The sequence below is a fragment of the Culex pipiens genome, chromosome 2 (genome assembly GCF_016801865.2).
Source record: "Culex pipiens pallens isolate TS chromosome 2, TS_CPP_V2, whole genome shotgun sequence".
Lineage (NCBI taxonomy): Eukaryota > Metazoa > Arthropoda > Insecta > Diptera > Culicidae > Culex > Culex pipiens.
In genome coordinates, this window is record NC_068938.1 from 81,381,333 (window position 1) to 81,641,171 (window position 259,839).

At 36.0% G+C, this 259,839-nt stretch overlaps 6 protein-coding genes and 1 long non-coding RNA gene across 14 annotated transcripts in view; 3 read left to right on the forward strand and 4 right to left on the reverse strand.

Annotated features, from left to right (window-relative positions):
• LOC120423666 (uncharacterized) overlaps positions 1–8,330 on the reverse strand; it is a 33,830-nt gene extending 25,500 nt beyond the window's left edge. Inside the window, exons 1-2 of the mRNA XM_052706926.1 lie at positions 8,098–8,330; positions 4,579–4,847 (exon numbers count right to left, since the gene is read on the reverse strand). Coding sequence (XP_052562886.1) covers positions 4,579–4,744 — 166 coding nt within the window. The 5' untranslated portion in view covers positions 4,745–4,847; positions 8,098–8,330. The remainder of the gene's footprint in view (positions 1–4,578; positions 4,848–8,097) is intronic.
• Positions 8,331–22,029: 13,699 nt separating this feature from the next.
• Positions 22,030–23,920, forward strand: LOC120423670 (male-specific lethal 1 homolog). Its single transcript, XM_039587556.1, has one exon. It carries the CDS (start codon positions 22,198–22,200, stop codon positions 23,728–23,730), a length of 1,533 nt encoding a protein of 510 aa, XP_039443490.1. The 5' UTR covers positions 22,030–22,197; the 3' UTR covers positions 23,731–23,920.
• A 1,265-nt stretch (positions 23,921–25,185) lies between these two features.
• Positions 25,186–34,723, reverse strand: LOC120423661 (voltage-dependent calcium channel subunit alpha-2/delta-3). Of its 2 annotated transcripts, none has more exons than XM_039587544.2 (13): positions 34,355–34,723; positions 32,075–32,156; positions 31,806–32,012; positions 31,212–31,745; positions 30,801–30,926; positions 29,736–30,745; positions 29,535–29,680; positions 28,959–29,461; positions 28,655–28,897; positions 28,475–28,592; positions 28,199–28,418; positions 27,925–28,138; positions 25,186–25,813 (listed from the first exon to the last, which is right to left on the reverse strand). In XM_039587544.2, exons 1-13 carry the CDS (start codon positions 34,471–34,473, stop codon positions 25,694–25,696), a joined length of 3,642 nt encoding a protein of 1,213 aa, XP_039443478.1. In that variant the 5' UTR covers positions 34,474–34,723; the 3' UTR covers positions 25,186–25,693. The 2 variants fall into 2 exon arrangements, with proteins under 2 accessions (XP_039443478.1, XP_039443477.1); XM_039587543.2 differs by having other exon boundaries at positions 29,523–29,680; positions 34,355–34,722.
• Positions 34,724–39,854: 5,131 nt separating this feature from the next.
• LOC120423668 (uncharacterized) lies at positions 39,855–47,330 on the forward strand. The gene is made up of 2 exons (XR_005606269.1): positions 39,855–40,026; positions 46,960–47,330. It is a non-coding gene; the product is annotated as an uncharacterized LOC120423668 (long non-coding RNA).
• A 9,763-nt stretch (positions 47,331–57,093) lies between these two features.
• Positions 57,094–188,133, forward strand: LOC120423664 (protein rolling stone). Of its 7 annotated transcripts, none has more exons than XM_039587550.2 (8): positions 57,094–57,214; positions 96,473–96,795; positions 114,472–114,504; positions 150,779–150,869; positions 161,782–162,025; positions 164,539–164,661; positions 172,149–172,329; positions 186,973–188,133. In XM_039587550.2, the coding sequence occupies exons 4-8, from the start codon at positions 150,783–150,785 to the stop codon at positions 187,298–187,300; spliced, it is 963 nt and encodes a 320-aa protein (XP_039443484.1). In that variant the 5' UTR covers positions 57,094–57,214; positions 96,473–96,795; positions 114,472–114,504; positions 150,779–150,782; the 3' UTR covers positions 187,301–188,133. The 7 variants fall into 7 exon arrangements, with proteins under 7 accessions (XP_039443484.1, XP_052564689.1, XP_039443480.1 ...); XM_052708729.1 differs by having other exon boundaries at positions 57,149–57,609; XM_039587546.2 differs by having other exon boundaries at positions 57,149–57,520.
• LOC120423665 (putative ammonium transporter 3) lies at positions 129,499–146,094 on the reverse strand. The gene is made up of 5 exons (XM_039587552.2): positions 145,501–146,094; positions 135,451–135,846; positions 134,906–135,392; positions 134,681–134,846; positions 129,499–129,722 (listed from the first exon to the last, which is right to left on the reverse strand). Exons 1-5 carry the CDS (start codon positions 145,908–145,910, stop codon positions 129,514–129,516), a joined length of 1,668 nt encoding a protein of 555 aa, XP_039443486.1. The 5' UTR covers positions 145,911–146,094; the 3' UTR covers positions 129,499–129,513.
• Positions 188,134–199,839: 11,706 nt separating the features above from the next.
• LOC120423672 (protein adenylyltransferase Fic) lies at positions 199,840–202,420 on the reverse strand. Its single transcript, XM_039587557.2, has 3 exons — positions 201,354–202,420; positions 200,693–201,298; positions 199,840–200,630 (listed from the first exon to the last, which is right to left on the reverse strand). Coding segments are annotated over exons 1-3 (1,395 nt in total). The 5' UTR covers positions 202,142–202,420; the 3' UTR covers positions 199,840–200,629.
• Between the last annotated feature and the right edge of the window lie 57,419 nt (positions 202,421–259,839).

Here is a 259,839-nt window from a genome sequence, read left to right on the forward strand (position 1 = left end):
AACAAAGTCAGATGGCGTCGCTATTTTTAGACCACGTTTTCCACTTTTTCTCCATCGAAACCGACTACTTTATCGACTTCATTTTGTTGGGCGAGATAGGACGCCGTCTTTTTTTAGACGATGACTCAGCACTTTTCCGCTTTTGCACTTTAAAAAAAAACAGACAACCGCACCGCACCTGTGTGAGTGCGTTGCGCTCTTCCGGTCGTGTGTGAAGGGTTATTCCATTATTTGACTCTCTTTCTTTTTTATTTGAGCTTCTCTCTTGGGTTTACATTGCAAGTGCAATATCTTTTTTCTACCAATCGATGATCTTCATCCTCTCGAATAGAGTTGCCTTGCTGTGGGTTCAGTAACTTTTGCATCAAAATTACTAAGATTCGTTTTCAATAAAGTTGTGTTTTAACTCTTAACTGCTTTTATTTTTAAAAAAATCAGGATCATAGTCCTCTTTGAAAAAGAAAGGTGAACATTTGAAAGGCAAAAAATCATTTCAGAAGAAAATAGAAATAAGGAGAACTAACACTTACACGAAAAAAAATTATCTGTTTTGAAATGTTAAATTTTGTTTTATGGAGGCAAATATGATTGAATAATCATACTTGAGGAAAAAGTATTAAAAAGACTATTACAACAGATAGTTAATCCTACGATCGTCATAAATCTACCCTCTTAGTGAACAGTAACAATGACTGTTAGCTCTTCGACGCCAGTGTGTGTGTGTGCATGTTTGTGCGTGTGCATGTGTCTGTCAGTTTGTCATAACACAAGCACGACAAACGTATGATGCGATGACACCGCCAGAAACAAGCTATCCTTCGAGCAACAACTACAACCCAACACCAGCAGCTTTCGAGTAACACACACACACACCCTTGACAAAGTGAACCTCAAAGCGTTTCGCCCACCCACTCGCTCTCACTTCCAGTAGTGGCAGTGTTTGTCTCTTTCACGCTTGTTCGGATTAGAGAATATATGCCATTCAAATAAATGTTTGAATTTATCACCATGAATGCTTCCAGCAGGAGATACACGAAACGAGCTGCAGTTTCGCATTGCATTTTCCCTGCGCCGAGATGGATGGATGAGAGCTGAGCGGGTGGGGATGTTATCATATTAGGTGTTGTACACCACTATGAATCAAAAGTTGCATCAGGATTTCCATTTCTATTCATAAGCTTTCGTCCTCCATGGTTTTTTTTGTTTTCTGCATGTTTGATGCGTAACGAAAAACTCTCTCGTAGTGTTTGTTTTAGCGTACTAGAATAATTGTGAATTTTGGTTTTTCAAATCTCAAAATGTGGTAAATAAAACCAGAATGCATTTATTTAAGAGGAACAAGCTCTTAAACTGGAAGAAAAAAGGTACGTTGAACGGTCCGAGAAAATAATGACTTGTCTTTAATCAACTTTACTTACGATTGTACGAAAGCAATCAACAAGGTTGTAGGGTATTTTAAACAACAGTGGACACTAGAGTGCCCAGAAAAAATGACCCACTGTTCCACAAGCGGAAAACGTTTTGTTGGGTTATTTTAAGCATCTGTGAAAATTTTGAGCAAAATTGGTTGGAATTAACCCATTGATACCCGAGCCTAAAGTTTTTGAAAATGATTTTCATACAAAAATGACTTTTTTAAATCGCTTATAACTTTTAAGGATCAAGTTCCAATGAGTATCTCACTTTTGGGAATAATTTGATGGAAGTAGCGCAACCTGCAGTCCAAAACGTAAGAAAATTGGGGTTTCATACATTTTTTGATTTTTCCCATAAAAACTTCACTTTTGGGTATGAATGGGTAAATGTTGACCGAGTTTGCTCATGTTTGGCCATGAATCCTAAAATTGCTCAAGGAACAATTTTTGGCTTGTGAAGCGAGGTTTTGAGAAAAGTGTCATATTCTGGGCACCTTAGTGAACACCCCAGTAGAGCCAACGAGCATTTTTCACAAGTTATCACTATTTTAAGCAATATTTCATAACTCATGAAATCTGAAGACTTTTGAACAATTCTGATTTTTTTTTCATCAATTAATTGCTTTTATGCAGAGCAATAGCCATTTGAAAAAAAAAGTTTTTTTACCTGTAATGGACCCCCTTTTCCTATAGTGGACCCGTGTCCATAATCCGATTGTGGACCCGGGTCCACTATAGGAAAATTCTTGTTTTTATATCAAATTTAACCGATATTTGATTTTTTAATGCATGGTTTGGGTCTAATGATAGATAAAATAATATGGCTTAAAACAACATAAAAACCAAACAGCCATTTTTCCAAAAAATATTCAAAGAAAACGGGTCAAAAATCACTTTTAACATACAAATGGATTAAAAAAAAATAATTTTGATGCATTTTTTCCATATCAATTACTTCAATAGTTTACCAAAGCAAATCAAAAGATGTGTTTAAACTTGCTGTTAAATTTCAGAAACTTCGGTACTTTTAACATAAAACAGTCATATTTATATTCATTATTGAAAAAATATGCATTTAAGCTGATTAACACAAGCTTTCACTGTATATTTCAGAAAAGATATTGCTCAAATGCAAAGTTTTCTCAATTTTTGTTCGTTAAATTAACACGGTTTTCTTTTTAGAAAATATAGTTAATTCATTGTCCTATATTGGACCCCCTTAATTTTGCTCGAAATTAAGAAGTTACTGGTTATACTTTGGGGGGTCTCGTGGCGCAAGGGTAGCGGCTTCGGCTGCCAATCCCGATGATGCTATGAGACGCGGGTTCGATTCCCGCCTTATCCACTGAGCTTCTATCGGATGGTAAGTAAAACGTCGGTCCCGGTTTCTCCTGTCTCGTCAGAGGCGCTGGAGCAGAAATCCCACGTTAGAGGAAGGCCATGCCCCGGGGGGCGTAGTGCCAATAGTTTCGTTTCGTTTGGTTATACTTATATAAAGTTCCATAATTGTTTGTGATTTTATTGCGCTGGCGAAAAACCACGATCCATACAAAATAAAAATGAAAAAGTCACGTAGGGAGATTGGGGGTTCGATAACTACAAATTTGAAAGCAAATTTGATTTATGCACGATCCCTTATCCGCTGTCTCTGAGCAATCAAAGGGCTAATCTTCAATGTTTCTTAAAATAAATTTTAGGAAATTTCTGAGCATTCTAGAGACAAAATGGTACTTTGGATTGCAAATTAAATTTAATATAAAAACCGTAGTAAAAATAAAAAGTTGAGTAAGATAATTATTTTTCTAAAAAAACGTTAATTAGCCACCCTAAGGTGGTTGGCGCCTTCCTCACATTTAAAGGGTGCTATCCAAAATGCAAAAAGTGCGTAAATAACACTTAAGTGCTTATAACTTTTGATAGGGTTGTCAGATCTTCAATGTTTTGGACGCATTAGAAAGGTCTTTTGAATACCCATTCTACGATAGGTCGCATGAGAGATCCGGACAACGTTTCCATCAAAATATCTGAGATCCAGCCTACAAAAAGTGCATGAATAACTCTGAAGTGTTTATAACTTTTGATAGGTTTGTCAGATCTTCAATGTCTTGGACGCGTTGGAAAGGTCTTTTAAATACCTTTCTGAAAATGTATACCATGACGGAGTTTCTTGCCTTTTTACAATCTTCCGGACTTTTGCTAAAATTGTTTTTTTTTTGCATAACTTTTGAAGTACTTAACTAAACTGCATAATTTTTAATAGCGACTTATGGGACCCCAAGACGGATCGAATGACGCCAAAACGGACAAAATCGGTTCGGTTGAGATAATCGAGTGACAATTTTTTGATCAATATCCCACTACACACTCAGACATTTGCTCAGAATTTGATTCTGAGTCGATAGGTTTACATGAAGGTGGGTCTAGGACGTCAAATTAAGAAGTTAAATTTCCAAGTGATTTTATAGCCTTTCCTCAGTAAGGTGAGGAAGGCAAAAATCAGCGGCCGTACTTCTCTGTAGCTTAAAAGTGGCAGGATTTCGTCTCTTAAAACATATACAAAATTAAAGCAATTAAAATAATAAGGAATAAATGTTTAAAAAATCGACAAAAAAATCTATTTACCGATTTTTTTCTGAATAGTCATCATCAATACATGCAACTTTGTCGAAGCACCAAATCGATCAGCAAATTCCTTTAATATATACAAATTGTCTGATATTTACCAACCATTTTCGTACAGACAGCTGCCCAAAATTGTATGGTTACTCGAAAAAGAGATAATATTCTACCAACAAACTTTTCAACTTATTGTTATGTGACATATATTCAGAATTTCGTTCCTAGCCGTTAAGAATATGTGAAAGTGAGTTTATTAGTAGGTCGAATTTTTCGAAGTTTCATGTTTAGAGTGATTTTAAATCCTTTACTCAGTAATGTGAGAAATGCAACAAATATTCGATAAAATTAAGTAACAATTAACTTTTACTTGTAAGCGATGCAATAAAAACCACATATTTATGAAAAAAGTGAAAAAAAGGAAAAGGCATCAAATACACCATTTTTGCTGTCAAAGTCATTGACATTTTTCCTTTTTTAAAATGATTTAAATGGTGTTTATACAATGTGATGAGCGACTGGTACAAGTAACAGAATGTTCTCTTACCTCCATACATGACGAACAGCGTAATCTTCAGCATAATCAGGTTCGGGTTGATTCCATGCCGGAGACAAAACTTGCCCCACTTGGTCAGCTCTTCGGTGTCCACCGTGTTAGTTCCCATCTCTTCGGCACTGGCCTTGGCCGTTTTATCACTCCCGTCCACCCCCATAGTGCTCTTCTTATTCACTTGATTTCCACTCACTCTCTCCCTACACCCAGGTTGGCAGGTGATCAATTGAGACGATCCACGTGATGAGCGCTGAAGGGCTGAACTAGAATTACACAAACACACACACTCCACCGAATTAACCTTCACAGCTTCGAACTTGAGCTTCTGGCCGAGCTGGCTGTCATCGCGCGCACAATCCCCTAGCCAAGCTAAACGAACCCCAGCTCCTTGAAGGCGGGGAGGCGGTCTTGGGGCTCAATTTGCAGCATCCGTTATCAACCGCGAGATGCGTTCATAACATTCAACTGGGATGGGGGAATATGAGGTTGGGAGGGGGTCGTATCATATGATGAAGCAATCTTCGTTGAGAATCGAGATGATCATCTCCAGAAATGACTCGAGGAACGTTAACCAGGGATGTCAGAGGCGTAACTAGGGAATTCCATGGCAATATGATCAAAAGTGCAAGCTTGGTTTTGACATGTGGCCATTGACAGCCCTCTCCCTCCCTCCCTTCCATTTTGGACAAAAGTTCGAAAATCGTGGAACTCAGTTTTTTTAAACTTATGATGGTTAAAAGATTTGTTTTTGATGAAATTTACAACCTCTTTTAAACAAACTAAACGTTCAAGTTTAACCCTGCTTACTGCCATTGATAATGCTAGTGAGCCGAGATCCTCTGAGGTATCGTTTACGCGCGGAGTTCAACCGCACTCGCCGAGAATTCCTATCTCGTTCAAACACTAATCCAGCAGCAGCAGCAGTTCTCGAAAACAAGATCCAATTAATCAAGCGACCGTTTGCCTTTCCACGACACTTTGCGCGCGGGAAACTGATTTATGGGCAATTTACTTTTTTTATCTGGATTATCAAGACAATACGCGCGTTTAATTAGAGTTGCTACCAAACACGCGACGATAAGCTGGATGGTAACGGAGATCACTGGCCGGAAGCTAACCATGAACTCGTGCAAACTGCTATCTCCGGATAAGGGAGTTTTGAAAACAATATCACGTGATTTTGGAAATTTTATGAAACTGCAAACATCGTGTTTTGTCTTATCTTGTTGTTCAAAATTTAACCCAGAATGAGCTGCTTAAGCAGCTTATGTAAAGCTTATGAATATGAAATTTTGGTGATTCAGTGAGTTATAAAAGGGTTTGGCTATCTGTGTGTTGATGATCTGTGCTTTCTCACATGGCTCATCTTGAAGATTTTTTTCCGTTTTGTTGCATGGTGTAAATTAATAAAACAATTTCATTCACAAAGTGCAGCAACGCGATATGGGCAATTCTCCATAAAAACGGAAATTGGATTTTATTCATATTTGTTTATTCGGTTCAAACTTTGAAGGGTCCTTTTCTATGGACAAAGATGACATTTTCTGTATTTTTTTTTTCACCCTTTCAAGACTCCATACATTTTAAGCAGCTGTCCATACAAAAATGGTATGTAATTATTCGAAAATCTGTTCTTTTGAAGGAACTTTCCATTTCGTTTCTTCGGCAAAATTGTTGGTATTGGTGAGGACTTTTCAGAAAAAATAGGTACTCAGGAAACTAATTTTGCCAATTTCTAATTAAGTTGTTTTTTCACTACAAAATAATTTGCAAATTTGAAGATTTGAAGATTTGAAGATTTGAAGATTTGAAGATTTGAAGATTTGAAGATTTGAAGATTTGAAGATTTGAAGATTTGAAGATTTGAAGATTTGAAGATTTGAAGATTTGAAGATTTGAAGATTTAAAGATTTGAAGATTTGAAGATTTGAAGATTTGAAGATTTGAAGATTTGAAGATTTGAAGATTTGAAGATTTGAAGATTTGAAAATTTGAAGATTTGAAGATTTGAAGATTTGAAGATTTAAAGATTTAAAGGTTTTGAGATTTAAAGATTTGAAGAATTTTTAACTTTAGATTTAATTTAAAATAAAATTTGCAAACGAAAAGTACTTTACAGATTGCTAAAAAACATCGAATAAAAGAAGAAAAAAAAACAAAAAATAAAACGCAATTTTTTTAAATAGGCGTAGTATTGCATGTATGGCCCTTGATTCCAAAATTTCTAAAATATATTTTTCGAAAAGATCATAACATTTCACAAATGTTTCAATTTAAAACACTGAAAATTGGACCATTAGTTGCTGAGATATTGACATTGAAAAAAGGAAGCTCTAAAAAACTTCATTTTTCGTTAATCTGCTGTATCTCAGCAACCAAAGGTCCAATCTTCAATGTTTCTAAAAAGACTTTTTTTTAATTTTCGAAAAGAAGATTTTAAGGAATTGGTCAAATTTGTTCTATATTACAAACTCCTGTTTAAAAAAATGAGAGTTATGATAAATTTCTAAATTCAAAACATTTTTGTTCAAACTTGGCAACAAAATTTTTTGACCGTTCTTCAATATGGCTCAAAAGTTACGGCTAAAACTAATGAAAAAAAAAACCAAAAAATTCGAAAATACGAATTTTGGATTGAATTTTGTGAAAAACAGTTAACTTTTTCTGAATAGCCCTATCAAGACACCAAATCGATCCTAAAATCCCTTTAAAAGATACAGATTTCGGAAAATTTATGACAATTTTTGTATGGACAAATGCCAAAATTCTATGAAGACTTGTATGGGTGACCCAATGACAAAAATAGCTTTTTTGTCATAGAAAAGGTAGGTACCACAAACCGTGGGGTAAATAATAAAAATACAGAAAATAAAAATGCTCAAAATTTGCTGATTAATGCTAGAAAAATCAAGAATTATTTGTTATTTTCAACAATAATCACAAAACTGTAACTGTAGAAGTGCAAAAACTACAGAAAATATTTCTTATGGGTTTATGATAAAGAACCGAATGCTCAAGCTGTATGATTGATTTTTTTTAGAATAAGAGTTTCGTTTCACATCAAGTTGTTATAAAATTCACAAATTGCACTTAAGAGTGAAAATTTTCTTATCAGAGCCGTTTTGTTGAACTGATTTCGTTAGATTGTGGTTGTTTTTCTGAAAATAGTTATTGGTGCCGAACTTTCAAAAATTGATCGCGGAAAATTCTTCTCCACCACAGTTGTTTGTGTGATCAATGTGATGGATGAATTGGTAGATATTTGACAGTTAGGTGCTAGCGAATTATTTCAAGAAAATCTACCACAATCTATTCTGATGATTGAAATTGCACAGTTCGAATCGTACGGACATCTATACTGTTGACAGAAACTTTTCCTGATTTCAGTTATCTTAATTTTTCGTATCACATGAGCTCAACTAAATAAAATGGCGATCGTGCGGGATGACAGCAGCTGTATAATATCCGTTAGAGGAAATCTTATGCACAAATTCACTATTCTTATCACGCTACCACACAACTATTCCACTCTACCAGCAGCAGCAGCAACAGCACTCAAACTGGGCAACCCGGCCAAATATCCTTGATCCTCGAAGAACGCCAAGATGAAACAAATCCAACAAGAAAGGGGTTCCCGTGCGCAACCGGATCAAGACGGATTACCAAGGGTGGAAAGCGAACCGTCGACTCGACTCAACCGCGGCCACAAAGGAACTGAATTATATGTACGATTCGATTAGCTAAATTGTGCCCCATCTCCGTACTTAAGTGACTCGGTCTTGGTTTTGGTTTGGAAGGGAAGGCATCACAGCCAGATGATAACACAGAAGCTTATTTACTTCTCTGTCACGATAGCACTCCGGGATGGATTTGTGGTTGACGAAACCAGCTTTCGAGGCTAGAATTACCGACCCGGAGCGAGTGATATTTCGCAATAGCTGGGTATGTTTTTCCACTTGTTTTTTGTTTGTTACTGCAAACCATAAATATGCACGTGTTATTTATTATTGAACAAACTTTTTTTTTATTTCTAAAAATAACCATTTTCAAGATAATGTCCTAATTTGTGTTACCATGCTTTAGAGACCATAAAAGTTCCACTTTCAATGCACGTGTGCCTTTATTATCCTGCTAGTTTAATAACCTTGATTTTTTTTTATTTTCACACAATTCTTTTGAATTTCAAGTGAAGATATTTTTTATAATTTGATACAGATAACATTGAAAAAATAGGTGATTTGTTAAAAGTGTGTCTTACATGATTTTTCAACCTGAATCTAGTCTCAGATTCCATAAGTCCTAAAAAAATTACCATTGCCTTTTTTTGATTTTTTTTTATTTTTGATGTTACGAAATGTATGGGAGGCTGCTACTTAATAGCAACTCCGTAGTAACAGTTCAATAGGGCGAATCTGCGTTTGTAAACAAGCAGTCTAGCCCCCTCTTACTTGACGTGAACTGTCACTTGAGTAAAAGGGATAGACTGCTTGTTTACAAACGCAGATTCGCCCTATTGAACTGTTACTACGGAAGAATAACACCCTCAAATCTCACGTGAGCAATTCCAGCTCAAATCAGGAATTTTTCTGGTACTTTTGTACCCGACCCTCTCCGATTTCAATGAAAGTTTTTAGACATGTTATCCTAGGCCTATATAAGCCATTTTTGTGTATATGGAGCCAATAGTACTCGAAAATAACATTTGAGAAGGGCGTAAGGTATTTAAATATTTTTTTGTATTTTGCAATTTAAAAATTACTGTGTCTCGAAGCCATTGCGTCGTATCAAAAAGTGGTCCAAGACAAACTTGTAGGAAATTGGATGGGCTTTCTGAAAAAAATACACTGAAACAAAAATACACGCCACTTCTATGAGATTTTTTGATTTTTAAGTCTAAAACTTAAATTTAAAGGTGTTGTCACGATTTTTTTTCGTTCAAAATTTTTGAGGAAATAGCCTAAGATGTTACCAAAAGACTGACGAAAAATGCAGGATGGTATGTCTCTCCTAAAAAAAATACAAAAATCATTTACTAAAACTGGTTTTTTGAAAAGTGGTCTAAACGTCAAAATTTTAAAAAACCCACAGTGAGAATCGATTCTCCAGACAATTTTACATAAAAGTCTCCATATTGACCATTGTCCTATGTCCAATCCTTGGGAAGATACAGCGGTTTTAAAAATAAAAATGATGAAAAAATGGGTTTTTTGGTGGTTTTTGGCAATTTCTATATGACAGACTTGGTTTTTCAGTCTCGTAAATATTTTTACCGGAAAGCTCGTCCAATTTCCCATAAGTTTGCCTTTGACAGCTTTTTGATTTGACTCGTTTTGATATTTACGTAAGCTAATTTATTATCCAGGTTTCTACCACACTGAAAAAAATATTCTCTTTTCAGTTATTAACAATGTAATTAAGCTTATAACTGTAAGCCCTTACATCCAATTGAAATGCTGTCAAAGGCAAACTTATGGGAAATTGGACGAGCTTTCCGGTAAAAATATTTACGAGACTGAAAAACCAAGTCTGTCATATAGAAATTGCCAAAAACCACCAAAAAACCCATTTTTTCATCATTTTTATTTTTAAAACCGCTGTATCTTCCCAAGGATTGGACATAGGACAATGGTCAATATGGAAATTTTTATGTAAAATTGTCTGGGGAACCGATTCCCACTATGGGTTTTTTTAAAATTTTGACGTTTAGACCACTTTTCAAAAAAACAGTTTTAGTAAATGATTTTTGTATTTTTTTAGGAGAGACATACCATCCTGCATTTTTCGTCAGTCTTTTGGTAACATCTTAGGCTATTTCCTCAAAAATTTTGAACGAAAAAAAATCGTGACAACACCTTTAAATTTAAGTTTTAGACTTAAAAATCAAAAAATCTCATAGAAGTGGCGTGTATTTTTGTTTCAGTGTATTTTTTTCAGAAAGCCCATCCAATTTCCTACAAGTTTGTCTTGGACCACTTTTTGATACGACACAATGGCTTCGAGACACAGTAATTTTTAAATTGCAAAATACAAAAATATTTAAATACCTTACGCCCTTCTCAAATGTTATTTTCGAGTACTATTGGCTCCATATACACAAAAATGGCTTATATAGGCCTAGGATAACATGTCTAAAAACTTTCATTGAAATCGGAGAGGGTCGGGTACAAAAGTACCAGAAAAATTCCTGATTTGAGCTGGAATTGCTCACGTGATACTTTGTCGAAGACGCAGCCCAGTATCGGACAAAAAATCCTATCCACTTCCCCGTGATCTTACCACTGGTCGTGGCCGGCGCTGTGAATGACTAGCATGATAGGGACAGTTGAAAGTTGCGAAGTGGTGATGATCGGTTCCTAATTTTCATCTATGGCCCATTGAGCAATTCTTGAAGGTCCTAGTAAATAACATCAATATTTATTTGTTAGAAGCTTACCCCGACAAACTTCGTTCTGCATTTTTTTTCGTTTGTTGACGTTTTAAGAGCGAGTCCACGAGCAAAGCATGCCCATCTCGCATCGACCACACCAATCTGCCTGAAATTTTCAGGGGTTGTTTGTACATATAAAACTAGCATCTGGCCAAAATATGAGCACTCTAGGTCAACGGGAAGTGGGGCAAATCGGGACACAAAGTTTGAAGGTTCAAAAACGTCAAAACTCGTAAAAAGGCTGTAACTTGGGCAAAATTCAATTTAATTTAAAAATTCAATATGCATCTGAAAGGGCTTAAAAAATGCAACAAAATGCAGGGTAGAGCATCCCAATTGGTTGAATCTAAAGGGAGCTATTGGCATTTTAGTGAAAAAATAGCACAATTTTCAAACTCAAATAAAAAAGTGTTCCATTCAGATATCAACTCGGTTCGACCTGCAGCTTGTAGGGGACATTTGGGACTACCATCTGAGACTGAGAACGCTTTGGGTAAGGCAGTTTAACATATTAAATAGACACTTTTACTTTTAGTGAATTTTTTGGTTGTAAATTTTTGCTCGGGGGACCCCTTAGATCCCATTTTCTGATGATAATTTTATCATAATCGTGTTTCTGAGACAATTTCACAATAGAATGTTTATTTGCATCCATTTTAATCCGAGCAAAAATTTACAACCAAAAAATTCACTAAAAGTAAAAGTGTCTATTTAATATGTTAAACTGCCTTACCCAAAGCGTTCTCAGTCTCAGATGGTAGTCCCAGATGTCCCCTACAAGCTGCAGGTCGAACCGAGTTGATATCTGAATGGAACACTTTTTTATTTGAGTTTGAAAATTGTGCTATTTTTTCACTAAAATGCCAATAGCTCCCTTTAGATTCAACCAATTGGGATGCTCTACCCTGCATTTTGTTGCATTTTTTAAGCCCTTTCAGATGCATATTGAATTTTGAAATTAAATTGAATTTTGCCCAAGTTACAGCCTTTTAACGATTTTTGACGTTTTTGAACCTTCAAACTTTGTGTCCCGATTTGCCCCACTTCCCGTTGACCTAGAGTGCTCATATTTTGGCCAGATGCTAGTTTTATATGTACAAACAACCTCTGAAAATTTCAAGCAGATTGGTGAGGTCCAAACGACGTCCCATACAAAGGGGTATGCCCTGTTCGTGGACTCGCTCTTAAGCTTTTTTACTTATTCAGCCTCCTGTGATCATAATTTGATTTTATGTAACTTTTTCCATACAATCTGCACATTTTCCGGAATCGGTTCCAGAGTGACCAAATTTGTCACTTTTTGGCGTAAAATCTTTCCTTGGTCTTTTACGAACCCAACGCAACAAGAAGCACCCCGATCCGACGCTCCGTATTAAACTGATCAAAGAGACTATTATTTAAATTTGGAATCTGGCGTCAAGCATATTCAAAATTTCGAAAAAAAAACCTATTATTCATTAAAAAAAAACACAGAAATATGGTCAAAAATTGTGCCATTTACCATTACTCAATAGTAGAGGGTGACGACTCTCGAGATTTTCAATTTCCCGGGAATCGAGAGTTGAGTTTTGCCATTACCCGGGAATTCCCGGGACCCGGGATTTTTTTCAACTAGCCAATAGTGTCAATAACTTAAAAAGAAAAGTAAAAAAAACGTTTCTTTTTAATGAATTCAGATACAATTAATTCATACTAATCCAATGAAATGTAAATTTGAGTAACCTCATTGTTTTAAGGAAAATTTTCTTCATTTAAATTTTTTACCTCAATCCACAAATACAAAATCGTTTCTTGAGCCTTTTTGGGACTCGAAATTGCAGTTTAAAATGTTTACGAATCTTCATTCGCACATTCGCTTCATTCGAGTGATTTTTCAAAAGTTGTGGTTGGACTTATTATTAGATTTTATGAAATTAGAAATATAACTAATATATAATTTTCCATTTTTGCAGTATGGCATTTTTCCAATATGATAAATAACGACACAAAGTAAAAACTTTAAGTTGATTTTTTCCTTCTTAAGATCAACTGTAAATGTTCACAATTAGCGGACACTAACTTTACAAATAATGCCTGATTTTTATTCCCAACATAAATATAATTTAATATGCAAAACACAAAATTACTTATTGACATCAAAAAAGGAAATTACCTCGATACAGCGAAATTGGCTTACCAAGAATTAAAAAAACAAGTTTATGAGTTTTTCTATGCTTGATAGAGGATATGGAAATCAAACTTATCTTGAAAAGGTTTTCCTTCTTAAAAATAATAAATATTTCATTCCTGGTGTGTTACTGCTAAGAATGTTTCAAGGTAAATTTTGGGGTCCACATTTTTTGGTTACTCTCAATTATAGTTTTTGGAATTTTTTAAAAGTTTAAATTTACACTTTTAAAATAAGTAAATTAGAGAAGCATTGGTTTATTCAAATTTGAGAATCGAACATTGAACATCCAATATTCTAAACAATTTTGAATTTTTCAAATGTTTTTTCTGATTAAATTTTTAATTTTGGGTCGATATTTGTAAGTAAAAAATTTCCCGGGAGTCTCGACCAAATTTCCCGGGAATCGAGAGGTCCAAAAATGGCCGATTTCCCGGGAAATTTTTCCCGGGAATTCCCGCTCGTCACCCTCTACTCAATAGTGAAAAAAAATTAAACAATTAATTTAAAGGGGAATTTATTGTACTTTTCAAATTTAACAGAACCCAAAAGTTTTCGTTTTATAATTTGTTTTTTTTTTTATGCACCAAAAAACGAAGTTGACTTCAAAGCTGTCGGCCACCATTGCTAGTACCAACCGCTAGTGTCTTCTACAAGAACTTCGCCGCCCTGGGCTCCAAAGTGTTTGAGTACGGCCCGTAGCGACGGCGCCGGATACCCATATTTACACTAAGAATTTTAGAGCGCCCGCCACGGGATTCAAACCAGCAACCTCTGGATTGTGAGTCTAGTGCGCGGTCCGATTGACCCAATTCTAGAATCCAGGAATTGTGTGTGGCCCGGCAAATCGGACGACCTAGAAAAAAATATAGAGGTTTAAAGAAATATTCAAATTAGAAAAACGCAAAATCAATTGTCAAACGGATGAAAGAAGTTCAATCATCAATGTTAGTCGATTTCTTAGCACGTTTTTTGTGCTTTTAACAGCTGTCAGTCGTTCCAATTAGTGAGATCGAATTCACAAATCCGAAATCAGTTCCATTCAACTTAGCCGTTGGGCTCTGTATAAAATTGTGAATTACCATCAAAGTAGTGCTATTCCAATGCGGATTTGCTGGTAGCAAGTCTTTGAGAAATATTTTTGAAAAAAACACCATTTTGAACATTACAAACCAGGATAAATTTGTTTACGTTGAAAATAATTATTAACTACAATTTCATAAAGTTTATAAAGCTAAAAATCTCGTTTGAAATTAAACTTAAAAAAAATTGTAACCGCCTTTTAAATAACATTATAAAAATAAAATCAAAAAGTGAAATAAAGGCGTTTAATGATAGCAAATATCGAGTGTTCATCTAAATTTAAGAAGGTTTGTATTAAATGATCTAAATCCAATGTGTTTTGCACTTTTCGAAGTAACAAAAAAGCAAAAAACTTCAGCCAGGTCCGTTTGCAAGTCAGTACATAACACAATTGAACCTCCGCCGTCCAGTCAATGTGTGTGCAATTTCATGTACGTTTGTTAACTGATCTTGCTTATCTTCTTTCATGTTCTGATCTTGCTCCCTCGCTTAGTATTTGTCGTTGCACTATCAGTGACACACACGCACACACACACCCACCTTCACGCGGGAGAAAGCGCAGAAAATCAACAAGAAGAAGCTTCAGTGTGTGTCCTTTCGTCATTGTCGTTGACGGTAAATGGTGATAAAAATAAATTTTATTAGTTTACCCAACATCAACACTCTTGAACGAACGAATGAAGGCATAAGCACTTCGGGTCGACGCCGCCGCCACCGCCGAGCGGTCGTTTTGCTACCGATCCCAAGCGCCGAGGTACGATTCCAGCTTCCACCATGGTTAATCCCCTCCAGCCAGAGCGTCTTTCGCGTTCTTTTATATTACACACGTGTGGAGCAGTTATAACGGTATGGGTGAGTGTGTGTGTGTGGGTTTTACGCGCGAAGCAAGGTGAATTTCTATGTAACCTATCCCGGCGGAATATTAGGGCCAATTGATTCTAGGAGTACCTTCTATTTCAGCTCATCAAATTTTACGATATGCCACTACTGCTTAAACATGGACTTATATTCTGATTTATTGGAAGTATAATTGGAAAAATTGAGGCGTGTGATATCGTGCAAACGGTATGCAAATGACAAAAAAGTATTTTAGATCACAAACATCATTTTAAAACTTTGTGTTTGTTTGTAGATTTGCAGGAACATGTTGTAAAGTGTAATAAATTATCTTAATGTAATAAACAAAATTTAAAGGTGCTGAATCTGGTTATTTTTTTCCTGTATTCACCTTTGAAACTTAATCAATAAAGTTGCTAATTTCGTTCCAAAGGTCAATGAAAGGTAAAATTTGCTGAACTATCCTAGAAAACAAACTTTCAGAAGTCTCGAAACTTTATCGTAATACTGTAATATATTTCCTTATTCTTAGCTAGGTAACTTTTTGGAAAAACTCGAACTCTAGAGTTTTTTTTCAAAAGGTTTAGCTATTGTATTTCATATGTTTATAGGACCCATTCAAAAAAACCAACCCTCTGGCACAACTGTAATTGGCTAGAACGTTTGACAGTCACCAAAACCTCGAAGAGCCCACGTAGTAGTATTAGTGAAGAGCCCACGTTGTTTATCGTGGGCTCTTCACTAATACTACTGCGTGGGCTCTGTAAGTATAGCAGTATTGGTGTTGTCTGTTTGTTTACACCAAATCTTCAAGAAACATCACTTTTTGTGTGTGCAAATCTGTTACGAAAAATGGTGAGAACTGTTGCTTCCGATTGACCGGGAAGATTTCGTACTTGCCATTTCATTAGGGCACATAACTTTTTTAGGCTAGAGTGTGTCCCTTTCACAACTTATGTAAACTGTCATTTGATTGAAAGGGATACACTATTGTTTACAAAAGTCATGTGCCCTTTTGAAATGTTAGGCTCCATTTGCCGGGTAGTACCGGACCGGGAACTGGCCAAGTCCCGCTGTTGATCCTTCCGAACAATTCGCTGCAATCTCCGGCAGCTAGTAACCGACCAAGTGCAGAAACATCCGTGATTCCGGTGATTGTGGCGGAGCTGGTCTTTCCGAGCATCCTTCGATAACCTTCTCCGAGGACTGGCCCACTCCCGCTGTCGACTCGCACAGTGAATCGAAGGAATCGCGTGCTTGTGTAGAATCCGACCTTTTGTGGACTCACAAGAAGTTCATCGCGAAGTGGTCCGAACAAATCTGAACTTTGAACTTGCAAAACCGTCTTCATCGCCACTTCGCGGGGCATTTATCCATAGTCTCTGGCGGATAGGGTCCTTCGGGAACTTGTGTTTGGAAATCCGTCCCGTTTCGTTATTTTTTCATGGAAATCATTTCAACATTTTGAAATTATGCCTTTTTTACCACGCGGTTTGTTTATTTTCAAATTTTGACAACAAATGCGTTCTTCATCTTCTTTGTTGTCTTCATGTTCGCGTCGAACATTTAGGTTTACATAAACATGGCCGTCGTGACAGAGGGCTGAAAAAAACTCTAGAAATGTACAATAGCTGGCCACAGTAGCCGATAGCTAAGAGGAAGAGATGCCGACTCGCTAACTGTTTTGAAACCAGCTCAGGAACCAGCGAAATTTGACAGATGCTCAGTCGACACCGTAGACAAAAAACTACAACAGGGCATCATCCATCGCGTTTGGCAGTGTTGTCAGAATGGGTAGAATTTTATGTTTCAAATAATTAAATGAAAGTTTTATTTCAAGTAATGTTTTAATTCATGTTTAATCAGTAACAAAAACCGTTTAAAATAAAAAAGTGATAACAACAAAATCAGTCAACTCAAACGAAGATCAAACATACATACTCCTGCTGTCAAACTTCATTTTTCTCGATTTTCGTGGATGATATGTCTTCAATCGTAGGCGGATGAATCTTGTGTGTATGGTTCGATAAATGTCCCCCAGGTTGTGGCCACCATTATCGGAATGGCCATTTTCATGTCCGGTATCGAAAATGATGAATTTGATACCCATATTGCCAAAACCCGTATGGTTCGGCAAATGTCCCCTATGTCCCCCTTTGTCAAAATACTCAGTAATTTTCAGCAGGAAACAGTAATAATTACAAAAAATTACTGTTCCAATTTCACCACTTTCTCTCGCAACCGGGAAACTAGTGTTCCAACGTTCTCATTATTTTCTGCTCCAAGCTCATCCGGAATGGGTCCGGTTGTATCCAGATTTTTAAGCGAAGATGGCGTTTGAATTGTGAACGCCCGAAATGTCAAATTCACACAGTGGTACCAACATTACGAAAAAAGTGTGCCATGGCATGACAGCCACATTTTTTTTCGAATGTTGGTTCTACTGAGCGATTTTGACATTTCGGACGTTCACAATTCGAACGCCATCTTCGCTTAAAAACCTGGATAGTTTTTGGCATTGCCGTCGACAAAATGGATCTGTAAATTGAAGAAAAAAAAATCATTGGAATACTGTTTCTTTTATGTCAACCCCTTGTCTTAATTTTCTTGTTGCGTTAAATTTCTACAAAAAATATATTTCTTCAGAGAAACTTACCTCACAAACGCGGGTACTGCCTTTCACATTGAAGTGAAGTTCTTCATCCGTGCTGTTCACATAAAAGCTGATCCATGCACGTCGGATACACAGATCCTTCGGGAATCGGTGAAAGCTGAGCAAGGGATCAGTCCGCCGTGTCCTCCCACACCCAACAACCATACACTTCATGTCAAAAATACAAAAAAACTGAAAATCAAAACCACCCACTCCAATCAAAACAAACGCGTGCGCTACAAGCAGTAGGATGCAACAGAATGACACTTTCTGGCAACTCGGTATCCCTCTTCGCACTACCCCGTCGAAATGTTTGATAGGGCACAATGTTGTCAAAAAAAGAGGTGGAAAAGAAAAACAAGAAGCTCATTGGCACCTCTTCCTCTTAGGCCGATAGTAATACTCATCTGCACTCAAAAAAAGCCACACGTAGATGCTAGATTTTAAGCCAATAAATTGCCAGATTATTGTTTTAGGGAGCTGTTTTGATGATGTCTGAGATATACACGTGTAAAATTTGTGCAAATTCTTCAATTTAGAACATACCTTTGGAATAAATTTGACTTGTCTTGTGATGTAATTTGGACATACATAAATGGCTACTGTGGTGTAGGGGTAAGCGTGGTTGCCTCTCACCCAGTCGGCTTGGGTTCGATCCCAGATGGTCCCGGTGGCATTTTTCGAGACGAAATTTGTCTGACCACGCCTTCCATCAAATGGGGAAGTCAATGTTGGCCCCGGTCTAACCTAATGTTACGTGAGGAATGAGAATGAGGACAAAACCTTGACATGCATTTCTTTTAGATTGAATTCTAGTTTTGCTCACCTGTCTTTGAATTTGAATGGAGATCAGTTTAGCTAAACATAAATTATTGTTAACATTTGCCTGATCCAGAAATCTCTTTAAAACAGGGGTGCTCAAAGTTTTTAAATTGTGAGCCAAATGTAAAGCTCTCGAGAGCTTGCGGGTCAAACATTAAAAAAATGCTTATTTAAAAAAGTTCAAATTTATAAAAATCAACTAAACCAAAAATTTGAAAGAAAAAATTATTCATAAGTATATTTCATAGCTGGTCAAGGTCAATCGTGATTTCACAATTATAATGGAAATTAAAAAACGATTTATTAGAAGGCACTTGTAACCTCATTAAAAATCAACATATTTCAAAAAAAAAACAACACAAACCTTTTAATTTTTAAATAAAGTGCAACTGTAATGATAAATCAGAGGAGATTTACAACAATCTTTCGTAAAAATAAATATTGATAAAAATCGTTTATAATAATTGAATGCATTTTGGTCTGCCTGAGACAGATGTTTGTCAATTAGATTTATTTTAAATTTGAAAGTTTTATGACTCATTTCCAAAAATGTTAGATAAAAATGTTGACGAAATTACAATAATTCACATTAGAACGTTCAATTCTATAGATTTTCCAACACAATATTTGTGTCAAATAATCGGGATCATAGATTACATTTATAACTTGCGTATTTTAAAGTTATCGCAGTTTTATTGAAAAAAGTCGCTATGTTCCCGTTTTCGTCATTTTCCCATTTTTGCGCGTGGCGCGTCGAAAAATCCAGTTTTTATTTTCAAAAAATCGTATCTCAGAGTATCGATGACATAACTTCACCATTTTTTGAAATGTAATGTGAAATTTTTCGAGGAATCCGATAAAAATATTTTCAGACATAGGCTCTTTGGTCCCGAGAACTTCAAAACAGCATTTTAAGTTTTCATACGACCTTTTCAAATGTTTGCTAGATTTTTGAAATTTCATGCTATTTTTCCCAAATAGCCAAACTAATTACCTTTCTTTTGCGTTTAGGACAGCTGAAATCGGATGAAATGGCGCGGAGATATGATTTTTTGAAAAAAAAAAAAGTGGTTTTTGCGAAAATCGACGAAAATTGCAAGTTTTTGGACCACTCTAACACGGCATAGGTCGCCCTAATGGCCAAACAACGGGTCTAATTATTTCGGCAAGGAACCCCCAGAAAAAATTTGAGCTCGATCGGAGAACTTTTTTTCGAATCATGCTGTTTTCGTGGGGAATTGCTGTATAGTGAAATTGTCTCAGAAAAACGAAAATGACAAAATTATTACCAGAAAAATTAACAACCAAAATATTCAGTAAAAGAAAAAGTACCTTAAAACAGGGTGACTTTGATAGACTTTGATAGGTTTGCGATTTTTCCGCAAAATGAAGAGTACAATTAAAATACGTAAGGAATGGTTCAGAAACTAACCGTGGTAGAGAAGTGTTCAAAGTACCTCATGAAGAACTTTTCATAAATTTTTGAAAAGTTTATAAAGTTAGTAAACTATAGTTAAGAAAATGTGGAAAAGTCATTATTTTAAACTTCTCAAAGTGTCATGATTTTCTCAATGAACATGATTTTTAATCGGAAAACGGAATGCATTTTCGGATTCTTTGGACAATTTTCCACTAGGAGGGGTTAAATAAGTTTGTAAATAATAAATAATATGTGTTTTTGAAACACAATTAAAACAAATCTCCAAATTTATAGGCAAATTCAGTTGAACAAATTTCATGTAAAATGTGAAAACTTGTGATTCGTGCTTCGAATTCAGTTTAAAATGCAATATAAATCTATAATTTTATATACAAAACTATTTTTAACAAATTTTAGGCAAAATTCCGACTTTTTAACAATTTTACCTAAAATTTATATGTATTTTGTTTAAAAAGCTTATAAACTTAGTTAACTTAATATAAACATTGAGTTTTTTCTTACAAACTATATCAGCTACGTTAGTGATGGTACATTTAACGTACAAATAAAGTTTGAACATCTTAAATATGATTTTAACAAGAAAAACTATGACTATCAAAGTCACCCCGGAATTAAAACCAAGAATTTTTAACGTAACTATTTTTCTAAACACTATTGAAAAAACTTTTTTTTCCAAAATAGTGCATGGACTTTGTGTGGCCTACCCCAGTACATGTTTTAAAAATAATAATCTTGAGAAAAACCTTACCTGTTGGAAAATATTCTAAAAACAAATTGAAATCCTATCATAGTCACCCCGGTTTACGGTATCTATTTTTAAGGTTAGACTGCCTAACCCAAAGAGTTATCAGTCTCAGATGGTTGTCCCATTAGGGTGTATTATGGTTGTATGGAAAAAAAATGTATCTGTATCTTCTTTCAGGACCAAGTTAGCACCATACTCTCTTCAGAACCTCAAAAGGAACTGAAAAATGCTGTGCTAGAAAATCGATTTTGTTATTACATCCTATAGTCCCATATGTCCCCTACAAGCTCCAAGTTGAATCGAGTTGATATCTGGATGGAACACTTTTTTATTTGAGTTTGAAAATTGTCCTATTTTTTCACAAAAATGCCAATAACTCGCCTTAGATTTATCCAATTGAGATGCTTCACTCCACATTTTGTTAAATATTTGAAGCCCTTACAGATGCATTTTGAGTTTGTTAATTAATTTGAATTTTGCCTAAACTACCGCTTTTTAAAGATTTTTGACGCTATTGAGTCATAAAACTTTCTGTCCCAATTTACCCCACTTCCCGTTGGCCTTGAGTGCTCATACTTTGGCCTGATGCTAGTTTTATATGTACAAATAACCCCTGAAAATGTCAGGCGGCTTGGTGAGGTTGATGCGAGAAGGGTATGCTTTGCTCGTGGACTCGCTCTTAAGTTTGCAATGTTTGATTCCATTGCAAACTTCGAATATTGATTGATAATTTATCAAAGTCCCAGATGATTATTCTATTGTAAGTTCAGAAGACATTAATTTAAATTTTTATATTTTTTCGCCTCCCCCCCCCTCGACTTTGGTCAGAGCCGAGGGTTAAAACTTCAAAAAATATTTTCAACGGCCTAATCCAGTATAGAGAACCGGTTATTATTCAATCTAAATCAAATATTACACCCAATCCATTGTAGCAATTGGATCTGAAACTATCTTATATTTAATGGCAAATAAGTTTTGAATCCCCGAATAAACTTAAACAAACTAGTTTTTTTGCTTGCACATTAAGCTATATTAAAGGAAAACATTTCAAAACAATCCGTTAGGTACTAAAAACATTCTCAGGTATAAAGTAATTTGTTCAGTTCAGTTTTGAATCGTACTCCCTTTTATAACAAAAAGTTATCGCAGCAGCTATGAATAGGTAAACCTTAAACGAAAAATCTACCCGTGCAACGCAAATGTCAACGAAACATCGCACACAGTACCACAGTTGATTACGGACGCCGCCAGCTGACAGTTTGCCTTCATCTGTCAACGGCTTTCGCAAACTGCGTTGTTTGCGGCTTTCTGGAAAAGTTTTGTTTCGGCGTGCTTGATCTTGATAACATTTTTTTTGCGGCTTGGTGGTTCGAAATTGTGGTGTGAATTACGCGGAACTGGCGATTTGGGACTGCTTGCTGGAAAACCGGACATCACCATGATGATGGAAAACTTGGACCACGTCTACTGCAACACGGCGTCCACCGATGTTGGTGGGAAGGACTCTTCCGACCAGATGAGTTTATTTAAGGAGGTTAAGCAGCTTCAGTCCATTCTGCTGCTGCATTTGGACCTCATCCAGGAGCAGAGCGATCAGATTCTGGCCAAAGACAAGTTGATTATCAAGCTGAAGGATGAGAATGAAATGCTCAAGCATCAGCTGGAACTAGTCAACAAACGGATGCAGCAGATGAAGCAGCAGCAACAGCAACAACAACAACAACAGCAGCAGCAACGAGAAAATAACATTCCAATAAGAAGTGTGGCGGTGGAAAAAGTGTACGAATTTAACAGCCGGCTTATTCCGAGCATCGATCCGGCACCATTGCGTGAAGCTATTCCGGAGGTTACCAGCACCGTGAGGAACATCAAGAAGGAAAACATCTCTAGCGAGTATGACCACTTTGATTCAATTGATTTTGGCGGTGAACTTGAGTCTGAAATCAAAATTGAAAACAATGAAATCGAGGAGGAAATTTTTCTCAACTATTCCAAGTCGGACGACGAATCGGTTCCGTCGAGTGACGTTCCGTTGATGGAGAGCCGGCCGGTCGTGGAATTGCGTCCGTCGAGTGCTAGTACGCCGGTTGATTTTGGAGCCAGCATTTCGCAACCGCTGGAAATCCCGGCAAGCGACTCTGAGTACAACAACAATGTAAACATCCAGTTTGACGCCGTCGACGATCAGCCGGACTTGAAGGATCTAATCAATTTGCATGATGGTGTTTCAAAAGCAAGCAACTACAATCCGATTTGTTCGTCGGGGAACTCTTCCGATGGCAGTTTGATAAAGAAGTCCTGTAAGACACTGTTTATGATCACAAAGAAGCCGTACATAACCTGCAACTGGAAGGACGAAGCCATTACGAACGACATCGAGCGGATATTGGAGAACGAAGCTGCGGAGCTGGAAGTTCCCTGCTGGACTGTGATCGACGACAACAACGACAGTGCTTCCAACTCCAGTGAGTTGCTAACGGAGAACATTAGTGATGAGGTGTACATGAAGCGACACGCAAAATTCGAGCTGGACGAGAGACGACGCAAAAAGTGGGACGTCCAGCGCATTCGTGAGCAGAAAACGATAGAACGCTTGAAGAAGCGTCACCTCAAAACCGACCCCGACAGCGAGCAGAAGAACATCGTTTCGTTCTATCCGCTGGTCGATTCCATCAAGTACGTCCAGGTGACGGACGAAATTCCGGTGCAGGCGTTCGGTGAGCTGATTCCGATCCTGCCGACGAGCAGTTTCAGCCTGCCGTGGATGGCGGCCAGCCTGGACGCCACGGACAACATTCCGCCGACCGAGTTCGGACCAGGGCCACTGTTCAGTGCGGCAACCGGAGTTCCGGCGACGGCAACGACGTCCGCAGCTTCGCAGCCAGTCAAAACTAAATTCCTGCACCGGTTGGCCCCCAATCTGGTCACCCAAAAGCAGCGATTCACCAAGCGCATCAAGAAGGAGACATGAATTCGAAGGGGACGAGTGCGGAGTGCGGTCAAGTGCGTGGGAGGTAAAGTGCTTTAACAAAGATCTACTTGATGGTGATTTTGAATTTGTATGACAAATAAGATTAATCCAGTTGGAAGATATCTTTATCTGATAGATTGAGCATGGATATTTGTAAAAAGTAAGATAAGAAATAAAGTTGTACAATGTGGTTGTTCATTTTCTCTTGCAGAATGAAAGAAAACCTTTAAATCTGAGGTGCCCCTAAGTAATAAAAAGAATATCTCTTCGAAAACATTTGGAACAGAGCAAAAGTTTTACAAATTTTACTTGAGAACCACAGCAAAAACTACTTGCACCCAACTAATTGTTGCACAGAAGTAGAATAATAGGTTGGCTCAAACAATTTATAAAACGAGCGTCAATATTGCACGAATTTAAATCTATTTTTGTGTATCTGAAAAGTTTAGAAGTAGAGTCTTTTAAACCTGCAAAAAATTGCGCCCTTAACTTAATTCAACTCATGGCAAGAGCGACAACATAGCAGGATCACGACTAAATGATAAATGATATTCGTGCACGATACAATGTTAAGTTCTTCAATACGATGCTATTCTTGCATGCAAAGTTGAACCCAACTTTGAGAGATTGCCAAAATGCTGTGATATTCGAACCAATTATAAAAGCGATGTTTGTTTTTATTTGAAATTATCAACAATTTATTGTATCAATATGGGCAACTCGTTATACTTTTGTCCACATCAATATATAATTAACTTATAAATATCTCATGACTGCGTTAACTGATTAAAATTCCATTACAAATGACGGGCACGAGATGGAAACAGATGTGTACGTGGTTAAATTTCCGGCTAGACTTTCCTAGTATATCATCATTTTAATTTAAACACTTTGCTGTCGCAGATATATATACTATATACTAAATATTGCGTTTTGGAGCTCTTCTTCTATCTGGCAGCTCGGTGCACCAATCAAATAGAAAAATATTCACCTGTGTGTAAGTGTCTTTTTTTGTGGTTCAATATTTACAATTGGCTAAACGATTAAATGTTTCACAATTTGGTACTTAAATTTGCTAAATATTGTGGTTCCCAATTGAGTTATTTTTACTTTGTTTTTCATATAAAATTGAACATGAACGTGTAACAAAAAATGCCTTTCCTTAACTAAATTCTTTCTTTTTACATGCATTTTTCACAAAAGTTACCCTCATTTGAGTCGTTTCTATCAACTAGATTGTAAAACAACATAGTACATAATAGAAAGAGCGTGTGAGTGTGTGTGTGTGTGCTTTACACAAATAATCATTGTCGTTACGCGTTAAACAAGTGAGATTGTTTGTTTATTTGAGGTTCTGCTTGTTTGGTTGCTTCATTTTATAGAAAATAAAAACTGCTTCAGAATTGGCTGCAAAAGGCGTGGAGGGCAGCTGGTATTTGTGTGAGTGTGAGTATGTGGTTGGTGTGTGTGGAAGGAATGATTCGTATAAAACACACTTGTGGTTAAACAACGATCAGCGTGTACGAACAAATAACAATTGGTAATATTCTCGATTTATCCTCGTAGTGATTGTGACTAAAAGAGTATTAAATGACAAATGATTGACTTTCGATACAACTGTAAGAAATTGGCTCATCCTGATTGTATAGGTTTCAAGGGTCCTCATCCGAATGTGCGCATTAAAATAACCATTTTAACGCTTTGTTTCCAGTGTTAATATTCTTCGCAAATGAAGGCATCGAAAAATTTCCGTCGATCTTTTACGAAATAAATTCTGTCCTTTCCTTCATTTCCGCAAACTTTCATTCTACAGGTATAAGTTGTCTCGAAAATTTTCTTCTGCTAAACCTACAAACTTACAAAGACTTTGGTTTGACCTAGAGCTTCCATTTTGCTTTCTGTGTGTGTGAGTCTGTTTTTGTTTCAACTACAAATGTTTGGTAATCATTCCGCTTCACTTTACTTAAAATTGGACTAATTTTTGGGCACATCGATATAACAACAGTGACACTAGGGACGTTATCACTACAGTCAGTTGGAGCAGCGGCTTGGAGGTGCCACCGCATTGAGCCACCAGCTCCTCCTGTGGAATACATGGAATAACAATCAATATTGATGCAACTTATAAGTTTTTGAAATTTTATCTAAAGTTTTTTTAATGAACGCTGGCTGCAAAAACTGCTTTTTAAAGTTGAACGTTTTTAAAAACTTAAAGTCTAGTGATTTTATTTTAAAAGAGCTTATCTCTAGAATTTTGCTATTGAAATTTATGTGCTTTTAAAAATGGTATTGAAAAAGGAATGTTGAGCAGATGAACGTTATATATTGTAGTTTAATGTAAATATCAATAAATTAAAAATATTTCAAACAAAGAAAAAATTCTATTCTATAAAGGGGGCGCAAAATTTAAATAAGAAATTGATTTATTTATTTGTTTTAAAACACAGCACGACCAAAATCAATGTGTATTAAATATAAGACCAAATGACAATTGACCATTTTTGTCGTGCTGGTTAACTTGTTCCTGAATATAAAGGAATATTGCAAAAAAAAGGAAAATCTAAAATCATGCATTTAGCTAGAAGGCCTAGTAAACGGAACAGTTTTGCCTTCCATCATCTAATCAAGCTGTTATGTTGTGTTTGGACGGAAAATAGACTTACGAAAGTTTGTTTTTTCCTCTTGGTTTGAAAACAAATCGAATGAAAAAAAAGTTAAACTAAACAACAATTTGGAATGAAAATATCAAAACCAATCATGGTTGGAATGTTTAAAAAAAGTTAAAATGTGTTGTTGTTAAACTTATAAACAATTAAAAAAATAATTGAAAAATCTCAATTTGAAACTCGACTAACCCTGGCTGACCTCTGCCTCTAAGAGAAAAACAGAGGTCCAATATTTAGGCTATTACCTACATTTCAGAAACGTCATCTCACAACGTCACAATGGATCATATTTTTGAAAGATATTTAAATCTTCTCTCTTGCCATTTTTGTCTTTTTTTCTAACATTATTGTTCCATGATTTAGTTGCTTAAATATGATCAGTTAATTAATATAAACTAGTAAAATACGAACATTTCATTTCTTGACTTTAAATGCATTTCAATTGCAGTTTGACGTATTTATCTTGAAAAAAATATTATTATTGACGTGGAATGGCTGTATACTGAATTTTTTTATACATCTGCTAGATTTTAAAAATTTGATATTTTTTTCGAGAGCATCGGAAAATTTCACAATATTTTTGTTTTTTTTTTACATTGAAAATCCAACGAATGCCCTGTGTGCCTACCTACAACAAGTCTGAAATTTTTCAATTACCACATTGTACGGTTTTTTCGCCTAAGTTCATTGCAAATATTTTTCAAAGTTTATGTCTAATATATCGAAACATTTCAAAAATATCAAAATACGGATTTTTGGAAATTGTTTAATTTAGTTATTGAAAAATAAGCATTTTTTCCGTCACGCAGAAAAATGTTTTGTAGAATCAGCCTGTACGAGATTTGAATCAACAAAATTTTTGTTGAATATAATCAACGCCGATTTTGCGTTGAAACAAACCTTGATTTTCTAAATTCAACAAAATTCTTTTGTTGTTTTGAAAAAGCTGCTTTGACGTTTAGCGTTGAGTCAACAAAAATCATAATTTTCGAATCAACAAAAAGTTTTGTTGATTCAAATATGGCTTATTTTTCTGCGTGGTGGCAATACTTCTTTTACCGTGTACCAATTTTGCTTTATATTTCTCATCAATGCCGAAGATACCAAATAGATCAGAAAATTCCTTTAAAAATGTAGATTGTCTCACATACCGTTTTTGTATGAAAAGCTGCCAAATGTTAATATAAAATGTATGGAGACTTGTATGGGTGAACCAATGACACAAAGTGGCTTCAGTGGTCATAGAGAAGGCCCCCACAATGTTTTTGCCAAATAATAAAATACAAATAACATCCGTTTCCAGATTACGGGGAGAACTCTAGAGTGACAAGAAGAAAGAGCGCATAAGCATTTTGACATTTTGCGAAATTTGAACAGGTATCAAAATGCTTATGCGCCCTTTTCAAATTTTGCTCCAGATCTGATCCTTTTTCTTATCGGAGGCATTATATCACAAACCGTAACACATCTGCGTAAAAAGAAGTGCTGCTGTAACAAATAAACTTTACGCTCTACACTCTGTACTCACATCCGGGTGCTCGGTGTAGCACTCCTCCAGCCGGCGGCGGGGCAGGAAGTTGAGGCGCGTCTTCACGCACGGCAGCCCCTCCGACACGTTGTAGTTGATGTCCTGCGGGGCCGCCGACAGCACCACGTGGTCGGACGGGTACTCGTTCTCCACGATGATCATCAGCAGATTCGAGCGCGGAATCCGCTTGGCAAAGTACGGCCGGTGCAGCAGCCTGGAACGAATGTTTTGGTCATTGCGGAGGTCTTTGACGGAGGAAGGATGAAACCCATACTCTGCCGGGTTGGAGGGTAGCGATTCGTAGATGAAACCGTCACCCTTGATGAACTTGTCCTGCTGCATCACGTACAGCTCGGACTTTTTATCACAGGCGTTGTAAACCGTCTCCGTGCGGATCTCCTTCGGGCGGTTGAAGTACTCCTCCTCCTCGTTGACGACGATCTTTTTGGGCTTTTTGGGGCGCGTCAGATCCGAGTAGTCCGACTCGTCGTAATCTGCGGGGGAGGAAGACTCATTTTGAAGGTGCTTGTAAACCACAGTTACAACATACCTTCGGCATCGTAATATTCCGGGCTGGGAATGCCGTGCACCCAGAAGTCGAACTTGGACAGAGTGATGAAGAATTCAGCAATCAACCAGTTGATTCCCAACAGCAAGACTTTCAGTGGCTGAAGTTGAGAGTGAATTACAGTTAGATCTTACAACAAGTACTAGAAGCGGCGTAACTTACGTGCATCAACGAGAACGCATCATTCGGCATGACGCGTTCCTCCAGACAGAGCCCCTGCAGGTCAAACACCGGAATGATGGCGAACAGTTCCTTCTCAACCATCGACTTCAAGATGGCGCCCTCGACCTCGCCGAAGAACCGGCCCGTGTCGTTGGAGCTCTCCGACAGGACCACGTACCCGTTGTTGTCGATCACGTAGCAGTCGCGCGTCTCCGAGTGGCACGTTTCGATGCAGCCGTCACACTGGAAGGAGTGAATTGGATCGATCATGGAAGTGTGGGGCTTGAAGAAGTTATCAACTGACCGTAGTTTTCGATGTGATCTCCATGAAGCGTTGCTGCATGAGTTCGTGCGAAAACTGGAAACCGGTAACGCAACCAGGTGCCTCCAGCCCTCCGTCCCTCGGGAAGATTCCCATGGAAGCGGTCACCTTCAGCTCGACGTCCTCGGGTTCATCCGAAGCGTGCGGCACCGAGTACACGAAGCTTTTCGGATCGACCTTGTGCTGTAGAATGGCGCTTTTGTACCACGTCTCGTCAATCGACATCTTGTGGTAGTCTCCGAACTCGTTGTCTGATTCGACCTCAACTTCGCCAAAGATGAACTGCCACCTCGTCAGACCACTCATCGTGGCTACGAACCGCAGCGTGGCGTTGTACATCTCGATGATCTTACGCTCTCTGTCATTCTGGAACTCCCAGCTTCGGTAGCTGTTGTTGGTCACTTTGGCGTCAAACACCAGCAGCTGCACCAACTCCTTGTTGCAGTAGTACGCGTCATCATCCAGGGTTTTGCGTCCACAATTGGCTGCATGTACAGAAGAGGGAGTAGAGGGGGGTCAGTTTAGGGATATTTCATCACTACTTACGTTCTTCGTCACCATCTCTCTGGATGTCCTCCGGCTCCGGTTCGTACTGCTGGGACCACTTCCAGTTTGGCTCGTACAGCCGAACCAAGAAGTGCTGCAGCTCGTCTTCTGGCGTTTTAAACTCGTGACCCTCCAGATAATGATACTTACAGTACACCCTGAAAGCAACGTTAGTACTCACACATGCTATAAACTATTGTTAGCTCGCCTTACCATTCCGGATGCACCTTCCAGTTCTCTCCTACAAAGAACTCCGAGATGTTCGTGCCCATGTGCTGGTTCCGCTTGATCTCGTCTCCCACCTTGATCCACGTATTTCCGTAATCATGAGGCAGTACCAATCCAAGCGAAAACGGAGTATTTTCCAGTGGAGCGAAGTAGTAATCCTGGTACTCCAGCGAAACTCGCCTCATCTTATCGTAATGGAACCGCACCGGAACCTTCAGCATCTTGCCGACCTTCGAAAACACCAACTGCTCCCGCAAATCCTCCATCACCTTGTTCATCTCACGCCCCGTCAACGAATCGTCCGCGATATCCGCGATATCACTCAGAATCTGCTCGATCTCCGTCAGATCAATACTGTTGTAGTTCTCCTTAAGCCGACCGTGTGAAACAGGCCGTAGATCCGGATGCATCAGCACGTACCCGTTGTTGCTCACGATGAAAGAGTAACCGTTGACCCCTAGCTTATAAGGCAACGTTAGCTCGTCCAAATCCTCCACGGGGATATCCGTGCCGGCCACTCCCAACAACCGCGCCGTCCTCGTTTCATTGTAGTGGTTCGCCTTCCGATCAAAAGCCGGCGCACCAACCGCTATCATCAACCGAGGCGGCTCATCATCATCCGCTTCCGACTCGAGGTTCTCCGCCGTGTCCGTGAAGGCGTGCGTCCACGTGGGCGGATGTTCGACGCCCTGCAGCACCAGTGGCGTCGCTATCACAGTAACGTACTTCAGTACCTCCTCCTGGACCTCGTCCAGCGACTGGATGTGCGAGTAGTGGCCCCTGTTCAGACATGCCATCCACTGGATCTCGCGCACCTTGGTGACCTCGCGACCCAGCAGGTACGTGAACACCCGCACCGGGATCTTGGTGCCGTTTTCGAACCAGTTGTACTGCTCGAACACCTCCGTGATGTTGCTCGGAACGCCGTCCGTGATCAGCATGATGGCCTGGTTGCAGCCGCTGATGGACTCGTTACAACGGCGGATCTCGCGGTACTACGGAAAAGAAAGCGTTACATGCGTTACGCCGGGAATAACTGAGTAAACTTACGTTCTGCAACAGCTCAAACGCCTTGACAAAGGCTTTGCCAACATTGGCGTAACCCTCCGGTTGAAGCTCTTTGACATACTCGTTCAAAAAGCGAATATTTTCGGGAGTTGCTTGCACCAAAATGTCCTACGGTAATGAATAAAATTAGGTACAGAGAAACCTCTTTTTACGAGGTGGCGTTACGCTTTTTATTTCATCGATTTTTCTAAAACCATACATCATTTTTGCAAGCTACAAAACGCGTTTTGTAGATCTGAACAAAACCTACAAATTTCTTTAGAAAGATTCCAAAAATGTTTCGTCGTTCCAGAGCAATCTACAAATTTAAAAAAAACGTAACGCACCGCGTAAAAAGAGGTTTCACTGTATTTGGATTATCATTTGAATGTAACAAAAAGAAGCATAGCTTACAGAAAAGCACGGCACCAGCGGATCCACGTCATTAGAGTACTTGTAGATGTTGATGAAATCGTTATTGGAAAACGTGTCCAACACACTTTTGACCGTCAATTGAGCAATGTAGTTCCGGTACCCGGTCATGGACCCGGAATTATCCAACAGGATCACGATATCCTTCGAGCAGGTCGCCGTTTCAATGTACCACGAGCGCTTCCGACAGTCGAAGGTATCGACCTGTTCCCGGTCCCACTCCAGGGCCGGATAGTGTCGCAGCATGCCCGTGGAAGATCCAAAGTACTGCCACGACAGGGCCGGATCCGAGTTGTAGTTCTGCACGAACACGTCGTCCAGCGCTTCGGACCACTGCAGGGCCTCCAGCACCCACGGGTACCGGTCGTACACGTTCTGCGGCACGTGCACCGAGCTGTACGACGTGTTCACCGAGATGTTGAAAAAGTGCGTGTCCGGATTCAGGGACATATTGCGATACATCCAGATGTTCTCCAGCAGTGTCGACGGAATGTCCGGCTCCGGACGGTTGTCGATCTGTAACGAACCCCATTATTTCTTCCCTTGAACACATATCAACACCCCCTCAAAACTCACATTCGAGTACTTGCTCGAGTAGTATGTAAAGTTGTCCGCAATGGTTTCGTTAAACTCAAACTGCTCGGACAGCTCCTCGGCTAGGCTGATGATGCACTTGATGGCGTCCATCTTTCGGATGAACATCCGGCCCACGTTCTCCACGATCGATGTGATCAAGCTCTCGCCGTCTTTGTGCTCGACGCGAGCGTTGTATGCTTTGTATTTCTGGAAATTTGTTGTGATTTTAATTTAAATTCTGCATGCAATGGAGTTCTAAGGAAACTTACCGCAGTTATCTCACTGGCTTTAGTCATCGTTTGTGCTAAATCCCACAGCTCTTCACCGAAGTTATCACCCCATTTCTCCATGCTGTGAATAGGAGAAAAAAAATTAGCTTAAAAATGAGTAGAGAAATAACAGATTGTAGTAAGACACTTTATAAGTCTGATTTGAGAATAAAAATAAACGAAGTTGCCAGTTCCAATGACTAATGTCTTCCCTTAATATATATTTTACTTAATCTGCTGGTATCCCTTTCAAGGTGGCCACTCAAATTACATTTCAGAATTCCCGACTTTACCTTTCCATGTCCAAATAATAGGCATTTCTTACCAAAAAGATGATTAAAAATCGTAAAAACATGTAAATCTAAAATTGAAAAAGTCCATATTCACTATCAAATACTTTCAAAAATGATCAATCTGTTGGAAAAAGTAAAAAAAAATCTTTATAAATATGTGTTAAAATTCTAGAAAAACATTTCTATTTCATTGCCATGAGAAAACAAAAACAATCACGCTGTAAAATAAAATTATTAAAAAATTACAAAAAATTATTCCAATTATCATTTCAAAAATGTCTATGCATAATGTTTTGTCACTTATTATTGTCTAGAAAAGGAATAGAGGTGCCAAAATTGAAATATGACTCAATTAAAAATCCTATGCATTTTTCTAAGAAGAGTTGAAGTTAATTTTAAAAATCTCGGATTAGTTTTCAAAACGACGTAAGAGCCAATGGTAAACAAAGCCGGTATTCCTACTTACGAAAAACCAATTTCAAAAATACTTAAGATTGTTCATCTACACGTCTTTCAAGTGCCCCAAACTAAAAATAAATGAAATTTTGTTACAATTTGGAGAAAAACGAATATTAGTGTCGGAGGTCACGGTGGCTTTTACGGCTTTTTGAAAACTCACCCGAGAAATTGTCCAAATGTGAATAGACACAAAAAAATAATGTTGCCAAAAATTTAATTTATTAGATAAAATGTGCAAGTCATAATTATACTTTCAACTAATGGCTTTGGAAAATTAATAGGAATTTGTAAACAATATAAACATTTGTCCCCCTAAAAAAAACATTTTAAAATAATAACAACATAAAAACTATTGTTAAACTAAACTTGATATTCTATCAAAAAAAATGTAATACTAGAAGTTTATTTTTTATTGTTATTTTAGATAAACTTTTATCAAAAATAAAATTAATATCTTGAAAATAAGACTTGAAAATTGATAGATTTTGAACTGTATTGCTGCTTAAACAATCATGTTCGAACTTATTCCAATTAAACAAATCTAGAGTTTTTTTTTTGTTTTTTAATAGGTGCTTTAAACAACTAAAAAACTCTAAACAGAAATAACTCACAGCTGAAAGGAACCCCAAAACTCTGTTATGTATGTAAATGAACTAATTGTATCTTGATTATTCATCAATAAAACTTGAATTTAAAATTGAATATTTGTTCAAGTATAGAACAAAAACTTAATCAAAAGAGCTTTAAGTTTTATTATCATACTTTTAGAGACAATCACTACCAACCATATTAAATTAAAATATGTATAATAATAAAATCGCTTATTTTTAAGATAGTTTTAGCTGTATATATATAAAAAAAACATTTTCCTGTATCATAGCTATGTTTTGCATGTTTTGGTTAGGTTTTAAAAAAATTGAATATTAGTTACCACAGCTAATATTGAAAAACACATTTAAAAAAAACAAAAATAATTATTTTTTAACTATAAAAAATACTTGCAGCGATTTAATATAATTATGGTTATGTAAAAAAAATTATTACAAAAAATAATTAAGCTTGTACTTTTCGAAAAATAAAATTTTCAAAAAAAACTATAAGAAAGATTTCCTTCCACAACAAACTTGCTCTGTTTGTAAACACCGTCATCCGGGTGCATGCGCACTCGAAAAAAAAGTCTGTTTACAAACAGAACTCTATCGCGTTTGTTTACCAACAGAGAGAGAGCGTGTGCCGCTCAGCAGAAAGCGCGTTCTCACCGTCTCACGCGCGAGAAGCGCGCAACACGTGTTTTTCGTGAGCAGCAGCAGCGGCGCGCGTGAGAAAAACCCGGTGAGCGAGGAAAATGCTCACGCGTCTGAAAATAGCGCTCGCCTTCGTCAAGTTTGCCTCTTCCTCTTCTTGGTGGCACTTTTTCCCCGCGTGACAGCTGTCAAAGCGATTACGATTTTGGGAGTTTTGGACGGGGAAATCGGCCCAAATCGCGCGTTTCGGCCCATTTCCGGACCGTTTCGGGCCGTGTACTTACATTTCAGTCTGTACCGTTGCGTGCGCACTTTGGTCCGGTAATTTCATCCATAAAAGGAATATGGCGATGCTGAGCAGCAGTCCCCGCTGGGTGCTCATTTTTCCAACCTTTGCAGTCATTTTCACTCGCGATGGAAAATTCTAGCAGCATTCATCTACTATTAACTAACGTGCATGCTTGTCTGCAGTGTGCCCTTCGGAACGCGTGCAGATCCTAGCAGAAATGGTCCACTGGCGTTTCGGACATGGATGACAGATGACGGACCCTCTCCTCCTGCTGCTGGTTGATGGTCGATGGGCGATGATGAAAAACGTGTGACGATTTGTGCGCGTTCCGTCCGCGGCCGTGGTTCGCTCGAGACTGAGCACGGTGAGAAAAGCTATTTCAGGCCCACAGTGGGTGAGAATTTTCCGACGCAACGCCTCGACGGTGGGTTTGTTGTGGTTGAGTTTTCCGACGCGGTGCCGATTGGGGAAGGGATGCGTCCATAGAATCGGGGTCGGATTTGACGAAAGAAAATCACACATTTCTGTTTATAAAATTATATTTGCAATACCTTTAAGCGATTTTTTGGTCCGGTGACACGCAATGTATTTAAGAAAATAGGATTGTATGTTACTGAAATTTAATTTAAAAATATCTGATTGGATTTGACTTGAACACAGTGCAAAGGGCAATAAGTAAAACAAAAAATATTTGAGACGTTCTACAAAACCACCTTATGACAAATGTACTTTTAGATTTGGGTAAAACTTTGTCCATCGATTCTTTATGTCCAAATTATAGTTGGTTTCCCCAAAGAAGTTTCCATACAAAGTTTATAAATTTTATAAAAAAAAATCAATGTAATCAGTTTTGATTCGGACCATTCATAAAAAAAATCCCAAAAACTTTAATTTGTCAAACTTTACCACTTTTGAGTTTTTTCATGTTTTAAAATGATTTATAGAATTAAAAGTTCCCATTTTTCAAAAAAAGTGCTTGATGCATTTCAATTTTGCTTGCTCACTTCCTATTAAGCTATATGTTACTCGATATCTGTTGAAAAAGCTTTTTAGAAGCTGTAACCAAACGCTAAAGTGCTGATATGCCAACATTTAGTGACGATAGAATAACGTGCCGTTCTCTTAAGTGAAATCTGGAAAAATGCACCATTTTCAGTTTTAAATAATTTTCAAGTAATTTTTTTCGAAATATGTCATTATTTCAAATTCAAAACAATAGTATATTTCTGAAAAAAATACAGATGACTGCGAAAATTCTCTACAATTTTCTTTTTTTACAGGCCTTTCAAAAAATGAAAATAGTAATTTATTATTTATTTTAAAATTATTTTTTCTATGTGTTACCAAAACGTCCCTCATTTTCAATTGACAATTGAAAATGGGAAATATTTATCCTATTTGGGTAATTCTCCGCCAACTCACACAGCAGTTGCCCCGCCCTCTTCGATTTGCGTGAAACTTTGTCCTAAAGGGTAACTTTTGTCCTTGATCACGAATCCGAGGTCCGTTTTTTGATATCTCGTGACGGAGGGGCGGTACGACCCCCTTCATTTTTGAACATGCAAAAAAGACGAGTTTTTTTCAAAAATTTGCAGCCTGAAAAGGTGATGAGATGGAAATTTAGTGTCAAAGGGACGTTTATGTAAAATTAGTCGCCCAATTTGATGGCGTACTCAAAATTCAGAAAAAATTGTATTTTTCATCGAAAAAAAAGTATTTTTTTAACTCTGCTATTTTCCGTAACCAAACTTTTAAAAATCTGGAAAATGTCATTTTAAGGGCAATTTCATGTTTTTTTTAAATCTACATTAACCTAGTAGGGTTATCATTTCATTTAGAACATTTTTTTTTTTTCATTAGAAAATTTCGTAATTGTGTCGTACATGTCTATCGCGCACAACTTTTCAGAATCAACTTTTTCAAAACTTTTTTTTCGTAAAATCGCGATACCTAGTGATGGATAAAAGCAAGCCCTTTATGTTTATATATCAACATTTTTGCAATTGTCTGCTCTATAACTTTTTAGAACATAACTACACTCTTAAAAACAACCCTGCAAAGCATGAGCATGAGCATGAGAGATCACCCATGGTTGCCCCTCCGTTGCTGACAGAACCGTAATATCCTTTCAGCACTACTGATTAAAGGCTTTGACGATCTAGTGGTGTATGAATGCGCTGAAAAGATAAAACACCCTCTTAAAAACAACCCTGCAAAGTTAGAAAAACACGCAATTTTTAAATTAATTTTTTTGTTCTTGATGAATTTATGGGTTAATGTAGATTCAAAAAGTACATTCAATTTCCCTAAAAATGACATGTTTTAATTTTTTCCAATATTTTTTTAGTTTTTTTTTTCAGAAAAAAATCATTTTAAATCGTATTTTCAGAATTTTGAAATCATGACTAAAATTATTCAACATATTTAAACAAAAATTAGGGGAACAGCATCTAATTCCAGCTTGCCTCTAATGTTGGCAGGTCAGAACTTTCTCATTCAATTAAAGCTAATTAGAAGCGTTTTCCACTGAAATCGAGTGATAAATAGCTCAATAAGAAGTGATCAAGCAATGTTCTATCAAAAGTTTTGTAAAATTAGTTGTTTAAATAGTGAAAATCAGCAAATTGAATGGAGTTAGGAGCGAGTACTTAACCTGCCAAACATACGAGATAACAAAATGCCATTGTCAAAAAAAATTAAAGATATCAAAGATTTCAAGAATGTTTTTTTATGTCATGTTTGTTTCCAATCAGTGATGCTTAAAATCATTATTTTTTAAGGTTGTGTGCCGATTTGATTTAAAAAAATGCAATAAGGCTGTTACTAATTGTATTTAAAGTTTTTGTCTCTAGTCTCTGGTAAAATAAAAAAAAAACATAAAAAAAATTGGGTAATTCTCTACCAACTCACACGAAATCGGGAAAAGTTGCCCCGACCCCTCTTCGATTTGCGTGAAACTTTGTCCTAAGGGGTAACTTTTGTCCCTGATCACAAATCCGAGGTCCGTTTTTTGATATCTCGTGACGGAGGGGCGATACGATCCCTTCCATTTTTGAACATGCGAAAAAAGAGGTGTTTTTCAATAATTTGCAGCCTGAAACGGTGATGAGATAGAAATTTGGTGTCAAAGGGACTTTTATGTAAAATTAGACGCCCGATTTGATGGCGTACTCAGAATTCCAAAAAAAACGTATTTTTCATCGAAAAAAACACTAAAAAAGTTTAAAAAATTCTCCCATTTTCCGTTACTCGACTGTAAAATTTTTTGGACCATGTCATTTTATGGGAAATTTAATGTTCTTTTCGAATCTAAATTGACCAAGAAGGGTCATTTTTTCATTTAGAACAAAATTTTTCATTTTAAAATTTCGTGTTTTTTCTAACTTTGCAGGGTTATTTTTTAGAGTGTAACAATGTTCTACAAAGTTGTAGAGCAGACAATAACAAAAATTTTGATTTATAGACATAAGGGGTTTGCTTGTAAACATCGCGAGTAATCGCGATTTTACGAAAAAAAAGTTTTGAAAAAGTTACTTTTTGCGTTTCTCTTTGTTTCGTCGTCCGTGTCTGTCGCGGGTGACCATGAATGGCCATGATCAACGACAACCAACTTTTTCATTTTTTTTTTTTGTAAAATCGCGATAACGCGCGATGATTATAAGCAAACCCCTTATGTCTATAAATCAAAATTTTTGTAATTGTCTGCTCTATAACTTTGTAGAACATTGTTTTACTCTCAAAAATAACCCTGCAAAGTTAGAAAAAACACGAAATTTTAAAATGAATTCGGATTCGTGAATCAGGGACAAAAGTTACCCCTTAGGACAAAGTTTCACGCAAATCGAAGAGAGGTCGGGGCAACTGCTGTGTGAGTTGGCGGAGAATTACCCATTTAAAAATTCAAAATTTTAAGGCACAAAGTATCACAAACAAACAAACTATATTACATTTATGCTACTACCAAAAAGTTTTAAAATATCAATGAATTTATGAAAATATTCATTTCCTTATAATTATGTTTTATCCCATGATTCATAAGAAAATTTCTGAAGGGCTCCTCCTTGAGGGGGAAAAAATTTTGAAACAAAATTTGCAAAGACCTAAATAATAATAAAAACAGTGTGAGCCAAAAATAAATAAACCATAAATTTAGGGTGAAACCATCCTGTCTTCTCATATTTTTTCTGGTTATGCAAAGATAGATTTTTCAAACTATGCACAATTTTCAGATCACAATAATGACTGGAAATGAGATTTTCCTAAAAATAGTGCAGTTTTAAACTTTTCTGTTCTCGGGTAAAAATATTTTTTAGATAAACTTGACTTTTTTAAATCAAAAATAACTTTCGAAAGATTGAAATCAGTTTTTAACATATTTATTTTTTTTATTTTTCCTTCTATTAATTTAAAAAAAAATGTATCTTTAAATTCGATGTAACAGAAAATGTCGAAAACTTTTCGGTGTTGCATAAAATTGTGATAATTAAGCTTAAATTTGTGATATTATTGTTCACAACGATAAAGCTTATTTACGACCACACAAATTTTAAAATGTATCCATCGAAAAAATGTTGTCGTGTCAATTATCTTTTTTTTTTTTTGACAGCGAAGTTATTTTTTTTTAATTGATTTAAAATCCATTTTAAATTCTTTGCGATTGTACAAAGGGTCATTGTTCTAAAAAAATAAACTTTATCGTTGTGAACAATAATATCACAAATCTAAGCTTCATTTTAGGACCCAATTTATAGCAAATTATAACATCAATTCGGATTCGATGAAAAAAATCCCTTTTTTATTTTCAAAAAATCTCTGAATGCTGTTCATGAAACACATAAATATATTTTCTAATATGCGCCTTTTGGTCCCGAGTCCTCCAAAACAGTATTATAAGTATTCATACGAAAATAAGCTCAGAATTTTAAAACTTCAAACTATTTTTCCCTAAGAGCCCAACTAATCAACTTTCATTTGCATTCAAGAGATCTTAAACTTCCCTAACACGACTTAGGTCACCCTAATGGCAAAAAAATGGGTTGAATTATTTCGACCGAGCAACACTCAGCCAAATTTTTAGCTCGATCGGACAGTTTCTACCCTAAAAAAAATAAGCATTTTTCATTTTAATAAAAGCAATTCTGGAACTAGAAAACGACGGTTTTGAAAAAAATCTGATTCAGACAAAACATACTTATAACTTGGTTCAAAATTAATCACTGCATCTATATGCGATCAGCTGATCACTGTTCTGCAAGGTCATTTACTTTCAGTTTCAACCTTCAATTTTAAACGTGCATTCTAAACTTATCAGCTGAACCCAAATATAGCTCGGAACTGTTTAACGCTTATTGAGTTCTGTAAGCTGTCTAAGCGCCACAATTTTAGAACATAATTTGCATGAAACCAACCTCATTATATTCAATTTCAAGCCTGGTGGCGAAGCCCCCCTGAAAGCCTTACCGAATCGCTATACTGGGGGCCCTCTTTTTGCGCTGTACCCGTCACTGCCATTAGTGCTGTGACGGCATCGTGTCTGGTGGAGTTTGCAAAAAGACTCCACAAAAAAGTGATCTGCTTAGGCAGTGTGTACGGGATAGTTGGTTGTACCAGCCAGACAACGTTGGTTTGAAAGTATTTGGCGTCACGTGCGACGTCAATGCCGTTACGGTAAATATGATCTGGTTAGGTTGACGACTGACAAATATTTTCACTTTAAATCATGCTAAATTTTGTAAAAAATCTTCAACTCTTTTCAGCAGTCAAATTTTGAATGTTTCCTCCAAATCACCGCAAGAATGCACAGCAAACAAACAACAATCAATTATGGTGATTCCCGGAAGGAGGAAACTCATCCAACCAGGATCGTCATCTCGCGCACACAAAACAACCAACAATAAGTCAATTCGATTTCGAATCAGCTTCCTGAAATCAGCGCCACAGAACTCACCTGGAAGTCCTTTTCCATCATCCTGCAGCGTCGTCGTCGTCCCCTGTCCATCACTTATTCACGTTGCAGTTGCATATCCTGCTACCATCCATCCATCCATCCAAACTCGTTCAGCTCGTCCATTTGTGCCCATTTGGCCGGGCTCCTCTGGCCGTCCTGGGACACAACACACAGCGAGCGGTGAAATGGCCTCACTTTCCAATCCACTGAACCGTGTGTAAATTTGCGAAAGCTGTACCGACAACCCATCCACCGGGGTGCAGAAATAAGAGGAAAAAAGACCCCTCTGCTGGTACTCTTTAGTGGCACATTTCAGGACATCACCGCATGTGCCAATCAAGCTGCTGTCACTTGCCGTGAGGACTCGGACGTTGCTGGACCAAGCCACGTGGCAGACGTTTTTGTTGTAGTTTGTAAAAGTTAAATTCAATTCAACTAGTTTGCATTGGGAAAATGGTTTGACTAGGAGAAATTTGCAGCATTTCTAAAATTAATTCTAATTATTATCACATCTTGAATTGCATTAAAATGGGTATTAAAAATGCAAAGTTTTTCTTCAACAAGAAAGGCAAAAAAACTGTTACTGCGTGGATTGATCCAAGCATTTTCGCACTCGCAAGTCAATTACATTAACTCTCAGCAGAAGGTAGAGTACAAGTTGTTAGTTTTATCTCAAATTGGATTACACAACGTATCACAAAACTGCTGTACAGGTCTGTAGTTTTGCGTGATTAAACAAACATATAGGTATTTCCGATTTAGATTAATTTTATTAAGAATTTTACCAAATTTTGAGTCTTAGCTTCGGTAAAATACATTTCATTTCGTTAGCATTTCTCACTTTGTGAAGTTTGAAAAAAGTCTTACTAATACTAAAGGTTGATTGCTCTAAGATTTTTTTTTAATTTGGGTGGGGTTTTCCATTCTTTTAAAACTTAATTGTTCTTTGAAAAGTTTTATGAGAGAGAGAGAGAGAGAGAGAGTCTGACTTGGAACATCTTATTTTAGTATCTCATATTCATGCGAACAAATATATTCTGTAGCCTTACTCACTGAGGTTAGATAGGAATTTAACAGGTCTTTCCAATGAGTTTAAAACATTGAATATCTGAATATCCTACAGTGTCCACGTCGTTTATGGATGGTCCCTTAGTGTTATTTATGTAATTTTTCAAAGCTGGATCTCAGTAAACTTGATAAAAAAATGATCTCTTCATCGTTGGATAGGTAATTGAAAACACTTTCAAATGAATTCCAAAATTCTTTTGGATTCTCAAATGATTTCTTTAAGTCTGATCCCATTAGAAATGTGATGAAAATAGGGTTCAGATCGACCATGTGACACATAATTGAAAACATTCCAATGCCACCAACTTTCAAACATATCCGCACCAAAGTTTTTGAACAAAATACAAAAATATAAACAAACTTTCAGAAAACTTTTATTTTAAATACTCTTATTTTACAATATTTATATATGTATAATTTTGAAAATTTCCATAGAATTTCGTTTTTTACAGTTCCTAATTTTTTATAAGTTGCAATATGTGTATGAAACGACACGTAACTTTGAATGTGAATCACTAAAGTTTTCACAAAATTTCATATTTTTATAATACTTGAATCAACGTTGCCAGATTATTTTGTGGGAAATCTGTATTTTCTTGAAATAAATCTGTATTTTATCTGTATCTTGTCGAATTCAAAGCCATAGAAGACATTTTAAAAATTTTAACAACAGATTTAAGCTATTTAATCATATTAAAGCATAAATTAATTACTAAATTGTTGAAACTTTCAAATATAGCCAAATAAAAAAAATCTGTTTATACAGATTTTTGGGATTTTTGGGATCGAAAAATCTGTATAATACAGATTTATCTGTATATCTGGCATGGCTGACTTGAATTATTATAATTTGCAATATGGATGTCAAACCTTCTAAATTTTAATAAATTTTGACAGAATTTAAATTTTGAAAATAAATTGCTAAAATTTCCAGTATTTTTTTCGAATGATCATTTTTTTATAATTCGAAATTTCAGTATCAAACGACTTGAAAATTTGTATAGATAACTTTTTTTTAACAGTATTAAACACTCTATCTGTTACAAAATTTTATATTAACTTGTACGAAAATTATAAATATTCTAGTATTTTCGAAAATATACGATATTTTGTAAAAATTTGAAATTTTTTAAAACACTTACGGAATTTTGTAAAAAAAACGTAGTCTACAATTAAAAATAGTTCCATTCAATTATTTTTATTAAAAAATAAAGCAACTTCACACCACATTTAACAAAATCTACACTTTAGATGCTTTAGTTTTAATATCAAAAATTACATAAAATTTAGTGTTTTAAAAAATCCACTTTTAATAAAAAATTGTGTATTTAAATATTTTCGATTTTTTCAAAATAAACTACTAAATTGTTATGGAAATCGAATTCCAATCATATCGAGCATGTTTGTGCGTCAAAAATATCTATATTTTTTTTGAAAAATCGATTTATACTACTACAGAGTTTTTTTTTGTCGATAATTAGATATATTTAAAAAAAAGCAAAACTGAATTCTTGTGTAATGCATTTTAAAACACTTGTTTTATTTAAATGTGGAAAGCATAGTCTGTAATTTCATTTTATACACATTTTTAACCCATTTTCCCTGGAATATACTCGGAGTCGAGGGATATAAACTTCAAGACTTATTTGCAACAGCATATTTAAAAATCTTTACACATTTGCGATAACGATTGATACCCGAAGCGCGAAGCATAGAATTTGTAAAACTACGGTTAAATTTTTCAATAGGTTCAATTTATTTTCCCAAGCAAATTGGAAAGTTCTTTGCGACTGCAAAAGTGGTTTTTGAATTTTTCAAGCGGTTTTTTTTTACAAAAACACCTTTTAAATAAAAAAAAACATAACTACGGAATAAGATTTCACACCATAATGTAATGTTGCCCAAGTGTTTGATTTTTTCGTCGTGAAACACTTAAACAATAAATACATGGCTCGACACGATCGATTTTCCAGAAGATACTGAGTTTTTTAAAGAGGCATTTCAAAATAAGTGCTGAAAATTATATTTCTTGCCAACACTGCCAGTACTACGATAGATATTTCAATAGCCTAATTTTTAAAGTAATAAGGAGGCAACCAAGCAAAATGGTGTCTTAGGAAAAGTTGTTGTATATGAATGTGGCTTTTATTTAAAATTATTGACATGCAGGGTGACACACCTACAGGGTGTCAACCAAAAAATCAGCATTTTTTTTCACTGTTTTTTTTTAACCATGCACAATCGATTCCCTAGGAAATTTTATGTGAAAACTGGCTTTTGACGAATTTTTGTTCAGCTCCTTTTGCGTGGCAGGCCTAATTTGCGATTTATATCCCCTTTCGCCCACTTTACAGTGATTAAAAAGGTATGAAATAGAAGCTAGAGATGGGTTGACACCGTGTAGATGTGCCACCCTGTCTTACAAAAATGTCAAAATTTCTTGAATTAAGTAGCTTAACAACTTTTTCTAAGACACCAACGCTTTAAAAAGTTACCAGTAGAACTTAGGGCTTGGTTGACACCCTTTGGGTGTGTCACCCTGTATGTCAATAATTTTAAATAAAAGCCACATTCATATACAACAACTTTTCCTTAAGACACCATTTTGCAAGGTTGCCTCCTTATTACTTAAAAAATTAGGATTTTGAAATATCTATCGTAGTGCTGGCAGTTTTGGCAGGATATATAATTTTCAGCACTTATTTGAAATGCCTCTATAAAAAAATCTGTATCTTTTTTCAGAAGCAAGATAGGACCATACGGGAAAGTTTTAGAGGACATTCTACGGTGTTAGTTTTTAAATTGAGTGAAAAATGAAAATCAGAAAAATGAAAATGTAAAAGAGAGGGATTTCCCATAAAATGTCTAACAAATTTGAATCGCTTTGCGGAAAGCCGGGTCAAAACCAATCGCTCCCAAATTTTGGGGGGTTGTTTGGGAGCCCAAATGGAACCGGAAATGCCTGTTCTGATTAGAGCGTCCAATTTCCCGGGGTTACAAATTTCCCGGAAAACGGGAAATTTTCAGCCAATTTCCCGGGAAATCCCGGGAATTCCCGGAAAATTTTAAATTTATTGAAAATTGTTATGATCTTGGTTTTAATTAATATTGTGCAACTAAATTGTATAGGACATCAACATTAATGGTTTTAATAAGTGTGTAGATCAATTAACAGCTTGACTGCATGTAAAAAATCATTCAACTACAAGAAAATTTATTTTGGTATTTTTTGATGAGAAATTTTAAACTTGCCTCTGTGTCCACTGGACACAGAGGCAAGTTTAAAATTTCTCATCAAAAAATACCAAAATAAATTTTCTTGTAGTTGAATGATTTTTTACATGCAGTCAAGCTGTTAATTGATCTTCACACTTATTTAAACCATTAATGTTGATGTCCTATACAATTTAGTTGCATAATATTAATTAAAACCAAGATCATAACAATTTTCAATAAATTTAAAATTTCCCTGGAATTCCCGGGATTTCCCGGGAAATTAGCTGAAAATTTCCCGTTTCCCGGGAAATGTGTAACCCCGGGAAATTGGACGCTCTAACTGGGACCTACACTCCTGGAGCATAAAAATACAACTTGGCATAAGGAAATGTGGATGAAAAAAATTCCAGAAATATTTAAACATCAAATATTTTAATTCAAATATTAAATTAATTTAAAAATCTTTCTGGGATGGGACTCTGAGTCAATTCCTGGTCATGTATCTTGACAAAATTTGGCTACAAGATTTGCCGAGAAACATGTCCAGGAAGTGACTCAGAGTCCCATCCCAGGAGGATTTTTAAATTTATTTAATATTTGAATTAAAATAATTGATGTTTAAATATTTCTGGATTTTTTTTTCATCCACATGGCCTTATGCCAAGTTGTATTTTTATGCTCCAGGAATGTAGGGCAACAAGTTTTGCCCAGAATCATGTCCAGGTAATGTTAATTGTTCGTTTTTTAAAGTTTTGAAACCTCCCTTAAAAATTGTTCCTGGGATAACCATGACAAGTTATCCCACATGCCATAAAGATGGCTGCCATAGCGCTATAAATTATTCCTGGGATAACCATCTGTGGGATAACTTTTCCCACCTGAGATTTTAGACGTATTTTTGAGGTTTTAGGTGATATATTAGTTTTTTCAACTTCAAATCGAGATAAAATTAGTTTCCAGTTTATTGAATTGAGAAAAAAAAAATGCAGAAATTATGTTTTTCATGACAAATACTGGTTTCAGCTCTTGAACAAATGGTAAAGCTTTTTAGTGTTGGTTTTACTCCAAACAACCCAATGTTTTCAAATATTTGAAGCATGCTTTGAATATATTTTTGCATTTTTTGAGAACAAACAATAGAAAGTAATTTTTCAATGATTTTTTTTTTGTATTATTATGCAACATGATTTAAATTATACGATAAATTAACATCATTCCACAAAAAGTCTTCTATTTTTTCACATTTAACCCTTTTAACACCTGTAGTTGCACCAGTGCTCCATAATTCTTTTACTTCAAATTCTAATTTCTTAAGTAATAGATATTCAACCAATTAAATTAATTCTTTTTGCGCAAATTCGATTTTCATCTCATTTGATCATGGTAAACAAAAACATAAAAAAATCTCAATTTTAATTTGGAGGTTAGGAGTTAATATTGTTTCGACGAAATAACATCAATCTGTTAAAAGCTTACCTAATTGTAATAATTTAATACTCATTAAGCAAGATCTATTCCCAGTTGCTTCAAAAATTAATATTATCAGGAATAATTCTGATATCATAATTTCTGATAATCTGATTAATTATATATAAGCCAAACAATACATTTAATTGAACAAAATCATGTTGAGTTTGTTCATTTATTATTTTTTCAGAGCATTTTCAAAAAATAGTTCCAAAAATTTAAGAAAATGTATACTTCCGCTTGAATTTCGGGAATTCCCGGGAAATTTACAAATTTCCCGGGAAACGGGAAATATTTTTTTTCGGGAAATCCCGGGAATTCCCGGGAATTTTTTTTCCGGGACGGGAAATTGGACGCTCTAGTTCTGATTGAATTAGTCCATGTTTAAATTTTCCCATAGAACTTCAAGCCACCCTTATACATATATTGGCTAAACCAAGGGGTCTCCAGCATCGTGTTAGACTGGTCACTAATCCGGAATTACTTAGAGTTTGAGCAAGTAATTCTTTGATTCCGGATTAACCCTGTAATTCCGGAGTAATTCTGGTAAATCCATGATTTTTTTTGTGGAAATAAACTAGAGAAAAAGCTTTAATTAATCTATTTCTCTACAGGAATACGTTACAAGGAACGAAGAAATAGATGAACAAAATTTTGTTAAGCAAAAAGACATGAAAAAAAAATGACGGGTTGTCATTCATCTATATTTAAATCACGGCAAAAACTGAAATAAAAATCAGCTAAAAGAAGAAGAAAAATACATCCCAGGTGCATCCACGATCGACCCTCCCGGCCCGGGACCGTACGATATCGATTCCGAACCCCAATTAAACACGCCACCACATCGTATGATCTGCTAATTATGGTCCTTTTTTTCACTTCGTTTGTACTTTCCCCCGCAGTTAAAATGCTTTCCCTCCGTGGTTTCCATGGTTTCGGTGGGTGGTAAACATAGCATGCCGCCAAACACAGCTGGCCTGGCCGGGACTTGCATGGCTGAAGCGGAAACATTGCAAAAATACACCCCGGCATTCATTGCAGTCAGTCTCCCTCACTACTCGCAAAGGGGCAGAACATCAGAGACTCCTTCGATGGATGAACCTCGTGCCACTCCGCTCTACCTCGGGTGTGATGGCAGGCCAACTTTTCTGACGAGCGGAAGAAGCCCAACCATGTGGAACATTTTCTCAGCTGTGTTCTGCGCTAACTGACTGGGTGCGCTGTTGCTACTGATTTGTACCATTGCATTTGCTTGTACTATTACAGTGAGATAGGGTATTTTTAAACAAAGGGTATGCGGTGACAGGATTTGCGAAAATTAAAATATTCATAAGTAGAAATCTATGCAAATTTTTATTAACTTGAAAAAAAATTAACATTTTTATAATATTTGAAGATTGCAACAATTAAATTCTGGAGATTTTTTTTTGCAAAGGTCCAATAAACCGAATTTCCAGTTTTTGCTTTTTGGGTGTTTTTGAAACCGCCTTGAGTCAGGGATTTTAAAAAACACCCAAAATGCAAAAACTGAAAATTTGGTTTATTGGACCTTTTCAAAAAAAAAAACCCCCAAAATTGCTCTCAATTAAAAAAACATCATCTTCGGTGCCACAGTGAACAAAATCATCTTACGGATTTATGATTCTTAAAATCTAGTTTAGAAAAAAAAAATCAAGCAATTATGAATTTTTAAAAGGCTTTTTTCATGAATTCAAGATTAAATCTTTTATGATTTTTCAAAATAAAATATATTTAATTTCTAATCATTTTAAAAGGCTCTTATAAGTTCAAATCTTTAACCTTGTTTTCAAAATTTTAATATTTTTATCAAAAATATCAGAAAATTTACAAAAAAAAATGTCTCCATCTAAATGTTATCAAAAAATCTTCAGCTGAAAAAAATTGCAAAACAAGTAAGCAATTAAATAGTTCATCGCAGAAAATTTCCTTAGTTTTTTTTTTAATTTTTTTTCAGGAATGCTTTTCTTTCATAAAGTTTTAAAAAATTTGAAAAAGATTAAGTATTTCAAAAAAAAATAATGTTTCAATTGACCATAATTTTTAAACAATACGAAAAACAAGCAAACACATTTTGTCGATTTTTTTGCATCTAAATATAAATTTATAAAATATAAAAATTGAAATAACAAACCATTGTTTCAACATTAGAATGAAAAAATAGTTTCAAAATTTAACACTGGTTTAGTTGTCTTGCAATTGTCAGTTTTCAAAAAATGTACGATTTGAGTAAAGCAAAAATTCAAACATACCGAAAATAATTGTGAACGCAGGGGGATTCACTTTAAATTCTCGAGATTTTTTTTTAAAAGGTCCTATAAACAAAATTTTCATTTTTGGTTTTTTGGGTGTTTTTGAATACACTTGACTCAAGGCGGTTCTAAAAACACCCAAAAAGCAAAAATTGAAAATTTTGTTTATAGGACCTTTTAAAAAAAAACTCTAGAATTGATTTCAGAAGATTTCACTTGAGATTCCGTTAAAATTTCATTTTTAATTTCCCCTGATTTTTCAATCAAATTTTGAAGGGTGGTAAAAACATGCAAAGTATTTGCGTCAGCCTAATAAAAAAAAAACTCAATTTGCAAAAATCATAAGAATCAATTTCTTTTAAAAAGTTAGCAAAAATTATTTTTAAGTTATTACAGCTGCAAATTGCTGTAAAAAATATTAATATTGGATTCGTGATTCGGATAACAAAAAAAACTTATTATATAGTTTTTAGAAAAGTGATTGGGAAATCTGTTGTGTGAATTGACAGAGATTGTTGAATATGTTTTGGTATTACAACAACATAAACTATTTCAAGGCTTGAAGATTTAATAGAGATTCAACCTGTTCAAGATGTCAACACTGAAAGAATTATTACATGTTTTTTTTATTTATCAAAACTAAGTCAAAAATCTACACTGGAAAAAAATATGATAATATTCATCAAGGAATGATGACAGAGTTTGGGTCAAAATAAATGTGTAATATTACAACAGTAACTGCTAAATTATAATCAGTTTCTGGTTAAATTTCATCAGGTTCACATTTTAACCATTTTTTTAGGAAAAATTACTCAAAAAAGAAGTAATATTCAACCAACCAAATTTTCAACATTCCAAAATTAATTTTTTTCTGTGTTAAGAACTATTTTCAAAGAATTCCATGTGCTAAGAAAAAAAATATTAAAGATCTAGAAAAAAACACGATAGATTGAATTGAATAAGACTCTAGATCTCTTTCTAACAGACACAATACAGTTCGTAACAATAATGTTATGCTACCCAAATTTACGCTACATTACCTATCATGATAAAAGCAAACATTGACCATCGTTGCAATAAATGGTTCAATGCCGTTTTAAACTCCTACTATTCCTTTTGTTGTTGTGTTAATACTCTCTTTCTCCCTCTCTGTTGTCGTTCCCTCGCCGGCTTGCTCTTGAAAATGTTAATTGGCACAAAAAAGAAAATACCTACTGTCATAGGAAAAAACCAAGAGAGCCAATTCTGCGGAGCTCAATTTGGCCCCCCGAAAACTTCTCTCTCTCTCTCTCTGGTTATTGTTTTTATTGTGCCGATGCTGGTGTTGGTGTCGGCTGGAAAAGAGCCCCACACAAAAAGGTTTCCCACCCTAGAAAACACTCCCAGAATGGAGCTGAATTAGAGAGAGAGAGAGAGTGTTGAATGAGTCTGAGATCGCGAGCATTGAGTGAGTGGAAATTGCGTGGAAATCGGCCAAATTTTCCAAGTAGAGGTGTTTGGAAACTTTATTTCTAATTTTTAGTAATTTTTGCCTTTTTGGCATTTGCAAATCTCGAGTTTTTTTTAAGGTCCTATAAACAAAATTTCATTTTTTTTTTGCTTTTTGGGTGTTTTTGAAACCGCCTTAAGTCAGCGGAATTAAAAAAACCCAAAAAGCAAAAATTGAAAATTATTTTTTATAGAACCTTTTTTAAATAAAAACTCTTGAAATATTTTAAACTTTCTAACTTGATATTTGGAAAAATTCAAGCGGTATGATCTTTTATATGAAAATTAATTAAGGAAGTATTAGACTATAACAAACAAACTCACATTGAAAATGAAAATGAATGCAGGCTAGGCCGTCCCAAAAAAATGAAAAGTTGTCAAATCTTCGGTGCTCACCCCTAGAATGATAGATTAGGATGTCAGGAACAATGTTTTCATACAACAAAAAATTCCCAAAAATGGTTTACAACTCGCGCGCGGAGCTTGAATGAAAAAAGTGCATTTTTTGAGTATTTTTCAGAAATGCGCGTAACAATCATACTAAAGTCATTCAAATTTGGTCGCCTTGGGCTTCAAGTGATAGTTTAATGTCCCCTGAACAAATTCCTGTACAGACATAGTCCATAAAATCTTGTGTTTGGGCATGGCAGGGCGTTTTAGGGAGAAAATTTTGTATTTTTTAGCCAAAAAATTTCCAAAATCACTCCCCAAAACGAGCCAACAAAATTTGCAGCCAAAACTGATGCATTCAGCTTATAGGAAATTTTACGGAGATCATTTTGCTTTTTTTAACATTCAATTTATGTCCGCGCAAAGCCGAGATATTTGCATTTTAGTGAACAAAAAGTGGCGAATTTTCAAAATTCTTGGTATATAAGCGTTTTTAGCATAAAACATTGGCTACTATGATTACAAACGAGAAGGCAAATATTTTGGATATATTTATTTTGTTCGCTCAAAAACAATTTTTGTTAATAAAATTTCATGAAAAAAAACATGAGATTTTCTCATTATGTGACGTAAACGACATATTTATTAGTACTGCTATGTGCTCTTCTCGGTATGAACAAAAAATGCTCTAATGGGTAACTTTTTTTGAAAAATATTTTTTTTATAAATGAATTTGTTTCATTCGAATGTACATACATAAAAAAATCACGTTCACAGCTTGGAGATATGAACTTTAATAAAATTAATTTTGATTTATGATTATTTGTCGTTTACGTCACATTGTGAGAAAATCTCATGTTTTTTCATGAAATTGTATTAACAAAAATCTTTTTTGAGCGAACAAAATAAAAATATCCAAAATATATGCCTTCCCGTTTGTAATCATAGTAGCCAATGTTTTATGCTAAAAACGCTTATATACCAAGAAAATTCGTCTCTTTTTGTTCACTAAAACGCAAATATCTCGGCTTTGCGCGGACATAAATTGAATGTTAAAAAAAGCAAAATGATCTCCGTAAAATTTCCTATAAGCTGAATGCATTAGTTTTGGCTGCAAAATGTTTTGGCTTGTTTTGGGGAGCGATTTTTGAAATTTGAAATGCTCAAACACAAGCTTTTATGGACTATGTCTGTACAGGAATTTGTTCAGGGGACATTAAACTATCACTTGAAGCCCAAGGCGATCAAATTTGAATGACTTTAGTATGATTGTTACGCGCATTTCTGAAAAATACTCGAAAAATGCACTTTTTTCATTCAAGCTCCACGCGCGAGTTGTAAACCATTTTTGGGAATTTTTTGTTGTATGAAAACATTGTTCCTGACATCCTAATCTATCATTCTAGGGGTGAGCACCGAAGATTTGAAAACTTTTAATTTTTTTGGGACTGCCTAATGCAGGCTGATGTTTCTGCAAACAAATGCAGGCATACAAACAATGCAGGCAAAATGTAAAAAAGTCGGAGTTTCTAAGGGAGTTTGTTATAGTCTAATACCTCCTTTAGGTATGCTCTTGAAAAAATATCTCAGCTGTCCTTCTTATGAAAAATCAGTATTCTAAAAAAAAAAGTTGTTATAGTTTTCCAATAGTTTTATTTTTGAATATTTTTAAGAAAATAAACTATATCAAATTATGCAATCCATCCAAATATCAACTCATTGACCATCCCAAATCAAACCAAATCAATGACCAACTCCAATTTCAACATCCGCTCGCAACATTACGCACATCAGAAATTCTCAGCGAGAGAGATGCCCCTCTCTCTCTCGCGGGCACAAACCACATCCAAAACACGAGGTAAGCGAAAAAGCTCTCCTTCGTTCCAGCAAACTCCCCTTGCTCATATGACTAATGCGAATGTCCTCCCCACCCCATCGAGTGCCGCCCTGCCGCATGCCACAATAGCAGAGAAAAATAAAAACCTTTTGACGGTGTTGCCGGCAGCAGAGCGATCGTCATCCAGGTCTCATCAGCTGCTTCTGCTTGGATGGCGGTCTCTGTAAAAGTGCAAAAACTAGATAAAAGAATAATGTATTTTTAGGAATTTCAAATTTCACAATGGTTTGAAATGTAGTCGGACATTTACTAATGCGACAAAGTTTTATATTTAAATCATTTCAAATTAATTATTAATTTACCTCCCCCCACGAATCACAACATTTCGAATACAAAATTGCACAAAAAAGCCCTTTTTAACAAAGTTTGTTTCTTGAAGCTTCAAGTCATTTTTGATAAGCCAAATTAATTACAAGGAAAACCAGGTCAAAAGATTCAAAAATTCGAAAAACCAGTCCCTCGTCGAACTACTTAACTTCGGATTCACTTATCTATCCAACGGAACTCTTCTATATATAAGCAAGGTTACCTTTTATAGGTAATTTTCCTTAGTTGAGAGACATCTTCAACGAATCACTTTTTCAACAAAAAAAAACTTTTTTGTTCTGCTGGCCGAAAACTTCACAAAAACTTGATTACATCTGGGGGTTACCTTGGCAGCAAGTTTCGATCGGGCTGGTATGCGAACATTTTGATGAACAATGAGCGTACTTTCCCATAGCGAAAGCAATAAACCAAGATAATTTTCAATACAAAGCATAAACAAGAGCATGTGTGAGATCCCTGTCAAATGATTGCATGTATGAAATTCACGACAAATATTTTTTTAAACTTCCAAGCTCGTTTTTGCAGAAAATACATATGGGACATTTATGCGAACAGGGGCAACAGTAGGAGTAAGCGAGAAACATTAATTGTTTCAATTTGGCAGATTGATTTGAGCTGATTTTTATGTTGGTAAGATCGAGAAATTTTTAATAAACTGTTTTTGGTTGAAATTCTGTTTCGGAAAGAAATTTTATGATCCATTTTTTCTTCGGCGCAGTTGTAGATAATGATTATACATTTGAAATTTTCAGTTTTATTGTTATTTTTATCACCAGTTTCGTAAATATTAAAAATGCTTTGAGAGACTCGATAAGGCATCTTTTAAGCTAGAATTTGGTACGAAACTGTAACTGGTAATGAAGTTGCGAATTTTGGAAAAAAAATATGATTTTTGTAAGTATTTAACATATGTTTAAACAATATCTCTAATTTAATTTTGTCAGGCAAAATCCAATTTGAAATCAAAAATGTCTTTTAGTTTAAGTTGATTTCTTTATTGAGGCCATTGCGATTAATTTTTAAGTTTCCAATGAACGTGCAATCATCTGAAAACAATTTGAAAAAAAATCCTGCTTTGTTTATCATTTTTTGCATGATAAAAGAGGTTACAGAATTTTTTGATTATTTATGAAATTTTAATAAACAATACGGCAACAAGTTATTTTATCGCAATTTGTTTTCAAGAAAACACAGATTTTGTCAAAGCATTTATTTATAAAACAACTAGTACTAGTGTTTAAAAACCCTTTTTCCATTGAAAATTTTAAACCATGGCCTGTAACATGATTTTTATTTATTTGTTTTTGCCTCCCTCCTCGCTTGACTTTGGCCAAGGGGCAAAAACTTGAAAAAAAAGCATCGGCAAAATTTTAAAAAGAAACAAAAAGAGTGAATTAAGTGACATTTTTGATATTGAAAATCATTCCAATTTATTTTCCGAGATATCGTCGTGAAAATGGGGTGACGCTGAGAAAAACACATTATTCAAAAAATTTAAACAAGACAGTTTCAGCAGTTCCAGCTGTCTAATCGCCAAAGTCTTAAAAGGAAAATTGTAGGACATTTAAGCTGCCCGGACATATTTTTTGTCAAAGTGCTTTCCCATCATGATTTTTTTTAATTGCAAGAACATTTTTGCAAATTTCAACCCTAACTTAGAAGCGGTACACTTTATAAAAATAAATGACATGTAATTTTCGGTTACAAATTCGATTATACTCGATTATTTTCAACAATCACTGATTGAGAATCTGAGGACCAAAGCATGGATGAATTAAAGTGGCACCAACTAACCCATTAAACAACATTTTGCCCAAAATAATATATTTTGTTGTAATTTAACGTCGACAAGCACCAAATTATTTCAAATGAACTAAACTATTACGATGACAATGACGATAAGGCTCTTATTATTTTTCATCGTATTTTTTTCATTTAGGTTTTATTTTTCCGCTTTTCATCAAATTTTGCGGTGAAAGTTATAAAAAATGTTATTTTATATCCTTGAAAGTTAATTCCAGCATCGGGACTGGCAACACCAGCCAACAACAGTCAAGTGTTCGGAGCTCTTCAAACTTTTCGATTTTTTCGCCGTAATTTACCGCGATTACCCGCGAGTTTGCTGCTCACAAGCACCACGACGACAACCACTTCCAACGTTCCCACCAGAAACGAATTCGAGATTCTGAGTGGAGAAGAAAACAAAACCGACAGTGACAGCAGCAGTGCTAGCGACGACGATGACTATGATGAACTTGCGCGCAAGCAAGAAAAGAAGAAAAAATGTAACTCTCCGAAGGAACGACGTCCACCTCCAATTTTTATTTTGGATACGCTAGCAGACGATGTTGACGAGTTGCTGGGCCTCCAATATTGTCAGAAAATAGGTAAAACGTCATCGCAAGTTATTACACATAACAAACTGAATTTCGACATGGTGGTGAAGAAGTTGAAGTTGCGAAACTTCAAGTTTTTTTACATTTGACCCTGTAGAGAAGGTCCCAGTGAAGATCGTCCTTCAGGGATATCCGGACCGCCCGATCTCCGACCTGGAAGAACACCTATCGGGCATCAAGGTTAAGCCTCTAGAGATTAAGGTGCTCTCAAAAACGACAACGGTGACAGGTACGTACACATTGTACCTCCTGTACTTCGATCGTGGGTCCGTCAAAATCCAGGACCTTCGGCGGATCAAAGCACTGGACGGATTCTTTGTGACGTGGCGATTCTACATGAAGAATCCGACCGACGCAGCCCAATGCCACCGCTGTCAAAAGATTGGACACGGTTCAAGAAACTGCAATCTTCCGCCCCGCTGCGTAAAGTGCGGTGAGACCCACTTCACCGAAAGGTGCAATCTTCCGCGGAAAGACCAGCTGGGGGAAAACGCCCAGCAGCACAAAGCGCGCGTCAAGTGCGCGAACTGTGGTGGAAACCACACGGCGAATTTCCGTGGCTGTGCCGCGCGGAAAAAGTACCTCGAGGAGCAGGACAAGAAGAAGAAAGCGCCAGCGTCCCGCCAACTTCCGAAGACTTTGAGCTCGAACGCTGCAGCAGCTGGCGGCGGAGCGGTTCCATCGACCAAACCAGCGTTCCCTCCCGGTAGGGGAGGTTCGTACGCTAGAGTAGCCGCTTCTGGCGTCGGTACTCCCCCGGGACAAGCTGATGTTACCGGTGATGATCTCTTCACGCTTCCTGAGTTTTTCGCCCTTGCTGGAGAGATGCTCACGCGCTTTCGTGCCTGCCGAAACAAGGCAGAACAATTCCAAGCTCTCAGTGAGCTGATGATGAAGTACATCTACAAAGGATAAGCTGTCTTGTGCAGCGAAGTTTTTCGACGTCAACAGACAAAACAAACTGTGATTTAGTTTTAAGCTTTTTCTATTTTCTATCCTTTTCCTTAGCAAATCTCGAAGGTTTTTTTTTTATTTTTCCTTCTCTTGCCAAATCCATTGTTAGAATATCCAATTACATCTAAATGAATTATAGTGTAAACCATAGTTGAAAGGAACTCCAAAACTCTATTAGGTTATAAGAAACACGAAATTGTAAATTGATTATTTACTAATAAACACTAATTGAATTGAATTGAAAGTTAATTCCAATAGAAAATCTGATGTTGCAATATTCCGATTCCGCGTTCGATTTTCTTCAGTAGTCAACTATATTTCTCTAATTGTTTTTGTTTCCAGGATAAAGGGAGTTTTCGGATGAAAATGCCAAACTTTGGGGTGGTTTCATAAAGAAGGGAAGGTCCAATTATGATGAATTTTGGGATTTTTGCATTTCGAGTAGTAGGAAATTAAGTCCCACCAAATTTGTACTTGATAAGAGAACATTGATTTTGAATTTGTAATTTTTTGTGTACATTTATCAATTTGTTACTCGTTTTGAACCTCTAAGATATTTCGTTTAGATAACTCCGGATTAAACAGCTGATTCGGTGTAATTTTTTTCAGCACTTCAATCAGCCATTCCAAGATTGATTTTAATATTTATTTAACGGTGCAAATCAACCAGAACTTTTGCACCAAGATTTTTGCTACAGATATTTTAGTATTTTCGAAACTACGGGAACTATCGATACAAAATTTCATTCATTCCATAAAGTACTGTCTACTAAGCGATTTACAACAAAATTTGCCTATTTTTACAATCAGATTGTTGCAGGATTGGGTCCGTAAGTTTGTCAATTTTGGAATAAAAAGACAACAACTTCCTTGGTTGCTGTGCACCCTTAACAAAACAAAATCGGGTCTTCTAGTGGTGTAGTAATTAGCATTGCTGTCTCTAATTCCAGTTGGTCTGGGTGCAATCAATTCCAGTCAGCCCCGGTGAAATTTTTCGTGACAAGATTTATCTGATCACGCCTTTCGTCGGTTGAGGAATTGATTGTTGGTCCTAACCTTAGACTAAAGTTTGGTTGATAGGTCAGGCCTCGGTAGAGTCACTGGTCGACAGATGTATTCACAAACCAAAGGTAGTTTGTTAAACAAAACTAACTGCTTAACATTTTTACTAGCTTTCGCAGAGAATCGATTGCTCTTTCTGGAAGTTCACCGTTTTCACCCAAAACTCCAAACAGAGCCACTCTCCCTATCTTTCTCTTTCTCTCACTCTCTAGCATGCTCTCCCTCTCTCACTCTCACAGTTCCGCCAGGACATCGCATTATCGTATCAGCAGCAGCTCGCAGCCGTGGTCGTCGTGGTTCCGGTCCGCATTCCCATCGCGAGTGCCGTTGACGTCGGGTTCGAATTCCTCCGGTGGTACTGCGTACGTTGCAGGTCGGTTTTTCTAGTTTGTGGGCTGGATCCTCCCTTCCGCTCTCTCCGTGAGTCGATTCCTCAACCCGTGGATTCCAGGATTGCGGTCGATCCTTTTCGGGAGTGGTGTGTGCGCCCCTGTGAGTGTGTCTGTGTTTGTGATTTGGTGTGGTGACACACCAAAAAAAGTCAATAAGCGTTATATCATCGGGTTTGTGTCAGGGTCCCGAATTCTTTTGGGACGGGGGGGTTTAAGGAGGTTCCCCCTTAAGGATTACCCAGCGGAAGCAGCAGCATCCAGCGTTCAGTTCAGGACAAATCTTCAAGGTGACGAAGGTTTCGGCGAAGAAGTAGAGACCCCAAAGGGGGTTCCAGGAACAAACCTCCCTAAAAAGGTCTCGAAGAGCCACGTGCCGGTAATGATTACGAGTGACTAAGTGCACGTGTGTGTGTGTATCTGTGAGTGTGCGTGTGGGGTTGTGATTTATCTGTACACACCGACCCCACCCCCCTCGGGTTGGTCCGGGGTGTGATTACAGCAGCCAGGCAATCCCAAAACAACCCCACCCAAAAACAGAGCCGCGGATTTGCAGTGCTCGGAAAAAACTCGCCAGACAGAGTGGTGTCGGTGGTGCCCCGAGGCGTTCCGGACGGGAGAAGAATTTTGACAGTGTATGTGTGCGCGCGGTGTGTATGTGACCCACCACCCCATCTCAGACCCTTCGAAAACGCTGGGAGCAGATCAGAAGTGCAAAACATTGATTGATTCGAATGATGCTTTTCCGCAAATCGCAGGAGAAATCAAAGATTTTCAACCAGGATTGTTACTAAGAATTTCCAAACATCAACATTATGGATTTTCCGAGAAGAAGAGATTCAACTCAGGAAGATGTTTCGTCGAAATGGGAACGTTTGCCAAAAAAGTTTCGTGTTGCAAACACTCACGTTGGAGTGCATCTTTCGAAGCACTGCGAAACTATATCGATCTCTCCGAAAACTGCCAAAAAAAGCGTTCACACTTAGCTCTTTTGACCTATTTTGTTCATTATTGCTCAATACTAGGCCGAATACGATTGTTTTCTCTGGTTTAGGAGGTTGAATCAGTTTTATTTCATTTTTTAACGTTTTATTTGGTTTTTTTTTTAATTCTTATTTGTTCATTGTTTAATGTAAATCAGCTTAACAGTATCAAACCAAACATTAAAATTGACATAACATAACACCAATTTATTAAGAAAAACTTAACTCATAATGGAAAAAAACGCGTGTTTATTGAATACCATTTTCGTTCGCTGGCTGTCTTTCATCGGCTTTAACTACAATTTTTATATGCCCAGAAACCCAAGCTGTCTCAGTGTTTCCCTTGCTTTTGAGTACATGGGTAACAATAAGACAATTTGATATTTGTTCATAAAACATAACAAAAACTTAATATGAATTTAATATGATTTCAGGCTCATTTCTGAAGTTTCAACTGAAAATAATAATAGATTATATGATATGTAGTATTGAAGTTGAAATACAAGGTTTCTATAATATTAAATTAACTATTTTTAATGAAAATAATGATACATTGTTTCAAAATGAGTTTGGAGTCAATTTTAATTTAAACATTACAAAAACATGATGATTTGCTGGAATTATATGAATAAGTCTTATTGTTCCTGACAATGTCCAGTCTACAATAAGACAGTGGAATAACTAGGGCTGTATAGGTCGGATCGATCTCATTTTTTGGTAAATATTAAATCACTTAATAAGAAAGTTTATGCAAAAAAAGACGCCGGATGAAAAAAAAAAATGCAAGAATTTGAAAAATTAAAAACTTAAAGTGTCTCATTGATGACTAAACGACCCTTTTGTGTGCGCATCGAGGATTCACTCTATTTACCTGTAACAGTTTTAACAAGTTTTAATTTAAGAGCCAATTATGGTTGGCTTTCATTATGACTTTTGAGAAAAAGTTATTTGTTGCAATAAATGTTTTAATGCATTTTCTGACATTTGCAATTTACTTAAATAAATCAGTATTAACCCAGGCCCCACCCCCAGTGGTCCAGATTGCAATATTAAGCGGAAAATTGGTTTTCCGAAAAATGGTGAAGTTTTGGGGGTTTGGTGTCTTCAGAGGAGTTGTTGTAAATGAAAAGGGGCAACTATTGGTTTGGTTGAAAATAAGTGAGATTTTGAAAATCTAACTTTCAGGAATATTTTTGGGAATTTTGTTGTCTTCTAGAAAGTTGTTAGGCTTGCTAATCCAAGCATTTTTGTCCAAGACACCAACATTATATCTCGTAATCTACACATTCTACAACTAAATTTATAGAAAGCATCTGAGCAAACCTTCAAAAATATAAGCAGAAATCATTGTTTTGGGGTGGCAATTCAGGGTTGAGTTTAAGAAATTGACAGGTCAATTTGGACTTAAGGGTCAAAAGTTACAGCCATTTTAAGGTTAAAAAGATGCAAATTTAAAACTTAAATATTTCGAAAAGGCGCAGGCCAAATTTTAAGCGCTACTTTGCATTTGAAATAGAAGATCCAGCACAACACGGAGAAAAAAGAGTTCCCAAAAACGTGAACAAGCGTTCATGAAAACCGGAACCACGAACAAAGTGTTCAAATTGCATGGTACGTTTTTCAAAATCGTACCATGGGATTTGAACACTTTGTTTGCGGTTCCGATTTTCATGAACGCTTGTTCACGATTTTGGGAACTCTTTTTTCTCCGTGTACAAACGCTGAAAAAATCCCAGGGGTGTTTTCTTTAAACTCGTGATATCTTCATTTGAAAAAGTCTAATTTTCAAGGGAAAACCCATATGGGACTACCCTGACGAAATTCGAAATTTGTCCATATATATGTTTTTCCATGTAATTTTGCCTGCTTAATCCGAATCTGCCCTCAGAATTGAGCCAAAGTGTCAAAAACTCGATTTTTGGTCATATTTTGGGTTTCCATGTAAAATTATTATTTTAATTTTATCGAATCTGTGGATAATTTCAGAAACATTTTTTTTTAATTTGTGGGTATTTTTGTATTCCTTTGCATAAATATTTTACTTATTCTCATAAATAGTCAAAAAAGAGCCTAAATAAATCTGTGCATCTCTGGATTATTCAATTTAAAAATAAAGCATTTATACTAAGGTGGATCAAATTTGATTAATCGCCAAACATTGCAGGGCTGAAATGTATGGATGTACTGGGCCTTAATCTCTAATATGAGCTCGATTTTTCTGCAATTTTAATAAAAACACGGATTTTCAATGAGATTAATAAAAAAATGAAATTGTTGGCTTCAGATGTACAAAAGAATACTTAAATTAAATTTTCAAATGATACATGTGCTTACTTAAAAGTGGTTTTTGAGGGATTATTTTAAGTCATCATAATTTTTAAGTTTTTTCAGAATAGCTGTTTTTTGCCTTTCTTACTAAAGAAAGGTATATGTTTTTCTTTAAGGCTGGACGTCATTTTCATCTTCTTAAATATGTCGATTCAGCATGAATTTTAATCGGAAAAATCGTCAAAAATCACACTGCATCGATTTTCGACGCTCTATCGATTCATCTTGACAGAACTCGTCTATCTCCAACCCTCGAATTTTGAGAAAATAAATTCCGTGGAGTTCGAGTGATGTCCGTGTGTGGTAAAATTTTTGCCAAATTTTGTATCGCGTAGTTCTCGGCTCCCCTATTTTCGATTTTAATTGTTCCAAGTGCATTTGAAAGCTGGTGTGCTGAACAAGGGTCATTTTGAGACCGAATTTCGAAATATCCATCTGTTTTCGGATGCGGTCAGACTTTTCAACAAAATACACAGTTTTCAAATGAAAATATGGTCAAAATTTTCATTTTCATATCTTTTATTTATCTCAAAAATTGCATTTTTCGAGCTCTATAACCTCCCAAATTTTCATCCAGATCCATAATCTGGTTCTGGAGTTAGAGCCGTTTGATTGACCTACCAAAAGAAAAAAAATCCATAAAAAAAGGTATAAGCCCACCTGGTGACCTTTGCCAACACTTTTCATTTCCGTTTTTATCCGAAATTTCTTTCTACATTCATAGTACAGACCATGAGTGAGCATCTGAAACAAATTTGACATCTATCGGCAATCCGGATCAATTTTTAGAGCGATTTACTTTTTGCCTTTCGTACTAAAGAAAGGTATAGGTTTTACTTTAAGCCAGAACGTCATTTCCATCTTCGTAAATATGTCGATTCAGCATGAATTTTTATCGGAATAATCGCCAAAAAATCACACTGCTTTGATTTTCGACGCTTCGTTGCCAAGTCGACAAGCTGTCAAGTTGAGCTTCGAATACTGGCGCGAGAATGCTGGCGCATATATTTTGTGGCTCGACTTATACTCGTTTTGTAGTAGCTTGTCTACCGATGTTTCCTTTAACATGTAAGATATCGTAGCTTTTCGGTTTCTTTTGCCCTGTCCATTTTTGCATAACTTTCCAATGTTTATGCAAAAACTTTTGTGACATAGAACATTCATCCGGCTACAATCAATTTGTTTCCCGTGTGCTCCTTAAATCGCCTTAAAGTAGACTTCATTTTTTCGCGATTTCGTAAGTTTATTTAACAGGGTTCATTGGATTCCAATAGGAGCTTTCTAAGCTTTTCATCGTTTATATTGTTTTCAAAGTTTTCAATGCTGGCGACGCCAATGGCTTTCTACACAGCAAATTATGATGTTCGTTTTCAGTTAATATTTACTGAAAACTGCACTACTGACATTTTCAGTTAGTTTTTCGCTGAACATCAGTTATAAGTTGTATGGAACTGTAAAAGTTTTCTGAAATTTCAGCAAGTTTTCGTTTACTGAAAATTTCCGTAGTGCAGATTTCAGTAAATTTAACTGAATTCAGTAATGAGAAATTAGTGTGTACCTAAGGTACTCGCGATCTCTGACTCTGTCACTTTTGTAGAAGTTGAATGGCTATCTTTCCTGCACCATGCGGCATACGCGGTTCACTTGTACCTCGGTTTTTCTTTACGCCTGCTTTGTTCGGTACGATGGTACGATGAACCAAAATTCCAACACACAAAAGGGCTCGTACCGAAGCTAGAAAACCAAAACCGCGGTGTGCGTTGTCACTGGCGCATGGGAAGCTTGCTATGCTCGCGTTTGTCAAAAACGCTTGTTTGATTAAGAATATGTACGATTAAAAATATTCTTTTTGTGAAAATTGCGTTTTTTATTTCTTTTGGAAAACATATCATTTATAATACTTTGCTTTCATCATTAGACTTTCTTCTGTACTGACGTTATAAATAAACAAAGTCGTTGTTATGAATTTGAAGAAGAAGTTCTACTATTGTTATATTCTTTAGTAAGAAAGGCTCTATCTCATCCCAGGTGGGATTAAATCGGGTTTTTAGCATATTTCTGTAAAAAAGTATTAAATATAATTAGCCACTTTTATCAGATACAAATAAGCATAGTTTTGCATCTTTTTTCGCAATTGAAAACTTTTCAAAATATATTTTCCATTTTATTTATTTTCAGGAGTTATAAAATCATTTTAAAACATATTTAAAATATGGAATTTAATACAAAAAGCACCACAAAAAGTGTTTGTTTGATAAAAAAAGATGTTAAATCCAAACAAAGTTTATTGCAAACCAAATGCAGTCATGGCATATTGAAATTTGAGTTTTTATATGTTTGTGTACCCCCTGGAATAATAATTTAATTCCAGCGATGTTTTTATATATTTTTCAAAGTTAGTGATAGTATTTTGTTGTAGTTGACAGAAACTATTAAAAATAATTTTATAAAACTCAACATTGGATTTAATCAAATGAACATTTTCTTATAGTTTTAGTGTAACTTAACTGCAACACTTCTTTATCAACTCGTTTTATTTGATCTCTAAATTTTATCTTATATTCACACCCCTGGTGTGAATTCACATACTTTTCTTTATTTTAGAATTTCTATGTGGGAATGTAAATTTCAAATAAAGTCAAATTAAAAACCAGTCAGCAGTAAAAATTTTGCTTCTAGTAATTATTAAACTAGTTAACAATTTAAAATTGGCTTGGACTTCGTCAATGGAAGGGAAAAAAATAAATAAAAATAAATCGATTGAGTTAAAAAAAAACAGTTTGCATATGAGTAATATCTATAAAATCCTTCCAAATTTATTAAAGTTGTTCGATTTTCGTTAAACTTTGTTCTTATAGTTTGTTTTATTCTTTTCCCATGTATATTTCTCAAAATTTTGGGATCAGGCGTGAAAATCAATAAAAATTCTTTTGAAAACAAATTGGTTTATTATCACAATTTTGGTACAAATTATTTTTCAATAATTCACAAATTTAAAAATTACAATTCCAACTAAATAGACCTACTTAAAGCAAAGTTTTAAGAAATCATGCAAACTTGATTTTCAAAAATTTTAGTAAATTGTTTTCATTGCTTTATGCTTTAAGTTATGAATTAAGAATTTATGAAAATATTTATTTTCTTTAGCTTTTACGTCTGTTGGTTCAAAATTCAAAATTCATTCAAAAATTGAAAAGCATTTATTTGTTTGAAAATACATAAATAAGAATAATCCAATGTATTTTGAATAGCTAGAATAGCTTGTAGCGATTTAAAAAAAATCAATGAAAATGTGAATTTCATTCAATTTTTTTTTGTCCGCTTACGTGCTACGTGAGAAATCGATATTTGAAAATGAAGATAGTAAAAAAATAGATTTTCATTAAAAAATGACTAATAACTACTGTTCAGCTTTAGTACCCTCGCCAATTTTTTAGATCATCAAATTTCATATGATAATGGAAGATAGATTTGTTTTTATGAAAATGATTTCATTCTTTCGCGTTTGTCTGTGCCCATGCCCACACCCTGCGCCAAGTCCACCTCTTACAGCTATTCCAACCATCCATACCGAATCTCTCTCTGGAAGTTAAAGATCAAATCGGATCAAAGCGCCAACTTAATAAACAGCATCCACTCGATTCAGAACGATGCCGCCGACATGCGACACAATTGAAGATGTCAGCGTGAGAGTTTGAAGCAAATATGTGCACGTATTGTGTTGTGCTCGGTAGCACCGAAAAAAAATAATCAACGAAACAACCATTAATCAACACACACACAATGCTGTCACGGCACAATTAATTGACAATACAGTGTATAGTACCGGCGATTTTTTTTTCTTTTTCGCCTTTTTGTATTGTTTGCACCACGCTCTCAAGTCATGCCCAATAAAGCTGTCCTGGTCCTGGTAGGAGATGTTGAAGGCTTTTCATTTCTTGTTATCATGCTCTCTCGGAAGGCAAGAAAATGTTGCACAATAAACACACACACAATCAAGCGGACAATCCATTATGTGAATAATTGAAGAACACGAAGAACCTCGCGGGAAGAACAAGAACCAAGTTAACCATAAAGTTATTATTGCTTGTATAGTGGTGGAACTTTGTATGGAACACTAGTAAGATGGAGCAAACAAGAAAGCAAAAAAAAAACAATGTATGTGTAATATACTCGAGCCTCCCAGTTTACTCACACCACAGAAAGGGAGGGAGAGAACCCATGAAGCTGAGGCCGTTTTCCCGGAGTGTCCTTGCCGGTGGGGCTCGGTGCCAAGGCGAACCGTCGACGCCGCCGTTGGGCTGCACATCTGCGCCACATGGAGGCAGTGTGCTGGAAACTGCTGGAAAACTTGTCCGTGGAAAAGCGTTCTGCAGGGAAGATGCCTTCTGCCTTCGAAGTGTGTAGAGTGGAATTATTTGGGCCAGTAATGGTTTTTTTTTTTGGGGGGGGGGCTCTATCAATGCTCCTGGTGCAACACACACCAATCTACACACACCTCACGCGGGATAACGATCCTTGGAATGAAAAATCGTTATTGTAATGGCTTTGGTTCCTTTGCTGGGTTCGTGTTATTTTTTTAAGCGAGCTATTTAGCTTGATTTGTGATTCTGGATTGAAAGTTGCACTAGTTTGGGCTTAATGAATTTTAATTATGCCGATTTATCTTTTCAACGGGGCGCTCTGAGTTGTAGTTAACCTGGAGGTTCGTATATGAAACTATTCAATATTGAATGTCTTAAAAGTTAATTAAAATTACCTTCGGAACCGTCTCAGATGAATTCGCTACTGAAAACTCTCTCGTTTGCTCTCTCTCTCTCTATCACTCGAATCGGATAGAAACAAATAAGAACCTAAATTTTTTGATTCAAAACATGATGATCACATTGTAGACTAATGGTCCTGGGTTCGGCTCTCATCGCACGGTGCTCTCTGAAGATTATAAATTAAAAACATGCCTCTGAGTTTTAGGTCATAACGTATCGATTTTTTCCCTTATTCAAGAAAAAATAATGTTTCAAAATATTCCATCGGTAAAATATTGATATTTTTACTTTTTTAGGTTTTGTTAATTTTTTGAGTGGATTTTTAATTGTTCAGACCTTAATGGTTAAAGGTTTTAAAAATATATTTAATATAAGAGTTGTGCAAATAAATTCTTTTCTTCAAAATCCTTTTAAAAAGCGTATTAAAAAATACTTAAGTGCTCATAACTTTTGATAGGATTGTCAGATTTTCAATATGTTTGGCACTTTTGAAAGGGTTTTTGATGAAGGGTAACGACAGGTCACATAAAAGATCCGGACAATATTCTAATAAAAATATATGAGATACAGCCTCTGTAATCTGTTGAAAAATACTTAGTTCTCATAACTTTTGATAGGGTTGTCAGATATTCAATCTTTTCGGCTTATTCTCTAAATCTTTTGATTGTCTATCCAACGATAACTCACAAGATACAATCATTCTTTCAATCATTCGGAATTTGGCCGGAATCTTTTTTCAAACATAGTTTTTTAAGTACTTAACAAAGCTTTAAATATTCAATATCGACGTCAATGAAGTGAGGAAGGCAAAAATCTAAAATATTTTCAAACAAACTTTCAAAAATCATTTTCATATGGAATATAAAATCTGCATTCGAAAATTATACACTCTTATCGATAAATTTCACCATTTTTAAGTTATTTTCATTGAAAGGTAAAATTTTCGAAAAATGTTAAATGTATTTGCAATTTAAAAAAAAATTCCCTGCAATTATATTTTCAAAAAGCTTCCTGCAATTTGCTTCTACTGATTGTCGAGATACAGCCTCCTAAAGGTTAAAATTTGTGATAAATTAGTTTTATCAGTGTTATATAATAAAGCCATCTAAACCATCATTTTTCAACTCGCAATATCTCGAAAACTATTGGTTTGAGTTTTAATGGTAAAAAATGAAACGTTTATAAACTTTTCTGCTCGAAATTATTTTGTTGCAGGGATTTTTTTTCTACATAGGCCATTGCAAATATGTTTTAAAGTTTATGTCCCTCGACTCCGCACAGAAAAAAAAATGATGGTAATATTCATCAGGAAATGGTGACAGATTTTGTGGCAAAATAAATGATTAATTTTACCTCTGAAAATGATGAATTTTCATCAGTTTTTGATGAATATTCATCAGATTCACATTTTTACACATTTTTTGAGTAATATTCCACAAAAACAGAGGTAATATTCAACTTACCAAATTTTCAACATTCAAAAATTCAACTTTTTTTTGCTGTGTGGCGAAAGTCGACGGGGAGTCATAACAAAAAAAAAAAGAAATTACAGGCCATGGTATTGACATTTGAATGAGAAAAGTGTTTAAAAATGCATTAGTTTTCAAAATATCTAAGTCTTGACGAAATTTTTGTTTTCGCCGAAAAAAAAAACTTTTCGCAGTACTGTACAACGGACTTTCACAAAAATTCACAATATTTTTGATAGATCCCAGACATGCAAAATATGATTTTAAACGCAAGAAAATGCATTTTAGATTGTTTTCAGTTGATTAGAATTCTCTTTCCATAAAAATTTTGAAGTTTTTTGAAAAAATATTTTTTTTGCCCCCTGATTTTTCGGAACGATTTTGAAGGGGGGGGGGGGGTGACATAAACTTTGAAAAATATTTGCAACGGCCTAAAGTATAAATTGCAAAACACTTAACTTTTTTTGAAAAAATTACCTTTGAGTGCTTATAACGTGAAATCGGGCTTTTTGTAAAAAAAAAATGTGAAATTCATTTCCGATTGCAAATTTGGATTTGAATCTTAAAATGATTTTTGAAAATTTGTTTGATAATATTTTCGATTCATTCCAAAAAATCGCATTTTTTCTAAAATCCATGTTAAAGAAATACCAAATTTTGCAACTCTAGCGAAAAGATGCCTTTTCCAACCCCATATAACATACAAAAAAAATGCAAATAAAAAAAATGATATTTAGGGAATTTTTATAAAGGTCACAAAAAATCAAATAAATACATCAGATTTTTTTCAGTGTACCGTCATCAGGGGTGACATTGGGTCTGGGGGGTGAGATTGGGTCATACAAAAATGCTGAAATTTGTATGACCCAATCTCACCCCCCAGACCCAATGTCACCCCTGATAACGGTACCTGGTTTTTTTCTGAAAACTCCTAATCATAACCTACAACATTGCAAATCTCTTCCAAGATACAGATTTTTGAATTATCAATTGCTAATTTTGTATGAGCCTACAAAATTGTATGGAGTCTTGTATGGAAAAACCAATGATGCAGAATGGCTTCATAGGAAACGTAGGAAATGCATGAACAAAATTTCCCCCAAAATAAAAAAAAAATACAGCTTTAAACATCTTGAAAAAAATACGAATTTATTGGAGGCGAGCCAATTTAGGACCGAGCCACGTAGTGGTAACGCTCCCGCCTAGTAAGCGGTAGATCGGGGTTCAAATCCCGGCTCGGACCAACACAACTGGTGATAGTTTCTCTTCTGGATTCGATTGCTTAGTGTAAAGGGAAGGTAGTGTATCGTCACAAACTGGACCTTACCACGACACCTTAGGAAGGCGACCTATGGAATGTTAACATTAACCTTAACGTGTTAACATTAAGTTGAGAATGAAATTGCCACTGAATCCGCTTTGTAAATGCCGGCCCCGATACTCTTCAAGGGTGTTCCCCTCAGGAACTGGGAAAGATTTACTTTACTTACGAGCCAATTTTGGTTCAACCGTTTTGGAGATGTGTTTTTTAAACATGTGTTTTTTTTTTGCGAAAATCGTCGAAAATCTCAACTTGACTCAACTTGACTTATTTTGACTAAACTCGATTCAACTTGATTCGACTTGACTCAACTAAAGCTTATTTTGAAGAACATTTGAAGGCCAGATGTTGCTATTTTGGATAAAAGTACAAATATAAATGTGGGGAAGGCTCACAAGTTTGTTTTTAAGAATGAATGTATCCAAGCTCAGAACGTCGATAAAGAAAAAAACAGCAAACTAAACAACACGTTCGATCTGCCTAAATCGATTTATTTTCTACGCAACTCTGGCTCGATTCCTGCGAATGAATAATGTAAATGAACGGCAGAGAATGTGAGCACGGAAAACTTTCAGCTTTTGACAGAACATCGCATAAATTCGCCTGTATTCATTTATTGCATGTTGCTCGCAGATGTGGTGTGCTATGAAATATGGATGAAATTGCTTTATTTATTGGAATGCTTTCGGATATTTTCAAACGGATCGTGGATATTTCAGGATTTATAGCGTTGCGTATTAGAGTCCAAACTTTTACGCACCTTTATATTCATCATATTTAAAAAGAAACTAATGAGAAGTTAACACTTTCCTACTGATCTATTTATTACTAAATTTCAACTAGAAACATCGTTTAAAAACTGCAATTGAACTTAAATGAGCTGATATACCAACATTAGGTTGGCTCGAAGGAATCACATACTGTTACCGTATTTTATGTTTAAAAAAAATAATTTTCAGTCAATAAGTTTATCCTCAAAACAAAGACAATCACATTTCAATGATTTGTTTTACTTCAGCTCAACCACCCAACTGATGTGATTCACCTCATTCATGATCTTAAACTGTATTTTTTTTTCCGTTCACCCCATTCTCTTTCATTCACCAAAAGTTGGAAGCACGTGCAAAAGAGTGTGCAAATTTTCTCGCAAATCATCCGATGACGTACGTCGAGAGAGATCGGCGAAAATCCGCAAAGCAAATAGAGAGCACCTGCACGTTGCAAAGTACTCGCACACACACACACGTCCATCCATTCCACGTGGAAGCCACGAAGAAGTGGAGAATGAGGAATCGGCCCAAAACTCATTCGCGAAAGGGTCGTAAAAGCCCACGGCAGTAGTGCACAAATCCGCCGGCCGGCTTCGGCTCGTTGCTCGCACACGAAAGAGAAAGAGCAAAAAGAGCAAGCGGGGAAAACGAAGACCGATCATATGATCGCGCAGAGTACCGTCACGGGTGGGATTTTCGGAAGGGCGAGAATTTCCGCAGTGATTGTGACGGTTTTTTTGTGATGTTTCAGTTGGGACTTTTTTGTTAGAGTATGATGTTTACAATCGTGACTGATGAAAAAATTATGAGTTCTCTCAGAAACGGTAATTTCAGCTTCCGATCAAGATAAGGGAATCACCACTCAATTGCATAAAAAAACCTTTCTTTTAGCCAATATTTTTGAAGATACGGCTCGTTATCTGGGCGATCTTATTTTCTTTTGTGTTGGTACAAAAGTATACTGAGAATTCCAAAATAAAATAATTTGAATTTTTTTAACTTTGGCTTAAAATTTGAATTTTTGGATGAGGTTTTTTTTTATTTTCATACTTTTAACATCAAATTCGAGTTCTGCGACCCAATTTTAGTTCAATTTTAATATTTGATTGCCTTTTAAATTAAAAAAAAATGCAACTTTTCAATATGTTTTCACCGCCATTTTGGCCGCTATCTTGGATTTAAAAATTCTAGATCATGTTAGAGTACCGTCAGTGGGGGTGACATTGGGTCTGGGGGGTGAGATTGGGTCAAAGTGATTTTTTACGGATTTTACCATTTTTCAGGTTATTCTCAATGAAACTGAATTCTGTGAAAGGGGTTGTGTAGGGGACATCTTAAGATGACTTCGCTGAAAAAATCTCGTTCCTAGAACAAATCCTGTTATTTTGGCAGATGTTTAAAGTTGGGGTACGTTTTTGGCCAAAAATGATCTCTCGAAAAATCATTTTTCTAATATTTTTGTTAGAATTGCTCGAAAACTACCCAAATGTTTGAAAATCTCCACTTCAAACATTGTAGCGTGTCAATACGATTCCCTCGAACAAGAAACGCTGTTGGATGACTTGTTTTTACCATATCGTTGTATTTGAGCATCATTTTAGTTTCATTTGACCCAAAGTCACCCCCTCTAAGGGGTGAGATTGGGTCAATTTTCAAACTATTGGCATTTAAGGTAGTGTTCTTCAAAATCCACCATATTTTGGGAAAATGTTAGTAAACTATCTAAGAACAAATCTACGTTGAAAGATTTTCGATGTTATTTAAATTGTTTTTGTTATTAAGAAATTTCGAGAGGTGTATCGTTTTTTGACCCATAGTAACCCCCACTAACGATAGTGTTTTTTTTCGTGATTCGATTATCCAAAGTGAAATTTTTCCGAGGCCTCCGGATTTATCGGATTTTATTATAATCGAGTCTGGACAGTAGTGCATTTGAATTTACTGAATTTTAAATTCACAGCGAATATTTTTATTTTTACTGTTTACTGGACAGCAATGTGTACTGAAATGCAATGTGTTTGTCACGATGTATTTCAGGTTAAGATCATTTTGGGTCAGATTAACTAAGTACAAAAAGAAAATGTTTTCTCTCACTGAAAACTTCAAAATGCCTACCTCACATTAATAATTTTTTTTCTAAAATAACAATTTCAAGATCTGGCTCCAAAAAGGTTTATAAGGTGGCCTTAACATTGGAAAGGGTTGTCAGATCTTCGACCTGTTGGAGGCGTTAGAAAGATATTTCAAAAACCTTAATAAAAAAAATATAATATGTAAGTTTTTCTTACCAAAAAAAAACCTTTCTGCAATCTTCCGGAGTTCGGCACAAATCTTTTTAAGCACATTACTAAAGTTCATATTTTTCAATATAGAATTATGGGACCCAAGACGGATCAATGAGACGAATCGATCCAAATCCAAATATAGTTTTATAATGCACATTTGATTTTTTCTAGCATCATATTTCAAGGCACTCCATCTCAAATCAGTGTTGCCAGAATGTTTTATTTTTTCTCTTATCGGAACGGTTATTCAAAAACTTTTGAAAGAAGTTATCTAAAATAATTGTTTTCATAATTTTCTAAATTCCGTCAGTCAGTTAAACTACGCTTATGTCATATTATCCCAGAACCGTGTTTCCAGATCAATGGCATAATGAAAAAAATCTTTATATACGATTTTAGCATTCCAGGTGGAGGTGCTTGTGGAGGTGTAATCATAAATCATTTTCAAACAAAAAATACAAAACCTGGTCTTGAAAAGTTCATATACTTAACCTTTGGCAGTGTTGCCAGATCAATAAAATTTACGCCACAAAGGAATAGAAAAGCAAAAGTTTTATCTGTTTATTTTTTCATGAATTTAAAATTTATGGTGAACAAATATTTAAAAAAAGATAAACAACCAAATAACGATTGTCAATGATCCATACAGAAATGTTTTTTTGAATGAACAGTTGTCAATATAAGCACAGTTGTCTGTGATATAAGTTAATATGAGTCACTATGAGTTGATGAAATTTGATCAAAAACTATCTTAGATAAGTCCATTCCAAGATTAAAGGCAAAAAAGGGTACCATGAAATCTCATCGCTCTCAATTCCTCTAAGAAAAAACTAGGGCTTTTTATGTTGAATATATAATTGTTTCAGCATTTCTATTTTTTTTTTAAAGCGAAATTACAAACTCCAGCTTTGTCATGCACTCATATCTTAAGAACATTCACCCCAATTTCTACTTGGTTCATCTATGCTCAACGTATTATCGAGTGAATTTTGTATTAACAGTTGTTAATGCAAAAACTAATCTCGATGTTTGTTTGACCGTTTTGTCTTAAATACATATTTATACACGGGTTTGAACACTTGTTCGGCAAACTGTTTTTTTTTTTTCAAAGCTGTGTTCAAGGTCAAATACGAAGGATAGTTAAAAAGCAAACCGAGCAGCAAATACCAAACCTATTCTTCAATCAAAAGGTTTGGATCTCGGCTTCTAAACTTTTATAGAAAAACACTTAGGGACAAACTCTTAATATCAGGGATGGAATAATCGCAAAAAAATCAATATCGCTAGCGAACTTTCTTCACCCGCTAAAGAGAGAGGAGGCAAATCACGCAAAAGAAAATCGCTCCCGAGATTCTCAAAGAAAATCCATCTGCGGATGATTTTTTGTGAATTTCCTTGTCAGCACCACTTAAAAATATTTATTTCACTTTGTTTACACACATTGCCCATCTACAAAATGTGACAGGTCATTTTTCGACGTGTGACGTAACACTTGCAAGTGTAGTAGTGAAAAAGGTGTTCCGCCGAATAATCAAGATGATGTTTTTTTTTAGAATTCCTTTTACCGATCTTTCGTGCGCGAGAGAGGAGATTTTCTCTTGATGAACGTCCAAAGATTTTCTTTTGATGATGATTATTCCATCGATGCTTAATATATTTATTTTAAATGGTCTAATTACAGCCAACCCACAACCAAATATATACCCAATTTTGGACAAAAACAAAAACGAATTTATTGGTATTGAATTATTGATAATGGCTATTGCAGATTGTATAATGCATTTTGAGAACTTTTTGCTTCAAAATTTTTAAAATTGAGAGAGATTTTTATTTCTCCTATTTGACCTCAACCAAGGCTGGGTGACAAATACTTTGAACAAAATTTGTAACAGCCTTACTCAAAAATGATGTAAAATGCTTTTATGCAAACATAGAAAGTTTTGTTGAAAACCAAACGCAGCTGAGTGTACCGTACCGTGTCAACCTGCCCGATCCATTTAGCGATAGTAACAATTAGAGAAGGCTGACACACACACGGCCAATTGATCTTAATTGATTTTGTGCAAAAAATATCAAGTACAGAAAAGAACCATTCCCACCATACAAACACACACACGCACACACAAATTGACTCACCGATAGTGTTTGGGTCTTCCACACACGACTTGCTTCGGACGGTAGATCCAAAACGTCAGTTAGTACGGTTCGAGCCACCGTCGGAGCAGGAAGATCTTCCAAGCGGGGGGGAGTCTGGACCCGAAATTCGATCGTGGTCTCACGCTGCGTTCCCAGGAAAATTTTTGCACCCGCGGGTCATCCCAGATCAAGTGCCGTGTGGCCAATTTGGCACCGAGTGACAGTTGCAGTGTGCGCGCGCGAATTTTAACGGAAAAAAAACGAAACGTGCCGGTTGTTTTCTTTCCAGTTCAGTGTTCGGGCTTTTGCTGTTGTTCTTCTTTGAGCTCATCATCATCAGCGTCCGTACTTTGCAGCCTCTTCCGTTGCTCCTCCACACCGCTCTGCTGTTTATTGTTGCAGTTTGCTTTTTTTTTGCTCGACTTTTGTTGCTATCGTGTAGGTATGTATTTTTTTTCTTTAATTTTATTTTATTTTAATTTCGTTTTCCCCCAAACTCGCATTTCATCCGAAAACTTTTGGGCTCTCTTCCGTTTGCCGTTTGTGGGATGATGATGAGCAATGCGAATTCGCTGACCCCTGATGCTTTCGGCCTCTCTCTCGCTCTCTCTATCTGCAGGTGTTATTGCGAAATTATCTTCTTTTTCCTCCCCCGGTCGATTTGCAATTTTTCAATGTCGATCGGCCCATGTGGAAACCGTTGCGTGGAGTTATTTTGAATATTTACTTTAAACTACAATTACTCTTGATCTTATACCATGTCAGAAACATCAATTGTAAAATAAACAAGTATTTGATCAGAAATTAAAAAAACAAAAAACGGGTTTCCAATTATTAATTTATTTCAATTTAAAAGGGGTTTCAATTTATTTTTAAATATTTTTATGAAATCTGAAGATATATTTCAATTCTATTTCAATTACAAATTACAAAATTTGTAATCTGAAAAATAATTAAATTTTAAGCTGTTCTTAGTGTAACATTGTGCAAAGAATCATATAAGTCAGTCCGTTTACCGCTTCGAACTCATTTTTGTTGAGAAAAACTTGACACTTTGAATAATCCTATTTATAAGTGTTATCACAATTATAACTAACTGTTGAAACTATTCAAAATATGTTGTAAAATTTATTCTTGAGATACCTTGAATTCTTCTCTACCAATGTCAGCATTAATCCATACCCATCTGATTGTATTTGACTTGCATGATTTGCATTTTAATTTTGCATAAACAACTTTAACCTATCAATGTCACCCCGGTTTACTGTAACCTAAAACTCAAAACATTCATGGATTTTTTAAACTAAAATTCAGGTTTTAAAAAATCATGTAATTTTAAAATAGATTTTAAGCACAATATAAAAATTAATGATTAAATTTGGGTAATTCTCTACCAACTCACACGAAATCGGAAAAAGTTGCCCCGACCCAACTTCGATTTGCGTGAAACATCCTTAGCGGTAACTTTTGTCCCTGATCACAAATCCGAGGTCAGTTTTTTGTTACCTCGTGACGGAGGGGCGGTACGACCCCTTCAATTTTTGAACATGCGAAAAAAAGAGGTGTTTTTCAATAATTTGCAGTCTGAAACGGTGATGAGATAGAAATTTGGTGTCAAAGGGACTTTTATGTAAAATTAGACGCTCGATTTGATGGCGTACTCAGAAAAACGTATTTTTCATAGAAAAAAACACTAAAAAAAGTTTTAAAAAACTCTGCCATATTCCGTTACACAACTGTAAAAAATTTGGAACATGTCATTTTATGGGAAATTTAATGTACTTTTCGAATCTACATTGACCCAGAAAAGTCATTTTTTCATTTAGAACAAAAAATTTCATTTTAAAATTTCGTGTTTTTTCTAACTTTGCATGGTTATTTTTTAGAGTGTAACAATGTTCTACAAAGTTGTAGAGCAGAAAATTAAAAAAAAAATTGATATATAAACACAAGGGGTTTGCTTATAAACATCACGAGTTATCGCGATTTTACGATAACATGTTTTGAAAAAGTTATTTTTTGCGTTTCTCTTTGTTTCATCGTCCGTGTCTGTCGCGGGTGACGATGAACGGCCGTGATCAACGACGACCAACTTTTTCAATTTTTTTTTTTTTCGTAAAATCGCGATAACTCGTAATGTTTATAAGCAAACCCCTAATGTTTCTATATTGAATTTTATTTAATTTCAAACATAATCTTAGAAATTTTCAAGCAAAAAAAATCTCAAAATGCTTTATACATTTGATGCAAAATTTCGATGAATTTATGAAAATATGTTACCTCTAGAGGTGAGTAAATGTGCTCTTTTTTAGGAGCCGCTCATTTTCGCTCGCTCATTAAAATGAGCGGACCTTTTGAACGGATCTTTCGCTCTTTAAAAGAAAAATGATGTAATAGTAGTTTATGCAACAAGTTGCAAAAAAATGATTTTTTCAGCACGAGTCGTACATTTATCCAACGAGGTTCACCGAGTTGGATAAATACGACGAGTGCTGAAAAAATCAAGTTTTGCAACGAGTTCCATACAACATTTTTTGTAATTTCGAAAAACACCCATTGAGTGAAATTTTAAGTCGAATTTTCATGTATTTTGTCAATAAATCGTTTAAATCAAAAAAATGTTGAAAAGTGTTACTTGTCGAAACAAGTGCTGAAAAGTTCAACTTTTCAGCACCCATTTCAGTGCTGAAAAGTAGAACTTTTCAGCATTTATTTTGAAAAGTGTTGCTATTCGATTCTGTTATTTTTGGTACAGAAAAGTAGGCTATTTCGACGTTCAAGAATAACAGAAAAAGTAAGTAGTTTCACGACGGAATTGCAAAAAAATGTTTTTTGCGATTCCGTCGTGAAACTACTTACTTTTTCAGACATTCTAGAACGACGACATAGCCTGCTTTTCTGTACCAAAAATAATAGAATTGAATAGCAACACTGAAATGGGTTCTGAAAAGAGAACATTTCAGCACTTGTTTCGAAAAGTCACACTTTTCATCATTTTTTTTATTTAAACGATTTATTGACAAAATACATGAAAATTTTACTCAAAATTTCACTCAATGGGTGTTTTTCGGAATTGCCAAAAATGTTGTATGGAACTCGTTCCAAAACTTGGTTTTTTCAGCACTCGTCGTGCTGAACCAACTGAGTGAACCTCGGGATAAATGTAAGACTCGTGCTGAAAAAATCCTCTTTTTGCAACTTGTTGCATAAACTACTGTTTCGTTGTACCTTGTTATGGAAGAGAGTTATGGTAACGTCCATTAAACAATTGCAAACAATTGTCAAACATTCGGAAGGAATTTTTATAGCAAAAATAATCTAAGGACTGAAGAATTAGTCGATATATGGAGCAATATTGATGAGATGATCGACAACCAGGGAGTCGACTGTATTTTGAAAACTGAGGGGTTCAGGAAATGAATTTCTGAAATTTTGGAGAAAGTCACTTTTTATCTAACATAATTAAGCATATCTCTGCTTATATTGGACCAAAACTGATACTTATTAAAGGAAAAATTTTTGCAAACTGTTATCTACAACGTTATTGATACGAAAATGTTTTAAAATGTAATGGTTTGATATCCGTAGTAACAGTTCAATTGGGCGAATCTGCGATTGTAAACAAGCAGTCCTTCCCTTGTGCTCAAGTGACAGTTCATGTCAAGTAAGAGGGGGATAGACTACTTGTTTACAATAGCAGATTCGCCCTATTGAACTGTTACTACTGATATGGTAGTGAATTGAAAAAAAAAACATTTGGGAAACTATTTTGGGTATTTAATAGTTTTATAATTAAATACTCGTAGTTTGTCATTGTTATATTCCCAAATGTAATTGCCATGACAAATTGTACCGTAAAATTATATGTATTCTGTCGTCTTGGGGTTTTCAAGCTTTAATCTTTAAGTTATTTAAAAAAAACTAGAAATCTGGTAAATTTTGGTTTGGATACTTTTAAGTGGTCAAATATGTAATTAAGAGTCTCTCATGGCATATCAATAAGAAATTTTATGAATATGTGCTAGGGTGGGTAAGTTTTTTAAAAGAGTTCTCCGATCATGTTCTAGTATGGCAAATTGGCAATTTCTGGTATGTTCAGGCCTCATTTGGTATGGTATGTTGTTGCCTCATTTTTCCTAAGAGAGACTATGGATTCGCGGCGCATCGACAAAACATCCGATGTCTCTGGATTCAACGGTTTTCCCTAAAAAAGCTACAAAAGCTTGACGAACACCGCAACGCAATTTGTCAGGCATATTTGTAACAAAACACACATTTTCTATGCAAAGTTCAAGAAAACGACTAATTAACATCACGATTGCTCAAAATGATCATTTTCTAGTTCAAATGAGGTTTGAAATTACATATGTATTCTACGCCTCCAGCAGGGAGACATATAGCTCCTTAGCCATAGGTTAAAACGCGTTAGCTACCGCCGGCCGGTGGCGATTTAGTGTGTAAAATTACAAATCTGAAATCCTCTTAACTACAGTCATAAAATCAATCATTTTAATATGTGAAAATGATAAATGCAAAAATTAGTCGAGTATTCTTAAACAACGAAATTAAAACGCACCAATTTCAACTTTTTTTTATTACTTTCAAATATTCTTTTTCTCTCTTCACGGTATAACATTACTGTGTTAAATGTTTAAAACCTTTAGGGATAGGGATTTTTAGAGTTATCAATAATGCAAAAAAAGTCGTCCTCTACTCTTTAAAAGAAATAACGTGTCAACATATCTTATCGGTAGATATCTCATAGTAATCCCCACTAATCTCCGTAACTTTGATTTTCGTTTGTTTCCTTCGCTTCTGATAAAGCTCTTCTCATCCCACCGCGTATCCAGCTTCTTATCGAATAACGTTAAGCTTTTAAACCCGATCCAATTATTTACCGGAAAAACACCCTCAAATGATTTCATAAATGAAATCTACCTCTTGAATCAATGCAGACCCTTGTAGAACTAAAATCACGCCATTATCACTGAGTAATGGGTACATATCCAACGAAGACTTGGAATTCCCCCATATGATGTTGACGCTGGTAACTGCAGGCAGCTCGGGGGGAATACTTACAAAATCAAACAACCCTCATAATGCACGACATAAAATTCTAGATAGTGGATTACACTATACTATGGGGAAATACCTGCTCTGCCGTTAAGCCGCTGGTTTTCCAAACAATTCTGAAAACTTTTGTTGCCCAACCGATGACGGTGCTTACCTGCTTCTGCTGTAAGCTTTGAAGCTGTTGCGCAAGCAACAGGATCATCAAACTAGCGGCGCAAAGAGTAATTAATCCGCTTCTGCTGTGAGGGCTTCTGGAAAGAGATGATTACAGAACGTGTACCACACGTTCTACCTCTTTTTAATAGGCAAAGTACCAATTACGCCATCGTCGGATCTAGTGCAGCTCATTACGTTTTGCTGGGCCGCTGGAGCAGCTCATAATTTCTTGTGAAGCTGCTTTAAAGAGGTCGTATTTTTTAACTACATTTTTTTCTAAATTTACATGGTTTGCAAAAATGAACTCAAAAATTAGTTCAAAAACCGTTCCACATTTTACTGTTTTAACTTCATCCACTCATGAAACACACTCCACTTGGCTTAAGGGGGAGGGAGGTAACAATGTTTAAAATGCCTCCCCAACCCTCCTCTTTGGCAGATGAAGGAGCTCAGGTGGCCAGCTCTCGTAAGTTCTCGTACTGCTTTCTTTCATTCGCTTCTCTTTCGGGGAGGGTTGGGAGTGCTGGAAAGCAAAGAGTTATTATGCCCAACAACTTGTGCCCGTCTTTTTAATTCTTTCTTCGCTAATGAGTGTTTCGTACAACCATTGCTGGCTGCTTTCTGATTCTATGGTTGGCGATAAACGTCTGTGCTGTGGGGATGATCTTTTGGGAACCAGTAAAAATGAGACCGTTGAAAGGGTTAAGATAAACGTTACATTTCTATTAAATAATCTCATTAGCCCTAAACAATTCAATCTTATGGGCAGAGCAAGCCAATCTGAAAAATGATCATGCTTATATTTCCAAGCTAAAATTTCGAATCTAATCAATTATATCTAAATTTAATTTGAATAATCAAACAAAATAACTCAACTGAATCTGTTATGAATCCCACAGATCTTTTGTAGTCTCTATTGCAAGAACCTGGGAGTCCAAAAGCTTGAATGGGAAGAGCACCCAATCCTCTTTTTACTCCAAGGAACCCTCCACCGCAGGATTCGAATTGAAGACCTTTGGATTGCGAATCCAACCGCCGACCAGCGACTCCATCAGAGCTTGGTTTGGTGTGTTGTTTGTCCTTGTACAAGGGAGATATTTATTTGACTATTGGGTATTTCTATCTCAGAATGTTTTGAAATGATTTAACAGATAAAAATTAACTAGGAAAACATTTTTTAAATCACTTTTTGTCACTGAAAATAGATTCAAAAATACATTTTTTTATGTTTGGGACATAAAAGGCCATTTTTAAAGAAAATTACAGATTAGGCAAATAATCTTTAACAAAGTTTCATTTTCAGTATAAAATTAAAACAGAACTTTGGTAAATTATTGATAAAATGAAACGTTTTTAAGTTAAAGATATTCGTAGATTTTTTTTTTTTTTGAATATGTCATATAAACTAATGAAAAACAACATTTTATAGGACCTTTTCAAAAAAAAAACTCTACAGTTTTAGTTATTTAGTAAAGATAAAAAAACAGTAAAATTTAATTTTCTCGGTGTTGTTCAATTAGCCCTCGTTTGTTGATCACCGATATCTCGAGAACTTTTAAATGCTGAAAAAACTAAAATTTGAATAAATTTTCTGCTATTTATACAAATTAGTTTGAAATTTAAAAAACCTGGCCCAACCTTTCAAAATGGCCTAAATATGTATTGTAGGCGCTTTCAAAAAAAAATCTTTGTAATATAATTTCAAAGTAATTTGCTTTTTTCATTGCTCAGTGGTCCAGATCACATAATTAAGTAAAGTTTTGGAGCTTTGGTGTCTTCTGAAGAGTTGTTGCAAAAAGAAAGAGGCAACTTTTGTTTGGTTGAAAATTAGGGTAGTTCACGATTAGGGTGATTTTAAAAATTTAGCTTTTCATGAATATTTATGACAACTTTTTTGACTTCTAGAACGTTGTTGAGCTTGCCAATCCAAGCAACTTTGTCGAAGACACCAACATTTTATCTCGCAATCTACGCCTTCTACGACCAAATTTATAGAAAACAAACCTTTAAAAATCAGTTTTTTAACATAGCAATTCAGGATTAAATTTCAGATAAAAGTGCAGTACAAGCACTTTGAAAACTCTAAAAAACAAAAGTTTCTATTTTTTGACAAGTCAATTTGGACTAAAGGGTCAAAAGTTACAGCAATTTTAAGGTAAAAAAGATGCGAATTTAAAATTTAAATATCGCAGGCCAAATGGGACCACCTTAACGATTTTTTGAATCAAGACTAACATTTCATAAGGGCCAAACATTCAATTTTACGTCCTTTTGAAATGTTAGTCTTGATTAAAAAAAATCAAAATATTGTTTTCGAAAAGATCGAAAAATTTCACGAATGTTTCAAGTTTTAACATTGAAAATCGGACCATTAGTTGCTGAGATATCAACATTATAAAATGAAAGGTTGTTTTAGTGAGACATAGAAAACTTTTTTTTTGTTTCTTTTTCTTTAAGTCGCTGTGTCTCAGCAATTCAATGTCACTTAGACAATTTTATAGCAAATTTTCTGAGCTTAAAAAAAATTCCGAAATGGTCACTCATGGTCACTATATTTAAAAATAAAAAAACTGCAAATATGTCGCTCAAATCAAACTTTCGGTACATCATCAGCTGTGTGCTATCTTGTGACAATGACCATTTAGTACTATTCGAGAAAATCGATTTTTAAAGTTTGATGATAAATATTTTCAAAACTATGAATGGTAGAGCCAAACTTTTTGAAGCAATCGGTTCGTATACTATCGCTTAACAAACGCTCCAAGTTTCAACTAATTTGGTTACACCAGTTAAAAGATACAGTAAATTTTGTAATCAAAAATCTGAAAAGCACGTGTCACAAGTGTGTTTCTAAAGAAAGATTGTACTACGTGTCACATGTGTGCACAGAATTCCCATACAAACTAAAATAGACTTGAATCAATAATTTGACCGACTTAATCAGTATATTTTCAAAAACAAAATATTGGATTGCTTTCAGAAAATATGTATCAACATAAATTTGTGAAAAACAAACAAATTTTTCCAAATTTTCCAACAACATGTATGACGTGTTTTTGTCCCACCCGTGTGGATCAATCGGACCGCGCACTGGACTCACAATCCAGAGGTCGCCGGTTCGAATCCCGCGGCGGACGCTCTAAAATTCTTTGTGTAAATATGGATATTCGGCGCCGTCGCTCCGTGCCATACTTACATACACTTAGGAGCCCAGGGCGGCGAAGTCCTTGTATATAAAAAAGGAAGACACTAGTGGTTGGTACTAGCAATGGTGGCATTCTCTCTCTTTTCCATTCATTCTTTATCCGAGTGTCGAGCAAGAAAGACCGATTAATAAAGCTCAGTTTGTTAAGTTGAACAAGTTGTTGTCAATCGATTACCAAATAAAACAACAAGTGTGCCCGATCATTTTGATGATAAATTGGTCTATATCACAAGTGAGCATTGCGATATCCGGGAAACGGAAGCGAGTTTCCAAAATCGGGTTTTAGCATCTTGTAGTGTTTGTTAAGTAAAGCAAAACGTCATCTTTAACTCATTTTTGACCAAAATGGTATATGTCACAAGATAGCACACAGCTGACGATATCTTGAAAACGGAGCCCTTTATCAAAAAATCTGTAAAGTACTTTTCGATCGCAAATTCAATTTTACATGAAAAAATTCAGTCAAATTGGTTTTGCATGAAATTTCCAATTTTTTTCCAAAAATCACACACTAAAAAATCTCGAAAATTAAAAAATATTTATTTTGGGAAATTGAGTTTTTTTGTGAAAAAAAAAGTTAATAAAAAAATCGGCAATTTTTTCCGTGTAAGCATAAGCATAAGCATAAGCATAGGTGCCCACCCGCAGTTGCTACTCCGTTATTGACCAGGACCTCCAGAAGTTACATCCACGAGCCGTGGAAGATAAGTGGGTGCTATCTTTCCTCGCTTCGCAACTTCTCAAAGGCCCCTATCATGCTGATCAATACCGGCGCCGGCCACGACCAGTGGTAGGGTCACGGGGAAGTGGATGGGAATGTTAGTCCGATACTTGAGTGATAGAGACCGCCCAATCGACTGCTTCTCCGACAAAGTATCACATGAGTTTTGAGGGGGTTAGTAGATGGGTATGAGGTCAGGATTCACGAGTGGCAGCCCAAGTAACATTTTTTTCCAGGAGTTCTACAAGAGCTCTTCAAGATAGCTACAGCATAGCAGTTTGGACCGCGGCAGGATAAAATTCTCTTCAAAACTTCTTCAGGAGTTTGGAAGAGTACTTGAAGAGAATTTTATCCTACCGCGGTCCAAACTGCTATGCTGTAGCTATCTTAAAGAGCTCTTGTAGAACTCCTGGGAAAAAATGTTACCTGGGAGTGATGTGACCATGAGCATTTTGTTTATCGGTTGAAATTTTTTAAATCTTAGGCAGCCGGCTGCGGAAAGATAGATAATTGATTATTTAAAATGGTTTATTTTTATCGAACGCGTGCCAGCCGAGCATTAGTGCTATGGGCTGGACTTATCAGTATAATTTTACTGTTTTTACAATTTAGATAACGCGAGCAAATTTCAAAAATAGTAAATAAATGACGCTTCACTCTTCATATAATCGATAGTTTGATGAGTAATTACTAAAACTGAAAGTTGGAATAAATTTTAACGATCATTTACGACGAAAATTATCGCGAAAAATCCGGACTGTGCGTCCCAAGAAGCACTGCACTTATGAAGGCATTATTCAATTATAATGACCAATCACCCCATGCACACAAACAGCGACACAAAAGAGACGAAAATTATCGCGAAAAAACGAGACTGCGCGTCCCCAGAAGCACTGCACTTATCAAATCGGCAATTTTTTCCGTGTACCTATTTTTTTCTCAATAGTCCTCAACAATACCTACAACTTTGCCGAAGACACAAACTTGATCGTAAAATTCACTCAAAAGTAACAGCTGTTTGAATATTTACGTACCATTTTTGTATGGACAGCTGCCAAAATTGTATGGATACTTGTATGGGTGGACCAATGACACAAAATAGCTTCATTGGTCATAGGAAGGCCCCCACAAAGTTTGAGCCAAATAAAAAAATACAAAAAAATAAAAATGGTCGAAATCGGCCGATTTCGTAGAGAATTGCTTTAATATCTATTGTTTTATTTTGTAGTTTAATCAGCAATCGACCATTCAAATTTGACTTATAGGGTCGCAGAACTAATTTGTGATATTAAAAGCAGGGAAATAAAAATTATGTAGTAATTTTTTTCTGTTCACGATGATTCAAAGTCCAACAATCGAAACATCTTACAATCGAGGCTTCGGACAATTAAGTTTGCACTATAATATTCGATTTCTTACAAAAGTAAAAAACCTTTCTGACCATCCCCAATCTCCCTTACAATGTAGCAACGCCTCATTGTGCGCGCCGTCAACACCCGGTTGAGCGGGAGAGACAGAGAGAAGAATGTCCGCTCTATTTGACCGTTCTTCTTGTTTCTACAAACTCGCGACTGTCATCGCCTTTTGCATGTTCTTGTTTTTCCTCAATTTTTCCACTCTTTTTTTCGCCATCCTCCTCCAACAAAAGCAGAATTGTGTCAGGCTTCTGGAATGCTTTTTTTTATTTTTCTTCTTCTTCTGTTGCAACTAGCAGGGTTATCACCATGTACCATGCTAACAAGGCTAGGATAACCTTTTTGGTTTGAGGGGATGGTGGTGGTGGTAAAACAGGAAGCAGGAAGAAGGATACAATGGCCACTGCATGAATCCTGAAACAGACAGGCCACTGACAGAAGTTGGTGTGATTAATTAAAGTGTATACTTTTTGTCTGCACTCTTCAAGAGCAAGAGAGGGAAAGGGTTACAGCATCCAACAAACACGTCAGAAATGGTGGGGGGTGAGGTGAGCAGAGCAAATTGCATAACTTCAGGGGTAACCTTGGTACATGTTGTTTCCTGCTGTTGAAGCCATAGTGGCGAATGAAGTCAAATGGCTTAACGGTACACATCAACCATCGCTTTTGCACCCAGATTTCTGTTACAGACATTTTAGTATCTTCAAAAATACGGGAACTATCGATATGATTTTTTATTCATCCCCTAAATTACAGTCTTCAAAGTTATTTACAATAAAGTTTGACCATTTTGACAATCAGATTCTTTCAGGATTGGGTCCGTAAGTTTGACAAATTTGGAATAAGAAGACAACAACTTCTTCGGTTGCTGTGCACCCTTAAAGGTGGAAGCAAATTTCGTTAGAATTAAATTACACTTTCTCCAAAAAAACAACTGGGACATTTCTAATGTGTCGTAACGTTGAGTTATTATGACATCCATTTAGCACACGTGAATAGGTTCAGGGAGGGGTGTGGTCTCGCTACCACACACCCAAGTGCTAATCCAATTTAATTGCCATGAGAACCGGGCTGTTGGTTCTAATTGACACATTGTCCGTGCGGGTGTAATCTCCGAAAATACTTCAATTTCACACCCCCAGAGAGTTGAGTTGCAAGTGCTAGACCGTCACTTCGAACGTCATCCGAAACCCGCGGCATGCCAGCTCGAGCTTTTGGGGACCAGAATGGGCTTCCGGCTGTTTTCGCAGCTTGCAATGGGGATCTACTGGCAGCATATTGTGTGGTCGTGGTTCTGGTGTGGGAGTGATCGAATACCGTGGGGTGGAGTAAACTTGTAAATATGGTTCAAACTTAATTAATTTCGAGTTAAATCATCGAAAAAATTACTAAGTAGAATTCAAATTTAAAAAATTTAGAATTTAACAAAAAGTCTGACCAAAGTCACCCCACCGTGCCGCGTGTCGCGTCCCACTATCGAAACCGCGAAATAGTTTGGTGCAGAGTCCTTTCTCCACTGGCAGCAGCAGCAGCAGTGTGGCCAGCACGGGAAGCCCTTAAATTTCGTATATAAAAAAAGATTTATGGTGGCATTATGGCGTGTGGTGTGACCATGGCCATCCGGCCAGAATGGACGATTTTTCGTCTCCACCCCCTCCCGTCGCGCGGAAAGCACAGTGAAACCCTACTCAGCTGGCACCCGCAAAACCCATCGACAGACAGTCAGCCGGGCTGGGAGTGGGTGTGTGTTTTAAACTATTTGGTCAATTTTTCGGCTGGGATCACACCGAGTAGTTTGCAGCAGTCATTAAATTATATTTGGCAATGCGTTTTTTTGGAGCGGGGTTGCAACTGGCAAAAGAAACCGCAGCGATTAATTTGTGCATTTTAAATATAAATTATGATAAATGATAAATTTATCAGATTTCAATTTAACCTTCAGGAAGTTTTGAAGACTGAAAATGAATAATTATTTGTATTGAGTCATCCTTATATTACACAAGCCAAAAAAAATGGAAAAAAATCTATACACAAGGGTGTTCAAAATCCGGGTAACCCTCTGCAATCACAGATTAATCCATCACTAGGCTAACTTACAAAAAACTTAGCTCCATTCACCACGGGAACCTGTGTGCCCTTGAAGTTTGTATGAGAAAAATCTTCAAAACTCTCAAGAGCTTCCACTTTCCATATCCAGAGTTTCTATTGTTCCAAGCAACATGTTTGCCGAACAGTGCAAAGAGATTCGTCCACTCTGAAGAATCTTACAAAATGTTTTACTGCGTACCTCAAAACTACAACAAAATTTCCTCACGCTCCAGTATAATTAGTATTAGTAATTTACCTTTCCAATGATCAACGTAACTAATCGATAAGGCCATCGTTATCGTCTCGTAATCGACTGCAGCGTTATCAAAATACGTAAATTCTATCGGCGATAACTCATTAAATGTGACTTCCAAGCAGGGATGCCAGATACACAGATTTGTCTGTGTTTCACAGACATTTGAGCTCGTGTCAGACATTTTTTGAGGTGCACAGACTTTTTTAAAACTTCATTAAATTGTTATTTTGTAAAAATATCAATTGAAAATTATTTCGTTAGTCTTCAAATGCTTAAAAACACAATTTTTGATAGATTTCTTTGACTGTAAATTGATATATTTGAATTTTAGACAAAGGCACAGACATACACAGACTTTTTCACAGACATTTTAAAAAATCATGTGGCATCTCTGCTTCCAAGCAAAATATTTTACGACTTTTAAACCTTTATTCAACACTTTTTTTTTAACCTTCATCAGGGGGGGCATTGTGTCTGGGGGTGAGTTTGGGTCATTCAAAAATCTGTCAATACATAGGAGTGTTAAGTGTAAATTTTCATTATATGCAACATGAGTAACAAACGATTCGAATTGCTACATAAATGTTCTCCGTAATTGAGTAGTGAGTTTACTTACTTATTTTTTTCAAACATCGTACGCTTTCATAGTTTATTTCATTATGCAAATAATGGAAATTTAAATTTTTATTATTTAAGGAAAGTATTTAAAATTTCATTTAAATTTTTATAAAAAAATACACATTATTATTCGTCGTTGAAGATCAATAGTTAAAATTATGAAAATATGAGCCTTTTCATGCTTTGTGCTAAACATTCTTATCTTTAGAAAATCTTTTCAAAATGTTGTGTCATTGCACATATTATGAAAATTTGTATTTTTTATGCTTAATTCAAGAAAATTTGAACATTTTATGCATTTAAATATTTTAATATATCGAAATTCAAACACAATTTTACGTCGTTTGATACCCATTTTGAAAGTCTGAAAATTTCAACAGTTTTCAAAAAATATTTAAAACTCTAATCTTTTGAAAATTTCACAAAATTTTCGTTGTTCAGAATCCATAATATTGCAAATTTTAAAACTTTTAGTATTTAAAAAAATGCGGTATTTTGTGAAAATTTTAGAATAATGTTTAAAATTACTTGATATAGTGATAATTAATACAAAATTTTGCGTCGTTTAATACCAATTTAAAATATTGTAAAAAAAAAGTGTGCAACTAAAATTCTTATGAAGTGGTTTTTTTTTCAAAACTTTGCTGCGTTTTATGCTTAAATTACAAATAATCAAAATTTAAATCATTTTAACATGTTTTCAGAGGTCAACTTTGGCTGTATTTTTTTACTAACATTTCCTATTTTATAAGTAAACTTAAGCTTGCGTCGTTTTTTTTTATTGACCCAGGCTAATCTTCTACATATTTTTTGCAATTTAAATGTTAAAATGATGTAAAAAACACACAAAAAATTAAAAAAGATACTGTAAAACCATTTATAAAAACTTTAAAAGCCTACGGTATTGGTAGGCGGTTGTAAAAAAACTCAATACTTTCAGAAACAAACTTTAACTAAAAATATATATCAAAATAAGATTAATAAAAATGATACAAAAAAAAAAACAAAAAATTACAAAAATTAGGCAATTTTTTCGTGGGACAAAAGTTGCTCTAAATAACCTCCTGAACACGGGAAAAAAAATATTTGTGCATTCGGGAGATTTTTCTCATTTAAAACAACAACAATTGAAAATTATGTATCGATTATCAAACCTGGAGCAACATTTGAAAAGGCTCATTTTGACAGATGCAACTTTTACCAAAGTAACTGTTTTCGAAAACTATTTTGCAATATAGTGCATTAGGGTGTAATATGATTGTATGGAAAAAAATAAAGTTGTCCAAATTTAGCTAGCACAGCAACTTTTTGGTTCCTTAAAGAGTCCTTAACAACTCCCCAAAGTTAGGTAACGATTGGTTAAGTCCCCACTTTGCGCAAAGCGATTCAATTTTCCATACAAATTTGTATGGGAAAAATCATTTTTTTGAATTATGATATTTAAAAATTCTACATTTACGCTATATCAAAACTGGACTCATATTCGGATGCTCTGGAATGTGCTCTACAACTTTCCCGAGGAGAGTATGTTGCTAACTTGCTCCTATAAAAAGATACAGCGTGTTCAAAACCCGTCTGAAACTTGTTTTTTGATCGAAAATCACGTTTTAGACGAGTTTTGAGGACGCTGTATCTTCTTTCAGGAGCAAGTTAGCACCATACTCTCTTCGGGAAAGTTGTAGAGCACATTCCAGAGCATCCGAATATGAATCCGGTTTTAGTATAGCGTGAAACTTGGATTTTTTAAATATCAAAATTCAAAAAAATGATTTTTCCCATACAAATTTGTATGGAAAATTGAATCGCTTTGCGCAAAGTGAGGACTAAACCAATCGTTCCCAAACTTTGGGGAGTTGTTTAGGACCCCAAAAGGAACTAAAATAATGCTGTGCTGGAAAATCGATTTTGATATTACACCCTAATAGTGCATGCTATCAAATGCCTATGGACTATTTGGCTACAGTTTTTAATGTGAAATGGAATTTGCAATCGAAAAGAACGTGAAAAATGTGCATAAAGTGCAGCTTTTTTTTAAAGATACGGCTTGTTTAAAATTTCGTCTGAAAAACATTGAAGATGATATCTCTAATTTTCTTCTATGTTCTTCTTTAATCCGCTGTATCCCAGTAACCCGAGATCCAATATTGAATGTTTGTCCCCTAAAACATATAAATAATTCAAAAATACACCCAAAGGAAAAATAAATATCAAAATTGCAACAGTGGATTCGCTGCAGAAAATGTTTCATTTTATAACAGTTTTTGCAGCAAGCTCATAGCTCATTTTTGCCCGCGTGTAAACATGTCAGCGATCTGCAGTTCTCACCAAAACATATAATGCTGGCGCGTCCCCGAGCAACACTTCAGAGAGAAGAATATGTTAGTGCTCTGTCCCTCTCAATTCATCAAGCGTCCATGGCGCGGTGGTAGCGTGTCGGCTCAACAACCAAGAAGTGGTTCAATCCTTGGTCTGCGAAGATTATTTTTCGGCAATACAATCAATCAGCCGTAGATAATGTCGATAATTGTCGGTAACGGGCAAAAATGTCATACCCCTATATCGCAAAAAATGCATGAGGACAGATTTCATGCAGATTCTGATACACTTTCATGCCGCCATGCCATCACAATCATGCGACCACCGTTTGGGTGTAAATAAACTGATTTTGGGAATTGATGTTTTGTGAAGAAAAGTAAATTAAAAAATTGGCAAAAAATATCAGCGAAGCCTTTTTTTTCTGAATAGTCCTCATCAATACCTACAACTATGCCGAGGAATCGTATCGATCAGAAAACTCATTCAAAAGATACAGATTTTTGAATATTTACGTTCCATTTTTATATGGACAGCTGCCAAAATTGTTTCGAGACTTCTATGGGTTCACCAATGACACAAAATGGCTTCTTTAGTCATAGGGTTCAGTTTGATTTATGGACTTTTTTTATGCTCTTTGTTCAATTTATCTTTTTTTGACAAAGGACTTTGTCTTAAAGCTCTATCTGCGGTGTCAATGCAAAATTTTTCGAAAATGTAGCGTTACCGTCGCAAGCCCTCGGCGTGACATTCTGTTTCTGTTGCGTAGATGCCGTGAAAACTATTTAAGCTAAAAGTTAGCCTCTGGAGGATTTAGTGTCCATCAGACTTTCATCAAAGACGGACCTTACGTTGGGAATTTTATTGCTCACACACACACGCACACGTTGAAAGAAACAGGTGGTGCACGAACTTGAGAGGAGGTCCAAGAAGTTATTGACGGTTGCCAGAACGGTCACCGGAATACCGAAATGATTGGGAACAATTTGGTAGGATATCGGCCACACCCGAAGTGGCCATTGCCCTGCGGAAGGTTCTACCGGGAGGACATTTACGGAACCATACAAATTTGGGCAATATGGGTATCAAAATTCATGGTTTTTGATACTGGTAATGAAAATGGCCATTTTGGCAGGATTGGCCACACCCGGAGTGGCCATTGCCCTGAGGGAAGGTTCTACCGGGAGGACATTTACGGAACCATACGACTTGGGGCAATATGCGTATCAAAATTCATGGTTTTTGATACTGGTGATGAAAATGGCCATTTTGGCAGGATTGGCCACACCCGGAGTGGCCATTGCCCTGAGGGAAGGTTCTACCGGGAGGACATTTACGGAACCATACAAATTTGGGCAATATGGGTATCAAAATTCATGGTTTTTGATACTGGTAATGAAAATGGCCATTTTGGCAGGATTGGCCACACCCGGAGTGGCCATTGCCCTGAGGGAAGGTTCTACCGGGAGGACATTTACGGAACCATACGACTTGGGGCAATATGGGTATCAAAATTCATGGTTTTTGATACTGGTGATGAAAATGGCCATTTTGGCAGGATTGGCCACACCCGGAGTGGCCATTGCCCTGAGGGAAGGTTCTACCGGGAGGACATTTACGGAACCATACAAATTTGGGCAATATAGGTATCAAAATTCATGGTTTTTGATACTGGTAATGAAAATGACCATTTTGGCAGGATTGGCCACACCCGGAGTGGCCATTGCCCTGAGGGAAGGTTCTACCGGGAGGACATTTACGGAATCATACAAATTTGGGCAATATGGGTATCAAAATTCATGGTTTTTGATACTGGTAATGAAAATTACCATTTTGGCAGGATTGGCCACACCCGGAGTGGCCATTGCCCTGAGGGAAGGTTCTACCGGGAGGACATTTACGGAACCATACGTCTTGGGGCAATATGCGTATCAAAATTCATGGTTTTTGATACTGGTGATGAAAATGGCCATTTTGGCAGGATTGGCCACACCCGGAGTGGCTATTGCCCTGAGGGAAGGTTTTACCGGGAGGAAATTTACGGAACCATACGTCTTGGGGCAAAATGCGTATCAAAATTCATGGTTTTTGATACTGGTGATGAAAATGGCCATTTTGGCAGAATTGGCCACACCCGGAGTGGCCAGTGCCCTGAGGGAAGGTTCTACCGGGAGGACATTTACGGAACCATACGACTTGGGGCAATATGCGTATCAAAATTCATGGTTTTTGATACTGGTGATGAAAATGGTCATTTTGGCAGGATTGGCCACACCCGGAGTGGCCATTGCCCTGAGGGAAGGTTCTACCGGGAGGACATTTACGGAACCATACGTCTTGGGGCAAAATGCGTATCAAAATTCATGGTTTTTGATACTGGTGATGAAAATGGCCATTTTGGCAGAATTGGCCACATCCGGAGTGGCCAGTGCCCTGAGGGAAGGTTCTACCGGGAAGACATTTACGGAACCATACGACTTGGGGCAATATGCGTATCAAAATTCATGGTTTTTGATACTGGTGATGAAAATGGCCATTTTGGCAGAATTGGCCACACACGGAGTGGCCATTGCCCTGAGGGAAGGTTCTACCGGGAGGACATTTACGGAACCATACGTCTTGGGGCAATATGGGTATCAAAATTCATGGTTTTTGATACTGGTGATGAAAATGGCCATTTTGGCAGAATTGGCCACACCCGGAGTGGCCAGAGCCCTGAGGGAAGTTTCTACCGGGAGGACATTTACGGAACCATACGACTTGGGGCAATATGCGTATCAAAATTCATGGTTTTTGATACTGGTGATGAAAATGCCCATTTTGGCAGGATTGGCCACACCCGGAGTGGCCAGTGCCCTGAGGGAAGGTTCTACCGGGAGGACATTTACGGAACCATACGTCTTGGGGCAATATGGGTATCAAAATTCATGGTTTTTGAAACTGGTGATGAAAATGGCCACTCCGGGTGTGGCCAATCCAGTCAAAATGCCCATTTTCATTACCAGTTTCAAAAACCATGAATTTTGATACCCATATTGCCCCAAGTCGTATGGTTCGATTAATGTCCCCACGGTAGAACCTTCCCGAGGGCACTGGCCACTCCGGGTGTGGCCAATCCAGTCAAAATGCCCATTTTCATTACCAGTTTCAATAACCATGAATTTTGATACCCATATTGCCCCAAGTCGTATGGTTCGATTAATGTCCCCCCGGTAGAACCTTCCTGAGGGCACTGGCCACTCCGGGTGTGGCCAATCCGGTCAAAATGGCCATTTTCATTACAAGTTTCAAAAACCATGAATTTTGATACCCATATTGCCCCAAGTCGTATGGTTCGATTAATGTCCCCACGGTAGAACCTTCCCGAGGGCACTGGCCACTCCGGGTGTGGCCAATCCAGTCAAAATGCCCATTTTCATTGCCAGTTTCAATAACCATGAATTTTGATACCCATATTGGCCCAAGTCGTATGGTTCGATTAATGTCCCCCCGGTAGAACATTCCCGAGGGCACTGGCCACTCCGGGTGTGGCCAATATCCTATAAATGTGGTCCCAAGCCCATTGCCCCAAATCATTCTGGTCCGGTGACCGTCCTTGCAATCTTCATAAGAACAGAATTCCTCCCAATTTAGTGCACAAACTGTGTCTTTCAATGTGTGCGTGTGTGTGTGTGAGCAATAAAATTACCACCGTGGATCCGCTTTTGTCGAAACCTAGTAAGGCACTGAATTTTTCTGAGGCTATCTGTTAGCTTAAATAGTTCGCATGAAATGTGGCAACAGTGGTGCAACATTCTCGCGTGACAGTTCCACGTAAACAGGAGAGGAGGCAAAATTTGCACCATGTTGCCACATTTCATGCGAACTATTTAAGCTAACAGATAGCCTCAGAAAAATTCAGTGCCTTACGAGGTTTCGACAAAAGCGGATCCACGGTGGTAATTTTATTGCTCACACACACACACACGCACACATTGAAAGACACAGTTTGTGCACTAAATTGGGAGGAATTCTGTTCTTATGAAGATTGTAAGGACGGTCACCGGACCAGAATGATTTGGGGCAATGGGCTTGGGACCACATTTATAGGATATTGGCCACACCCGGAGTGGCCAGTGCCCTCGGGAAGGTTCTACCGGGGGGACATTAATCGAACCATACGACTTGGGCCAATATGGGTATCAAAATTCATGGTTTTTGAAACTGGTAATGAAAATGGGCATTTTGACTGGATTGGCCACACCCGGAGTGGCCAGTGCCCTCGGGAAGGTTCTACCGGGGGGACATTAATCGAACCATACGACTTGGGGCAATATGGGTATCAAAATTCATGGTTTTTGAAACTGGTAATGAAAATGGGCATTTTGACTGGATTGGCCACACCCGGAGTGGCCAGTGCCCTCGGGAAGGTTCTACCGGGGGGACATTAATCGAACCATACGACTTGGGGCAATATAGGTATCAAAATTCATGGTTTTTGAAACTGGTAATGAAAATGGCCATTTTGACTGGATTGGCCACACCCGGAGTGGCCAGTGCCCTCGGGAAGGTTCTACCGGGGGGACATTAATCGAACCATACGACTTGGGGCAATATGGGTATCAAAATTCATGGTTTTTGAAACTGGTAATGAAAATGGGCATTTTGACTGGATTGGCCACACCCGGAGTGGCCAGTGCCCTCGGGAAGGTTCTACCGGGGGGACATTAATCGAACCATACGACTTGGGGCAATATAGGTATCAAAATTCATGGTTTTTGAAACTGGTAATGAAAATGGCCACTTTGACTGGATTGGCCACACCCGGAGTGGCCAGTGCCCTCGGGAAGGTTCTACCGGGGGGACATTAATCGAACCATACGACTTGGGGCAATATGGGTATCAAAATTCATGGTTTTTGAAACTGGTAATGAAAATGGGCATTTTGACTGGATTGGCCACACCCGGAGTGGCCAGTGCCCTCGGGAAGGTTCTACCGGGGGGACATTAATCGAACCATACGACTTGGGGCAATATAGGTATCAAAATTCATGGTTTTTGATACTGGTGATGAAAATGGCCATTTTGGCAGAATTGGCCACACCCGGAGTGGCCAGTGCCCTGAGGGAAGGTTCTACCGGGAGGACATTTACGGAACCATACGACTTGGGGCAATATGCGTATCAAAATTCATGGTTTTTGATACTGGTGATGAAAATGGCCATTTTGGCAGGATTGGCCACACCCGGAGTGGCCAGAGCCCTGAGGGAAGGTTCTACCGGGAGGACATTTACGGAACCATACGTCTTGGGGCAATATGGGTATCAAAATTCATGGTTTTTGAAACTGGTAATGAAAATGGCCACTCCGGGTGTGGCCAATCCAGTCGAAATGCCCATTTTCATTACCAGTTTCAAAAACCATGAATTTTGATACCTATATTGCCCCAAGTCGTATGGTTCGATTAATGTCCCCCCGGTAGAACCTTCCCGAGGGCACTGGCCACTCCGGGTGTGGCCAATCCAGTCAAAATGCCCATTTTCATTACCAGTTTCAAAAACCATGTGTTAATTGTGGAACAACCTAAAGTAAAATGTAGTCTAGATAAATTTGTGTTCAGTGTTCTATGTACTTTCTCTCTTGATCGATCTGTGTAGTGTAACAATATTTGTGTGACCTTATCAGCGAGAGACGATGATAAGAGAGCGAGATCGTGATCTCCTCTCTAGGCTAGCTATTAAGATTGGACCAATAAATCTGCCTCTTTCGGCTCTGACCACCCGACGACTCGGTCATATGCCCTGACTTCTAGTCCGCGCGTTCTGTTTTATTCGATCCGTTGCGATCCATTCTTTTTTGCCGGTCCCCGTTTTCCGTGGCCGGTTCCTGTCCGCTCTCGAACGAGCATCGAAGGTGAACACCATGAATTTTGATACCCATATTACCCCAAGTCATATGGTTCGATAATGTCCCCCTGGTAGAACCTTTCCCAGGGCACTGACCACTCCGGGTGTGGCCAATATCCTATAAATGTGGTCCCAAGCCCATTGCCCCAAATCATTCTGGTCCGGTGACTGTCCTTGCAATCTTCATAAGAACAGAATTCCTCCCAATTTAGTGCACAAACTGTGTCTTTCAATGTGTGCGTGTGTGTGTGTGAGCAATAAAATTACCACCGTGGATCCGCTTTTGTCGAAACCTCGTAAGGCACTGAATTTTTCTGAGGCTATCTGTTAGCTTAAATAGTTCGCATGAAATGTGGCAACATGGTGCAAATTTTGCCTCCTCTCCTGTTTACGTGGAACTGTCACGCGAGAATGTTGCACCACTGTTGCCACATTTCATGCGAACTATTTAAGCTAACAGATAGCCTCAGAAAAATTCAGTGCCTTACGAGGTTTCGACAAAAGCGGATCCACGGTGGTAATTTTATTGCTCACACACACACACGCACACATTGAAAGACACAGTTTGTGCACTAAATTGGGAGGAATTCTGTTCTTATGAAGATTGTAAGGACGGTCACCGGACCAGAATGATTTGGGGCAATGGGCTTGGGACCACATTTATAGGATATTGGCCACACCCGGAGTGGCCAGTGCCCTCGGGAAGGTTCTACCGGGGGGACATTAATCGAACCATACGACTTGGGGCAATATAGGTATCAAAATTCATGGTTTTTGAAACTGGTAATGAAAATGGGCATTTTGACTGGATTGGCCACACCCGGAGTGGCCAGTGCCCTCGGGAAGGTTCTACCGGGGGGACATTAATCGAACCATACGACTTGGGGCAATATGGGTATCAAAATTCATGATTTTTGAAACTGGTAATGAAAATGGCCATTTTGACCGGATTGGCCACACCCGGAGTGGCAATTGCCCTCGGGAAGGTTCTACCGGGGGGACATTAATCGAACTATTCGACTTGGGGCAATATGGGTACCAAAATTCATGGTTTTTGATACTGGACATGAAAATTACCATTTTGATTGGACATTTTCCGAACCATACTTGTTTTGGCAATTTATTTCCACAGAGGTGCCAAAGATTGAAAACATTTTATAGGAATAAATTATTTAGGATTAAATACATAGGCAATGTTTTAAAAATATTAAATAAAATAGAATATTCGTTAGGAGTTTTGTACAAAGTTCTTTGTCATATTGGTCATGTAGAACATAACCACCTGCACCTTTTTTTTGTTTATATCGATCATTATTCGCTAATAAAATAAGCCTGATATAAATACAACAATTACTTATCATTATACATTCATGTCCGAGCAAACACTGACACCAGAGGTGTCGATTGAATTAATTTAATTATGTTGCTGATCCATGTTTAATTATGTAAAACAGTGCTCGTCGAGTTCTAGGAAAAAAAGTAAAAAAAATCGAGGAAAACCCCTACAAGTGTAATTTAAAGTGAGCTACCAAAATGAGTGCACCGATTTCCTGCAAGCATCGCCCAAGTTGCGAAGGAAAAATTGCGTAAAAAGTCTGTGGGCCAGCCTAAAAGGTTCGACAACCACTTGTGTGTAGTGAGCAAAAAAAGGAGAACGCATCAACTGCGTTGAATTTACCACCCCTTGAAACGGATCAGCACCCAGCTTCACATTGGAATACCAAGAGCAGCAAAGTTGTGCGTGTTCGCACAACGAAATCAAACCATCGTGCTTCAGGTAATTTTTGCGATTATTATTCTGCGTTTTTTGTTGTTCCATGCTTTGAGCTGTAGCCTTGCAATCGCCTGGATTTATGCAATTCGTGGGAATTTTGTACAGCTATAACGCCCACATGTAGACTGCGTTCGCACCGGTTAACAGCACCATCTGGGGTGGGGAATTCCTGCAACATGTCGAATGCATCGGATTTGCTTTCATTAGAGTCACAAATTGAATCTGGTTCTGCACAGGACGTCAAAGCAACCGCAGCGTTAAAATGTGCATGTTGTGCAACTTTGCAAAGCCAACGAAAACTAGATTTAGTCCGGTCAAAGAGCATAACTGCAAATATATTCAACGCCTACATTTGAATGTGTGTTATAAAAAAACTGTCGAACTTTTTTCAAACCGATGCCAGGACTGAATTCGAAGACGATGGCAAAAATCCCCCCAAATGTCTTTTTCGCAGCCAACGTCAAGGTCCTGTGACATCTCTCCCATGAAAAGTAGAACGTACTGCATTTTAATGGCAAACTGGAAGGAAAAAAAGGAAAAGTTGCAGGTCTGACTTGCCAGGCATCAAGTTCTTGGTGTGGCAGTGTGTGAATAAGAAAATATGGCGTTGGAGTGGGGTTGCCAAGTTGTGGGGGTTACATACATGTAAATCGGCAAAAATGTCAGAGGTTGGTTTGATCACACACTTTAACTTTTTTTAAATCTGATTTTCATGGCAGGGCATTTAAATCTTCATTTTAATCCCTTAACAAAGTAAATTTGAAGGCATTTGGTTGTAGCATTGCCGAGATATAGTTATTTTAAGTTAGCAGTTTCAAAAAACGGGTGCCACGATATCGCAACATTGTTTTGACCAAATCGGCTCAAAATTTTGGTGAAGACTCGTTAAACCGGTCCCGTGTGCATGACGGAGGCCGATTTTCAAAAAAGTTTATTTTAAAAAAAGATAAAAATATTTTTCTGTTTTTCATATAAAAATTCGCCAATTTTTGATTTTTGTATTTTTTGAAAATTCAAAATTTCGAAATTGGGCTTCGTCATGCACACGGGATATGTCTTGGGAGTCATCACCCAAAATTTCAGCCAATTTGGTCCGTCCCATCTCGAGATATCGTGGCACCCGCAAATCAACTTGGTGTTCAGAGAAAAACGCTCAGAAAGTTAGACAGTTTGCTTTGCGCATGGCAAAACTCTGAGCTTAAATCGTCTCTAACTCAGATAAATCATGAAATAACTTCATGAAACTTTCAGGAGTGATTGAAAATCATCTTTTAAGTGGATTTAATAATTTTTCTGAAATTTTATGATTTTCTACATGTATGTAACCCCTTGAATGAAATGTAAAAATTTAAAAAAAAAACTATTTTTGTTAGAAAAATGCATTGATATAAGAGTAATTCTCTGAGATTTAAGTCATTCGATTTTTTTGGTTTCTTTTAATCCTGTTGACACTTTTTTGGTGCATTCGGTATGCCCAAAGAAGCCATTTTGCATCATTAGTTTGTCCATATAATTTTCCATACAAATTTGGCAGCTGTCCATACAAAATTGATAGATGAAAATTCAAATATCTGTATCTTTTGAAGGAAATTTTGATCGACTTGGTGTCTTCGGCAAAGTTGTAGATATGGATAAGGACTACTCTGAAAAAAAAAAATTGCACAAAAAAAAAATGGTTTGGTGATTTTTTATTTCACTTTTTGTCACTAAAACATGATTTGCAAAAAAACACTATATTTTTTTTCTGATATGTTTTAGGGGACATCAAATGCCAAATTTTCAGAAATTATCGTATCGTATTTACAAAGTTTAAAAAAGCAAAAAAATAGAGAGATTTCTCAGCTTTTCAAAAGTATTATTTTCAAAAGTGGGCAAACATGGGCACTAATTTAAAAAAAATGAATAACAGCGACTATATTCAAAAAAGTAACCTGAAAATGGCTGTAACTTGAAAACGATGCACTTTATCAAACTTTCACTCCAGTACTTTTTGATTGAAAATTCGATTTTACATCGAAAGATGTAGCTGAAAAAAAATTTTCGACCAATATTTATTTATTTTTTTCAAAAAATCAGTAGTGATTAAAAAATTCATAACTCAGTCAAAGATTTTTTACACATTCTGGAAATTTCTAAAAAGTTTGCATTTAATGTTCCCTAAAACATATCAGAAAATAACAAAACAAATTTATAATAGTGTTTTTTTTTTGTCAATTATTTTTTAGTGACAAAAAGTGAAATTAAAAATCACAAAAAAAAATTCTTTACCGTGTATCATTTTTTTAAGTGTAGTCCTTATCCATACCTACAACTTTGCCGAAGACACCAAATCGATCAAAAAAATCCTTCTAGAGATATAGATTTTTGAATTTTCATATATCATTTTTGTATGGACAGCTGCCAAATTTGTATGGAAAATTATATGGGCAAACTAATGATTCAAAATAGGCTTCCAAAAAAGTTTCAAAAATCAAAAAAAAAATTTAGCGGGATTAAAAAATACAAAAATTAAAATAAAATAAAAACAGCGATTTCGTAGAGAATTGCTCATTAGATAATTTTGATTAAAGGATTTGAAGATTTGAAGCTTTGAAGATTTGAAGCTTTGAAAATTTGAAGATTTGAAGATTTGAAGATTTGAAGATTTTGAAGATTTGATGATTTGAAGATTTGAAGATTTGAAGATTTGAAGATTTGAAGATTGGAAGATTTGAAGATTTGAAGATTTGAAGATTTGAAGATTTGAAGATTTGAAGATTTGAAGATTTGAATATTTGAAGATTTGAAGATTTGAAGATTTGAAGATTTGATGATTTGAAGATTTGAAGATTTGAAGATTTGAAGATTTGAAGATTTGAAGATTTGAAGATTTGAAGATTTGAAGATTTGAAGATTTGAAGATTTGAAGATTGAAGATTTGAAGATTTAAAGATTTGAAGATTTGAAGATTTGAAGATTTGAAGATTTGAAGATTTGAAGATTTGAAGATTTGAAGATTTGAAGATTTGAAGATTTGAAGATTTGAAGATTTGAAGATTTGAAGATTTAAAGATTTAAAGATTTGAAGATTTGAAGATTTGAAGATTTGAAGATTTGAAGATTTGAAGATTTGAAGATTTGAAGATTTGAAGATTTGAAGATTTGAAGATTTGAAGATTTGAAGATTTGAAGATTTGAAGATTTGAAGATTTGAAGATTTGAAGATTTGAAGATTTGAAGATTTGAAGATTTGAAGATTTGAAGATTTGAAGATTTGAAGATTTGATGATTTGAAGATTTGAAGATTTGAAGATTTGAAGATTTGAAGATTTGAAGATTTGAAGATTTGAAGATTTGAAGATTTGAAGATTTGAAGATTTGAAGATTTGATGATTTGAAGATTTAAAGATTTAAAGATTTGAAGATTTGAAGATTTGAAGATTTGAAGATTTGAAGATTTGAAGATTTGAAGATTTGAAGATTTGAAGATTTGAAGATTTGAAGATTGAAGATTTGAAGATTTAAAGATTTGAAGATTTGAAGATTTGAAGATTTGAAGATTTGAAGATTTGAAGATTTGAAGATTTGAAGATTTGAAGATTTGAAGATTTGAATATTTGAAGATTTGAAGATTTGAAGATTTGAAGATTTGAAGATTTGATGATTTGAAGATTTGAAGATTTGAAGATTTGAAGATTTGAAGATTTGAAGATTTGAAGATTTGAAGATTTGAAGATTTGAAGATTTGAAGATTTGAAGATTTGAAGATTTGAAGATTTGAAGATTTGAAGATTTGAAGATTTGAAGATTGAAGATTTGAAGATTTAAAGATTTGAAGATTTGAAGATTTGAAGATTTGAAGATTTGAAGATTTGAAGATTTGAAGATTTGAAGATTTGAAGATTTGAAGATTTGAAGATTTGAAGATTTGAAGATTTGAAGATTTAAAGATTTAAAGATTTGAAGATTTGAAGATTTGAAGATTTGAAGATTTGAAGATTTGAAGATTTGAAGATTTGAAGATTTGAAGATTCGAAGATTTGAAGATTTGAAGATTTGAAGATTTGAAGATTTGAAGATTTGAAGATTTGAAGATTTGAAGATTTGAAGATTTGAAGATTTGAAGATTTGAAGATTTGAAGATTTGAAGATTTGAAGATTTGAAGATTTGATGATTTGAAGATTTGAAGATTTGAAGATTTGAAGATTTGAAGATTTGAAGATTTGAAGATTTGAAGATTTGAAGATTTGAAGATTTAAAGATTTGAAGATTTGAAGATTTAAAGATTTGAAGATTTGAAGATTTGAAGATTTGAAGATTCGAAGATTTGAAGATTTGAAGATTTGAAGATTACCAGTTGTGCTTTTTTGTTAATCGACTATTGAATTTTTTTGACGATTAGTTTCAATATGCAAAATTCTTAAGAAAATATATTATTAAAAAAACTATGTTTAATAATATATTTTCTTTATTTTTCATAAATGATTTCTTTCAGGCGCTCCTTCCTTCAATCCTTTTGAAACTGCCGAGAAAAATCGTGTAACGGAAATTTCCCCCAGGCACAGGACCCTCCATGAATAGGGTGCAATTAGCACTGAATGGTCCTTCCCACTAATGCTAGACCCTGAACTTGGAAAAAAACAGCTTCTCCTCAGAATTTCTCTCTCGTCAGAAAGTATACACTATAAACACACAGACACACAAACAAACATCTCGGAGCATAATCTGAGCAGCTTTGAGCAGAAAAGTTCATCCGTTTGGTTGGCCTTGGCCGTGTTGCCAGTTATTGCCACCCACCCCCTCAAGCGAACGACGGTTGAACTTTTTTGAATGTTGAGTGGTCACCTCTTAAGCTCTCTCCTAACGTTTCTACTTCAATTGAGAACACAAGCAAACTTGCTAATGCTTTCAGGAAAGTTGCCCAATTTAGAGGGAATCACTTTTTTATTTTCGTGGCAACTTCTTAATTCTTCAACGGCAAGACAAAACTCTGCGAGCAACTCAATTTGTCAAGATTTCTTCAACGAAAATCTACGGCGACGATTTAAATTTGATTCTACCCCCGGAAAATCATTAGCTCAATCACTTCAATGGGCAATAATAATTTAGGAAATGGCACAATTTAGCGCAAAACCCAATTCCAGGAGCTGCTCCGTCATGAGAGAGACAGTCGCCATCCAATGCAATATGTGGCCACACTCGCTAATGAAACCACAGCGAATTTAGTTCGATGGGGCTTCGCTGAGGGTGTGCGCGCTGGAAAATAATTCAATTTCCTCCATTCGACCGCCAACATAGCCGACGACCGTTATGCGACACGTCCACTTGACCGATTCTAGGAGGGGGGAAGACCACAGGCATTCCCACTACCCTCAACCCCCCTTTGCATGTTTGCCCGTTATGTAGTGCGTGACGAAGAATCAATGATGCACGGAGGGAAACAAGCTTAACTAAGCGATGACAGTTTAATTAGGGTGATTTGTGAACGACGTCGGGCGTGCTGTCAGGCATGGAAATTCTTGACAATTGATTGATATTTCCAATGATTCCCTTAATTTCATGTTGATTGATTTCACCTTGCGCTACAAGTTCTAAAACGTGATTTACAACATTTTTTCGTGTTTTTTTTTATAAATTTGTTCAGTGTAGAGCATAAATGTGGTCTTTGAGCTGATTTTATGGAACACGTGAAACCATTTAGAATAATCCTGAAAATTAGCTTTTAACAAGTAAAGTGGAATTTTTCTTACTTAACAAACGTAGTTTTTTTTTCAGAGAGTGACGATTTTTCAACTTCCCGTATTGCCAATATTTGTATTTATTACATTTAAATAAGGCCATTGCAAATATCCCTCGATACTTATCAAAGTCGGAAGGAAGTAATAAACTATACATCGGAATTACATAACAATTCAACACATTTTCAAACGAGCCCAAATATATCATCATCAGGGGTGACATTGGGCCTGGGGGTTGAGATTGGATCATACTAATTTCAGCATTTTTGTATGACCCAATCTCACCCCTGATGACTGTACAGTAGGGTGCCCAGAATATGGGACCAGGCCTGCAAAAAGTTTCCAGCCCAGCGTACACATGAAGCAAACCAAAATGTCTGTTCACTGCTAGCATGTGACTGCAAGCCTACTGTGTCTATTCAACCACTGCCGCCTGACTCGTGCCGGTCGGCTGCTGGAGATTGAGAGACGTGAAAAAATGAGCTACACTCACTCAATTCGTGTCATATGACTGACTCGTAAAATCCTCTTTAAACACTATTTTGACTTTTTTCAAACAGTTGAATGGTTGTAGACTGTGCAACACACTTAAAACAATCATAACTTATATTCAAAATTACATTTCCACGCATAAATACGAACTTTTTGTGTGAAAACTTGTTTCTTTATGTGTGTGCGTGCAACGTCGAATGAGCGTTGGTCGACTACTGCCTCGCATTGCAGCTGCTCAATGAGCTAGGGCACTCACGACTGCGCCGGGTTTGTTTAAGTCACGGTTTTGCGGTTCAGTGAATGGATCTCAAAATTTCGTGTCAGCGTCGCCGATTTTCGAGTCAAGACCCCTGACATTTTCAGCACTGTATGGGACTTTTTCCCAAAACCTCGCTCCACAAGCTGAATATTGTTCCTTCGGCTATTTTAGAACTCTGGGCCAAATATGAGCAAAATCGGTCAACATTTACCCATTGATACTCGAAGGTGAAGTTTGTATGGGAAAAATCGAAAAAATGTAAGGAAACCTCAATCTTCGCTTCTTTCATCAAAATATTCCCAAAAGTGAGATTCTTATTGAAAATTTAATGCTCTACAACTTTGTAGACCATACCAAAGCTGTAAAACTCGACCCTAAAAAGTTATTAGCGATTTAAAAAAGTTATTTTTGGATGAAAAACATTTTTTTTCACCAACTTTAGGCTCGGGTATTAATGGTTTAATCTCAACCAATTTCGCTAAAAAATTGCACAGATGCTTAAAATAACCCAAAAAACTGTTTTTCGTTTGTGGAGCAGGGGGTCATTTTTTCTGGGCACCCTACTGTACAGGTACCTTATATGTTTATCAACTCAGAAAAATGTATATTTCACTGTTTTCAGTTGATTGGACTTTAATTTCCATTAACACGTTTAAATTTTTAGAAAAATATGATATTTTGGGCCAATTTTGAAGGGGCACTGATTTACCTAACAATTTTGAGATTCCAATATTTTGTTTTATTATTGCAACTTATGGGAATCGAACTGTTGAAAAAAATCATATTTCGCGGGAAATCCCGAATTCCCTTAAAATAGTATAGATAATAAAGACCTACCTTGTATTACGCTTTCTTAATTTATAAGGAAAATTTCATCATGCAGTCTAGACTCGAATATCCGAAATTATTTATTAATTATTTTTTCGTATTTTTTGATTTTCTTATTTTTAACATCAAAATCTAGTCTGGGCTGTACTTGAAATTTCGAACAGTTTTATTTGGACTCAGGCCATTGCTAATTTTTTTTATTAAATTATTACCTCTCCCACCTTTTAAAAATCGTTAATTACTTATGAGGTAAACAAAAGTTAAATAAAAACAAATGCCTTAAACTGAAAATAATTAAAAAAAATGTCCTTCAAAAACTTTTTTCTTTGAAATTTTTGAATAAATTGGAAATTTTGGATTCAACTCTAACATCTTAAATGGGCGTCATTTTGAATATCTGGCCTTTCACGACAAACAAAAAATTACAATATTTTTTTCGAATGGATCAGGAAATTTGACAAAGTTTGAATTTTTAATATTGGAAATTTGACCATTAGTTGCTGAGATACTGGCATTAAAAAATGGGGAGCTGTTTAGTTGAGACTTTTAAAACTTAAATTTTCCTTTTTTTATCCGACGTATGTCAGCAACCAGAGATCAAACCTCTAATGTTAGACTATTTTTTTTTAACTTTATGAAAAAGTATTTTAAAAAATTTCACTCCTGAGCACTTTTTCAAAAAATTAAAAAACTGATTTTTTTTATCTTAAATCAAATTAAAACTTTTCATATCTCGAAAATGGTTCACTTTATCTAAATTTCTGTAGAGTACATTTCTATTACATATTTGATTTACATTAAAAATTTGTAGTCAAAAATATTTGTGTGTGAGATTTCTAATTAATGGTTTGGCGGCAAAGTATTTGCCATATCTCTATGATTCAAAAGGTGCGAGTTTTATTTTGTCGAGAAGGCATTTTTATTACAAACGAGAAGGCATATATTTTGGATATTTTCATTTTGCTCGCTCAAAAACGATATTTGTTAATAACATTTCATGAAAAAACATGAGATTTTCTCACAATGTGACGTAAACGACAAATAATCATAAATCAAAAGTAATTTTATTAAAAATCATATCTCCAAGCTATGAACGTGATTTTTTTTGCATGTACATTCGAATGAAACAAATTCATCTATAAAAAAATATTTTATCAAAAAAAAAGTAACCCATTAGAGCTTTATTTGTTCATATCGAGAATACACAGAGCAGTACTTACAAATATGTCGTTTACGTCACATTGTGAGAAAATCTCATGTTTTTTCATGAAATGTTATTAACAAATATCGTTTTTGAGCGAGCAAAATAAAAATATCCAAAATATATGCCTTCTCGTTTGTAATCATAGTAGCCCATGTTTTATGTTGAAAATGCTTATATACTAAGAATTTTTTAGCTAAAAAATACATTTTTTTTCTCCCTAAAACGCCCTGCCATGCCCAAACACAAGCTTTTATTGAATATGTTTGTACAGGAATTTGTTCAGGGGACATTAAACTATAACTTGAAGCTCAAGGCGACCAAATTTGAATGACTTTAGTATGATTGTTACGCGCATTTCTGAAATATACTCGAAAATTGCACTTTTTTCATTCATGCTCCGCGCGCGAGTTGTAAACCATTTTTGGGAATTTTTTGTTGTATGAAAACATTGTTCCTGACATTCTTATCTATCATTCTAGAGGTGAGCACCAAAGATTTGACAACTTTCATTTTTTTTTTTTTTGGACGGCCTATTATAGAGCAATTCCAGCTCAAATCAGGAATTTTTCTGGTACTTTTGTACCCGACCCTCTCTGATTTCAATGACATTTTTTAGACATGTTATCCTAGGCCTATATAAGCCACTTTTGTGTATATGGAGCTAACTGTACTCGAAAATTACATTTGAGAAGGGCGTAAGTTATTTAAATATTTTTGTATTTTGTAATTTAAAAATTACTGTAACTCAAAGCCGTTGCATCGTATCAAAAAGTGGTCATAGACAAACTTGTAGGAAATTGGACGGGCTTTCTTAAAAAAAAATGCACTGAAAGAAAAATACACGCCAATTCTGTGAGATTTTTTAATTTTTAAGTTTAAGGGTGCACAGCAACGAAGGAAGTTGTTGTCTTCTTATCCCAAAATTGTTAAACTTACGGACCCAATCCTGCAATAACGGGATTGTAATTTGTAATTTGAAAAATCATTCTGTCCGAATTAAGACTCGTAAACATTTTAAACTACAATTTTGAGTCCCAAAAAGCTTAAAAAACGATCTTGTATTTGTGGATTCAGAAAAAAAATCTAAAGGTTGCAATTATTCCTAGATATAATGAGGCTACTTAAACTAACTTTTTTTTTAAGTAAGTATGAATGAATTGTAACTGAATTCATTGAAAAGAAACAAATTTATGACCTTTCCTTTTTAAATTGTTAGCACTATTGGCATACTCAAAAAAAACTCCCGGGTCCCGGGAATTCCCGGGAAATGGCCAAATTCAACTCTCGATTCCCGGGAAATTTAAAATCTCGAGAATCGTCACCCTCTATTTGGGACTAATTTTTTTCTTTTTACGTAAACTTAATTTTTGTCGCTGAATTTGAATAAGTTTGAATAGTTTAGTCTTGACACGATGGCATAACAACATTTTATATTTATTTTCATTTCTACAAAAGTATATTTTTTATATTTTTTATCAACGCAAATAAAAAAAACTGTGATTCGAAGCAGTCCTTAAAAAAACAATCAACTCAATTAAATTACCAAGTCAGTGACTTGATATCAATTATCCCACTGACAGTCTGGATGCAGAATGTCATTTCCGGGAGTCGCTTTTTTCTCACCGTGCACCACACGAAACACGTGGTTCCCAGCAGCATCGCCACCGACGTCGTCGTCGTCGTCGCTCGGTCTTGGCCTTTTCGGTCAGACGGAGTCTCGCTGCTCGCTTTAATTGAATAACGGCAATCACATCGACATAATTTAATTGATCCAATAAAGGAGCCCTGGTCCAGCATCGTGGGTCGGCGGTTGACCAGACCACCTTCCCTTCCCCTGGGACTGGGGACATGAGCGTTATGCTGCTGCAACCATGGGGGCAAGTGACATCGCGTGTTGATCCCACGACGCAAATTTGCAAGTCAACGATTGACGTTGGTTCCCAGGTTGACGAGGATTTATTGTTTATTGTGGCCCCTGGACGACAACTTGGTGACCTTTCCCCACCCCTGGAGGGGGGGGGGGGGAAGGGTTGCCAAACGAAGATAAACGACACCCCGGAATCATCGGTTTAGAGGAATGGACTGGCCGACGGCAAGTCTCTCGGGAGGGTGTTGGCACAATTGGAACTGATTTACAGTTTGTAACTGTGGAAAAAATGATGCACCAGAAAGTCTCCAGGGGATTCAATTAGTCGAGGTACCAATAAATTACTAATTTATCTGTTTGTTTGAAAAGTTCCGATTTAATTCTCAAAAAATGGAACCATATTAAGTAATTTAATGGAAGTCTAAAACTTATTCAAAATCTGTTTGACTCGAACCTCGAAATTCCATCATATTTTAAATAATTCAATTAAACCTTGGAAACCATCAACTTTTTTGCATTTCCACACATAATCCATTCTGCTTTTCGTCGCCGGGCGCCAGCACTTTTCACGATGCATTCCAGAAAGATATTAATGTGACTCGTTTATGGACGTGATGTACACGGGACCATAAATCTCAATTTCGGGGCGCCCTGGTCCTCCCAGGCCACACGAATTCAGCAGAAGCTATTTTTTCGCATTACCCTCGAAATGAGCTCGATCAATTCCTGTCACAAGGTGTTAGCCAATTTTATTTTTCCGAGAATGTGACAAAAATGACATTGTAAGGCTAGTCATATAAGAAAGCACTTTAAAAAGTGGCAAAATTTATAGTTTTCTATAAATTATTCATGACAAATTTCAAAAAGTAGAGCAAACATTATGAAAAGTATCATTGAGCATGCAAATCACCTGGTTGCATCATATATTACATAAGAGGCTTTTCCTTCCCTGATGGAAAACAGAGCCCATCCATAAGAAAAGCAGAAAAAAAAACTTTCCCAATTCGCCACGTCTGACTTACTACATTTTGGCAGGCTTATCTAGTGGCACCACCCCCTAACTTCCTCCCACGCCACCCCAAAAAAAAAGGATTCAACTCAAGAGTCGCACTGAAACCATAAAAAGAATAATTTTACGGCCCTCATCCAACACCAGCCTGCCAGCCAAAGCAGCCACAGGACGCGGATAAAATGAATTTATGTCCCTCAGTTTGTCTGGTTGTGCTTGGAGCCAGCAATTTTACCAACCCCCCACCACACCTCCAAAAAATGGTTACAAAAACGTAGTGATTTGTGAACCCCACGCCAACCACCCCTTGAAAATTGGACCAAGTTCCGGACCGAAAAGGATGTAATAATGGGTTCTGTGGTGTGGCTTCCACCATGGATCACTTGGTAAGAGAGGAGAGGGTGAGGAGGCGTTTTTAATTTTCTCTCATTGATTACCGGTTTCGGGTGGGCGTCCGGTTCGATGGTATTGTTATTCATTAAGGGGACTGAAAGGATATTAAACCATCCGCTGGGAACTGGGTCGGGTGTCAATTATTTACGTACAAATTGGGCACGAATGGGAGGTCGAATATTTTGGTCCTTTGAAGTATCTGTACAAATTAAAAATCATTTTCGTGAGCTATGGCACATTTCTATATTTTGAAAGTAAACATTAGTTTCTGATGATATATGATCATGATGATGATCATCACCCTTTTTGGCCCATGAATAAGGAAAAAAAATATGGTAATACTACATCTGGTGACAGATTTTGTTTGAAAAATGTGTAAAATTACATCAGAAACTGTTGTTTTCATCAGTTTCTGCTGAATTTCACATTTATACATATGTTTATGTAGAAGGGCCGCGTGGCGCGGTGGTTAGCGGCTTCGGCTGCCGATCCCTAAGTTGCTATGGGGCGCGGGTTCGATTCCCGCCTTATCCTCCTGGCCTTCTATCGGATGGGGAAGTAAAACGTCGGTCCATTTGCGGACGCCTAGAAATGAGCAGAAACTTGCAACAGAGCCTGCAAAAGACCCGGGGGTCGTTAAAGTGGATTGCTTTGCTTTTTTTACATATGTTTAAAGTAAAATTACTCAGAAAACATTACTTAATCCACCTTTAGATGGTTGGTGCCTTCCTCAAATTTAGCGGGTAATGTTTTCCGAAATAGACACAAAAGGGCAAACCTTTCAGTGTTCAATCAAATTCACTATCCATACCATCAGATTGGGTAGTCAGATCATCATAATTCAGGGCACTAAAGGCACACTGCTTACAACTATTGTACTCGTTGGAAAGCCGCATGATAGATCCAGACAACGTTTTCATCAAAATATCTATGATCCGGACTCCAAAAAGTGCATAAATAACACATAAGTGCTTATAACTTTTGATGGGGTTTTCAGATCTTCAATATTTTGGACTTGTTGGAAAGGTCTTTTGATTACCTTTCTAAAAATATATAACATGCCGGGTTTTCTTACAAAAACCACTATTTTTACAATCTTCAACTTAACTGAACTTTATAATTTTCAATAGCGACTTATGGGACCCCAAGACGGATCGAATGAGACCAAAGCAGACAAAATCAGTTGAGCCACTGTCGAAATAATCCAGTGCAAATTTTTTTGATCAACATCCCACCACACACACAGACAGGAGTCCAGGAGGTCAAATAAGGAATTTCATTTTTCGAGTGATTTTATAGCCTTTCCTCAGTGAGGTGAGGAAGGCAACACGCAATATTCAACCAATCGAATTTTTAACACCTCAAAATTCTCCTTCTTTCTGGGTATGCTGTTAAACTAAAACCACATACTGTGCTAACTAAGACTTTGTAGATATTTGGGAGTATTGAAAGATTCTACTTTAGGATGAGCACGAGCTCTTTAGTTATTGACCGTTATATTTACCGTACTCAATGTAGCTATTCAACTACAATCCATGGTCAAAATTCCATCTAGTAACGGTGGTACACTCTGAGGTCTTAGATCCAGGAAAATTTTGAATGATTCAGGACATCCAAATATATTATCAAATAGTCTTTCATATTTTCTGGTGCTATACGAATTTGATCCAGAGTCATAATCGACCAACCTCTTGCTTGTTACGACGTTAGGTTTAAGCATTCCTTTCGAACAATCAATGAACTATAACCAAATCAACAGTAAAAATTGTATTTAACAAAAATTCTCGATCCTCGATCCATGGGACAAATGAGGGAGACAAATGAATGTATAAGGGGCACTCCCCACTAAAAACCAAGATGTTTGATGTTTCGCACGTCCAGTTTATGATGTTTCCCAAAAACGGTTCCGGATGTGGCCACCGGTGATCCTTTTGATGGATCACAAGGATCTTACGACTTTTCCCAATGTTTCAGTACTTATAGTGCTTACAGTTTTGCATGTCAATTCATTTATAAACAAAATGATTTAACTAACTTATGAATAGTTCTGCTGAAGGGCACAAAGCTCTATCTTCAAACGAGAAGTTTTTAGAGAAATTTTTGTGATACAGATCAAGGTTTTTATGCAAAAATTAGTTTTTTTGGATTTATCAACTAAGGCTTACGCCGTAGCGAGGGGTTGCTATTGATCGTTGAAGTTTGCATGGGAAAATTAGCAAAAATGTATGAGGAAAATTGTCACTTCAGAACTTAGCAGGACAACAATGCGATGCGAACAATCAGTAAATTAATTAAATTCATTCCTGAAATATTTCAGATAAAACTTGTTTCTTCTTTAACCACCACTAGAATTTTTTGTACAATTTTGGGACCATCTAGACATTTGTAGAGCTTATCAAAACACATTTATCGGAAAGTACACATTCTAGAGTACATTTGCTGAAAATATCTTGGAGGTCTTTTTTGTTTAACTTATTTAATCTTAATTTGAAAATGAGTATTTTTTAATCGTTTTAATCGTGCCCATAACTTTTGATAGAATTGACTAAAATTCGTTTTTCTAGAATAAAAATGTTCATTTTGAAATGCTTTACAATTGTCTAGAAGAGCCCAAAATTATACAAAAACAATCTAGTAGTGGTTAAAAACAAGTTTCAACTGAAATATTTCAGGAATGAATTTAATTGATTTGGTGATTGTCCACATCGCATTGTTAGCAGCAGGACGCTCAACTCTGAAGCGACGCTTTTCCTCATGTATGTAAATGTATACATTTTTGCTAATTTTTCCATGCAAACTTCAACGATCAATTGCGACCCCTAAACCTTAACAGATTTGGCTCAAAATTTGCACAGTTACTTTTTTTGGCCAACCAAATCTCTGGTGTGTCCCCACGCTTCTTTCTCCCCTGTCGATTCAGAATTGTGTTGTTGTTCGAACACTCTGTGCTCAAACTCAACCCAATTACGAGTCATCTCTGTGATACGGCTTTACGCAGTAGGCCTGGCCGCTTTAACGCTTGTGATGTTCCAATGCATTCTAATACAATAGCGCACTACAAATGTTAATAAATGACAAGAAGAGTGCTAGGCGTCATCTAACCTAAGGCACTCTCCAGGATCCCTTCGAAAGATTGGCTGCGCTAGGGTCTGATTAGATTAGATTAGATTAGTTACTTATTTTGGCCAAAAGAATCAAGCCAGCGATTTTCCCAAATTTTATTTTTTTCTATTCACCCTAATGCGCAATCAAATTTTTTTTTTAAATATGAAGTTCAGCCATCATGAAATTATAGAATAAGTTGATTATCATAAACTGGTTATAATCTAGACTTCTATCTGAACAGGATGAACAGTTTTTAGATACCGTCATCAGGGGTGAGATTGGGTCATACCAAAATGAGGAAATTTGTACCACCCAATTTCACCCTCAGACCCAATGTCACCCAAGATGACGGTACCTAAAAAGCAAGTACTTTGTTGTGCCATGAATGTTTAGTCAACCATAATTCTTTATTCCATGTCGACGTGATCTTTTCGCACGTCGCTTTTCGACGTTCCGAGAAAAACGCGTTTGAATGTTTGACCTTGAATAAACAAAAACTAGAGCGCGCAATGTAAACAATAACAAACACGTTTTGTTTGGTTGACCATTATGTGCGTTGTCACGAAGTTTGATTGAATTTGGTTGCCAGAGTCCCGAGTTATAATTACAAATGTTTCCGGTTTTCGAGCATGTACGTGTGTCAAACGCGTTCTGTCCTGAATTCCCTTTGGCCAGTTGTCGCATTTACAGCAATTTTCAGGCTGTGTCTAGATAGCACAATAAGATTGAAACTTCTGTTATATGAAAAGTGACAACAATGCGCGGGGTTTTTTCGATTTTTATCGAATATCTCATGAGGATATTAGATAGTTAATCACAATTTGGAGATCTGTGTCACAAGATAGCTACGATTTGTAAGTGACTACTAGACTGCCCACCATTGAAAAACGGCGAATATCAACTTTTGGCAAAAACGAGATATTAGCACCAGGTGGTAGAGGATTTTCCAACGCATCTTCTGGAACTTGAATTTTACTGAAATAGTGTTTAGACTTGACTGCCGATGCGAAAAACCAAACGGCAAAATGCCACTCTTATGGGAAATTGCCTTGACGGAGATTTTGTGACAAACACTAAAACGCGTTTTTCTCGGAATACTTGATTTGGCATAATAGCCGAATTTTCAATTATGGGCAGTAGAATATATTCAATTGTTTTAGAAAATGGCATAATTTCAAAACCCCTCCCAAAATCTAGCCTCGGATAATGCACACCCAAACCAAACGTGGGCCATTTCCCCGGTACAAAAACAAACGCCATGTCGTACGATATTCCCAGCTGACTGCAAGGTTTTCGGACGCTGCATGTTTCTCCTTGTTGTGCGGTTAGTTTCGCCAGCACACCCACATACTTATGCCAATTCATGGGAATTATACCAACCCCCACAACCGACTGCGACGACGCTCACTTGCTCGGAGGTGTGTGTGTGTGTGTGCACAGCATTAGGGTGGTCCCCTCTCAGGAGAAAAACAATATTTTGCTTCTGACGAAAACAAACGAAACGTGCTCCCCCACCCAACCAGTCCCACCTTTTTGTGTGTTTCCTTGGTGTGTGGTGCGCGCCCGCGTAGGTGGACTGCATGAGTGATGCAGTAATAATATATATACTGAAGCCACCCTTAACCACCCCCACCCCAACTCTTTCCCCTCTTGGTGAGCACGTGCTTTCGTTCGCACGACTTTTATCTGTACCTGGTCGGTTGTGGTGGTGCTGGAACGTCATATTTGGGAAAGCAGGGTGGGGTGTGTCCTCAGCATTACGTATGCTAGTCAAGAGAGCAGGACCAGAATTAGATAAGGAACGAACTGATTGTGGTGGCGTTTGTGTGGTTAGGGGGGGTTATTGTGTGGAGTCTGTGTTTATTTTAGATAGTATTGACACTATAACCAGCGTTTTGATCTCACTTTAGATTTTGAATGGCAAATTGAAGCAAATATTGATTTAAGATAGGAGAGGGTACGACCCCTTTTATTTTTTAAATAATTCTATTGCGTCCATCCCAGCACTTCTCGGTACAGAATTCCCGGAAATTTTCCAAGACCAAGATTTCGTGAATGAAAGTGACACTGAAAACAATTAAAGATTTTTTTTATCTTACAAACAAAACTTTGAAAAATATGTAACTGTAGCCTTTCAATATCTATGAAAATCAAACCTAAAGATTTCATTTTCAAAACGTGGCCAAACTGACAACGAACCTTGCCGGGACTTGTGTATATTTCAAAAATGGTTTTCTCAAACACACTAGGTTTATGCTCAACTATGTTACACCTAACCTCCCATCGGCTAAACCAAAACCCAGCTGCTGAACTACATGTTTGTAAACGAATTTTTGGTTATGCTGTGAGCGTACACGCCGTACGGACGCGAAGGATTATGCGATTTTCGGGAAAAGTTAGTGCTAGTGGCTGTAAGGGTGCCTCACCTTAAGCTCGCCACATGCCGCGCCGAATCCTTAATTAAAACACTAAGTATTTATTAGTTCGCTCTTACTTCAACGCCAAAATAGCTCTCACACGGTGGAAATACAGATTAATGGCTTTGCTCGTAGACGAAAATGGCCCGCCAACAGTTTGCCCCTAAAATTAGTCTGGAATGGGATGTTTTATTATTTATTAACAGAGGTTATCTATCGGTATGAAGATGTTTCTCTGTTTTTTTTTTTCCATTATATAATGTTCCTTACAGTTTATTTCCATTTCGTTATAAATTATCCATATTTGTTCAATGATCGAAACACTATTTAACAACATTTTAATTGAATATTGTGTCTTTCTTTTGTTTCATTTCCTTTTTAATTTAGGCTCAGTCGGCAGTCAGCCATCACGGGGCCAAGGTTTGTATAGTTTTTTTGTTTGTTATTTAAATTTTCCTGTTCAATTTCTTGCTTTCGTATCTTGTATCTCTTCTTACCTATGGTATCGTTCAGATTAATTAGCTTGCTACAAATTATAATAACCTGAATTTAAACACTATAAATTTTTGTTATGATTTTAAACAAATAATTACAAGTTCACTGACAATAATAAAACCCTAAAAATAAGCTTTATTTACTGTTCATTGTTAACTCGATCAGTTCGTTGTGACCGTGCTTTCTTGTTACATATGCATTTCAGGAATAAATTTGGTTGCATCACACTTTGCCTTCATAGATCCACCACAAAACTCGATTTAAAATTTGAGCACCGTGCAGTGTTGCTTGTCCTCATACAAGTTGTAATAACTATAGTTTCATCTGATGCAGATTGCCTTAGTTGCATGCCCACCTACTGTTTACATGTTCTGCTGATACTTTTGACCCCTGGAATCTAACGAATTCTTAACGTAATATATAACCTTAGTGATTTTTCACGCTCAAAAATTGCAAACTTCACGGGGACCTTAATTTTAAAACACGAAATGTCACGAAAATTTCGCACAAAGTGAAAAATGTTAAAATAACTCTGGAATTGTTATGTTAAAATTAAAGAAACTACTTGCTATGCTTCATTATACATTATTTTTCAACAAACCAAAAAAAACTTCACTTAATTTGAACATGACACAAAACAAAGTTTTCCTTATTTTCAAAAAGTTTCCACAATTGAATGGGCTCTTTATATATTTTGAAACGAAATGTATGTCATGCGTTTTATCATTTCTTGAACTGTATTTTTTTCAACAGTCGACTAATATGGCTTAAGAGTTTTAACTGATTTGCTTTTATTTTAACTTTTTATTTTTTATTGAATATCATACGTAAGCAAGATTTAACAATAATTTGAATTTTTGCGATATTTTGCCCAGTAAAAGTTTTTTTTTAGGTTTTCATCTCACTTTTCAAAACCATAATTTAAAATCAATAGGCAAGAATAATTTTATCCGTAATGAAATCTTTGAAATATTATTCAAATTCAGAACAGAAAACAAAGAAAAAGTTTTTTTACTTTCACGGGAACTTTCCACCCAAATAATCAAACATCGTTAAAATTAAACAGGACTCAGCAAAAATCTAAAATGTTTCTCAAAGTTGATTTTTAAGATCGAAATAATATGCATTAAAGCTTGAATCATTTCATTAATTTAAAATTAAACCTTTCAAATGAAATGTAGCTAATTTGTTATTACAGCGAATATGTAACTAAATTAACCCTCTACAACCCAACCCCGCCTTTAGACGGGCTTTGATTTAAAAAATCGCCAAAAATCAGTTTTTAATCTTTAAAAAGCATTGGAAAGTAGAACTCTTGAAATTTTAGAAAATTTATGGGTTTGAATTTTTACTTGTTTTATGTGACTTTGACAAAGTTTTAAAAAATATCATTTTTTTAAGGGGCAACTTAGGCTGTGTTTTTAACTAACATTTCCTATATTACAAGTAAAAAGAAGTATGCAGTCAGGGTTGTTAAAATATCAAAATATCAGCTCTCAGCAACTACAATTATCCCGCCTGAATAATCATGCCTCAAATAAAACTGCTCTTCTCTCCTCATTGAAACTCTCTGCGCCGAACATAGCCGAACACGTTTTCGTGTTTACCCACTCGCGATTGACATTTTCTTTTTCTCTCTCATTCCCGCTTCTACGATCATCCTACCGCAACAGCGTTTAACCACACAAGCCGCCAAAAAACCAATTTCGCAAACGCAGTTTAACGGGACGTCATGCGTGGTCGGCTCATAAACGCCATCTCGCGTTCTCTCATTGCAGTTTTCGGAGAGATTGAGAGAATCCGCGGTGAGAGCGCATAGTCGAGGAAAAGGGGAGGAGTAATAGAGAGAGAATGACATCGCTGGGAATCACAAGACACAAGAAGAGATCTCACAAGCTATAGTGACGGCCGATATACTCTCAGATATTTTTGGTGCAGAGATAATCTATTGATAGGTTTTCTATCACTCATTTGCAACACTGTATGCAGTAATATTTCTAGTGTCCCAGACTATGCCTCTATGCATTTTTTAATAATTGAAATGTTAATGGTGCCATTTTATAGCAGAAAATGTGAAAAACAAGCAAATATTGAAGAAGTGACTGTAAAAACATGAAAAAATTAGGCAAAATGTAATGATAGGAGATGGTAGAATAGGCAAAATACTACCAAAAACAAACATGAACTAAACAAGATTAATGCAAATTAAAATACAAAAAATAAATCAAGAAAAATATGAAACAAGAGAAGTAAAGTTTTTCGTAGAACAAAAGTTGCTCAAAATGACCTCCTGAACACGGGAAAAATAACAATTTTGGAAAAAAATGTGGGCAGTTGAGGGTTAAGTTGGTTTCCTAAGAGAAACTGATAAACTGTCATTGATACTCTTAATAGCAATCTAGTTCCTCAATTATTTTCACTTCTCTAATGGATTTCAATTTTACATTCTAGATCAATTTTATGTTAATGTATATTTGAGAAAAACTAATAAAAATACTATTTTTTTATTGGTAATGGAAAACCTCTCAAAACATGGTTTGGAACTTATTTTGTTTATTTAAAAAAAAGATCATTACTACAAAGATGGATAAACTCACAGCAAAAATCGGATTTAATTGTAACAAAATATGTTTTTTATAACATTTTAGAATTTATAATTGTTTTTACTTTTCACATTCGACCTTTGTCCTTTCGATGTTTTGTCCATTCGACCTTAAGTCCACTTTCGACCTTTTGGCCATTCGACCTAAGGTCTTTCGACCTTTTGGCATTCGACCTTTTGTCCATTTATTATGTTGTTATTTCAAAGAATTGATTTGAGAAAATTGATAAATTTCCCTAAACATGACCATTAGGGTGTAATATCAAAATCGATTTTCCAGCACAGCACTTTTTCAGTTCCTTTTGGGGTCCTAAACAACTCCCCAAAGTTTGGGAACGATTGGTTTTGTCCTCACTTTGCGCAAAGCGATTCAATTTTCTATAGGAATTTGTATGGGAAAACCATTTTTTTTTTATTTTGATTTTTATAAAACTTACGTTTCACGCTGTACTAAAACCAGATTCATATTTGGATGCTCTGGAAGGTGCTCTAAAACTTTCCCAAAGAGAGTATGGTGCTAGCTTGCCCCTAAAAAAAGATACAGCGTGTTCAAAACTCGTCTAAAACGTGTTTTTGCTCTAAAATCACGTTTTAGACGAACTTTGGGGAGTTGTTTAGGAGCCCAAAAGGAGCTGAAAAAGTGCTGTGCTCACTAAATTTGAACAACTTTATTTTTGTCCATACAACCATATTACACTCAATGACCATTTATTTGGACTGATTTAAGATGTTTTATTAATTTTGGGGAGTTTCCCGAGCATGGGTAAATAACAAGGGAAATGCGTAATAATACCTTTCTCTGGTATCAATACCAAATTTTGGTATTCCTGGACCCTTCAAAATTTGTCTTAAGGATTATGCAAGAGCAAAATGTGGTATCATACCAATTTAAGGTATTGTTTTGATATTGCAAAATTGCAGAATTTGTCAATGGTCGAACACCACATTTTGGTATTCTTTTGGTATAACAGTATTTTATCAAATTCCTCTGAAACTATGGGAAAATTTTGACCAATTTTGACAAAATAATTAATTTTGCGCTAAAATGATGTCTCAAAGCGAATGCTTTCATTGAAAACCGGAAATTTCAAACTTGATTTTAAACATTTTTGATATACCCCCTAAAGAAATTACTTGAAATTGTGGAAAATTTTCTAAGTCAGGATGGCACATTTTGGTATTATTTTGGTATTACAGTATTTTATCAAATTCCTCTGAAACTATGGGAAAATTTTGACCAATTTTGACAAAATAATTAATTTTGCGCTAAAATGATGTCTCAAAGCGAATGCTTTTATTGAAAACCGGAAATTTCAAACTTGTTTTTAAACATTTTTGATATACCCCCTACAGGAATGACTTGAAATTGTGGAAAATTTTCTAAGTCAGGATGGCACATTTTGGTATTATTTTGGTATTAAAGTGTTTTATCAAATTCCTCTGAAACTATGGGAAAATTTTGACCAATTTTGACAAAATAATTAATTTTGCGCTAAAATGATGTCTCAAAGCGAATGCTTTTATTGAAAACCGGAAATTTCAAACTTGATTTTAAACATTTTTGATATACCCCCTAAAGAAATTACTTGAAATTGTGGAAAATTTTCTAAGTCAGGATGCCACATTTTGGTATTATTTTGGTATTGAAAGGTTTCATCAATTTTCTCTGAAACTATGGGATTTTTTTTACCAATTTGGACAAGATAATAAATTTTGCGCTAAAATGACTTGAAAAAAAAATATTAAAGCTGGTTTTAACATTTTTTTATATACCCATTAAGATTTTTTTTTTAAAATCGTTGAAATTTCTCTAATTTGGGATAACTAAATACTTTGAAAAACGAGTCAATCAACAGATTATTGAATTTTGGTGAATTTCAAACCAGTTTCATTTTAATAACACTTATTTTTCAATCTTGTTATTTTTCAGAAGCTTCAAGAACTTCAAGCACAGGTCGTTCATCAATGACAAATGCATTCGGTGTGGTGAAGAATATCACTAAGAACAACATGGAATCATCAGGTGAGTAGATTTGGCTGTTGCATTTGGATCATTACCGTTTTTTACTAACTGCAACTGTTGCACTAAAAATGGTATGAAAATACCAAATTTTGGTATTGCTTGTGCAAATACCAGCGACCAAAATGTGCTCTAGGCTGCCCAGTAATAGATGGAAAAATACCTTGAAATCATACCAAAATCATGTATGTGGAAGATCACAGGAATACCAAAATATGATTTTCCAAGGGCGCGGGAATACCTAAAATTAAAACCATGGCAATACCAAGTTTTGGTATTCAAGCAATGTTCAAAAATCCAGAAAACCTCAACTTGGTATTGAAATGATTTTATTTTGTGGTATTATTTTACCTTTGGAATAACATGGTTTGGTATTGTTGTGCCCTTCCACATACAAGATTTTGGTATGATTGTATGGTATTTTACCATCTATTACTGGGCAACCAAGGGCACATTTTGGTCGCTGTTATTTGCCCAAGTAATACCAAAAATTGGTATTCCCGTGTTATTTACCCCTGCTCGGGTTTCCATTCTTTTCAACAAGAAAAAAAAATTGGTTGCTACCCGAGCAGGGGTAAATAACACGGGAATACCAATTTTTGGTATTACTTGGGCAAATAACAGCGACCAAAATGTGCCCTTGGTTGCCCAGTAATAGATGGTAAAATACCATACAATCATACCAAAATCTTGTATGTGGAAGGGCACAACAATACCAAACCATGTTATTCCAAAGGTAAAATAATACCACAAAATAAAATCATTTCAATACCAAGTTGAGGTTTTCTGGATTTTTGAACATTGCTTGAATACCAAAACTTGGTATTGCCATGGTTTTAATTTTAGGTATTCCCGCGCCCTTGGAAAATCATATTTTGGTATTCCTGTGATCTTCCACATACATGATTTTGGTATGATTTCAAGGTATTTTTCCATCTATTACTGGGCAGCCTAGAGCACATTTTGGTCGCTGGTATTTGCACAAGCAATACCAAAATTTGGTATTTTCATACCATTTTTAGTGCAACAGTTGCAGTTAGTAAAAAACGGTAATGATCCAAATGCAACAGCCAAATCTACTCACCTGATGATTCCATGTTGTTCTTAGTGATATTCTTCACCACACCGAATGCATTTGTCATTGATGAACGACCTGTGCTTGAAGTTCTTGAAGCTTCTGAAAAATAACAAGATTGAAAAATAAGTGTTATTAAAATGAAACTGGTTTGAAATTCACCAAAATTCAATAATCTGTTGATTGACTCGTTTTTCAAAGTATTTAGTTATCCCAAATTAGAGAAATTTCAACGATTTTAAAAAAAAAATCTTAATGGGTATATAAAAAAATGTTAAAACCAGCTTTAAATTATTTTTTTCAAGTCATTTTAGCGCAAAATTTATTATCTTGTCCAAATTGGTAAAAAAATCCCATAGTTTCAGAGAACATTGATGAAACCTTTCAATACCAAAATAATACCAAAATGTGGCATCCTGACTTAGAAAATTTTCCACAATTTCAAGTAATTTCTTTAGGGGGTATATCAAAAATGTTTAAAATCAAGTTTGAAATTTCCGGTTTTCAATAAAAGCATTCGCTTTGAGACATCATTTTAGCGCAAAATTAATTATTTTGTCAAAATTGGTCAAAATTTTCCCATAGTTTCAGAGGAATTTGATAAAACACTTTAATACCAAAATAATACCAAAATGTGCCATCCTGACTTAGAAAATTTTCCACAATTTCAAGTCATTCCTGTAGGGGGTATATCAAAAATGTTTAAAAACAAGTTTGAAATTTCCGGTTTTCAATAAAAGCATTCGCTTTGAGACATCATTTTAGCGCAAAATTAATTATTTTGTCAAAATTGGTCAAAATTTTCCCATAGTTTCAGAGGAATTTGATAAAATACTGTAATACCAAAATAATACCAAAATGTGTCATCCTGACTTAGAAAATTTTCCACAATTTCAAGTAATTTCTTTAGGGGGTATATCAAAAATATTTAAAATCAAGTTTGAAATTTCCGGTTTTCAATAAAAGCATTCGCTTTGAGACATCATTTTAGCGCAAAATTAATTATTTTGTCAAAATTGGTCAAAATTTTCCCATAGTTTCAGAGGAATTTGATAAAATACTGTAATACCAAAATAATACCAAAATGTGCCATCCTGACTTAGAAAATTTTCCACAATTTCAAGTAATTTCTTTAGGGGGTATATCAAAAATGTTTAAAATCAAGTTTGAAATTTCCGGTTTTCAATGAAAGCATTCGCTTTGAGACATCATTTTAGCGCAAAATTAATTATTTTGTCAAAATTGGTCAAAATTTTCCCATAGTTTCAGAGGAATTTGATAAAATACTGTTATACCAAAAGAATACCAAAATGTGGTGTTCGACCATTGACAAATTCTGCAATTTTGCAATATCAAAACAATACCTTAAATTGGTATGATACCACATTTTGCTCTTGCATAATCCTTAAGACAAATTTTGAAGGGTCCAGGAATACAAAAATTTGGTATTGATACCAGAGAAAGGTATTATTACGCATTTCCCTTGTTATTTACCCATGCTCGGGTATGAGTTTTTGCAGGAACAGTTGTGTGAATAATTTATAAAGTTTATTTAAATGGACTTGAGAAAGGCAGTTTCTACATTAATATCTTTCAGAAATTTAGTGATATTTTCATTAATGTCAATGAGGTTTTGATTTGAAAACAAAAAAAAACGAGGTGCAGTTCAAAATTCCCAAAAAAAAATTTTTGTGGTAATACTGAATTTGGACTCAAAATTACTCTTTCGATTTTTGATAAAATGCGCCATTTTCAAGTTAGAGCAATTTTCACGCTGAAATTTCTGAACATTTTCCTTTTTTTAATAGTGTTTATCCTTGTCCATCTCTGAAAAATATATTTCCAAAGGCTGAAATGAAAAATCTCTACAATTTTCTTTATTGGACATTGTTAATGGAAAACAAGAATAGAAAATGGGACTTCTCTCTAGCACAAGTGACACGTGCACACATCAATAAAGATGCATTGTTTTATTTCCCCGTGATGTAAAAGTAATCCCCGGCTCCCCAACGCTTTGTTCTTTTTTTGCTCTGCAAAACTTCTGCCTGACAGCTTTCACCTGGACCAATTTCAAAGAATGACATTGAAAACTAGCCTAACAAAACCTTGAAAGCTTCCCCCTCCCACCGCACGTGTCTTCCAATCCTTTGGCTGTAAATCGTCACAAAAGCTGCACATGCATCGATGCTGCTCCATCACCGTCATCATCGATGTCGGTGTGCATTGTTTCGAGAAAGTTACTCTTTTCCAGAGCTCTCCCACTTTGGCAGCACCCGGTGAGTGCACGGTGGTTGAATTTTAGGGGAAATTTGGTACTTTACACCCACAGCCGACGATTGAGACGGTAAAAAGGGCACAGATTTTTCCGAGAGAAAATGGACTAAATTCTGCTCGCGGCATTTGGACTTCACTGTAAAGACATTGCATGACTGAGTCAAAGGTCGAGGGATCGATTCCCGTTATGGCATCTTTGGTTTTTTATGGTAAAACTCTTTTGGCAATTATTCTTCGAATAAAATGCAGCTTGGATGGTCTTCCTTCTCATTTGAATGCTGCGGGTGTTGTTTCAATATTGAAAAGTGTTTCATTTTGCACATTTTTCGAATAAATCATCACAAGGATTCCTCCACCGAGTACTGCACAGGGTGCTGGTACAAGAACTTCCGTAAAAAAGGGCCACAATACCCATTCTCCGAGGACGACAACGCCAAGTGCACTCTTTTTTTGTGTATATTTGCTCTCGTTGTGATGCAAAGCATTCGTCAAGTATCACTACTGCTGAAAGAAGGGATGAAGATGAGCTCACTTATCCTCTAGTGGATATTCTGCAAATTTTGTGGCTTAGTTCATGGCATGGCATTTCTCTTGTCATCTGCCTCTGTAGGTTCAGCATCGATCCGTTTTTCGGACGGGTCGGAAAATGTCCCACATACCACAACAGAGACACAATTTAGGGAAAATCACTGGAATGAAGAGCATTCGCCGCATAAAAATTCTAATCATGGGTTCAATATCGCGTCGCGCTCGTCGCACTGCTGGCTCAAAACGATTTTCCACTACTCGTACACCCACCGTCCGGAAGTTGTTTGGTCCCCAATTATTTCAACCTGTGGAGCAGCAGCACATTTCCGATGCTGTCGATTCGAAGGTTTTGCACGGTGATTTTTTTTCTGGTTTCCCGCCATCGCGTGTCTTCTATCTGAACGGCGGACGATTTGCCGCTGTGTTGCGTTCTGTGCGTGTTGTTTGTTTTTAAGACAATTTAGTGGGGGAACGTGGTTGGCGATAGATATTAGATGATTATCTGAGTATATTGGACTACACTTCTGCATAAATTGAATAATCGAAATACTTAATATAAAGGTCTGTAAACTGTAAACTGAGCTAGAAAATGGTTTATACAGCTATTCCCCACGGCACGATTCAAATAAAAAGGTTGTCCGATCGGTCCAAAATTGGACTTGGTGTTCCTTGGCCAAAATAATCAGAACCGTTTTTTTTTTTGGTCATTAGGGTGACCTATGCCATGGTTCATACATTGGTCATTTTAAACCAGGGGTGACCAAAGTATGGCCCGCGGGCCAAACGTGGCCCGCGATGTGATGTTTTTTGGCCCGCGGACCCATTTTGAATGATCATGTAAAATGGCCCGTTGACCACTTGTAAAATGATTCTATACTTTTTCAAAATTAAGATTTATTTTAAACTTTTTTATGCTAATATTCTATACTTTTTTATTAAAAACTAATGATTTATCAATATTTTGATCCACATTTTAGGACACAAATATTTTGTTCAAAAATCATAATAATAAAAACAATTTCACACGTTTCAATGTGAGTGAAACTAAAAACATTTCTGGAAATATTTATAAAACATTCAAACTTGACATAGATAGAAATCTATAATAATATGAAAGTCATAATAACCCTTTTATGAACTAACCCTCAAAATTACTTTGCACTTAGAAACCTTCCCTCGAGATTCGAACTCATGACAGTTGGATAACGAATCTGACTACCAACAAAATATTGAAATCGGAGGAAGAAGGCTGTTGAAAATATGTTACAAAGCTTTTGTCGACCAACCCTCTTCTGCGTTTGGAATCATTTAAGCATGTTCGGGTATATTCAAAGATAATTTGAATTTTCGTGAAACATTTTCTTACACTTTTTTTCATTGAAATGATAAAATTCTGGCTCTTAACGATTTTTCATTATTCACCTCTCAAATTAAAGATAAAATTACGTCGTAACATGCAATGTTCAGATTACATGTCACCATTTTCGAAATATCAAAACAAAAACATTTTATTGAAAACACAAGTACATTTAGTTACAAACTTTAAAAAAAAAAAAAAAAAAAAAAGTTTCACACACCCCAAAAATAATAGCACTTAATCAATCAACCAGTTTAAGTTTGACCCCAGCCTTGATTTTCAAAAAATCGTATCTCGAAATCCACAAACCACGTGGACACTTTTTTGAAAATCTCGATCCTTCCCCACCCCCTTTCCCACCCCGTCGTGCAAACCTCTTTTTACACCTAAGCTTCCATCCATCCCGGGATTCGAACTGACGACCTTTGGATTGTAACCGTAGGGACTTCACTCGTGAAGTTCTACGAGATCGTCTGTAGTAGTGTTCGTTAATAAAAACCTTAGCTTGGGAGGTGTTGGGTATCCGGTGGTTTTCTTCAACGAGGACCCAGCACAGCGCCAATACCAGCGACGTCCCAGTGTGCAGCTAGCGCTACCAACGAGCTACCGCAACCCACCACCAGAGTACTCAGGCAACAGTGGGTGGGGTAGCGAAGGAGTCGTGACAGGGTGAATGGAGGTCAGGGGTAAAGGCATGACGGAAGAGGTGGAGACGAAGGGTAGCAAGGACCGCCATCGTCGAGTTGATCCACGAACTCGGTCTATTTCCCGGACGACACCATCGCGAGCAGTTGGAACGCTTTTTCCACTGCTGTGCCCGAAAGTGAAGTTAACTTTTAAAGTGCAACAAAAGTGCTAGTTGTGCCACCCCAAGGCTTCAGGAGAAGCCGAATTGTTCCCGTGTGGATTAGGAGGACACCAGGTATGCCAGCAGCCTTCCTCGAGTGCCCTATTGTCCCCCTACCAAACCCCAAAACCCAACCGTCACGATATCCCTAACCTCAAACGTTTTCCACCAGGACCCCTTGTGCTTTGGCATAGCCATTACGGCCAAGTGCACCATCCGGAGACTCGCGCTCAGGGATGGAATAATCGCAAAAAAATCAATTTCGCTTGCGAACTTACTTCACCCGCGAAAGAGAGAGGAGGCAAATCACGCAAAAGAAAATCGCTCCCGAACTTCTCCAAGAAAATCAATCTGCTGATGATTTTTTGTGAATTTTCTTGTCAGCACTACTTAAAAATAATTATTTCACTTTGTTTACACACATTGCCCATCTACAAAATGTGACAGGTTATATTTCGACGTGTGACGTTACACTTGCAAGTGTAGTAGTGAAAAAGATATTCCGCCGAATAATCAAGATGATGATTTTTTAGATTCTTTTTACCGATCTTTCGTGCGCGAGAGAGAAGAGCCATGCTCCCTTCGGATTTTTTCTCTTGATGAACGTCCAATGATTTTCTTTTGATGATGATTATTCCATCGCTGCTCGCGCTACATCCGAGTCGCCGCAGAAGCCGAACAGCTCGTACCTGTGCCGTAGTCCGGGAGTCCGGATACCCTCGACGGTAATCCGAAGGCCACTGCCGTAACCATCGGTGGCGGAGGACAGGACGAGCCGCTTAACGGGTCCATCGACGATCGCGCCGGAGCGCCAGTACCACCCCGTGCGAGGACGAACGGCCTAGCCGTACGCCAAGAGAGAGAGAGTTGGTAGCAGAAGTGAGAGCAGAGGTTGAAGCGGAAGGAGAGGAGAGCAGGAAGCGGAAGGTGAAGTACCGACGTCGCTGGAGTGCTGCGGTCGACGACGAGGCCCCGAAGAGAGGAGAAGAAGAAGAAGTGAAAGGTCAGGTCAGTGTAGGATTAAGAAAGTGGGAGGAATAAAGCACTGTAGAAGAAGGAGAAATAAAGTGTGTTTCTGACCCGCACACACTGGAGTTTCCATTGGTATCCCAGCATTCCCCAAGCTACCCGCGACTTGATCTAGAGGCGTGCCGACCTTGAGGCACTTGTGGTCAGAAGGTCTCAACGACATTTATGAGTCGGAGCAACCCGTAAGTTACAGGATTGAGAGTCCAACTGCCTACCAGCGACTCCACCGGTACAGGACCCAGGGAGACGACTCCTACGCCTGGACTGAGCTATCGACCTAACCTCTAGGTTAGACCGGGGCCAACATTTACTTCCCCGTCCGACGGAAGGCGTGATCAGACAAATCTCGTCTCGAAAAATGCCACCGGGACCGTCTGAGATCGAACCCAGGCCGACTGGGTGAGAGGCAATCACGCTTACCCCTACACCACGGTCCCCGGTTCATTTACGTCCAAGAGAAGTAAAATCGGTTGAAATGGCGTGGAGTCATGTTTTTTTTAATTTGTTTTTTATGCGAAATTTGATGAAAATTGATTTTTTTACCACCCTATCACGGCGATGGTCCTCATAACGACCAAACAAAAAAAAAAACGGGTCTAATTATTTCACGTTTAGAAAAATGAAACAAAATATAAGATAATAAGATTTTTGAATAACTAATACCTGAGTGATCGGTGCAGATTGAATATGTCTGATTCAATTCCGGATTTAAATTTTAACACTGTTGGGGTCTTATTCATTAATTACCGTGGTTTCCGAGCATATGATTCCTCAAGTATTAGTTTTTTTATGTAACTCATTTCAAGTTAGTAGGGAAGAAGGTACCTACCAGGCACCCACCAAAAATATTAGATTCGATTTTATTTTAAAAAATAATAACAAATGCAAGCTGTCTAAGATAATTTAAAAAAAATCTTAGTGGTGTTTTAAGCAAACTACTTTCGATATTTTTTGTAATATATTTGATGTATTGTTTTTTTATGAACTAATCTTAGAACAGCACTTTTTTTTGGTAATTGAAATGGTATACAAAATACATTCTGAACCAAATTAAAAATTTCTTGATTTTCTTACAAATTAAAGCAACTATTCGTTATTCGTTTTGCAAAAAGTTTTGAGAATAGGTCCGAATATTTGATGGTTGATTCAATAAGGAAAAGCAACAGTGTTTATACTTGAGCCAAATCCATGCAGTGTGACCTGGGTAACAGCTTGAGCTAAGTGTTTTAAAATTTTGGTTATCTGTAAAAATCCATAATTTTTATTTTCCATTTTTTATTCAAAATGGAGTCTGAACATGTCGCTGGAAAAAAACAAATTGTATTTAAAATGGGCTGAATTGAAAGCTCATTGAGCAGTCCGCTTCTTAATTGGCAGATTTCGTGAATTTTTATTTTATGTGTTTTTGCAATGTCCAAAACTTTTTGGGGTCTTTATGTTTGACCAAAAAACCCTTTTTTTTTCAAGTCAGATCCCTTCAAAGATTAAATCTACTCACTGGGAATACTGACCGGTTGGAGATGGGTTTCGACTTGCGGCGTGCTGGATTTTCAATTCAGAGGCCGTGAGTTCGATTCTCGTACCGGGATGATTTTGTGGCATTGGTTCAACCATACAAGTCTTCATACAATTTTGACAGCTCAGTTGTATTGTTAATGTGATTTTGGTTAGATTTTCTTAAAATAATTCAAACCACACTGCCGCTCTAATCGAGTCCGTCCCATATGTAAAAACAGCAAGCCTACACAGCTAAAAAAGTAGTGATCCAGCTGCGTATAAAATAAATATTGCATTATTTTATGTGATTTTACACCACGAAATATGTAGTCCATCAGTATGGGAAACCTACCGAAATGTCAAGCTCATATATGCGTTTACCCAGCTTGAGCTGCCAACTAAACTAAAAAATGTTTTTTTCGTTCTCTTGATTGTCCATTCCTGAAACTATTTTTTTCGAAATGATGAGAAAATTTCATAACAAACATTAAGCATCGGATCTCTGGTTGCTAAAATACGGCGAATAAAAGAAAAAGATATAAAAAAATTAAGTTTGTTAAGTCTCATCCAAACAGCCTTTGATTTTCTAGCAACAATTTCTCAGAAACTAATGGTCCTATTTTCAAAGATAAAAAATTAACCATTAAGTAATCTTACCGATTTTTCCGAAAAAAAACATATTATTACAATTTTGGAATCAACTGGCCCTAAACCATATTAAAAAATATGGGTTTCAGGATTTTTAATTTTTTGAAAAAAAAATAATTCAAAAATCGACATTTTTCGCATGTACCATTTTTGTCTAAATAATTCTCATTAATACCTACAACTTTGCCGAAGACACCAAACCGATTAGAAAATTCCTTCAAAAGTTACAGATTATTGAATATTTTTGTAACATTAATGCCAATTGTATAGAGTCTTGTATTTGAGCCAATTCTAAAAATATATAAAATCCATATCCTGTTTCTGTGGAGGATTGCTCTTTTGTTAAAAAAAATGCCAAATATGCACTAATCACTGGCATTTAGATAAAAAAAAACACAAAAACATTTACAGTACTGGTCAAAAGTATGTGACATTAAAAAAATTATTTCATCTTACACATAAATCAATTGGCTGGTGTTTGCTCAGGTTTCAACCATGATTAAGAAAATTTACAACCTAGGTGGTTGACCTTCATAGTGTTAAAAAATGGCAGAATCTCAAAAACTTATACTGAACGGTTTAAATTCATATTTGAACAACTTTATCTTGAGATCATATCAAAACATCATTCTAAATTTCAGCAAAATCCGTCCATCACAGAAAAAATGCCAGCGATTTATGAGGGTTGCATGAAAACGCAACGTAAATTCTTTTTGGCCAGGTTCTTCAAAGCTAAAATGACGTTTGTTTTCATATTCATACAAAACAAGAGCTTGATTAACTCGAAATTTATACGAGAGGAGAATCAAATCTAGCCCTATAAAGAGATTAAACGTGTTTTGTGAAGTGATGTTCGATTTTGGTCAACAACACCAACATCACAATAAATACTAAAATCCAAAATCACACATCGCCGACGTCAATCTATCGACCAGTTCAAAATTTAAATCAATTTCCTATCATTTTGATTGAATCTGTTTTCCTTCCCGTCACTGCTTGAAAAGTTTTGCCATCGCACCGCGATGCCGGTACTGCTCCTCCGCTCACGGTCGGAAAATCAATTACTCTCGACACAAAGTATCATGCGATCGAGTGAACAACCGGAACCTCTGCCGGTTTTGATCATAAATTTTCCCCGCATCATCGGTGCCGTCGTCGTCGTCGTCGTTCCGGTTCCGGGCCCAGGCCAGACCAAAAGCATGCCACCGTCGAGGAACTCTTCCCCCTTTTTGGCCGTAATCATCCGCCATAACTCATCTGTCGAGGCTGGGGATGGGGGCATTGGAGAGATTTAGTTGCGAATTTGAATTTGAAAACCACCGGAAAGCCAACTCCTGGTGGCGAATCCTGGCCAAAAGACGAGAGTCCTGCTTATCGAATCGGTGTCTTCGAAATGGGATGAATTATGGAGCTTTCGACTCGAGAAGGAAGTGCTAGGGTGTCGGTGTTTGTGTTTGTGGCTGTTTGGGACACACCGCTCTTGGGAGCACTTTGCGGAATCGGATGCGCCAACTGTGACCTTGCAGCGTGTGGATTTGTGTGTCTGTTGTGCGAAACGGTTGGTGCAATAATTTTCAATGAAAGAAAGGGTAAAGTTTTCTGATATAACTAATTTCTTCTGCTGACATTTTTTTTAAACCAATAATACCTAACACTTGAATGTATAAGTATACAGTTGGTTAAAAAGTTTAAGTAAGTAAAAAAGTTCACAAAATAGCGTGTGTTTGGAAATACTCAAAATTTCATACGTTACATAAGTTGCAAACGACCAAAAATTGTGTTAGGGGTCGTTCTCCGCCAACTCACACAGCAGTTGTCCCGACTCCTCTTCGCGTGAAACTTAAGGGTAATTTTAGTCCCTGACCACGAATCGAAGGTCCTTTTTTCCAATATCTCGTTACGGTGGGGCTATACGACCTTTTTTTGCATTCGAAAAAATACACGTTTTTCAGCAAATTGAAAATTAAAACTCAAAATAATGATGCGAGAGGAAACAAAATAAAAATTGGACGTCTCATTTTATGCCGTACTCAAAATTCCGAATATACGTTTTTACGTGAAAAACACCAAAAATAGTTTTAAAAACACTGCTGTTTTTCGTTAATCAGCTGTGAAAAATCGTAGGACATGTCATTTCATTTTGTTCATTTAATTTCGAAGAACATTGGTACACTACTAATAAAAAAATTAAATTTTTTAAATGAAAAAAATGTTAAAAATAAAAACATTACCTCTCTGAGCCATTGCAGATTTGAAAAGTACATTAAATTTACATGAAATTACGTGTCTTACGATTTTTGATATTTTTGTAATTTTTTTTTTAATGTTGAACATACAATTTTAAAATTTTGAGTACACCAACAAATCGGACGTCCAATTTTAAATAAAATATCCTTTGACACCGCCGGGACCGTGGTGTAGGGGTAAGCGTGATTGCCTCTCACCCAGTAGGCCTGGGTTCGATCCCAGACGGTCCCGGTGGCATTTTTCGAGACGAGATTTGTCTGATCACGCCTTCCGTCGGACGGGAAGTGAATGTTGGCCCCGGACTAACCTAAAAAGGTTAGGTCGTTAGCTCAGTCCAGGTGTAGGAGTCGTCTCCCTGGGTCCTGTCTCGGTGGAGTCGCTGATAGGCAGTTGGACTAACAATCCAAAGGTCGTCATTTCGAATCCCGGGGTGGATGGAAGCTAAGGTGTAAAAAGAGGTTTGCAATTGCCTCAACAATCAAGCCTTCGGACACCTAGTTTCGAGTAGGAATCTCGCAATCGAGAACGCCAAGGCAATGCTGTAGAGCGAATAATTTGATTTGATTGATCCTTTGACACCAAACGTCTATCTCATCACCAATTTGAGCTTCAATTTGCTGAAAAACTTGTCTTTTTCCCGTCTTTCCACCGTCATCACAGTGGTCGGAAACGCAAATTTAGCAGGAATAATTTAATTACGCTTCAGAGATGCATTTTCGAGCTTCGGTGTCTAAGAAGCATTTGTTAAAAATTAAATTCTACATCTTTTGGTCAAAACGATATTAGGGTGGTCCAACAATTTCTAATATTTTCAAAAACTATCTTCGCTTCTAGATGAGATAGAGGTATACTTTCTTCGGCAGTATTGTAGTACTAGCCATTTCAAACAACTTTGTCCAAGACACCAAATCTCTATCTCTTAATTTGATCATTCTACAGCATTTTATATGAAAAGCAGTAGGGTGGCCCATCAAAAAAGTGTTTTTATTGCGTATCTTTTTTGTATTATTTTTGGAAATTTTGGCGTCTTCGGGACACAGTTAGAGCATAAAAATACGCGTCTTTTGAAATGCCAACGAAGTCGCTAGGTCATTTTGGTAAAAAGTTACAGCGTTTTTAAAGTTTTTAATATGCCTTTTCAAATGTTTGTATCTTTTCGAGGGGGACACAAAAAAATATGCTCCGCGGTGCATCTGAAAGCTTTAAACTTCTTCTTTAATATGAATATAACATCTCAAAAGGGTTTTTCCTAAACCCAAGTTACAGTGATTTAAAAATGGTCATTTTATGAGATTTTGTACAATGCTCTTTGAGAAAATTTACATGAATATCGTATTAATCAGTATCAAAACTGCTCTTAGTGAGCTCAAATGCAGGTAAAATTGGTTTGTGGACAAACGTGGTCGAACCTGGTTTTTATGGCAACTAGGGTGGTCTTAGATGACCTAGGGTGGTTCATATTCGTTCACTCTTATAAGATATGATTTTTTTTTTAATTCGCATTGAAAGAAAAATAAAAAAAACATTTAAAGTTTAAATACATAACCTGTTTTGAATAGTAAAGCAGCTGAGGATATCTTATTAGGGTGGCTCAAATTAATTAGAAAATAAAAAGATTAAATATTAAAGATTTTATTATTTCTCTATGTTTTCGTAAATCGACTTTTATTTGTAATTTTTAATAGGTTAAAACTTTCCATGCATTTTCTTTGAGTCGAAAAAACGAAAACGAAACTATTGGCACTACGCCCCCCGGGGCATGGCCTTCCTCTAACGTGGGATTTCTGCTCCAGCGCCTCTGACGAGACAGGAGAAACCGGGACCGACGTTTTACTTCACCATCCGATAGAAGCTCAGTGGATAAGGCGGGAATCGAACCCGCGTCTCATAGCATCATCGGGATCGGCAGCCGAAGCCGCTACCCCTGCGCCACGAGACCGTTTGAGTCATTTTGTATAATTAGTATGCCAATACGAGGATCCTTTTCCAATTTATATCTTTTTACCTAAAAATGCAAATAATGATAACGGTGCATTTAATTAAAAAAATAGTACCAGGTTTTACAACAAAACCTGAACACTAGCCTAAAAGATGTTTCCTAACAAATATAACAAATTTTCAGAAATAAAATAAGAGGTTTGGGAAATCAACTTCTAATATCAATTTCTAAAGTGTGCATTTTTCCCTGAAACTTTTTTTAAGGGTTCAAATCATAACCTACAACTTTTTCAAGACGCTGAATCGATAAGAAAATGTATCAGGTTTACGGATATTCCCATTTGGTATGGGCAAAATTGTATGAAGCTTTGTATGGAACAACTAATGATGCAAAATGGCACCCTTTAACATAGTAAATGCATGGAAAGTTTTATCCTATTAAAAAAAAAACAAATAAAAGTCGATTTACGAAAACTTAGAGAAATAATAATATGTTAAAATACATTTTCTAACGAATAAAATCATTTATCTTTAATCTTTTTATTTTCTAATTAATTTGAGCCACCCTAATCAGATATCATATCCTCAGCTGCTTTACTATTTAAAACAGGTTTTTAATTTTTATTAAATGTTTTCATTTTTTTTATTTTTCTTTCTGATGGATGATCTTTTTTCATGGGCCACCCTACTGCTTTTCATATAAAATGCTGTAGAATGATCAGATTAAGAGATAGAGATTTGAAGTCTTCGACAAAGTTGTTTGAAATGGCTAGTACTACAATACTGCCGAAGAAAGTATACCTCGATCTCATCTAGAAGCGAAGATAGTTTTTGAAAATATTAGAAATTGTTGGACCACCCTGATATCGTTTTGACCAAAAGATGTAGACTTTAATTTTTAACAAATGCTTCTTAGACACCGAAGCTCGAAAATGCATCCCTGAAGCGGAAACAAATTATTCCTGCTAAATTTGCGTTTCCGACCACTGTGCGTCAAGAGATATCGGAAAATGGACTTCAGATTTTGAATTTTGTTAAAAATACTAAATATTTTATTATTTGCAATATAGGTATCACGTTGCAAAATGCAAAATGTTTTATAGATTTTTACTTAATCAGTGATTATAATGTAAAGTTATAAAATTTTCACAAAATACCATATCTTTAATGTACTCAAATTTTCATAATTTGTAATATGGGTAACAAACGACGCAAAATTTTGCAAAGATTTTCAATCAAGCAAAGTTTTTAGTGTAGAATACTCAAAATTTCCCAAAATATAGTTTTTTTTTGTTGAAAATACCTTATTTTTTTGTAATTTGCAATATGGGTTTCAGACAACGCAAATTTTTGCAAAGTTTTTGAACAAACTAGATACTGCGGCATACATTTTTTTACAAAATACTGTATTTTTGAAAATTGTACAATTTTCATAGTTTACAATGTAACCAAATGACGCAAAATGTTGTATAGACTAAACCATATTTTTGTTTCAAATATTAAAATTTTCACATATTATCATAATTTGTTGAAAATACTAAAATTTTCATGATTTGCAATTTTTGTTGTGTTGAATACTAAAATTTTCACAAAATATCGCTTACAATCTTGGAATGCATGCACCATGTTGAAACTCTTTTATCTGGTCATTTACCCTTAATATTTTAGGCCAATGCAAATTTTATTTGTAGTTTTATTTCCCTCTTCAAAATTTTCCCTTAAATTCCGTGGTAAAAAAAATTGAATTACCTGGACGATTAAAATACGATTTAAAATTTATTAAAATTATGTTTCCACTTGGCAATGTTACAATATTTATACAAATAATTCAGATTGAATTTTTAATGGTTGTGAAATCTAACTTGTATTTTCAATTAAGCAACAGTTATAAACACTAACGTCATAATAAATAAAATGTTCAACAAAAACACATGGTTCTTAAGATGCTCTCATTTTACAGCGTAAACCTACGCACTAAAATGAAAAGTCCTACTGCTTGCTACACCTAACGACCGACTAAGCTAAGCTTTTATCATTACTTTGCGTAACACCACCACTTCCATTCGAACCACTCATGGAGAAAATCTGGTTATCGTACGCGAAGGAAGGAGACACGTTCTTGGACTTGAGATTTCGCAGATTGAACGAATTTCCACCAGCATCAGCAGGTTTCTCCAATTTGTAGTCAGATTCTGGAGTTAGAAGCTAAAAAATAAATTGCAAATTAAAGTCTGCCTAAAGATTAACGAAGAATTTGTAGTTACCGGTCGGTTCAAGTTGTGCTCGACCACGTCGCCTCCCAGCAGCTCATCTTCCGGGGTCATCCGAATCGGGAGGAACTTGTTGATGATCCACAGCAGCAAATACGTGGCGAAGAATCCCCAAACGCTCAAGCACACCACCGATAGCGCTTGAATCCCGAGCAGATCCCATCCGCCACCCTTGAACAGTCCAGTTCTTCCGTTGGTCAACTCCAGCGGTACGGGATTGCTGGCGAACAACCCTACGGCCAGCACGCTCCAAATGCCGGCAACTCCGTGCACAGCTACCGCCCCAACCGGATCGTCGACGCGTAGCTTATCCAGCAAAGGAACGCTCAGGCAACACAACGCCGCTCCGATCACCCCGATCACGATCGCCTCCCACGAATGGTACAGCGAACATCCGGCCGTAACGGACACCATCGAGCCCAGGATGGCGTTGATCAGGTCCACCATGTCCAACCGGCCCTTGTTGCGACCCATCGAGTACCTGCAAGATGATATGTTATGATATGATCCAAATGTTCCAACAATTGCACGCAACTTACAAAATCCCGAACGTCCCACCGCCAAACGATCCCATCAGCGTCGTGACGGCCGCCCGCGCCGCATAGATCCACTTGGCGCCGGTAATTCCGTACGTACTGCCCGAATTGAACCCCAACCAACCCCACCACAGCACAAACAGGGCCAGGCACACGTTGACCGGGTTGCCCAGCGGCGGGGGATCCGCGCCCTTGTCGTAGCGACCCAGCCGGGGTCCCAGCAGCAGGACGGCGGCCAACGCGGATGAACCACCGACCAGGTGGACCGGACCGCTGCCGGCGATGTCGACCACGCCAAGCTGGTACAGGAAGCCGTGCTCGCCCCAAACCCACCCAGCCGAGATGCTGTACACGATCGTGTTCAGGAACGAGTACAGGCAGTACGCTTTGAGGTTGAACCTGGGGATGGGATTTGGGAACTCAATTAGCAAGGTTTAAAAATAAATCTCAGTCATTTTTGAATTGTTGGTTCTAATAAGGACAAATTAGCACTTTTTGTCTATGGTCAAGACAAGTCTACAGAAACTTGAAAGTTTTTAACAAGTTGGTGCTAACGATGTGATGGACAATTCAAAGAGCGTTGTACTAGGTTATTACTAAGTTTTGCATAGGTTTAACTCCTAATGGATAATTCATTACTAGTAGGATGATAATATAACGCAATTAAAAATGGGTAATTCTCTACCAACTCACACGAAATCGGAAAAAGTTGCCCCGACCCCTTTTTGATTAGCGTGAAACTTTGTCCTAAGGAACAACTTTTGTCCTTGATCATGAATCCGAGGTCCGTTTTTTGATATCTCGTGACGGAGGGGCGGTACGACCCCTTCCATTTTTGAACATGCGAAAAAAGAGGTGTTTTTCAATAATTTGCAGCCTGAAACGGTGATGAGATAGAAATTTCGTGTCAAACGGACTTGATGGCGTACTTAGAATTCCGAAAAAACGTATTTTTCATCGAAAAAAAAACACTCAAAAAGTTTTAAAAATTCTTCCATTTTACGTTACTCGACTGTGAAATTTTTTGGAACATGTCATTTTATGGGAAATTTGATGTACTTTTTGAATCTACATTGACCCAGAAGAGTCATTTTTTCATTTGTGTGTGTGTGTGGTCCAATCCAATACCCGCTAACCGGTAGCGAAATTATGGGAAAGTATAATTTGTATCAGACTGTGTATATGCCGAATGCTGATACAGCTTATCTCAGTCCCGGGTATTAGGTGGTGACAGCCCTCGCGCTGCTTCCAACGACCCATTTCAGAATGACAGAGCTCCTTGCGGTCCAATTCCGAGGTCGCTGGGCATTGTTCGGCCCCGCCTAAACATAGAAGCAAGCATCTGAAGGAAACTCGATCTATATTTAGACTTCCAATCCCCTCAGGCAAATCAGGGATCAGCGCGTATTTAATATGAGAAGATAACATGTTTCAACACTACGGATCAATTCACCTTCTGATGGCCGACTGCTTAGCGTCCCAGACCACCAATCCAAAGGTGAGAGTTCGAATCCTACCTGATTCATTTTAGTTTTTATTCATATTCAAATTCCTGATTCCAAATTTCAAAGGTACCGACCGGGATTTGATCCCTGAACCTTCTGCTTGGGAGACAGAAGCCGTAACCATTAAGCCACGGAGCCGGTTACCCAGAAGAGTCATTTTTTCATTTAGAACAAAAATTTTCATTTTCAAATTTCGTGTTTTTTCTAACTTTGCAGGGTTATTTTTTAGAGTGTAACAAAGTTCTACAAAGTTGTAGAGCAGACAATTACAAAAATGTTGATATATAGACATAAGGGGTTTGCTTATAAACATCACGAGTTATCGCGATTTTACGAAAAAAAGTTTTGAAAAATTTACTTTTTGCATTTCTCTTTGTTTCGTCGTCCGTGTCTGTCGCGGGTGACCATGAACGGCCATGATCAACTACGACCAACATTTTCAAAACTTTTTTTCGTAAAATCGCAATAACTCGTGATGGTTATAAGCATATAAGCCCCTTATGTATATATATCAAAAAAATTGTAATTGTCTGCTCTACAACTTTGTAGATTATTGTTACACTCTAAAAAATAACCATGCAAAGTTAGAAAAAACACGAAATTTGAAAATGAAAAAAATTTGTTCTAAATGAAAAAAATACCCTTCTGGGTCAATGTAGATTCGAAAAATTTTTAAAACTTTTTTAGTGTTTTTTTCGATGAAAAATACGTTTTTTCGGAATTCTGAGTACGCCATCAAATCGGGCGTCTAATTTTACATAAAAGTCCGTTTGACACCAAATTTCTATCTCATCACCGTTTCAGGCTGCAAATTATTGAAAAACACCTCTTTTTTCGCATGTTCAAAAATGGAAGGGGTCGTACCACCCCTCCGTCACGAGATATAAAAAAAACGGACCTCGGATTCGTGATCAGGGACAAAAGTTACCCCTTAGAACAAAGTTTCACGCAAATCAAAGAGGGGTCGGGGCAACTGCTGTGTGAGTTGGCGGAGAATTACCCAAATATATTTTTACCTAACTAAAGAAAAACGTTCAACTGTTAATTTCCCATAAATGCATATTGCTTAATTGTCCCACTTAAAACTTTTAACATTTTGAGATTGAAAATCACAAAAATTATTTTATTGAAACGTTATGAAAGAATCAAAAGGAATTGACTTTTAAATCTAATGATTATAACAAAAAAAATTGGAACATCTAAAGCAAGCCAAACCATTCCACACATTGGAGAAAAAAAAACACGCAGCCGAACGAATTCTAACCTCTAAATATTTACGTTGAAAACTTGTGTTCTATAAATCGAATGTTGATTAGTGTGTCCCAAAAAAGGCGATGTAGTGGAAACCTTAGGGCTTACCCGGATTTCGATAGGTTTTTGTCTCAGGTATAATGTTTTCATACAACGAAAAATTCCCAAAAATCGCTGAAAACATCAAGGATAGGTCATTTTTATGACCTCAAAAATAAGAACACTATTATTCAAACAAATCGATTGGTTAAGGTTTAACTCAAAAAACACAATCGGAGTTGAAAATTAAAATTCTTTTTATTTTTTAGTTGAAGCTGCTACGCTTATTCTCAGGCTTTTTTTATGAATTAATCATTTGTACTTATTGTACATCATAATTAAACAGAATGACATTTTTAAATGAAAATGATGTTTAAACAAAGATAACAGCCAAACATTTTTTCTCAGATGAAAGCTCAATTAGCTCAGATTAAAACCCCCGGCGGCGGCCTTCAAACACCTAACCTATCAAAACGAATTTGCATTTCAGTATCGGAAGTGTAGAATCGTACCTTGTCTAATCGAGCCGGCCAACGACGACACTCTAATAAATAACAGTAATAACAGCAATTATTGCCTTCGCCCGCCTCCGATCTAAACTCGCTACTCTTGAAAAGCCCCGCTATAGTCACTGACTACGCGCGCGTTACGTTACGACCTGGGCGCGCGGAAAGTTACGGGTAGTTCACCTCTGATGTCTGGGGATGCACCGGCAAGTGCATCAACCGCAGTTCAATCTCTCACTGTCGCTCGCCGTAGACTGGGGGCGAGCTTAAACGTGCCATTTCGTGAAATATTCTAATCGCATTCCGAGTGGCTTCACATCGGCCAGAGAACGTAGACTAAATGTTTATCGAGCCAGGCAGTGATGGATCGGTTCTGCGAAAAGCCGAACATTAAATGGAATGTTATTGTGTGATCCTTTTTGCGAGTAGAAAGCGAGCAGAGAGGTGGTGCATTTAAGCATTCCAACTTGAAACAATAAATTTCAATGCTGTCTCTTGGCATCAAAGGTGCAAGTTGATGCATTCAAAGCAAGTTCGACGATCAATAGCATTCGTGTTTTAGTATAAATGTTCGTACTCATAAGAAGAAAACTACTAGACTCAAATATGAGCAATATGAGTTTAAATGGACGTGAATGATCTGGCGTCCCGCTTTAAATTTTAGATGGGATTAACCGTATTATTGCCTTTCAAAAATTAAGATTTTGAGGCATTTTGGCCACTTGTACGATTATTTTTAAACAAAAAACTAACTTAATCCACCTATGTGGTTGGTGCCTTCCTCACTCTTTACAAACAGTGGGTGACATGATGGGACACACACATTTGAACACAAATTTCATCTATTTTTTTAGATCCGGAATAAAAAAGTACACAAATATCACTGAAGTGGTCATAACTTGAGACAGGGTTACCAGATCATCGATGTTTGGATGGAAAGGTCTTTCATAACATAACCAACGATGGGTCGGTTGATAGATCCGGACATAGTTTACATACATTTAAGTGAGATCCGGCTTCAAAAAGATACATAAATATCACTTAAGTGGTAATAACTCAAGACAGGGTTGCCAGATTATCAATGTTTTGGACTCGTTGGAAAGGTCTTTCGATTACCTAACCAACGATGGGTCGGATGATAGATTCGGACATAGTTTACATACATTTAAGTGAGATCCGGCTTTAAAATGGTACATAAATATCACTTAAGTGGTAACAGGGTTGCCAGATCATCAAATCTTATTTTTTTGTTATCTATTTTTTTTTTTGAGTAAAAACTGATGTAAAAATTTAAAATTTTGGAGAACAAAAGAAAACCAAGGGAAAAAACCAAGTAAGGAAAAATATATAAATAAATTGAGCAGATAAGTTTTATGGATTTAATGGTAATGGTTTTAATGGTCCTCAGCCAGCTTAATCACAAATAAAACATACTGAAACTTGTAAAATTTTCAATAATTTCAAAATTAAATTAATGTTAAGAAAACTCCCTTTTTGCACATTTTTTCCTTTGATTGTCAAAAATGATTGAAAAAATGAAATGTTTTCCAATTTTCAAACACATTTACTACTATATCCACATCTTCTCATAAACTCAATTCAAACCAAATGTGCTCCGCAAAAATCTAATTGTCATTAAATTTGATCTGTTTGATACTTTCATCCGTTTAAATTGAGACTTCACGGAGATTTTTGGAAAGCAAACATTGATTAAGTTTTAAAAAAAATATTAAACCTTCTTTACTGCTTGAAACTTAAAAATATTTTTTTCAATGATTCTTTTTGAATTTGATTGTATTTTTTGAACAAACATTACCAAAAAAAAGTTTTTTTCAGGCAAAACATTTTTCAATTATATTAAAAAACATCTTAGGAATGTATGTTTTACTAAATAATCAAAAATAAGCTGCATGTCGAAAAATAATTGTTTGGTTTATTAAACTATGATGCAATATTGAAAAAATGCATTTTATTTTTAAATAGGCAATCAACAACTCAAATTGACTTAAATGGGGTCGTAGAACTAAAATTTTATGTTTAAAACAATAAAATGAAAAAATATAAAAACATTTTTTTTTTGTTCGTGATTCGATTTTCCGAAGTCCCATACAAACCTTCGGATAATCGAACTTCGGATAATTGAGTCTGGACTGTATGTTATATGAAAGCATTGTGTAACATTAACAAACTTTCAAAATTATGATCTCTTTTTAAAAATTATTACAAATTTTATTTTAAGCTAAACATTGAAATACTAAAAAAGAGAATTGAACTTCTCACTAAACAAATTTGCAATCGATTGGATTTTAGTTTTGTTCTCGTACCATTTTTTTATCAATGATTGGAATAAAGGATAACAAAGAAATTAATATCAAACAAATGTATCATCGATTTATTTTTATTTATTTTTTTGTTTGGATATTGAAACTAAACATAAAAATGATGGTTCTAAGTCCATATCTAATTTATCTAAAATGAATACTTTTATGATGTTAAATGTCAAACAGTTTTGACCACTTCAGATCTTAAATTTTGCCTTAATTTATTATCACAAACAGTTTGAAAATTTAAGTATTTCCAGATAAAATTGAACAAAGAACAAGCGACTTTTAAATGGATCTAGTTTGTTTGCAGCATTATTTTTTTTTATAAATTAGATTTAGTTATATTGTAATTTTTTCAGCACTTACAAAAAAGACAAATTTGTCGAAAATTAGTACGAAAAATATTCGACCGATTCCAAGACAAATTTTATCATGGTTTAAGTTTTTTTTCTTATCATGAATGTTATTTTTATCTCGTCAGCTGTGTGCTATCTTGTGACAACGACCATTTAGTACTATTCGAGAAAATCGATTTTTAAAGTTTGATGATATTTTTTTTCAAAACTATAAATGGTAGAGCAAAACCTTTTGAAGCAATCGGTTCGTATACTACCGCTTAACAAACGCTTATTTGGTTACACTCGTTAAAAGATACAGTAAATTATGTAATCAAAAATCTGAAAAGCACGTGTCACAAGTGTGTTTCGAAAGTAAAATTGTACTACGTGTCACAAGTGTGCACAGAATTCCCATACAAACTAAAATAAGCTCAAATCAATAGTTTAACCGACTAAATCAGTATATTTTCAAAAAAAAAAGATTGTATTGTCTTTAGAAAGTGTGTATCAACATAAATTTGTGAAAAACAAGACAAATTTTTCACATTTTCCAACAACATGTATGACGTGTCACAAGTGTGCACGATCATTTTGATGATAAATTGGTCTATGTCACAAGTGTGCATTGCGATATCCGGGAAACGGAAGCGAGTTTCCAAAATCGGGTTAAAGCATCTTGTAGTGTTGGTTAAGCATAGCAAAACGTCATCATTAACCCTCTACAGCCCAAATTTTTTATTCGAAAATATTTATTTTTCCCGTGTTCAGGTCATTATGAGCAACTTTTGTTCTACGAAAAACTTTACTTCTCTTGTTTTATGTTTTTCTTGTTTCATTTTTAGTATTTTAATTTGCATTTATCTTGTTTACTGCCCACCATTGAAAAAACGGCTAATATCCACTTTCGACAAAAACGAGATATTAGCACCAGGTGGTAGAGGATGTTCCAACGCATCTCCTGGAACTTGAATTTCATTGAAATAGTGTTTAGACTTGGCTGCCGATGCAAAAACCAAACGGCTAATATGCCACTCTTATGGGAAATTACCTTGACGGAGATTTTGTGACAAACACTAAAACGCGTTTTTCTCGGAATACTTGATTTGGCATAATAGCCGAATTTTCAATTATGGGCAGTTTAGTTTATGTTTGTTTTTGGTAGTATTTGGCCTACTCTACCACCTTATATAATTACATTTCGCCTATCTATTTTTTTCATGTTTTTACAGTCACTTTTTTATTTTTTTGCATGTTTTTCACATTTTCTGCTATGGAATCGCACCATCATCATTTAAATTGCAAAAAAATGCGTAGAGGCATAGTCTGGGACACTAGAAAAATTACTGCATACTTCTTTTTACTGAAAATATAGGAAATGTTAGTAAAAAACACAGCCAAAGTTGACCCCTAAAAAAATGACATTTTTAAAAACATTGGCAAAGTCACATAAAACAAGTAAAACTTCCAACCAATAAATTTTCTAAAATTTTAAGAGTTCTTCTTTCCAATGCTTTTTAAAGATCAAAAATCGGTTGGAAAATTGATTTTTGGCGATTTTTTAGATCGAAGCCCGTCTAAAGGCGGGGTTAGGTTGTAGAGGGTTAACTCATGTTCGACCAAAATGGTCTATGTCACAAGATAGCACACAGCTGACGATCTCTTGCTTTCTAAAAAAAGATGGATAATATTGGTTAAAGTTTTTTTTTGCATTTTTTTTCTGTATGAAAATAATTTCTCATAATTTAAATAAATAATCCGTCGAGTTAGTTTTCAAACGGTCCTAAGCACCACTTGTAAACAAAGACGTTTTTTGATCGGTTGTCGGTCAATTTACGAAATATCAAATCCAAAAATGCCTTGATTTGTTCAGCTGCACGTCCTTTTTGCTCTTTTACTGAAAAACAATAAAAAATTGATATGTTTCTCATAAAATATCAGAAAGGTTCGGATATTGCGAGGGTTGTTACGAAGTATTGCAAACCAAAAAGAGATATTTAGTCAGAGCTTCTAACACTTTGATTATTTTGACGTTGTATAAATTCTTTTTGAAAATGTTATAACGCCTAATTATTACTAACGAAATCCTTAAAAGTACTATAAATAGGTGAGCAATTCTCTACGAAATCGGTCTATTTTCTTCAATTTTATTTTTTGTATTTTTTAATCCGACTGAAACTTTTTTGGTGCCTTCGGTATGCCCAAAGAAGCCATTTTGCATCATAAGTTTGTCCATATAACTTTTCATACAAATTTGGCAGCTGTCCATACAAAAATGATATGTGAAAATTCAAAAATCTGTATCTTTTGAAGGAATTTTTTTTATCGATTTGGTGTCTTCGGCAAACTATGAAAAAAAAATTTGGTTATTTTTTATTTAACTTTTTGTCACTAAAACTTGATTTGCAAAAATAAACTATTTTTTTTTATGTTTTAGAGGACATCAAATGCCAACTTTTCAGAAATTTCCAGGTTGTGCAAAAAATCTTTGACCGAGTTATGAATTTTTGAATCAACACGGATTTAAAAAGAAAGTCGAAATATTCGTCGCAAAAATTTTTCAACTTCATTTTTCAATGTCATATCAAATTTGCAATCAAAAAGTACTTTAGTGAAATTTTGATAAAGTGCACCGTTTTCAAGTTTAATCCATTTTTGGTAACTTTTTTTGAAAATAGTCGCAGTTTTTCATTTTTTTTTTAAATAGTGCACATGTTTGCCCACACCTGAAAAATTTTTTTTTTGAAAAGCTGAAAAATTCTCTTTATTTTGTTTTCTTGAACTTTGTTGATACGACCCTTAGTTGCTGAGATATTGCCATGCAAAAGTTCAAAACAAGGAAAATTGATGTTTTCTAAGTCTCACCCAAACAACCCACCATTTTCTTATGTCGATGTCTCAGCAACTAATGGTCCGATTTTCAATGTTAAAATATGAAACATTTGTGAAATTTTCCGATCTTTTCGAAAAAAATATTTTCAAAATTTTTAAACCATGACTAAAATTTCAAAAGGGCCAAACATTCAATATTTCGAAAATGGTGGGTTGTTTGGGTGAGACTTAGAAAACATAAATTTTTCTGGTTTTGAACCTTTACATGGCAATATCTCAGCAACTAAGGGTCATATCAACAAAATTCAAAGAAGCAAAATAAAGAGAATTTTCTTAGCTTTTAAAAAATATGTTTTTCAATGGTGGGCAAACATGTGCACTAATTTAAAAAAATGAAAAACTGCGACTATTTTCAAAAAAGTTACCTAAAAATGGATTTAACTTGAAAACGGTGCACTTTATCAAAATTTCACTGAAGTACATTTTGATTGCAAATTTGATTTTACATCGAAAAATTTTGCGACGAATATTTAGATTTTTTGAAAAAATCAGTATTGAATCAAAAATTTATAACTCGGTCAAAGCTTTTTTGCCCATTCTGGAAATTTCTGAAAAGTTGGCATTTGATGTCCTCTAAAACATATCAAAAAATAAAAAAAGTGTTTTTTTGCAAATTAAGTTTTAGTGACAAAAAGTTAAATAAAAAATCACCAAATTTTTTTTACCGTGTATAATTTATTTCCAGTGTAGTCCGTACCCATACCTACAACTTTGCCGAAGACACCAAATCGATCAAAACATTCCTCCAAAAGATACAGATTTTTGAATTTTCACATATCATTTTTGTATGGACAGCTGCCATATTTGTATGGAAAGTTATATGGACAAACTAATGATGCAAAATGGCTTCTTTGGGCATACCGAAGGCACCAAAAAAGTTTCAGTCAGATTAAAAAATACAAAAAAAATCGAATGACCGAAATCTGAGAGAACTGCTCAGGTATTATATTAAAACATTTTAAATTACCAAACTTGTTATTTGCTATTAATTTGTTAATTATTCTTTCGAATGTTTTTTTTTTTTTTTGAAAATCAAAAATTGATTTAAAAAATTGTTATTACAAGAATTTTTAGATAACAGTCCGCCTAAAGGCGTTGTTGGGTTTAAAAGTTTTAATTGTAGGAAAGATGTCCTATTCTAAAATTGTGCATTTCTAATATTCAAATCAACTCAAATTATATACTGAAACGCCCCAAATACCTTTCCGCGACCGCTCCTCCCACGATCGTCGTGCAGCACGCCGAAAAGGTCATCTGGAAGAGATAAATCACCATGACCGGCCCCAGCAGCGGGTCCCCGGGGGACGCATCGGCAAAGAAGTCCCCCAGCCCGATGAACGGATTCCGCAGCAGCGATCCACTGCGGCCAAGCATAAACGCGTATCCAAAGAACCAGAACGAGATTCCCCCCAGGACGATGTCCACCACGTTCCGCAGCATCATGCTGACCTCGTTCCGCGGGGACACACAGCCCGACTCGAGCAGCACGAAGCCCGTCTGCAGGGTCACCAGCAGGAAGGCACAGATCATGATGAAAACGCCGTCGCTTTGGCCAAAATCGTACAGCGCTGGCACCAGCGCCGATTCGGTGACATTCGTCACATTGTCCATCTTTCGCGAGTTTCCGCGTTTTACGACCTCGACAATATCTTAAAACTGCCAACACACAGGACACTACAGCGATAAAACCGACGAAAACGACCCAAACGACGACGACAACGAAGATCCGTCCATTGCGGTCAACGGTAGAACTTGGACTGATAGTTTTGCGTGCAGTTTTAGCGTCGTGCCTTTTGATACTACTGTTGATGATGATGATGATGGGGGTCTGTCTAATAACTTTGTATTCATTCGACACAACGCGTCCGCGACTATTGTGAGTGATGTGTGTGTGTATTTCGCACACATACACCACAACGATTCGGATTCGGACGAAGCAATTGTGGAATTCATTAGGGTAGGTTTGGTTCCGCAAGGAAGAAATTAATCTGAGTTGAAGTTGACCTTTTATTTTAATTTCATTTCACATTAGTTTTTGTATGGTATTCTTGTTGAAAAATGTGATTTACTGTTCAATATTCTGTTTTATTTGAATGTTGAACTTAAATTTGTTGCAATATGTTCTGGACACTTTTAATTTAGTTCTTTTTTTTATTTATGAAAAGTTCGATAATTTGCAAAGTAATTCATACAAACAAAGCTATAACAAAAATGATTTTTTGATGGGCATTCTGAGACGAATAAATGTTTTAGCAAATATGCGTTCGATTCTCAATACCAAAATTTAAAGTATGGTGAAATTTTCCGATATTTCGAATAAAAATATTTTCAAATCAACCCAAACATTTACAAAGGCCTAAAACATTTATTCTCGTCTATTTCACATGTTAGGGTTCATGGAAAATTATGAAAATATTTTTATTAGAATTATCAGAAAATTCTAAAATACCTTAATTTTTTGACATTGAAAACCTGACTTGTTTTTTTTTTTTTGTGTGATTTTCTTTCGGAAGCTGTACCTCAACAACCATTTGTCCAATCTTCAATAACTTTGAAACAAGGTTTTTTGGTCTGATCTTTTTGTAAAAGAAATATTTTGGCTGTCAGGCTTAATCATGACTTTTACAGGTAAAAAACTCACATTATAAAAAAAAAAAGGTTTAACCTGTATCTACATTTTTGTAAAGTACTTTTCGATTGTAAATAATATTTTATATCTGAAAAGTCAAAAGTCAGTATTTTTAGATTTTTTTTAGTCAAAATTAATTTTAAGATTTTTTTTTTCCTTTTCTTTTTCAAAAAATAGGTTGCTTTGAAAAAATGACAACAATTAACATTAACATTGGAATTCCACTGTAATTTCACGGTAGCTACTCTAAAATCTGGTTAAAATTAACGAAATAATGTGTGTTGGCAGTGCGTGGCCGAATGGTTACGCTGTCCGCTTTGTAAGCGGATGATTCTGGGTTCGATTCCCATCTGCTCCAACCTTCCATCAGATGAGGAAGTAAAATGTCGGTCCCGGCCTTGGTTGTTAGGCCATTAAGTCATTCCAGGTGTAGGAGTCGTCTCCATGCCATAAGTACAAACAACTCACAAAACCAAGCCTACTCCGGTGGAATCGCTGGCTGCGGTTGGACTCGCAATCCAAAGGTCGTCAGTTCAAACACTGGGTGGAAGGTTCCTTGGAGTAGAAAGAGGTTTGGCTGCTCTCCCCATTCAAGCCTTCGGACTCCTTGGTTCGAGCAGAAACTTGCAATAGAGACCACAAAAGACCCGGGGGTCGTTAAAGTTGATGGTTTGATAATGTGTTATTTTAAATAATTATGAACAGGATTGTTACTGAAAAGTAAGCAGAAGTTTAAGATACAAAATAAAACCCCTTGACACAAAATATTCATAGCAAAAAAATACCGTGGCCTGTATTTTAAGTTTTTTTTTAACTTTTTTTTTATTTTTTTTATTTTTTTAGTCGGTCTTTTCTGGAAAGAACTGATCATGTTTGAAAGAATGTAAAAAATCATTCTTTCAAACATGAATGCTTTAATCACGGAAAAAACATGGATTTATATGTAAGAAAATAAATTACAAATAAAATATTAAAAGAAGTCTGCCTATTCTGCACATGTTCAATATGAAAAAAACAGTTTTATAACCGCAGAATATAGTTTATTACTTAAATAATGTTAAAAAAAATGTATTTCATTATTCGACATTCGATTTTTTGTCTTTTCGACGTTTTGTCCATTCGACCTTTGGCCACTTTCGACCTTTTTTCCATTCGACTTTTTGGCATTCGACTTTTGGTCCATTCGACCTTTAGTCGCACATCCTAATTTACGATTCAGCTTTTCTTAAGATTTAGGAAAATTAATTTGCTAAAAGATTCAGCAAAAGTGCAATCAATAAAATAAATTAAATAAAAATGTATTTGTTGCCATGGCTTTCAGCAAAAGGAAAACTAGAGTATTTAAAAAAAAAAGTTTAGGCAAAATTTCATTCATGGAGTTTTTATACATTTGTTTATACATAATTCCTAAAAATTATAAACATTGCACAATACTTATCAAATTTTCCTTCAACATATTTTTTTATTTTAAAGCAAAGAAATAAATAAAAACTTCAACTTCACATTGTATAATTCTATACAATCAAATCTATTTTCACTAGAAATTTACAATCAAAAATCTGCATGTCTTGAAATATTGTAATGGACAATATCTTCAAAAATAAGTTCTAAATTTGACATGCATTTTTTACTTCTGCTTCCAAAATGCCAGTCGAAAATGTTATGGAGTGTTTGATCAAAGATTCAAAGTTTAAATACACTAGGGATCAATAGATTAGAAAATCTCTTCTCAAAATACAGATTATAGAATATTTTAATAGCCTGTTTCTATGGGAAGCTGCCAAAATTATATTAAACCTTGGATAGACGAACTAATGATGCATCATGAATTCTTTGGTAATAGAACAAATGTTTCACACAAATAAAAAATACAAAAATGATCGTTTCCCGTATTCGTAGTATTGTTCAATAGCAAACTATGTGATTTTCTAACATAATAACTATATTTCAGAAAATAATTTCTAAAGATAATTACAATTTGAAAACAATCAGCCTACAATTCAAAATTTTTTGGTTGATAAGGCTGACCACCTCAATAACACAGTCACAGCCTATATGAAAGAAACAAGCCTTCAATTAGTATTAGACGAAATTGTCCTACCTCTTTCCATTTAATCACACCCTCCAGCACACATGCACACAGAGGTAATCACGTGCGATACGCGTGAGGATAATGATGGCAATTATAATTATCTGACTGTATAACTAAATTTGCAAAGAGAAACAATATTTGTTTATCTTTACGGGTACATATTCCGACGGCATGCCAATTATTTCCGGCAACGGAAGACACTATCGAGTGGTCATTTTGTAGTACCTAAGTATCTCATTAGTAATTTTTCATTGTGGAAAGCTACTCTTCCAGACGAGTGAATGTACTCAAATTTGAAACAGGCAAAGTTAATATGGATTATGTATATTTGGATGTAACAATCATTTATTATGTTTCAACATCAACTCAGTCACACCCAGTGCAATATTGAACAGATGTATGTGTTCAGTGAAAAATGTTTTTCGGAAATTTCCAACGTGAAAATTGCCACGTGAATACACTGAGCCCTGCTTCCGCAATGGATATCAGTCCACTTAATATGCACGATACACAAAAGTGCAGAGGAAAAAAGGTCAACGTGACGTTATTTTTTCATCCCCTGCTCGATATCTTCCATATATGTAGTTATTTCCGAGCGATAAATGGAAAATTTGGTGAAACCTACCCTATGGTCGTAAAATGTAAAAGCTGTCAACCTGTGTGACAAATTGGTGTCAGTTCCATTTGCGAATGGAGTTCGCCGTTTGTTATACTGTTTTGCCACAGTTGCAGTTTACAAAATTAAAGTTAACAAAAAAAAACGCATAGAATCAGGTGGGATTCGAACTCACACCTTTGGATTGGAAGTTGGATGCTCAAGCCATTCAGCCACCAAGGGACTATTACTCCTTGAGTGAATTAATCCGTAGTGGTGAAGTAATGTCACAAGGTCATTTACTATATAATACAACAATCCCTTCCCCAACGATTCCCCTACACACCACACACCATTATAATCTATAAATAACTCGAACCGGTTGGTACGGTATGTCCCCGGCTTCTTCTTCTTCCCCTGATGGTTCTATGAAATGTGGGATCCGTTCATAAAATCTGTCTCATGGGGTTAATGCAACGCAGTAGGCCGGGCCGCTTTTATGAGAGTAATACACTTCGGGGTTCTCGAAAGTACTGCAATCGTTAATAATGACAAGAAGGAACTTGAGGCGTAATCTAACCATAAGTTCTTCCCGGATGCTTTCTTCGGACTGGCTGCGCTTGTGTTCGATTAGATTAGATTAGATTAGATTAGATTAGATAACCTATGATAGCTTCTATTATTTTTACTGTAATTGAACTTGAATCTTACCTTGAACTTTGAATGTCCTAAAAACAGATTTTTTTGACAATGTTGCTTTAAGTTATGTTCAAAGAACTTGTATCGATTTGAGGAACTATTATTCTGCCAAGGTTATGAAGACTCTAAAAATTTTATATTAAAACAAATCTGGCAACAAAAAAAAAGATGTCCTCTCCACCAAGCCAAATAAAACGCGACAGTTTGCAGACCAAAACCTGTGTTCCACACCACATTTAAATTAGTTCCACAAAACTGGGGCCCTCTTTTCTTATCTGATTGCATTTTTGTACACACTGCTGTGTGCTCCCAAACACAGACTCGAAAGGTAAACAAAGCCCTTCGGAGAAGTAAAACTTTAATTAGATTTGTTCCACCTTTGCCACGTGGTGCCGTCCACTCACCAAGTGAGAGTCCTTTGCTAATCTTTTCCTTTTTCTTGTTTTTTCTCCTCTTTTTTTCAGAATCATGGTTACCAAAATATGGCGAAGCTGCTTCCCAGACAGGGCCAACTCTCCGCACCACGTCGAACGGCATCATTTCTACCTGTGTCAGGTGAGTGTGGGTGGTTGTGGGGCCAATAAAACCCAGGGTCAGAAGAAGTAGCAAGGGGGTTTTGGCAGGGAAAGCCCCAACTGGTCCAGCCCATTCATTTCCGTCTCGTTTGTTATGTTGGCTGCTGTTGTTTATGCGCTCTTGGGAGCTAAAAATAGCCGGTCGTAAAAGTACGCAGGTTTAATAATATCCTTTACCTACCCTCTAAAAAGGCAAACATGTCATTTTGCATAAAAAGTTCATTCATGCAAGTTTCCGTGCAATGTGGGCAGCATTGCTACAAAAAAATCATACAAAAATGTTTTATAGTAAAAATGTGAATTAATATATTATGAATAAGTTTCTTTTTAAACCTTCAGCAGTAATGATTCTGTTTCGATTCAAATAGTTTGCAGATCGGATCAAAATTAACTGAATTACAAACAATTATTCTTTTAATTTCCACTTCTTCCACTTCTCATCTATGAAATATGTTATCTTTTGTTTATGAGTTTTTATTTCTGAAGGGCTGTTTTGGTTTAGTTTGAGATAAGGGAGCGTGCTTTTATTACGTAACGCAGTTAGGGGGGAGGGGGGGTCGGAAGCCGTGTTACACTCCATACAATTTTTTTAAAATTTGTATGGAAATTTTGTTACTGGGGGTAGGGGTCTAAACGTCCGATTTTTTGCATTACGTAATAAAAGAACGCTCCCTAAGCATTGATTTGTATGTGAAATTGCCAGGGGAACACGATGGTGATCAAATAAAAATTATATAAAATTATAAAATGGATTAAAATCCCGTTTTATACCATAAACTGTACAGAAACAATATTGGAAGGCATTTGAGGGTTGATAGGTTGATATAGGGTATGAATTCCTTGGACAATTTCCTATAAAATGCACCCAGAAGAAAGTCTTTTGGTCTAATAGTTGTCAAATTATTAGTAAAAGAATAAAAAAGTTTTTAAAAAATCGTCAAAAAAAGAGGGCGGTGTCAAAGAAATGGGATGGTCCAATCGTCACCAAACTTGGGATTTCTTTTATCTATCGATAGATGAACGTTTCCTCCAATTTTGGTCCAAATCGGTGGAGGTCGAGTCCAAAAGTGTACCCAGTTGACCTGCAATGACCCTTATATATTTTGTTTATTTTTTTACAATTTAAATCACTAACTCAATAATTGTAGTAGAGCAGAGTTGAATATATATTTAAGATTTATATATAAGTTATGAAACGTCCATTGTAGAAGGGGAGATATTTCGCCAAATTAATAACACCGATGTGGTTAGTTTGACTGTCCAAAACGTTCTGATTTTATTGTGATCGAAAAGTCCCCCAGAGCCTAACACACGAGGTACTAAGGTTTTGCTTACTGAGCATTAATCGAGCTACTTGCTTTAATCGCGGCAAGGTAAACGAAGTTTAGCTTTGTTCGCAGTTTGGGTTACTGTTGTCGGCTGTGCTGACGATGTTGGTGGCGTCGATCAATTATGCGGAAAGCAATTTCCGTAACTGCTCCCTCACCAAGAAAGGACCGTCCCGATCCGTATAGACTGCACATAAATTTTCCATCGGAAAGAACGACCAAACAGGTCACTTAGCGAGTTTGAAATATCAAGCTTCTTTGGTGATGTTTGAAACATTATAGTTGTTGCTGTTTTGTAATTAAGTGTTACAAATATTTGTAATCAAAGATTACGTAATCCTTAATTACATCTTCGTTTGTTACATTTCTGTAACTCTGAATTACAAATTGAGACTTGTAATTGCTATTACAAACAAACTATTATTTCATAGCAATGTTTCCTCTTAACAATTTCAAACACACTCGAATAACTAAATTTTTTTTGCTACATAATTTTGAAATGGTTTTCTTTGTTTTTTTATCACTCACACACCTTCTAAAAAAAAATTTGAATCGTGTTTTTTCCTTTTGTCAATTTAGTTAATCTGATCATGCTGAATTATTTTAATGATTTTCGAATTGCTGATTTTGTTTTTACTCACACACACTCACTTAACTTATCAAATTTGGAAAAATATTTTTGAATTTTGAATTTAAATTTTTTTTACTTTAAATTTTGTTGCTTGTTGAAAATCCGGGTAACGCTGTTCATTTGTCCTCCTCGTCGAAGGTGTTGAAATCCATGTCGTGCTGCGCTCCTGAACTCGGATCTGAGTTTTTCGCGATGTGCACACGATGGTATCACGCCTTTTGCCGAAGTATCCAGCGGATAATATTGGTTCATCTTCTTCGGTCGGTGGCTGCTTCACCAGATAATTTCCTTGGCTGCTTCACTCCTGATCTCCAGAGCCGTTGGTGACGAATTTCTGCTGAATGAACAACTGCCGTGTTTTTCGCATTAACTTGCACTTTCGGTCTCACTACCGAGATTTTCGCGAACGACCACTTCAATTAAAGTGCCTAATAGAAAGTGGGGACACGAGAAACTGAGATCCCAGCGATTTTATGTCAAAAAATGAGCTCCTCCAAGATCTTACACATAAGGTGCTTACAATCTCCACTTTGTCCATAGGATTTGTCAAAAAATGAACACCTTTCATTGAAACGCTTGGTAAAATTTGAGTGACCAACTGTGAGTGGCATTGCATTTTGAGTGCCTTGTCCCCACTTTCTATTAGGCACTTTAACTTCAATCACTGGGCATAAAGTGCCTAATAGAAAGTGGGGACAAGGCACTCAAAATGCAATGCCACTCACAGTTGGTCACTCAAATTTTACCAAGCGTTTCAATGAAAGGTGTTCATTTTTTGACAAATCCTATGGACAAAGTGGAGATTGTAAGCACCTTATGTGTAAGATCTTGGAGGAGCTCATTTTTTGACATAAAATCTCTGGGTTCTCAGTTTCTCGTGTCCCCACTTTCTATTAGGCACTTTAAGTTCGACAGCTACCTCGTTCCCAGGTTTTCTGTGGGAGACAAAAGGAGGCGAATACTTTATGAAACTCATACCTGTCAAAATTCCTAGCCTCAAAATTTTGTCGCGAGTTGCTTTTCTCCTCTATAGGCGGCGGGTCAGATGCGAGCATAAAAATGTCAAAAACTCTCTCCCCCCCCCCCCCCCTCCCCCCAATTCGTCTCACCATACAGCTGCAGCTTTGTTGACAAACAAACGAAGCACGCGGTCGCATGATAGCGGCATCGAAGTGGTTTAAAATGAAACTTTTTTGAGAAAAATAATATTTTTCCGTCTGAATAAAAAATTTGCGAGTATGTTCAAACAATTATTCCTGATGTCGGAGAAGTGATTAAAAATCAAAATTTCAATCCGTGAGAAGATGCCAGAAAATCCAGCTACCAGCTAAATCCACAATATTTTTGAAAGGTATCAAACAGTCACAATTTCTAACAAATCTAGTAGCGGATTTGGATTCTGCGAAAAATATTGTCATAAGCTCTACAAGTAAATTAGATCAAATATCGAAAAATTGGTAAAAAAATGGTCAAAATCATCACTTTTTCAAAAATCTTTGTCGTAAATTTCTTATTACTCGTGCAAACCCGATAGGTTTCATATCAAAATTTTTGTTTTTGATCGCTCTTTAACTATGTAGAACATTTATACACTCTAAAATGTAACTTTTCAAAGTTCATAAAAAACACAAAGTTTTAAAATGAAAAAAGATCTTAATGAAAAAATGACCTCTCTGGGTTATTGCAAATTCGAAAAGAACATTAAATTTATTATAAAATGACATGTCTCTCGTTTTTTGGCAGTCGATCGGTGCCATCGTTTTTTCAAAAAAAAAAAAAGATGAAAAATTAGTTTTTTTTCGGATCAGATCAATAGTCTCTTTGACACCAAAATCTTCATGGTTTCAAGCAAGAAAAAAAATGAACAACGTGAAATTTTGTATGCAACCCCCACGCGGGGGAGGGGGCTTCAAACTTTCAATTTTGAAGGGTTGGTACGCTCACAGTCACGAGATATCAAAAAATGGACCTCGGATTCGTGATCAAGGACTAACATTACCGCTTCGAGCAAAGTTTCGAGGAAATTGGAAGTGGGGTCGTGGCAACTGCTGTGTGAGTTGGCGAAGAATGACCCATATAAAACATGTTAATAATCGATAGGCATAACATTGTACAATAATGTTTGTTTACGTCAATAATTTGAGGAAGATCGGTTTATTGTGAATGAATTGAATCCAACTTTAGTAAAAATCTTTATATTCTGAATAAATGGCAATTTTTTTTACAAGTTTCAGCAAAATTGGTAAGTCGCTGTCGCTGTGGTGTATTGTAGAATGATTTTACAAAAAAGTCACCGTTCAGTTTTCATTTAAAATTACTAGAATCGTTTATAGAAAAGAAAATGACAATAAAAACTTATCAATTTTGGAAATAAAATTCATTTAAGTTATCTTCCTAATATACCTATTTAATAAATAAGAAATTATGGTTCATGACATTTCATGTGAACACCGTTATAACGTAGACGTTTGCAACTTGAACACTTTTTTCTTCGACCTTTCACCTTAGCCCGAGTTCCACCCCAGAAACGCTGTGGGCTGAGTTCAAGGTTGGCAAACAACATCGCATCGGTCCGAACCCATCTTCGGCGCCCTAAATGTTGCAACTTGCAATTAATTGATTGGTGCGCTTTCGCACGTGTGCTAAATTTAGGACAAATATCGACGTTGTTGAGAGCGAGTGTGTGTGTAGTTCTGGGTTATGGTTATGTGTGTGTGTTTGTACGGCCCGGAAGTCATACCCGGAGCCATCAACCGACCTGCCGGGTGCCGGGTGCGGTTTGTTCTAAAATGATTGGTACAAGCTGGCATGTTCGGATGAAACCGAAAGGTTATTCCCAATGCTCTTTCCTCCAACACCCGGCTATCGACAGCTCATCGTGTGTCTGCTGGAAAATATCGAACTTGGTGCACTGAAAAGATTTGGGTTGAAATAAGGAAGTGTTATCCTATCAAAAAGAAAATTTAAAATTTAGAATAAAGAACATTTATTCAAGCAAAATATAGCATTTAATTATATTTTGATCGGAAAAATTCACATTTGGAACAAAACATAATATGCATATTATGCAAACTTTCAGTGTGATTCTAAAGGATCTACCATATATTCATAATTCAACCAGCATGTGCACATACTCAGAATCTCCAGTGCCTTGTGACCATTAGTATTGTAAAGCGAACTCTACATACGTTCTACCACATATAAGAGGACTAGGAAGCGTGAATGAATGGTTGGATCATTTGTAATCGATTTTAGCAACTTTGCAGCGGAAAAAAATCTACAGCCAGCAAAGTATATGCATTCTTTTAAAAGTCGAAAGGATGAGCATTAGTGCGATTTATTCATGCAAGATGCGAAATTGAATGGTTCTGTAGATCTGTTTCAAAATGCACTTTCTGGAGTGATTTACAGGCCAGTCAAAAAACTGTGCTGCTTAGCTTTTGAATCATTTACAAGAATGATTTTCAAATATATTATACAATTCAGTGATGAATTAATTCGTGATCTTATTTCAAGAACAAATATAATTCACGGAAAAAAAATCAATTCTCGAAATCGTGAATTAAATTCACGAATGCGAGAACCACTAAGGAATATATGCACGTTTATAGTGCAAATGCACCATACTTATGAATAAATTCCTTCGTGGTTCTCAAATTCGTGAACTTAATTCACGATTACGAGAATTGATTTTTTTTCTGTGTTAGGACAATTTCTAGCTTTTGAAAACCAACCAGATTATCCTTGGTAGTAACGCATAGTAAACGACATTATTCGCCTCCACAAAATGAAATAACTAGCTAAGACAAATTGATATATTTTTCAGAGCTTGTTCTCAGTGTTGTATCTATTTCAAAAGAACATAACATTTCATGACTTCCATATCAGATATGAAGTTTGATGATCTGGCAATAATATTAATGTATATAAAAATAACCCCTAGTTCCAATAGTCCATTAGAAACCAGTTTTTGGGTTATTTTAAGCAACTGTGCCATTTTTGAGCGATTTTGGTAAAGATAACCCGTTGTTACCCGAGGCTAACTTTAGTTTAAAAAAAATGATTTTCATTCAAAAATAACTTGTTTGATATCTCCAACAAAAATTTAGAACACAAAATTTCCTACTAGAATCTCACTCTTCTGAAATCATAGGAAAAATAGTTTCTTTTTTTAAATACAGACTTCACCTTCAAGTAAAAATCAGTAAATGTTGACCAATTTTGCCCATATTTGGCCCAGCGCTCAAAATATTTTGGAAACAAAATTGAGTTTTTGGAAAAAAAATATATTATTCTAGGCATTCTAATGTACACAGATCTCTTGACATTTGAGAACCACTGTCCCTATTCAGCCTGTAGTATAATTTCTTTCCAGTTAATGGTTAGTATAGTGTATTTAGGATTTTTGTCATTTTGTGTATTTATTCAGATTTTTTCCATAATCATTAGGGTGCCCAGAATATGGGACTGTTTTTCGAATCCTCGCTCCTCAAGCTGATTATTGTTCCATGAGCTATTTTAGGACTCTGCGTCAAATATGAGCAAAATCGGTCAAAATTTACATTTACATTACGCTTGTGGACCAAGGGTTTTTTTTTCTGGGCACCCTAATAATCATTCATTCAGTTCAAATATTAGTGATTGCCCAATCACAATCAGTGATTTTCAGATTTTCAGTTTGTCTTTGAAAGCTTTTTAATTTGACTCGTTTTAATATTTACGAAAGCTTATTTACTATTCAGGTGTCTACCACACCGAAAAATTATATTATTTTCAGTTATGATGTAATGCAGCGATTCTCAACCTTCTTCTAGGCTGGTACCCCCTGCCATGTAAATCAAGTAGGCCCGGTACCCCCGTTGAGAATGGCTGATGTAATGTAATAAGCATATATCTGTAAGCTCATACATCCAATTGAAATGCTGTCAAAGACAAACTTATGGGAAATTGGACGAGCTTTCCGGTAAAAATATTGTCTGAGGAATCGATTCCCACTACCAGTTTTTGAAAATTTTGAAGTTTAGACCACTTTTCAAAAAACAGTTTTAGTCAATGATTTTTATATTTTTTTAAGGAGAGACATACCATCCTGCATTTTTCGTGAGTCCTTTTGTCACATTTTAGACTATTTTCACAAAAAAAAATTGAACGAAGAAAAATCGTGACATCACCTTAAAATTTAACTTTTAAATTGAAAAATCTCATTAAAGTGGCGTGTATTTTTCTTTCAGTGTATTTTTTTTCAGAAAGCCCGTCCAATTTCCTACAAGTTTGTCTTTGACCTTTTTGATACGATGCAACGGCTTTGAGAAACAGTAATTTTTAAATTACAAGGTACAAAAATATTTAAATAACTTGGCTCCATATACACAACAATTGCTTATATAGGCTTAGGATAACATGTCTAAAAAGTTTCATTGAAATTGGAAAAGGTCGGGTACAAAAGTACTAGAAAAAATCCTGATTTGAGCTGGTATTGCTTTATAGAAGACTCTACATTAGGGTGACAATAACAAACTATTTTTTTTTTTTTTTTGGAAAATCTCAAGAAATACTCCCTGGCTCTATTCTTTAGGCATAAATAAGTAATTGTGACAATTTTAAGCCAAATCGGTTAAGATTTAGGTGTCGCTTTTGATCGTTGAAGTTTGTATGGGAAAATTCTTAAAAATGTATGTGGAAATACATTGTTTCAGGATTTTGGCAGCAAGTGGCGCAGGGATCGCCCAAAATTGCTCAAGTGTGAGATTTTTATAGGAAACTTCATTCCCTACAACTTTGTCGAAGGGTGCAAGAAGATCCGAGTTGTCCTGATTAGTTCCACCTCCTCTTCCGTCCGAAACTTCTCCTCGCCATGAAAATTAACTTTTTCGTCCAAAAACTGGATAAAAATCTGCTTCAATGTAACGCTTGTAGCATTATCTCCTCGCTGATCTCGTCCCAGTAGCGAATTTTAACCACTTTTTATTTCAAAAGTTAGGTACTTTTGTCATTAAGGTAACATTTTTTATGTGTACTAACTTCAACGATCAAAAGCGACCCCTGAACCTTAACCGATTTGGCTCAAAATTGTCACAGTTACTTATTTCGTTAAGGAATCGATCCAGGGGGTATCTCTAATGTTGTTTTTTTTTTAAGGGAATGAGATCCGAAAAAAAACCAGCTAAACGTTTGAAAACGTCGTATGAAAACTCAAAATGGAGTTTTGACCGTGGTTGGACAAAAGAGCCTCACGGGTCCCCCACAGACCGTTATTATGAAAAAAAAAATTCCACCCAAACCAACGATTGGACATGGTTTCTGGGACCATTCTGCACCTCTGGGCCGAGTTTCAAAATATTTGCCGGCAGAATTTTCAAATACGGTCGGTTTTAGTATTTTGAGTAGAAATTAAGGGGCAATCACATGTAAAATGCGTAGGAAAAGTTCTAAGTTTTAATGTTTTAACTCTAAAACGTTATTGATCATGGTTTTAAATTGTGTTTACATGTAACAGAATGATATAAAACGATTTACGGGACTGACTTAGCCGGATTAAGCCTTATTTAAGTGACTTAAGTACATTATTAATAAGTTTATACATAAATATCTAATGAAAACTCCTACATTAGGCAATTTCAAGTCAAGGAAACCTAGATTGCACACAAATTATATAAAATGGGGTGACTTTGAGCCAAGGGGTGACATTGTACCAGCAAACGTCTAAAGATGGTTTCAATAAGCTTGAATTTTATGATTATTATTGTATTTGTAAACGGATTAATTTGGTCTATTTATGTTCCCACATAAAGAATTTGATGATATTGCTACGCAAATCTGCTGATTCGGTTTAAATAAGGCCTGTAGATTCAAAAACACCCAGAAGTGACAATTTTGAAAATGATGCGCAAAATGATTAGTTCTGAATCAACTCCTACTGATATTAAATAAAACAATCAAAATATTAAGGCATCAAATTTAGTGACATGGCAAGTTTGTAGTATTGCAAAATAAAATTCTCCTTTTTGTTTTTAAACGTTCACAAATTTATCATCATAAAATATTGTATTTTATAATTGAATAAAGTGTTGTTGATACAGTTTGATCATCGTTAGAAATCATTGAAACATATTATTGATCAGCAAGTACGTTTGCTAATAATATATCCAGTAAAACAAATCTTATTCCTGCCCAAGTGAAAACACAATCACTCATCCACTCTTTTAACAAGCTTGGCATATCTAATTAAAATTCGAAAATAGTGTGGTCAAATACGTGTGGGCTATTGGACTTAAAAATACTTGCATACGATGTATGTTTTGCACATCAGTAGTTGTAGTTTGTGTCCTTAAACTCTTGTCGGGTTTGAACAATAAGGCTAATAACACTAAAGCTTTATCTTATTTTTTTTGTTTTTCGTGCTTATCTTACTTTTTATGCCATTTTTGAAAATTATGGGAGAGTGCATAAACTAAACAACGATTAAACCTTACAATTAACGCCTATCGAGCTTGTTGTTAAGCTATCTAGCTATTATACAATCGTAAAATTTGGTACAATGTCACCCCTTGGCTCAAAGTCACCCCATTTTATATAATTTGTGTGCAATCTTGGTTTCCTTGACTTGAAAATGCCTAATGTAGGATTTTTCATTAGATTTTTATGTATAAACTTGTTAATAATGTACTTAAGTCACTTAAATAAGGCTTAATCCGGCTAAGTCAGTCCCGTAAATCGTTTTATATCATTCTGCTACATGTAAATACAATTTAAAACCATGATCAATAACGTTTTAGAGTTAAAACATTAAAACTTAGAACTTTTCCTACGCATTTTACATGTGATTTCCCCTTAATTTCTACTCAAAATACTAAAACTGACCGTATTCGAAAATTCTGCCGGCAAATATTTTGAAACTCGGCCCAGAGGTGCAGAATGGTCCCAGAAACCATGTCCAATCATTGGTTTGAGTGGAAATTTTTTTTTCATAATAACGGTCTGTGGGGGACCCGTGAGCCTATATTTGAAAATATTTTCAACCGATTCCTCTGACAATTATACATAACATTTTACAGATTCCCGAAAAAATGTCCACATGGTTTATGGATGGTCCGGTGTCATTAAAATTTGATTTAAAAAATTAAAGAAAGTCGTCGGACTACGCTTATTTGAACTAATTTGGCAAACTTTATCAAAAATGGGTTATGATATCGCAAATTTCCGCTCACGAATGTTTACTTTAAAGCAAAATCAAAACAAATTAAAATAATTTCCCAAAAAAAAATAAAACCTGTCTGCAATCACGCTAGACCAAACATCCGGACACACTCAAATTCGCAGAATAAAAGTTACTCAATTATTATTTAATTCGTATCGCCTTACATCGCATGTCGAACGATCGTCGTACACGTCTTTCATGACCACTGTCACCGTGTCACATGATGTTTCAATCAACTCACGATACCCGAGCTAGAGCTATGAGCTAGGTATAATGACGGGCATTGTGTCTAACGGGAGAATGGAGTGATGCCGATAGTCTAAGAGGGTATGACGAGAAGGTCACGAGGTTATTTAAACTTTATGATTTTTTCAGGGTGAAAATCAATTTCAATATCGTGTGATAGTAGAGCTAAAATAATTTTAGACCTTTGGTGTCTAAAACATGAAACTTTTAGATTTATGACTATGTAATGCCCACAGGGAATAAAACAAAATTACACTAGCCGAACCTGCATGTAATCTGCTCTATGTATGTACTACGCCCCACTTCCGATGCTGGCATAGTTCCGAAACCATGTCCGGCCAAACCACAACACATTCTAAACACAACTTTGTCATCAATAAATCAACCACCTGTGCCGACGGCGTTCGTTGGTCGGTCCAGCTTCCAGCCCACCTGGAATAACACGTGTTTTCATCCATATTCTTCTTCTTCTTCTTCTTCCTCCTTCCAGTGGCAAAGTAACACCCAGGTCGGAATATGCTACCTGATGTACCGGCTCATCGTGGCCATCCTGTTCCTGGCGGTGCTGGCCTGCTCGGCGCTGGACATTGGCCGCTCGGAACCGATGCTGGAGCACCACTACGCCAAATGGTGGATCTACCTGACGCACTGGGGCCTGATAGCGTGCGCCGTGCAGGCCTGGCTGGCGGCGATTATCGTCACCAAGGGCCTCATGATCGACCGGAACGAGTTTGGTAAGTTCTACCCGTAGCGTACCGATGGTGGTAGTTGCTCGTCAATCTGGCAATCTGGTTGAGGTTATGTTCACAGGTTATCGTAATCGTTGACCGCATCCACATCACGTTCACGATTTTATATCACTAAAATCAGAGAGGAACAAAGGAATTTTGCCGGTTTCAGAGTCGAAAAAAGACTGATCCAATTTTATGTTATTTTTTTATCTCTTCTGAGGTATTTTTTTAAATTGAAGTAACCTTGCTTGAAAACGCTGTTTTTCTGTTCTTCTGTTCTTCTGTTCTTCTGTTCTTCTGTTCTTCTGTTCTTCTGTTCTTCTGTTCTTCTGTTCTTCTGTTCTTCTGTTCTTCTGTTCTTCTGTTCGTCTGTTCTTCTGTTCTTCTGTTCTTCTGTTCTTCTGTTCTTCTGTTCTTCTGTTCTTCTGTTCTTCTGTTCTTCTGTTCTTCTGTTCTTCTGTTCTTCTGTTCTTCTGTTCCTCTGTTCTTCTGTTCTTCTGTTCTTCTGTTCTTCTGTTCTTCTGTTCTTCTGTTCTTCTGTTCTTCTGTTCTTCTGTTCTTCTGTTCTTCTGTTCTTCTGTTCTTCTGTTCTTCTGTTCTTCTGTTCTTCTGTTCTTCTGTTCTTCTGTTCTTCTGTTCTTCTGTTCTTCTGTTCTTCTGTTCATCTGTTCTTCTGTTCGTCTGTTCTTCTGTTCTTCTGTTCTTCTGTTCTTCTGTTCTTCTGTTCTTCTGTTCTTCTGTTCTTCTGTTCTTTTGTTCTTCTGTTCTTCTGTTCTTCTGTTCTTCTGTTCTTCTGTTCTTCTGTTCTTCTGTTCTTCTGTTCTTCTGTTCTTCTGTTCTTCTGTTCTTCTGTTCTTCTGTTCTTCTGTTCTTCTGTTCTTCTGTTCTTCTGTTCTTCTGTTCTTCTGTTCTTCTGTTCTTCTGTTCTTCTGTTCTTCTGTTCTTCTGTTCATCTGTTCTTCTGTTCTTCTGTTCTTCTGTTCTTCTGTTCTTCTGTTCTTCTGTTCTTCTGTTCTTCTGTTCTTCTGTTCTTCTGTTCTTCTGTTCTTCTGTTCTTCTGTTCTTCTGTTCTTCTGTTCTTCTGTTCTTCTGTTCTTCTGTTCTTCTGTTCTTCTGTTCTTCTGTTCTTCTGTTCTTCTGTTCTTCTGTTCTTCTGTTCTTCTGTTCTTCTGTTCTTCTGTTCTTCTGTTCTTCTGTTCTTCTGTTCTTCTGTTCTTCTGTTCTTCTGTTCTTCTGTTCTTCTGTTCTTCTGTTCTGCTGTTCTTCTGTTCTTCTTTTTTCTGTTCCTTTTTTTGTATTTTTTTGCTTTTTTGTTTTATTGTTTTATTTTTTTTTTGGTTTTATTTTTTAATTATTTTTTTCTGTCTTTTGTTTTTTGTTTTTTGTTTTTTGTTTTTTGTTTTTTGTTTTTTGTTTTTTGTTTTTTGTTTTTTGTTTTTTGTTTTTTGTTTTTTTTTTTTTGTTTTTTGTTTTTTGTTTTTTGTTTTTTGTTTTTTGTTTTTTTGTTTTTTGTTTTTTGTTTTTTGTTTTTTGTTTTTTGTTTTTTGTTTTTTGTTTTTTGTTTTTTGTTTTTTGTTTTTTGTTTTTTGTGTTTTGTGTTTTGTTTTTTGTTTTTTGTTTTTTGTTTTTTGTTTTTTGTTTTTTGTTTTTTGTTTTTTGTTTTTTGTTTTTTGTTTTTTGTTTTTTGTTTTTTGTTTTTTGTTTTTTGTTTTTTGTTTTTTGTTTTTTGTTTTTTGTTTTTGTTTTTTGTTTTTTGTTTTTTGTTTTTTGTTTTTTGTTTTTTGTTTTTTGTTTTTTGTTTTTTGTTTTTTGTTTTTTGTTTTTTGTTTTTTGTTTTTTGTTTTTTGTTTTTTGTTTTTTGTTTTTTGTTTTTTTGTTTTTTGTTTTTTGTTTTTTGTTTTTTGTTTTTTGTTTTTTGTTTTTTGTTTTTTGTTTTTTGTTTTTTGTTTTTTGTTTTTTGTTTTTTGTTTTTTGTTTTTTGTTTTTTGTTTTTTGTTTTTTGTTTTTTGTTTTTTGTTTTTTGTTTTTTGTTTTTTTGTTTTTTGTTTTTTGTTTTTTTGTTTTTTGTTTTTTTGTTTTTTGATGTTTGAAACTGTCATGTCTACCACAGATAGTTTCTGTCCAATTCATCGTTTCCATTTTTGCCAATTAAACTGCAAATCCAGCTTACTGGAGATAAACCCATTACCTGTGACCTCGTCGCAGCATTGATTGCGCACAAATGGCACAAATGTGTCGTGTTCTGCCCCGTCGACGACCCATTCGTTACCAGAAATGTGCAATTTAAATGTAATCTCGGAGCCCAATCCCAGCCCGGACCGGCAAAGGCCAGTGGGACCGACCGACCTGGTGCCTAGCCGTCGGAACAACCTCGCCCTTAGGATTAGGAACAGCTCGGAAATACGCACACTAAACTCTGCATCGAGGCAATTCCACATTCATAGACACAGTGCAGTCAATACAAGCTGCCCCACCCTGCTGAAATGACCCTTCTCCTTCCCTTCTTTCTTCCGCAGAGTGGAACATCCACGTGGCCCGGGAGAGCCGCCTGCATGCCGTGTACTGGATCGTGTACACCATCGCCACCGTTTACTCCTTCATCGTCTCGCTGGTCTACTGGACGTTCGTCTTCGATCCCGGTAAGTGTTTGCTCTGGGAAGCGACCCGGAAGAAGTGTCCCCCCAGCCCACAGGATGCACGTATTGTTACAGTTTCTGGGACACCCTACGGAGCCTGTAGAGGCATTGTAATATTCATGTGTTTGCAGGGCAATTGAAGTTTATGTGTCGAATGTGTTTGTGCTCATCCTGGCAGGCAGCACAATATATGCTTTCATTCTAAATGTTTTCATTACCGAAGTGCTGAGCAGTTTGAAGGCGTTTTCATTAGATAATGATAACACCCATGTATCTTTTTGTTTATTTGTTCAAGTTTGTTTTCATAACCTTTTGACAGCTAAACTTTATCAGATTTTTTTGTAAATGTTTGACAAAAGATCGAACGACAACAGGTCTAATGAATAATAACCAAGAGCGTAGAAATCTAGGACAAGTTCACTAAAATATTACAGAAGATGATAAGATTAATTCGAAAAAAATGAAGTTTCCAAAAAAAATAAACTGTTTCTCAAAAAAACTAATTAAAGATCGGCTGTTGTTTGAAAAGGAAGAAGAACTCACAAGAATTTTAACGAAAAAAGAACGAATTTGTATCAAAGAAAAGAATAATATTCACAAGAATGTGTTCGAATCCTACTAGGGGAACAGCATCTAATTCCAGCGTGCCTTTAATGTTGCCATATAAGCACTTTGACGTTCAACTACAGCTCATTAATCGCGTTTTCAATGGACTTAGGAGCGAGTGCCTAACCTGCCAAACATACGAGAACTTTCCCTGCTTCATATATAGTACACCCAACACTTAGCATCAATTGTCGGAGAGCAGTGTTAACATTTACATTCCAGAGAATCGTGTTAACATTTACGGACACAGAGAATAGTGCTTCAGATAACCGAGAGAATTTTGCCCTGTTTACGGGAATCGAACCAGGGACCTTTGACAGACCAGCCCAATGACTTAACTGCCTCGGCCATCACAGCATGGCGGCCAGGGTGACAAGAAAAATTGAAAATTTTGGAAAATCTCAAGAGATACCCCCTGGCTCGATTCTTTAGGCAATAATAAGTAACTGTGCCAATTTTGAGCCAAATCGGTTCAGGTTAAGGGGTCGCTTTTTATCGTTGAAGTTTATATGGGGAAAATTGCAAAAATGTATGGGGAAAAACATCGCTTCAGGATTTTGGCAGCAGGTGGCGCAGGTCTCGCCCAAAATTGCCCAAGTGTGAGATTCTTCTAGGAAATTTAATTTCCTACAACTTTGTCGAAGGGTGCAAGAAGATCCGAGTTGATCCTGATGAGTTATTAGCAATGCGATGAAAAGAAATCGGCTTATATACTTGAAAGTATATAAGGGGTATATAGAAAGTATATAAGAAAATACTTTTCCTTAAAAAATCACCAAAAATCAGGATCAACTCGGATCGTTTTGCACCCTTCGGCAAAGTTGTAGGAAATTAAATTTCCTACAAGAATCTCACATTTGGACAATTTTGGGCGAGACCCGCGCCACCTGGCAGAAAAATACTGAAACGATGTTTTTCTGCATACATTTTTGCGATTTTTCCCATATAAACTTCAACGATAAAAAGCGACCCCTCAACCTTAACCGATTTGGCTCAAAATTGGCACAGATACTTATTTTTGCCTAAGAAATCGAATCAGAGGGTATCCCTGATGTCGATTTTTTTATTGTCACCCTAATGGACAATGTGTGTAAAGAAACTTATGACGCAAAATTGCTTATTAGGACATTAAAAATCGATGGACAAAGTTTCAAACAGGGCTGTGGAGTCGGAGTCGGAGTCGGAGCCGGAGTCGGTGGAGTCGGGTCTTTTTGGGGACCCGGAGTCGGAGTCGGAGTCGGAGTCGTCAAAACTTGAACAGCTGGAGTCGGAGTCGGAGTCGGAGTCAGCTAAATTTTAGGAGCTGGAGTCGGAGTCGGAGTCGGAGCCGACATTTTTAGACAACCTGGAGTCGGAGTCGGAGGCGGAGTGATCTAAAATTCAACAAAAAATATTATTTTTAATTATTGTTCATAATTTATTACAATGCAGGTTAATTCACAAAACTTCTTATATTTTTAATTGTTTTTAAGTCGCATGCACTGCGATGCCACTTTTTTCATTTTTTTAAAGAGATTTATCAGATGCCATTATGTTTTTGAATCATTTTTATTGTGATTGGAATGCTCTAATTGTTTTATTTCGCTATTATCACTAAAGCATAACCTTTTAATCCTCTCTAACCCAAGTATGTAGTTTCATAATTTAAAAAATAATAGACAATATTGGTTTTGTAGTCAGAAATATTCAATTGATTCTTGACTGCATCCTTTTGCCTATATTTATGTACCTTTTCAATATAAATTTGACCAAATTTAATCCAGTTCATTCTGAAAAAAAGTACACACATAGTAATTTTTTCCCCGATAGCGAATGTTTTGGAGGTTTTAAGTAAATCATTTTTCAGGAAAAAAAAGTTACGAGGTACATAAAAACATTAAAAGTAATAATCACTGTTTTTGGAAATCTGAAAAAAAAACTCGCTAAGAGTATAACTCTTCCATCAAATAATCAACGATTATAACAATCTACTACTTGGAACTTAACATGCGCATTTTGTTTATAACTAAGTACAAAAAAATCAAAGTGTCACGTTTAAAATATTTGAAACTGACAAAATATATCAAAAAAGGTGCAACTTTTTTTGAAATTATCATTGAATACGATAAATATATCGATTATTTTAATGTTTACTATTGCTCTACAAAAATCTGAAAGTATCGATCCTTGGGCAAAATATTTTGATATCATTGCAAATTATCGTTGAACGAATGTCTAGATTTCTGTTCCAAAGGACATAATAGAAAAAAGTATAATGAAAATGATAGGATTTTTTTTTTTCGATCGGTAAGATTTTTTTCATAATGTATATGTCCCACGCAAATATGACCTAGAAAATATTTTACCGGAGGCGCACGATCATTCATAAAGCTTCGTTTAAGGTGAAGATTCAAGAAGTATCGCGCGCCTCCTTTAAAATATATCGAAAATTATGAAATTTAAATAAATAAAAAATCCTGGGTAAAATATGTTTTAAGTCAAGGATTTTGAAAAGAACCACTTAACGTCCTTTCCACGAATAAAATTTTCAGGTACATTGATTTGCAATAATAATCTCCTTCAGCCATGGCGTGATGTCCATGTACGTCTTTAATCAAAATCAAAAGCAAAGCAATCCACTTAAACGACCCCCGGGTCTTTTGTGGGCTCTGTTGCAAGTTTCTGCTCATTTCTAGGCGTCCAAAGGTTTTGTGTGGTGAGTCACCCAAAACCTCTTTTTACGCAAATGGACCGACGTTTTACTTCCCCATCCGATAGAAGGTGTGGTCAGGCAAATCTCGTCTCGAAAAATGCCACCGGGTCCGTCTGGGATTGAACCCAGGCTTTAGGCGTCATCCATAAAGTATGTCACGCAAAAATCGGCCAAAATTAAACCCCCCTCCCCCCTATGTCACACTTTGTCACACAAAGTTGAACCCCCCCTCAAAAAGTACGTCACATTTTGCCAGACCCCCCCCCCCCCTTGTTTTCGATGGGATTTTTTATAGTTTTTATATCTTTATTTTGGTATTTTTGCCAATTTTAATATGAAAAAAATGTCTAATTATTAATTTTTTAGAATAAACATTACCTTTCAATTCAATTCGGTTTTATTGGTGAATAATCAAGATACAATCAGTTCTTTTGCAGTTCATAACAGAGTTTTGGAGTTCCTTTCAGCTGTGTTTTGCACCATAATCCATTTTGGAACAATTATTTCTATAACTATGGCACTAACAAGAGCAAGAAAAATTTAAGAATAAACATTACGAAACAAAAAACAGTTGTGTATCTTTTAAAAATTATAAGACCTGGTAAAACATTCGAGTATTAAAAAAACTAGCAAACTGTTTTTCACAGCTTTGTATCTAATAAGTTCAAACCATTTATAGCAGTTTTCTTATGAACACCCTGCTTGCAAAGCATTTATTTTTATCAAGCAAGAATTTGCAAAATATTGAAGTTCCAGCTGCAAAAAAATGTGACTATATAATAAATTATAATGTGATACCGTCATCAGGGGTGACATTGGGTCTGGGGGTTAGTTTTGGGTCATACAAAAATGCAGAAATTTGTATGATCTAATCTCACCCCTCAGACCCAATGTCACCCCTGATGACGGTTCTTCTAAATAATAGTAAGCAAACAATTTTAGAAACGAGGATTTAATTTAATTGTGTTAATATTATGCAATCATAAAAAACAACCTAGCGTGACGTCACAGTCTCGCAAACCACCCCTCCCCCCTTGGTCACATCTTGTCACACCTACGGTAACCCCCCCTCCCCCCCTAAGAGCGTACGTACTTTATGGGGTGAGAGGCTACCACGCTAACCACTGAACCACCGAACCCGGCTTTATGGAGCTTTGAAAAAATCGTTTGAAATTTTATTTAAAAATCCAAGGTGACTTTGAGAGTCACTGTGCTTCTGAGCAAATTGAATTAATATGTAAATCGATTATTTAGGCTAGGTTTCTTTTAATGATTTATTTAAAAAAAATAACAATTAAATATTTGAATTTATTAGTTTTTAATAAATTGAATATAAATTTAAGGTTATGTAAATAAATCCTTATTTACTTACATAATTCTTCTAAAAAAAATTCTAAAAATGCCTTCAAAACTGATTTTTTTTTTAATTTCTGTTTTAATAACGTATAAAACTTGTAACCTAGAAACTTTTTTCCCGTTTAGTGATTTGAACTTATTTTCCTTGAGAAAAATTTTACACTTAGAGGGTAATTATATTGTCCCGCCCGTGTGGATCAATCGGACCGCGCACTGGACTCACAATCCAGAGGTCGCCGGTTCGAATCCCGCGGCGGGCGCTCTAAAATTCTTTGTGTAAATATGGGTATTCGGCGCCGTCGCTCCGTGCCATACTTTCATACACTTAGGAGCCCAGGGCGGCGAAGTCCTTGTAGATAAAAGGAAGACACTAGTGGTTGGTACTAGCAATGGTGGCCGACAGCTATAAAGTCAACTTCGTTTTCGGGTAATTAAATTATCCTATTTATCGTTTTTTTTTCATAATTATAAGTCACTAATTTTTGAAAAAAAAATTAAAATATGTGGAGTCGGAGTCGGAGTCGGAGCCAACAATTTGTTGAAAGCTGGAGTCGGAGTCGGAGTCGGAGTCGGCTAAAGTTGGTAGGCCGGAGTTGGAGTCGGAGTCGGAGTCGGTTGAAGCTGAAAGCCGGAGCCGGAGTCGGAGTCGGAGTCGGCTAAACTCAGAAAGCCGGAGTCGGAGTCGGAGTTGGAGTCGCTTGAAATATGACCCGACTCCGCAGCCCTGGTTTCAAATAAATAAAAAACGAAAGAGAACTGTTAATTTTAATGTTACTACTTTTGTTTGAAAGAATACAAAGAAAAAGATCCTGTTTGTTCGAATGTGTAGGACATTATTTTTCTTTATTCAGACTATTTCTCATTAATTTTTGTTTTATTCGTGTTCAGGGACCAATAACCATGGTCCATTTTTCGATATCACGTGATGGAGGAGCGCTTCGACCCTTTCATTATTCTGGATTTTTACCAGACAATTTTTTCAGTGATTTGTAGCTTGAGATCATGAAGAGATAGAGATTTGGTGTCAAATTGACTTTAGCGTAAAAAATTAATTCGGAAAATCGCTACAACTTTCCGAAATCGAATTTTATATGAAATTTAATGTACTTTTCGAATCTGCATCTTTTTCATTAAGAACAAAAATTTTCATTTTCAAATTATTATTTTTTGTAATTTTGCAGAGTGTACCAATGTTGTACAACGATGTAGAGCAGACAATTTCAAAATTTGGATGTATAAACATAAGTGGCCATCCATAAACCATGTGGACACTTTTAGGAGAGGGGGGAGGGGGGGGGGGGGTTTGCGATTGTTCACGCTCTATACAAAACAAAACAATTGTCCACGAGGGAGGGGGGCGTTGAGATTTCCCAAAAGTTTTCCACGTTGTTTATGGATGGTCCTTGAGGGGTTTGCATATATTCATCACGAGTTATCTGAATTTTACGAATTTTGTTTTTGAAAAAGTGGTGACCATTTTTGACCAAATTTTAGAAGTTTTAACCCCAAAAACTCAATTATGTGCTTTTAAAAAAAAATCAGAAAATTTTGCATAAGAATGATGCATTGAACGTTTGTTGTGCCTCGTGCACTGCTTGAATGTGTTTTTTTTTCTAAAATAAAGGAATAAACCAGATACTCCCGCTCATCAGAAAAACATTTTCTTAGAATAAAAATCCCCCTATTCTAGCAATGCCCGAGCAGCAACAAACGTCCAATGAGTCATTATTAAGAAATGTTTTTTTAACTTTCCGGAAAAAATACATTCAAAAACATACTATTGAGTTTAAGGGGTTAAAATTTTGGAAATCTTGTCAAAAATGATCAAAATCATCAAATTCTAAATGAACAAATTACCTCTCTTATAGGTTATAACAGATTCAAAAAGTACATCAAAACTAGATTAAATTTTCAAATGGTCCTATCTGCATAGGAAACCCATGACTCATAGGTTGTTTTGAAAAATTACTCTGGAAATTTCCCATGCAATAACATGTCTCTCGATTTTTGACGGCTAAGTAACTTTTTTTATGAAAATAAAAAAAAAATGATATGAATGTGTAACAAAATTTGGAAATAATTTGTCTACTACTATTCTCGATTTCATTGGTAAGTTTTCAAACGAGCACTTACAATGAACTCACTTTTATGAGCGATGAACTCCAATGCATGTAAAAAGTTACAAACAGGAATCAGGGAGTACGAAATAGGACGCGAATGTCAAGAAAATGAAGGAATTCGACGATAAATGGGAGAGAATTGAGCGAAAAGAGACCGGAAATGGACATTTTTCTCTCAATTCTCTCTCGTTTTGCACAAACGATGAACGTTTTGATCGAACGATGAACGTTTTGACCGAACGATGATCATTTTGCTTCGTGCGTGTTTGAAAAGATCTGAGTGAAAAAGATAATAATGTAAGCAAACAATTCATCTTGAAAATTTGATAATGTCAACCATCGCCGATGGTTTGACGTGATGGTACTCGAAAATTTTAATTTCCGCTTCACAAACATATACAAAACATCTCATATAGCCTGTAGTGGTATGTGGTCAAATTAAAGGACCACTTTGTCTAAAATCAAATTAAATTTCATTGTTACACATCGCTTGTCCAGCCAATTGCTTTCTGACATCCTTGAGCCATGTGATATGCTGCTGCGGCCGATCTAATTTCGAATATTGTGTTCCGTTTATAGGGAAAGTCAGGGTTTCGATGAGGCATTCTCCTCTACTCGACGTTGACTCAATTGTCCTGGTGCTCCCCTACAACAAAAACAACAACAACAATAGCAGTTATTTATTGCATTTTCGATGGCTCCCTCTCCAATTTCAGAAATCCACCGCATCGACGCCGTAAATCTGATGGTGCACGTGCTCAACTCCGTCATCATGCTGATCGATCTGACCATCGTGGGACACCCGATCCGGCTGAACCATGCCTACTGGACCACGGGCATCGGCGTGGCGTACGCCGTCTTCTCCGTCATTTACTACCTGGCCGGCGGCACTGACAGGTGAGTTTGTTGGTTTATTTTCGATTGAAAAATGGACATCCCCAGCCGAGGGACCCTCATTTGGTACTTGATTGTGTTCAAAAGTGTAATTAGTAACACGAACCGAAACGCGTCGTTGGTTGCCAACTATTCATCGGCTCATTAGATGCTGTCGTGGAGAGTGGTGCCAAGCTATAAATCCAATATTAAATTTCAATTATCGACTCGACATTCAATGTCACCCGAATGGGAATGTAATTTCCGGGATGTTCCGCTTGGCTCAAGTTTTTGTTTCATTTAAAATGAACACGATTCTGAATCCGTCCTTGCATAATTTGACTTCAATAACGGGGTCGTGTCACATCTCATTAAGATTTTTCTTTTAATCGTTACGGAAAGTACTTTTATTTTTACTTTCATCGAAATCGGATTTTGAGCAGAACTATTGATGGACTTACAATCTAGGCCCCTTCGAAAGATTGGCTGCGCTAGGGTCTGATTAGATTAGATTAGATTAGAACTATTGATGGACTTACAAACTTGGCTGCACTAGGGCTTGATTTGATTAGACTAGATTAGATAAGATCACATTAGATTAGATTAGAATAAATTAGATTAGATTATATTAGATAAGATAAGATTAGATTAGATTAGATTTGATTATTGAAAAAATATTAATGAGTATTAATAAGACTAAATAAAATCAAACTATATTTCAGTTAAACCATACTGTCGTGCTGAAGACATGAATTATTTTTTCTACTTGAACACATTTAAGAAGAGAAAAACGAACAAACGTATTTCAAAACAAAAAGTTGGCATGAAATTTCATCACATTGACATTCTATTTACCTTCCGTCATCATCATTTTCGAAGCCAAGACGGCTTTCCACTCAATTTGAAGAAGTCCACTGATGGACTCATGAAAAAAACCTGCTCCGCTCAAGAGTTGGCCATAATCAGCTTTCCGAGTCAAATCGATTGTCAGCCGATGAAAAGGCAATTGCTTGTAAACCCGATTTCGATTTTCCTCTTTTTTTTACTCCTCCTTTTCCTCTGTACACACACTTGACTTGACTGTGCAGAAGGCCTCTTCACTGGCGGGGAAAACCTCAATCGAACCGCAGCACTTTTTTTGACCCGCAAAAGTCCAACACACACACTGCTTCCATTTCTCAACTTTTAACGGAATTTCCCAACATTTTAGGGCGTATGAATATTTCAGATGGATTATTTGGAACAGGGATGCGAAATTGGGTCAACTTTAGGCTTTAGGTGTTATTTTGAGGCACAACTTAATCTAATCTAATCTAATCTAATCTAATCGAACACAAGCGCAGCCAGTCCGAAGAAAGCATCCTGGAAGAACTTGTGGTAAGATTACGCCTAAAGTCCTTTCTTGTTAATGATTACAGTACATCCGAGTTACCCCGAAAATGTATAGCAAAAATTAAAGCGGCCAGGCCTACTGCGTTGCATTAACCGCAAAGACAGATTCTGTGAACGGATCACATTTCACAGAATCATCAGGGGAGGAAGGATGCGTGGACATACCGTACCAAACGCTCCGAATCAGTTGTGGTGTGGTGTGTTAGTGTAAATTTGGCAGATAATAATATTTAGAGGGGGGGGGGTGGGGAGGGGGTGGAAATGAGGATAGGAAAAAGGGAAAGTGGGAAAGGGATAATATGGATATATCATTTGATCAATAGAATATTATATAAAATAAGGGAAAAAAATCAAATAATGATAGATAAAATGGATAGATCTCACCAAATCAAGGTTCAGATTCAAAGATCCATAATAAACCTCCTTCACAAGCAAAATTCCGATCCATCGGCTTGGTTGGTTTCCTAGGGATCGGAACCCAACATTCCAATTTCCTTGGAACAGCTTCCCGACGTCTTCAACGATATCCATACGAAAAGAAAGTAGAAATCCCTTCTGGACCAACACTCGGAAGACTTCACTCTTTCTGCAGAAATGTCCAGTTCTTCGCTTTGGCAGCTTACACCTCACAAAGTTTTCCGCGGATGATGACATTACAACCAACTGTCAGAAAAGGCAAAATACGGATCTAATATCTGGTTTAGACACTTTATAATTTTCTAAAATTTTCCTAGAAGGTTAATTTTAAAGTCGAAAAAACATGACGCAGCAAAAAAATTTCACGCCCGCACGCACCGATTGCTACGATCAATCCTTATTTTGAGGCACAACTTAATCAAAAATTAATGAATTTTCGTACGAATTTCCAAAAATTACTACTAAAATAAGCCCGTGTCAAATGTTACGCCCCACACAGCCCAACGTACAAAGCCTTTCAATGAGATACTAAAATTTTACTACCAAAACCGTCCCCCGTTTTCCCTGGAACTGCGCGTAGGTTGGCACACACTGCTGCTTCTGTTTTTCCCAACATTAGGCAGGGCAGGGCGGGAGGTCACATTTTGTTTATGATTTGGTTGGGTGGCGAAATTTGCATAACTGGGATCTGGCCGAGAGGAGAGAAGTTTGTCGTCATTTTAACGCAGCCGCCAGAATTTTGCACTGTGAACTTATATTTAGGGATTTATTTGACGAAATTGATTTTTATTTGAAATTTATTTAGCAAAATAAATTGTAAATTTTAAAGCAAAATCATAATTGTGAACATTTAATTTGTTGCTATCTTGTGACAATGACTTTTCGGTGCAATTTCAACATAATTTGGTATTTCCATGTTATTTTTCTCTCCTATGTTGCTATAATCGAAATGAATAGATTTTCAAACTTGACTCAAACATTTGTATTTTGTTAATATCATTTAATTTTTCAACCCATAAATATTTGCAGATGTTATTCATATTAAAACTCAAGAAGTAGAAATATGATTGCTTAGATTAAATTACGAATGTTTTGTTTCGTCTTTAAATAATCTAATCCGTTTCCTTAGTTGATATTTTCTCTTTTTTATTGAAAAAAGACTTCATTCTGTTTGTTTGAATAAAAATTTAATCAATTGTTCCTGTTTTAGAGAAAATCCTTATCTCAAGAATTTGAATAAACTATTCAGCATTGTTGAAGTGATAAAATCATGGAGTTATAATTTCATCAGCAATTTTTTTATAATTTATTTTCTATTTTTCTTATTATGAAAACATTTAATCTAAGCTTCAAAAACCTTATTACATATTATCGAAACTCCATATCACGAGAAATGATTTTCTGATCAAGTCTCCTGAAAAGTTGTATGTTAGGATTAGGACTTGGTAAAAAATGATACACGGAAAAAAATCACGGTTTTTTTTTGTATTACTATTTAATCACTAAAAGTTGAGTAGATTTTTTTCATTTTCGATTTTGTTTATATTTTTAAAGGAACTTAAACAGGCATTTTATGCGTTAGAGTTAAGGATGCTTAAAATCTGGTACCGGAGATGTAAATTTTCGAAAAAGGTGGTTTTTGTAAAAACTCAAAACACTGTGAAGAAAAATTTCAAAAGTAATTTTTAAGAAACAAAATCCTATTTGCAATCGAAAACGACTTTATACATCTTTTGATAAAGTGCTCCGTTTGCAAAATACAAGCTTTACAAAGTGATTTTTTTTCGAAAAATGTTCAATTTTCGCAATTTAAAATTACTTTATGAAGTAGCACCTCTGCTAAAAATATGTTTGACAAGCTGAGGAAATTTCTTATATTTCTTAATTAGTTGATAGCTATTCGATCAAGTAAGTCGAAAAAAAAGGAAATTTTTCTGCTTGTTTTGTTTTGCTGAGATGTTGAATTTTGTAAAAAAATAAGTTTGCTTAGTGTCATATTTTTTTTCTGGTTTTTGGCAATTTCTATTTGACAAATTTGATTTTTCAGTCTTGAACATATTTTTACCGAAAAGCTCGTCCAATTTCCCATAAGTTTGCCTTTGACAGCTTTTCAATTTGACTCATTTTAATATTTACGTATGCTTATTTACTATCCAGGTTTCTGCCACACTGAAAAAAATATTCTATTTTCAGTTAGGCCGTTGCAAATATTTTTCAAAGTTTATGTTGTTATTTGAATTTTATATATTTTTTATTTTTTTGCCCCGTGTATTTTTATTTCAGTGTATTTTTTTCAAAAAGCCCGTCCAATTTCCTACAAGTTTGTCTTTGACCACTTTTTGATATGATACGGCTATGAGATACAGTAATTTTTAAATTACAAAATACAAAAATATTTAAATAACCTACGCCCTTCTCAAATGTTATTTTCGAGTACAATTGGCTCCATATACACAAAAATGGCTTATATAGGCCTAGGATAACATGTCTACAAAGTTTCATTCAAATCGGAGAGGGTCGGGTACAAAAGTACCAGAAAAATTCCTGATTTGAGCTAGAATTGCTCTTATAAGCTCTAATTTTTAAATTCGCAATTTTTAAGAAACAGTTGGTTCGATCTCCAACGTAATAAGTTAGCTTTTGTAAAATTTATGCTCTTTTCAAGAAAAAAAAATCGAGATTATAAAATTTGAAAAAGTGCAACATAAGTGTTCTCGCGGATTCAGTCACAAATGCAAAAAGGAGTGATTCTATAATTTCGAATCTTTTTTATAGGAAAGAGTAGAAAATCTCACAAAAAAAAATCGGCATTAAAAATCGAACCAATAGTTCCGAGGTAAAGTAAAAAAAGGCCAATTAGATGACATTGGGAAAAAAAAATTCTCCAAATTTTTACTGCAAAAGTCAGCATCTAGCAACCAGCAGCCGATCAGTAAAACAGTGAAAATTGTTGCTTTAAAACAATATTTTTGCAGGGATGCTGTTCCTTCGTAAATATTTAAAAAATGCAAAATAGAATTTTAGGTTTTCTAAAAATAAGATTATAACTCGATTATTCTATTTAAAAAAAAACATGTACAACAAAAAGATTAATGTATTCAATATATTGCTTTCTATTTTAAAATATTTTGCAAAAAGAAATATAAGCTTGAATTGATTTTCGGTTACAAATTTGTGTTTCACTTTTTTAACCATGTGCCAGAATGATTTTTCTGTTTTATATTATGATTTTTAAAAGCAACCTTTAAACAATTATAAAACGTAAAGATAAAAACAAACTCACAGAAGTTTTTTATTTGTATATATTTTTTTTAATATAAAGTTATGTTTCGTTACAGTTTCAGAGTGTAGCAATGTTCTGCAAAGTTGTAGTGAGCCAAAAACTATACTTTCGATTAGTAATTATAGCAAGCGTGATCGCATCCATGAGTTATCATAAATTTTCGAAAAAGTTTTTAGAAAAGGTAGTGATTTGGTCATATTTTACCAATTGTGTGGTTTGAAGGTAATTTAATGGGAAAGATGAAAATTTGTTTAACAACTAACCTCTCAATATCTAGAAAAATTAGGAGTTTCCATAAAAAATCTCTTTTTTCAAGCTTTTTTGCCTCGTGCATTGCTACAAAGTATGGGTGAAATTGGACTCATTTTTTCATGATTCAATTACTTTTCGTTAATTTGCGAAAGCATTTTCTCCAGTATCCCACAGTGCCACATCATCAGAATATAAATTATCACAGCCAAGGGTCGCCCACCGGGGAGTCATTGTGAAAAATACCTGACACATATTTTTTTCCTGGTCCTCCTCATGTGGTGGTGTTGGTGGTGCTTCAAAATTAAAGTCGTAACTCGTCGATGGAAATTATGAAGTTTCCGTTCTATTTCCAGAACATGGCGAAGCTTTCGCCTGACAAACTCCCCATCTTTGGAGCAACAAATCTTTACAACTTTACCGATTTATCGCCCTCCTCGTTTGACAAAATGACGCCCGTCGGTGGGAAATTGAAATTTGATCCATAAAGTAAGATTGCATGCTGTACTGAGTTGTGAGTGTGTGTATATTTTAACAATTTACACCCGTACATACAACATTCCAGCCTGGGATTGAGATGGGACATTTAGGCGTTTATTTGCGCGGAGTCTGTGTGGGCTCTTCCGCAGAACTTGAGTAAACTTGACTCCCGCTCGGGGAGGCGCTTTAAATCCGTTGCCCAAACAGTGTTGCCAGCCCAACCGTGCTGACTGCTGTTCTGCACGCGGAATAATTTTTTGAACAATCTTGATCGGATTTTCAGCGGCGATTCGGCCAAAAACAGACCTGTACGCATTTTAATCAGTGCCGACCGAGCGGCTTTGTCAACGCCACTGATTTTGCACCATTTTATGTATCTGCGTGTGTGTTTGTTTATGTTTGTGAAAGCGTCCGCCGATTGCAAATTGGATCCAATTCAAGTGTTGCCATTCAGAGCAGCAGCTACCCCCTCCCTGCAATTCAAGGTCGTTTATTTTGAGGGATCAAGAGAGCCACTAACGAGCGCGCGCGAAAAGTTTACCCTTTTAGCAGGAAAGCTGCGTTTCAGGTCCATTGCAGTGCCGGTTCTTAAAGCTTTTTCTTAGCTTGGGAAATGTTTTTTCCCCATCTTGGAAAAATACAATATACATCTTGAAGGTTTGTTTGCCATGGCCATAGCTAAACAGATGTTAGAAAATGGGAAGGCTTTCTAAAGAAATTTGCAATAATATGCGTTACTGTATAAATATTTCTAAAATGTCTCATTTCTCTTTTGATATCAATAAATTTTAACCTACAGTTAAATACAAAGTTTCACAATTTGAGTTGAACATCTATTTGTCTTAGACTTAATGCGAGGCACAAAATGAGTTATTACGTGGAAAAAGTTCTGCCAGAGCAAGAAAGCGTTGTTTAATGCTGTGCACCCAGAGCTGCTGTATACGGAATTTATCATCTAGAAAAGCAAGGGATTAAATTTACTTAGTAAACTGTTTGCCTGTAGACGCACTCCTTTTTTCTCACGGCTATAAATTTTCAAATTCTTTATCAAGGATTAACAGTCGAGATAAATTTTTAAAGCAGAAAAAAACTTCCTCAAGAAAAAGTTGCACTCTCTTACGATTTCAAAAGTGACACGTCACATCTTAAGAACGAAAAAATGGTGTTGAATCGAATACATAATGCATTGATTACATGTTCGGAGCAAGTGACAAGTGTGTTTGAATTTGCAACACTTACAACAAGGGAAAAGGCAGAAACAGAAAATCGATTGAAGTGTTTTACATGGATCGGAACATGAAGCCTTGCATGCTGCCATCTAATGCTACCTTGGATTTACAAAAGCTTCTTCCTGCTGCTGTTGGATAATCTGGGACATCCATTTGAGACATGCGGGATTAGACTGAATGTACACAGAAAAATTGATGGTAATATTCATCAGGAAATGGTGACAGAATTTGTGTCAAAAATAATGATTAATTTTACCCCAGAAAAAGATGAATTTTCATCAGTTTTTGATGAATATTCATCAGGTTCACATTTTTACACATTTTTTATGTAATATAACTCAAAAAAATTGGTTATATTCAACCTACCAAATTTTCAAAATTCCAAAATTCAAGTTTTTTTCTGTGATATGAATTTTCATTTATCCAAGCTGAAAAAATAAATAAAAAATAATCTTGTTGAGCAAAATTGAAAAACCAAAAAAAGAATAATCCTAAAACGATGCTGCTAGGTCTTCTGCAAGATCTACGTAAAATTTCCAGTTTGATCTATTTATCATCACAGTTTATTAGGACATAATTATGTGAAGGAGGACCTCGTGGCGCGGTGGTTAGCGGCTTCGGCTGCCGATCCCTAAGTTGCTATGGAGCGCGGGTTCGATTCCCGCCTTATCCTCCTGGCCTTCTATCGGATGGGGAAGTAAAACGTCGGTCCATTTGCGTAAAAGAGGTTTTGGGTGACACACCACACATAACCTTCGGACGCCTAGAAATGAGCAGAAACTTGCAACAGAGACCACAAAAGACCCAGGGGTCGTTAAAGTGGATTGCTTTGCTTTTTTATGTGAACCTTTAGTTCAATGCTACTCGGTCCCTCTCATTTAATCACTTTTTTACTAACTTCATGAATTATAAGCATATGTTACATCTCTGATAAGGCCACTGCAAATATTTTTTAAAGTTTTTGTCCCTCGACTATGATCAAAGACGAGAAGGGGGAGGGGGGCAAAAAATAATAAAAAAAAAAGTATAAAAATTGAAATAACGAGCCATGGTTTCAAAATTTTAATGAAAAAAAGTGTCTTAAAATGCATTATAAACCTACCCAGTTGTTTTGCAATCATAAGTTTCCAAAATATCAAAGTATTGACCGAATTTTTATTTTTTGTGAAAAAAAAATTTGCGGTGCTTTGCATCAGAATTTTATAAAAAAAATCAAAACTTTTTTAAACATGCCCTAACATGCTAAATATGATTATTAGGGCTAGTGATTTTTCGCGATTTCGCGGAATCCGCGTAATCCTTGAAATTTACCCCTGGCCGTAAAATTTAGTACATACCGTGAAAATACAATACATACATTTGTATGGCAACATAAATTTCTGGAATTTATTATTTAATAAATGTAAATAATACTACAAATGAAATTAGCCTGAATTTTGTTTGGATGCAAAAATTATTTTTTGCTGAAATTTATGATAACAAGCAAAATTTTTATAATATTTATTTTGCTGATTCTACTTTTAAGATTTGCTTCGTTTTAGAGATATTTGAGCAAAATCAATTTCTAAAATTTCAGAAAAATTTAAAAAGCTGAATGATTATTCAGCCTACGAAAATTCTGCATAATTTCAAAAATAAATAAATATTTTTTTATTTGTATTTTAAACAAATGCTTGCTTTTTCAGACACTTTGCTGTTCATAATTATACCTAAACAAAACATTTTTTTGATAATTTTAAGCAGATTTTAGAGTGCCGTGAAATTGCCGTGAATTCCATGGATTCAAAAACTAACACGCCGCGTTATTTAGATTTAAAAAATGTTTGCAACGGCCTAAATACATAAAAAAATTACATTTTATTTACTAAACATTGAAAAGATAACTGTTGTTAAATATTTAAGATTCCTATTTCAAAATCGCAAATGATTCAGTTGTTCATTGAGCCAAAATCCAATGTTTTTGATTGAATTCCTTTCTTATCAATTACTGATTGGTGAAACTTTATTTCATTTTGAGAAAAAAAATATCAAAGTTTCACCTAATCAGGCTTAAATGTTCAACTGACGATATCTTGGTATTCAATTTGGAAAAAACAACAAATTCTGTCATTTTCTATTTTTGTAATTAAATCCAAACCCGTTTAAAATGTTAAATGAAAAGAAATAATGATGAAGTTAAAAAAGGCTATTGGTATATCAAAGTAAACCAGGATGGCCACCAGATCTCGGTTATGAAATTTCCGTTTTTTCGGTTTTTTCCGAGACCAACAAAAGTTTTTCTGGAAAGTTTTAAAATTAAATAATACTGTTTTTGTAATCTGTGCTGAGTTTCAAAATACTTTAAAAATGCATTCATTTATTATTGGTATTGGTTAAATCCTCAGGATAGCTTTCAAAATCGCTAGCACTAGTTTAAACGAATTATTTTTTTGATGGGTTTTCAATCCAAAATGCTAATTTCCAAATAAAAACTAAGTATTTTTATCTGCATATCCTAAAATTTTTCCACACTTTGTTTTATTCAGAGAATTATTCAAATTATTACTGGAAACCAGTTAATGCCTATCAGGACATTTGAAAATTCAAATGAAATTTTAAAATTTGAGAAAAAATAAAGAGAGAAAGATCTTAGAAATTCAAAAAAGCAATTTTCAACCAGGGCTGTGGAGTCGGAGTCGGAGTCGGAGCCGGAGTCGGTGGAGTCGGGTCTTTTTGGGGACCTGGAGTCGGAGTCGGAGTCGGAGTCGTCAAAACTCGAACAGCTGGAGTCGGAGTCGGAGCCGGAGTCGGCTAAATTTTAAGAGCTGGAGTCGGAGTCGGAGTCGGAGCCGAAGATTTCTGATAACCCGGAGTCGGAGTCGGAGCCGGAGTTATCTTAAATTTTACAAAAAATATGTTTTTTTATTATTCAGTATTTCCTATAGAACAGCTTAATTTACAAAACATCTTATATTTTTAATTGATTTATCAGATCAGTTTTTGAAACTTTTTATTGTGATTGAAAAGCTCTAATTGTGTTATTACACTATAATCACTAAATGATAACCTCTTACTCAAGTATGTAGTATCATAATTTAAAAAATAATAAAAAATATTGGTTATGTAGTCAGACATATCTCATTGATTCTTGAATGCTTCCTTTTTCCTATTTTTATGTGCCTTTTCAATTCAAATTTGACCAAATTTCATCCAGTTATTTCTGAAAAAAGTACACACACAGTCATCTTTTACCCCGATAGCATATGTCTTGGAAGTTTTAAGTTAAATCATTTTTAGGAAAAAATTGCGAGGTACATAAAAAGATTAAAAATAGTAATCACTGTTTTTGCAAATCGAAAAAAGTCACTGACAGTTTAACTTTTGTAACAAATAATCAACGATAATAACAATCTCTTATTTGGAACTCAACATGCGCATTTTGTTTATAACTGAGTACAAGAAAATCAATGTGTTGCATTTAAAATAATTGAAACTAACAAAAAATATCAAAACAAGTTGCAACAAATTTTGAAATAATCATTGATTGTTGATGTTGATGTTGATTTTAGGTAAACTATTTTGATATCGTTGCAAATTATCGTTGAACAAATCTCAAGAATTCAGTACAAAAATGAACTAATAAAAAAATGTGTAGAACAAAATATAGGATTTTAATTTATTTTTTCAAATATTATAAAAAAAACAAAATCAAAATATTATCAACTGGTACGAATTTTCTCATACTGTTTGTCCCACGCCAATATGACGGAAGGTGATAATCATTGCATATCAATGTACCTTAAAAAAAGAAATATTTGTGACCTAGAAAATATTTTACTTGTGGATATTTGTTTTTTATTATATTTTAAGTTTTTTCATATATTTTGATGGAGGCGCAAGATCATTCATAAAGCTTCGTTTTAGGTGAAGATTTAAGAAGTATCGTGCGCCTCCTTTTTAAAGCATAAAATTTTAAAATTAAAATAAATTAAAAATTTCCAGGGTAAAATATTTTCCTTGTCACAGATATTTGAAAAGGACATCTTAAGCGTCTTTTCCACGAAGAAATTGTTTAGATACATTGATTTGCAATAATAATCTCTTTCAGCCATGGCGTAATGTCCATGTACGTCTTAAAAAAAAAACAAAAAAAAATGTTTCGTTTAAAATTGTCATTTAAAAACAAGGTGCCTGTCACTGTGCTACTTACAAATGTCAGCCTGGATGTGAGCAAATTGAATTTTAATGTTCAATAGATCATTAAGGCCAGGTTTCTTTTAGTTATTCATTCAAAAATAACAATTTAATATTTAAATTTCTTGGCTTTGAAAAAAAATATTTTCAAATTTGAGGTTAACGGTGCACATCAACCAGAGCTTATGCACCCAGATTTTTGTTACAGACATTTTAGTATCTTCAAAACTACAGGTACTATCGAAATATTTTTTTATTCGTCCCCTAAAGTACTGTCCACAAAGTAATTTACAACAAAGTTTGATTCATTTTACAATACCGTTATTGCAGGATTGGGTCCGTAAGTTTGACAATTTTGGAATAAGAATACAACAACTTCCTTCGTTGCTGTGCACCCTTAAGTAAATAAATCCAAATTTACTTACAAAACTGTTCTTCTCAAAATGCCTCTAAAACTGAAGATATTTTTTGATTTCTGTTTCCATAACGTATAAAACTTGTAACCTAGAAACTTTTTTTCCGTTTATTTTCTTTACTTCACTTTTACTTAACTTATTTTTCTTGAGAAAAACATGACGCTTAGAGAGTATTTAAATAATCCTTTAATCAATGTTTTAAAAATAATTAACTAATAAAAGTTAGCTAACTTTTGAAACATTTAACAATATGTGGAGTCGGAGTCGGAGTCGGAGCCAACCATTTGTTGAAAGCTGGAGTCGGAGTCGGAGTCGGAGTCGGCTAGAGTTGGTAGGCCGGAGTCGGAGTCGGAGTCGGAGCCAACCATTTGTTGAAAGCCGGAGCCGGAGTCGGAGTCGGAGTCGGCTAATCTGAGAAAGCCGGAGTCGGAGTCGGAGTCGGAGTCGTTTGAAATATGACCCGACTCCGCAGCCCTGTTTTCAACAAAATTCTTTGGCTGAAATTTTATGAGTACTTTCTCTTTGACAAAAAGCCATTTTATTTTCATTCATATAAATCAATAAACAATGTTGGCAACTGACCATACAAAATGCCATAAAAAGGTTCACAAATCGGTACCTTGAAAAAGATATTTTTGTAATCATTTTTTTAGATTCGGCAAAATTATAGGTATTGATCGGAATTCCATAAAAAAAAAAAATTCCTTCTGAAACAAAATTGCGAAATATATTCATTTTTTCAAATAAATTTGCCATATCTAACTAATCACCTTTCTTTTGCGTCATTTTCCTGTTTATGCGCGTGGCACGTCAAAAAACTCAGTTTTTATTTTGAAAAAATCATACGTCGGAAACGTACGAATTTTTTTGATATGTTATGTAAAATTTTCCGAGGAATCCGATAAAAATGTTTTCAGGCATAGGCTCTTTGGTCAGACACGGTCAAAACGCCATTTAAAGTTTTCATGCGACTTTTTCGAATGTTAAGCGAGATTTTCAAAACTTCTTACTATTTTTCCCAAATAGCCAAACTCATCACCTTTCTTTTGCGTCTAAGACAGCTAAAATCTGATGAAAAAGCGCGGAGATACAACTTAAACTTTTTATGTGTTTAATTTATCCTCAAATTCAAATCAAATTTAAAGTCAACAAGAACTCATTTTTAGTTTTTTAAGTTGATCCACGTAAAAGTGACTGTTTGCAAAAAAATAACTTTTGCCAGTAGAAATCATAACCTAGACTAACTCTGAAAAAATCATATGAATTAATTTTGTTTAATTTCGAAAATACTTTTACACTCAACCCCAGGTGGTTGGTCACTTTTTCGTTTGACACTTTTTTAGTTTGTACCCCGTTGGTTGGTCAAAGTCAAACTAAAAAGTGACGAACTGTCACTTTTAACACGGCGCTCACGCACACTATCAAAACAAACGTTTGGTAGTGTGTGTGAACTCCGTGTAAAAGGGGTGTCAATCTAAAAAGTGACCCCGTTCGTTTGGCAACAGTTGGTGTCAAACCATCGGGGTTTGAGTGTATATCAAAGAATAAGAAAAGTTTACATTTGTTGTTTTCTGTTTTTTTTTCCTTGAAATCAATATGATTAGCACGTTTTGATAGGTATTTTGTTGTTTAAAGATTCCTGAAAAACTTATTCAAAATGTATTAAATTCTAAATATTGAATACATTTGTTCTGGTTGTTTGAGACCACTCTCCCATCTGGCGATTTGGCAACCCTGCGCATCTGACAGATCGCGCGCAGGATGAGAAGCAGCAGGAAAACCACGTGCATTGTTGTTTTTACACTCTAACGGAACGGACGAAATAAACATAGTTAATTTAGTTTTTAAACGCGGTCCTTTCTTTTCCTCCGGGATCTCTCACGTTCCGTCGGCCCAGTCCAAGGTCCAAACAACATCTTAAAACTTTAAAGTTTATTTTTAAATCTGTTTAATTTTCAAAAAATCGTCAGTATTTTTATTGTTGTGAATTCATAATTCATAAATAATTATTAACTTTCCAATTAAATCTTATCTAAAGAAATATTAACAATCCAATCAGTATTTTTGGAATAACACCTTTTGCTTATCATTAAAATTGTATGGTTGTACACTGCCCATGTTCACAAAAATGTCCCATATGCAAAAACAGCAAGCTGAGAAAAACGCAAAACAAATTTGTCCCACACATAAGGCTACGTGTTAAGTTATCACGAAAAAAAACCCGGATTTCCTCCTGATTTTTAGAACAGTGTTCTGGATGTTGCAGGCACTTTGAAAGAGCACACGATTTGAACCAAACTGCATCAATTACTCAAAAGTAATGAAAATGCATATGGGACATTTATGCACAACACAACTTTTCATAAAATATTACTGAAATATATAATAAAATAAAATAAAAAAACTGATTGACTGGTGACTTTTTCCGAAGTTGCCAATCTGTAAAGGAGTATTTACTAGAGAAAACAATATCTAAACCGGGTGACTTTGATAACATTAGTTTAAAAAAAAAATTATGTGTTTTTAAAACTCAATTTGAAAACGTCATCAAATGTTAAAAAAAAATGCTTCAGTTTAAAATACTATACAAAATAATAATCTTGAGACAAACCTTAAGGGTTGGATAATATTTAAAAAAAAATCCCAACTCATTGCCAAAAAATTTCCAAAAGAATTAAGTTGTCTCAATTTACAGTCCAGACTTGATTTTTAGAAGGCCTTGGAAAAATATCACTTCGGTAAATCAAATCACAAAAAATAATCGTTGTCTTAATTTTGAATGTCGAGTTCGGACAATTGAGTCTGGACTGTTCTTACCACTAGAAATTGGATGCTCTAGTTATCTTTCATGGAGCACCCCAAGAGAAAATATTCTAAATTCTTGCAAAAACTATAATGCGTCTCCATAGATCTCTCAAGGAACTAAAAGTTTCATGGGGACGCATGGTTTTTCTTTTAAAAAGAGCCAAACTCAACTTCATTCGTTCAAAACTGACACTAATACATTTCTCCACTTTATATCCCGTAGACACAACGAACCCAGCATCTACAAGATGCTCGACTGGACCAAGCCGGGCAAGTCGATCGTGGTGTGCGCCGCCGGCGTGTTCTTCGTGTTTGTCGTGCACTTCTTCTGCTACTGTCTGTACTGTCTGCGGGTGTGGCTGTACGCGCAGGTGTGCCTCCCGGAGACGTCCTCGTCGGTGGACAACCTGAGCGGCGGCAGTGGCAGCACCCGCAAAACCCTCGGCAGCAGCCGGGAAAAGATCAGCTCGATCACGCGGACGCTCTCGTCGATGGAGGAGTCCCAGCGGGAGCAGTTCCTCAACCCCAGTACCATCATCGACCTCAAGTGATATGCGGCCGACGGTGGCCAACAAGGGGGAGGTGGTGGTGGTGGTGACGGTGGGAGAGGCGGGGGCTGCCCTGCCTCCGTCCAACCGTCGACCAGCAGGATGAGGCAACCGTAAGGAGAGTGAGAGGGAGATCCCGAACAACCTGAATCCTGAAAGCCCTGCTAGAACCGTCGCGATGGTCGTCGTCGAATGAAATGTGTAACAGAAAATCAGCTCAAGAAACTCAAAAAAAAACAAAACAAAAAGGAAACTTTGCCCGGAAGATGAAGAAGAAACAAGCAAATACCCGTCACTCGACGCCGTTTAAAAGGAAAAGAAAACGAGATTAATTGAAAAAAATAACAAAGCAAAACAAAACAAAAAACAACAAATCCAAAAGAAAGCGTTCTTTAGCACAGTAAAAAAGAAGCAAAACAAAACAACAAAAAAAGAATTATGTAACTGATCATAGGAATTTTACGTAGGTCGTTAATAGAGCAAGGAGAGCATATTTTTTGTATACAGTTTTAAACTATCGCAAAAGTTTAAAGAAAACAATTTGTCACCATGACAGTTCGGGCAAGCAAGCGAAAGGGAAGGGAACAGAAGTTAGAGAGAGAGAGAGAGGTTAGTGATAAGAACCGGAAAGTAATGTGGGTGTTACCAAATCAGCACGCGTGAAGAAGACAGGAGCAGGAGTTCAATCTCGCGAGTGATATCACTTGCATGTACGGTATCACTTTGCACACTATTCAATTTGAGATTACATTTAGCTGTATGTATTTTGAATTTAGGAATGAATTTAGGGATGGATTAGTCGAAGTTTATAATTTAGTTTTGCATGTCAATTTACAAAATAAAAATTGTAGTTAAATAATTTAATATAATTTGGTTCTCAAAACTCAATTGTTAAGAGTTGTGCATACCTAGCTGTGTGGCATTTCGTAGATTTTATTTAAAGATTCGACCAACTACTCAATTCAATTGAAAAGTAATTGTTCCTGTTCAAATGTGTGTACGTCTTTTCTTCTTTCTTTATTATTTAATATACAACTACAGATTTTCGGAAAAAAAGTTCATTTTGACTGATGGTTTACTGATTTTTAAAAAAACAAATTCGGTAAAAATATCTAAATGTGTAACTTTAGCGTGATCTGTTTTGTAAACGGATCCGGTGTTCACTTTTGTAATAAAAAATAGCCCGATTGCTAAAGCTTGAGCAAAATTCATGGAGGAGTTTTAAATAAGTGTATGGTTTATTTTCTCGTGATTCAATCCACAATCAAAGTAGACGTCTTTAAGGTTCAATATTTCATCGAATTCAGTGTCGATTCAGCAATTTTATGGGAAAAAATTGTCCTCTTTTTTTACTTTAACTGTTTTAGGCTATTTATTAGAAAAATTAAAGTTAAAAGTTAATAGTATTCGGAAAAAAAACTAAGTTATACACTCCGTTGCAATTATTTTACAGTAGAGCGCTAGCTTTTCGCAAATTTATGTACAATTTTTAATTTTGTATTTTTGTCCAGCAGTTTCTGAGGTCTAAATATGCAATTTGCATCATTGGTTTCTCTATACAAAACTTCTTACAGTCCTTACAAAAACAAAATAAAAATTTAAGAACCCTCGTGAAGGGATTTTCTGATCGATTCGATTCATAATTGTGCTTCGCTAGGAGACGGTGATTTTTGCGGATTGCAGACTGGATTTCGCCATGTGAGCTGATGATTGTCTAAGCCCAAGATGCCTAGGAATTGATATTTGGGAATAAAACCAAGAGTCCTGATTTTCAGTTCAAAGATCAGAAATCACTTACTCATCACCGAACGAACCATTGCCGATTGAAGCGCGCAACCATTCGCGAGCGAACACGACACGCTGGCGGCTAGCTAGCGAGTCACACACGAATATGCTTAGAGAGAAGAGAGCAAAAAAAATACTAGCGCGGCGCTCACTTGCACTGCACTACAACAGTTTGCCGTCAATTAGAATTTGGCATGGCGAAAATGGCTGCCAAATGTGTCTTTAAAAAAAAATGCAAAATATTATTGATATCATTGATTTTAAGCAATTTCTTAAATGATCAAAGCAAAGCCGATCGCAAACTATTTTCAGTCAGCTTTGAGCGACTCAACGAAATCGGTCTCTCTGAACCATTCGCTGTACTACCCGATTGGAGTGAGAGGGAGAGCAAAGAGAGAGTGTTCAGTAGCGATTGGTGTGGAAGTGACAAACGGTAGGAATACATCAGAGCAGTTTTTCGTCGCGCTAGATTTGTGCTCGCGAGTGACTGAGTTTTTTTTAGCAATCAGGACCCTTGAATAAAACCAATTCCACCTTAACCAGATTCTCACCACCATGACAGCCGTCCATTGGCGGCTACACCCATTTCCACCGCGCTCTAGGGACAAGGAAATAGATTCCACTTTTTTAAGGGGACAAGGGAAAATCTCCACGGTGTCCCCAAGTAAGTTTCGCTTGGAGTTGGACGGTTTTTGGGAAGGTTTTAACAGTTTTAAGGTCTAGGATACGCCCTTAGCAAGTGTTGCGACCAACGGTAGTTTTATTCTCAAGGCAAGTTATCGAATGCTGCTGCCGAGACAATTCCCGTTTGATAATTGTCACTTTAATTTATAAGGAGTTAAAATTTATTCTCAAGGCAAGCATGTGATGTTGCTGTCGAGATATTACTTGTTTTATTTATTTATTTTTGAGTATATATTTTAAGAAGTTATTTTTATGCTCATGCTTGATAGATAGAGAAGAGTTTTTTTCTGAAATAACAATATCAGGCCTGTTCTAATTCTCCAACTTAACTTCATGTACTAATAACATACTAATAACATTGACAGATCTTCATCTTTTGAACACTTTGAAAATGTCTAATGATTGCGCACTCAACGATGGGTCGCATGATTGATTCCCCTTATTTTTTTCATTTTGTTTGGACAAAAAGGCAATTTTTTACCTATTTTTGAAAAGTATCAATATAATGCTTCCGAAAATATTGAACAGATTTAAATTTGTATAGTCAATCCTAAAATATTTTTGTGAAATTTTGATTAATTTTCTGGGAAATTTTGATATTTTTTTAGCTGGCGTAATATTTTAAGTTATTAAATATCCACAAAAACTCAATTTCCTAAAGCATGTATTTTTTTATTTTGAGATTTGTCCGATTATCAATGTTAAAATATCAAACATTCGTGAAATTTCGAAAACAATATTTTGATAAAATATTTTTATAATCTTTCAAAAATTCAATATTACGCCTTTTTGAAATGTTAATCAAAAAATATTGTGTTGAAAATATTGTTTTCGTAAAATCGGAAAATTTCTCGAATGTTTCATATTTTAACAATGATAATCGGAAATTTTACTGAGATATTGACATTAGAAAATGGAGGGTTGTTTGGGTGAGACTTAGAAAACTTCGCCGCTGTATCTCAGCAACCCGAGGTCCAATCTTCAATGTCTCTTAGACAATTTTATAGCAAATTTTCTGGACAATTCGAAAAAAAAAAATTATAATTCGGCGGCAGAATTTTTGACCATACTTCTCTATGGCTCAAAAGTTGCGAGTTTTGGTCCCCTAAAACATATAAAAAAATCTCTAAAATCAAAAATTACATAAAATATTACAATTACTTGAAAAGAGTTTGAAAATTAAAAGAAGTGTGAAGGTTGAATGGAAGTTTTACTAGGTTTAAATTAATTGCATTTCCGTTCCCATAAAAGTTTAATTTATGAGTATTTTAATAGATTAGATTAGCTATAAAACATTATTTTCATTCAAATGTGTAGCATTGAATGTGCAGTTTGAAGAGCGATTCTTCTATATTTTTCATTTAAACTGCCACTTCGTGTGTTGTTTGCAACCTTGTGCAGCTCAAAAACTGTTTCCGAAAATTAGAGGATGCACTGGTCAGGGACACCCAAAGCAACTAACAAGAAAAGTTAAGCCAAAGAGATTGCCGGATCTGCTCAAGTCGCGTTAGGTGGAAGAACGAGTGTGAAAGTAAAGAAAAAAGCAATGTTGAAGAAAAAAATCGAAATAAAAAGCAAAACAAAAAAATGGATAACAGAAAAGAAGGACTTCGCATTAAAAGTGAAATTATCATTAGTAAAATTTGTACATCGTACCAGAGAGTAAAGCAAACCTGTTATAAACATGAGGTAAACACACATAAAAAATCACAAGAAAAACACACACACACTCACACCAGCACACAGAGTTTATTCAAACGTAAGCAAAACAAACAAACAAAAAAACTTGGTGCGTGCAACACAGCCGCACCAACAGCAGACAAAGCAAAATTCTAACAACTAATATATCCTCTATATAAAAAGAAAAGAAAGAAATTGAAGCAACACAAAAAAAAACAAATATAATGAAACAATAGTATAATTAATCGCGTTTTGATCAGTCTCAGTACCATTCAGCGCACTCAGAAAGACTTTTTCAAGAGAGAGTAAGTAAGCGAGAGAGAGTAGAGAAAGAGAGTAAGGAGTGAAATGAAAAAAAAAACAAAGCAAACAAAGAAAACTTATTCCTAAAATGTTGCTCTTCGGTAACGTTTCGTAGCGGTTTAAACGTATTATATAAAGTATTGCTTCAAAAGCACGTATTCTCGCTAGTATTTGAAACAACAACAACAACAAAAATCAAACAACTTGTACGTTCAGTTGGCCAATTTTCCTCTCTGTCTCAATTTAAGACGTAGAATTTACCTTAAAGGATCACACACACACCATCGCAATTATATACAAACATTCCAAACACAAACCGAACAAACACACTGAACTGAACTTTCCAAGTTTGCGAACCAGTCCTGATAGTAATTGTTTGTCAACAGCACTTTCCGTTCCTTGCTCATCACACATTGAATCAAGTTTTAAGAGAGCTCATTAATTCACTAGAATTTCCAACAAATTGATAAATATATTATTATTAAAAACATAATAAGAACGCTAAAACGAATCTCAAAGAAAAACCCAATTAACAATTACCCATCGGATCGCTGAAAAGACATGACGAATACGAAAACATGTTAAAGAAAAAAAATTATTCAACTTTTTAAACCCGTTACTCCAACTTTGGTTCTGCATATCAAGTGATAATAACTTTAAAATGAAACAAAGTTAAAAAAAATAAAAAACACAACAAAAAATCAAAAATTTTGTTCGAATGGCGAACACACGAGCACTTTTACCCCGTTTAGCCCCTCCAACAAACGCACCCCCCCAAAACAGTTGTTTTTTTTCGAGGTTCCGAATTCCGCGCAGGAAATTTGAGGGTTTACGTAATGGCGAAGGTGAAATTGGCAACCTGATGAATACGCGCAAGTGCGTGGAGACAGCAAAAAAAACAAGCAAACAAACAAAAAAAAATGATATTATTATTACGAAAAAGTATTTCAAACAGTCAATAATTAGTTTTAGCTGTAATGAAAAGAAGAGAGAAAATTACCGAATACCAGCAACCAAACAAACAGTCACACAACCAACACACACAGCAAATGTTTTGAAGTAAAGACTTGACTAAAAAGAGACAGTTTAATGAAAATAAAATAAATGGTTTTTCTTTCTAAGTTGGTGAGTTTCACATTTCCATCCCGTGATAAGCATTTCGTCGTGAAAGTGATAACTTGTCGTACGTGTTAGCACCTCAGTTGGCCTATTAGATTTATCAGGATTCTGAGATTTTGAAAAAAAAATCGGATTTCATTATGTTAATCTAATTTAAAGTACCATGTTTCTCCTTCAAATTCAAAATAAATTCTCAGTAGATTTTGCTGGAAACGCATGGTGTTTTATGTTCAATCAATATACTGAATTTCGATAAAAAAAATTTCAAGATATCATACCTCAAAATCCATTCAATGAATGTTTACCATTTTTTGGATATGTTGCGTAATGTGAACTTTTTTGTCCTGAGACCTTCAAATCAGCAAAGTTTTCATAAGATGTGAATCCAGCTATGTTTTTAAAATGTCTTAGGCCGTTGCCAATATTTTTTTAAAGTTTTTGTCCCTCGACCAACGCTTGAAAAGAGATCTGTCACTGAATGGGACTGCTCGATATTTGAAAGAACTTTCTGTCAGCGATCATTTCCGAAAACGAAATTTGATCGCCCACAAACAGCGTCATGACCGTCATTGTTAGGCGAAGGTCGGTTAATGACATTGAATGAATAGGGTGACTAGGGTAACAATAAAAAAAATCGACATCAGGGATGATACCATCTGATTCGATTCCTCAGGCAAAAATAAGTATCTGTGCCAATTTTGAGCCAAATCGGTTAAGGTTAAGGGGTCGCTTTCTATCGCTGAAGTTTGTATGGGGAAAATCGCTGAAATGTATGGGGAAAAATATCGTTTCAGTATTTTTTGCCAGGTGACGCAAGTCGCGCCCAAAATTGTCCAAGTGAAAATTCTTGTAGGAAATTCTATTTCCTACAACTTTATCCAAGGGTGCAAAACGATCCGAGTTGATCCTGATTATTGGTGATTTTTTTAGTAAAAAGTATTTTCTTATTTCATTTCATTTTATAAGGTTGCTTTAACAGTTGCATAGGTTCAGTTGTTATCCTGAGCTGAGATATGAACTACCTTTCAACAGCTGATTTGTTCAAAATGGGGAGAGGGTTTACTGGTACTTAGGAGAACGAATTGGACAGAGAAGGAAAAAAATGCAAAAATAAACTTCGAAATAGCTAATAGATGTGGGAAAGTAAGAGGAAAATATTTTCTTATATACCTCCTATATACCTCTTATATACTTTCAAGTATATAAGCCGATTTCTTTTCATCGCATTGCTAATAACTCATCAGGATCAACTCGGATCTTCTTGCACCCTTCGACAAAGTTGTAGGAAATTAAATTTCCTACAAGAATTTCCACTTGGACAATTTTGGGCGCGACTTGCGTCACCTGGCAAAAAATACTGAAACGATGTTTTTTCCCATACATTTTAGCGATTTTCCCCATACAAACTTCAGCGATAGAAAGCGACCCCTTAACCTTGACTGATTTGACTCAAAATTGGCACAGTTACTTATTATTGCCGAAAAAATCGAGCCAGGGGGTAGCTCTTCAGATTTTTCCAAAATTTTCATTTTTTCTGGTCACCCTAGTGACCACTCAAAACCCATTATTCAAATTCCAGACTTTTCCAGAACCTAAAAAATAGAAAAAAGAATGATTTAAAACCAACAACTATTTATAAAAAAAGTCAATGTCAACTATCGAACAAACCGAAAGCTTACCAACAAAATTTCAATGTTTATTCTCAAAATAAAAATTAAAAAATTCATAAGATCAAATTAAAAAAAAAACATAGAAGAAACTGGAATTTAAAATAATGTATTCCTATTTTTTATTAAATAACGTTTTAATAAGATTACACTTATCAAAGGATTTTCACATTAGGAATTCGTTTAAAAAATGCTCTTTCAAATTTCTTTTTCAATTTTGTAAATTTAGATGTTTATTTTTTGGAATCAAAGTTGACTTATCGAGTTGCCAGTATTTAAATAATTAAATATTTTTAAACCTCTACAACCCAATCCCGCTTTAGACGGGCTTCAATTTAAAAAATCGCCAAAAATACATTTTTCCACCGATTTTTGATCTTTGAGAAGCATTGTAAAGAAGAACTCTTCAAATTTTTAGTCAGTAATTTTTGTAGTATCCAAGACTATGCATCTACGCATTTTAACACAATTTAAATGATAATGGTGCCATTCTAGAGCAGAAAATGTGAAAAACGAGCAAAAAAATTAAAAATGCCTGTTAAAACATTCAAAAATTAGAAATGCAAAATTTTATGATAGGAGGTGGTAGAATAGGCCAAATACCACCAAAAACAAAGATAAACTAAACAAGATAAATGCAAATTAAAATATGTACTAAAAATAAAACAAGAAAAACATAAAACAAGAGAAGTAAAGTTTTTCGTAGAACAAAAGTTGCTCAAAATTACCTTCTGAACACGGGAAAAATAAAAAAAACTTCGAAGAAAAAAAATTGGGCAGTAGAGGGTTAAATAAAAATCCAGTTTGATAAGACTACATGATTTACAACTAATATTATGCGTAATGTTTGAAAAGACAAATTCTCACAACTTATTGTAACACAATTTGTTGAGTTAAACTTTTTGCAGGTTCATTTTTTTTATATTTTCAAAACGTAAAACAGTGTATTACTATCTGTTATATTATATCCATGTTGTTTATTCAGAATGAATAATGTTCGAAATTTATTCGATAATTAAGTTTTCCAATAAGTGTAAATCAAGCTTTATCTACACAGAAAAAAATATTCCTGTAAATTTACATTATTTATCATGTACCAAAAGGTATCATGATAAATGATGTATATTTACATTAGGTTCATTGGAAATTTACATTAGATTCATTGGAAATTTACATTAGTTTTGAATATTTACATTAGTTTTGGAATTTACATTACTTTAGCAATTTACATTAGTTCAAAGCAACTAATTCTGATTGGCCAATGGGAATGAGAAGCTCGACTTGGATTGCAGTAGGAAAAGGGTGTGGCCTATGTTCTATTTTAAAATTATTGAAGCGGGCAGCAAAAGGAAATTCTGATTTTAAAAAGTTGCTTCACAGGTAGGGGACGCTTTCTCGTCGACGGCCAAGTGGAATAACGCTGGACTGGAATCGAACGGATGACGGGTAGGATGTTCGGTGTTACTGCTGCTACCCGCTGCCGACTGAGCCATCTTCGCATTTTATAAACGAGCGGCTAAAGCATCAACTTGTTCAGGTCGAGGCTCAGGCAGTGGGCAAGCGAAATATGAGAGCGATAGAAAGAGAACCAAATATAACTATTTTTAGTTCGGGTAGTTTTGAAGTCAACGTTTGGCAGAAATACATTGGATATATGATTTACATTAAATAGGAATTTACAGGAAGCCGAACACGGGTAGAAATTCATCAGATTTGAGTTTCCATGCTCAACGTTTCCATTAGATTCATGATTTACATTAGATTTAGATTTACATTAGAGTAATTTCCATGACTTTTTACTCTTTACATCATATTTCAACATTACATTGAGTGAGTTTACATAAGAAACAGTAATTACGTGCTGTGTAAATTTACATATTTTTTTCTGTGTATAGTCAGTAATTCACCTATACTCACAAAAAAGTTTGAAGTAAACAATCCTTTGCAAAAAAAATTGAAATTACTTCATAAATGGAGGATAACATCTAAAAATATTTACTATAATACAACTATTTACAAACTCAAGTTGAGATTGTTTTTCGAATATTCAAGTAATGTGACAAAATGAAACAAAATTATAGAGCAATTCCATCTCAAATCAGGAATTTTTATGGTACTTTTGTACCCGACCCTCTCCGATTTCAATGAAACTTTGTAGACATGTTATCCTAGGCCTATATAAGCCATTTTTGTGTATATGGAGCCAGTTGCACTCGATAATGACATTTGAGAAGGGCGTAAGTTATTTAAATATTTTCGTATTTCGTAATTTAAATATTGCTGTATCTCGAAGCCGTTGCATCGTATCAAAAAGTGGTCAAAGACAAACTTGTAGGAAATTTGACGGGCTTTCCGAAAAAAATACACTGAAAGAAAAATACACGCCACTTCTATGAGATTTTTCAATTTTTAAGTTTAAAAGTTAAATTTTAAGGTGAAGTAACGATTTTTTTTCGTTCAAAATTTTTGAGGAAATAGCCTAAGATGTTACAAAAAGACTCACGAAAAATGCCGGATGGTATGTCTCTCCTAAAAAAAAAAATCATTTACTAAAACTGTTTTTTTTTAAAGGGGTCTGAACGTCAAAATTTTCAAAAACCGATAGTGAGAATCGAATCTCCAGACAATTTTACATAAAAGTCTCCATGTTGACCATTGTCCTAAGTCCAATCCTTGCGAAGATACAGCGATTTTAAAAATAAAAATGTTGAAAAAAACAGCTTTTTTGGTGGTTTTTGGCATTTGCTATATGACAGACTTGATTTTTCAGTCTCGAAAATATTTTTACCGGAAAGCTCGTCCAATTTCCCATAAGTAATATTCTGTTTTCAGTTATGAGCAATGTAATTAGGCTTATATCTGTAAGCCCATGCATCCAATTGAAAAGCTGTGAAAGGCAAACTTATGGGAAATTGGACGAGCTTTCCGGTAAAAATATTTTCGAGACTGAAAAATCAAGTCTGTCATATAGAAAATGCCACAAATCACCCCAAAAAGCTGTTTTTTCAACATTTTTATTTTTAAACCCGCTGTGACTTCGCAAGGATTGGACTTAGGACAATGGTCAATATGGAGACTTTTATGTAAAATTGTCTGGAAAATCGATTCCCACTATCGGTTTTTGAAAATTTTGACGTTTAGACCACTTTTCAAAAAAACAGTTTTAGTAAATGATTTTTGTATTTTTTTAGGAGAGACATACCATCCTGCATTTTTCGTGAGTCTTTTTGTAACATCTTAGGCTATTTCCTCAAAAATTTTGAACGAAAAAAAATCGTGACATCACCTTAAAATTTAACTTTTAAACATAAAAATTGAAAAATCTCATAGAAGTGGCGTGTATTTTTCTTTCAGTGTATTTTTTTCAGAAAGCCCGTCCAATTTCCTACAAGTTTGTCTTTGACCACTTTTTGGTACGATGCAACGCCTTTGAGATACAGTCATTTTTAAATTACAGAATACAAAAATATCTAAATAACTTACGCCCTTCTCAAATGTCATTTTCGAGTACAATTGGCTCCATATACACAAAAATGGCTTATATAGGCCTAGGATAACATGTCTACAAAGTTTCATTGAAATCGGAGAGGGTCGGGTACAAAAGTACCAGAAAAAATCCTGATTTGAGCTGGAATTGCTCTATATCTTTACGCTCTTAATTATTAAGATTTTGCTCTTTTTCATATCGGTTTTTCATCTCTCGTTGCTTAAAGTTAGATTTTTGGTTGAACTTTCGATAAAATTAGTCAAAAATGTATAAAAATCCTTTGATCCATAACATTTTTTTTATGAAAATCAGTGTCAAACGCGTGCCATCATAATCATCCAACATTTATTAGAATTTTAATATCTTAAATAGCCTTTTCATACTCAAATAGATTAAGATAGAAAAAGAAACCTTAAATTTAGTTAAGGTTTTAGTCGAGAACAGAACACTGATGAAGTCTGCAAGTAGTAGACGAAATACGTATCTGTCAAGATATTAAAAATATATAGTGGAATTAAAAGGAACAACTCGTCTCTTTGTATTCATATTAAATTTAAAGTCAATCGCTAATAGAGGTGTGCAAAACCGCTCTTTTTTAGGAGCCGCTCTTTTTCGCTCGCTCATTAAAATGAGCAGCTCTTTTGAACGGTTCTTTAGCTCTTTTTCAAAATATTGATAAGAAGCCTATTTTAATTTTTATTGGTTATTTTTATTATTCAATCTCATGGGCTTTTTAATTGATTTTTGATTATTTTTTCCAAGTTAAGCTTTATGCTTAACTCAACTTAGATCAAATTTGAATACGCACAGTATTTTAATATATTTATACGGTCTGTTGTGCAACTTTTTTAAAAAATCTTACAGCTTTACTATTAGCATAAATGCTACAAAAGGTCTGGACTGTATAAGCATAAGCATTTGAAGTTACATTTTCAACTCTCAAACACAATTTTAATACTACAATTTATTGGAAATTCAATGAATTTTGCATAGAAATTTAAAAAACAGACACAGGTTTTAAAATCATTTCGTCTTGGAACGATTCTTTCAAAAGACCAGAGTTTCAAAAAGAACCGTGGTTCTTTTTTTGTGAGCCATAGTTCGTTCGCTCTTTTTAGTGAACCGGCCCTTTGAGCGGTTTGCTCTTTTTTTGCCCACCTCTAGTCGCTAAGGAAAAATTTAGTTAAATTAATTAGAAAATTGTGCAAAATATTACAAAATTATTCGAGAATCAAAAACAAGTTTATGTTTGGGATTTCCGACTGTTCACGACTTTTTGACAAAAAAATTACAAATTCCCGACATTTTCCCGATTTTTTGCGGATTTTGGCGAATTCCCGATATGTCCCCGACTTGAGTGGCCTCGAAAACCCATAAAGTTACCAAACTAAACATTTTAAGTAACAAAAAACGATTGTGTTTTTTTGAAAAGGTCCAATAAACCAAATTTTCAGTTTTTGCTTTTTGGGTGTTTTTTAATCCCCCTGGCACAAGGTGGTTTCAAAAACACCCAAAAAGCAAAAACTGGAAATTTGGTTTATTGGACCTTTTCAAAAAATACTCCAGATTTCCAGAGTTTTTTTTGAAAAGGACCGATAAACTATTGTCTTTCATATGTTTATAGGACCTAATCAAAAAAAACTCGAGATTTGAACCTTGTTCAAGAGCCCCTGTCAATAACATTGTGAGTTCGAGCCTTGGTTCGAGCCGTTTTTGATTGTTTTTCGACCTTCTTCATTTGGTGCACCAGATTACACCCTGGGTTCTTAAAAAAAGGCAAGGCATTTCTTTCAATTGAAAAGACGATTTACTTTGGCATAAACAAGGGTGTAATGGGGCTAATGTTATAACGCTTTACATAGGTGCCGAAAACTTCAGCAAAATCACAGTCGTAAGGTTGGTATTACTGCTAATCTTGTTAATAAATACTTCCGGCTATAATTACTCACTGTACAAACAAGGCATACACACGACATAAATTATTTCTTGGGGATAAACAATGTGCGTTGGGGTATTTGCTTTGCCGCTTTGGCGAAACTCCAATTGTACCTTCAGAAGTTTAGAGTTTGATCAAACGACAAAGCATTAATACGATTAATTTTGAATCATTTATTTTACTTTTACAAATGCCTATGAAATCCTACACATTGGGAGCACTGCAAACGGGTTGTGCGTTTCTGGTTCCAGCCCACTCACAAAATGTGTTTGAAAATTGCTCACACAACTGTTAGTTTTTTTTATTGAAGAATTTAATAATTATTTAGGATATTTTATTTTGACACGACTTTGTTTAAACTTGTTACCTACTTATGTATACAATTCTTATACGATTATTAACACGGTAACAGTTTGATAGATTAAAAACTTTTTTAAACCTACTACTTTTAAAACCGACATAAGTTACTTTTTTTTAAATATTCACAGCTGGACGCCCCCTCGCATTCACACTACTTTCCTAGTTTGGTTTGAGCTTACCGTGATTAGATTACCAACGTAAGGAACATTCGACTTTTCATCTCAGATTGCAACCAACACGACCATCGGTTGGTTCTTTTTGCGCAACAACAGCAACACTATCGCTATGATGAGCACCGAGGCAAGCAAACATCTGGAAAAAAAGATTATTTAAAGAAATTAGATGGAACTTTCCAAACCAAAACTCCAACTCACCACATGGTCCCTATCCGAATGCTGTCCCCGGTTCCGCTGCCCTCGTGCACCGTGCTGCCGCCCTCCCGCCCAAATCCGTGCTCCCGCTCGCCAATCGCCCCGCCCATTTCGTCCTGGGCCAGCAGCGGCACCGGATGGGACAGCTCGCTCGTCGCCCACAGGTACAAATCCAGCGTCCGCTCCGTACAGTCCGCGATGAACCGCACAAACGGCCGAATATCGCCCTCGTTCGCAACCTGCAGATAGTCGTAGTACTTGTGCCGGTGCTGCTTCTGAATGATGACCGGCGGATAACCGGCCCGCATCAGCAGCGTGTTCATCAACAGCCGCGAAGTGCGCCCGTTCCCATCGCTAAACGGGTGGATGTGCACCAACTTGTAGTGGGCCATCGCGGCGTACCGCACCGGGTGCATCAGGAAGGACTGCTCGGCGTTGAGCCAACCCTCGAAGCGACTCATCAGGATCGAAAGGTCGCCCGGCCCCGGCGGAATGTGACCCCCGACGTACACCTGGGTGCGCCGGAACTCGCCGCCCTCAACGGGATCAACGTGGCCGAGCACGCGCCGGTGGATCTCCAGCAGGTCCTTGAGGGTGATGAAGTCGTTTCTGAAAATGAAGGTCATTACATTGCGAAAACAAGAAGCAACCATCTCCAACTCACTTGTTAACGAGCGTCGCGTTGATGTACTTCATGGCCGCGTCCAGCCCCAGAATCTCGTTGTGCTCGTCGATGCTCTTCCCGTCCACAGCCATCTTCGTCTCCAGAATCGACCTCGTCTGGGCCAGGCTCATCGTGTTGCCTTCGATGCCCACCGAGTGGTAAATGTGCTGAATGTAAGCTTCCTTTTCCGCCCGCTTGAGGCCAGCATCGAGGGCGTGCACCGACGACAACGCATCGCGCTTCTTGTCCAGCCGTTCGAACCGCTTCTGGTCGAGGTGTTCCACGATCGAGGCCGTCCGCTGGCGGTTCGCCAGCGCCTCCGAGTGGGACGGATTGACCGTGAGCGCTTGGTAGTAGTAATGATCCGCCGTAACGATGTCCTGCTGGCTGTGCTCGAGGAATTCACCGTACTTGGTGAGAATTTCCGGATGTCGCGGTGAAAGGGCCATCGCGTGCTGGAACAACCGCAGAGCCTTATCGTCCTTGCCCATCAGCTTCATCTCAACGGCCACTTTCAACGAACTGAGCGCCTCCTGCTCGTTGGAACGAGCCGTTTGCTGCTGCTTCCCCGCAGGAGTTCCGTTCAAACTGTCCGGAAGCCGTACCGCCGCCGATAGGTACGGCTCCAACACACGAGCTTCGTCAGCAATCTGCAGAAAGCGTCCGTCCGGCAGGTAGTGCGGAGTGACCCGCGAACGATAACTCGGCGCGTAGCTCAACAGCGCAAACATCAACCCCGAAAAAAGCGAACCAATAACGAAGAAGATCAGAAACGACAGTCCACCCATTCGGCCACTTTCGCTTGCTTCCGGTGGTCCTTCCACCTCCGGAATGGGTGCGCTTTCGCGTGACCAGGTCCTCGGCGGAGCCCTCACAAACGGAACACATTTTGGACAACTGTTGCGCGTTTTAGCCACGAACTTTAAACATTACACGCAACACACCACAGAATCAGAAAACACACGTTTTGAATGGAACCGAACTGATAATCTCGCGAATATCGCACGATCCTTTCACCAAAATTGAATTCTTGACGTGGTGCTTCGGGATTGTTTTGGTTTCCGTAAACAAATTTTGACGAGAGAGAGAATGATGAAACTTTTTATCGTTTTGTTTTGCTGTCAAGAGGGAGATGGATTCTGCATAAAAAGCATTTATCGTTTTAGGGCTACGTCAGTCCCTGCAACGGCAGCCATCTTTTTGAAACCAAAACTATTGAAGCGTACGACCTGATTAAGAAGAAGCAAGCGAAAACAAATTTCTGTCAAATCGTATAAACAAAATAAACAAACCAAACCGCGTGTATCGTTCGTTTTCCAAAAATTGAAAAATGAAATGTGTGATTGCTTCTTGCACAAACGACTTCCACAAGAAAAGGATTTCGGTTAAAGGGACGAGAGTTTCGAAACACCGTTTTCCTACGGAACCATTCCGTCGCCAAACCTGGATCGCCGCAATAAAAGCTGCTCATCCTGGAATTTTCGATGAATGCAAAATTGATTTGGACAATGTTCTCATTTGCTCGGATCATTTTGCATTGGACTGCTTCTACGAAAACAAAGTGGGAAGAATGCTCCGAAAAACTGCGGTACCGTCGATTTTCTTCGGTGTTCCGGCTGTTCCGAGGTAAATTAGTACATGAAAATGGGATATATCTGATTAAAAATGGAATTAAACTTTGATAGCATAACTGAGCCAAGAGGAACCGAAACAAACGCTTCGGTATCGGTGGCCACACCGCGGAACTTGGTCCTATGCCCCTCACGGACGAGCAGCTTCCCACTCAGCGCGTTCCGTTTAAATTCCGTTTGAAATTCCGCTTGAGCGAAAAAAGTTCGATTCGAATTCTAAACAGTGTTCGTTTTAGATTCGGAAACGAATTCCGTTTCAAACGCAACAACCGGTTCCGTTTGAGTTTTCGCCGCAAATCGGTTCAAGCAGAATTCAAACGGAATCGAAACGGAATGGACGGGTTGACTTTGACAGCTTCTTCTTCTTCTTGTTTTTGCTTTCTGGTTTCTTTTTTGTTTTGGTTGAACCACAATTCAACAGTAAATAAAAATCTAATGGTTTTTTTTCAATCGCTTTTTATTATTTTTAACAAAATTAAGACTCCCCACTCCACTCCACCGTGAATCCCCATTATTTTTTATTTTTAAAAATCCACAACTTTTACAAAACAAAATTTACAATTCATAAGGCCTGGAAGTGTAACCGATGCTGCAATCGAAACCACACCCGTGAGCAACCGAATCGCCGACGTCAGCTGGTCGCGTCGTTGTGAATTACGCCGTATAGCACACGCTGAGGATCGTGGAATCTCTGTTAACGTGGCGTTCCTCTTAAACTTCCTTGGCAGTTTTCTAAAAATCATGAAAAATAATGTAGTTCTGAGGGGGGATTGATAACCACAAATTACTTACCGAACTTCATCCGTAGAAAAAGGGTTGCCCCTTTTCATCGCATCTGGTAGAGGAGCGGACTCCTTTTCAATTTCCACAACGGAATCTTGCCGGTGCCATGTCGACGACGTTTGTGGCCGCCGAGTTACCGCCGTCTGTTTGTTTGGTCCACACACGGATGATCGTGGCCGTTCGTCTCCGGTTTTTTATGATCGCCGACTCCCTCTGCGGGAGCGGACACAGGTTGATGTCACAATAGAATTTTTGCAAGCGGACTCTTTGAAATTTCCGAAAAACTGTTCTGACTGCGTTCGCGAAAATTTTCAGGATTAAACACGTTTGACTTGGCGTTGTATAAGGTCGCCTCACTCACACACCCAAAGAAAAACCGCTTCGGCGAAATGTCACCGAAGTTCTGTCATACACCAGAAGATGTCGCTAATGTGCCAAAAGTCCCGAAGAAGCCGTTATCCTGGTACCAAAGATGAAAGTACAGATGCTGTGTTACCGGAAGCAAGTGCGAGCTCTCAGGGCCAAAGAAAAGCGTAGTCACTTGAAGCTTGCAAACATCGAGCAAATCTGTACAGCTTTGCAAAAACAACTGCTTGCGACTGCTGAGACGAACCGAGCTTTACAGGTAATGCATTATTTTGCCATCAATTGCATGTTACAATCTTGAGCTTACGCTTTAAACAAATTTCAGAGCTTCGCTGCGGAAAACGCGCTGTTCAAGCAACTGGCGAAGCACAAGCCTGGAGAACCGTACAACCCAGTCATCCAAGCGTTTGCACAGACTCTCCACTTTTACTCGCCCAAGGCCTTCACATACGTTCGAAGGATGCTACACAACAAACTACCTTGTCCGCGAACCATCGTGAGATGGTACGAAGTGGTTGATGGTGATCAAGGGATCAACGACCAGGCCGTCAAGGCCGTGCAGGATAAGGCCGCCGAGAGGGCCAGTCAAGGAAATAGCTTGATTTTGGGAATGTCCATGGATGAAATGGGAATGAGGAAGCAGATCACGTGGGATGCGCACTCAAAAAAACTAAACGGTGTGGCGTACCGTTTCGATAATCACCTCGATGGCAAACCGCAGAAAGTGACCGCTGCCAAATCAGTCCTTTTTCATGCTCACCTCTCAAGATGAAAAGTGGAAGATTCCAATTGCGTACTACCTGGTGGACTCGATTAATGCAGTTACACAAAAGGATATCATCCTGGAGATTCTGAAGCAGCTGCAGGGCGTGGGTGCGACCGTGATCTCCTTAACTTTCGACGGAACACGAACCAACATCAGCACCGCGAACGCTCTCGGCTGCGATTTTCGTCCGGACTACCCACTTCGAGTGTCGTTCTCTCATCCGTGTACCGCAGCGTCGATATTTGCCATTTTTGATACTGTGCATATGCTGAAGCTGGTGCGAAACACCTTGCTAACTTCAAGTAGTCTGGCAAAATGGCAGTTTCTGGAAATGCTTAACGAACTGCAGAAATCGACCCGTTGATCCTCTTAGCACCCAAGCTGAGTGACAAGCACCTGAACTTAAAGAACAGCAAAATGGACATTGTTCTGGCGATTCAGGTGCTGAGTCAGGCTGTTGGTGATGCGCTGCGGTTCCTGATGGAGTATGACCCTCATTTTGCTGACTGCCAGGGTATGGTGGAGTTCATCGAAGTCATAAATGACCTGTTCGATGCATGCAATAGCATGAATGATGATGCGCAAGGATTCAAAGAACCGCTAAGTGCCCAAAATATCGACGTTCTAGTCCCGGCCTTTGCGTACGCAGAAGACTTCATCCGTGGAATCACGCTAGAGGATGGAACACCGGTCCTTAATTCCAAAAACAAGACTGGATTTCTTGGATTTTTGGTGGCCATCCACAGCATGCAGGGAATTTTCCTCAATTATTGCATGCCAGCAGCTGACGACGATCTGGAACCAGAACTTCCTGAAACAGAATTTGTTGAGAACATTCTTGCTGACCTTGCCGCCCACACTCGTGCCAAAGAGCTGTTAACCGACCGCGCTGAAGATACTGCTGACGACGTCTACGAGTCCATCGAATATCTTGCTGATAAGTACGAGTCAATCGAGTACCTTGTCGACGGCCCCGAAGATGTTGGAAACATTGAGCCGGTGTTGAAGAAGTTTTACATGTACAAGGTTTCACAAGACCATGTCGAGATATACTTTGAAACAATTTGAACAAAAAACGAATGCAACGACAACCCCAATGCTGGGCAGCTAACGTCAACGACGTGTTCGGGATTCGGGAAACTCAATCTCGTAAAAAAAGTTCTATAAAAAATAAAAACATTTCTTTCCGAGTTTCGTTGGGTTGGAAATCAACGTTGTCCTCTCGGTTGTCCTCGAGGCCTATCACAAAGGGCAATTCACTTCTGATACTGCACCAATATGAAGCCAATATTGGAGTCGATACGGTATGCAACCTAGGAATACTGCGCGAGTATTATGCGCGTATGATATCCACGCTGATATTTGGGTAGATATAACCTCATATGCGACGAATATGGGGTCTATATCGCCAATACGGTATGCAGACAATGAGAATATTATGTGTGTATGATACGCGTATGCAGTATACTCGAAGTGATTAACTAGACCTATCACCAACCAAATAAAAAATGCGGAAAGAAACCAAAAAAAATATCTGGAGTTTTTTGTGAGTTTTTTTTTAATAGGTCCAATAAACCAAATTTTCAGTTTTTGCTTTTTGATGTTTGTTAATACCTCTGACTCAAGGCGGTTTCAAAAACACCCAAAAAGCAAGAACTGGAAATTTGGTTTGACCCTCGGTTTGACCTTTTCTAAAAAAACCCTTGAAAAAACCCCAGAATTTATTACATAGCTAATTTCGTAATTTTTGAGCACCCCCTCCAACAAATGCCGATTTAAAGCAAGAAAATATCTTTCTCGACATTTTCCTCAAGCAGCTCCGCGCTGTCAAACGCATGACAACTAAACGATCTATTCTGACAGTTTTTCCGCGCGCCCCGTTGTATTTGTGTGCGCTGCAACACCAACAAACAACACAAACGTCGTCGTCGTTCCGTTCGTTCGCTTTTGCCTGTCAAGTCAATTTTACTTTTTCACTCGTCGCAGAAAGATCCTCTTCGCTGGCTGATAGTGAATTAAAAAATTTCGTCCGTCGTCGTTAATGTGCAAAGTGAACTCAATTTGAGGTGGAGATCTGCAGTCCATCCGGGACAACCCGCGTTCCGGCCGTGTGACCGTTTTGCGTGAGTGGTGAAAAAGTTTGGATCAGGCAGAGAAAAAAAAGAAGGTTCTGAAGATTGGTGGAAAATTCGAGTTCGTGTGGTGCGTTGGAGCTGCGCTGCAATTTCGCAAAATTAGTGTCTGTGGCCTCTCGGAGAGGAGGGGGCCGCGGGGAGGTGCGAGTGACCGTGAAGGGGGAGGCTCCTCTCTTTGTGCTGATGTGATTTTCCTCTTTCTCGGATTTTTTTTTGGGAAACGCAAACGCAAAAGTTTTGCCACAGTAGGCCACAACCAAGCAGCAGTGGTCTGAAATCGAAGTGACCTGGGAGTGTGTGTGGGGCCTGGTGGCGCGTTCCAGTTTGGACGGGGGCCTACTTTGATTCCTCCCGCAAACAAGGAGAGGCAGACACCCCAAAAACGAAAGAAGAAAAGAGTTGAAACTCTGGAAGAGAGTTACGGAATCTGGGCTACTTTGATAGAGAGCTTCAAATTCATGCAAAGTTCTGTGTTATGTTGTGGCTGTGTCTTGGGTGGATGAGATAATTCTAGTTGTGGCATAAGCGCAAGGTCTTGCGTTCTGCGAAGGTACGTGCTTTGTTGAGGAGGAAAAATCTGCTGCTAGCTGAGTGCTCTGTGAAACACTGTTATGTGCTGAATGGGCGATTTGATAAAACTGCAACTAAAGTTTTGGCTGACGACGACGTCGAGCTGCTGCTATCAATAAAACGTGAAACGAAAACAGGTAAGACAGTTTGAGCGAAGTTATCAAATAGAAGAGAACAGTTTTGTGAAAAGCTTAATAAATTTAGCTAAAAGCAAGTGAAAATTAAGTTTAGTTAATAATTGCATTTGTAAGTACGATTTTCATTGTAAAGTTGTTGGTTATTTTGTTGGATCAATTTTATTTCAAAAATTGTTTAACATGCAGAAGTTTTCTTGACAATAGCCTCTTATGTTAAACCTTAGAATAAAAAATAACAACTTTAAACAATAAACCATAAAAAAATAAAACAGAATTTGTTTTGACAGCAACATTCGATGGTTTGCCTTTTAAGAATAAAATAATAATCTTTAAACACAATATACAAGGAGGATCAGTTCAGGAGGTGATTTTATTCCCATTTATCAATTCATAGGCAACTTGTCCTTGAAAATCATCACATCACATAGCGAAATCCAGTCTGCGATCCGCTAAAATTTACTTCATGAAGAAAAAGCACCTCGCATAAAATATGTTAGAAGTGCTGAGGAAATTTCCTTCAATTTTTCATTTTTTTTTTTTTACTTTATTGATCGAACTGCTGATGCTGCTCAGATACAACAACGTATTGAGGTTTCAATATTGTGAAAAAAGTGTTTTTTTTCAGTGTCATCTTATTAGCTTTAATTTTTCAACTCGTTATATCTTGGAAACTGTTGGTACGATTTTCAATGTTAAAAGATGAAACCTTTGAAAATTTTCTGCTCATTTCTATAAAAATAATTTAAAAGTGTAGCACAACATATTAAAATTTTCATTTTTTTTGCCCTTCCAATAAGTTTCCTAATTCTAAAATTGTAAAAAAAAATTTTTACAAAAAAGCAAAAACAAAATCGCAAATGTTTTTTTTACATTTAAAATCGAACTAATACCTAGTTTCTGATGTATCGCGAGTTGAAAAGTGAGGACTAAAAATATGACACTGAGAAAACTTATTTCAAGCAAAATTTAAACTTTTCACAAACAATTTCATAAAACACAATTTCATTTAAAAAAAATTCAGGATGCAATTCCATAAAAAGTTGCAAAAAAATTTCGCTGCTTTCCAAATTATTTTTGCAGACTGCTTTTCCTTAGAAGATATTTTTAACTAGCGAAAAACTGATAATTTATCGAAAAATTTAACCTTTAAATGCTTTTTACTTGAAAACGGTGCACTCTATTAAAAAAAGATTTCAGTCGATTGCAAATTTAAAATTTTGTTTGACAATTTCCTAGTTTTTTTTCAGAAAATTCGCATTTTTCAAAAATTTATATTTGCACACCTAAACTCTAGTGGAAAACATGCCTTTTGCAGTTCTCTAAAACATAAAAAAAATAAAATTCGAGAATAGGTTTTTTGGAAATTCAACTTTTAGTTTTTTTCCTGTGTATTTCAGGGTGGTTACCTTAAGAAAAACACAAAAAACAGGAAACAACTCAGGAATTTGACTGACAATCCGGAAAAAAAGTTATAGTTTTAGAAAAAATTCGACAAACTTCTTGTAAATAAATGAAATAGATTTTTTATCGACTAGAATATCAATATTAGACTCAAGCTTCTTGTTTAAAAAAAATCTGTTGAGTATTCCATAATATTTTGAGCTCTGGTGAAGTCTTTTAAAAATTTCAAAATAAACTTCTATTAGATGCCAACTTTTGTATCAAATTGGCGTACAAAAAGTTCGTGTAAATTTAAATAATAATTTAATAGATTTTAATAAATAAAGTTTATTTTTGTTAATTTTTTTTTGGGGCTATCCATAAACCACGTGGACAATTTATTTTCGAAAACTCAAGCCAAATCTTTTTTGTATGGAGCGTGGACAATCGCCACGATTGCTATTCAAACTTTCAAAAAATATGTTATATTTATTTAAAAAAATAAATATTTTTAAGCTGGTCAAGCTTGATTATGACTTCTACTTCTTCTGAAAATTGATATTTTTTACAGTCTGGTATTTTAATTACATGTTACAACAGTTTTTTTTTTGATTGTATTTTTTCTGAAGTTAATCACATCAATTCCTACGATTTTGCAGAATTTACAAAATTGATCGGGAAAAATCTTTTTCAAGATGGGGACCATCCATAAACCACGTGGAACCTATAGAGGGGGGGGGGTATGGCGATTTTCTACGATCCATATAAAAAAGTTTTTTTTTGTATGGACAATTGTTCGCGAGGGGGGGAGGGGGGGGGTTACAGATTCCCAAAAAAGTGTCCACGTGGTTTATGGATGGTCTCATACCGATTTTTTTTTAAATATTTTTAGAGCATTTTTGTATAGACCTTCCAAAATTGTATTTTCAAGGTTGTTAATCGATAAAATTATCGTCGATAAAACTATCGTCGATAAAATTATCGTCGATAATGTTATCGTCTTTCGATATTTCTGTCGGCGATAATGTTGTCACCGATAACGGACGGTAATTCAATTTTAAAATCTTTCTAAAATCGATTAATTCAACCATAACGTGTTAAATTTTCAATGCTTCTCTAAGAATATATGTTTTGAAAATATAGTTAGGCCGTTGCAAATATTTTTTGAAGTTTATGTCCCTCGACTCTGACCAAAGTCGAGGGGGTGGGAGGCAACAAAATAAAAAATAAAAAGTATAAAAATTGAAATTACAAGCCATGGTTTCAACATTTTTATGAAAAAAGTGTTTTAAAATGCAATATACACCTGTCCTGTTGTTTTGCCATCATTAGTTTCCAAAATATTTGAGCATTGACGAAAATTTTATTTTTTGCGAAAAATAAAATTTTTGCGGTGCTGTACATTGGAATTTCATAAAAAAATCAAAACATTTTTAAACAAGCCCAAACGTGCTAAATATGATAATCAATGCAGAAAAATGCATTTAGATTGTTTTCAGTTGATTAGACTTCTGTTTTCATGGAAATTTTGAAGTTTTTTGGAAAAATATTTTTTTGCCCCCTGATTTTTCAGACCAAGTCTGAAGGGGGGGGCGACATAAACTTTGAAAAATATTTGCAACGGCCTTAGTTTGAAAGTATAAATTCTAAAAAAATCACAAAAAGGTATTTTAAAAATACCGTATTTTTCGAAAGTACTAAAATTTTCATAATTTCCAATGTGGATATGAGTATCAAACGAACCGAAATTGTGTATGCTTTTTCACTTTTTGAAGAGTTTTTTTTTAAACACGTAATTTTTCAAAAAAAGTCAAATTTAAAAAAATTGCAGTATGATATCAAACGAAGCGATTTTTTAAATCTTCATACAAACATTCAAATTTTGTTTGTTTCATATAAAATTTAGCTTCGTTTGGTACCCATATTGCATATTCTGAAAATTTGTGTATTTTTAAACCATGACTATATTTTGTAAAATTTTAGTGTTTTACAAAAAATAAATCATGAGGTGAAAATGCATTAATTTTTTTTCCTTTGGTATCAATATTGCTAATTATGGTACTTTCGAAAAAATACGAAATTTTGTGAAGAATTTTGAGTATTTATACTTTGAAAATTTCTTCATTTAAAAAAATATGCTCTTAGTAAAAGTATTGAAAATTTAACATGATATAGTTAAACCACGGGACCGTGGTGTAGGGGTAAGCGTGGTTGCCTCTCTCCCAGTCGGCCTGGGTTCGATCCCAGAAGGTCCCGGTGGCAAATTTTGAGACGAGATTTGTCTGATCACGCCTTCCGTCGGATGGGGAAGTAAATGTTGGCCCCGGTCTAACCTAGAAGATAGGTCGTTAGCTCAGTCCAGGTGTAGAAGTCGTCTCCCTGGGTCCTGCCTCGGTGGAGTCGCTGGTAGGCGGTTGGACTCACAATCCAAAGGTCGTCAGTTCAAATCCCGGGGTGGATGGAAGCTTAGGTGTGAAAAGAGGTTTGCAAATGCCTCAACAATCAAGCCTTCGGACACCTAGTTTCAGGTAGGAATCTCGCAATCGAGAACGCCAAGGCAATGCTGTAGAGCGAATAATTTGATTTGATTTTTTTTAGTTAAACTATGTCGATTTTAGGAAAATTTTCGTCCGATGACGATAGAACTAACTGATCCAGTGCTTACGAAACTTCGACTTTGTTTGTGATAGGTGACAAGACACTCCAATCGTCTTCACCACGACAACCTGACTTTGACATTCTACTTTCGTTCGTTTCACACACGAATGAGTGCTACGCAAAGTCACTCACACAGTCATTGACTTCCCTCTAAGAAAAAAAAAATCACTCAGAGAACGGTCATTTGACATTCTACCGAGCTTCCGATCGTCTCTCCAATGAGACCAATCATATGACTTCTGTCACCACGCAGCAAACACAAGGAAGAGAGGGACGATAAACGAGAGAAAGAAAAATGATTGCTGACAGAAAGTTCTATCAAATATCGAGCAGTCCCGTTCAGTGACAGATCCCTTTTCAGGCCACTTTCAAAAAAGTGATTCTACAGGAGGGTGATAATGAAAAATCGACATCGGGGATACCCTCTGCCTCGTTTTCTTAGGCAAAAATATGGAATTGTGCAAATTTTAAGCTAAATCGGTTAATGTTTAAGGTTGCTTATCCAGATTTTTAAGCGAAGATGGCGTTACGAATGGTGAACGCCCGTATTGTCAAAATCGCGCAGCGGTACCAACATTAGAAAAAAAATTTGGCTGTCATGCCATGGCACACTTTTTTTTGTAATGTTGGTACCACGTGATTTTGACATTTCAGGCGTTCACGATTCGTAACGCCATCTTCTCTTAAAAATCTGGATAGATCGTTGAGGTTTGTATGGAAAAAATCGCAAAAATACCGTTCCCGGCTTTGAGCATCAGGCACTTGGACAATTTTGGGTGAGATCCCGAGCAGACGGAAATAACTTTGGAATAACATTTTTTGATATTTGAAAATACTAGGCCAATAACATTTTATGTTATTTATAACAAAATTTGTTATTCGTCGTTATGATTTTTTTGTTATTGGGTTGTTATTGTAATAACAGACTAATAACACTTTTAGTTATTCTTCGAACAAATCTTTGTTATTATTTTTTGTTATTTTAACAACTAATCCGATCATCCCAATAACATTTGGAGTTATTCTTCCATAACAAAAAATGTTATTCCCAAGTTGTTTTGGCTTTCAATCAATATCAGACCAATAACAAATTTTGTTATGATAACATAAATTGTTATTAAACTCTTATGCAAAAATTGATTTTTCAAGAAGAATCCATAACACTTTCTGTTATTTTAACATTATTTGTTATTGAAATGGCATGAATTTAGTTATTACCGTCTGTTCGGGATACCCCAAAAAATATTTTTTGTGTAACATTTTTGTAAGAAATTCAATTCCCTATAAATTTGTTAAAGAGTGCAATTTTGAAAAACCCTACTAAGCTATCACCACATAATTAATCACATAACAGTTGTCAGCTAGTCGATAGATCATGTCTCTCTTAGTGACAAGTCAAGTGGATCGATCTATTTAAAAACCACACAATATCCACCAAGTCAGCATACCACAAACTAGTATTCTTTCCCTTGCATATTCCAAGTAGAAAGGCAAAGACCCGGTTCAACTGCGGATCCCACCCGAGCATGGGTAAATAACAAGGGAAATGCGTAATAATACCTTTCTCTGGTATCAATACCAAATTTTGGTATTCCTGGACCCTTTGAAATTTGTCTTAAGGATTATGCAAGAGGAAAATGTGGTATCATACCAATTTAAGGTATTGTTTTGATATTGCTCAATTGCAGAATTTGTCAATGGTCGAACACCACATTTTGGTATTCTTTTGGTATTACAGTGTTTTATCAAATTCCTCTGCAACTATGGGAGAATTTTGACCAATTTTGACAAAATAATTAATTTTGCGCTAAAATGATGTCTCAAAGCGAATGCTTTCATTGAAAACCGGAAATTTCAAACTTGATTTTAAACATTTTTGATATACCCCCTACAGAAATGACTTGAAATTGTGGAAAATTTTCTAAGTCAGGATGGCACATTTTGGTATTATTTTGGTATTGAAAGGTTTCATCAATTTCTCTGAAACTATGGGATTTTTTTTACCAATTTGGACAAGATAATAAATTTTGCGCTAAAATGACTTGAAAAAAAAAATTTAAAGCTGGTTTTAACATTTTCTTATATACCCATTAAGATTTTTTTTTTTAAATCGTTGAAATTTCTCTAAGTCGGGATAACCCAATACTTTGAAAAATGAGTCAATCGAATGATTATTGCATTTTGGTGAATTTCAATCCAGTTTCATTTTAATAACACTTATTTTTCAATCTTGTTATTTTTCAGAAGCTTCAAGAACTTCAAGCACAGGCCGTTCATCAATGACAAATGCATTCGGTGTGGTGAAGGATATCACTAAGAACAACATGGAACCATCAGGTGAGTAGATTTGGCTGTTGCATATGGATCATTTCCGTTTTTTCACTAACTGCAACTGCTGCACTAAAAATGGTATGAAAATACCAAATTTTGGTATTACTTGTGCAAATACCAGCGACCAAAATGTGATTTTGGTTGCCCAGTAATAGATGGTAAAATACCATGGAATCATACCAAAATCATGTATGTGGAAGACCACAGGAATACCAAAATATGATTTTCCAAGGGCGCGGGAATACCTAAAATTAAAACCATGGCAATACCAAGTTTTGGTATTCAAGCAATGTTCAAAAATCCAGAAGACCTCAACTTGGTATTGAAATGGTTTTATTTTGAGGTATTATTTTACCCTTGGAATAACATGGTTTGGTATTGTTGTGCCCTTCCACATACAAGACTTTGGTATGATTTCATGGTATTTTACCATCTATTACTGGGCAACCAAGGGCACATTTTGGTCCCTGTTATTTGCCCAAGTAATACCAAAATTTGGTATTCCCGTGTTATTTACCCCTGCTCGGGCAACCCGAGCAGGGGTAAATAACACGGGAATACCAAATTTTGGTATTACTTGGGCAAATAACAGGGACCAAAATGTGCCCTTGGTTGCCCAGTAATAGATGGTAAAATACCATGAAATCATACCAAAATCTTGTATGTGGAAGGGCACAACAATACCAAACCATGTTATTCCAAAGGTAAAATAATACCACAGAATAAAATCATTTCAATACCAAGTTGAGGTCTTCTGGAATTTGAACATTGCTTGAATACCAAAACTTGGTATTGCCATGGTTTTATTTTTTAGTCTTCCCGCGCCCTTGGAAAATCATATTTTGGTATTCCTGTGGTCTTCCACATACATTATTTTGGTATGATTTCATGGTATTTTACCATATATTACTGGGCAACCAAGAGCACATTTCGGTCGCTGGCACAAGAAATACCTAAATTTGGTATTTTCATACCATTTTTAGTGCAACAGTTGCAGTTAGTGAAAAAACGGAAATGATCCATATGCAACAGCCAAATCTACTCACCTGATGATTCCATGTTGTTCTTAGTGATATTCTTCACCACATTGAATGCATTTGTCATTGATGAACGGCCTGTGCTTGGAGTTCGTGAAGCTTCTAAAAAATAACAAGATTGAAAAATAAGTATAATTAAAATGAAACTGGATTGAAATTCGCCAAAATTCAATAATCTGTTGATTGACTCGTTTTTCAAAGTTTTTGGTTATCCTGACTTAGAGAAATTTCAACAATTTAAAAAAAATCAAGTTTCATGTCATTTTAGCGCAAAATTAATTATCTCGTCAAACTTTTTAAAACAAATTCCATTGTTTCAGAGAAAATTGATGAAACCTTTCAATACCAAAATGTGGCATCCTGACTTAGAAAATTTTCCACACTTTCAAGTAATTTATGTAGGGGGTGTATCAAAAATGTTTAAAATCAAGTTTGAAATTTCCGGTTTTCAATGAAAGCATTCGCTTTGAGACATCATTTTTGCGCAAAATTAATTATTTTGTCAAAATTGGTCAAAATTTTCCCATAGTTTCAGAGGAATTTGATAAAACACTTTAATACCAAAATAATACCAAAATGTGGTGTTCGACCATTGACAAATTCTGCAATTTTGCAATATCAAAACAATACACAGTGGGCGAAATGGAACCCAAAATCGGACTTAATTGAACGCGGCTGGTTCCCTGGTATGAAACATAGTGTTTCTTATGTAAAAACATCCGGGGAATCGATTGGTGATGGTTTCATCCACCGCACGTAACGGCAAAGGGTCCATTTTGCCCTAATTCCCCAGTTTTTAACATTTTTTCTTGAAAATCGGTCTGTATTTAGAGTGGAGGCTTTATGCGGCCATCCAAAATGCACTTAACTTATGTGAAAATGTCCCAGGAATCCAGTAAAAATAACCACATGCACCGCAAAAATCATCTAGGGTCCATTTAACCCCAATTCCGCTATAAAATCATTTTTGGCCATTTTCAAATGTTAGGTCAGATTTTTAAAATCTGAAAATATTTTTATCGTAAAGATCAGACAATTTTACATAAGAATGACGATTTGCACTTGATTGTTTGACACATTTATGTTGATATAGAAATTAAACTAAATAAATAGATTGAAGAATCAGTTTTGGGCCAATTTTTCCAAACGCAGAATAAACTGCTTTTTACATAATTTTTATTTTTAACAGCATAAATGGGTTAAACTATCAAGTGCAAATCGTCATTCTTATGTAAAATTGTCTGATCTTTACGATAAAAATATTTTCAGATTTTAAAAATCTGACCTAACATTTGAAAATGGCCAAAAATGATTTTATAGCGGAATTGGGGTTAAATGGACCCTAGATGATTTTTGCGGTGCATGTGGTTATTTTTACTGGATTCCTCGGACATTTTCACATAAGTTAAGTGCATTTTGGATGGCCGCATAAAGCCTCCACTCTAAATACAGACCGATTTTCAAGAAAAAATGTTAAAAACTGGGGAATTAGGGCAAAATGGACCCTTTGCCGTTACGTGCGGTGGATGAAACCATCACCAATCGATTCCCCGGATTTTTTTACATAAGAAACACTATGTTTCATACCAGGGAACCAGCCGCGTTCAATTAAGTCCGATTTTGGGTTCCATTTCGCCCACTGTGCAATACCTTAAATTGGTATGATAGCACATTTTGCTCTTGCATAATCCTTAAGACAAATTTTAAAGGGTCCAGGAATACCAAAATTTGGTATTGATACCAGAGAAAGGTATTATTACGCATTTCCCTTGTTATTTACCCATGCTCGGGAAGGGGTGCATTAACCTCCGCTGTCAAGTCGCATCAACTGAACCGAGTCTTCTTCGTTGACGCTGACAACTTCGAGTGAGGTAATTTCCGCCGACCTCCCAGCTGGAAGACGGTGGCATCATATCGGTGTGGTGAATCGATTTTCCACCAGCCAATGTCAACTGGCACCGGAAATGTGCTCCGTCGCCGTCGCTGTAGACATTTTAAGGTACCTTTCATTCAGTGCAGTTGGGGTATAGACCGAATTTGGTGAAAAATGCAGACTTGGTCTCTGGAGAGATTCGATCTCTAGCCTGTATCTCAAGTGTTTTAATTTTTTTGAGAATTCTTGAATTTTTTTTTTAAGATTTTCGTCGAAACTTCAAATCAGAATTTTAGCACCAAATTGAAGAAAAAATCGTATTATGCACCACGAACATTGCCAGTAATCGTGTCCCCAAAGAGCGCGCTCTTTCTGCCGCAGTAACACACCTGCTACATCGATTTTGTCCTTCCACTTTCAACAAGATGTTATCTTCAAATGTGCTTTTAATGTTCACCGTGTTTCCCACTTTTTGCGCTACTGTAAGTTGAGAGTAACTTTTTTTCATGTTTTTTGCTAGGAAATTTAAACTGAAATAAATTAAAATAGATTTTTTCATGATTTAATACAAAACCTGTAACTCTGTACTCTCTACCGCGTACCAAACTGGAGAAAGGTCACGATTGCTTTTTTTTCGGTTGGCAAACTCCCAAGAGAGTGCCCATGCACGCGACGCTGACCAAATGTAGGCCACGTGCCCAGGCCCTCTGGTGGCCAACAGCAGAGTGTCCACTCACTTTTGCGCCGTTGCTGCTGTTATGATTACTTTTTATCGACCAGGGACTCCAGGATGGCATGACCGCTGCCCATATTGGACCATGATTCTGGACGATGTGACCGCAGAGCACCAAATGATGGGCCATTGTGGCGATAAAGGCCTGTCATCAAGGCCTCGATGGCTTGATATTGGCCACACCGGGATAGTGCATTTTCATGGAGCTTTTAGTTCGCCGTAGGTTATCGAAGATTTGTGTGAAAAAAAAAATGCAGATGGTTTGTTTGCGATTGCTATCGACGAACTGTGATCGAAAGGGAAATTAGGTCGCATGATACGGCACGTGCTTCCGATATCGATTAATTTTTTTTTGTGAGTCACTTCAAAGTTTGATTGATATCAGATAACTCTATATTTCCATGTTTTCGACATGTCGTTTTTAAGTTTTTCTAGATTACACAAAATGTATGAGCAATCCCATGTCAAATAGGGAATCGGTTGTACCCGACCCTCTCCGATTTCAATGAAACTTTGTGGACATGCAGGGTTGTAACGGACGGCGCGGATCGCGCGGATGGCGCGTTTCGCGCGGAGAGCGCGGATCTGGCGCGAATTTGCTGGCTAATTTTGCTCAGGCGCGGATGACAATTTTGATAAATAAATTGATTGGGAGAGGTAGAATTATTTTCAAGTTATCAAAATATTATCAGGAATTACGATAATTTTTTTTTTTTTCGTTTGAGTGCAATTTTCTTGTGAAAATTTTTGTTTGTTTTTTTTTCTTATTACGAACCGTTGAAAAATGAAGATGAAGAGTATATAGAATTTTTTTTATATTTAATTTCTTTTGAGCAGGGTTATTACGGACGGTGCGGATCGTGCGGATTTGGCGCGGATCGCGCGGATTTGGCGCGGATTTGCTGACTTATTTTGCTCAGGCGCGGATTTCGCGCGGATGGCAATTTTGATAAATACATAGAATTACTTTCAAGTTATTAAGAAAAATATTATCAAGAATTACGAGAATTTGTTTTTTTTTCTTCCATTGAGTGCAATTTCAATTTCTGATTAATAGATTTTTTTTTGAAAATGTTTGTTTGTATTTTCTTAAAACAAACCGTCGAAAAAATAAGATGAGGATTATGTAGAGATTATTTTTTAAACGTATGGGTGAGAATTTCTCAAATAAAATTATTACTACACTGCCCCTGATCGCATAAATGTCCCATATGCATTTTCATCACTTTTGAGTTATTGATGCAGTTTTGTTCAAAATCGTGCAATTCTTCAGGAAAGCCTATAACATCCAGTACTTTGTTCTAGAAATAAGGAGGAAATCGTGTTTTTTCGCTAAAATTTAACACGTAGCCTTATGTGTGGGACAAACTTCAAATGCGTTTTTCTCAGCTTGCTGTTTTATGCGAACATGGGCAGTACACTTAACTCATTTCTTAATATATCCGGCTCTGAATATGTGATTTCTTTTGTTATTTATTTTTAATTTTATAGTGGATATATTCAATTTGCCTTTGAATTTTAGATGGGCTTTACCCGTAGAAATATTTTTCTAAATTTAAACATTGTTTGCGAAAAATAAAAAGATCAGAACATTCAAAATTCATGCTCCATCTTTCAAAATTAAAATTTCAAAAATTCAAAACTTTTTTTTATATTTTAATAGTTTTTAATCAATTTTTTTAAAATTCAGATTGAAAAATGTTCGACATTTCTAAATTCAGAATTTTAAAAATCTGAAATTCAAAACTCCAAAAAACTAAAAAATCTAAAATTCAAAATTTAAAGAAAAATTCAAAATAAAAAATAAAACAAAATAAAAAAAAATCTCAAATTCTTAAATTCTTAAATTTTTAGAAGAAAATATTTCAAATATTGGAAATGCAATTTGTTTCGGAATGAAATTTTAGTGAGGAATTTGGAATACAATCTGTATTAAAATTCATAGATTTTGAATTTTTAGAATTTCGAAATCTAAAATTTAATCATATTAAAATTTTAGATTTTGGTTTTTTCGAGCTTATATTTTTAAAGTTAAATTTCATTTATTAGATTTTTCTTAAATTCTTAAATTCTTAAATTCCTATTTTATTTATATTGGTCAAAATTATTGTCAAGTCCCTCTGATTTGCAAAAAGATTTTTTTCTGGTGACACTTTTCTGGACGTCTCTTGAGGTATTGTATAAAAGGATATTTTGCTTTCATTCCTTCAAACATAAAACGAGTTTCATTTTTTTATCAAATACTTTCTGTATTAGTTTTTTTCTTTGGAAATAATATTTCTTGAATGCTGGTCGCGATTTTTTTTTATATGGCGCGAATTTCGCGTGGATTGGGGTTTCGGTCGGCGCGGATTTGGCGCGGATTTTTTTTCTACTTTCCCGTAACAACTCTGGACATGTTATCCTACGCTTTTATAAGCCATTTTTGTGTATATGGAGCCAGTTACACTCGATAATGACATTTGAGAAGGGCGTAAGCGTTTTAAATATTTTTATATTTCGTAATTTAAATATTGATGTATCTTGAAGCCGTTGCATCGTATCAAAAGTGGTGAAAGACAAACTTGTAGAAATTTTGACGGGCTTCCCTAAAAAAATACACTGAAAGAAAAAAACACGCCACTTTCAAATGATTTTTTGATTTTTAAGTTTAAAAGTCAAATTTGATGGTGAGCCCACGATTTTTTTTCGTTCAAAATTTTTGTGAAAATAGCCTAAGATGTTACAAAAAGACTCACGAAAAATGCAGGATGGAGCAACTCACCTAAAAAAAATACAAAAATCATTTACTGAAACTGTTTTTTTTTTTTCAAAAGTGCTCTAAACATCAAAATTTTCAAAAACCGAACACGAGAGTCGATTCTCCAGACAATTTTACATAAAAGTCTCCATATTGACCATTGTCCTAAGTCCAAACCTTGTGAAGTTACAGCGGTTTTAAAAATAAAAATGTTGAAAAAATAGGTATTTTGATGGTTTTTGGCAATTTCTATATGACAGACTTGATTTTTCATTCTCGAAAATATTTTTACCAGAAAGCTCGTCCAATTTCCCATAAGTTTGTCTTTGGCCACATTTCAATTGGATGTATGGGCTTACAGAAATAAGCTAATTACATTGCTCATAAGCCCATACATCCAATTGAAATGTGGCCAAAGACAAACTTATGGGAAATTGGATGAGCTTTCCGGTAAAAATATTCACGAGATTGAAAAATCAAGTCTGTCATATAGAAATTGCCAAAAACCATCAAAATACCAATTTTTTCAACATTTTTATTTTTAGAACCGCTGTAACTTAACAAGAATTGGACTTAGGACAATGGTCAATATGGAGATATTTAAAAATTTTGATGTTTAGAGCACTTTTGAAAAAAAAAAAACAGTTTCAGTAAATGATTTTTGTATTTTTTTTAGGTGAGTTGCTCCATCCTGCATTTTTCGTGAGTCTTTTTGTAACATCTTAGGCTATTTTCACAAAAATTTTGAACGTAAAAAAATCGTGGGCTCACCTTCAAATTTGACTTTTAAACTTAAAAATAAAAAAATCTTATGAAAGTGGCGTGTTTTTGCTTTCAGTGTATTTTTTTCAGTAAGCCCGTCAAATTTCCTACAAGTTTGTCTTTGACCACTTTTTGATACGATGCAAAGGCTTCAAGATACAGCAATATTTAAATTACGAAATACAGAAATATTTAAAACACATACGTCCTTCTCAAATGTCATTATCGAGTGTAACTGGCTCCATATACACAAAAATGGCTTATATAAGCGTAGGATAACATGTCTACAAAGTTTCATTGACATCGGAGAGGGTTGAGAAAAAAGTCCCTAAAAAATTCCTGTTTTGGGCTGGAATTGCTCGTATAATTTTTGCCAAAAGATTATCCTAAATTAGGCCAAAACAACACGTAATAGCTTGAGCACAATGCCTCTCTTAAAACACTTCGAGTTAAATTCCTGCACGACTAACGAAGCACCCCTTTTGCCCAAATTCTTCACCTGCTTTTCGAGGGGTTGCTGTAAGCAGGGCGCCGCTTTTTCCGCAAAATAAACCGCAACCTGTTTCGTGGGCAGACGAGCAAAGGAGGCATAACCGATAAACGGTCAACAAAAAAGAAGAAGAAGTCTGCGCAGACGATCCATTTAACTGTATTTCCTTTTCGATTTGAATGAGACGAGAGCCCAAAGACAACAACAGTACAAGAAAAGAGTTGAAAACTTTTGCAACAGTAATAAAAAAAAAACAAAGAAACTGTACGAAAAGTGAGTAACATCTCTCTCTCTGATGTGTGTATAAAAAGTCGAGCAAAAGATGCAAGAAAATAGAGAAGATGAAGAAAAAGAAGTAATTGATCAGCACTTTGCCGAAAGCCGAAGGTGGGAGTCTGTGGCAAAAATGAACACAAGCGAAAAAAAAAATAAGCCAAGAAGAAAACAGTCAAGTGCAACTTGAGCCCGAAAATTAAAGGCAACTGAACCACCTTCGGGCAACGGTGCGAAGTTGGGTAGCAAACAAAGCCGGTTACGTAAACAAGCCTTTGCTGGTCTGCTGACTGACTGGCGGGGCTGGTGGAATAATATTATTTGCTGCACTCTCCTTTATTTGGCGTGAATTTATCATCTGAAGGTGAGATTTATGCCATTTAACAAATTGTGGTCTTTCTTGGAAAATGGAGCCGGCGGCGGTTGGAAATGGATTCCGCTGGGTTGTGCAATTTATGTGACAGATTTACTGTATTATTTATTATTGTGCTAAACTACCAAAAATATTAGAAAGGCTAAGTTTTCCCATTTAATTCTACTATTGAGATTTCCAAAACAAAAAAAGTCCACGTGGTTTCAAAACTGTGAAATTTTTCTCATTTCTGATAGAAAACTTTCAGATATGAAAACTAATAACCCTCGTACATTGCTGCCTAGTGAGGCTCTGTGGATCTTTTACAATTTTCAGCTTTTTTTATTCGTCAAAATTAGTCAATTTAGCACAAGGGCTTATTATTTTTGTCAGATCTTCAATCTTTTGCTCGTTGGAAAGTTTTATTGATAACCTATCCAACGATGGGTCAAAATATTCGAGATCCGGCGTATCACTTAAGTGCTCATAACTGTCGTCAGATCTTTAATATTTTGAGCTCGTTGGGAAGGTCTCCCTTTCTAAAAAAATTTAACATAACGGATTTTCTTACAAATACCACCGGTTTTACAATTCTTCAGAATTTAGACAAAATTGTTTTTTTTTAGCATAACTTTTAAAGTACTTTACTAAACATTATAATTTTCAATAGCGACCAAGACGGATTGAATCATTCCAAAACGGACAATATCGGTTCAGCAGGGTGGCCACTTAAATCGGTAAACTCGGGAAAAAGTCGGGAATTCGCCAAAATCCGCCAAAAATCGGGAAAAAAGTCGGGAATTTGTGATTTTTTTGCCAAAAAGTCGTGAAAAGTCGGGAATCTCAAGCATACTCGTTTGAAAATTACTTTCTTACTCTTGAATTATTTTGAAATATTTTGTACAATTTTTAAACTAAATTCACTCAATTCTTCTTTTGAAACTTACTTGAAATTTATGGTCCCTTCACTATTTCAATCAATTGTGCAAAAAATAAAAAAATATAAATATTGAAATAACTAGCCATAGTTTCAACATTTGCATAGAAAAAGTGTTTTAAAATACATTTTACAGTTGTTTTGTTGTTTTACAATCATTAGTTTTCAAAAAATGCAAGATTTGACGAAAACAAAAAAAATAGCGAAAAAAAAACATTTTGCGATCTAAAATTTTCAAAAATTCAATAGATTTTGAAATCAACCCAAACATACTAAAAATGATTCCAAACGCAGGGGAATGCATTTTAAATTGATTTTAGCTGATTGAAGTTCAATTTCAATTTAAAATTTTGAAGTTTTTTGAAAACATATTTTTTTGCTCCCTAATTTTTCGGGCCAACTTTTTAATTAAAATTTGTAGCAGCCTAACCCGAGCATGGGTAAATAACAAGGGAAATGCGTAATAATACCTTTCTCTGGTATCAATACCAAATTTTGGTATTCCTGGACCCTTTAAAATTTGTCTTAAGGATTATGCAAGAGCAAAATGTGCTATCATACCAATTTAAGGTATTGCACAGTGGGCGAAATGGAACCCAAAATCGGACTTAATTGAACGCGGCTGGTTCCCTGGTATGAAACATAGTGTTTCTTATGTAAAAAAATCCGGGGAATCGATTGGTGATGGTTTCATCCACCGCACGTAACGGCAAAGGGTCCATTTTGCCCTAATTCCCCAGTTTTTAACATTTTTTCTTGAAAATCGGTCTGTATTTAGAGTGGAGGCTTTATGCGGCCATCCAAAATGCACTTAACTTATGTGAAAATGTCCGAGGAATCCAGTAAAAATAACCACATGCACCGCAAAAATCATCTAGGGTCCATTTAACCCCAATTCCGCTATAAAATCATTTTTGGCCATTTTCAAATGTTAGGTCAGATTTTTAAAATCTGAAAATATTTTTATCGTAAAGATCAGACAATTTTACATAAGAATGACGATTTGCACTTGATAGTTTAACCCATTTATGCTGTTAAAAATAAAAATTATGTAAAAAGCAGTTTATTCTGCGTTTGGAAAAATTGGCCCAAAACTGATTCTTCAATCTATTTATTTAGTTTAATTTCTATATCAACATAAATGTGTCAAACAATCAAGTGCAAATCGTCATTCTTATGTAAAATTGTCTGATCTTTACGATAAAAATATTTTCAGATTTTAAAAATCTGACCTAACATTTGAAAATGGCCAAAAATGATTTTATAGCGGAATTGGGGTTAAATGGACCCTAGATGATTTTTGCGGTGCATGTGGTTATTTTTACTGGATTCCTGGGACATTTTCACATAAGTTAAGTGCATTTTGGATGGCCGCATAAAGCCTCCACTCTAAATACAGACCGATTTTCAAGAAAAAATGTTAAAAACTGGGGAATTAGGGCAAAATGGACCCTTTGCCGTTACGTGCGGTGGATGAAACCATCACCAATCGATTCCCCGGATGTTTTTACATAAGAAACACTATGTTTCATACCAGGGAACCAGCCGCGTTCAATTAAGTCCGATTTTGGGTTCCATTTCGCCCACTGTGTATTGTTTTGATATTGCAAAATTGCAGAATTTGTCAATGGTCGAACACCACATTTTGGTATTATTTTGGTATTAAAGTGTTTTATCAAATTCCTCTGAAACTATGGGAAAATTTTGACCAATTTTGACAAAATAATTAATTTTGCGCAAAAATGATGTCTCAAAGCGAATGCTTTCATTGAAAACCGGAAATTTCAAACTTGATTTTAAACATTTTTGATACACCCCCTACATAAATTACTTGAAAGTGTGGAAAATTTTCTAAGTCAGGATGCCACATTTTGGTATTGAAAGGTTTCATCAATTTTCTCTGAAACAATGGAATTTGTTTTAAAAAGTTTGACGAGATAATTAATTTTGCGCTAAAATGACATGAAACTTGATTTTTTTTAAATTGTTGAAATTTCTCTAAGTCGGGATAACCAAAAACTTTGAAAAACGAGTCAATCAACAGATTATTGAATTTTGGCGAATTTCAATCCAGTTTCATTTTAATTATACTTATTTTTCAATCTTGTTATTTTTTAGAAGCTTCACGAACTCCAAGCACAGGCCGTTCATCAATGACAAATGCATTCAATGTGGTGAAGAATATCACTAAGAACAACATGGAATCATCAGGTGAGTAGATTTGGCTGTTGCATATGGATCATTTCCGTTTTTTCACTAACTGCAACTGTTGCACTAAAAATGGTATGAAAATACCAAATTTAGGTATTTCTTGTGCCAGCGACCGAAATGTGCTCTTGGTTGCCCAGTAATATATGGTAAAATACCATGAAATCATACCAAAATAATGTATGTGGAAGACCACAGGAATACCAAAATATGATTTTCCAAGGGCGCGGGAAGACTAAAAAATAAAACCATGGCAATACCAAGTTTTGGTATTCAAGCAATGTTCAAATTCCAGAAGACCTCAACTTGGTATTGAAATGATTTTATTCTGTGGTATTATTTTACCTTTGGAATAACATGGTTTGGTATTGTTGTGCCCTTCCACATACAAGATTTTGGTATGATTTCATGGTATTTTACCATCTATTACTGGGCAACCAAGGGCACATTTTGGTCCCTGTTATTTGCCCAAGTAATACCAAAATTTGGTATTCCCGTGTTATTTACCCCTGCTCGGGAAGGTTGCATTTGACACGGATTTAAATTTTTTTTTTATGGATCAAAAGATGTTTATTATTTTGTGTGTATCAAACAAGGTAACATCTAAATGGGTCACCGAAGCTCGGCAGAGCTAACACCTTCCAAATGCCTATGCGAGTTATTTGCATGTATAGAATGTTGATCTGAAAATACATGGAAACAACTCAATTTGTAAGAAGTGACCGCGTGGTCCCGTTTGGTTGGTTGCACACACACACACACACACATCAAACAAGGTAACATCTAACTTCAAACAAAAAAATATAGTTAACGAATAATTAATTTAAACATAGAGCCTTATGATTTAGTTCCATTTTGCCTTCCTCACCTCAATGAGGAAAGGCTATAAAATCACTCGAAAAATGAACTTCTTAATTCGACCTCGTAGACCCACCTTCACGTATACCTATCGACTCAGAATCAAATTCTGAACAAATGTCTGTGCGTGTGTATGTCTGTAAGTCCGTGCACCGAAAAATATGCACACGATTATCTCCGGACTGGCTGAACCGATTTGGACCGTTTTGGTCTCATTCGATCCGTCTTGGGGTCCCACAAGACCCTAGTTAATATAATGAAGTTTCAAAAGGTACTTTAAAAGTTATGCTAAAAAAACAATTTCGAATAAAGTCCGGAAGATTGTAAAAAGGGTGGTTTTTGTAAGAAAACTCGTCATGCTATACATTTTTAGAAAGGTATTTAAAAGACCTTTCCAACGAGCCCAAAACGTTGAAGATCTGACAACCCTATCAAAAGTTATAACCACTTAAGTGTTATTTATACACTTTTTAGAGGCCGGATCTCAAATATTTTGATGAAAACATTGTCCGGTTCTACCATTCGACCTATCGTTGGATGGTTAATCAAGAGATCTTTCCAAAGAGTCCAAAAGATTGAAAATCTGACAACCCTATCAAAAGTTATAAGTACTTTAGTATTTTAATACAATTTTTTAATGTTATTTATACATTTTTTGAGGCTCTATAGTGTATTTACTTTATGAATGTGAGGAAGGCACCACCCACCTAAAGGTGGATTAAGCAACGTTTTTTTTTATTTAAGCTGTTGTAAATATGTTTAAAGAATTTGTCTCGTCAAAAAATCACATACCGTCATCAGGGGTGACATTGGGTCTGGGGGGTGAGATTGGTCATACAAAATGGTGAAATTTGAATGACCCAATCTCACCCCCCAGACCCAATGCCCCCCAGACCCAATGCCCCCCAGACCCAATGCCACCCCTGATTACGGTAATATAAGTGGTAAAACATTAATTTTATCAATCTGACTTTTTCATTGGTAATAATTGAAATAGTTAAATACTGACAACTAGATAATTAATTTAATTAATTAATTCAAAAATTCAATATTAAAATTAACTAAATTAAAAAGAGAACTTGGTATGATCATTTTTTATACGAAATCCTAGAAATGGTATGATCATTTTTTATGCGAAATCCTAGAATTTTTTTATATATTCTTAAAAAAAAAAACATGCAATTTTGTCTCGTAAAACATTTAAGGATAAGATTTTTTGGTAAACACAATTTAAATAAAACATATTTTTTTGTACCTGGCTTTCAATGGTTTGAGTCAGGAACTGCTCAGTAGTCTTAATCAATACACATTTTTTGAAAAAACCTAATTAAAAAAAAAATAATAAATTATATTTGAGTCAAAACCTATATATCAAAAAACAAACACAAGTTAGTGGGCTTTCACATGTGTGATGTGATAAACTCATTCTGTCTACCGAACAAAACTTTTAACAATTGGTAGCATGACTCTGAACTTTGTGGCAAGATGTGAACAAAATTTTGTATAATTTGGGACAAGACTGCATGTAGTTTAGTAGCGGTAATAATTGTTTTATTTTGATTTTATTTCATTATATGTCATTTTTATTTTCAAACATTAAGGCCAGAGTTGCCACCCTGCTCAAGCCTGATCTTCTCAAGCATGCTGCTATTTTGTTTACGGTTTCTGCGATACTAATTATCGAGTGTGTGTGTGTTCGATGTGTTTCCAACAGATTCACTGCTTCTGCTACTGCTGCTTTGTGTTCAAAGTCTGTCATTTCCATCGAAACCATCCCCGCCTCGACATTATCATCAGCCCCAGCCATTCCAGCGTGGATAATCCAATACCCAGCCTGCCGGTGTTGGCAATCGTCTTCGGTTGTTTGTTACTCAACTTGTTCAAAACGAGACTCTGTAAAGAAGAAGACGAGGGGGGACAGAAGGAAAATGTTGGCGGAAAATTATGAGACGTCTACTTCAAGAGATTTGCTTTTAATGGCGTGATCGCGACTGGGCGAAGGTAAAGTGGGAAAAATGGTGGAAAATTAGGCAGCAGGATAGCGACGCGACGAAGGGAAAATGACATCACAAGAGACCGGTACAAAGAAAGGAAAAGCGCGTGGGTGGTGGTTGGTGGGTGGAGTTCACCACGGTTCGTTAGGCATTATTCCAGCTGGAATTTGTTCTATGGATGACGGGCTGCCCAGGTCAACGGTCTGCACGAACGAGCGATTACTAATGGGAAGTTTGTTTTGAGGGGGAAGGAATCAGTTGGTCTCGAAACATCAAATGAATCATTAATGAACTGAACTGTTTTGTCGTTTAACTTTGTTATGGCAAACCTCAAATTTTGATAGCAACATGCTTCTAAAACGAAACAAAAATATTTTGACGAATTAGCCTAAGCTGCAAAACGCCATTTCCTGTTTTATTCTGACTAGACCAAACTCAGTAACAGTATTTCGCAAAAAAAGTAAAGAACGTGTCTTATTTCATGCAACTCATGAAGCCTCCTCGTCCAGTCGAGGTGACCATGAATTCGCGTTTTTTTTCCGCATCACATACAACAAAAAACCTTCCCCTTTTGATTTCTGAACGACGACGACCGTTCAAGTTCAAGCCCGTGGACTCACGTTGGCAATTTTTAATTCCAACCAACCTCAACCGGTTCCAGAGCGTCGTCGTCGTCATCGTCGTGCAAAATGCCAGCGAAAAAAGTGGCCAGACCTTGGACGGGCTCGCGCACAGCTTTTGAAGGACAACCAAAAGAGCCAAAACTGGTCAAATTGAGTCTCGGCGCGAAACACGATAAAAAATATCTGCTGCAAAGTCCGACACGTAATCGATGATTGAAAGCGATTTTTCAGTGGCCATTACACTTCAGGAGCACTGCTGCCGTGGTCAAACCTCTGTCATGCGGCATTAATTCAGCCACCAATTGAGCTTCAGCAGAGTTGGTCGTTGTCGTTGATGGGAAAATGATGGCACCAAATTGTGCCTTTTTTTACTTGCTGACTGTCGTTATTTTGACAAATTAATACAATTTAGACGGTTTGTGGGGACTGAAATTGCAGCTGCGGCAGGGAAGTTTTGCACTATTTTTAAGTGCAATTTGGCGTCCAAAGTGGGCATCAGATGAAGTTGTCTGTTTTGCACTCGGATGACTGCGTCAGATTAGATCTGGATTTGTTGCGAAAGATTGCAAACTTGAGTGACATGTTGAGGTATGAGATGTGCAAACTCTCTACCCTTGATTTTTTTTAAAGGATTTAGATGCTGTGTTTTTCCCAAAAAACTATGGTTAAATTGTTTAAACAATTTTAATATTTTTATCACAAAAAAAATACAATATGAAAAAAATATCTGCAACTGAAGCTTTTTCATTGATTAAGTGCACCTATTAATGTGGCCTATTAAATTCACTGACCACTTGTTTTTCCTCGTTCACACATATCGAATCGACATCGATTTGCAAAATGTAAAACTCTTCCGTCAGACGAATATGATCCCCCCCTGCACAAACCTCAGCTAACCTCGACCTGTGTATGCAGCTTTTGGTTGCTATGTCGTGTGGCAAAGGGTCAAGGGTGTTGGAAAATTTCCCCCGTTTTTCGGGTCTGCACTTTGCAAAACCCCGACGACTCCGTGTACCATCAAGCAAGGCCAAACATTCCGAGCATGGCAACCGTCGTCGTCGACTCTGCTCTGGGGGTTCAGCCGAACACTTCCTCGTTGAATTTCCAACTGCACTGTACGTTCTCTCTCTGGGTCAGGGAGGTGCACCTGCTGCCGGTCGGACAAGCACTTTGGAATAAACGAATTTTCTCATTGAGGTGTGGGGCGTCACTGCCACCTGCCGCTATGTATGTTTTGTCTCCGTAATCACTGGTAACGTTGTTCCAGATAAAAATGAAACACATTAAATTTTGTATTTTGAACAACAATAGAACTTATTTAAATGTTAAATCTAGGCATTTTTAAAAGTGTATGAAACAGTACCGTAAACTGGGGTGACTTTGATTGCCCGGGGTGACATTGATAGAAATTTGATTTGGCCACTTATTTTGATACATCCAGTGTAACAGTCTCATTTTTGCATATATGTTCGATAATAAGCTATCCCTTAATGCTTACATACTCAAATTTCTCAAAAATGTTTAGATATTAATTTGACGGGCATTTGAAAAACCTATCAAAGTCACCCCAGGCTATCAAAGTCACCCCAGTTTACGGTATAACAAAATTGGAAAAAAAAATAGTTTTAATATGAAGTGGTAGTTGGCGAAAAAAACATGTTTTGCACACAAGAAGTCTTTTTCAAATTTTCAGGATCAACTCGGATCGCTTTGCACTCTTCGAAAAAAATGCAGAGCGTTATTTTGTCTTTCTCCATACATTTTTTTTTATTCAAAAAATCCCATACAAACTTCAGCTCTAAACAGCGACCTGTAAACCTTAACCGGTTTGGCTCAAAATTGGCTCAAATGCTTAATTTTGAATAAGAAGTGAAGCCACACAGCAAAAAAGTTGAATTTTGGGATGGTGAAAATTTGATAAGTTGAATATTACCTCTTTTTTGAGGTGCCTAAAAATGTGTAAAAATGTGAACCTGAACCCCAGAAACTGATGAAAATTCATCGTTGTCTGATGTAACATAACACATTTTTTTTGCCACAAAATCTGTCACATTTCCTTATGAATATTACCATCATTTTTTTCTGTGCAGGAGGTACCGTCCAGGATTTTACAAATTTCACCATTTTTCATGTGTAGGTAACATTAGTGGTTACGAACTCTTACAAATTGCTGTACTGGGTTGCCACTCAAATCCCAGTTTTAAATTTCTGACGGACCTCTCTTCAATTTGCGTGAAATTTTGTCCCAAGAGGTAATTTTGATCCATGATCGCGAATCCGAGGTAAATTTTTTGATATCTCGTGACAGAGGGACGTTACGACCCTTTTCGTTTTTGATCATTAGAATAAAATCGCGATTTTTCAATAATTTGAAGCCTGAATTGGTGACGATTTAGAAAATTTGGTGTCAAAAGAACTTTAATATAAAATTTGACGACCGATGTGACAGCAATATAAAAATTGAAAAAAATCTATTTTTCATGAAAAAAAAGTCAAACATTGTTTAAAAACCTCCTCTAATTTTAGTTACTGAACCGCTAAAAAAATTGGGACACGCTAAATTTGTTTTGGGAGATTTAAAATTTCGTATATTTTGTAACTTTACAGGGTATTTTTTGAGAGTGGAACAATGTTTCAAAAAGTTGCAATTTCATTCAAAAGTTTTGAAAAAGTTATGTTTATTCATCAAAATTTTTGTTACATTGTAGAACATTGTTACATTCTAAAAATTACACCACAATATAACCAAAATACGAAATTTAATTTTCTATTTTTATATTAAATGTCAAAAGATTGTTTGAAAAATATATTGAAAAGCTTTACAATGAATAAAAATTTAAAGATTCATTTTATAAGTTGCCAAACATTATGCTTTAAATGGAAAATAAAGGGAAGGCCAAAAATTTAAAACAAATAAAAATTAAATTATGCCTTCAACATACCTAATGAGAGTTTTATTTTTAAGAAAAATCTAGGAATTTACGTAACTTGTAAATTTTTGTCAGTTTTCTTTTTTTACTTTGTAGATTTTTTTTTTATTTGCAAAGTTTTTTTTATATTACAATGCTATCAATTTTATTTCAATAAAAATTAAACAAGAATTCTTGTTTGAAATCTCAATTGATGCGAGATTTTTGATAAGACAAATCATTTAAACATTTTTGTAATGATCTAAAAAATGACATTTTTACAATTTCATGGTTCTGGCTTGACCGAGCCACGTAGCCCAGTGGTAACGCTTCCGCCTCGTAAGCGGTAGATCGGGGTTCAAATCTCGGCTCGGACCAACACAACTTGTATTCTTTTTCCTTCTGGATTGGATTGCTTAGTAAAGGGAAGGTAGTGTATCGTCACAAACTGGACCATATCAAGACACCTTAGGAAGACAAGCTATGGAATGTTAACATAAAACCTTAACATGTTAACATTAAGTTGATTAATAAACTGTCACTGAATCCGCTTTGTAAATGCCAGCCCCGATACTGTAAATGAGTTCCCCTCAGGAACAGGGAAAGATTTACTTATACATGGCTCTGGGAGAGCTAATGATCCAATACTTGTACAACGGATAAGCTGCCTAGTGCAGCGCTGCTCTTCGATGTCAACAGACAAAATCATTCTATGATCTAGCTTTAATTTTGCTTTTATATAGCAATTTTATAGATTTTTTTCACTTGAACCTTTCCATACTTTCGATTAGCCTTTAGAGTAACCAATTGTGTCAAAAGACAAATTTATCAACACATAGCTAAAAAGACCTCTAAATCTCTATTAGTTTTAATTGCACAACAAACTGTGAATTGCTTAGTTACTTCATAAAAACTGAATCCAACTAATTTTTTTGTCATATTTAAAAAAAAGTAAAGTAGTGGCAGGGCAACACTGCCGCGGTGAGCACTTCGCGTCGTCTCGTAGCTGCACGAAAATCGTGAAAAGACTTGTTTTTGATTACGTTCAATCGTGAAAATAGTGTTAATCGATCCGCCATCAAGTGCTGCCTAAGGATATTATGGAGTATAGCTAGGATTTTGTGAAGAAACGTGTTTTTTGGTGGAATTTATTTGAGGAAAATTTTCAGCCATTCTTTGTTTGTGATGACAGAAGGCTCAAAAAAAGGAGCGAGAGAGAGCAAAAATAAGAGAGCGAAAGTGTTCGACGCGAGAAAAAGTGTTATATTCGTGCTCTGCTTAATCGAGTTCAAACATGAAAAAAGTACCGTGTGTGAGGGCGGTTTGGTGAAGACGAGAAGGACACGGTTGTATTGGTGATGGCTGGTCTCTTTTTCTAGTGTTTTGGTCGCCGTTCTTTGCACGGTTGAAAATGCGCGCTTGGCAAGCGATAAGCGTCTTTGGCCGGAAGATGACCTTGAACGAGCCGAAGAGGAGTCGAGTTGGAGTGGATCGGTAATCGGTTATGTTGGGGAGAGCAAGAATTAGGTTTTACACCGTGACGTCATTTGACAGCTCATGTGCACTGTTTACATGGTCTTCGTCGATTGTCGACGAATTTCCCCGAACAAAATCGACCACCGCATCGAACTGTGCTAAGTCCATGTAAACAGTGCACTCCATTCTAACCTCCAAATCGAGTCGGCGTAAAACCTACATTAGCATTAGTTTTTAAATTATTTATATTTTTATAGCTTCCTGGAATCATCTTAAAATTAACTGCTAATATGTTTTTGTCTATTCACTATATGATTTAATTATATTTTATTATTACTTGTCCTATGCCTTATCCTTAATCCTACCATTTCCTTATTTTATTTATATTCTAGTTGCATAAACTAACTTGTACAAGGGAACCATCTGGAGCATTTGTATTTTAATTTATTGCTATTTGTTTTCAGCTTCCTGGAATCATATTGATTATATTTATTATATTCATTATATTTTTTATATTTTTTAAATTTATTATATCTATTATATTTATTATTTATTATAATTACAAAACTATATGCTTACTAGATAATACACTACAGACTCAAACATACACGTACAAACTTCCAAAACAATTATACACTACGCATTCAACCATTTTCATCGGCCCGATGAAATTCCCCTAACCCCCATTCCAAACCTCCCAAAAATATTCCGTTCACTTTTAAAAGTCGCATGGGTTCCCTGCACTTTTGCCACTAGTGAACAACAAAAACATCCCGTCCCAAATCCCCACGGGACTGTATGGGCGTAGCCTTGGAGCACAGTGTGGAAATTTACGTTCTTAGATATTTTTGGTTGTACCGGGCAGCAATCAAATTGTCTAAAAATATTGAATTGACCATTGTGGCACCCCCTACAGCGTGGTGCAGACCCGTTATGCTATGCTATGCTATGCTATGCTATTTAAAAAAAAGTAAAGTAGTTTTTTCTTATAGCACGAAAAAATATAAGATTTTATTCATAGGTCTTCCTGAAAATGAAAATCATCCTTTATCGGTACACATCAACTAGGACATCTAAATTTTGGTTATTTGATTTTTTATCTTTCAATAATTTAAGGGAAATATCGGTATAGTTTTTGAAACATCCTCAATCAACTGTCTGCAAAATTAACACATTTTAAAATATTTACTGCTAAAAAATTCTATTGCCAAAGTCAAGTTGCACAATTCTAAATATTTTATGCAATGATGCAAAATTAAACAGAATAATAACTTTGAGCTGGTTATAATCGTTAAAATCAAGCTAAATTGAAAAACAAGGAGTTTAAACAGCTTTGTTACTCAAAGTACCTAGAACGTAAAATTTTCCGGGGGTTACAAAAATTCCAGGAAACTGGAATATTTCAACAAATTTCTTGAAAATTGGTGTAATACTGGTTGATTGATAGTGATTTATGATTTGCAACAAAATTACATCGTTATTTCTGTTACCCAAAAAGTAAGCAAAAGCTACTTAAATTTTTACATGATAATCCCGAAGAGCTGATTAGTTCAATAAGAACAGTTAATTAATGCGAAATAAATCCAACTATGTTCTTTCTTTTTATTTTCAAAACATCGGTGCCAAAAAGTTGAGAAATTGAATGCCTAGTTTTGTTCGAAATTCGGAAATTTTCCGGAATTTACAAAATTTACTTTTACATATAGTTTTATTTTAAGTGAATCTCGATTTTTCATTTTATTGTATTGCTTTATTGTAAATCCCGATATTAGCTAAATCGGCAAGAACTACGTTATTAAACGCCATTCCGTTTATCTCTACGGCATAATTTCTTTGACTTTTCATTCTCAAATATATTAAGAATGGAAAAGAATTTTTAAGTGTTCGAAACTAATTGAATGAATTGAAACATAATTTGTACAAAATATTACAAAATAATGAAAGAGATACAAAATATCTTTTGATCTATTAGCTTGGAATTCCCGACTTTTTCCAACTTTGTACCTGTCTGTACATTGTTTTTTGACTCCTGTCTATTTCTCGTGTGCGCAGGGGTAGCGGCTTCGGCTGCCGATCCCGATGATGCTATGAGACGCGGGTTCGATTTCCGCCTTATCCACTGAGCTTCTATCGGACGGTGAAGTAAAACGTCGGTCCCGGTTTCTCCTGTCTCGTCAGAGGCGCTGGAGCAGAAATCCCACGTTAGAGGAAGGCCATGCCCCGGGGGGCGTAGTGCCAATAGTTTCGTTTTCGTTTCTATTTAAAAAAAAATCAAGCCATGATATTGAAATTTGAAAGAAAAAAGTGTTTTGGAATGTATTTTACACCATTTGTTTTTAAACCATTAGTTCTCGAAATATCCAAGAATTGACGAAATGTTTTTCGCCAAAAAAGAAAAACTTTTAGCAGTACTGTGCATTTCAAATTGTTTTCAGTTAATTAGGCTTCCATTTCCATTACAATTTTGCAGTTTTTTGAAAAAAAATTGCACTTTGAGGGGGAGGGGGTGGCGCATAAACTTTCAAAAATATTTGCAACGGCCTAATCATATGTTGAATGGTTCTTTCGTACCTGTGTAACCAAATCGTAGTATTTTAATTCAGACCTTTTTGTTTTGAAATTTATGGAGTTTTTTTTTTCTAAGATTTTGATAATTATAACTATTCTAACTTTTCTCATATTTTACGTTCGCTTCCAACTTCTCTTTGGATCTCAATCCATACAATTCCAGCCAGACTTGCTGCACGCGGATACGAGACCCTGTTCCGGGTATTCCTCCCCATTCCGCCCCTGTGACCGCCCCATCTCCCTCTGCCAGTACCCACAAAGCTCATTCTACGTATCCTTTGTGCACTGTGCGCATGCTCCTGGATTTGATTGAAAAATCTCGTCTGTTGTTTCCTCGCGTCTGGCGTGGTGATGGTGTGACACTGCTCGTCGTCGTGCCACCAGAACCTGGAGCCTCTTTCATGGTTACACAACACAACACACACGCGGCGGCACACCCGAAGGTTCGCCCGAACTCTTCGAGTCCTCGCTGCTCGCTGTCAGTCGTCAAGTTCTAGCGTTCCACTTCGGTCGTGAACCTGTTCGTTCGACGGACCTTACCGCGGGCTGGTGTCGGTCCGTGTGTGTGCGTTGCGCGAAGAATTGGGTCGTTGGAGTTGTTATGAATGAATCGAGTCGAGAGAGAGAGAGAGTGTGTTCAGTGCTTCTGTTTATCAGTGTGCGGCAGAACAAGGGCGCTCTCCCTCATGCTCTGGGTCTACGTTACGTAACGTAACGTCGCGCGAGAGTGTCTTCCTTCACCTTGGACAACGACAACTTCCGTGCACGAGCTGTGAAGGTTCGCCGCTCGCTGGAGGTTAACTATTGCGTGTGGTTGTGCGGTGAGACAGAAACAGAAGGGAAGAAAAGCCAAGGATTAATGCATCGTAAACAATCACTTGAGAAAGTTGGATTGGTGTAGAACGTAAGTACCAGCCATCACCCGGGACTCTTGTTGGCATTCTTTATTCATTTTTGTTTCAACCACTCTGGGGCTATCCTTTGTGTACAATACACACATGATGATTTTTAAGTATGTTGGAGCAACAGTTTTTGACCTCCTCCTCCTCTTCCTCTCTCCTATAGATTTGGTCCCATGTCGTGCAATTTGTGCGCGCCCACGAAATGTGATATGAATCGCATTTGTGTCTGTTGTGTGTGGCTACTGTTGGTAGTAGACGTGATGTTTTTATTCAAGGCGATTTTTACATCAGAGATCGTCAGAATGAGTATACGAGGAAAGTTTATTCAAATTCTCAAATTGAGAGAAAGCATAAACTAAAAAATCCATACAAACTTTGAAGAAAATCCATTTGGATATCCTTAATTATTGTCATTATTTTTTTCAATTCGGTTTTATTGGTGAATAATCAAGATACAATGAGTTATTTTGTGTGTGTGGTGTGTGTGTGGTCCAATCCAATACCCGCTAACCGGTAGCGAAATTATGGGAAAGTATAGTTTGTATCAGACTTTTGTATATGCCGAATGCTGATACAACTTATCTCAGTCCCGGGTATCAGGTGGTGATAGCCCTCGCGCTGCTTCCAACGACCCGTTTCAGAATGACAGAGCTACTTGCGGTCCAATTCCGAGGTCGCTGGGCATTGTTCGGCCCCGCCTAAACATAGAAGCAAGCGTCTGAAGGAAACTCGATCTATATTTAGACTTCCAATCCCATCAGGCAAATCAGGGACCAGCACGTATGAGAAGATGACATGTTTCAACACTACGGATCAATTCACTACTGGAGTGTAAACCTTCTGATGGCCGACTGCTTAGCGTCCCAGACCACCAATCCAAAGGCGTGAGTTCGAATCCCACCTGATTCATTTTCGTTTTTGTTCATATTCAAAGTTCAAATTTCTGATTCCAAATTTGAAGATACAATGAGTTATTTTGGAGTGCATAAAAGAGTTTTGGAGTTCCTTTCAGCTGTGTGTTGCATCATAATCCATTTTGGAACAATTATTTCTTTAACTAAGGCACTAACAGGAGTAAGAAAAATTAAAAAAAACTTACAAAAATTGCAAAGGAAAAGGGATAGAGGTAGAGAAAGCTTATATCTAGATCACAGGTTGTTTATCCTTTGTAGATGTGCTTGATCATCAGTTCCCCAAGGGCCAGAAATTGTTCCGCCTTGTTCCGGCAGCTCCGAAACCGCGTCAACATCTCCCCCGCGAGAGCAAAGAACTCCGGCAGGGTGAAGAGATCTTCCCCGGTGACTTCTTGCTGGGCCGTACTACCGCTACCGGCAGCGACCACGCTGGCAAACGATCGCCCCCAGCCAGGGGGGAACGCTGAGTTGTCCGTGGTTATTGTCATTAAAAAAAATAACCAATGTACATTCTTTCCTAATGCCTTCTTTTTCCTCTTTTTTCAGGTAATAACCTAATTGTGGATATAATAAACTCTCGGAAAAAAAGGTAATCTTCAATGTGTTAGTTTAGTTAATCATCTCTATTTTTTTCTATTTTTACGTAATATTTACGTATATCTAAAGAAAATTCTCGTATGTTTGGCACTTTCGCAAGAACCTGGCCTATAAACCAGTTATATTGAAAATAATCGCGTTAGTGGCCAAGGAGCCTCAAAAATCGTCATTATCTACAAAATTAAGCTTTTTACAAACTTAAATTTTTTATTTCTTTTTATTTTTCTGAAACTTGTTGGGTGCTTTCCGTAGAAGCCAATTTGCATCAACAGTTTATCTGTATCATTTCCATACAAGTTTGACAGCAAACAAAAATGGTATAATTCAAAAATTTATATCTTTTGAAGGAATTTTTTGAACGATTTGGTGTCTTCGGCAAAGTCGAAGGTATGAATAAGAACTACACAAAAGAAAACAACATTCGGATTTTTTTCTGATTTTTGAAACTACTTAAAAAAATTGAAATTATAAAAATATCAATATAACGCCCTTTTGAAATGTTATTCTAGATACCGACTTTTTAGAAATTTAACGAATGTTTGTTTTTTTTTTAGTTGAGAATCAGACCATTACTTTCCGAGATATTGGGAATTAAAAAGCGAGGGCTTATTGGGCAACACTGCTTTATTTTTTTATCTTTGGTCATATCTCAGCAACCAAGACCGTTTCAACAAAATCCAAGAAAGCAAGATGTAGAGAATTTTCTCAGCTTTTCGATTTGTTTTTGTCACAAAAATGGGCAAAGTAAGAAAAATTGCGAAATTTAATTTTACATTAAAAATGAAAAAAATAAAAGGGTTTTTGGTATTTTTAGTTTGTTTTTAAAAATAATTTAAAAATTGATTTTACATTAAAAATTGAAGTTAAAAAAAATGTATGAAATTTTTTTTCCAAAAACGCGTTTTTTTTAAATCATATCTCGGCGACAAAATATTTCTCCATGCTTCTCTATGGCTCAAAAATTGCGTTTTTATCTCCTAAAACATACTTAATAATTTCAAATATTAAAAAAATGCGGAAATCGAGAAATTGTTTTTTTGTGAAAAAAGTTCATTTAAAGTTCGGCAAAAAAAATTCGAGAGCATATTTTTTTTTCCTCAAAAATCCTCATCAACACCTATAACTTTGCCGAAAACACCAAATCGATCCGATAATTCCTTCAAATGTTACAGATTTTCAAATATTTTTGTATACAGCTGGACAGCAAATTCAAAAATATTAATAAAATCAATTTCCGGTCTTGGTGAAGAATTGCTCTAAATATAAACTGCTGGTGCTCAAAATTCTTTGGGCATACGGAAGGCACCCAAATTGTTTCAACAAGATTAAAAAATGCCAAAAAATTGGGTGGTAGAAATCTCAGAGAATTGTTCACAATAGGCTGATTAATTTGCTTGAATATGCTCAATATCAAACAAATTCGGAAGCACTTTTGTAATCACGCAGTTTCAAATTTCCGTCGCCAACGAAACAACCATTTAGCAGAGGCATTACTGAACGAGCGCGTTCGCTGCAAAGTGTGATGAATGGCCGTCATGGGAACACCCTATAAAGACAGCAGCGCAAGTAAAACGTTACAAAAACAGACACACCGGCCCTGTCGTCGACGTTGGCGGGTACATCAGATGTCACGCTATCGACATGGTCCCGTCCCGTTCCGTCCTGCCTGCCCTATCGAATGTCCGGTGATTTATTTGTTTGCTTAGCAGCTGTCTGTACACTTTTACCACCCATGCTACACACGTGGACTGCACAGTTTGATTGATTTAAAAAAAATCTAGATTTTTTGATATCAAAAACATTTTTTAACGCAAAAATAACTTGGCATAAATTGATCATCAAAAGATTTTAATCTCCAGAAACCAATAATTTCTACTGTGTACCCACCGAGGGTGGGACAAGTGGGTACACTTGTTTGCCCAAACACATACGTACACACAAACACACCGGAGACACCCATTTGGTATCGGGAAATCCGATCACGAGACACACATATGTAGTGCGCGGCTGGCGGCGCGTGTTCCCTGTCCCGTTCGTCAATTGTCAAGGGTTTGGGTAATTTGCTTTTGCGTTGCTGCTTTAGACCTGATGGTCAAATACGCTTCAACGGCCTTCTGGAACCCGAGTTCGGCACGACCTTCAGCGAATGAGTGCGGTTTTTGTGTGTGTGTGTCGGTATAAACAAGGTGTGGCGTGTATGGCATGTCTTGGTTGTGACGAATGGATTCCAGGAAAAAGATATTGCTATGTGGTTTTCATTCATAACCCTAGACAACTTGGTCTTCCGCCAGGAGTGGCAGAGTATTCTGGGAAAGCTATAATAAGGTTAGAAGTGAGATTAGTTTCCAGTTTTCCAAGCAAAAACAGGAGGTAACTAAGTAGTTTTAGTATTTTGTAACCTGTTGTTGAGTTATAATTTTGGAACGTATATAAACCCCATTGCAAAAAAAAAATAAGTCGCCAGAAAACATAGTTATTTCATGAGGTCAGAATATGCTCAAATTTGAAACATAGCCTTGTGATGCGTCAATCTTTGAGTTCAGGGGATAGCACGTTGGGTACCTGGATTAGGACCACCCTAATGTATATCTAGGTTATCTGGCCACCAGTAAAAATAAGCTGCATGTTCCCTTTTGGGGTAGGATTTGTTTGCCAAACCGTCAAAACAATGCAAAGTAACGGAGTATTCCTGGACGAATGTTGGTCGACCACCGGTGAAGAACCGTTTTTCGCCCCGATCATCAGCATCCGCACTCTTGTATGCCCGAATCAGTGATGCAGCTAATCGACTCCCATCCAGCGAAACATATATCGACCAGCTGTGCGCGGCGTCGTGGCATTGAAACGAGAATTAACGAAGAATACACCTCTACAAAGTTTTCGACGATGTGTTTGTGTGTGCGAGGCAATCAAGAAGGTCAACAAAAAGGGAAATAATAAACAATGAAGCCAATATCTGTGTAGCGGTAATTTGTGTGTGGTGCAGCTAGCAAACATCACACGAATACACACACTCTGGCAGAGCCGCCGAATCAAACTCAAACAAATTGTTTCCGACCTTGGTTATCGACACAACGCGGATTTGGTGGCCACCCGTTCGGGGTTTTCCGTGAGGTCGGTGCAAAACGTGTGGATTGCAAAAGTATTGGTCGGCCGAAATTACCGTCAGTCAACAATTGGTTTTTGGAGTTTCCAAATTCGCACGCTACTCAGTAAACGTGATTCAGTATTATTTTTTGTTTGAAAAATTACACAAAGGTTACAACTTGCAATACCTCTAATATTTCAAAACATTAAATTTTTTTGCTATTTTTTCATGGTTTCCTGATCACTAAATGACTAAAAAATCAAAAGTGTTTTTTTAACACAACACGAGACAGTTAGACTGCTTATTACTATATTTTATACTAGCCCACAACAAAATCTTAAACGTTTTTCAAAAATCAAATCAAACCATCAATTTTCACAACCTTCAGGTCCTTCTTGGTCTCTATTGCAAGTTTCTGTTCGAACCTTGGAGTCCAACGGCTTGAATGGGGAGGGCACCCAAACCTCTTTTTACTTCAATGAACCTTCCACCTCAGGGTTCGAACTGACGATCTTCAACTCTAGACTTATTTTATTTTCAAAGTTTTTTTTTTTTCAGATAGATATATGATTTTTTTTTGTCAATCTTAAGAATAAGGAATTACTAATTTACTCCACGAAATATAACGTAAATTTTGTTTCCAAACAAAATAATCAATAGTTATTCTCAATTTTGAAAGCTTCCATCATATGAATCAATTAAAATTCTTTCAATTGCATAAAATTTTCCAATTCATCAAAATACATAATCACAGGCACATAGCTCTTGGAAAGTCATCTTCCAAGTCAAGTTTTACAAAAGAGTAATGCTTAAAAAAATTTCAAAACTTTTCGAAACTTTTTATTTAGTATATTTTTTATTTGAATGGAAGCCATTTTGCCTCTTCAGTATTTCCATACAAGAAACAATTTTACTGGCTGTTCATACAAAATAGGAATGTGAAAAATCTAAAATTTGTATCGTTAGAATGGATTTTTTAAGCGAATTTATGTCTTCGGCAAACATTTAGATTATGATTAGGGTATTTCAGCAAAAATAGGAAAGGATTTTTTTTTGATTTTTTATTAGATTTTTTGTTGTTAAAAATTTAATTCCAAAAATACCCTTTTTTATAATTTTTGATTTTTTATGCTTTTTGGGGGACAAAAACAGGCATCTTTGGATAAAGTTTAGGAAAGTGCAAAATCAGGTATCAAAGATATGATTTTTTGACAAAAAGATAATTTTCAGATGGTCGAAAATATTTTAATACTTATTTTTTGATACAAGATTAAATTTGCAACCGTAGTGACTTTGATGTTTTTTTCGATTAGTTTTTACGTTAATGGCATTTTAGGGTGAAAGTTTTGGAAAAAAAGTGCATTCTTTTGCAATTTAAAATAACCTTTATGAAGGAAAGGCACTCTTGCAAAATATTTTCGCAAAACTAAGAAAAGCTAGTTGCTGAGATAAAGCCTCTGATTTTTTTAATTTTATGAAAAGACAGTATTTCTCAGTGTCACTAATTAACCCCTATTTTTTCAATTCGTGGTATCTCGAAAGCACAGGTTCGATTTTCAATGTAAAAAAATGAATTTCTGTGAAATTGTCTCTTCTTTTTTCAGAAGTCATACATTTGAAATATCCAAATAGTTTTTTGCGCTTCCAAAAAGTTTCCTTTGATTTAAAACTTTCGCATTTTTAATGCAAAGAGCAGTATATTTTACTAAAGATTATTTTTTCATTGAAAATCAAATCAATAGTTTCCAAGTTATCTCGAGTTGAAAAATGAGGGCAAATAAGATGACACTGAAAAAAAAACCTCATTTTTCACAAAGAGGCTGTATCTCACCAAGTAGCTGGCCGATCAACAATGTCTAGAAAGGAAAATTGTAGAAAATTTTCTCAGCTTTTCAAAATTTTGTTTTGCGGGGTGGCTGTTTTCACAAAGTATTTTAACATAAAAAAGAAAACTTTGCTTTGAAATGCCTATAACTTATGTTTATAAAAAAAATGTGTTGAGCCATTTTAAATAAGTTGCAAATTTAATTTGTATCTGAAGCTGATTTTTACACGTATTTTGGGAATTAAATATTAGTAGTAAAAAGACCAACGAAGTTGACTTTATAGCTGTCGGCCACCATTGCTAGTACCAACCACTAGTGTCTTCCTTTTTATCTACAAGGACTTCGCCGCCCTGGGCTCCTAAGTGTATGAAAGTATGGCACGGAGCACGGAGTAAAAAGACCAATAAACAAATAAAAACGGGATTTTATTTTTTTCTGAAAAGCCCTAATCTTTGCCGAAGACACCAAATCGATCAGAAAATCTCTACAAAAGATACATATTTTAAACTGCCCATTTTGTATGACCAGGCCGCAAAATTGTATGGAGCCTTTAAAGAAAAAAAAAAAGCTTATGTTGCTAATGGCTTCTTTTGACATCTAGGGAAATGCAAAGAAAGGTCGATTTGCGAAAACATAAAGAATTATGTGCGATTTTTCATAATTTGTAGCGAAAAGTTTTTTTTTATTTTGTTATTTTAAATAGGGACCATCCATAAACCACGTGGACATTAGGGGGGGAGGGGGGTTTTGCAGCTCTTAGTAGTCAGTAACACCAATGAATCATGGGCGTTATTTTTCGTTCCCAAATTTCAACAACAGTTCGTGACCAGCAAACCATGAAAAAGGCACTGTTTGGCCACGTCAAGGTGACACTCACTGCCAAATCAAAAGCTAACTGCAAACAACACCGAAATCCGGCCCGAAGAATGTCGTGTCGCATGTGCACCATATTTGGAAGAGCGCGAACAAAAGGCGACCTCTTTTCATCCATTTCCACTAACAAGGGGGGGAAAACAGCATTCGATTTACTTTGCATGGTTGCTGCAGCAAGGTTAGGTCAGATGTAGCCATTTCTCCGGGGGTTGAAAAGGGCTTTTCAGAAATTTGGTAAATGGTGCATTCCGGCTGGCGACTAGATGTCGTGTGGCATTCAAGCTTGGAACCTTGTGGTCACGGAAACTTCCATCAAGGTTGATGCTGTTCAGCTGCTTTATATGTTGAATTGAACGGGAATTTTAAAATAACGTAATGGTCAGTTTCCTCTGTTCACAAATTGTTCTGCAGATACCAGATCATGTAAATTTACGAGAGAAAAACTACTTGGGTAATTCTCTGCCAACTCACACAGCAGTTGCCCCGACCCCTCTTCGATTTGCGTGAAACTTTGTCCTAAGGGGTAACTTTTGTCCCTGATCACGAATCCGAGGTCCGTTTTTTGATATCTCGTGACGGAGGGGCGGTACGACCCCTTCCATTTTTGCACATGCGAAAAAAGAGGTGTTTTTCAATAATTTGCAGCCTGAAACGGTGATGAGATAGAAATTTGGTGTCAAAGGGACTTTTATGTAAAATTAGACGCCCGATTTGATGGCGTACTCAGAATTCCGAAAAAACGTATTTTTCATCGAAAAAAACACTAAAAAAGTTTTAAAAATTCTCCCATTTTCCGTTACTCGACTGTAAAAAATTTTGGAACATGTCATTTTATGGGAAATTTAATGTACTTTTCGAATCTACATTGTCCCAGAAGGGTCATTTTTTCATTTAGAACAAAATTTTTCATTTTAAAATTTCGTGTTTTTTCTAACTTTGCAGGGTTATTTTTTAGAGTGTAACAATGTTCTACAAAGTTGTAGAGCAGACAATTACAAAAATTTTGATATACATACATAAGGGGTTTGCTTATAAACATCACAAATTATCACGATTTTACGAAAAAAAGTTTTAAAAAAGTTGGTCGTCATCGATCATGGCCGTTCATGGTCACCCGCGACAGACACGGACGACGAAACAAAGAGAAACGCAAAAAGTAACTTTTTCAAAACTTTTTTTCGTAAAATCGCGATAACTTGTGATGTTTATAAGCAAACCCCTTATGTCTATATATCAAATTTTTTGTAATTGTCTGCTCTACAACTTTGTAGAACATTGTTACACTCTAAAAAATAACCCTGCAAAGTTAGAAAAAACACGAAATTTTAAAATGAAAAATTTTGTTCTAAATGAAAAAATGACCCTTCTGGGACAATGTAGATTCGAAAAGTACATTAAATTTCCCATAAAATGACATGTTCCAAAATTTTTTACAGTCGAGTAACGGAAAATGGGAGAATTTTTAAAACTTTTTTAATGTTTTTTTCGATGAAAAATACGTTTTTTCGGAATTCTGAGTACGCCATCAAATCGGGCGTCTAATTTTACATAAAAGTCCCTTTGACACCAAATTTCTATCTCATCACCGTTTCAGGCTGCAAATTATTGAAAAACACCTCTTTTTTCGCATGTTCAAAAATGGAAGGGGTCGTACCGCCCCTCCGTCACGAGATATCAAAAAACGGACCTCGGATTCGTGATCAGGGACAAAAGTTACCCCTTAGGACAAAGTTTCACGCAAATCGAAGAGGGGTCGGGGCAACTTTTCCCGATTTCGTGTGAGTTGGTAGAGAATTACCCACTTTTGAAACCAATACAATAAATGAATAGCTCGCTTGCCATGGCACAGAGGCACAGAGATAAACTGTCAGAATAATAAACAGAGAGTATCGTGGCAAATCTTAGTTTCAGAAAAACATTGTATTACTTTTTTTGTGTTTCGACAAGACAAATTCATCCAAGTCAGTTTCGGTTTGAAAGTTTCTGCTTAGATTCACTCAGTCGATCTAGACTGTCTGGAACAATCTCGAGTTATGGCCATCAACTTACGTAACCGACTTCTTCGAGCGGAAACTCAAGATAGATGGGTGCTTGCTGTGTTTCGGGAATTTCCTAAGCTGTCTGTCCGTCTCGTGCTGGCTACTTCTGTGGTCCCATCGTAAGCATTTCTCCGAGCTGCTGCTTAGAATAATATCCCTCTCTATAAAAGATAATAAACCCGTTATACATGTATACCATAGAGCCACTAGCCGTTCACTCAACTGAATGCACACATTCACATATCAGGGCAAACAGAATGAAATGCGTTCGCCGGGTTGGGTATGGTTTGCGATCGCTTGAATAATGCATGATCCATTCACATTGTCTTCCTCTGGGACGTAATAAACTGAAGTTGAAGGGGGTAGTCGGGGCTGCTTCCGAAAAGTATGCTATAATATATTTCTCATCAGCATAATAAACCTACACCGCACCGGAAGCAACAATCATCGCCCATAAAACGCACATACACACACACAACTTCCATCTCAAAAGGCATAGATCAGCTGAGGACTGGACGTTCAGTAGAAGAAAGAATCATAATAGCTCTGACTTCCAAGAAGTGGCCTCTCTCAAGATGTGATGCACGAAAGGAGTACTACAAATCGCTCAACACTTTGGAAGTTGAGCTCCAATTTCGCTCTGGCGCTGATGCTACTCCGTTCCGTTCGTTGTCAGTTTAAGAACGCGTGAGTCGCATATAAATTAGCAACGTAACGATGTTTAATGGGTGAGACTCGCGCGACGTAAGAGATGCTTGGTACGTTGGAAATTGGGGCATGCTTGGGGTTACTTAATGAAAGCAATTTAGCATTACCGTTTGTAACCAATTTCCAATGTTATGCAAAGATTTTAGGCAATAGTATAACCAAATGCTTAAGGCATGCTTAAAAACTTTTAAAATACAAATCTAAAAATTCTTTAAAAATATCATGAAAATTTAAACTCGTGCAAAATTTAAAAACGCTACCTTTGGCATCAAAAAAAAAATGACATCGCTCAAATTTATTAAGTTTAAGTTCAAAATAGCTGATTTTTTCTGTTTTGACATTTTCTCGTTTTTGCGCCGTGTGTCGAAAATCCCAGTTTTTATTTTTCAAACAAAATCATATCTCGGAATCCTGCTAATGAGCTCCTCCCATTTTTGAGTAGGTTACGTAAAATTTTCCGAGGAATCCGATAAAAATATTTTCAGGCTAGATGACTAGATTTTTGAATCCTCAAATAAAAAAAACTTTCATTTGCATCCAGAGTGCTAAAATCAGGCAAAACGATGTGAAGTTATGATTTAAAAATATTCTTTACGGAATTTGTCGAAAATTGCTATTTTTTTGGACCACCCCAACACAGCGTAGGTCGCCCTATTTCAAGATTTTAGTTTTATCAAAATATAACAAACTTATCTGAAATTAATTCAATATGGAGTGGTTCTCTACGATTTCGCAAATCGACATTTATTTGGATGAAACTTTGTCTTTGCATCCATATGTCTAAAGAAGTCATTTTGCATCATAATCATAATCATAATCATTTAAAATGGGTTTGTTGATGTATGAAATTCTTATCTTGAGAAGGGATTTTCTGATCGATTTGGTGTTTCTGGCAAAGTTGTAGGTTATGATTAGGACCTTTCGGGAAAAAAATTGGTTCACGGAAGATAATTCGATATTTTATGGAACCCAAAATATGTATTTTTTAATGATCCTTTTTTATATGTTTTAGGGGACTACAACAGACATCTTCTGAGACATAGTGCGTAATGGTGCAATATCTGGCTTGAGAGATATTATTTTTGGTTTTTCGAAAACCTGGACACAAAATTATTGATAATCATTTTTTAAAGCAAAATCGAATTTGCAATCGAAAAGTACCTTACTTTCCTTTGAGGTATAAAATTTTCGATGCATTTTAAAAATACTTCTTGAATAAAAGCACCTTGTACAATATTTTTGAAAGGTTTACAAAATTACTTACAATTTTTTCTCTGGATTTTATTTTTGCAACCTCTGCAAAATTGACATCATATTTTAAAAAAATCTGAATACACGATTTTTTTCGATTTTTGAATTGTTATTATTTTTATTTAAAAAATCCGAAATTTTCACAATATTTTCATTTTTTAACATTGAAAATCAGACCAATAGTTTCCGAGATATCGTCAGTTTAGAATTACAGGCTAATTAGGTGACACATAGAGTAATTCATTTACTTTAAGTTTTATTCTGAATTACTCTGAGTGTCACCTAATTAGCCTGTAATTTTCAACTGACGATATTTCGGAAACTATTGGTCTGATTTTCAATGTTTAAAAAAGAAAGTTTTGGGAAATTTCCTGATTTTTTAAAATATAAATAATAAAAATTAGAAAATTAGAAAAATCGTACATTAAGAATTTAACTTTTAGTGATAAAAGTTATAAAAAGAAATCGTTTTTTTCTTCTGTTGGATATCCCAAAAAAAAATTTATCTCTAGCGTACCTGTTTTGAAAATTTCTAATTTTTTATAAGATGCCAGTTTTCCAATTAATTTTGCGTATCAACAGCTGGAAAAATAAATTTTTAAAATTTTACAAAATCTTACTTTTTAAAATTTATACCTTTTGAAATTGAATTTATCCTTTTAATGGAAAAAAATATTTCATAGTCAAACAATTTGTACTGTACAACATTTGATAGAATTTGAATAAATAATTATTTTTGTTTATTTCTTCTAATAATTATTCATGACAAACTGCTATGGATTTTTGTTTGCTTTTTTTTAATTTTGATTGAACTAATGTTAAATTCTTGGAAAAAAATGCAAATTTGGGGTTTCTACTTTTAATATGTTTAAATAGACTTAAAAAATAATTGTATTTGGATACAACATGAAAACTTAAATGGAGTTCTTGTTAGTTAAAAATTTTATACATCATCTGAAAAAAATCTGCGAAAAAATATCGACTTAATATACAAACCATTTTCTAAAAAAAATTATTTAAAAAAAACTGCACTGTAAAATGAATTTTTACCAACTTTTGTTATTACTAAAAATATTACATTTTCAACTATCAAAAGCGCCCAAATCTTGTAATTTGCCCAATTTTCTTTCCATGTGCAAAATAAGAAAAGGGTTGTTTTTTTTTCTTCATAGAATTCATTCCATTCTAAAATTTTGCCGAAAGAAAAAAATCTGTCAGATAAATCTTTTTTCATGTTAACGATTTTTAAATATTTTTGTAGCATTTTGTATGGACAGCTTCTGAAATTGTATGGAAGAATAGCTCGTTTTGAAATTGTACGATTCTTTTTTTTTTTTTTTTCAAAAGGGGACACAAACCATGAAGTGTTTTTACACTATATTTTTTAAATCTTCTGTTGGGCCTGTTTGCCATTTTCGGCTGTCCAGTAATGATTAACATAGTTGTATAAAGCAATATAAAGTTTTATTGATGTGAACAAAATGAAGGGGATGGATATGCAAAAATCCCAAACTTATGGATTGAAAACCATTCAAAAATGCCTCAGGTCAGTTTGAAAACAATAAATCCGGTAGAAAACCGGGAAATAACAAGAATTTGAAAATTTATTCATTGGCCACCCAGCACTAGCACAACTGCTACAATGTATAAAACATTTTGTAATACTCTTTGTTTAAAAATTTGGAATTTGAATTATATTTTTTTGTTGTTTTTAACCATTTTTAAAGCAAAACACTGAATTTGTATTGCCTTGTAAGAAATTTTAATTTAAAGTAACAACAGTAACAAGCAATTTCGCATGAAAAACTGAGCAAGGGTGGATTAAAATCTTTCAAGCAACAAGGAAAGCAAACTCAAAAAATCACTACAAAACTCAAAAACCATTGCAAGCCGGATTGCACTACAACAGATTGTGTGCAAGTGCAATCAATAAATAAAAACTCCAGTTTAAACAACCTCATGGCTGTTAAACGACGGTGCGATCCAAAATGAAATTAAAAAAAAAATCCAAAATATCTTCTTTACGTACATCGAAAACAGTCGAACTTCGTCAGCAACGGTTTCAAAGCAAACAATTGAATTTCTTTGCACTGTACGAGTCACAGCTGTTTTGTGTTGTCACTGTTTTGAGCATTTTTAATGACGGGTACTTGCGCGGACGTTCAGTCGACGGAAAAGGCGTTAAATTATTGCGTTTAAAATCACAGCAACGGAATCGCTCAAATTTGTGCAAGGTTGTTATTAACGACCACCGCCATAAACAGCCGCGTGGCGTGTACTCTGTCCAGCGGTCTGGAAATAATCCTCCTCACACAGCTTAACATGTACGAAAATGTATTTTCCAAACTGGGGATTAACGATCTGGCAACAAGGTCAACATTTTTTTGTTGTTGTACATTTGCTTGTTATACGTTGAAATGTTTGACCTCCTGAATGTACTCATTCCGTTTGCAGGGGAAAAACTGATAAAACATTGAGATGGAAAGTGGCCTCTCCGAGCTCACAAAGACTAAAAATATACATTTGATGAATTGCTTCAGCGATTCAGTGCAAGCCCATCCTCCAAATCCCGAACATAAAATCACTCCTGATAGATCTGAGCCGGAATTGCCAGACGCTTTGTCCGTAAAGCAGGTCAAAGCAGCTACTCGAGTTCGTTGTTCAGCAGAACTGGCACGTGGAACGTCAGTGAGCTAAAGCCAATTATCGATGGCGGCCCGGAAAGCAATTAGTCGATAATCGGGGAGCGCCCCCCTTAAGCCGATACCGTATCAAACTCGAGTACGAAAAACTTCAACTCGACATTCTTCAAAAAGAAAAGAAAAAAAACACCCCGATAACAGATAACAGCGACAGTTCCGTATCGTGAGGTGTGTGTGCTTATGACTAATGGCAAATATCGCATACGTTCGGCCGGATACTCTGTTTTTTTTTTCGGTGGAGGCTCACCGAGCGAGTGTACTTGACATGTTATCTTATCAGCTTAGCAGCCACGGGCATCAAGTACTTAAGAACGCATTTGTGCGCGCCTCTTAGTAAAGTGGCTTTTTTGATTTCGATGACGTTAGTGAGAAATGCGACGTAGATTTGGTTTCCAATAAATTGCACAGAAGGTATTCAGAAAATTTATTTGATTATTATTGGGAGGCATTTGAGGGTTAAAGATTTATTTTTTAACAAATTCCTTTGACAATTTTCTATAAAATGTATCCAGAAGAAAGTCTTTGGTCTAATAGTTGAAAAGTTATGAGTAAAAGCAAAAAAAGTTTTCAAGAAAATCGCCAAAAAAGGAGGATGGTCCAATCGGCACCAAACTTGGGATTTCTATTAACTATGTTGAACGTTGTCTCCAAGTTTGAACCAAATCGGTGAAGGTCGAATCCAAAAGTGTACCATTAGGGTCAGGGTCAAAATTGAAAAAAATCTTGCAACTCAACAATCGCTTTGGTGTTTTGGACAAAGTTGTAGGTTATAATTAAGGTTAGTGAATTTTCATGATTTGGCGTTAAATTCGTAAAATTCCACAATTTCCGCGAAATCCTGTGAAATTTTAGGATTTTCTAAAATTATTGCCAAACTTAAAAAAAAACAAAATAAATATAAAATATTATCCGCAAAGGGTTTAAATGTAAATTTGGTAAAAAAATATGTTTGCTTAAATCATATATTTTCATTGAAAAAAATAGTATTGTATTTCGATTATTTTAGCAATTTAAATGAAATTTGGCATTTTTAAGCATTTTCCAAATTTTGAGCTTTGGGACCATATATTGGATATATACCCGTAGAATTCCGGGATTTTTTTAGAAGACTTCATTGATATTTTGTATTTTTTTTCAGTGTAGTATTGTTGGATCTACGAAGTGTCAGTTGGACTGGCAACACCTCACAACCACGACTACTACGATTTTTCACCACAAGATAGCAACCCTGATCGCCTGCCGCAACAGCTTCCTGCGATCAAGCACAACCCTGCGCAACGCTACGGCCGCACAACGGCGCGACGAACAACGACGACGACGAAAGACGACGACGAAGAGGACGAGTGAAAAAACCGCCATTTTGCGGGTACAGTCTCTTTTCACCCTCGGACAAGAAAACACGTAGTTTTAACTTAGTTTTAATAAAGCTAGTTTTGTAGCGCTAAATCCGAGTGCGTTTACTTTTTACCACACCCACGGCCAGTTCGAACAAATACAGTCCACCCGTGAGTATTCCGCCAAACTTCCGTGGGGCCAACGTGCCGGCCCGAACAAGTATGTTACTTGAAAAGTATAGAAAGCATATAAGCATAGAATAGAAGTCCAACTGTCAAAAACATGTTGTATCACTTTTTTCTCAAGAACAAGTAGCGCCGCGTATCGGCGATGGTATACTTTATTATACCACTACTCTGGCATAATTTCAAGAAAGTGTTGCTAAAGGTGGCAACAACACCATTATTGATTTTTATTCGGAAGAATTTAATTAAAATTTGTTTTATTCTTAGCATCAACAAACCGGGAGTGAAACACGCAGACAAAGGGGCAGTATGGAAAGTCTGCTGCTATATTTTTCTATGGTTCTTAACATTCACAGCGCTTTTAAACTTCGTTTTGAAAATTATTTTTAATCAACATATATGTTGATTTGTTATATGATTTGTTTTACCACCATTTTTGCATCGCATTGCCAAAGAACTGACATCATTGCAATTGAAAATCAAATTTTATTCTTAAAAAAACGAATCTCTTCATTTCTATTGAGGAGAAAATCGTGACGTCAGAAATGAACTCAAATCACTCAAAGTTCATTTTGTGAGTGACTTTAACAGTTTGGCCTAGTTTGACAGCTACATTGTCCCCAGTTTTCTGTGGGAGAGAAAAGGAGGCGAATACTTTATGAAAATCATACCTGTCAAAATTCCAAGCCTCAAAATTTTGTCGCGATTTGCTTTTCTCCTCTATTGTTCGATAATTTTCGAGCACGTGGTTTTAAGCTTTTGACAGAACCGGCTCCGTGGCTTAATGGTTACGGCTTCTGCCTCATAAGCAGAAGGTTCAGGGATCAAATCCCGGTCGGTACCTTTGAAATTTGGAATCAGGAATTGAACAAAAACGAAACTGAATCAGGTGGGATTCGAACTCACACCTCTGGATTGATGGTCTGGGACTCTAACCAGTCGGCCATCTGAAGGTTATAAAACATGTTGTATTCTTCTCATATTAAATACGCTCTGATCCCTGATTTGCCAGAAGGGATTGGGAGTCTTAAGATAGATCAAGGATCCGTCTGGTGCTTGCTTCTATGTTAAGGCGGGGCCGGACAATGCCCAACGACCTCGGAATTGGGCCGCTAGGATCTCTGCCATTCTGAAATGGATCGTTGGAAGCAGCGCGAGGGCTATCACCACCTAATACCCAGGACTGAGATAAGTTGTATCAGCATTCGGCATATACAAAGTCTGATACAAATTATACTTTCCCATAATTTCGCTACCGGTTAGCGGGTATTGGATTGGACCACACACACACACACACACACACACACACACACACACACACACACACACACACACACACACACACACACACACACACACACACGTGGTTTTAAGCTTTTGACAGCTGTCAGTTGTTCCAATTCGCGAATTCAGATTTGCTAATTCAATAACAGTTCTATTCATATTGGCGAATCTGCATTTTTTCTTAAAATTATTTTTGTTCTGTTCTTTTCGGTACTGGGACCTGGTTAAAGATTTAAAGATCTTTGGAATTTTCGATATTTATTATTGCAAAAAGTTTTTTTTTGCAATTCCGTCGCGAAACAACTTACTTTTCCTGTCATTTTTGAACGACGAAATAGCCTACTTTTCTGTACCAAAAATAACAGAATCGAATAGCAACAATTTTCAAAATAAATGCTGAAAAGTTCTACTTTTCAGCACTGAAATGGGTGCTGAAAAGTTTAACTTTTCAGCACTTGTTTCGAAAAGTAACACTTTTCATATTTTTTTTGATTTAAACGATTTATCGACAAAATACTTGAAAATTTGACTTGAAATTGCACTCAATGGGTTTTTCGGAATTGCAAAAAATGTTGTATGGAACTCGTTGCAAAACTTAATTTTTTCAGCACTCGTCGTATTTATCCAACTCGGTGAACTTCGTTGGATAAATGTACGACTCGTGCTGAAAAAATCCTCTTTTTGCAACTTGTTGCATAAACTACTATTTTCGCTTAATTTTTTGTTTTCTTCAAATCTTGCATTTTTTGTAAACTTATGATTGCAAAACAATTGAACTAGTGTAAGTTTAGGAAAAACAATGTCGAATTAATTTTGGATAGCTCAATGTTTAAAATGTCTCCCACAGTTCGGAATTTGTTGCTTGGTCGCTACTCTTCGATCCCAAAATGCTGTGGACGGTGAAAGACCTGTTCATCTGCTCCGATCATTTCCTCCCTGAGCAATTTAAGGACGCGTCGTGCAAGTCGAAAGGATAAGTTCACCGTAATAATGCATAACGTAGCGATCACATATCACTGAATACCTTTAAAATTAAAAATTAGAAAAAGCAATGTTTATAACATTATTTAAAAAGTTTGCAACGATTTGTCGTAGCCACCGATTTGCCGTCATCTTGTACCAACAATCCAGCTTCGCCATGATAAAATCTGGTATAATTATGCAAGCTTGGGCAACAGTCAAACCTCGTTAATTTGGAAAGGTTGAACTTTTAAAAAGTTTAAAAAAACTTTCAATGGTTTTTATAGCAATGTTCAGCGAAAAAGACAACGAACCAAAATTAATCAAAAGCAAAATAAAAGGAGCATTATTATGTAGTGTCCTTTTTTTTAAAATAATGAACATTGTTTTGTAATAAAAAACTACATACATTCATTTGAAACTGCATGGATCGAATTGGTTGTGATTACGGATAAGACAATATTTATTTATTTGTGGCAAAGAGTATTGTAAACGGTTGAAGCAGCGGTACCGTCATCTGGGGCGAATCGGGACACATGGGGCGAATTGGGACAGCAGTTTAAGCAATGTTTTTTTTTTCAGATTCAGATTCAAATTTTCATTGAACAAACTTGTAATTTGTAAACTATCTGCATCGCGTTTTTTCTTTTTATTATTTTATTTCAAATATAGGCTTTTAATCTTTGAACAAATTTTAAACTTTTGGGTACACAGATCTAAAAAATTATTTATGCATTGATGCTTGCAATTTTGTGACAGTAGCATAACTATAATGTTAAACGCATTTTGTGACCCGTTTTGTTTATTTTTGCCTTCCTCATCTTATTGAGGAAAGGCTATAAAATCACTCAAAAAGTGAACTTATTAATTCAACCTCGTAGATCCACCTTCACGTATACCTAACGACTCAGAATCAAATTCTGAACAAATGTTGGTGCGTGTGTATGTCTGTAAGTCCGTGCACCAAAAAACTGCACTCAATTATCTCCGGTTCGATCCGTCTTGGGTTCCCATCAGGCCCTAGTAAATATTATGAAGTTTAGAAAAGTACTTCAAAAGTTCTGACAATGTTTAGAGAAGTTATGATTAGATGATGTTTTAATTGAATTTGTATTTGCGATGCTATTTAGAAGAAAATAAAACTGCATTAATGTAAGGAAGGCATCAGCCACCTCAAGGATTGAGTAACGTTTTTTTAATTTGGCTTGAAATTTAGTTATTCTAATTTTGTTTTAGCCAACACAACGAAGAAGAAGCGAAAGTCCAAGGAGTTGGCAAAGGCAAGAAAATTGAACATCTGAGAACCAAGCAAATAAATCTACCCACCACTAGCGTGCACAGGGTGGGGCAACATGGGGCAGTTGCCCCACCATCCTCAGAAATTTGTTCTAAAATTGCCAAGGGGGTATGTATGTATGTATGTATGTATTAGTACCCCCGTCTTGGCAGGACTTGGCCATGACCACAGTATGTTTCAACTGAGACGGTTCGGTTAGTAACCGACTTATATCTTAAGGACCTTAGAAGATTATCATTCTCTATCCAACCATTTGTTATGATATGATTAAATAGATAATGACATTCATGTGACTTGGGCCAGGCGATCCACGACTCCCTCATCCAGTCCATAAAATATATGAAGGCCCTGGGATATTTTTTGAGAGGGGTTAGTTTTTTTTGGGGGGGGGGGGGGGGGGGAAATATGTAATTTGAAGAAAAAAAAAAAGTGTTGAAAATAACAAAAAAATGATAAAAAATTTAACAAATAAAACATTTTTGTAACATAATCGAATTTGCAATCGAAAAGTGTTTATATTTTTTAAATAAAATGTAGATACCTTTCTCAAGTTATTGCCACTCTTGGGAAAATATTTCTGATTTCTTTTAATTTTTTTTTGCATTTTAAAAATGCTTCTTGAAAAAAAGCTCCCCAGAAATAATTTCCTACAACATTCTCTTTGAGACTTTAAAAATTGGACAATTACTTTCAAAATTACAGCCTCACCTAATCAGCCTGTAATTTTCAACATATGATTTCTCGGAAACTATTTATTCAATTTTCAATATATTGAAATAATTTCAAAATTTTAAAATCAAACATTACTTTTGAAAAGGTCTACAAATAGATATTTTCTCTCATTTAAAATTTAAATAAACAATCACACCGTCATTTCAAACTTAATTTATTTACTAAACGGGACAAACACAGTCACCCAGAGAAGATTAGTGAGAATCGAGGCCAAATTTTAAAGTTTTTAAATTATTTTTAATCATTATATTATTTTTATTTTTTGATTGGAGATTGAGTTAAGGTAATTTTTTAGGGTTTTAAACAGTTCTCAGGTTTTTCTCATTGAAGCAAAATTCTATTAAAAGGGTTGTGTAGGGGACATCTTAAGATGACGTAGCTGAACAAATTGCATTCCTAGAAAATATAAAAATAACCCCTCGAAAAATCTACTTTTTAATATATTTTTTTGAATTGCCCGAACAGTACCCAAATGTTTGAAAATCTCTACTTCAAACATTCCCGAATAAGAAACACCGTTGGATGAATTGTTTTGACCCTATATTTGCATTTTGGCATCATTGAAGTTTCAATTTTTCAGCTCCCTCCGTGTACGCACGAGAGCATGCAGCTAGTGCTCAGTGCTCCATCGTTTTTTTCGATTTTTTTTCGCCGTAATTGATTGTGGTTACCCGCGAGTTTGCTTCTACAGCATGCCAAAGGCCGGCCGTGGCCGTGGCAGTTCGAGTGCGGCCTCGAAAAACCCGCGAAGTTCGTCTACCGGCCGTGTGCAAAAAGGTAAACAAACCAACGCCGTGTCGACCGCCATCGCGCAGGGGAGCGTGAGCGCAGAAGGCATCGACAAAAAGTTACTACACCCCGGATATGTTCCAAGATCACCAGTGCGAACCCGTTCGGGTACCTCCGGTGCCACGACCAGTGGCACATCAACATCCGCCAACATTCCCATCAGGAACGAGTTCCAGATGCTGAGCGACGACGAAGAAAACAACAACAACACCGACGGTAGCACCACTACCGACGACGACGACGACGATGGTCGTGCACGGAAAAAAGTGCCGACGCCAAAAAAGAATAATTCTCCAACGGAACGAAGACCACCTCCAATTTTTGTTTTGGACACGTTGGCGGACGATGTTGACGAGTTGCTGGAAGGCCTCGGATATTGTCTGAAAATCGGTAAGTCGGCAGTGCAAGTGATCACACTGAATAAAAAGAGCTTCGACCTGGTGTTTGAAGAATTGAAACGTAGCAACTTCAACTTCTACACATTCAACCCCGAGAAGCCCCCTGTAAGGTCGTCTTGCAGGGTTATCAAGACCGTCCGATCTCCGACCTGAAGGGTCACCTTTCGGACGCCGGAATAAAACCGCGGGAGATTAAAGTGCTCTCGCGCAAGACAACGGTAACAGGTACACACACACTGTACCTGTTGTACTTCGACCGCGGCACCGTCAAGATCCAAGACCTGCGGCGGACTAAGACGTTGGACGGTTTTTGGGTAAACTGGCGGTTTTACACCAAGAACCCGACGGACGTAGCGCAATGCCACCGTTGCCAGAAATTCGGCCACGGCTCGCGGAACTGCAACCTCCGGCCCCGCTGCGTGAAGTGCGGTGAGTCACACCTCTCGGAGGCGTGCGCACTGCCACGAAAGGCGGACTTGGGGGACAAGGCAGAACAAACCAAGCCGCGCGTAAAGTGCGCGAACTGTGACGGCAACCATACCGGCAATTACCGCGGATGCATCGCGCGCAAGGCCTACCTCGAGGAGCAGGAAAAGAGAAAGAAGAAAGCAGCAGCGTCCCACTCTCCTCAGCGAAGTACGAGCGCAGCCGTTCCTGCAGCTGGACAGCTTACGGTTCCAGCGGAAAACTCAGCGTTCCCTCCTGGTTGGGGGCGTTCGTTCGCCAGCGTGGTCGCTGCCGGTAGCGGCAGTACAGCCCAGCAAGAAGTCACCGGGGAAGATCTCTTCACCCTGCCGGAGTTCTTTGCTCTCGCGGGGGAGATGATGACGCGGTTTCGGAGCTGCCGGAACAAGGCTGAACAATTACTAGCCCTTGGGGAACTGATGATCAAACACATCTACAAAGGATAAATTACCTGTGATCTAGATATAAGCTTTCTCTACCTCTATCCCCTTTCTTTTGCAATTTCTGTAAGTTTTTTTTTATAGTTTTTTCTTACTCTTGCTAGTGCCTTAGTTAAAGAAATAATTGTTCCTAAATGGATTATGATGCAACACACAGCTGTAAGGAACTCCAAAACTCTGTTATGCACTTCAAAATAACTCATTGTATCTTGATTATTCACCAATAAAACCGAATTGAATTGAAAAAAAGTTTCAATTTTCAAACGATTGACATTTAATGTAGAGTTCATCAAATTTCACAATTTAAGAAAATGTTAGTAACTATCTAAGAACAATTCTACGTTAAAAGTTTTTCGATGTTATATAAATTGTTTTTGTTATTAAAAAATTAAGAGAGGTGTATCGTATAAGTTTTTCAAAATTGTGTAAGACATTTTTTTCTCAAAAGTCCAACGACTTTGCCGAAGACACAAAATTGACAAGAGAATTTATTTCAAGGTACTGGTTATTTCTAATTTTTTATTTTTTTTTGAAAGATCGACCTCAGCAAATTTCCACACGCCAATGATGTTGAAAAATGTTGATGTGTTTTTCAAAGTTGTACTACATATTTCTGAAAAAAGGGTTCAAAATATTTAAAAGCTGGATACTAGAGTCTTTCTTTGAAAATACCTTTTGAAAATGTAAATCTTGATTACTGAATCCAGAAACTTTTACCGAAAATCAGATTTCCAGATACTTCCCATCCTATTAACTGCACCCCACGAACTTGTTGTCATCGTTAGTCGCGATATTTCGCGATGCCCAATTATCAGTAGCTCGCTAATTGGCTATCCATTCAGACTTGCAGACTGCGAATTATCATGTTTTTCCTTTTTTCTTCCTTTCATTCCAGACAAACCTTCCGTAAACGTCAGTGTATGCGCGCGTGGGTGGCCGAGGCGAAGCAGCAAAAAAGTCCCAAATTTGTCGTCGCGACCCCATTATTGATTTGCTGGTGCCGAAAATAAACCGAAACGAAGCCGTGTGTTTAGGGGGTTGAAAATAGCACAAATAGCCGCTAGTTGCAGCGACTAGAAGAAGTGTGTAAATCGATTGGCATCAAGTGCGC

Excerpts from the sequence above, each read along its gene's own strand:
- LOC120423665 (XM_039587552.2), bottom strand. The coding sequence starts at position 145,910 with ATGGACAATGTGACGAATGTCACCGAATCGGCGCTGGTGCCAGCGCTG. Across the intron at positions 134,847-134,905 it reads AGCACAACTTGAACCGACCG|CTTCTAACTCCAGAATCTGA; the intron begins GTAACTACAAAT and ends TTTATTTTTTAG. Across the intron at positions 129,723-134,680 it reads AAGTGGTGGTGTTACGCAAA|CCTCGACAGATGAGTTATGG; the intron begins GTAATGATAAAA and ends CCCCATCCCCAG.
- LOC120423664 (XM_039587550.2), top strand. The coding sequence starts at position 150,783 with ATGGTTACCAAAATATGGCGAAGCTGCTTCCCAGACAGGGCCAACTCT. Across the intron at positions 162,026-164,538 it reads GATCGACCGGAACGAGTTTG|AGTGGAACATCCACGTGGCC; the intron begins GTAAGTTCTACC and ends TTTCTTCCGCAG. Across the intron at positions 172,330-186,972 it reads CTGGCCGGCGGCACTGACAG|ACACAACGAACCCAGCATCT; the intron begins GTGAGTTTGTTG and ends TATATCCCGTAG.
- LOC120423661 (XM_039587543.2), bottom strand. The coding sequence starts at position 34,473 with ATGACTGCAAAGGTTGGAAAAATGAGCACCCAGCGGGGACTGCTGCTC. Across the intron at positions 29,462-29,522 it reads GAGAGATGGTGACGAAGAAC|CCAATTGTGGACGCAAAACC; the intron begins GTAAGTAGTGAT and ends CTGTACATGCAG. Across the intron at positions 28,419-28,474 it reads GGAATATTACGATGCCGAAG|ATTACGACGAGTCGGACTAC; the intron begins GTATGTTGTAAC and ends CCTCCCCCGCAG.
- LOC120423672 (XM_039587557.2), bottom strand. The coding sequence starts at position 202,141 with ATGGGTGGACTGTCGTTTCTGATCTTCTTCGTTATTGGTTCGCTTTTT. Across the intron at positions 201,299-201,353 it reads AACGCGACGCTCGTTAACAA|AAACGACTTCATCACCCTCA; the intron begins GTGAGTTGGAGA and ends CTTCATTTTCAG.
- LOC120423670 (XM_039587556.1), top strand. The coding sequence starts at position 22,198 with ATGATGATGGAAAACTTGGACCACGTCTACTGCAACACGGCGTCCACC.